General features: G+C 46.9%; 3 protein-coding genes across 3 annotated transcripts; 1 reads left to right on the top strand and 2 right to left on the bottom strand.

Moving 5' to 3' along the window:
* Positions 1-48275: 48275 nt before the first annotated feature.
* LOC119453927 (protein 5NUC) lies at positions 48276-158730 on the bottom strand. The gene is made up of 8 exons (XM_037715963.2): positions 158571-158730; positions 155882-156107; positions 137242-137427; positions 132949-133146; positions 121267-121527; positions 96696-96854; positions 82794-82991; positions 48276-48447 (listed from the first exon to the last, which is right to left on the bottom strand). Exons 1-8 carry the CDS (start codon positions 158595-158597, stop codon positions 48341-48343), a joined length of 1362 nt encoding a protein of 453 aa, XP_037571891.1. The 5' UTR covers positions 158598-158730; the 3' UTR covers positions 48276-48340.
* Positions 147680-148681, top strand: LOC119453928 (uncharacterized). Its single transcript, XM_037715964.2, has one exon. The coding sequence runs from the start codon at positions 147835-147837 to the stop codon at positions 148498-148500; it is 666 nt and encodes a 221-aa protein (XP_037571892.1). The 5' UTR covers positions 147680-147834; the 3' UTR covers positions 148501-148681.
* A 22269-nt stretch (positions 158731-180999) lies between the features above and the next one.
* On the bottom strand, positions 181000-181956 carry LOC125945816 (uncharacterized). Its single transcript, XM_049668114.1, has one exon. It carries the CDS (start codon positions 181954-181956, stop codon positions 181000-181002), a length of 957 nt encoding a protein of 318 aa, XP_049524071.1.
* Between the last annotated feature and the right edge of the window lie 49630 nt (positions 181957-231586).

Genomic DNA, 231586 nt, shown 5'->3' with positions numbered 1-231586 from the left:
AATGGATTTGTGCTATGCATATTGTTCTCCCACTTCTTCCTTTTAAACTGCAAGAAACAGATTTTGCCTAAGCCCGTGCAAGTGTAAGCATTGTAGGGATCAAAGCAGCATCAGCACTCACCAAGTTTAATGTGTACGAAAATTGGTAAGGAAACATGATTGGAGGTTTTCATACAAAGTCGGACGTCTGCCACTACGCCTGTATGGCTGAAAAATCACTTTTTGTTGAGACTTTACCTTTAGGAATTATTATACGACTTAAACAAGTGTTGAATTTAGTCTACGTAAACACGGAGTGCATATAAAACATTGCAGTCCACTCTCTCTGTTCAACCATTATCAATGTTTGAGCACCATGCCGGTAAATTGTTCCACACTTTCAGAGTCAGAAAGGACCACTGTTTTGTGACACTAGTGAATCAGTATTAGCAAATGATATCATGCATGCAGGCTATAGCAGTGCACTAATAAGCAAGTCTGTCTTAAATACTGCAACAAATGTACGCTGCTCTTTCCCTTGTTCCACAGGCCATGAGAAGGTTGCACAGCATGTGTACTTATATGCCAGTAGACTTGCACTGATATGAAAATGCATGGATGCTATATGCACAAGCCACATATACCATTTCCGCAAGCAAATATAGCAAAGAAATGCCGCTATCAGCTAAGGTAAACTGTGCTCTTAACAGTTGCATGCAATACTAATGGCAGCAGAACTGAGTACAAGTGTGTCGAAAGTGCATATTAAGCAAGATAAAACAGCATGCAGAAAGGCTGTTTCCTGTCTCTAGACAGGCACAACCTTCCATAATGGCTGATAGATGCCTAACAGAGCAGTAAAAAATGCACCTTATTCATAAATACAAATGTGATTCAGTATGGTGCCATGAAATGACTAATACAGTGGGCCTTTAGCAAATGGAACTTCTCTACAGAGGACTTGAAAATCTTAATTATCAATGCAACAAAAATGAAATCATCTGATTTAAAATGGTAATGAAAATGTTTATGAAGCGGGTACACGGACCAAATAGCTTTTTTGAGAGCATCACTAAATGCAGTACACTTGATATTCAAATAAAGCAAACGACACAGAGAAAGAACAGGCTAAGACTAGGACTGAACTGTAATCTGAAAAGGCAGCAAAGGTGCATTCACAATGCTCTCCTTAATAAATATTTCCAGTAACCAATGTTTTTTAGACCTATTTTGCCTAAATCATGGCTGCAAGAACTATACCATTCTCACAACAGACAAATCTGTTTTGTGGTGCTTTCAAAAGTTACAAATTGTAAATATGAAATTCCCACCGAACTGTGGCTCGCCTACCACTAATAGCTCATTGTGGGCCCTGGAGTAATGTCTGGATTAGGAGGCTTAATTACCACTTATGCTAACCGGAAAGGCTTCATTTTGACCCTGGAATACTTTGTTGTAATCCTCTACTGACAACTGTGACTCCCATGCAGAAAGTTGGTCAATGAGATCACGAGTACGGAACTTCCTTTTTTTGTGCCACCGATGCAGCAGCTTACACAGGGATTGGCAGGCTCAATGGTTTATAATATTATGGATGAGTTAAAGCAAGACAACAGTCTAAAACAAATTGTGCATCAAAGTCATTACTCTCTTTTACAAACAATCAGTGCACAAATGAGAAATTCATTAGGCGAGTACAAACACAAAACCTTTATGTTCCACTTTTGTGCATTTCTAGATAATTGCAGACCCTACAATTATGACATAGAGCCTGAATTTCTCTAGTGCCACATATAATCATTACATCAATCCTATGCAGCTAGTTTAAAATATACTCCAAGTGCAGGACTGTTTTAGACGTGAAGCAGGAGACCATTTATATCACCAAAACCATAGTTGGAATTCATGAGGTGTCCAACAACTCAAACACGAATCAGTTGGATCAGTGTATTTGTTGACTTCGACCTTGTCACTAACAGCCATCAAATGGAACCTTCCAATTTTGGCTTCTTTCTTAATGTGCAGGAGGACTCTCTCCCCAGTTATCCTGTCGAGTGTTGAACCATCTCTGTTTTTGCAGCTTCGTCATAGTGTGTGTGTATGTATCAGTTGAGTCTGGTGCCATGAGACCGCAACATCGACTTTTGGTGACATGAATGGACTTCTGTTTCACGTCTGAAGGCAAACTGCACTTCACGAATATTTTGAGCTGTCACACTAAAACAGTAAAGCATTATTATTATTATTTCTTCATTATTAAACAAGAAATTGAGGCTCCATAGCTTTACCAAACACGCAGCGCCGTCGCCGAACATTCCGAAGACGCCGACCGCAAGACTTCTGTCCAAGAAACGCAAATCTATCAAACAGAGACAAACTGGCCAAAAAAGGCTGCTACTGGAGTCATGGCACATTCAGAATACGGCGCGTAATATAAACCCCCGCAGGGGCGTCTGCGCAAGCAGGCGTTTGGTGAGTTGCGCCACCACGTACCCGAGCACATGGGCGTTGGACCCTCCCGCTTGATAGCCGTGCGCGGCTTAGCCGTGTCTGGGGAAAGGGGGATCCTGGGGGTTGAGCCGATGCCGGGTGTTTGGACCTTTAAGGCCTCCCGGCGGAGGCAACACACCTCTTCGGCCATGCTTCACATAGACGGCACCTCCGGGCTGACCCACCCGGGGGAAATCGGTAGTTGCCCTTTCCTATCCTCCTCTCCAATCTTCGTCTTTCTCTCCCACTTTCAATCTATCCTGTCTTCTTTTCACTTCCTTTTACTTCCGACTTTCCAGGCAGCGAGGGTTAACCTTGTGTGGTGCAACCAACCTTGGCTGTACATATTTGGTTATAGTAGTGGCGTACAGCTGGCGTTTTGCAGGACCTGTCTTTTCCAGGTCCTGCAGCAGTCCCCTCGTTGGGCTCCATGGTGGGTGGCTGGCGTCGCTGCCGAAAAATTCTATACCTATGGCTGAACAATTCCCGCTACTCCTGATCGCCGTCTGAAAAGAGGGCGCACCGAAGATGTGTTCCAGTTTTTTGGACGCCAAACACAGAATCTCCCCCGATTTCATGTTATTCACTCTGAAAATTCAGACACATCAGTACGTACAATTTCACCTTTCCTTGTCTCAAAGTCTTTGACTGGTATTTTTGGAACAGGCTACAAAGCATCCAGGATGGCAAGCGGGGATCTCCTCTTGGAGCTCCGTGATCTCAAACAATAAGAGAAACTGCCCAATCTAGTATCATTTGGAGATGCCCAATTAACAATAACCCCACACCGTACTATGAATACCACCTGTGGTGTTGTCTCAGATGATGACCTGTTGCAGCTGAGTGAGGCTGAACTCCTTGAGGGTTTCAGTGATCAGAATGTTATCAATGTTAAACGGATTAAAATGAGGCGAGATGGCAAAGAACTCCTGACCAAACACCTAATACTTACTTTCAACTCAAGTGTCCTGCCCGAGTCCATCGAGGCCGGGTACATCAAGCTTTGTGTTAGGCCATACGTGCCAAATCCCCTTCGATGTTTCAAATGCCAGCGGTTCGGCCATAGTTCGCAGAACTGCCGAGGCCGCCAAACCTGTGCGAAATGCAGTGCTCACGAACACTCCTCCGAGTCTTGTGAAGGTTCTCTACGTTGTGTTAACTGTGATGGGGAGCACGCCGCATACTCGCGGTCGTGCCCATCTTGGAAAAAAGAAAAGGAAATACTGACAATTAAGGTAAAAGAAAACATAACTTTCAAAGAGGCACGAAGGCGGGTTACCTACCTGTCGAAAACCAGCTTTGCCGATGTGACGCGTCAGGGGGCAGCGTCGCAGCGGCTTCCGGCTGCTGTCCGGCCCATGCGTAGCTGAGCCGGCGGTGAAGCCATCTGCTCCCTCGGCGAATGCAGCTAGCGCTGCTCCGCCACCCCAGCAGAAGGGGCCATCCACCTCTGGGCTGGTGGCCTCCAAGGTCTTGTCTCTCGAGACGAGGCCTTCACTGCGAACAAAGCGCTCTCAAGAGCGGGTGTCCAGCGCTCCGCAAGAGCCGATGGACACATCTTCCAGCCAGACGGCGCAGCCAGCGCCAAAGGAGCGGCGAGAATCTCTCGACCACTCCAAAAAAGAAAAAGCCCGCATCACAGGGCCCGACAAGGGCTCTGTAAGTTAAGTTAGTGTTTTTACACGAGACAGACAGCACAAACATCGTCTGCAACATGGCCACACAGATACTACAGTGGAACGTCAGAGGACTACTTCGTAACCTGGACGACATCACAGAACTCATACATAAATTTAATCCGAAGGTGCTGTGTGTCCAAGAAACACACTTAAAACCTGCACAGTCCAACTTTCTCAAGCAATATGCCATTTTCCGTAGAGATCGTGACAACGCTTCTGCATTGTCCGGAGGTGTAGCCATAGGTGTAAATAAGTCTGTTGCTTGCCAACAGTTTGCCCTTCACACGCCTCTCGAAGCTGTATCTGTGCGAGCAATTTTACTCAACAAGCTTATAACGATCTGCTCCATTTACATACCACCCAACCATCACCTCAGTAAAGCGGAATTTTACAGCCTCGTCGACCAGCTCCCAGAACCATACATTATCACTGGGGATTTTAATGCTCATCATACCCTTTGGGGAGATTCACGATGCGACGCGAGAGGTCGACTCATTGAAAACTTCCTTGTTAACTCCGGTGCGTGCCTCTTCAATAAGGAGGAACCAACATATTACAATATCCATCATAATTCATATTCATCAATAGACCTGTCAATTGGCTCTGCCTCACTTTTCCCTGACTTACAATGGCATGCAATTAAAAACCCATTCGGAAGTGATCATTTCCCAGTAACCCTAAACTTAGTAACCGAACATGACTCTCTTCCCCATGTCCCTCGCTGGAAACTGGCCTCAGCTGACTGGGAATGCTTTAGGGAATCCACGTACTTATCACGAGATTTTATAAATAATTTTACAATAGATCATGCCGTATCATATTTTACTGCTTTTATCATTGACGCCGCTGAGAAGTTCATCCCTCAAACATGTGGCACTTCATTTAAAAGACGGGTCCCCTGGTGGAATAACGATTGTAGACAGGCACGAAGGAGACAAAATAAAGCTTGGGGCAAACTACGTCAATGTCCTACAGCTGAAAACCTCATAGAATTTAAACATGTTAAATCCCAGGGAAGAAGGACGCGAAGACAGGCTAAGAGGGCAAGTTGGGAAAGGTTTCTCTCAGGTATCAACTCGTATACTCAAGAGGCAAAAGTATGGGACAGGCTAATGAGGCTAAAGGGAAAAGAAATCCATCCGTTGCCGCTAGTGAACGACGAAGCGAACAGCTTGGAAGACCAAGCTGACGCTCTTGGCGAACACTTGGAGCGCGTGTTTAGCTCAAATAATTATTCCGAGGCATTCCTAAAGCACAAACATATCGCAGAACGCAAGGCTATTGACCGCAAGTGCAGACAGAAGGAACCCTATAACATGCCTTTTAACATCGCCGAATTGAGAGCCTCCTTGACTGCATGTCGGAGCTCTGCACCTGGACCCGACAGGATCATGTACGACATGATCAAACACATTCACAGTGATACCCAAATAACGCTACTCGCACTTTTCAATGCTATATGGGCTGCCGGGTACCTACCTACTGCATGGAAAGAATCCCTTGTCATTCCGATTCTGAAACAAGGTAAAGACCCCGAATTAGTAACAAGTTACCGCCCAATAGCCCTCACAAGTTGTATCTGCAAACTCTTTGAAAAAATGATCAATCGTCGCCTTTTACACTTCCTTGAGTCAAACAAAATCCTTGATCCATATCAGTGCGGCTTCAGAGAAGGACGGTCTACAACGGACCATCTCGTGCGCATCGAAGCAAACATTCGTGATGCCTTCATACATAAACAATACTTCCTATCCGTGTTTCTCGATATGGAAAAGGCGTACGATACGACCTGGCGTTACGGAATCCTACGCGATCTGTCGGCAATGGGCATCCGCGGTAATACGTTAATTATTATTGAAAGCTACCTAGACAACCGCACATTCCGGGTTAAAATAGGTAATGCACTGTCGCGTCCATTTATACAGGAAACTGGTGTACCCCAGGGAGGCGTGCTCAGCTGCACACTGTTTATCGTGAAGATGAACACACTTCGTGCCTCATTAACACCGGCTATTTTTTATTCTGTCTACGTGGACGATATACAAATGGGCTTCAAGTCCTGTAACCTGGCCGTGTGCGAGAGACAGGTACAGCAGGGGTTGAACAAAGTGTCTAAGTGGGCAGACGAAAACGGGTTCAAAGTTAACCCCCACAAAAGTTCTTGTGTTCTTTTCACAAGAAAGAGAGGCCTGATCCCAGATCCTTGTGTAGAACTGTGTGGACAACAAATACCTGTGAACAAAGACCACAAGTTTTTAGGCATCATACTTGACTCTAAGCTAACTTTCATTCCGCACATCAAATATCTCAAAACCAAATGCCTAAAAACAATGAACCTAATGAGGATTATATCTCACACAACATGGGGCAGCGACAGGAAGTGTCTATTGAATCTTTATAAGAGTCTGATTCGTTTACGACTAGATTATGGGGCTGTAGTATATCACTCTGCCGCCCCAAGCGCACTAAAGATGCTAGATCCCGTTCACCATCTAGGTATCCGCCTGGCCACCGGTGCTTTCAGAACAAGCCCTATTGAAAGCTTATATGTAGAATGGAATGATGGTCACTCCATCTGCAGAGATCATACACCAGTTTCACATATTCCCTCAAAGTACACTCTAATCACGAACATCCATGTTTTAAGACCATTAACGATTTGACGTGTGCTTCACTTCTTCATAATCGACCCTCTGTGAGACAGCCTTTTTCACTGCGTGTGAGGGAGCTTAGCGTTGAAATGGATGTCCCACTCCTCGAACATCGCATAATGCCTCCAGCTAAACTGCCACCTCCTTGGGAGTGGCAGCCGATACAGTGCGATATATGTTTTGTAAAAGTTACAAAGTACGCAGCAGACCTCGAAATTCAAATGCATTTCCGTGAACTCCAATCCAAGTATTCGTGTACTGAATTCTACACCGACGCATCAAAGTCGCACGCTCGCGTATCTTACGCGGCAATTGGCCCCTCTTTCTCTGAATCGGACGTATTGAACCTTTATACAAGCATCTTTACTGCAGAAGCCTATGCAGTGCTGTCCGAGGTTAAACACATTAAGAAATTAAAACAACAGACTGCAATAATATTCACGGACTCCTTAAGTGTCGTAAAGGCACTAATGTCTATAAGAATACACAAAAATCCTGTTCTTATCGAGCTTTACACATACCTGTGCAATATTTATTCATCTGGTAGAGATGAGACAATATGCTGGGTTCCTGGCCATAGAGGCATTGAGGGTAATGAACTGGCAGACAAAGTGGCCACATCAATTACATCTCAACCTATTAATCTTTACTAAGGTGTTATTGCGCAACAAAAGGACAAGGACGGCAGAGAAAAATACACACACTAAGCGCAATTCTCTGCCGTCCTTGTCCTTTTGTTGCGCAATAACACCTTAGTAATGGACTACCAACTTGCCCGCAATGCTGCCCTATTAATCTTACCACTGCTATTCCTGCCACAGATCTCAAGCCTTTTTTGCGAACGAAACTGCGAAACCACTGGCAACGCTTGCGGGACGCCGAAACAAATAATAAGCTCCACTTTATTAAAGCACAGTTAGGTTTCTGGCCCTGTGCTACAAAAACACGACGAACTGATGTCCTATTCTGTCGTCTCAGAATAGGACACACATATGGTACTCACAATTTTCTGTTGACTGGTAACGAGCCTCCAACATGTGGTCGATGTGGTGAGAGGCTGACCGTCCTTCATGTTTTCCTGGAGTGTCGGGAAGCCGAAACCGAGGGAAGAAAACATTTTCCTCTTGCATACAGCTATTGTGTCCCGCTCCATCCCTCCATGTTTCTCGGTAAAGAACCACTTTTTACAACTAAAGCAGTCCTCGCATTCTTGAACGATGTTGTCCTACATGTAATAAGCCCAATACATTCGTAGCGCATCCTCTCTCCAGAGGATGCCGCTGTGACAGTAGTTCAGTATAGCACCTGCCTCCAGGCCCTTCTGGTTCAAGGGCTCTTTTAGGCAGTAGTGCTTTTGTCAATTACTACATGTGAAATCACTTGAATACCTTATCACCCTTTTTCAATGCATTCATTTTCATAGTAAACGTCATTGATCATTGTGACAACCTTATTACATGTAGATTTTACGCTCTTTAGAGCGACTATTTTTAGGCCCCTTTACAGCCACCCTCATCCACGCCTCATAATTCACTATTCATGTACCAATGACACGCCATCATCATCGCCTTGGCGCTCTTTGGCCACATCTGGCCCTTGCGCCAATAAACCCCACTAATCATCATCATCGTAATATAAACCGCGTGAAGGGCATCCTACCTTCTGTGTATGTCCATGGCCTTAGAGACGCGACGAAGGGAAGAAGGACCCCCCGCTCTAGGTCACCAACACCAAAAAATCCCCCCCCCCCTTCAACGGCTTCCCCGCTGGTAACGCGCCCCCAGCATTGGTTAACCCAGCCGACCAGCTGCAGCCCACCTCCCCCCCCCCCACCCTTTCCCCTCGTCTGCCTAGAACAGGTGCCCTCTCAAGTGTCTCCCCACCTTCCGCTCTCTCCCCTTCCTCCTTTCTTACGATGGACCTTTTAAAGGCTGCACACCGCCACCTCCGAAGAACACCCCCTGAAGAAGGAGCCGAATTGGCTCCGACACGTTGGGATAATAAATTTACTTATTTGGTTGGAGTCACTATCTAAGTCTTTACAGTGAAACTTCACTTGAACGAACTTCTCGGGACCCCAGGAAGAAGTTCGTTAAAGTGAAAGTTCGCTGAACTGACAAAGCTATGTCGCAACTTATCAGAAGCTAAAGAAAACATCAGTTGTTGAAATGAAATTAGAAACCCTTTTATTTGCAATGCTGCTTATTTGAATGTAAATTTCTGCTTATTTAGCATGTTTTGAAGATTGCAGTTATATTTTGCTGCCCTTGTACACTTAGGACTGCAGTTGCCCACACACCTGTTTCCGTGCGAATTCATAACGCGCCCGGAAACGATGGAACCATGCACTGCTTGCATCAAAGCCAGTGACATCTAAATGTGCTGAGAATTCTAGTTGACACTGCCCGAAGTCCAGCCTACGCAAAACATCTAGTTTTTCGTCTAGAGACAGGCGCTTCCGTTTGGCAATCATAACGAGCAGGTGGTTGCAGGGCTAAGGCTGCACCTGTCACTGTGGCTGTGGCTCCGTTTGCTTACGAAAATACGTACGCAGCCAGCCAATTCAGTTCAAAATCGAAGGGACCCGACGGTTCGTCAGGGGGTACGAAGCGCCGTTATCAGCGTAAAAGAATGGTCTCTGCGATGGGCGCCGGTGGCGCGCCGCTGGAGCAACTTATCGCGAAGGCCACGGTAAAGCTATGCTACAGAAAGTGCGATTGTGCTTGTGATCAATATGACGTGGGAGGCATTGAATGGTGTCACAAAATATGTTCATAGAACTGAAATGCGCTCTGCACTACACGTATTTCGGTAAACTGAAAAACGTTAGCATTGGGCGCAATGGCCGCTTCGGCGGGGAAATTAAAAAAAGCTATCGCAGTTTCACCCGAAAGGCGAAGCATCAATTGCGATAGCAAATTTGTAGTGAGCTATACGGAGTAATGATATTAGCTTTATCAGCTGTATAAACTTGGACATGCAGTAAGTAGCACCGGCTACACGCAGAACTGTTGTCGACGCCGTCGGCGTTTTGCCCGCGTTCGCACAAAACGCGTGCGGCGTTGGTGACTGTTGCCGGAGTCTCTCGGGGCGGCTCGGAGGTTTTCGACATCAGAATGGGACACTCGTCGAGCAGCGTCGGAATTCTTTACCACCTTCTCGCCTCACAACGTTTTTATATAAATGGGCAGCAGTAGTAGTAGTAAGTGGTTTTAGGGGCGAGGCTCCTTAGGGTGTGGGTCTGTCCCTCCTCTGTAGTATGTAGTAGTAGTAGTCGTCGTCGTCGTCGTAGTAGGTATCCACGTCTAATTTTAGAAAAAAAAAAATTCCGAAAGTTGTGTCCGTAGCGTGGAATCGAACCAAGGACCCCTCGCTTCCGAACGCGCGGCGCTAACCACTACGCCACGAAGCGCACATGGACACACGCACCACGATGACAATAAATACCCAACATTAACGAAAGACTGCGCGTTTCTAACGCGTTTGTGCTAGCGCGTTACGGACCGTGTAAGAAGCTGGTGTAAGACGCTGTGGCCTCTCCGCCTTACCCCCGTATTCATAAAGGCTCCTCGACTTGAACTTGACTTGCCACCGCCTTGGGCAGCGCGTTCGAAACGCGTTGAAGGTGGTGGCAAGTCAAGTTCAAGTCGAGGAGCGTTTATGAATACGGGGGTTATACTCTCTCAGCAGTCATGTGATGGCGTCGGCAAACGCGGTGCACGTTCCGGCATGTGTAAACGGCTGCGTAAGACGCTGTGGCCTCTCCCCCTTACTAGAGAGTACTGCACGTTTCTAAAGCCCCAACCACAGGCATGCGTCGGCACGCTTTCGCGCGCGCCGACAAGCGAACGCGCCGCTTCGCGTCGGCTGGAGGAAAAGGGCGCGCAACCACAGGATACTAGCTCTGACGCGTGCCGGCGCTCGCTCCTCGGCTGCGGTGCACTGTTGCTTGACCATTTTGTCTTCAACCGTCCAAGTGCGGCCTAAAACAGCCTTTTGTAAACTGAGCTTGAAACAATAAGTCAGTGATCTGTATGCTATTTTAGATATAAAAAAACACGTTTGATTAATAAACGTACGCCTGCCGCAACGGTTTCCTTGAACATAACTGCACAAGCTATCGACATCAGCGATTGCGTTCGCGTTGTCGTCTGCAAGATCACTTTGAAAACACCTGCACGAGCATGGCATGTCACATCAATAGCTCTCGTACGATCTCCCCCTTTCTTTTTTTGTAGTTCGTTGCACAGCCAACTATGTAAGGATTACCTAAGAACTACGTAGGAACTACGCAAAGTATCAGTGAAAAATCTGTATTATAAATATAATTATGCTTGTTGGTGCATGAATGAAACGCGGAAGTGGGTTCTGAGAAAATCAGCAAAAAAAAAATAATTGAAACACTTGTGGCGCTCACAAAGAGACATTTCGAACAGCCAAAATTTACCAGTTTCGTAGCTTGTCTCCTGATTCTTGTTTGTCTAATCTTTCCCATGGAACCTTTAATTTTTCTAGGTTGTTTTGAAGCATCAACACCGCATCGGGAGGCCTTGAAGCACTTATTCGTACTCTTGAAGCACTTATTCAAATGTATGGGCAGCTCATTTGCATAATATGAAAAAATATATGTAAACAGGTTATTTTTAAAATTTATACACTTCAAGTACCCACAAAAAAAAACACGGAAAGAAATACCAGTTTGTTTATTGTTTTCAGCCTACAATGATGTTTCGAATGAGAAAGGCATTCAATTTGTTATGTGAGGCATGTAACAATTGCTGTGTCATATATTGCACACCACTGGACATGGCAGCCAACCATTATTAAACCCCAGAAGAAATTAATGGCACAATGCGTTTTATTACACTTAATGGATGCTTAAAAAAATTGTCACACTATAATAATATTGCACAAAAGCTACTGAACTTAACTAATATACTAGTACATATTTAAAAACCAATTTCATATTACAGTAACAATAACCAATCAATCAAATGTTTATTATAGGGCCCTGAAACAGCTAGAGGGCCTCTGACTGGTGCACTTAAAAAGCAATATGTGAGACAAAATGTACAGAGAACACAAATGTGGAAGAAAAAACAATGCGAGATAGAGAAACATATAAGGGAAAAGAAAACAAGGAAGCGTAAACTGCAGTTAATCATACAACATGATTATCTACATATATACAATACATAGGAAATGAACTCTGAAATATGTCAATGCAGGCACAATTCTTATTATTTTTTTTTGGAGTCGAGCCATATATAGGACAGTCTTTATTGGAACAAGGCCAGGCAGAGAATGCGGAATGTTACCTGGTATACTGTTGCAGCATGACAAATTGCGCAGCTTTGGGAAAGTGTAATGCCATGGACCACCTTATACAGGAACGAAAAGGCATGATTTAATAAGTCTTGGATGAGTGACTAACAACTTTATAAATCAAAGGGATGAGGTGTAAGGGAGTCTAGAGGTGTGAGTTGAGGTACATTTGAGAGTGCTGGACTATGGTCGCCAGAATGGCAAAAGTGGTGTTGGAAGACAGATATCAATTTATTCTGGATGCATGCAGTGATGTCAGAATTAGATTTGCACGTTGTACCTCTATCTACAGAGACATACTCTAGTAGTGGAAGGCACACAGCAGCATACGATTTCAGAAACAGAACAGGTGAGTGGTCATCATGCAATATACGACATACAATTCCAAGAGCGTGAAGGGCACTTTGTGCATATTTAATGTGTGAACAGAAGCTTAGTGTTTTGTCGAAGTACACACCAAGATCTTTGATTTCATCGACACTGGACAGTGGAGCATCCCGAAGGGCGTATGAAAATTGTACATGGTATGTTTTGCGCGTGTAACTTAATGCCATAGTTTTGGAAGCATTTAAGAGTACATACCATTATTGTTTCTGCACCAGCTTGAGAGTGAGAAAATGTCTTTTTGGAGGTCAATGCAGTCGTGAACACTGTTGACAGTCTTAAATATCCTTAAGTCGTCTGCATACAAAGCCATGCTGTCCATCTATTAAAATGTTCTTAGCACTAACAGAAAGCAGGGAATGCAATACTGATTCAAACCCTTTTGACTCAATGCAGCAGATAGATATAGGCTCGTAGTTAGTAACTGCACTCGCAGCACCCGATTTTTGCACGGGCAATATCCATGCTACCTACCCAAGTGCTAAAAAATATGCTAGACTTTAGGGAACTATGGAAGATGCTTGGGAAAACAGGGACGCTTCTATACGTCTTAAGCAATGTGGGAGGAATACCATCAACACCACAAGAAAGGGAAGGTTTGAGGCACTTCATACACTTGAAAACAAGGTCTTCATTGACTGATAGCATAAACACTGTGCCAGGCTGAGAAGGAAGGTTACGTGAAGCATCCTTTACACAATAGACACAACAGAAATGTTCTGCAAAGGCATCACCAGTGTTCAAGACATCATCACCATTTTCATCAAGAAGACACCTCTTTGGTGCTCTCTTTAGAAGAATGACAGCGCACGAAGCTCCAAAAATATTTTGAATTATGTGTCATGCTGGCTTCAACACCATCAATGTGGTTGTAGGGATCATTATAACTGTAATAATAATAATAATAATAATAATAATAATAATAATAATAATAATAATAATAATAATAATAATAACCTTAGCAGTACCATGGCACTCTAGACAGCTCGCAAGGCTTTTTTAAAAAAGTAAGGCTCATGCCTGCACGCTAGAGCGCCTGATAGCCAGCCATCTAGAGCAGGAATTTCCTCTAGATGACGCGCTCGCTCGCTCACACACACACACAAACACGCTTGCTCACTTGCAGAACACATCACACTCACATACAAGCCAATAACTGGGAAGTCGACGGTGCACAATGCACAGGAGTGCCGTTTCACTACGGTCGCAAGGAATGGAAGTCCTAATGGAGAGAAAGCTCTGTATAAGAATGGAGTTGCGGCGTTGGACTGTACAGGTGTGATGGTGCTCAGGCTGTCCTGATGGCTCTTTCAGACGGACAGAACAAGAAATATAAGTGTTGCCAGAGAGCCACACAGCGCCCTGCAGAATAGACAGACAAGTGCAATTTTGCGCTGGTATTGCAGGGTGTGCCACTTAAGGGCTTTGAGGTGATCCTTGTAGGCTGGCATGAGCTTGCGACGATCAAAAAGATGGGAGTAGAGGGTGTGCATTGCCCGGCGCTGAACAAGCTCAAGTTTGTCAGCGAGATGAGTTTGGTAAGGGGACTAAACTGATGAGCAGTACTCAAGCTGTGGTGGTACGAGAGAAGTGTAGAGTGCTCTGAAAACCTCAGGTCCCCAGGGAAGGGAGAGACAGGTCACAAATCCCAGAATGCGACGAGCCTAGTGACTTGTGCGGAAAAGTCGAGAGAAGGGCTGAATATTACACCCAGGGTGGGAAGGGTCCGAACGGTCTTCATGGGGGTGCCACTGAGGAAGTAGGTTGGGTGCACAGAGGTTGTGGTGTGGCTGATATGCATGGCAGCACTTATTTCAGTGCTAACACAAAGTTTGTTATTGTAGGCCCAGTCGTCCACCTTTACAAAATGTATTTATTTCAAGCGCATATGCTGCACTGCGTATTGGCATAATGTTGCAGTGCAAGTGTTAACTAGTGAATTAAACACATTCTGCGAAGATGCATTAGGAACTTGGTTTTGAGTTAATCTTTTTCCCGACTACAGTTTATAGTATCACAGCGAGATGCATTTTAGTGCAAGCTGAAGAGATTTGGGCAGCTTAAGCATACAGACTGCGAAATGCACTGATGACACCTTTACCCCTTCCCTGCAATGCATGCACTCACACCACCTGCTCTTTCCATAAACAAAACAAAAAATATATCAAAAGCCAATTGCAGTTTCACTGACTCAGTACGTGCTGCTTGTCAAGCAGGCATCGAAGCAATCCTGGTATACGCAGCAGCATGCATAAGGTCCTCCTTATGACGCAGGTCCTCCTATGCATTGCACACGGTGCACATAGTGCAAACAGATTTTTTTTTCCAAGTGCTCAACTACAAGAACACATGACAGTGTTGTATCACGTTTCCTTCAGTGTGTCAGCGTTCTTGAGCGCTGCACGAGCGATTTATCGCCAGCTACCCCATAAGACACCTGCACTTGAAAGAAGTGAGTGAAGGAGTACTGTGAACTTGTGCTGAACTAGATTTCACACGCCGAATCGAAGAGTGCACTTTCAACTAAACGGATGGCATGGCTGAAGATGTACGCGTATTTCCCATTGTTCGGCTACTAGTGTGTTTCGCTTTCGCAAGTTATCTTTGCCGCTGGAAACAGCGCAGAGCTCGCCTGTTAAACCCGAGTCCCGAGACCACATAATTCACACACGAAACACGCCGCCGTTCACCACCTGAAGTTCCACACGGTTCATTTACACCACACCACACACAGCACGAAGTCAGGAGAGCCATATTTCAAATCACAGCAGCGCAAAACGTAACAGAAATTTCATTTCCTTCGGCAGAGTTTCTCAGCTGGGCTCGTTCACCGCCGGTCGAACTCGACGGACGCGCTAGGCCTACGCGTAATGTAAACAACATCGGCGGTAGACGAGTGCTGATTATCCAGACTTCGCACTTCGAAAGCAAGTTTCCATTCGTTTCGAGCACAAGAAAATATACATACAACAAGCACAGGCGTTGCCGCAATCGTCTGCAATCGTGATTAGGTTGGTTGTTTTAGCAGACGATCGCACTGAGATCGGCGGAATCCAGCGGGCCGGCAGGTTGGGTTCGGCGGCGTCGTTCGAACGCGGCACGAATTCTCGTCGCACTTCCACCACCCACGGTCGTGGGTCGTGTCGGCCTAGTATCACAATACTGTCTTTTAGAAACACTGTCGCGCGCGTCGTGCGTCCGAAGCACTCGGACGATCGTTGGTGTCGGCGCCTTCGCATCGGCGGCCATCATCAGGCGTAGCAGCCAGAGGCTTCGCGGACTCTGATTGGTGGACGCCGGCGACGGTTTGCAGGCTCTGATTGGTGGACGCCGGCGTCGCGTCGGCTCGCGCCGATGGTTTTCTAGCATCGGCAGCTGGCAAAATCGCCGCGCGCCGGCACGCGTCACCCCGTTCGCGACTGACGCTTTTGACGCATTTGACGCATTTGCGCGTGCCGGCGCGTGGCGAAGCGTGCCTGTGGTTGGGCCTTTACGTGTTTGTGCTAGCGTCCCCTTAAGCGGGAGATGGTGCAATTATAATGAAGGGCGCTGTTATAAAATAGGAATGACGTCACATATGGCGCGTGTCATTGGTGGAAGTTAATCGTTCGATTTAGTGCGGCGAGACTGGGCGAATTACACGGAAGATTCACAGGTTTACCGATGATTCCCTCCGGAGCATCGCCCACTCATCATCATTCACCCCGTGGATATGCGGTGTTTTTTGTGGAAAGGGAAAGGTTGACGTTATGTTCTAAATAGGCACTTGGTGCCGCAGCTAAACGTCACCTCCCATCCCTCCCCCCCCCCCCCCAAGGCCTTTCTCGGGTCGGAAGAAGGCGCGTTTGCTCTACATATATGGTGATTGTAAAGGAGGAAAGAGATGCCTACTTCTGCAGCCCTTAAAGGAGCACGGCGAAGAACGCGCGTTTGTTCTCCGCCGTGGGTTCACTTCTCGTGAAAGCGCGCGTCCCTCGCGCCCTTTCACTCGCACATACAGCGTTCGGCGCGCGGCGACGATTTCATCTCCATTGACGTCATACGGAACCTCACGGCGACGGCGATGAAGACGGCGACGCCGACGGCAGACATCTGCTTTGGAGTGTCCATATAATTGCTATCGCAATAAAAAGTTCGTACAACTGAATAGTTCGTTTACCTGACGTTCGTTCAAGTGGTATTTTACTGTACACTCTCAGTCAGTACAAACAATTACAAAGAACTTGATCATAATTGTTTTGGTGTGAAATTCTCATTGCATGTGGTGAACTTCAAAATGGGCAGGTCATTTTCCTTGATGAAAAATAGCACAACGCAATACTCCTTTTCGTGAAGCTTGCAGCATTTAAACATCGCAATTTGGCTTTGCAAGCTAGAATGCAGACATAATTATAGCTAAATTAAAATGCCAAAATATTCTCCAGAAATAAATGCAAGTATATCTCACTTTCGTTTATGTCAGAAAACACAGTAAGAATTCTATGTAATTAAGATTATAAAATGCATCACATTCACCTTTGAGCCTCAGATTACGCTCAAGAAGCAGTCTTATCAGCCAGTCTGCCACTGTTTTCAGGGCTTGACAGCTTATTAGCTCACGTCGGGTCGTTTCTAGCAGCCTCTCAAATTTAGACATTCATCAACTGATGCAAGGTACCATAAGCGATTTCATTTCACAGTAAAATAAAAGCACATTGATTCTTATCAGCCTTAAGCTGCATTGTCAAACAAACAGTGCCAATGTGATGGCTCACTATTCAACAAACAATGTGCAATTTTATTGCGATAGCAATTATATGGACACTCCAAAGCAGATTTCTGCCGTCGGCCTCGCCGTCGTCGTCGCCGTCGCCGTCAGGTTCCGTATGACGTCAATGGAGATGAAATCGTCGCCGCGCGCCGAACGCTGTATGTGCGAGTGAAAGGGAGCGAGGGACGCGCGCTTTCACGGGGAGTGAACCCACTGCGGAGAACAAACGCGCGTTCTGCGCCGTGCTCCCTTAACGGCTGCAGAAGGGGGCGTCTCTTTCCTCCTTTACAATCACAATATATGGAGAGCAAACGCGCCTTCTTCCGACGCGCGAAAGGCCGTGGGGGGGGGGGGGGGGGGAGGGAGGCGACATTTAGCTGCGGCACCAAGTGCCTATTTATATCAGAGGCTCCGCCAACAGTAACCAACGTCGCACTCATTTTGAGCGAATGCGGGTAAAACGCAGACGGCGTCGACAACAGTTCTGCGTGTTGCCGGTGCTGCTGCATGTCCAAGTTTATACAGCTGATAAAGCTACTATTATTACTCCGTATAGCTCTCTACAAATTTGCTATCGCAATTGATGCCTCGCCTTTCAGTAAAACCATAATGAAGGGCAGTTGACGGTTAAGGTACCTTACTTAAACAATTCAAAAATTTTTTTTCGCATTCAACCAAAATGCGCAAAGTAATTTACAGTTCACCCTTATTTCGTGATAGGGTGAACAGCTGTCCTGTAAAATCTGGCATCTGGAATTTGGAAGCCGTTAACTGACACGAACTGCGTACGAGAGGAAAAGAAGCATTCAATCCATTGTAAGACAGTAGCCAAATTAGGTACGCCGAGTTTTTAGAGTGCGAGCCTATGGCAAACAGAGTCGAAGGCTTTAGTAAAATCGATGAAGACGTAGTCGATGAAAGAGCAATCGCCAAGTCCAGAAAACAATTCGTGGACGAAGGAGATGAGTTCTGTTCCGCACGAATGAGTTTTCCTGAAGCCGTGTTGATGCGCATTAAAGAAGGAGTTTTCTTCGAGGAAATTTATTGACTGTAGATGACGTGCTCCATTAAGTTACCAGGTATGCTTGTCAAGCAAACAGGCCTATAGCGGCCAGGAGAGTGTACATTACCTGATTTATGCAAAGGAACCACTTTCCTGACCTTCCAATCGCTCGGAAGTTCACAGGTATCTAGCGACTGCGAAAAAAGCATCGACAATATTATGGAAGAATAAGTTTTAGTATTTTTCAGGAACTAAACTGATAGCATCTCCGCCTGGTGAAGAAATTTTTATTTTTTCTGTTAACATATTGACACTTATTTAATAAATAAATAAAATAAATTGACACGTAGACATGTTTATCTTTCACCGGTGGCCGTTTTCCACCGGCTAACAAATGTTAAACGTTATCGCTCGGCGCAGGACGCGCCTGTATCGGAAGTTTCTAGAACGTTATCGATGCTTCTTTCCGTTGCCTGTTTTCACTGACGCTTATGTTATCTGATTGTATGACCGACGCGAATTGTCTAGAACTTTCTGGAAGACCCGCGGGCATCAGGGATTAATCTGGAACCTTCGATGACTCAGGTATAAAAGCCGACGCGTTTCGCCGCTGATCAGATTTCGACGATCGCCGACTGCGTTCGCCGCTATTATTGTGCTTCGAGTGTAGCTTGCTTTTGTGGGCACGGATCGCTGAGCCACTGACGTATCTCACGAAGGCCGATGTCGAGTTCGAGTGGGAGACGCCGCAACTCGACGCATTTGAAGAACTGAAGCGACGCCTGCAATCGCCGCCAATACTTGCGCATTTCGACGAAAACGCCGATAAAAAGTCCACACCGACGCAAGCAGCGTAGGACTCGGCGCCGTGCTTGTGCAGAGGACTGACGGAATAGAAAGGGTTGTAAGTTACGCTAGCCGGTCGCTATCGAAGGCGGAAGCAAATTATTCCACAACAGAAAAGGAGTGCCTCGCCATCATCTGGGCTACATCAAAGTTTCGCCCCTACCTCTATGGCAGGCCCTTTAAAGTTGTGAGCGACCATCACGCCTTGTGTTGGCTAGCTAACTTGAAGGATCCTTCAGGTCGCCTCGCACGATGGAATCTGAGGCTTCAAGCATTCGACATCACCGTCGTTTACAAGTCCGGGCGAAAGCATTCTGACGCCGACTGCTTGTCTCGCGCCCCCGTCGAACCGCCGCCACAGGACGACCAGGATGACGACTCTTTCTTGGGACCAATCAGTGCTGATGAATTCGCCGAACAACAGCGAGCCGACCCGGAACTAAGGAGCCTTGTAGACTACCTGGAAAGCAAGACCGTCATTGTGCCTAAGGTGTTCAGGCGAAGATTGGCGTCGTTTTTCTTGCAAAACGACATTCCTTCTAAAGAAGAACTTCTCGCCTCTCCGAGCCAAGTACCTCCTCGTGGTACCCTCAGCATTGCTTCCAGAGGTTCTGCAAGCTCTCCATGACGACCCAACGGCTGGACACCTCGGTCTTTCCCGCACGCTCGTGAGCATACAAGAAAAATACTACTGGCCTCGCCTCACTGCCGACGTCGCCCATTACGTAAAGACATGCCGAGACTGTCAGCGACGCAAAACACCGCCGACAAGGCCAGCCGGGCTTCTACAGCCGATCGAGCCACCTCGCCGACCATTCCAGCAGATCGGGATGGAATTACTGGGGCCTTTTCCGACGTCAAAGTCCGGGAATAAATGGATCGTCGTAGCTACGGACTACCTCACCCGCTATGCCGAAACAAAAGCCTTGCCCAAAGGCAGTGCCGCCGAAGTAGCCCGATTCTTCGTTGAGAACATCCTCCTGCGTCACGGTGCCCCCGAAGTCCTTATCACCGACAGAGGTACGGCCTTCACGGCTGAGCTAACTCAAGCCATCCTTCGCTACAGCCAGACAAGCCATCGCCGGACCACCGCCTACCACCCGCAGACGAATGGCCTTACCGAGCGCCTGAATAAGACCATCGCCGACATGTTGGCAATGTACGTCGACGTCGAATACAAGACGTGGGATGCCATCCTTCCGTACGTGACCTTCGCATACAACACGGCCATGCAAGAAACGACGCACATGGCGCCGTTGAACCTGGTCTACGGAAGGAAACCGGCAACTAAGCTTGACGCCATGCTACCGAATGTCTCCGACCAATAAAATCTCGACGTTGCCACCTATTTGCAGCGTGCCGAAGAAGGTCGACAGCTCGCCCGCCTGCGCATCAAGACCCAGCAGAGAACGGACAGTCAGACACTACAATCTTCGACGACGCTACGTCGAGTACCAGCCCGGCGACCGTGTTTGGGTCTGGACTCCGATACGCCGACGAGGACTTTGCGAGAAACTCCTACGTCGCTATTTCGGACCATATAAGATCATCTGACGTATTGGCGCACTGGACTATGAGGTCGTGCCAGATGGTATTTCGCAATCACAGCGGCGCCGCGCACCACCTGAAGTCATCCACATGGTGCGTCTTAAGCCTTTCTACGGCCGTTGATGAACTTAGGTCCTTTGGTGCTTTGTTATTTTTGTCCCTTTCTGTACGCGTGGTTTTGTTTTCGCTTTCGTGTTTGTAGCATCGGGACGATGCTTTTTAAGGGGAGGGTATTGACACGTAGACATGTTTATCTTTCACCGGTGGCCGCTTTCCACCGGCTAACAAATGTTAAACGTTATCGCTCGGCGCAGGACGCGCCTGTATCGGAAGTTTCTAGAACGTTATCGATGCTTCTTTCTTTTGCCTGTTTTCACCGACGCTTACGTTATCTGATTGTATGACCGACGCCAATTGTCTAGAACTTTCTGGAAGACCCGCGGTACATCAGGGATTAATTCCAACCGAGTCGATTATAATTAGCGGAAAATCGCATTCAGCAAGTTTTGGAAGTCAGATTGGTTCAATATCTGTTAAGCAAGAAGAAAATGCGTGGTTTAACACAGAACAGCAATTTCGTCTTGAAACGACTGCACCATCTTCACCAACCAGCTCAACTAATGTGTTGCTATCGCCCTTCACCACCTTCCAAAATTTGTGCGGATTAGCAATAAGTAAAGAGGGAAGTGTTGTTTGAAAGAATGAATCCTCGGCTGACTACAGCGCATGCGCGTAGTCATTGGCCGCGTTGTGATAAGGTATCCAGCGAGAAGCACTGCCAGATAACCTAGCCTTCCTATAAAGACGTTTTTTTATTGAGAAGCCGTCCCAGGGATGGCGTGAACCAAGGCGATTTGTTATTGCTTTTTAACCTTTCTGATGGCATGTATTTTTTTGTTTCTTCCAAAGTCTTGGACTTGAATAGATCTTTCTGTAAATTCAAAAATGAAGTCAGACAAGAAAAGTTATAGTTGAGCATTAATAGCGCTGTAATTACCCAGGCCGTAATTCCTGATTCGCTTTTCTGCTTTCTTTATCGGCGATGAAGAATTTTTTATTGAGAATTGCATCGACAAAATGGTCGCTCAGGCCAGGAAGCATTGTTACATCGCCAACTAATGAAGGGTGCGTGGTAAGCAATAAATGTAAGGTAGTCGCACGAGAAAGTGTGGTGCGTGTCGGACATTTAATTAGTTGTGCAACCTTCACATATGAACAAGTGTTTACGAAAGCAGTACATTCCGAGGAATTAGAACTTACATGAGGATGAAGATCAGCCCAAAAATTTCCTGGAAAGTTGAAATCTCCCACCAAAAATTTGGGTGCCCCAGGGTATCGAACCTGCAGCTTGTGCAAAAGCGTCATGTAATTCTAAGCACAAACCGGAAAGATGTCCAGGGGGGCGGTAGAAGGCAAAAAGGACAATGTCATTATGATGGAGACGGATGCACACGCAAACTAGTTCCAAGGGCGATACAACAGGAATAACAACCACTGCAATTAAAATTACGCCACCAGTTCCAGTTCCGCAATCACATCGATAAAATGTGTACCTTCTTTCGCAGTTCAAAAGCTCTGAACAGTGGATTTTCGCGGAAAACTATCTATCACTCAATTTGATAACGTCAGCACAACAAGTGTCAGCCAACGATGATAGGGTATCACGCTTGTTCAATAAACTTCTGATATTGCAGTACAAAAAGGAAACATCGCTTAAAAATTAGGTGACCCAAGCCAGAGGGTTCCTGGAATAAGGGACCTTCCCACCTCGACTACCAAGTCACTGCTTCAAATAAAGGTTTATTTATTTATTCATTCATTCAAACATTCTTCTTTTTTTTTGCTCTGCTACTGGGGCCGGCACCGGCGGTCTGGCCGCTTTAGGTGCAAGGGTGAACGCTACCCCGCCGTTCGATTTAAGTTCACATACTCTCTCAGTCGTTTTACAAAAGGTATAGGTTTTTTGTTTAATAATAGCTTATTGTGGCTCAGCGCATACGGCTGCCCTTTGGCCTTCGCAAATTCAAGCAGTTTCTTGTACGAGTTCCGCGTCGTCTGACAAACATCTTCACTAATAGACACCCCCGTGCCTCTAAGTTTAGATTTTTAAATAACACTTGGGGGCTCTGACCTTATATGAACAGAACCGTGCTATAATCGGTCTGCACTTGCTCGGGAGGAACAAGCCCAACCGATGAGTGCGAGAAATTCCGTCATCAGGCAAATGCAGACCGAGGTACTTGGGTAGAAATTCCCGCACCTTTTCCTCTGCACTATAGCCCATGAGTCTGTACGACAATCTGCAATGTCGTAGATGACAAGATTTTGTCTTTTAGCTCGATCTTTCTGATCATCCACACGTGAATGTAGTGCTGCATTTTCTGCTTTGACCGCAACAGAAACCAAGTTCTCCAAGTTTGGGTGCTCGTGACTATTTTGCAAGGAAATTACTTTGTTCTCTAGAGCAGACACCCTAGAATCTAAGACCAGGACCCTTGAGTGAAGCAGTTTTTGATTTTCCTTGACCTCATCAATAGATTTCAGGACCTCATCGTGGCATGTGTCCAAATCTATACTATCTGCTTGATCGCAGCAAGAATTTTTTTTTATGTTGTGCACTATACTCTTCATGCGACTCTAGGATTCCGGCTCTTGCACAAGTCGCGCCATATCTCGCAAGCTTGCGGTGACACTCCGCTTCACTCAATGGGAGTGGAGAAATAAAAATTAACAACTCCTCTCCCTTGGTGATTCTCTAATGGCTCTCGTGCTTATAAGTACAACACGTATAGAACTTTATTGTGCCGGAGTTACGTCCTCGTGGTTGCAATTTCTGAGAGTAGGCGCTAGTTATAGATCAAAGCACAGCGTCCTTGAACAGCTCTCTGAAAATTGGCTATTTTTTTCGCTTTGAGTCGCTGCTGTTGTGGCGCATTTTTAAATATCAAAGTGCTCTCAGGGTTTTAGGTACTGTGGTGTCTTATGTTCACGATGGGGTGAAGGTCTTTGCATTCGCGTGACACAAGAAAATTGTCGTAGTTTCACCCGAAAGGCGAAGCATCAGTTGCGATAGCAAATTAGCAGAGAGCTATACGGAGTAAGGATAGTGTAATGAAGAAGAGTAACCTGTACCTCTGCAGCATCGCCACCGGCATGAGCTCGTGGTTGCTGTCCTTGGCCGAACGCTTGTGACTGCTACCCGTTCGCCTGCATCCGTTGCTAATAAACCTCTTAGTAAGGGGTGGAGTGTGCTTGGTTTCGACCACCGTGGAACTTCGGAGTCTTGCTAAGAGGTTTATTAGCAACGGATGCAGGCGAACGGGTCGCAGTCACAAGCTTTCGGCCAAGGACAGCAACCACGAGCTCATGCCAGTGGCGATGCTGCTGAGGCACAGGTTGCTCTTCTTAATTACAATCGTAGTTTTATCAGCTGTATAAACATGGACATGCAGCAGCACCAGCAACGCGCAGAACTGTTGTCGACACCGTCGGCGTTTTGCCCGCGTTCGCACGGAACGCGCGCGGTGTCGGTGACTGTTGTCGGTGCCTCTGGGGGCGGCGCGGAGATTTTCGATGAGATCAGAACAGGACACTCGTCGAGCTGCGTAGGAAGGTGTACCACCTTCTCGCCTTACAACGTTTTAGGGGCGAAGCTCCTTAGAGCGTAGGTCGTTCCCTCCTCCTCCTCCTCCTCCTCCTCCTCCTCCTCCTCCTCCGTAGTAGTAGTATGTAGCCACCTCTAGTTTATGAATTGCTCAATAGATGGCGTTGTGTGTCTGTAGCCACCTTTAGTTTTATGAAGTGTTCACTAGATGGCGTTCCGGTTCCGCTCCCACTTCCGGTTCCACTTTGCGCGCGTTCGGTGCGAATGCGGGCAAAACGCCGACGGCGTCGACAACAGTTCTGCGCGTTGCTGGTGCTGCTGCATGTCCAAGTTTATACAGCTGATAAAACTACCTTGAGTCGACCCCATGGCTGCTTCGCATACTACTAAGGGTTCCCCTACGGGAAGATGGTGTAATTTTCTCTCTCGTTCCCGACGCGCGCTCTCTTTATCTCTCGTCCGTAGCTGTGGTTAACCCGAATGATCCCCCGGTGCTTCGCCCACTCATCATCCATCACTTCGTGGATATGCTGTGTTTTTATATAAATAGGCATTTGGTGCTGCAGCTAAACGTCGCCTCCCCTCCCTCCCTCCAGTCCCCCCACTGCCTTTCGCGCGACGGAGTAAGTCGCGTTTGCTCTATATATATGGTGATTGTAAAGAAGGAAAAAGGACGCTTAACTCTGCAGCCCTTCAGGGAGCACGGCCCAGAACGCCCGTTTGCTGTCCGCCAGTGCGTTCGCTTCCCGTGAAAGTGCGCGTCCCTCACGCGCTTTCACTCGCCCATACAGCGTCCGGCGCGCGGCGACGATTTCATTGCCGTTGACGTCATGCGGAACCTCACGGCGACGGCGATGCCGACGGCAGAAATTCGCTTTGGAGTGCCCATATAATTGCTATCTCAATAGGTCAAGGGTCGTTTTTCTCCAAATTATGGCTGCAGCAAGCATTTCTAGTGGCCTCGCTCGGTGAGTCGACACACTGGGCGGCCGCGCGAGAAAATTCAAACAAGGTACATGCGTTTAGTGAGGACTTTTATTCAACGGGCCATTGCAGACTCTCAAAACAATATTTATGGTTCATGGCAATTAAGATAGTGCTCCATGGGCTACTGTGGCACATCTATAGGGTTATTATTTGGATAATATGCTAACTTGTTTTGGAACTGTGTAGGGCTCAGGAGCTCGTCAAGCTGTGGAGTCTTCACCTCGTTCGCTCCACTCGATCCGCTTTTGTAAACAGCAAAGCTTGGCTCCAAAGTATGCACTACGTGCTCCTAGAGTAAAAACAAATGTTTGTGTGAGTGTTGGCAGCATCATAAGGATGAAAGAGACCTCTCGTGTGCCCAGTAAAGCCATGTGATGGCTTGCACAATATGATTGCTGCCTTTTAGACCTCACAAATGAAGACAACGTAAATGTCTTTCATAAAAACGGGTTACAAACCCACCGCGGTGGCCTACTGGTTATAGTCAACCGCTAAGCCCGAGGTAACGGGATCAAATCCTGGTTTCAGTGGCCGAATTTCGATGGGGGCGAAATGCAAAAACGTTTGTGTAGCATGCACTGGGTGCACGGTAAAGAACTTAAGGTGGTCAAAATAAGCCGGAGTCTTGCACTACGACACGCTTCATTCACACGCTTCACATTCATACGTATAAGCGAAGAATGCATATTATTTTTAGCTCCTTCCAGACCTTCAGAACACATCTTATCAATCAACGCCATGACCTATATCAAATCAATAAATATTTTTGCGTTCATCCCCACAGATTTGGCAAGCACTTCTCATGCGAGAGACATATTGCGCAATTCCTGCATGTTCTATTAGTATGCATGGAAGCCCTACAGATTTACGCTATCTTTCTATATTTTTCGAATGCGTTTGTTTATCACACAACCATGTGCCTTTAAAAGTACTGGCACTGAGATTTCCTGCTACTTTGGTGCTCTTGCTTGACAATTTCCACAAAAGATGAAAGCAGTTTACCGCGGCCAGTAATCAACATTCTCCTGTGGTCAGCACAACTTCAAGTGTCCCCAAATACGTCGGCTTATCACCTTTTTATTGCTTATCAACATCGGTGATATCTGATGAACTTAACACCGAGCTAAGGATTTCTACCTGTGACTGCGTCATTACCAACCCAATTCACACCTCAGGTGATCACGCTTCAAGAAGATACTAACGGCAACATAGCATCGCAAAAGGCATACGCTTCTAAACATCGACAAATGCAAATTCGAGCCATTCACTAGAAAACACACCCCGATCAGACACATGTAAAGCATAGACAGGTCCATCATAAGCAACATCACTTCATTCATGTACATGGGTACCAGGTGCTCAGTGACACCTTTGTTTACGGTGGTCACACATATTGATAATATTTGCGCAACCTCTTTACAGACATTAGGCTACCTATAATAGAACCTATAATCCGCTTGAGTTGAGAATATAGCTGATAAGACGTATATCATAAAAAAACTTTAGATATGCTTGCTCCTTATGGCATCCATCACAGGACTATTAACTCTGAATGGAATCACCCGCTTTATCGTCTCAGATTAGTCACCAAAAATGAACTTCAGAAGCGTGAACTACCCTCTCCCTACCGTCTCTTACATCTCGCCAAGCAATTTCACTGATCGCTCCCCTACGTTTTTTCTACAACTACCCGAAATCAAGCCACATCTTTCTGAAAACGCCACAGCAGGTGTTGTACCGGCGCTCCAAAACTAACCTCAAAGGAGAAGAGTTTCTATGAAGGCATTCTTGAGAGATTTGGTGATGGTGGAAAAAAATCCATCTCTAGGACCACGTGTGGACCCGACTTGGCGCTTTGCAGCCATGAGGAACATTCCGATTTTGCCAACATTTATTGCCCAATACGCCACATCCCCGTTGCACTTTGGTGGTCACCGCGGGATGCGCCTTTCGTTCGGGCGTTCCTTCACCGACCGAAATGCCGCCGGTCTTCAGGGCTCATACGCTTCGTGTCGCGCAACACATCCAGGTAAGCAGTCAGAGTTGATAAGGATGCTAAGGAATGATTAGAAGTTATATGGGTGTAATCAGGGTTGACAATGCTTCGACACGGAAGTATAAGATGCGAAAGAGCGTTGAGGGCTTAATATGGTCGGAGCGCTTCTGATGAGGACCGATAAGACTTCATAAGGGCGGGATCACGTTCTATTGATAGCTTTCACGTGACATCACGCACCCACCTTATCACCGTTTTGGGGCACCAGCATGGCAACTACGAGCACTTCAGTCCAATCCATTTTATTGAAAGCTTTCACGTGACCTTACGGACCCAGCTTATCATCGTGTTGGTGCACCAACATGGCGGCTACAATGAGGTCAGTGCAAGCCATCTATAAGATGGATAAGGACAGGTCACGGTTAATAAGGGTCGGATTGAGTGCGATAAGGTTGATAACGACTGATAAGTGTTGATAAGGATTGGATAAAGTTTCATAAGGTTGATAACGACACCGAGCTGAGTGTAGATGAGCAAGTGGCACAATGCTTGCACATACTTGGACAACCTTAGTAGAGTTTCTGCCATAATTTTTATGCCTTTTCGGAATATATTGTTTTATGTTTTCCTTACGTTTGCTCTTTTTGTGTGTTTATCTCACTCGAGCAGCTAAGGTTGACCCCTGAACGAGCCTCCCTTAATGCATTCCTTTCGACCATTTAGGGTACAAAAATCTGAAACCAAATGAGACCGGTTCAAGAATAATTGAGTTTAACACATGTTGGCGGTTGACATCTTTAGTGCGGTTGCGTGATATCTGCATGAACATGCCCTTCTAAACATTGAGCGTCATGAACTACTTAGTACACCATCCTTTTTAGTTGCAAGGTCATTCTGAAGCAATAATTGTCATTGCGAGCGTAAATATCACGTTAAAGATACATTCAACTGCACAAAGATGCATCGTTGATTTATTACGGAATGTAAGGTCATCTATGACTATGATTAAGAACCAGAGTGGCAGTTTGGGAATGTTAGTAATCAATAAGAACATTAAAAGTGCAAACAGGGCACGGAAGAAAAAGGCACATATAAACGCAGGCACCAACGCTAACAAATTTTTGCGCCGATGTGTGTGTGCGCGTCTGTGTTAATGTGTGTTACTTTAGCAAATGAAGAGTTACGACCGCAGATTACTGTATAATGCGAGCGTTCTGTAAGGAAGCAAAAAATCTAGGATAAGATGCAGAAGGACTTCGTATTGGGAAAGTTGGTGTTTGCTGAACGACATATTGTAGCGGAAAAGCAGAAATACATAGAAGATACACAGACACATGTCACAGATGCTACTACAACTTTATTCAAAATAGAGCGAGACTTGAAACACATGGCGAAAGATTTGAATGCGTATCTTTCAGCGCACTGTAAAGTCTGCCATTTTTGTGCGAGATTTCTGGATGTGAAGATCCTGGGCAGAAGTAAATATAAAACTGCACGTGAGCTATTGGAAGCGTTTCCCATAAAAGAACGAAGTAGTGCTTGTGTAAGTCAGACTTCTGTTGTTTTGTACGAAGCGGAAGTTACTTTCCTTATATCTTCAAATTGACTGTGTTAGCCCTGATAATCGCCTTCTGTAGTCTGCCTGAAGTGGCTGGTGCGCCATCGCGTTGGGAAGAGTATATGTACGGTATCCCAGTGTGTTTCGAATGAAGTTTTTAGTAGCGCCTGTGACGTGTGTCTGTGTATCTTCTGTGCATTCGTTCCTTTACGCTACGATATGTCATCTACGATAAAATGTGTGGTTAGTTTAAAGGCGTGAAAGTTTATTCAGCAATCACTGGTGAAAGACGTGGTCGAAAGAATGACAAAAGTCGAGATATATTACGTCTGTTTGGAACAGAACCTAAGTTTAGCTGTAATTCAGAAATAAGCGCGGAAAGTTCTGTTTCACGAGAATGAACTGGTCGTTTTCCTGCAGGTTTCATTGTAAAGATGTGATTCGGCATTTAAGTAAAATATGTGCTCCAAGAGCTTACAGGATAGAATTGTTTCTGCGGATTGTTTCTATATGACGCCCTCGGCAATGTCAGCTTCTCAAACGCGATTGTTTTGTCAATTTTGGAGCAACCACGTCCTTCATACCTGCGACAACTGTTTCCAATGTCTTCAAATGTGAAGGTCCACTATGATGTTTCTTTGACTTGCTCCTTCACTAACATGTTCTTGCCGGAACCAAGAACGGTTTTAGATACAACAATGTCCATAAAACATGGTACATCTGCAAGGATTAAAACAATGCAAACGTGTCTGTAGCTCTGTTTCATCCTCGATGAAAGATTGATGTGTCTGCAAAATTAGATTTCTGAAAATAAGGCCGACTGTGTCTGTGCTCCGCTGCCGAACTTAGCACGATGCGAATGAAAGCCCGATTTAACTATGGGCGCCTTCAGTTTTCGAAGGAATGTCTTAGTAAGACATGTTTAGATAACGGAAGGTTGAGAGGCGTGTTAGCGTGTGGTATATATTTATGTGGGCGCATTCTAAACGGAGTTTTCCATATAGAACCCGCGTGGTCGCGCGCGGCCGCACCATACGCAGCATTCGCCGGAGCAAAACTCTCTCTCCCCACCCCCCACCCTTCCTTCTATAGAGTTATAGTATGCTAGCTCTGGAGGAAAAGCTGGGGGAAAAAAGTGGGGACCACATAGGCGCCGCCATGTTCCTACGACTCATTTTTACAGTAATACAAATATTCAAATTATTATGCAAAAGGAAGCACTTACACGTAGCACGTAGGCGCCGACAACGTTTGAAGTCCATTCGGTATATTTTTCAGAATGATCGGATGGCTATTTAGAAAAACTTTATGCAATATTTACGGTGTACTAAAGGCCGCGTTTGAAGGCGCCTTAACTATATCGCGCTACCATACTGACGGAGGCTCGGGATCGCGTTGCTTGCTCGCCTCGTCTGAATCGCATCTCGTCGTCTGCGCTTGCGCGCCTGCACAGAGTAGCCAAGGTCGATTCACATAGGTCGCGAAGCTTCGGACGAAAAGCGGTTCAGAACAAATTGTCACTGACATCAGGAAGGGTGGTTATGGGAGCAGCGATTTAAGCGCGACTATGTTTGGGGAGAACAAACATTGGGAAAGAAAAAAGCGTTTTATAAATAAAGAGATACGGAGATAGATTCATTCAACGAAAATAATGTTCCTAATCAATTTTATATACGCGTGAAAAAAGAAGAGACAATTCTGTTTTACTTGATCATTATCAATAAATACCTTTTTTCAGCGCCCACCGAAGAGCGCCCACCGATAGCGGCGGGCGTTGAAGCCGCTATCACTTGCAATGTAATGCAGCTCTTGAAGTGTGCAGAAAGGCTCGCTCGTAAAGTTCACCTGTTACAATACGCCCCCTCACATGTTGTGTTGTTTTGCTTGCCGACGTTTTTCTAAATTTCGTGACGCGGGTAGTTTCATTGTTTCTTGGCCTGTTCAGTCCAAAGCAGTAAGTTGCGACGGCCAGATAATTGTTTAATTTAGTTGTTTACGTGCGACAGCGCTGGCCGACGGGCTTGGCAGCCGACGAAAGGACGAGCACTCTACGCCCAAAGCGTTCGTCAGCCTCCAAAGATAGTATGTTCTGTGCAAGGATGCGATTTCGACACCCATACGGCTGACCTTTCCCTGCATCGGTTTCCGCGCTGAAAGCTGGGAACGCCCAGCAAGTTGTATGGCGGGGCATTTGAATATACAGCTGTAACGGCAGGCCTCCGAAAACAAATTTCGCGCCTTTGGGGACAAAATGACGTCACTTCTGTTTTAACAGATATGACGTCACATTATTTTTTCTTCCGCCGGAAGTGTTCCCTCGTCACACAGATGGCGCTAAGCCCCATGAACCGCCGATGAACCGCCATGTTTTGAACGTATGGGCTTCTATGGAAGCTTCGCTACCAGGTATATCTACCTTGGAGTAGCATCATGGCTGCACCCTTGCAGATCCCGATTTCAATAGATGGGCGTTGGCGGGCAGCAAGAATGCAGACGCAGCTAAAGACATGTTTCTTCTTTACCCAGTTTCTGGCTTTCACCTGGACTTGGCCCATTGCCTTGACGGATCAACCTGCTATCGTGGTGCACCAGATGAATGGTATCGCCTGCACCGTGCTACTGTGTCTTGACGCTGCGGATGACTATCCAGCTCTTGTTTCCAAGTCCCACCTGGAAACAGCACCGGTGCTCCGTCTGCCCTGGTCAATCACATCACCGAGGACATCACCGGACGTGCTATATTTAAGCGACCGGGCATCGTACGCGCCTTTCAGTGGGCATTGGCGGGCAGCAAGAATGCAGACGCAGCTAAAGACATGTTTCTTCTTTACCCAGGTTGGTACTTCATACTCCTTAAATTCTAAATGCTCGAGTAATCGCTGCTTGCTGCTCGTCCCACGCCCACATGTTTTGGTACTTTTGGTTGCGGATTGCTTTTAAGTATTGAAAATGTTGGTATTGTCCGGTGATGTGGAGGAAAACCCTGGTCCCGATGAAGTTGACAAGGGAAATGCTGAAGTACTGGCTGCCATAAATGCCCTCGCGAGTACGATGGAAGCACGTCACGCAGAAGTGATGCTTCCACTTGACGAGGTGAAAGCTAGTCAAAAATTGTTGGAAGAACGAGCGTCTGACATTACCACGAGATTAACAACTGTCGAAGGGAAAGTAAGCGCTTTCGAAAGCACTCACAATGTGGATGCGACCGAAGTTCACCGCGTTGCTGCTAATATAGTGCGAATTGAAAATGCTGCACTGCAAGCACGGCTCGACGACTTTGAGGATCGATTGTGCCGTGAAAGCTTAATTATGTATGGACTGAAAGACAACTTTTCAGAAAGCTGGGCGCACACTGAAGAAGCCGTACGAGCTGTTCTTGCAGATCAACTATCTTTAGAACTTCCTGCAGACGCAATTTCACGAGCGCATAGACTTGGGTCTTTTGTTACCGGCAAAAATCTTCCTATAGTTGTGAAGTTGGCTTCGTTTAAAACAAGAGAGACTGTTCTAGCACAGAGGTGTAAACTGAAAAATACGGGAGTCGCTCTACAGGAGGACTTTTGCAAATCAACGACGCAGATACGTAAACAGCTGATAGATTTCGCCAAGGCTACTATACAACCCTCAGAACATCAGAAGTATATTAAAGAAGCGTGATACATTATCATGTTTAATGAACACGTGCGTTGCCGATATCGTTGTTTTAACCGAGACTTTGTTGTCAAGTCAAGTCAAGAATTGTGAAACCTTTTCTTGTGAAAAGAAATATTCAGTCTACAGACATGTTCCGAGTTACCGATCAGGGGGCGGTTTTTTGATTGCCGTTCCTGAAGGCATAAATTCTTACGTTGTCCCAATCCAATCAGAACTTGAATTTCTCTGTACATGCGTTACCTTAAACAATCACGATTTCATTGTTTGTGCATGTTATCGGCCTCCGCTTTCTGCCGCCACGTTCTGCGATGAACTCTACGATTGTCTGAACAAAGTTGTGTCTGGGCACCCGAAAGCGCCAATTTTTCTTATGGATGACTTCAATTTTCAAGGTATTCAGTGGAACGATTCCAACCCCATTGTAACTACTAATTCATCCGAGTGTATAGCTTTCATTGACCTCTGTTCTACATTTAACCTTTCCCAGCTCGTACAAGAACCAACTCGCGTTACCCCTTCATGTGCTTATGTACTGTACGTTGTGCTCACCAACTATCCCGATTCTGTCTTTTCCTTAACCCTACTACGAGGTCTAAGTGACCACCTTACATCCACTTTACTACGCCATCGCGCTCGAGCCGCAGATCAAAACAGTCGAAAATAATCCGCGATTACGGGAGAGCAGACATTTAAGCCATTAATAATGCTTTGGAAAAGTTTGTTGACGAGTTCTTTCCGCAGTTCTGGGAGCACACAGTGCAAGAGAGCTGGCGGTTATTTCAAACGCAAGTCAAAGCGCTCATCGATAAATATATTGCGCTGCGAAGAATATCTAGCAAGAGACGTTCGCCGTGGTTGAACCTATCGTTAAAACGCTTAATAAACAAGAAAAAGCGCATGTTCCGCCACTGCAAGAAACTTATGACTGACAGAGCAAGATTGGCTTATCAATCTACCGCCGCGGAATATAAACATGCTCTCATCGGTGCTCAACACAATTATTTTCATTCAACCCTTCCTTCGTTACTTACTTCAAATCCACGCAAATTTTGGAATGTTATCGGCATGGGCGAATCTGATGAAGTTCGCTTGAAGAACGATCGAGGATTCTTAGTCTCAAATAAACAGTGCTGTATCTTACTCAATGACACATTTTCATCTTTTTTCACACGTTGCACCAATAACCGTTCCTATTATTTCTGAACCTAACTTCTTTTAAATGGACCCTATCCCTATCGACTGGGTAGGCATTTCTAAACTCATTCAAGTTGCGAAACATTCATTGTCAGCTGGTACCGATGGTATTAACTACAAGTTTTTGAAAAACACCCAGACTTATTGATCCATTTTATTGTGGTATGTCTTTTCGCAGTCATTGCAGAGTGCACGTTGCCGGACGACTGGAAGGTGGGAAAGGTTCTTCCGGTGCATAAATCTGGTGATGTTCATAGCCCGCACAACTACAGGCCTATCTCATTAACATCAATTCCATGCAAACTGCTTGAACATAAAATATATTCTAACATAATGTCGCATCTCGAATCGAACTGTTTCTTCATACCTAATCAGCATGGTATTCGCAAACACCACTCCTGCGAAACTCAACTGGTCGCGTTTACCAATGATTTGTTTTCCATGTTGGATTGTTCATCATTTGTGGATTGCATTTTTTAGATTTTGCGAAGGCATTTGATACTGTGTCACATCAACTACCACTTTTCAAGCTTAGTAAACTAAATCTTGATTCTAAGCTGATGAAGTGGATCGAGTGCTTTTTGTAGGGCCGTACCCAGTACGTTTCAATTAATGACTGTGACTCACCTGTATGCCCCGTAACATACGGAGTTCCCCAAGGCTCCGTACTAGGTCCTGTGCTTTTTCTAATTTATATTAACGACCTTCCTCATTCCATTGACTCACAAGTTAGACACTACGCTGATGACTTCGTATTATAAAGACAAATATCTAAACCCTCTGACGCAGCCACTCTTCAATCTGATCTGGATAAGATCACTTGGTGTCACACCTGGTCCATGAAACTAAATATTGATAAGTGCAAAGCAATGAGAATAACGCGAACGACTAACCAGTCTTCATGCACCTACTTCGTTAATAACTATTCTTTAACTTCAGTCTCTTATTATAAGTATCTTGGCCTATACATTACTGCCAACCTATCATGGAAAACGCATGTTGCACATATCACTAATAATGCTAACCGCACACTCGGTTTTCTTCGCCGTAATTTTTCCATGGCTCCTGTGTCCCTAAAACTACTTATATATAATACTCTTGTGCGCCCGAAACTAGAGTATGCCTCTTCCGTTTGGGATCCCCACACCAAATCACTCATACAAGTCCTCGGATCCTTCCAAAATCGTTCTGTTCGTTTTATACTTTCTAATTATTCTCGTTGAGCCAGTGTAACGCTTCTGAAGAAAACATTAGATCTTACCGACCTTTCCTTGTGCCGTCGTATTTATCGTTTATGTCTCTTTCACAAAATATATTTCACCAATGAATCTTTAAAGCAATCACTTTTTATTACTCCCACTTTTCATCCGCATGGACCACCAGTTCAAAGTTGGCGTGCCAAGCTGCAGGACTAATCTTTATTTTGATTCGTTTGTTCCGAAGACTAGCGCGGACTGGAACCACCTTCCTGCCTCCGTCGTGTCCATCGCACTACCCGAAGACTTCAAGTCTACTGTATATGATCATCTTCATTAATCTGCCTACTACAAATGTATTCTTGTATACCCAGTTGTATTCTTGTATTCTCGTATTCTTGTATACCCACTCCTCTCTGTAACGCCGAACGGCCTCGAGAGTAAATAAATGAAATGAAATGAGCAGCTTTTCTTCTAGGGCAGATTATATTAACTCGATGGTTCCCTCTTTCTGGTGTCTTGCGCGCGTCTGAAGACGGCGCGCTTCCTCCCCGCTTTCCCCCCTTGCACACGCGAGATTGAGCCACCATCGTCGACTCACCCTCGAACGTTTTCACTCGCACATACAGCATACGGTGCGTGGCAACGATTTTATCGCCCTTGCATTTAATACGGAACATTACAGCGACGTCGATAGCGACATCCACGCAGAAATACGCCTGGAATGTCCACATAATTGCTAACGAATTAAAATAAATAACCACATGCATGACGTTGCGACGCTTTGATTAATATCCTTTCGTGCCATCGCAAGGCTCAGTAGAAAGTTGCTATCAGTCAACGCTATGACTGTGGACTATTAAAAGGTGTTCAACCTTGCCCGAATGTAAACCCAAGTCTATATGTGTTGGCTTCAGGCCATATTACATTGGTGTTGAAACAATGTTATGTAGATGACATGCTTACATTGTGTAGATGCTTAGCTGATGTCATGTATGTGATGAGGTCGCTTCTGTTGAAGCAATGCACGAAAATTAATCCGATGCCGCCTACTTAAATACTTACAGCTCTATATAACAACCTTGAACAAAATTTTCGATATAACGAATTGACATTTAATAACTTATTGTCAATCGAACACCCTTTATATCCAACCTGAATATTACGAAGCGTGTTTATATACAATTTCAATTTACCGAATTCCATCCCACCGCTAAGGCATACCGAAACAATAAAAGTCGCAGTTTCGCCCGAAAGGCGAAGGACTGCTTGTGATAGCAAATTACCAGACAGCTATAAGAAATAAGGATGGTAGCTGTATCGGTTGCATAATATTGTAAACAATCGCTCACTAACTAAATTAACAAGAACAGTGTCGCGCGCATAGGTAAACATGAACACATCTCCCTCAATGACCTCGGGGACTCGCTGTCAAAATGCTGGAGTGAGGAAGTGCGGCTGCAGCAGTGAGTGAATTGACCATCGGGCTGGCCCCTGCTTCGACGCGAAGTAAATGTCTAAAACACAGCACATACAAAGCTACCGGCACTCGGTGAACTTTATCGAGATCTCAGATCGCTATCAAGAAACGGGATGCTGCGTGGCCGTGCCGTAAGCAGCAACCGCCGGAGCAGAACACATCCCCTCTCTTCGCCGCCTCCTCCAGTGACTCGCACGCGAAAGAATTTAAGACGGTGTGCTTCCATCCCTCGCGCGCGAGAGATTGAACCACGATCATCGGCGGACCTGCACAAGCTTTCTCTGGCACATACAGCGTACGGCGCGCGGCGACGATGTTGTCGTATTTGGACTTTGGACGAAACATCACGGTGACGGTAAAAAATGCGCTTGGAGTGTCCATATAGTTGCTGCCGCAGTAGAATGGAAACTCCCGCGCACGCAGGGTCGGTCGGAAGATTTACATGTGGATTCTGCCGAACGCACCTCTCATATCTTCGCGCCGCGTGATCGAGAGAGACCGCCGAAATGGTACAGTGTCATATTTCGTATGAAATCCAAGTGCGATAAGATCCTTTAGCACCCCGCGTACGCTTTACTCGCTAGGTTCCACTGAAAGCGTGCGAGGGTGAGCCCAGGAGGATTGTGGCTTGCTTAGCGCCATCTTATGGTGTGAGCAAGGGAAAGAGTGGAGGGGAGGGAGCTCGCAATACTGCGATCAAGGGCGCGCGCAGGCGGTGGAGGGTGTTGGGGGGCAGGTTGGCGCGCTTCTTCTTTTATTGCGATAGCAATTATATGGACACTCAAAAACAGATTTCTGCCGTCGGCGTCGCCGTCACCGCCGCCGTCGCCGTCGCCGTGAGGTTCCGTATGACGTCAATGGAGATGAAATCGTCGCCGCGCGCCGAACGCGGTATGTGCGAGTGAAAGGTCGCGAGGGGCGCGCGCTTTCACGGGGAGTGAGCGCACGGCGGAGAACAAACGCGTGTTCTGCGCCGTGCTCCCTTAAGGGCTGCAGAAGTAGGCGTCTCTTTCCTCCTTTACAATCACCATATATGTAGAGCAAACGCGCCTTCTTCCGACGCGCGAGAGGCCGTGGGGGAAAGGGGGAGGGGGAGGGAAGGGAGGCTGACGTTTAGCTGCGGCACCAAGTGCCTATTTATATCAGAGGCTCCGGCAACAGTCACCAACGTCGCACGCATTTTGAGCGAATGCGGGCAAAACGCAGACGGCGTCGACAACAGTTCTGCGTGTTGCCGGTGCTGCTGCATGTCCAAGTTTATACAGCTGATAAAGCTAATATCATTACTCCGTATAGCTCTCTACAAAGTTGCTATCGCAAATGATGCTTCGCCTTTCAGGTGAAACTGCGACAACTTTTTATAACGTGCCCGTGGTGGCGAATGCCTATCAGCGCCGCTGACGCATAGGTAACCCACATGCCCTATTCCATAGATGATCTGCCGCGTGTGCAAATATAGGTGAGCTGAGACGGCATGGCATCGTGCACTGTCTTTCCGCGTGTTTAGCAGTGAAGGTTCCGTAATCTCGCGTTACAGAGTGAGCCGCCGTCGAGGCATTCGCTCCCCGCTGCCGGCACTTTTCAGGATAGCGTCGTCCTACTGCGGGCAACGCCATCAGCCGCGGCAGCTAAGTGGACGCGAAAGCGCGGCTGGCTTCTCTCCGTACCGCCGATGTCAAGATATCGTCCACACAGCTTGAAACCGTACCTTTCGTCGCATACTCTCAAATTTAACAAGATCATTTTTAATTGCGAAGCATTTCTTGGCGAACATTGGCCACTTTGATAGTATCTATCAATCAATCAATCAATATATATATCTATCTATTTATCTATCTATCTAGCCGCCCACGTCTTGGTGCTGTCATTATCATTAACTTGGTATGTATCAATGGTAGGGCATGACATGAATGTCATTACATGCGTGTCATGTAGGTCATGAAACAGCCGCCTAAAATGACAATGACCCAGCGAAAAACGATTAACACTCAAGAACCACAGAAATGCGTTCGGACGTGGGTACTAATTGAACTAAAGACTAATGGGATGATGGTAGAAGTCATAGTCATGACCATGACTCAGCAAAAATGGAAATGACTCAGCAAACAAATGGAACACTCCAAAACCAATGGAATGTGTTGGGATGTGGTACTAAGGAAGGAAAAGGCTAAAGGTAGAAGTTACAGTGATGACCATGCAGCAAAAATGACAATGACTCGGCGAAAAAAGATGAACACTCATAAAGCAATGGAGTGGGTTCGGATGCGGTAACTAAGTGAAGGAAAAGCCTAAAAATTGGTGTTCGAAGTCGTAAGCATGACTAAGGCTTCCGCCTTAAGGTCACTTAGGCGTAACTAAACGGACTCCTAATGACTCATGACATGAATGTTATTACATGCGTGTCATGTACGTCATGAAGCAGCCGCCTACGTCTTGGTGCTCTAGTGGTGATTTCGTTAACTTGGTAGGCTCCTCCGCACACTGCTTCGCATAACATTAATTGCCACAGGGCGATCTGCCTGTTTTTTTTGCAGTAATATTTGCTTTTTAACAGGGAAGCTGTTTAAGCCAGTCGTAATTTGTGGTGCGTTTCAAGAAACTCCCAAGAAAGAAAAGGAAATAAACTTGCTTGCAGAGGTGGGTTTCGAGGCCGCGTACCTCCGGTACCAAAACGAGCATCGTAACCACTAGGCTATACAGCCACGCTTGCAGAACCTGCATTTAGGCGAACTATATGATTGCGTTCGAGCGTCGTAGTCTTCATCCACAGCTGGCGCGTTCGTACGCTCGGGCTCTGCGAGGTGAAGAGGTTTTGCGCGCTATGAGAGCGAGAGAGAGGGAAACGCATTCACGGAGCAGGTCTCCTGGAACGCGGTGTCAGCACTGGAACGCGGTGTCAGTGTTCCAAGCTGCGCTATGCAACGTGCAGTGACGGCCGTAAGTCCGAGACGCGCGAAAAGAAATTATCATAATTATGCGTAATAATACGAACAGTTCGCGCGCACTTCCGGAAAATGCTGGGCTACGATCGCTCAGCTTCGCTGTTTCAAGCGTTGCGTGGCCGAGTGCAAGGTTAAGCGTTTTTCTCGATTGCACAATAATTCAGTAAATTTTACGGCCCTTTCGCTGTAAGAAAAATTCATCGGAGCCTGTACTATTTTGATGCAACACTACTTCGACATATTGACGAAAACTGCTGACATTATTGACTTCAATATATCGCGGTTTATCATATATGCAAAATGAAGGAATCCTTTACGAGACAACCGCTGAACAGATAAGAATGAAATTTGTTCATTTACGACAGGAAATTAAATTATAGTATCTCCAGGACGCTGAATTTTGATTTATGGCCTGGAATCTTGTACAGAAGCTACTGAAAATAGGTAACTTAAAAAATAGAAGCATGAAGTTTGCAAATCTGTGACTCTGCTCCAAAAACAGATATCGCAGTTCTGTGAAGTATATCTGTTTAAGCATACAAAGCGGAGAACGTTTGATATATTAGTTTACAGCTTGCGTGAATTTGTTAAAATATTTACAATGTCTGCGCGAACGTCCTGCGAACAACTTTGTCGTTTATCAAAGTGGTGTATAATACATCAATTTTGTGCACTTTAGATGTATTATTACCAGCAGTTTACAGAGATGTGATGTAGGTTTTCTTGTTGAGTTAGAGTTGCAAAGTTGATAGCATTGATTTGTTTTTAATTTTGCGAATTGAGCAATTGAAACAGATTCACGGCCTAAATAAAAAAAATAGTTTGCTTTAGTCATCATATGCAAACGTTTTCTTTTAAATGCAACAAACTTCATGAAATTAGGTGAAGTGGGTGCCGAGAAAAATTATTTCACCGTTACCAGGCATTCAGATAGGAGACCCGAGCTAAAGCTTCCTCTGTAGTTGACTGCTTCATTTTCGGAACGCAGTTAATAGTTGCAATTGCTTCACATTTGGGCCTATAACGGCTTCCGTCATGCTCCCAATGCTGATACGTCATTAGTCTAGCGGTTACTGGTGCAACATTTCCGAAAGATTTATCGCCGTTAAAAAAAACTTGAAGAAGAGAACACGTTTTTTTCCCGAAACTCTTTGAAAAACTGTGCAAATATTCTAACCTTTATAGGATATGGAACTTAATGTGACAGAACACGAGGGTACATGCAAATACATGTTTATAAACGTTTTCGCAAGATACAGGTATTCCATGACAACTAACCCAGTTATTTGCTCAGAAATTCGTGGTAGCTATCGCAATTGTCGTCTAATAACCATGAAAGCTTTCTACTTTTATTTTATTAGGTAGGTGAGGGTGGTGTACTCTCTGCCCACTTCGGGTACTTTCTGATATGTTAGGTGCCATGAATAATTAATCATAGCAGCTTTCAGGCGACTAGTTCAAAACGCGCAGCAAGTGCAGCGTGGCATTGGGCGGGAAAAAAGAAATTCTTGTCAGCGAAAGTGGAGCTGGTGGTCGCGTGTTATCATAAACAACTAAACGGCGTGCTTGTCAGCCAGGTGCGATGTTTGAAAGCTATATGATGAACATGTCGCCCGAAAGTTGCCATATTTCCCATTCCAATTTTGTGATTTTGTTGGAAATGCAGAGGAACACGCTTTTCCCTCTTCGCTCGTCGAGTGCTGGTCGGCTGCAGGAAACAGTCCGCTATGTCACTTATTAAAATTTGGAGTGGCGATGAAGTGGTGAAAAAGGTGGCCCATGCTACCACTTTAGCAGAGGTGCTTGTTCAGGCAAAATATAAAGGAGTCTGCAGTTCACCAAATGCAAAGGTAATGTCCTTGTTACTTTGTCATAATAGCTACTGTTCTGTAGCCACTCTTTCGATATTTGTGTGTCGGTCGGTATGTAATTTTCTAAGTCAAAAATTTAATTCTTTTCTGCAAATATCTGATGTATAGCGCTTATACTAGCAAAATCTGTTTATTCAGAATGAGCCCTCAGTTAATATTCTACGTTATATATAAGGTTTTCCATGGCAACAGCTTGTACATCATCTAACAATAACTCCTGTTATTTATATGTCTAGCCAAGTTGAATAGCTATTAAAATCTTTTTATGTTAAATATTTTTCATGTATATTGCACCAGCGATTGCAGGTAGCTTTTTGTTTTGCATTTTGACATTTCAAGGGTGGCTTTTGTGGATAAAGCCTGGGAAACAGACATTGATGCAGTATGGTGTCAACGTGCTATTGGAAAATGTGATCTTAAGCGGGTAAGAAGCTTGGAAAAGGGTCATAAAAAGTTTACTAGTGCGTGTCTCATATTGTACAGAGAATAGTGTTTAAGTGATGTTGCTTTTTGAAACATTAAAATTCTTTACACAGGATAACTATTTTTCTGATGGAAAGGTGAAAAATAGCCTTGAAAGAGAGGAGCAGTGAATTAGGGGTACAGTTGTATATAGGCACACCATTATTATGTGCGTGCTGTTAACTGTTGGCAGAACTTCTAAAGCTATGGTATCAATGACTGTGGTAATTTATCAGTCTCGGAGAGGAGTTCACAACGTGCTTGAGAAATTTGGAAGAAAAGGGACTCGCGCACTTCAACAAACAGCACTGTGTTCAGTTATGCACCCCTCCAAAAAATGAGTACGCAGGCACAGCCGCGCGTGTAAGTGCGGCGCAATCAAAGAGAATGCCACACTTTAGAGGTGCATGGCTGTAGTCCTTGTTTCGCTCTTCATCATTTTCCATCTTTAAGCTAAATTAAATATTTACCTCCAGCATAGCCAGTCACAGCGTGGCTCTTTCAAGGCCTAATAATTATGGTGGTAAGCAATTGCAGATTTACACAGTTTCAAAATTGAAACCGATAACATGTACATTATAATGACACTACATCTTCCACTTAAACGTGCAGGTCTGTCAAAGCCATGTAAGTGTGTAAGAGAATTGCCTTAGCATAACTTAGGAAGTTTTGGTACTGGTATACAAGATGAAGAGAAGGCATGTCAAGTTCTGGGGAAAGAGAACTTAAGGGAACGGAAAAGGGGGGGGGGGGGGGGCGACTTAGATTCGATTCATTGCATCTGAACGTTCGCATGTCTCCTCTTGAATGGGGTGGCTTACCAGGTGAACTGCTGATCAACCGCCGCCTGAGGTCGGGTCTTCTCGACTTTAACCCACTTTACAGCCGAAAAATTACAAAGCAACCTCAACGTGCATGAGCAAAAGTACGGCTTGTAATCCTTCAGCCAGGTGCCGTGTGCAATGCGACACAGGATGGTCACTAAAAGCCAGAGTGCTCGACCAAATTTCACCACGTCTCTACACAATACTCACTGAAAACGGTGAGAAATATAGGCGAAATCGACAGCATCTATGACCCACATCAGAACCCTTTAGCATGACCAACCTATCTAATGATGAGAGGATAAGGAAAGACGTACATTGATCCTCTAATAGTGCTGCTTTTATTTCAGAAGCCGACTAGTGCCTTCTGGCGCGTTTTCAAAACTATACCATGCATCAAATATCTATATATTTAGAATGCGCGGATCACACTACCCCAGTTTCACGCTGCAGTATGTATTTACTAGAATAACCAATCGGTTTGCGTTTATTCTGTGGATGACAAGTTGCTGCAATGTGGGAGGCAGAAGAGTGGTGCGAACATTTGTTTATCCAGTACAGGACATATTTCTGACAACGAACGTTCAGTTTCACCTTTTATCTTTCCTTGGACCTGTGTTTGAACCACAGATTTCTTCTCCTCTGGCTACTTTATCCTGCGGCCGCTGCGCTTTTTTGCCTGCCTGTGGTCTGACTGGCCTTCCTACTGCTGGATCATCCTTGTTTCCTTGCGTCCCTTGGTTCTTTCTGTCGTTCAGCGATCGCTTCTCATATTTACCTGTTCGACCAGCTAGGAGGAAAAACAACGGCGCCACCTGCATAATTGTGAGGCGGTTCTGGCCTCTGTGATGCCTGGTATATTAATACGTACACTCACATTTTGTGCCGAGTAGCGCCCAACTACGTAGATGTTGCGAAACAAAAACAACCATCGTACAATCTATATTTTACGCTATAGTTAGGCGTAGAAAGAAGTTCTATAACGTATTTTCAATTTTAAATCGCTTCTGCCGTCTGCAGCCAGCCAAAGCATGGCCTTCGATATTGGGTTATGCTATCCATAGGAAGCCGTCTCTGGGGCGTCATTTTAAGGATTTGGGCTTTGGTCAGCTGTGTCCAAGCTGTGCTACCTGCACCGTCACTTCGTTTTATATAGCTTCCTGCTGTAGTTACCAGTCAACTATAGCCTCACAAATTGTTGACACGTTCTCCGAAATATACATGTGCAGTGTGCGATGTTACCGTACGCGTTGGAACTCTGTCAGTCGGAAATCATCAAATCTACTATGGTTCTTCGCTTGTGTGGTGCAGAAGGTGACACCCATGTTATCAGTTTCTTGCTTTCGTGTCGGTGCGTTTAATGTGCGCGGGTTGCGCTACTGACGTCTGTGCCTTCTGTGTTTTCGTGCGACCCACGAATATTCCTCGGAAAAACGACATGTTTTAGCTGCGCCCATGTGTCCTATGCGGTGTGGGCTAGAAATATGCGGCGGTGCACGATGTGTTTACATGCAAGTGCTTCAGTGCATTCCAGCGAATTCATGCTGCCGTTTACGTGCAGTTTTATTTAGTGTTCCTTCATTATCTATGCGATTTACCTGCATCTGTGATCGCACACATTTCGATGACGTTACATTGCCATTGTGTTAGCCTTGCTCAATGAATGTCCTTTTGAAGCTGTTCTTGCTTGATAGTAAAAATGTGTTTAATGGCGTTGAAATAATCCGGCTTTTTATTCTTAGAATATTAGCAGTGAGTGGTAATTTTACGAGATCTTATCAATCCAGCTCTAAACATCGAGAACAGCACTGTGTTCAGTTGTGCACCCCTCCAAAAAATGAGTACGCAGGCACAGCCACTCGTGTAAGGGCAGCGCAATCAAAGAGAATGCCACACTTTAGAGGTGCATGGCTGTATTCCTTGTTTCGCTCTTCATCATTTTCCATCTTTAAGCTAAATTAAATATTTACCCCCAGCATAGCCAGTTGCAGCGTGGCTCTTTCAAGGCCTAATAATTATGATGGTAAGCAATTGCAGATTTACACAGTTTCAAAATTGAAACCATACCATTTACATTATAATGACACTACACCTTGCACTTAAACGTGCAGGTCTGTCAAAGCCATGTAGGTGTGCAAGAGAATAGCCTTAGCATAACTTAGGAAGTTTTGGTACTGGTATAGAAGATGAAGAGAAGGCATGTCAAGTTCTGGGGAAAGAGAATTATCTACACTTGTTACGGTACATAAATCTTACTATGATGTGTCAATATCTCAGCATGTTCTCGGTGCTGAGGGGCTTGCACCATGTTAAAGGCAAATGTAATTATCTACTCATCTGAATTGCATATCATTTCTTCGTATCATTTGTTCCAAGTAGAAAATTTTAATGGTTGCATGCACTGTTGTCTTTACGAGTTAAAAAGACGCTTTGAGATATTATTCAACATTATGCGTTGCATTGCTTCGACATGAATTCAGGAGTACGATATGTCGTGCTGGGCATAGTTACTCGGTAGATCTGTTTCTATGTATACACAAAATCTGCTTCATCCATGGCCTGTGGTTTGTAAGTCATGAAGGAAAAAAATTATTACAAAACAATTATTTCAGCCTGTGCAGAAAAAAATATCCTTGCTTGTGTGGAAGGATTTTTTTTCTGCACAGGCTGAAATAATTGTTTTGTAATAATTTTTTTCCTTCATGACTTACAAACCACAGGCCATGGATGAAGCCGGCCAATAACTTTGCCGGGGGAATAGACTTTGCCGGCCAATTGTTGTGCATGTGGAATGTAGATTTGCATTTGTTTGGACAATGGTAGATAACATGACATGAGCAGCAATCTTCTCACTAGAAAATGAGCTGCTATGTCATACTACTGCTGAAATGACAGATTTACTTAGCAAACGTGTGTGGTTGTCTGAGTTTTGCCAACCATCTGTAAGCACTGTGTTTGTGTTTAGCAAACATCAGCCATTTCTTCCCTTCACTTTGCGGATCTGGCTCTCGCATAAGGTTTAGTATAATATAACGTAAATTAAAGCAAGTATTATGAAGAAGAGACTTGAGGATCGAGTACTGGCTTTGAGCACATCACTCGAAATTGGTTTTATGGAAGTTAGAAGCAAAAACTTTCATTATAACCGCTTTGTTTCATGCCTTTCTATGAAGTGTGGAATGGTACAAATTCAGTTATACACACATATATTTTGAAACTACTTGTTTTACAAAGCTTCATATCAGCCAACAAAGTGGAAGCGAGACACTAGGATAAAACAAGCATATTGTGAACCGAGTTGTTTGTTTGACATTATTTAACTAATTCTTATGGCACTTGTGCTTCTGCCAAAGAATATATTAACCATCGAAGTTACCGCTCTTGTCGTAAAAGTTGAATCGCAGGCGATTGAAGCAATAAAACTTGATTCCAAATTGACACACCCAGAAAATATATCAATTTATATTTTTATGCACACAATGTATCAGCATTTTATAAAGCAGCTTTGTCGTGTATCCCGCACTTTGGCTAGCAAATGCGTAACTTCGTGGTCATTTTAAGTTTTGTGCTAGTGTAGACAATGGCAACATTCAGCTCATGTTTTCAGTCGTAAGTTGAAGACACAGTTTTCATGCAATGGTTTCCATTGTGATGGTTCCCATGTTTGAAACCTTCAGCTTGCCACTATCGCCTCCTGTCGCCACCTTGAATCATTCAGGTTTTTCCATGCTCTAATTACCTCTTCACAATTTACTTAAGCAGCTTCATCACAACTACTAGACCTATATCTACTTAAGACCATCCTGACGGATTATGTCTCCTTCTCATCACCGCACCTGGACCTTTAAGTAGTGTTTTGTCCCCACTATAAAACTGTGGAATACTTTACCCGGTCAAGTTCGCTCTTTGTCACCTGCTCAATTCCGCTTGTACACTTTAACCACTTATTTGTATTGCATCTTGTTTTGTTTTTGTTTTCGCTTTCTTTAGGCGAAGCTTTATAGGCTCACAAGTTTTGGCGGTGATGTGGTGTCACGCTGCAAAGTGGGCCGATCCTGGTGATTGTGCAGAAAGGGTCCAAGCTCAATAGCACATACCAGGGACAAAAAAGAAAGAGAGAGAGAAACAGAGAGAAAGACAGAAATAAAGAGAGAGAGAGAGGGAAAGCGAGAGAGAAAGAGAGAAAGAGAGAGAAAAAAATAAAGATAGAGCAAGCAAGAAAATCTCCAGGTTTTCCCCTGTTGAGAAAATGGGGGCCAGCACAGGTTGTCGTGTGTGTACTTGACCTACAAGTTTCCCTTCCCTTTCCTTCTACTTTTGTTTCCATTTCGTGCAACTTTTCCTTTCGTTGTGTTGTATGTTTCCTACCCTAGATACATACATTTAATAAACGTTTATGTTTTATTACCGAGACAAGTCGAACTTAACGTTACCTTGACGAAGGTCAGATACGTACACGAGAAGCTTCGCTTACCCCCATTTTCTCGGCAGGGGAAGGGCTGGTGAATTTTTCTTTGCTAAATTTGTGCTCTGTACCCACCTCCCTGGAATAGCCCTTGAGGCTACACTATGTTGAAATAAATAAAAGAAGTAAATTGCTATCTATAGACTAAGCTAATTTGAAAACAGCCAATTTAGCATTAGAAATGTAGAACGGCTCGGTTGTCAACATTCCCCTCAATGTTGCCTAGAACCAAAGTACAGCGAAACACCATTAGAATTGGAGGACGCCTTTAAGACTGGAACGCGAAAGCATTAAAAAAGTCTGGCTGCTTATCAGTTTTTTTCTCGTATTTTCAAATTACAATGCGACGCTGTCACGCCTGTAGGTTGTCGTTAAGTCGTACTTTTCAATTTTTCTGACGAATTTTACTTTGAGAAATTCAATCTTTGTTCACTAATGCCTTGCGCCACGCGGAGGGGCTGTTTGGCCGGGTGGTTCGGGATGATGTGGTTCGGCATGCTTATTTCGCTAGACACCGATGCTTAACGCCGGTGCCGAAGCCAACACCGACGCTGATGCCGGATTTTCGGTGACACGGGGCCCTTACCGCCATCGCGTTAAAAAACCCTAATCATTCAAAAAACAGAAATGACCTTTATAAATCAATGCATTACTCTGGAGTGCAAAAGCGAAGTTTTGACCACAAAACACTGGCATAAATGCCATACAGCATCACACCCAGTGGTGTGCACACCTTTTAACACTAGATTACTGTGTTCTGCACACCAGACAACTCTGGTGTGTGCACCAGGTAGCAATAAACCGTCCTTGTGTGCACACCAGATGATACCAGAGTGTTCTGGTGTGCGCACCCGGAACACACCAAGGCACTCTTGTGTGCACATTACCACTCACCAGGTCATTCTGGTGTGCACACCAGAACACATCAGACCATGCTGGTACACTAGAAAACGCCAGAACACACCAAACCGGTCTGTATTTCTTAACTGGGATTCCACAGCCACGGCCGCTGGATAAAAAAGAAAGGTGCGACCTGCCGCGTGCATCGAAAACGGTGTGATCCGCCGCGGCGCCACACGCCGGGGTCTGTTGTCTGGCATCGGCATAGCAAATGCGTCAGGAACGCGCTTAGAATTGCCGTCGCGCGTGCAAGCCGGCGCGTTTCATCCCCCTCAGCTAGCGCCGTTTGGCACAGCCAAGCGGCCGACAATGCAACTGCGGCCGTCACGTTCGCTCCCATAGGAGCGCGCCTGACGCGGCAGGCCGCACCTTTTTTTCATTCAGCGGCCGTGCCACAGCATATCTGAATTAACATGTTAACATGGTGATGAAACAGAGTCGACAGCGAAAAACTGCTAAAGGCACACTGCACACAGTAGGACACTACTTGAGTTAAAAGTTTTATATAGAGGAAATACACTTGTGATATTTCATTTTTTGTCATGGTGAACCTCATCCTCTTTTCGGAAGGTTCAGCACAATGACTCTGTCCTCTTCAGGAGTCTTGACAGGAGAGATTTTGCTGAAGTACTTCGAAAATACATCTATCGCGCTGACACCTAAAGAGACACAGATGGAAGCATCAGTTATCGTATCGTTGAGGACGTCGATAAGAATACGTGTTTTAATGCAGGAATGCTACTCTAACAGCGACATTGAGAACGAATGAAAAGATGTGCGCCTACAGTTTTAGTGTAGGTCACATTAGGCTTAGGTGTCACATAGTATAGTATAGTAGTTTTATGGGCCGTATAAACTTCTAAACACAGACCTACTAACTAAATGAACAAGCATGGTCTCAGGCGCGCACAAGCAAACATGAACACAGCTCACTCGATGACCGCGGAACTCGCTGTCAAAATGCTAGAGTGAGGAATCGCTGCGCCTCGTATAAACGCGAACTAAGCCGCGAAAACACAACGCACTGCGGACTGTGTCCCCAACGCAGATGGCTTCAAGATACAGCGGCCTGGGCAAGCGCACGTAAAGCCCTTGATCTAGAAAGTAGCGACATTCTCCTCCGCGCGCGCACTTTCCTCCTCAATTCTTCTCGGATATCTACCCTCCCCGGGCCGTCACGGTGCGCATGGCACGCTGAACCCTCCTTTGGTTAGCTGTAGCCGTATTAGCATCAATGTGCGCACTTGTGATACTTTAACCCTTGGGAAACCTTTAACCCTTGTGAAACTGTCATAAGAAGAAGAAGAATTTTATTTATTCATTCACGAAAATAAAAGCACAGTAACAGGATATACAGAAGGACGTTCCAAAGCTCAAGCCTGTAAGGGGACCGCCTGTTCTAATTATTAAGAACAAAACAAATTAGGTTAGAGCAGATGCCGCAAAGTTGTAAAGTTGTCTACAAATGATTACACACGACAGCAAAAGAATTGAAACATTATATAATAGGAGATAGAATTACGGTTTCAACAAATAAAAGGTACAAAAAATTCAGGTTAATGCAAATGCAACAAAGAGGTAGAATTGTTAACACGTATCAATGCAAGAAAACAAGTAAACTGAAAACATGGCGTAACTCTGAACAGAATTACATCTTGTATAGAATTGAAAACAACACAAATCAGGGGAAGTGAAATGTTGCCAAGGGGCAGAGTTTTAACAAGTACTGACACAAGGAAACAAGTGGACTTAGATGTGGTGAAATGTTAAACAGATATAATGGTGTACACGTAAATGAAGCAAACAGAACATGTTAAATGACGTCACAGCATTCACATGTTAAATATGAGAATAAATGCTTTTTAAAGCTGCCTATACTAGGAGACAGCTTTATGTCCGTTGGAATACAGTTCCAGAAAGACATCGCTGTTAACGCAGAAGTGAATTTACCATAATTAGTTCTCATTTTAGATAATAAGAAGTTGTTAGCTAATGCAAATCGAATTTTATTATGATTAGCAAGTTGTTCATGTCCTAAAAATTTTTGAGGAATGTTTGAGTGAAGGGAATTGTAGACAAGAATTATCATGTTTAATTGAAATAGTTTATGAATAGTGAGAATGCGATGCTCTTGCAAAAGAGCAGTTACACTATATCAGGGTGACTGGAAAGTAGTAATGCGTAGACCACGACCAAAGTACGCTGCCGATAGAACTTCGTGCCATTTTTTTAAGACACTTCGATACAAGCGGAAGCGCTCTGCAAAAATTAATACCAAGCAGGTGGCTGAGGCCTCCATCACCACTTGGGCTGTCCGTGACGCGGAGGTGTATTGAGCGCATATATTGCAAGCAGCGTACAGTATACACGAGAATTTGTTTCATAATCATGGCTCTTAAAAAGCTGAAAGAACGTAAACAAGAAGAAATGTTAGTTTACTTAAAGTGAATTCGCCAAAAGTACTGGGCCTAAAGCCTTTGTACCAAAGCCACTGTGCAAAATGCATGCTGTGTTTGCGAAAGAGCCAATACAGAAGCTAACGCACGCGCCTATATTCCGTTACGATGAAACGACATGGAATTCAAAAATAGAAAAAAAAAAGGTTTGCTCAACGGAAACTTCCAAGACTATGGCGCTTGATAATTAACTGACAGAATTCAAGATGTAATGTTTATCAGAATTCAGGGAGATTATGAAAAGTGCCTGGATTGTACGCGTACATTATGGGCATCAGCGTATAGTACACGCCCTATACGTAACTTCGCTTCAGTGCGTATGGCTATTTACTTCACGGCTGCTGCTAAGATATCACTAAGCGATTGTTAATTGACTTTTTTTACTTTCGCTTAACACACTCACATTTATAAGCTTATATGCAGAAAAGATTATAATTGTTTAGGTTAATTCAACAAAATAATTCTTATTCGCGCGTTTTCCACGATGAAAATGGCTACCAGTGTTTTATAACTGATGGCACTGAACTACAGAATGATCTAGGCGGCGCCGAAGATTCCGGACCGGACCGGTAGGAGGCTTGAAAAAGAGTGCGCCGTTAACTACGGGATATATGGCAAATAAACCGTAATATTCTCCGTATTTCAGCGCAATATGTGTGTATTTCTTCGTTAATCCCAGTTCCGCATGTGGTCTCATTTCTTACAACCGTATTTCGCCGTCCATTGCGTTTCATTATGTAGTTACGGTACGCGGACGAATGCTATAATTAATCAGTATAACACCACTGAACAGTACCTTAAGGTTTTTTTTTCTTTTTTGAGCATTTCTTGGAAAGTTGGCACCTTGTTGCCGCGAGGTTTCTTTCCTTTGGCGCCGGCCAATCCGAGAACAAATAAAGAACTGCGCTGGGCTACAATTTTGTTCTTTTCATAGGCTTGCAATACTTTCGGCTAAAAGTGATCGTTCGTAAAATGGAGCTGAAACATGACAGTGATCTCTAAGTATACGCATGGCAGGAAGCAAATTTCTTCCATTTGAATTTGTTGGCACTCTTGGAAAGAAAGACGGCACAAGCATGCACATTTTATTATGCATGTAACTAAAAGGAAAAGCCACTTATCCATTTATATACTGCGGTGCATGCCTTCGCATGTGTACGAAAACAAAAATAAACAAAAATGTTCACCGTATTGAAACTTCGCACAGCTACAAGCAGCACGCAATAAAAGCAAGAAAGTTTTTTGGCTTCACAAGTATCAGGCAAAAGGATCACACACACACACACACACACACACGCGCGCGCGCGCGCGCGCGCGCACGCCACACACTTACAAAATAGGAGTTACAGGCATTAACTTATCAAGTTACATATATTTGAAAACTAAAACACACGCCATAGCACAAAAAAGCTTTGTCACGGCACAAAGAGTCAACAAAAAAGTTCAGCGGCTCACAATATGCACAGTTACAGGTGATCTGTATTGAACTTAACGAAGAGTCCGGCTATGCAATGAGCATTAAAATCTCCATGCAACTTCACCCACAAATACAAGGAAAGTAGTTAGCTTCACCTCGCAAAGAACGACGTGCTTAGAAAGAGCAAAATCCTTGCTCCCGATGTTATGGAGCAAATGCTCCGGCGCACGACATTCCGTTCTCCTCGGGGGAAAGAAAATAATGCTAGCCCTCTCTCTGACCTGCCGCTGCATTGAAACGTGCAGCAGCAAAGCATTTCCACGGAGAACGAAGCCCGGATTCCTACGGAAAGAGGGAAAACCCTAGGAACACACACGTTCGGAGCGGCAGAGTGACCACCGCTTGGAAGGCGCATGGCGGGTGCGAGGAACTAAAAGCGCGCGAAAACAAGTTTCGCGCAGTTTGCGTGACGTCAGAGTCACCTGACAGGGTAGTGCGCTGCAGCCATTCAGCGTGGCGGATGCGTTGGCTCTGCGTAAGAGGGGGAGAAGTGTTTTGTGGCTAAAGCGCCCTTAGGCGTTGATGCACCCACGCTGACGCCTGGTGGCACGTCTCCTCCATCACGACTACCAACGTCGATGACCATGAGCAACCGTCGTGCATATGGAAGCTGCACTACGCTGCACACGCTAGCACAACGCGAAAGACGAAGCACGTAACTGACACACTAATACAACGCGCAAGACAAAGCACGTAACTGAATCGTCACCGAGTCAAATCAGCGCGTACAGCGCGTCGTAATTGCAGCCTCCGCGATCAACTTCAGAAACATTTTCAGAGCTAATTGCGGAGGCCACGCTCCGCTGTGCTGAGTACGGTGAACGCCACCTAGGTGGCGTTGGTAGTGCTTCTTGATGCCAGCGTCCCTTCGAATGCTGGCATCGAGGCGTCGTAGTGCTGAGACCACCGAAGCGTTCACTGTCGGTGCGCGTTAAGGCCGGAATACATGGAGCGAATAACCGGCGTCCGAGCGAAGAACTTCGTCGGGCGGCGAACGTCCAACGGCCGGCGTCAAGAAATTTGCCGTCCGCAGCCGATCTGCCTGTCCAAACATTTTCGTCGGGCGAACGCCGCCGCCGGAAGCGTCTAGCGCGCAGCGGTGGACGACAGCCAATCAGGAGGCACTAGTTCCGGTCGCAATGCATGCTGGTGTTTCGCGCGCGCGCGCCTTTTCGCGTCGTCTGCAATCGCGTTGGTGTTGCCGTGTCTGCATGTCTCTGCACCGATTGAGTAGTTCCTAGTATGATCTCTCAGGAATCGCGTTGTATTTGTACATCCCATATCCGCTGATCTGCGAGGAAACAGACAAGCAGTGCAAGCTCTCTACAACAACCTTCAACAGAAATCTTCTGATCTCAGAGGCCACATGCTGTCGTCATGCCTATCTCCCGACTTCCCCGATAGATGACGTTGGCATCGGATATTTCTTTCGCTAGGCTTAGACGCGTTCGAAACGAGAAGCGATCTCGAAAACTACTCAAGGTTATCCATAATACTCTGTCGTCGAAGCGGCCTGAGACTAAGCGAAAGCCGTTTACGCAGTCATTTGCTTCCAACTAAGTGAATTCTACAAGGACAACGCCAAATTCAGTTCGAAGCGGGCGGCCGGGACCGCCGCCAACACGGCGGCCAACGCGCGGCGGCGTTCGCCGCATGTATTGCAACACAGCAAACATCCTGCGTCGTGTCGCCGCGTCGTTACTTGACGCGTGAAGTTCGTCGAGAAAGTTCGCTCCATGTATCCCGGGCTTTAGTGTCATAATGCAGTACTTCTCTTTTCTGCTCGTAGGCGGCGGCACCGCCCCGAGCAAGAGCGCGGGTACACGGAGGAGTGTTAGATATATAAGGCGCGTCTGTGTAGCTCTCTGCGAATGCGTTTGTGGCGCAATGGGTTAAACGCTCGGCGATCTATCGTCGCGGACCGAGAGGTCGTGGGTTCGATTCCCAAATTTTGCATGTTTGTGGAACTTTTTCTTCTGGTTTCTTTCTTTGTATTATGTTCTATGACGTATTTCCGTGACGGAAATACGTCAGTGAAGTCTTGGTGGACCCCGGAATAAAACACTTTCGTGTTAAAAGAGGAGGCTGATGGCTCCGGCGTGGGTGTTGCGGCGTATAGCTCAAAGAGCGCCGGTACTTTCCAACATTAAGGGGCATTAAGGCCCAACCACAAGGAACGGATTGCCGACGGATTTTCGGCGTCGGCGCCGGCCGGCGGCACGCGGCGTGGACGCTCAACGAGGTTTATTGACGGCTCTCAACCACAAGACACTCTCGGCTTCGACGTATTTCAAGCGTGGCGCAATGTGGCCAGATCCGTGGCCCCGAATTTAGCCGGTCAGTTTTGCAAGATGTGGCGCTAACAGAACAATTGTTTTTACTAAGCAAGGGCTTCTTGCAGTTTTAAAACTTCATAAAATTGTCCGTAGCTCTAGTGCCGGTTGTTTGTGCTGAAAAATGTAGCACCAGTCACATAGCATGGATAGCATCACCAGCAGCTTCTGTTCCTAGCAAAATACTTTCCGCTAGATAACGTGATGCGTAAATTCTACATTGTATGAAAAAAGATATCCACTGTCGATTGTTAAACACGAACGAGAGCTCCGATACTTCTCGAGCTCCGCTGCAGTGCACGGTTACCGGCGGCAGACGACCGGCTCAGTTGTGCCCGCATCGCAGCCGACAGCACCGCTAATATCAGCGCATTGTCTTGTTTGTGTATCATTATAGCGAAGAGCGACAACAACGGTGAGAAAATATCGCGGCTTGTGAGCGGTGATTCATTCCGAAGCGCCGTCAGCTTTCGCTTTCGAGTGAGCCGGAGAAGGCCTAGCGGCGATATCGGTGCCGCCGAACGATCAGCGGCGATGAGGCTGCCGTCGGTGCCAGGGTGACCACTTCTCGGTCACTGATTGGCCACTTCGCTGTACGGCTGCAGCACAAATGGGTCCCGGTTCCATCCTGTCTAATGGCAAGGAAATCTCGCCGCTCGCGAGCGAAACTGCCGTCAAACGGCGACCCGCGTACGGCGAGTTGGCGTGCCGGTAACGTGGACGGGCCTTAGATGTGCACTTCGGCGTTCCTTGCATGTCCCTGTCTGGAAAGAGTACATGAGTGTCTATGATACCGTACAAATGCTGCACCATTTGCAATGGCCGGAGCACGCGCCAGCGATCGGCTGTTTGGGACGCGGACGAGGCACTCGCGGAAGGCAACGCCGGAAGCTCGCTTTGTAAATGGCCTCCGAGCTCGCTCACATTGCGCGTCGTGCCGTCTCGGAGGCCATTGTTTATTTGCCTCTTGCGTCTACCGCCACTTCCGCCGTCGGCGCTGAAGTCTGGACTGCTCTAGGGTGCCTCGATGCCAGCGCCGCCGTTCAGGGTGGTGCCATCCTTTAACCGCACCCGCGCCGCCGCTTTCTCGCTGCGACGCCATCTTGAGTCACAGCAAGCGGTTGCGAGTGCTTGGTGCCGGTGCTTAGTTCGAGACACAGTGCGCGCGGATGCTTCGCTGACGCTTCTACTTGCTGGACAGTGTTCAGCCGCATGCATGACAAGCTTGTCCAGTGCATCGAGTCGACATGACGGGCTGTTGTGTTCCCAAGTGCACCGGATCGACGCGTAAAGGGCTTCGTTGTTTACGCTTCCCCCGGGACCCAGAGCGAAGGAAGAGATGGGAAGCCCAAGTAAAGCGGTATCACTGGAAGGCAACGGATAACTCCTACATTTGCGAGGTAAGTGTCAAGAAAGTTTAGAATATCGCATCGTGTTTTTGATAAATAAGAAAGTATTCTCTGATCCTCGCTCACGTACCTACGTTCACTCACGAACTAAGCACTGCACCGATGCTGAGTAGCCTATGGTTTGCGAGCGCGCGTCGCATAGGCTTTTGCCGTTTTGATCAGCGCAGTCGATGCGAGTAGTACCCTTATTTTAAGAACTGACGAAAATGCTTCGCCGCGAAATAGCCTTACATTAGCTACAAATCCTCATGTACACCACCTATTTTACTTTTTCACGGGAAGCACACATCGTGTGTCTCCTGTTTCTTTTCTTTTTTTCCCCCTCACTTTCTTTTTTCGCTACTGGTTATTTGGGACCAAAGAACACTGTGCTTCTTCTGGGGAGAGCGGCTGTTGTGTACGTGGCAAGCGAAGCATTGTGATTTTCTCTATTCTCAGCAGATATCTTGCGGATCTCAGGTTGTTACGTTATATAGCTGATTTTTTAGACGAATATATTTGTAGCGTGGTGCTCGTAAGCCGATGGTTATTCGTGCTCATTCCCGATCGTAGTGGGTACTGTGACGGTCTTTAAATGCCTGTGCACGGTATGCCCAGGTGTAGTAGAGTTAAGGGGCATCATGAGACCAAAATGTTTCGGCGCTTTCTGGCATGGTGTCTGTTGTAGCCTGTGCATTTCTTCGAAACGTGTGAAGGGAGGTAATACAACATTACTTCTGCGAAAATGTATTTTTAAGCACTGTAATGTGTTCTCTGTATTTACAAGGCAACTTTTCATATCAATAATCACTTTGTTGTTTTACTTGTACTTAGAAACACTTTGAAGAGGACCAGTACGAGGGAAATCGACAGGATGGGCGCCGCCTGTTAAAGTCAACAGCCCTACATCATCATGGACTATATTTTCGAAGTGAAAAACATTGCTAATCTGTATTTGACTGTCTTAGTTTCATTTACGGTTTTTGTACGCGATATGTATGCAGTGTTGTTTATTTTTTCAATGTAGTTATCAGTGTTCTAATGGTTATTTATAAAATGTTCTGTACTCGCCATCGATGTGTTTGGCTGATGCGACGTATTCGATGGTAGCTGATGTATTCTGGCTGGATATCTTGATTAATATTACCCGCGGTTGCTTTTTCTTGTTTGCATTCTTGTTTTCGATTTATATTGTGTGTAATAAGGTTGATGTACTCACTTAAACCCCCCCCCATGTAATGAATAAATTAAAAAAAGAACTCTCACTATCCCGAATTGTGTGTCGAGCCTACCTTGCGAATGTTTTTTATCTCGTCTTTCATCATAACCTTCAGGAGCCACACAGTACACATAATTTTTCATGTACATATCTCTTTCATGATTGATTGTACTAGACATTATAAGTAAATGTATTTTGTGCATCGTTTGGTTTCTTGTGTGTACTACGCAAGATTGACACAGACAAGTTACGTTATATGTTTCTCTACAGCACTAACTAAACCTTATTTTCACATCGCAGTTATTTTTACACCAGCTTAATCCTGTCAGCACACAGTTTTGTGGGCAAGAAAAAGCAAAATTGCGCGTAGATATCGTCAAATAATTGGAACGAACGCGAAGAGCACGCGCAACGCAAGGGAAACTAACCGCCGTGCGCGAGTGGCTGGCTACAGTAAAGGAAGCGTGACGTGTAAACCAAAATACAACAGCGAAAAAGAAAAAGTTCCACACACAGGGGGTCGCAAACCTTATATACCAAGCATCGAAGAGCAAAAAAAAAAAATAGTGCGTATTTCAAACATACACACGGCATGTTAGATGTAAATTGGATTAGGCAACTTGGGGCATGTTCCCGACGCCATACATTTACGTCATGGCCCTTCGACGAGTTAACGGCTATTGGTTATAAAGATGTGCAGATGTGATACCGATAAAAAAATCCTCATCAAGGCAAAACACTTGGAAGTGCGCCGCGAGTAACACTATTTATAAACGCAAGCGTAGCTGAGTCTCAGCTCGTGTGACTCAATATGGCGGCGCCAGCGGGGTTGTCTCCACCCTGGACGGCGGCGCTGGGCATCGAGGCACCCTAGACTGCTCGGTCTTGCGGCGCCGAGCGAGCGTGAACCGGCGGCGCATTCTCTGTGCCGCCAACCGCCGCCGCGTGCCGCCGGTTGGCGCCGACGCCGAAAATCCGTCGAAGATTTCTCCCTTGTGGTTGCGCCTTTAGGCGCGCGCCGCCGCCCGCACCGGTCGAAGTCGAACACTCCCCTCCCTCTCTACCCTGCCGCGGGGCCGCTCGGAGTAGAATTCCCCCCTCCCTCTCCCTACCCTCCCCCCGAGCGTTGCGCGCGACGGACGACAGCGCGCTTCCTTCCCGCTTCCCTCCCTTGCGTGTGCGAGATCGTGGCGTTATCGCAGGCTCACCCTCACACAAAATTCACTGAGTATATACAACAAATAGCGTGTGGCTGCCACCTTATGGACCTTGGACTTTATACGTAACCACACGGCGATACCATAAATGCGCCTGGAGGGTCCATATAATTTCTACCGCAATGAAATTTACATTCGTCCAAATGACAGGTATCAAGGTGGTATGACGAAATTAGGAAATTGCCAGACTTAAAATTTGCAGTAATCTAACGCGATACAGCAGTAATGGAAGATCTCTGGGAAAGGTATTTGTCCTCGTTTGAAAAGAAGCAAAGCATAATCATTGATTCAGAAGCTGATGATGATAATGGTACTGTAATAATATTAATAATAATAACAACAATACTAATGTTTTATTTTTGACAGAATATTGACCCCTACATACTCTTCATAGTTGGTACAATCAGCCCAAAAGGCTGCTTTAAGGAAATTAGAGAAAAGGCAACTTCATGCCGCCTAACTGGATTTGATTCCTCTCGTGCTCATCATACCGTATTGGTGAAGCAGCGCACTGACAAGGACAAAGTGAAGAGACACAATACACGACTTTCCACTTTGTCCTTGTCAGTGCGCTGCTTCACCAATACAGTATGGTGATTAATCACCAATTTGCCCAACTTTCCACATTACTGATCCTCTCGTGCTGCACACAGCAGCAAACAGTACACAGGGAATGTGTGGCACTGTGACCTCCACCACTAGTGCCGGAGTCCTACAGTGAGGGTGTATTGACCGTCTTTGTGGTCAAATACTCTCCTGGCAGCGCAACCCCTCGCATTCTTTTTGTTAATATATTTTCATAATGCCACTGTATGTACGCGCAACCTTGTACCCCTTTATAGCACCACTGTATATGCCCGTCGTTTTCGAAGACATTCATGACGACTCTAAACCTGTGGGTGCCTGTGGTCATCGGCTACCCACGTTTTACGGGATTGTGTTCACGGCTTTGTATTCAATGTTTTTTTTTTAATAATGCCACTCTGTGTACGCGCAAGTTTCCATTCACGTGTTTGTTGTATGTCTTTTTTGTTTTTATTTTACTTTTTCCTTTATATTTTTAGCACTCTTACGAAGAAAATGTAAAAATTGAGCTCAGTGTGCTTGCAATCGCACCCTTGATGAAGGCCGGACCCCGGCTGAAACATCAGTAAAGTCCTCTTATAATTTTTTCCGACGTGCTTCTATTTGTTGAACTATATATATATATATATATATATATATATATATATATATTCTCACGTTGTGGTGAAGGTGGACCAGAAGTCACGAAGGCAGATAAAGGCTCCTCCAAGAAACACTTCATTAGGCTGATATGCGCCTACTATGACTGTGCAACTCGGCGGCGGTGATAAACACCGCCGCCGACAAGCGTGCTCGGCCGACGTCGATAAACAGGGCCTGTATTTTGTAGCGATGCGTTAGGCTTATTCTATACTAGTCTTATGATCTGCCGCTCACGGCCGCCTGATGCCGTTGATAACGTGAGTGGACCGTCGCTCTCACCACGGACCAAGCGCGAAAAGGCAGTAGCATCAGAAAGGCGTCGCTTCAAACAGAATGCCCGCCGCGTTCAAACCAAACAGTACGAAGCTTCGCGGCAATCCTTATATATATATATATATATATATATATATATATATATATAAACAGTACGAAGCTTCGCGGCAATCCTTATATATATATATATATATATATATATATATATATATATATATATTATAATGAAGAATGTGATGGTATCTTCGACTGGTGGCATCCATTCCCCGAAGCAGAGTCGTGCAGATCTGGCGTTCCCCGAACTCAGAGGCCGAGGACAAGCGCGCAAGCCGAACATGTGACTCGCTGTGACGACGAGGAGGAAATGTCAGATGCGAAACCACATGGCGACTGATAACGTCCGTTGTTTCGGCTATCTAAAGTTAAACCGGTGGATGCGCCGGTGGGATGACCGTTCGTTGAGACACCAGCATGCTGTGGCCTAGGTTGCCTAGGCCACGGTGGACCGTCGCCAAGAACGGCGACGCTGTGCTGTGATGACGTTGCTAGAAGCGATCTCATCTCGACAACTGCTCCGACGACAGGGCGCGGAGTGCCTCAGAGCGCTGGCACATGGACGAGAGCGATCGAAAAAAAACCAGCCGAACGCAAGGCGCGCAACCTCTTTCAACCAGCTGAAGACAAAGCAGCTCGCGAGAGCGGTCTAGAGCGCTCCGAAATAGCCAGCCCAAGATGCCATTAGGCATTTCGAAGCTGGCGCAATTCTTGCCTCGGGAACTGCGTCATCTAGTTTCCAACGTCGCTAGATACGGGCCGCCGACGCATCGGTGAAAGCGACCGGCGACGCGGGGATGGCGAGTGGCGATGGTCGAAACGAGGACTATCAATCGGAGTACGAGTTGGCGGTGGGTCGGATGGAGTGTAGTGAGCATTGGACTCGACCGGGTAACGAGGCGCCTGTAGTTCATTGCCGAGCGTTTGCACACGGCGGCAGAACCTTGCGACGTGTCCGAGATGTCTTCATGCGAAGCATATCCGATTGTCGTGCGTGTGCCACGGGTTGGCAACAGGAGCGCCGACCCAGGAGATGGGAGGAGGAGGACGGCGCATGGGCTGCTGAAAAGGTTGTACCGGCTCGTGGCGTGGCGTGGAAGCTACCGCAGCATAAGTGAGTGGAGCGGCCACAAACTGCTGCTGGGGCGCAACCAACAGTGCTTCAGCGACTTCCCCTTGAATGACGTTGCGCAGAGTGGAAGGCAAAGGACTGGCAGGCATCTGGGTGAAGGGTACCAGGGACAACTGTCGGGCGACTTCTTTGCGGACAAAGGCTTTGATCTGCGTGAGCAGCGACGCCTGGTCGGAAGTAATGGCCAGGTTGGAGATTGACGCATCGGTTGCAGGAGAAGGCCTCGTCAAAGCTCACTGCTTGCGTAACTCGTCGTAGCTCTGACGAAGGGTTTACGTCGGCAACACTGTTCGGGCTCTTAACCAGGAGGGTTTGGAAAGCATCATAATGAATGCCTTTCATGATGTGCTTAATTCGATCCGCTTCCGACATGGTGGCATTGACGCATTTGCACAGATCGACAACCTCTTCGATGTAACTGGTTAATGTTTCACCGGTTAACTGCGCGCGGGTGCGCAAACCCTGCTCAGCTCGAAGTTTGCGGACGGCGGGACGGTCAAACCCTTTGATCGCGTTGGTGTCGATCTATAAGGGCCTCTTCCCTTGACTAGGTCCGGCAACCGGTGGATTATAGTTGCCGTTGATCACTTGGCACGCTATGCAGAAACTGCTGCCCTCCCAGCTGCTACTGCGCAGGAAATCACCACTCTTATACGGCGCTGTTTTGTGCTTCGTCATCAAGGCCCTCGTGAACTCCCAAGCGATCGAGGCCGCGCCTTCCTGTCTGAAGTTCTCGAGAAATTGCTTGCTGAATGTGCTATTGTTCGTCGCACATGCACCGCCTTTCATCCCCAAACAAATGATTCCATAGAACGCATTAATCGCACATTTGGGGACATGCTCGCTATGTGCATCGCATCCGACCACTCCAATTTGGACCTAGTTCTTCCCTTCGTCACCTACGCCTACAATACAGCTACGAAAGCCACTGCCGGTTTCTCTCACTTTTATCTTCTTTATGGCCGCCATCCTTCCTATACAATTGATACCATTCTGCCCTACCACCCAGACGTTTCGGACGATCAAAGTCGCCAAAAGTCAAAACACGATGCCCGCAACTCGACCCCAACTTTTCTACCGGGAGACCTCGTTTGGCTGTCCGTACCGAACCACACACCATGACTTGCTTCAAAACTTCCTAAATATAATGGACCACACCGCATTTTGCAGCAAACTTCTCCCGTCAACTGCCTGATCGAGCCACTGATACCGTCTTCCGACATGCGTCGTCGTAACCGCGAAATCGTCCACGTCCAGCGGCTCAAGCCGTATCATGATTCTGTGGCCTCATCTGCAGACTAAGTCGCCAGGATGGCTTCTTTTTCCGATGGGGCAATTGTAATGAAGAAGGACGCCTAGACTTAGGCAGCAGGATTGCCAACTGCATCGCGTGACACAGAAGCTCGAGCTTAGAGGTTGTGCTCGGTGAAACGCTCGACCCTTCATCGGCCTTTCGTGAAATAAACCTCCTTTATAATTTATATATATATATATATATATATATGATGACGTCTCTGTGGACACGACGATTATTCGGTCGGAGTACTCGGGAGCGAACCAGCAAAGGCACACACCCGATAATTATGATCACACATAACTGAAGATGAAACTCGAGCAACGTAGAATGATGATGATGATATACAACGCCCACACTAATTTCCCCCCCACGTGGAAGCGGCCATCCTGGCCGCAAGTCAAGGCGACGAAGAACGACGCGGGAAGGGTTTCATGCGGGACACATGAACGACCTCGGTGCTGCGACAACGGCGGTCTGTGGCGGCGACAACAGGAGTCACGCGATAATTGACGGGCGATGTCTGCCCCAGGACTATGTAGGGCCCGATGAATCGCGGCTGGAACTTGTCGCACAAACCAGGCGTGCGAAGGGGCGTCAATAGAAGTATTTCGTCATCAGGACGGAAGGACACAACGCGATGGAAGGTGTCGTAAATCATCTTCCGATCTTGTTGTCTGGCTGCTGTGTTGACGCGAGCGCGCTGGTGGCACTGGGCGAGTCGTGAAACGAATTCTTCGCTAGACGATGCAGATGGGTTGACAGGAGAATCGAAGAAAGAAACGTCTAGAAGGGAAATGGCGAGTAGCCGGTGGTACGCTGAACAGCCGTGTTGTAGCCGAAAGTGACGAATGGTAGAAGCTTGTCCCAATTCTTGTGATCAGGCTGAATATATACGGCGATCATGTCGGCAAGCGTGCGATGAAATCGCTCTGTCAAGCCATTAGTCTGTGGATGGTAACTCGACGCTGTTTTGTGGGTGGTACCAGAGGCGCGCAGCACTTCGTTTAAAAGTTGCGAAAGAAAGACCTTTCCACGGTCGCTTAGCAGTACCCGACGAGCACCATGGCGCAGAATTATAGCTTGAAGTACGAAGTCCGCAACCTCCGAAGCTGAGCCAGTGATCACTGATGTCTCATCGTAGCGCATCAGGTAGTCGATGGCGGTCACTATCCATCGATTGCCATCTGCAGTAACAGGAAGGGGCCCGTAAAGGTCGATTCCAACAACCTCAAATGGTGAGGTGGGACACGGAATAGGCAGTAATTCGCCGGCAGGAGCAGAGGTTCGGAGTTTGCGATGCTGACACGGAGAACAGGAACCGACGTATCTCCCCACACTAGTAGAAAGGCCAGGCCAATACTAACGGCTTCGAATGCGCTCGTAGGTCTTGTGGAAACCGAGATGGCCAGCAGTCATGTCATCGTGGAATGCTTCGAGGACATGGGCTCGAAGAGAGCGTGGTAGAACGGGCACCCAGCGTTGACCGTCAAGGTGGTAAATGCGCCGATACAGCACGCCATTGTCCAGCTTGAGTTGTACGAGTTGGTGTCGAAGCGCCAGAGAGGTGGTCTATCATACGCCGACAATATGGGTCTGCCCGTTGGCGAGATGCAAATGTTTGATCGTCGTCCGGAGAAAGGCGGTCTGTTGAGGCTAGAGAGGAAACCGGTGTAGAAGTGACATCCGAAGAGCTGCTTTGCGACACATTTGCCGAGGTGTCGAGTGCGTGCGCAGGAAGCGGGCAACTAGAAAGAGCGTCAGCGCCTTGGTGTTTTTTGGCTGATTTATGAATAATGTCAAAGTCATATTCTTGCAGGCGGAGAGTCCAGCGACCCAGGCGTCCAGTGAAGTTCTTGAGAGTGGAAAGCCAGCATAATGCGTGGTGGTCCGTAATAATTGTAAAATGATGCCAGTGCAAATTGGGGTGAAGCTTCTGTATGGGCCAAACAACAGCCAGGCACTCCTGCTCAGTTATCGTGTAGTTCTTCGCGGCATCGGTGAGTACGCGGCTGGCGTATGCAACGACTCTCTCGCGCGAAGAGTTGTCGCATTGCAGAAGAATGGCACCGATGCTGTGGCCGCTAGCGTCTGTGTGCAAGAGAGTCGGTGCAGTCTCATCAAAGTGGCAAAGCACAGGTTCAGACATGAGGGCGCCCTTCAGCATGTCAAGGGCTGCTTCACGTTCTTGAGACCAGAGAAAGGGTACACTGGAAGCAAGTAGCTTGTGTAGCGGCGCAGCGATGGAGGCAAAGTTCCATATAAAGCGACGGAAATAATAAGCGAGGCCAAGGAAGCTTCGCAAGTGTTTAGGCCTTTCTGGGTGAGGCAAGCGAAGGACCGCCGCAATCTTGTCAGGGTCAGGACGTATGCCCTCCTCGCTCACGACATGCCCCAGGACCTTAATAGATCTGCTGGCGAAACTGCATTTCTTCGTGTTGAGCTGAAGACCAGCGTCGGCATGGCACGTCAGAACTTCATCTAAGCGTTGCAGGTGCTGAGGAAATGTTGATGAAAAGACGACAATCTCATCCAGGTAGTAGAAGCAAGTTTTCCATTTCAGGCCACGCAGAACGGTGTCAATCATGCGTTCAAAAGTCGCAGGTGCATTGCATAGCCCGAAAGGCATGACGTTGAATACGTTAAGTCCATCAGGGGTGGCAAGCGCTGTTTTTTTCTTTATCGTCTTCGTGCATTGCAATTTGCTAATAGCCGGAACGCAGATCGAGGCTTGAAAAGTATTCTGCACCTTGTAGTGAATCAAGGGCGTCGTCAATGCAAGGCACACGGTATACGTCCTTTCGAATGATCTTATTGAGGGCCCAGTAATCGACGCAAAAGCGCACGGAACCTTCTTTATTTTTCGAACCAAAATAACCGGAGATGACCAAGGGCTAGCTGAGGGCCGGATGACCTTCTGTTGTAGCATGTCCGCGACATTTTCTTCTATGATTTTTCGCTCTGCTAGGGACACGCGGTACGGGCGTCGGCGCACTATAGACGCTTCGTCTGTCTGAATGCGATGTGCTGCAGCTGTGGTTTGTCCCAGAGTCGACGAATGGACATCAATAGATTGTGCGTGTATATATATATTGTCACGAGCTCTTGCCTTGAACCACGGCTGCCGCGCAGACAACCAGGGGAAAGAAAGAAGAGAACGACGTGAGCCAAGCTGCCTCGGGACCGCGCTCGAAACGCTCGGATCAAAGAGATTCATCGGGTTCGACATTAAACACCTCGTGTGTAACATTTGGTGGAGCTGTGCTGGGTAACTCCCACGACCTACGACGGAGCCATCAGCACAAGAACTACGCCGAAGCCGTCGCCTCGCCGGACTTTCGCCGTCACGCTCAATCATGGCCACCGAGCAACACACCCTCACCAGCAGTGCCCCAGCGAGCCCAGTCCCTATCCAGCACTACCGAGAGCCACGCACGTTCTCGGCGAAGGCAGAGGAAGGTGTGGATGAGTAGCTAACCAATTACGAAAGGGTAAGCCATTGCAATAATTGGAACGCTGCCAATCAGCTTAGGAACGTTGTTTTCTTCTTGACCGGCACGGCGTTGGTATGGTACAACAACCACGCGGACATGCTAACTACGTGGACGCGCTTCGTTGAGGAGATCAAGAAATGTTTCGGCGACTCGGACGCAGAGAAGAAACGTGCGGAATTCACATTAGCCCAGAGAGCTCAAGTGTCGGGCGAGACTTGCACTACCTATATTCAAGAGATTTTGAAGCTGTGCCGAACCGTCAACCCTCAAATGACAGAGGAAGATAAAGTGGGGCACCTCTTAAAAGGAATAGCAGAAGACGCGTACAACTTCCTCATTGGTAAAGAGAACTTGAGCACCGTATCAGAACTGATACGGCACTGCCGTACGTTCGAGGCTCTGAAGACTCGCCGAATTACACCAGAGTTTGGACGGATGGCCAACGTAACGACCGTAGCAAGTATTGAGACGAGTCCTCCGCACCCAGAGCTTTCGTCCGCCATCCGCCAGATAGTCCGCGAGGAGCTGCAGCGGCATGAAGAACAGGCACATTATGCGGCGCCACCGTTGCAGCTTCCCCGTTTTCCGAGACACTCTTTGGGAACCCCATTCGGCTGCCTGGAACCACTCGGTGAACGTTGCGGATCTTAACGGCTCCAGGGACGAACCGCATTACGACACGACCGAACCATGGCCATGCAATGATTCGCCCCCTCAACGTTTTGATGCACGCCCCCGCAACTTTCGTCCACGAAGACTTGCCGCTACCTACGACTTTCAAGGGGAAGAGCCTCGTTACCCTCAACCGATGTCTTCGGCAGAATACTTGAATCCGCGTCCCGAAGTTCGCCCTTTGCCAGTCTGTTACTTCTGCGGCGTGCCTGGCCACATAGCTAGGTACTGTAGCCGACGCCGAGCATCGAACTACGGACCGTCAGCGCCGACTATGCGGCCTAGCGGCCGTACACTGCGTACTCAGTGGCCAGGAGACTCCACTTCAGGAAGCCACTTCCGAGAGGACCGACGCACCGCCCAGGAGACCTACGTTGGAGAAGCAAGAACCCGCAACCGCTATCGCTCCCCTGCCTCCGACCGTACTTTGACGCCACCACCAGCCTTCCGAGCCTCCCGATCACCATCCCCGCGGCCGCGATTCACGTCACCGTCGCCTCGGCGCCGTTTCGTGTCGCCCCCGCCGGGAAACTAACCAGCGCGGCCGATGGAGGTGAGGTCGCTGGACAATTTGCGCTGCTGACTCAACTGCCTTCAACTATTTTCATGCTTAAAAATAAGGTTCATGTACTGATTGATGGGGTGTCTACAATGGCTTTAGTCGACACGGGAGCAACTGTCTCGGTCATGAGTGTGCGGTTTAAAGGCCTTCTGGGACGCAAGGTTATGTTTCGTTGGGACCAGTGCACAAGTTTCCGTGGAGTCAGTGGTGAATCATTATACCCGGTTGGTGTGTGTCATGTGGACGTGTCTTTGGGTGGGAGAGTTTTTAATGCCGAGTTTACTGTTCTTCCGCGCTCCTCGCATGACGTGATTCTGGGGATTGACTTTTTGCAATTGTGTGGAGCCAATGTTGACTGCCGAACGGGAGAACTCAGTGTCGACACCGGTGTTTCGCCTGTGCTCTTTGAAGGTGCAGCTTGCCCGGAGAGTGTGCTTTGCGTGTCTGATGATACAGTTGTGCCCGCCTTATCCGCGATGCGTATTGCCGTCGCCTGTTCATCGCCAACTCCTATCTCGTTCGATGCGGCAGTGGAACCTGTACATCGAAACTGCCTCAAGAAAAACGTGTTAGTTCCGCACTGCGTGGTCTCAGTGACCAATGGCTGCGCGGGGCTGTGGGCGCCAAACTGTTCGACTGAAGCGGCAGTGCTACCTCAAGGCCTAAAGATTGCCACGTTTCAGGAAGACTCGCCTATATCCGTGGCAGTACTTACAGAGCGACCCGATGGAGGAGCAACCAGTGTCTCGAGCCCCGGGAGCTCGAAGATACTTTCCATGATTGATAAATCACTCAGTGACCACGAGTGTCGAGTGTTGATGGACGTACTTACGAAACACACCTCGGTATTCGAATTTGCGCAGCACGATGGCCCGCCATCGATTCCTGCGTCCAGAACTCGTCACCGCATCAACACAGGAGCCGCCCAGCCAATCCGACAAAAACCCTATCGTGTGTCCCCGTCAGAACGCAAGATAATCAGCGATCAAGTCCAAGAAATGCTATGCAAAGGCGTCATTCGAGAATCATCTAGTCCTTGGGCAGCCCCCGTGATATTGGTGAAGAAGAAAGACGGTACGTGGCGGTTCTGCGTTGATTATCGTCGCCTAAACGCCATTACCAAGAAAGATGTATATCCGCTCCCACGAAATGACGATGCCATCGACTGCCTCTTTGCGGCATCCTACTTTTCCTCCATTGATTTACGGTCAGGTTACTGGCTAATTCCTATGCAAAAGGACGACAGAGAAAAGACAGTATTTGTAACGCCCGACGGACTATTTGAGTTTAACGTGATGCCTTTCGGGTTGTGTAATGCGCCCGCAACGTTCGAAAGGTTTATGGACACGATATTACGCGGCTTGAAATGGGAAGTTTGCATGTGCTACTTAGACGACGTTGTCATCTTCGGGCGAACGTTTAGTGAGCACAACAACCGTTTGGACTTGGTCCTGAACTGCTTGGAGAAAGCGGGTCTTGTGCTCAATTAAAAAAAATGTCATTTGGGGAAAGACACACTCTTGTGCTAGGACATCTCGTCGCTAAAGAAGGCATCCGACCAGATCCACATAAGAACTGCGGCCGTAGAAGCATTTAAGGTACCCGACTCTGTCAAGCAGTTAAGAAGTTTCTTGGGCTTGTGCTCCTACTTTCGCCGATTCATTCCCCGGTTTGCTGACATGGCTCATCCCCTTACACGCCTTCTCCAAAAAGGCGTTCCCTTTGAGTGGACTGCAGATTGCGACTCATCGTTTCGCCAGCTGAAGTTCCTGTTGACGTCCCAACCAATACTTCGCCACTTTGATCCTTCATCACCAACCGAGATTCACACCGATGCCAGTGGCGTAGGCATCGGTGCTGTGCTAGTTCAGCGTATTGGCGATAGTGAACACGTGATCTCGTACGCTAGCCGTTCCTTCAGCTGATCCGAGCACAACTACACAGTGACCGAACAAGAGTGTCTGGCGGTCATTTTCGCAGTGCAACGGTTTCGTTCGTATCTCTACGGGCACCCCTTTACTGTGATAACAGACCATCAATCGCTATGCTGGCTTGTGAATCTGCGGGATCCCTCAGGACGACTAGCGCGCTGGGCCCTCCGCCTACAGGAATACGACTTCGTTATTTGCTACAAAAGTGGCCGGCGACATGCTGACGCTGATTGTCTCTCTCGGATGCCACTTCCAACAACTGAATGCGATGCGGACAACTTTGATGAATACATCGCTTTTATGTCCCCGGAATTTCCGGATATGCGTACCGTCATATCTGAGCAGCACAAGGACGAGAGCTTACAACCGCTCTTCGCGGCAGCACAGGAGTCACCTGCAGGAAGTCGCTTTCGCCTACGCGATGGTGGCGCGTTGTATAAGAAGAGCTACTCGACCACCGGTGCACGCTACCTTTTAGTTGTCCCCAAGAACCTTCGCAGCCAAGTATTATACGCCATGCACGATGACCCAACTTCCGGTCATCTTGGTTCCACAGGTACGCTCTACCGGGCTCAAGAAAGTTTTTACTGGTCTAAGATGCGGAAGGATATCGAACGGTACGTCGCCAGCTGCTCTCAATGCCAGCGCTACAAGCGTCCTCCACAAGCACCACACGGCCTCCTTCAACCAGTTTCCCCTTCTAGCGTCCCCTTTGAGCAAGTTGTATATATCTTCTGGGCCCTTTCCCGCGATCCTCCAACGGCAGTCGTTGGGTTATCGTCTGCGTAGATCACCTTACCCGCTATTGTGAGACCGCCGCGTTGCCATCCGCCACAGCTACAGAAGTTTCTATCTTCTTGCTGGCTCACGTTATACTACGACATGGACCTCCTCGCATAGTAATCAGCGATCGTGGGCGACAATTTACCGCGGACGTAGTTGAAGAAACACATCGTCTGTGTTCGTGCAGCTTCCGCCATTCTACGCCCTACCATCCACAAACTAATGGTCTGGTCGAGCGCACAAACAGAACGCTTGCCAACATGCTGTCCATGTACGTCGATTCGGCACACAAGAATTGGGACAGTATCTTGCCTTTCATTACCTATGCCTTCAATACCGCGAGACACGAGACTACTGGTTACTCACCATTTTTCCTTCTTTATGCTCGTCCGCCGCGCTACAACCTCGACAGCATATTGCCCTACTTCGCTCATGACAACGAGTCAATCGACGAGCTCCTCTGTCGAGCAGAAGAAGCGCGACGCCTCGCTAGGCTACGCACCCTGGCATCGCAGGACCGGTCCAAGATACGCTATGACGGGCGTCACCGCCACGTTTACTTCGATCCTGGTGACCTTGTGTGGCTCTGGACGCCGTTGCGGAACCGTGGCTTGTGCCAGAAGTTTGTCACCCATTACGTCGGCCCCTACGTTATTCTGGAGCGCCTCAGCGACGTGAACTATCGCATTGCGCTTCTCCCGAGCAGTGGATGACGCTCGGCCAAGGCTGAAGTGGCACACGTCGCGCGTCTGAGGCGTTACAATCCACGAGATGACTGAATCGCCCGGAGGGCTTCGTCTGCCAGCGGGGAAATGTCACGAGCTCTTGCCTTGAACCATGGCTGCCGCGCAGACAACCAGGGGAAAGAAAGAAGAGAACGACGTGAGCCAAGCCGCCTCGGGACCGCGCTCGAAACGCTCGGATCAACGAGATTCATCGGGTTCGACATTAAACACCTCGTGTGTAACAATATATATATATATATATATATATATATATATTCGTCCTATCAAATTTTAACTATGATTACCGCAGCAAAAAGTTTTTTCCGTGTTCAAAGTTGATTGTGACGTGTAAAAGTCAAAAGATGCGCGTATACATATTTGACATAGCGGAGCTTACATTAGGAGACTGCTGCTTAGTTTTCTGTATTTGAAAATAACATTTATCTAGGTTCAGAGGAAAAGCAACAATAGGCAGTGTTGCGTGCCGAATCGGCCGGGCGCATTCTTTGATTGCTTCCCATCGAGGCAGGCTCTTTCATGAGCGTCGCCGAGACGGTGACAGTGCCAGACACCGACGAGACAGGCAAACAAGCACCCCAACTCGGCAGTGCCCATTCTTTGGGTGCTTACCCCGATGCCAACCCTTTCATCAGCGTCGTCCAGACGGCGACAGTGCCCGACAGCGGCAGTGACGCCATGACAAAGAAGCTCACTTAGAAGCGACCGACCACAACCGCCATCCTTCGTTAGACGCGGGGATTAGTGCAAAGGCCATTCTCCCGACCCTGGCAAGATGACCGTCGGAGGGCAAGAAACAGGTCACCGACTTTCGCGGAAGGAGTGTCAACCCCCTGTTTCCGGATTGCCTCGTCCTTGCTTCGAAGGTGCAACATTAGAGGCGGAGTTCAGCGAACAAGACGGTTGCGGAAGCATGGCTTGTGCAACCGTCTGATTGGCCGCACCAAGGTCATCTGATTCCCTAGCCGGGTCAACTAGGGAAGACCGATGTTTTATAAGGAGACACCCTGAGTGCAGTGGTGTGTCATGACCTGTTCTGAGATGTGCTCAGACATGTAGTGAGCTGAGACTTTCAAAGTGCTCCCCCCATGGAGTGGGCTTCCAAATTTGGAGCCACTGTAAATATGTAGAATAAACCCATTTTTCTATCGCTCTTACGCCCGCACGTACTCATCCCTTTGGCTGAAGGATCATCGGCCTAAACGCTACCCGAGCCTCAACAACCCGTTCCCAACAAACTGGCAGCAGCGGCGGGATAAATGCAAATCTCCGACCCGCAACAAATTGGATGGCAGCGTTGAGAGGAATCCAAGCCCCGAGCCGATACCAACTGGATGACCGTCGTGAGATTGACCCTTCAGTCAACGTCAGTCACCGGCATCTCGTTCGCGACCAACTGGATGGCCGTGGTGAGATGGACGCTGCAGCCGACGCCAGTCACCAACAAATGATTCACGAGCGACAGGATGACAGCGGCAAGATGGAACCTGCAGCCAACGCCAATCGCCAACTGGTTCACGAGCGGCTGGATGAATGCAGCGCATCATGACTGCACGGTACAGGGTGAGTGCCTGGCTTTGCGCTTGAGTCATCGCATCTTTTAGCCTAGACTTTCTAAAAACCGATGAAGCGTGTACAACTGCCCATTTGATACTGTGGTTGTTGCGCATCCACGCAGAAAGCAGCTTTCAGCATTGATCTGAACCAGCTACTAAAGCCAGACCTCATTCTTGTGTGGGAGTAATTGGGAAGTGGAGAACTACCGTAATTCTTATCATTTAAAGGCAGCCCAGGATTTTCGTCTTCCTTGAATTGATTCGATGCGGTGGAGGGGAACTTGGGGACTTGGCGCTACTTCTGTGTATGGGCGTTTGGTTTCTGCTATATTTTCCAGGCTTCAATTTCTCCTAGGAAAACAGAATTGAACCACTGGTAGTTTTTTACTTGCATTGCATTTTTGCGGGTTTCGCAGCAAGTATTGTGAATAACTGAGCCAAAGCCTAAAGTAGTGACCATGGACCTCATGAGTTTGACGAGAGCTAACCTGTTGCAGTTGTGTGAAGAGCTCGACGTAGAGGTAGAGAATGACATGTCAGAAGCCGAAATTAGAGCCATTTTAGAATGCAACCGTGATCAGAAATACTTTGAATACTTCGGCAACTTAATTCTGAAAGAACAAGAAAACGAGGAGCATGAAGAGCGAGAAAGGCAGCAGTATGAACGAATTAACCAAGAACGAATCAAAATTGCAGAGGAATAAAGTAGGCAGGTAAGGAAAGAAATAGATGCTCTCAATCAAGAGATTGAAAGATTAGAACAGGGTATTAAAGTGGAGCAGCAGGTATGTCAGGCACCCACAGAAATATCGCACAGAAAGTTTGAAGAAGTTGCGCGCACGGTTCTGCCGATGGTAGAAAGAGAGGCTGATCTCCGTGAGCCTAATGGTACGTTCACAGGGGAGGCCAGATCCGTAGACCGTGACGTAGTTCTTGAGGAGCCCGTTAATGGGGACCGTATTGAGCGCGACGAGGTACTGTGCCAATGGATTACTAGAGAAGCAGCTAGGCCAGCTGTGGACGATTTGGCACAGTTATCCGGGGAGTACGTCGCGAAGGTAGCTCTTGCAGAAGCCCGAAGTGGCCCCGAGTCGTCAGACAAGAGCACCAGTGCAAAGTCCAATCGGTCAGGAAAGTGCGCTAAAGCACAATGTAGACAGGGCAGTGCAGTTGTGGACAGCTCCCAGGAATACGAGCTACGTTTCACAAAGGAAAATAGCTGCATTGTCCCTGAGTGTTTGAAGCTCTCCGCCAGTCGAGATAGCATTGAGAGGAATGATTTACCCGCAAATTATTTAGACTGTGCGGTTGAGATAGTAATAGCGACCGATGAAATAAGTGCCGGTCAGCACGAGATTCAAGCGAAAGGCTTGAAAATGAGCACGAGTAAACGTGCTAGGATGAAACGGCGTCGCAAAGTCGGGAATGTGGCAGACAGGGCAACGCGGTCGAACAAAGGCGCTAAACCCATTGAGGAGCGCAGTCGAAGAATTCGAACGGCGCGTTTGTCACTTGGAATGTCTTCAGACAGAGCGCGTCCGAACCGCCGAAGGAGGAAAAAAATGTGGTTGATCCCTCTTATATAGGAATCGGTATAGAACACGAAAGTGAAACGTGTCTTCACAGAAGTAGTGTAATGTTTATTGCACATTGATATATAATGTCTATTGGTGTTTTGTGGCTAAAGCGCCCTTAGGCGTTGATGCACCCACGCTGACGCCTGGTGGCACGTCTCCTCCATCACGACTACCAACGTCGATGACCATGAGCAACCGTCGTGCATATGGAAGCTGCACTACGCTGCACACGCTAGCACAACGCGAAAGACGAAGCACGTAACTGACACACTAATACAACGCGCAAGACAAAGCACGTAACTGAATCGTCACCGAGTCAAATCAGCGCGTACAGCGCGTCGTAATTGCAGCCTCCGCGATCAACTTCAGAAACATTTTCAGAGCTAATTGCGGAGGCCACGCTCCGCTGTGCTGAGTACGGTGAACGCCACCTAGGTGGCGTTGGTAGTGCTTCTTGATGCCAGCGTCCCTTCGAATGCTGGCATCGAGGCGTCGTAGTGCTGAGACCACCGAAGCGTTCACTGTCGGTGCGCGTTAAGGCCGGAATACATGAAGCGAATAACCGGCGTCCGAGCGAAGAACTTCGTCGGGCGGCGAACGTCCGACGGCCGGCGTCAAGAAATTTGCCGTCCGCAGCCGATCTGCCTGTCCAAACATTTTCGTCGGGTGAACGCCGCCGCCGGAAGCGTCTAGCGCGCAGCGGTGGACGACAGCCAATCAGGAGGCACTAGTTCCGGTCGCAATGCATGCTGGTGTTTCGCGCGCGCGCGCCTTTTCGCGTCGTCTGCAATCGCGTTGGTGTTGCCGTGTCTGCATGTCTCTGCACCGATTGAGTAGTTCCTAGTATGATCTCTCAGGAATCGCGTTGTATTTGTACATCCCATATCCGCTGATCTGCGAGGAAACAGACAAGCAGTGCAAGCTCTCTACAACAACCTTCAACAGAAATCTTTTGATCTCAGAGGCCACATGCTGTCGTCATGCCTATCTCCCGACTTCCCCGATAGATGGCGCTGGCATCGGATATTTCTTTCGCTAGGCTTAGACGCGTTCGAAACGAGAAGCGATCTCGAAAACCACTCAAGGTTATCCATAATACTCTGTCGTCGAAGCGGCCTGAGACTAAGCGAAAGCCGTTTACGCAGTCATTTGCTTCCAACTAAGTGAATTCTACAAGGACAACGCCAAATTCAGTTCGAAGCGGGCGGCCGGGACCGCCGCCAACACGGCGGCCAACGCGCGGCGGCGTTCGCCGCATGTATTGCAACACAGCAAACATCCTGCGTCGTGTCGCCGCGTCGTTACTTGACGCGTGAAGTTCGTCGAGAAAGTTCGCTCCATGTATCCCGGGCTTTAGTGTCATAATGCAGTACTTCTCTTTTCTGCTCGTAGGCGGCGGCACCGCCCCGAGCAAGAGCGCGGGTACACGGAGGAGTGTTAGATATATAAGGCGCGTCTGTGTAGCTCTCTGCAAATGCGTTTGTGGCGCAATGGGTTAAACGCTCGGCGATCTATCGTCGCGGACCGAGAGGTCGTGGGTTCGATTCCTAAATTTCGATGGCGACGACCACGGCGACGACGACGGCGACGCCGACGGCAGAAATCCGGTGCAAGTGTCCATATAATTGCTATCGCAATAAAAAAGAAAGGGCCGTTCGGCGCGAAAGTGGAGAAAAGCAAAGGTGGCGCGGAGGGGGCAATTATGTTCCCCCTCTTCGGGTTCTATTCGAGGCATGCTAGGCGTCACACAGGAGAGCGAGTCGGTAAGCCGACGTGAATTGGCCATACGCTGCAGTGAACTCGCAGTCCGATGTCCAGCAGGCATGTTGCCTGAATGTAAAGTGTCAGCGGCCGCTAGCGTGGAGAATGGCCTATGTGTCCTTTGTATTCCTCGTTAACAAGACAAGTTTTCAGACCGCGCCCGCCTCGAGTACGGCTTAAAGATTTGCCGCAACCGTAGGCTGTACGGAATGAAAAGCGGCAGTACATGTTTTGTGGAAACAACAGTTTGTTTGTTTCTTTATTTTTTGTGTTTGGTTAAATTTTTTGACATCTCCGAGACTAGATCTCATTTCGATATGCAAGTTTCGAGCTTGGTTTAAATTGTTTGTTTTAGAAGCTCACTGATGTATGTTTGAAACTGTTTTTTCGACATTTCTTCTTTTTTTAAGCAGACGGTGTTTATTTTTCTATGTGAGATACGCTTGCAGTGTCAGGTCCAAGCTATTTGTTTGAAGCCTGTAGTGAGATACTTGATTATCAGTTTACTTTTCGGTAGTGTTAGCGCGTAATTTACGCAAAAATTTTTTTGTTGTTGTTTCTTTAGTGTGTGTCCTTTGTGGACGGGAGAAAGAAATTGTTAGTGCGTGAGTCGCACTTATTACTTGTGAATTTTGTCCGCAAAGTTAAAGCGACTGTGACAGTACATCCATGATACTAATGTGGCTCTGAGTGGCCCTAGTACGTGCGATACTAGCGGATGCAAGACTGTTCATTGCGCTTGTACTGCGTATGATATTTAATTTATGATTTATTTAGAGCATTTTCGAATATTCTACCTTTGCTCTCTGCAGCACGACTATCTAGTTTTTGTGAACTCAGAGGTTCATGAGAGCTCGCTTTGGCGGCACAAAATTTTGGGTCCAGATTATTGGGACAAGCAAGGCCTGGTGGATTTAAACGGATTTCGGGCGCTTGAGCGCTATCTGGTGCTTTGTCACCAGGACTGCTCTTCTCTGTCGGAGGTTGCGAGAAGATTGTGAATCCTGGTCTAATCTTAATATTGTGGGCTTCAGCGAAGGTTCAGTGATTTGATGGCAGCTTTGGTGCTATTATTAGATAAGGGCAGGCGCGTTGATTTGCTCGCTAGACCCGATGGCTCTCGGTGCGAGCACGGCGCTTTCCTGTGCCCTGTGGTCGTGTGTGCACTTGTGTATTCCCAGGGAGAAGGCCACAACGAAGTTAATGCTGAGAACTCATGCTCGAGTGTGTCATCGGCCATCATTTCGAGAAGAAACCCCGAGCTCTCGACCGACCGACTTCGGGCAACCTGACAGCTGGTCACCCTCAGGTCGGATCCTCCGGCGGGGGAGGAGTCTGTTGCGTCCCGAATCGGCCGGGCGCATTCTTTGATTGTTTCCCATCGAGGCAGGCTCTTTCATGAGCGTCGCCGAGACGGTGACAGTGCCCGACAGCGGCAGTGACGTCATGACAAAGAAGCTCACTTAGAAGCGACCGACCACAACCGCCACCCTTCGTTAGACGCGGGGATTAGTGCAAAGGCCATTCTCCCGACCCTGGCAAGATGACCGTCGGAAGGCAAGAAACAGGTCACCGACTTTCGTGGAAGGAGTGTCAACCCCCTGTTTCCAGATTGCCTCGTCCTTGCTTCGAAGGTGCAACATTAGAGGCGGAGTTCAGCGAACAAGACGGCCCGTCTGATTGCCCACATCAAGGTCATCTGATTCCCTAGCCGGGTCAACTAGGGAAGACCGATGTTTTATAAGGAGACACCCTGAGTGCAGTGGTGTGTCCTGACCTGTTCTGAGATGTGCTCAGACATGTAGTGAGTGAGACTTTCAAAGTGCTCCCCCCATGGAGTGGGCTTCCATATTTGGAGCCACTGTAAATATGTAGAATAAACCCATTTTTCTATCGCTCTTATTCCCGGACGTACTCATCCCTTTGGCTGAAGGATCACCGGCCTAAACGCTACCCGAGTCTCAACAACCCGTTCCCAACAAACTGGCAGCAGCGGCGGGATAAATGCAAATCTCCGACCCGCAACAGCAGGGTATGACCAGAATTTGCTGTTTCCTGGTAGAGTCGTATACAAAGGAATCCTTTACCAAAACATATTGAAAAGTTTACAAAAATGCCGGTTTCCTTGGATGTCGAGTCAGTATGGTCAATAAAGTAATACTTCTGTCAAATACATTTTTGAAAAGCTTTTTCTAATCGTCTTAAAGGGGAAATGAGACATCTACCCAATCGTAGCAATTCCTGCAAAGGAAACCCATATGGGTTTCTCTATAGAAAACCCTCGCAGTTGAAGAAAAACTCGTCTTGGTCCGGGACTCGAACTCGGGATCACCGCCTTTCCGGGTCAGCCACTCTACCATCTGAGCTAACCAGGCGGCTAGCAGATGGCAGGGCGAAGTGGAATTCATCAACAATTCTACTGCTCTCTACCAAGCGGGTTTCCGCTGAGCTATTACGTAATTTCTAACGTCTATACGTTAGAAATATTTGCTTATTCTGTAAACAATTGGAGGCTAGTGATAATATTTTCATGCGTTCCCAGGAGTATTTTTATTAATAGCTGTTGTAGAGAGGTCACTTTTATCGGATGAAAATCACAGCTATTTTTACCAACGATTTGGACAAGTACACTCCATAGAAAGCAGAAGCGCCTTTCCGGGAGGACAAACGGCATCACAGGATGATTGTTATGGTTAGAAGCCTTCATTGAACTAAGCTATCTTTGTTATCCCTACTGTAGCAGTTAGTTGAACTATTTCTCTATTCTGCTGTGTTTGATGGTGCGTGATGCTGCGGGGCATGCCCACATAATGTGGTCGAGATCGGTGCACGGCATTCTACATTCAGGATGACCGCGTCCGATCAGTGGAACGTGTGGGCGTGGGTTTCTTTTTTTCCTTGATAACATGTACTTTCTTTGCACTATGTAGTCATTGTGTAAATGTTGCCAATGTGAATCTTTTAGGGGGTACAGACCCCGTCAAGCTTATTTTTGTGTTTTTTTGTTTGTGCTGCGCACAACTGTATTTTTATGCACAGGTGTCCATTAAATTTTGACTTTGACTTTGCTGCTCAGCGAATGCCTGGTGGACCTACTCTGGGTAGTCCGGCAGGCCGACGACGCCGCCAAGACTCAAGGTCTGGTCGCCGCTGCCGGTGGGGCTAGTCTCCCAGTCCCCCGCCTCTCTTTGTTCAGCATAGCACCCGAGGGACAAGGCGGACTACTGGCAAGCGGAAACCAAAACAAAAAACTTTTCCCACTCTCCCAAAGCCCCTTATATATATCAGGTCTTTGTAGCGCCGCGTTATGGCCACTTGCTCAAGGCACACATGTGGCGACCTCTACATCCCTCCTTTTCACCCTATATGGGACAGGTCCCTACAAGTCCAACCGCCGCGGTGGTCTCACTATACGACCGCAGCGAGTCTGTGTCAGCGTTTCCTGCGGCGTCACTTCTGTCTGCGTTGGATTTTCCCGAGGTGCTGCAGGCTGCATGATCTCGGGAGTGACAGGCGGAGAAGCTGCCAGTTGAGCTGGGGTCGCTTCCGATGAATGAAGTACCAGGTGTCGACGATTACGCTGAAGGACGCCTCTGGGGGTCTGAACAAGGTAGGACCGTGGACGCTGAGCCTGTGAGAGTACTTCACCACTACAGCGTGTGTCAGTGACCCATACATAGTCTCCAGGACTCAAAGGGGCCAATTGGCTTGAAGCATGACGGCGATTGTAGTTCATCGCTTGGCGTGCCTTGTTCCACGAGTCCTTTTCCCTGAAACTCGTGTGGCATGGTAACGACGGCACCAGTTGTTCCGGTAGTTTCGGGAGACGAGTTTGTAATTTCCTTTCCATCAGGGCTTGAGCCGGGGAAATACCGTTGGGACCGGGCGTGTCGCGGTACGACAATAAGGCAAGGTAGGGATCAGGACCTTTGAAGAGCAAGTCTTTCATTGTGCGCACCATGCGCTCTGCCTCTTCATTGCTCTGGGGGTACCTCGGGCTGCTGGTCTCGTGACGGAAGCCGTATGACCGCGCAAACTCGGTGAACTCGTTGGACACAAACTGCGGTCCGTTGTCGGTCCGGACGATGTCCGGTATGCCAAAACGGGCAATGCAGCTCTTGATCGCCGAGATAACGGCTGGTGCCGTGGTGGACCCCACGGAGACTACTTCGGGAAACCTGGAATAATAATCAACAATCAGGACGTAATTGCGGCCTTTAAGTTCAAACAGATCGATGCCAAGGTGCTGCCATGGTCTGTCGGGTGTAACCGTGGGCAACAAAGGCTCAGAACGCTGAACTCGAGTCTCGGCGCATATGGCACATTGGGTCACCATATGCTCAACATGCATGTTACAGTTAGGCCACCAAACAGACTCCCTGGCCCGTTCTTGGCAACGGCGCACTCCCTGATGTCCTTCGTGTAAGAGGGCGAGAATGTCCTGGCGCAAGGCTGAAGGAATGACAAGTCGTCGGTCCAGCAGAAGGATGCCGTCGTATATGCTCAATCTGTCCCTCTCCTTCCAAAATGGAGTGATCTGCAGGGGCACCTTGTTTTTGTCTGGCCATCGTTTCATGCAGTACGTCATGACCGCAGAGCAGACTCCATCTTGGGCTTGGTGTATGCGGACACCTTCTAGCCGCCTTGTTACAAGAGGCGGTAATTCCTTGAACACTTCACCGACAAACAACTCCAGGGTGCCTACCATACGAGTAGCTGGCAAATTAGAGGGAGCTCGTGACAAAGTGTCCACCGTAGCTAACTGCTTTCCAGGCACATATTTCACCACGTACTGATATCGTATCAGTTTTATTCGCATTCGTTGTATGCGAGGCGGCACGAGTTCTAGGTCCTTGTTACCCAAAAGGGTGACCAGAGGAAGGTGATCTGTCTCTACCTCGAAGCTTAGACCGCAAAGGAGCTGGTCGTACCGTGAAATGGCCCAAGTCACCGCGAGGCTTTCCTATTCTGTTTGACTATAACCTGCTTCCGTCGGAGTAAGCGCCCTTGAAGCATACGCTACAGCCCGTCGAGTACCTTCAGGCTGGTCCTGTAGCAGTACAGCTCCCAGACCGTAGGAGCTGCCATCCGCGGATACTACAGTGTGGTAGCAAGGGTCTTATTTTGCCATGCACGTGTCGGAGCTCAACAGCAACTTGAGGCGTGAGAAGGCTTTTTCTTGACTGGGACCTCAAGTCCAGGTGCTGTTTTTGTGTAGGAGGGAACGAATGGGCTCCGTAACGTCGGATAGGTGAGGTATAAACCGTGCGACATGATTGGTCATTCCCAGTAATCGTCGTACTCCGCTGACGTCGGTCGGTGGCGGCAGATCCCTGACAGCCTTCACCTTGTCCGAGTCTGGCGAGATCCCGTCTGCCCCAATCACTACTCCAAGGAACTTGACCGAGCTGACCCGAAACGCGCACTTCTTTTCGTTAAGGGTGACACCCTCCTCCGCAAGGCGAGCAAGGACTGCAGCCAGGCGGTCGTCGTGCTCTTGACGGTCTTTCCCAAAGATTAGAATGTCATCAATCAGGTTCACGACCCCAGGCAAGCGCTCAAGAACCCTCGACATTAACTGCTGGAAATACTCTGGTGCCGTGGCAATACCAAAAGGGAGTCTCTTGTAACAGTAGCAGCCGAACGGCGTTATAAATGTCGTGAGTTCCTGGCTGTCGGCTCTCAGCTTCACCTGATGGAAACTAGACCGCGCATCCAACTTGGAGAATACTCGCGCTCCGCCCAACTGGCCGAGGATCTGTTCCACCGTCGCCAAGATAAAGCGCTCCCTTTCGATGACTTCGTTCAGCTTCGTCAGATCGACGCAGATTCTGTAGCCGCCCGATGATTTGGGCACGACTACAAGCCCGAAGTACCACTCAGTTGGCGTCTCTACCTTCCTTATGACGTCCTGCGACTCCAGGTCGTACAGCTCTTTCTTGACAACGTCGTATAAAGGAATTGGAATCCTCCTTGGGGCGCTCAAGGAAAATGGACGAGCGCCGGGTTTAATGCGAATGCGATATTCGGCTTGCCGAAATTTTCCCAACCCTTGGAAAATCTTGGCTGTGGGGGAATGAACGCACTCGGCAGAATCCAGGAAGTGAACAACACCAAGGGCTTCAATTGCAGGGAGCCCAAGCAGGTGAGTGGGCGGACGTTCAACCACGTACAAGGTCTGCACTGTGGACTTATCACCCCACTGTAAGGTTGCTTTAAAGGTACCAAGAACGTGCAGACTCTGTTCGCCAGGGCCCAAGATTTCCCCTTCAACATCATCCAGCACCCGCGGTCGGCCTGGAAAAGACGGCGAGACAACAGAGACTTCCGCGCCAGAGTCTATCTTTAACTCGGCCGGGTGCCCGTTCACTATATGTCTATGTACCTTGCACGTCATGAATCCACGTTGTGAAGTTCGACGGAATCCAGTAGCTCATTTCTATTCTTATTCAAGCACACTTCGGCAAAATGGCCTAGCTTTCTACAGTAGTGGCAAACTGATTTTCTGGCTGGGCAGTCTTTTCGAGAGTGACGCTGTCGTCCACAAAAGCCACACGATAACCTAGCCGGTTGCTCAGACTGGTCGCGAAAACGTAGCGAAGGGGTGGGCGTATCGTTTCGCCGAGCCGAGTCAATGTTTAGCGTTTCGGCAAGAGCGTTATCTATAGTCAATCTAGCGCGTGATAAGCGCTCTTTTTCTGCGTCCTCGTGTATGCGGGCTTGGCACAGTGCTTCCTCAGCGGTAAGTAGTGTGCACCGGCACAATTGATCAGACAGTTTCTCGTCACGTATGCCTACGACGAATCTGTCGCGAACAAGGCGGTCCTCGACGAGCGGGCTGTTATAGCTACAGCGCTTTGCCAGGTTGCGTAATGCCGTAAAAAAGTCATCCACAGATTCGCCTGGTTGCTGAGTGCGGCGGTGGAAACGACGACTTTCGTATATCTCATTTACTGGATGCACGAAATGCGAATCCAACTTTTCTTTGACGGCAGTGAAAGAAAGCGCTTCCGGTGTTGACACCCCCAAAGACGACAGAATGGTCCTAGCTTTCGGTCCCATACAGTAAAGAAGTGTCCGTACCTGGGCCTCATCGCTGGCACTGTGGAGGCCGGCCACGAAAGCGTAATCCTTGAACGTCGAAATCCACGTTGGCCATTCTCCCGGGTTTGAAAACGTGAAGTTCTCTGGTGGGCGCAGACCAGATGCGCCAGCGTGAACGATGTGCACTTTTGGTTCGGTGGTCTCGGCGGGGGTGGATTCCGTGTCAGGCATGTCAGCGTTAACGGCGGGACCCCACTTGTGACACCATGTTCAGCATATAGGACCCGAGGAACGAGGCGCACTACTGGCAAGCGGAAACCAAAACAAAAAACTTTTCCCACTCTCCCAAAGCCCCTTATATATACCAGGTCTTTGTAGCGCCGCCTTATGGCCACTTGCTCAAGGCACACAGGTGGTGACCTCTACACTCTTAAGCCCAGCAAGGACTTTCTGTAAAGTTTTTTTTTCTCTCTCTGTATTGTGCTTGTTTGTATATTTCTTCTTCTTCTTTCTGGTGTGTTACGGGTCAAAAGCAGTTCTAATTATGAGGCACTAGTTTGTATATTTAAATTATACGTTTATGCGCACATCAAAGAATGAAATTAAAGGCAGACTACCGTCGCGCAGTCGTCAGAACGTCTGGCTCGCTAAAAATAAGCCGTAATTTAGCACCCCAACAGGAAACAAATATCCCAGTCATTTTCTAAAAGCCTATTCCTTCAGGGCTACGGGGTATACATTCCTTGTTGACAATTCCTTTAGTGATGCCCACCATGCCTAAGGCCATGCAACCAACAGAAATGTTGGCTTACCTTCCGTGCGCTTAGTAACACCGGAACCAAACTTGAATCCGTCGCCTCCGCTTGCGATGAATGAAGTCGTCACAATGCTGTATACATTGTTATACCTAACTGGTTGGTACACCGGCACACTACAATTGGCACAAAGTATCTTCAGTGATGCAACTCTTCGACCATTTGGCTGGCGGAAGTCGTACACAACGCGTGCACCTAAGAAAAAAGGAAAAAAAAGAACATACACTGAGTGATTTGTTCTATTTCTTCATCATCGTGCACTGGAAGTTGTGGCGTAGGCTTGTACTACCATCATTTTCTACCCCCTATTCAGTTTTATTACGCCGACTGCTGCCCTCTCACTAATGCTGTAAAATTCATCAATGTTTCCCGCTATGTTGTTATGAACTATAAATCCTACCCCAGATTCTCTCTTGTCTGGAAGACATCTGTAGCTGACAGAGAACGTGGCCGTTAGTCAGCACTGTGTAAGCCTCACCAGTTCTTCTAACCTCACTAAGGCCAATAATATCCCAGGCAATGCCTGATAATTTCTCAAATAGTCCTGCTAAGCTAGCCTCACTCGAGAGGGTGCGCGTGTTGAACGTTGCCAGGATCAGTTTCCATTGGCGGCCTGTGCGGACCCAGAGATTCTTAGCACCCTCTGCCACGTCGCAGGTCTGACCGCCGCTTTGGTCAGATGTTCCGCAGCCACTGGTGACTGAGGGCCATGGGTTAATTGTCGGAGTCATGAGGGAAATAGAACAGTTTTATGAAGATGTCGAATTAGCAATGAGAAAGGTGCAAACTCAGTATACTGTAGTCATGGGCGACTTCAATGCAAAAGTGGGCAAAAGGCAGGTTGGCGAGCAAGCAATTGGCAACTACGGCATCGATTCTAGGAATGCAAGAGGAGACATGTTGGTGGAATTCGCGGAAAGAAATAGGCTCCGAATACTGAATACATTCTTCAGGAAGCGCAGCAACAGGAAGTGGACCTGGAAAAGCCGTAATGGAGAAACAAGGAATGAAATAGATTTCATACTCTCAGCGGATCCAAGCATAGTGCAGAATGTAGAAGTGTTAGGTAAGGTAAAGTGCAGTCACCATCGGTTAGTGAGGTCTAGGATTTCTCTCAATTTGAAGAGATAAATAGTGAAATTAGTCAAGAGGAAACAGGCCAACCTAGACGCAGTCAAGGTGAAAGCAGACCAATTCAGGCTGGTGCTCGCAAACCAATATGCAGCTTTAGAACAAGAAGATGAAGATAGCATAGAGGTAATGAACAAAACCGTAACTAGGCTGATCTCAGAAGCAGCAATTAAAGTGGGAGGTAAGGCACCTAAGGCAACCAGTAGGGAAGCTCTCCCAAGAAACTCTCCCAGGACCTAATAAACAAACGACAAAACATTAAAGTTTCGAACTCAAGAGATCAGATAGAATTCGCTGAACTGTCAAAACTGATCAACAAGAAGAAAGTAAGGGATATTCGAAATTATAACGCGGGAAAGATTGAGGAAGCCGTAAAATATGGACGCAGCATGAAATCAGTAAGAAGAAAGCTTGGCATAGGACAAGGCAAGATGTATGCACTGAAAGATAAGCATGGTAATATCATCTGCAATTTCGATGACATAGTAAAAGCAGCGGGAAAATTCTATACTGACCTGTACAGTTGCCAAAACAGCCAAGCTACTTTCATTCGAAATAGTGATGAACTGGATACAGAAGCTCCTTCTATAACTAGCGATGAAGTTAGAAGGGCCTTGAAAGACATGACCCGCGGAAAAGCGGCTGGAGAAGATGGAATAACAGTAGATTTAATCAAAGATGGAGGAGATATCATGCTTGAAAAGCTTGCGGCTTGCCTCACCACTTCAAGTGTACCAGAGAGCTGGAAGAACGCCAACATTATACTTATCCATAAGAAGGGAGACGTTAAAGAATTGAAGAATTACAGATCCATTAGCTTGCTTTCAGTATTATATAATATATTCACCAAGATAATTTCCAATAGAATCAGGGCAACACTTGACTTCCGCCAACCAAGAGAACAGGCTGGCTTCAGGAAGGGGATATTCTACGATGGATCATATCCACGTCATCAATCAGGTAATCGAGAAATATGCGGAGTACAATAAACCTCTCTATATGGCTTTCATAGATTATGAAAAGGCATTTGATTCAGTAGAGTTACCAGCAGTCATAGAGGCATTGCGTAATCAAGGAGTACAGGAGGCATACGGGAATATCTTGGCAAATATCTACAAGGATTCCACAGCTACCTTGGTTCTCCACAAGAAAAGTAGAAAGTTACCTATCAATAAAGGGGTCAGGTAAGGAGACACAATCTCTCCAATGCTATTCACTGCATGCTTAGAAGAAGTATTCAAGCTCTTAGACTGGGAAGGCTTAGGAGTGAGGATCGGCAGCGAATATCTCAGCAACCTTCGGTTTGCAGATGACATTGTCCTATTCAGCAACAATGGAGACGAATTACAACAAATGAGTGAGGACCTTAATCGAGAAAGTGTAAGAATTGAGTTGAAGATGAATATGCAGAAGATAAAGATAATGTTCAATAGCCTGGCAAGGGAACAAGAATTCATGATCGCCAGTCAGCCTCTAGAGTGTGTTAAGGAGTGTGTTTATCTAGGTCAATTACTCACAGGGGACCCTGATCACGCGAGAGAAATTTACAGAAGAATAAAATTGGGTTGGAGTGCCTACGGCAGGCATTGTCAAATCCTGACTGGGAGCTTACCAGTGTCGTTGAAAAGAATAGTGTACAATCATTGCATTCTACCGGTGGTAACATATCGGGCAGAAACTTGGAGGTTAACAAAGAAGTTCGCGAACAAGTTAAGGAGCGCACAAAGAGCAATGAAACGAAAAATCTTAGGAGTGACGTTAAGAGACAGGAAGAGAGCGGTCTGGATCAGAGAACAAACGGGGATAAACGATATTCTAGTTGACATTAAGCGGAGAAATGGAACTGGGCAGGCCATGTAAGGCGTAGGATGGATAACCGGTGGACCATTACGGTTACAGAATGGATACCAAGAGAAAGTAAGCGCAGTCGATGACGGCCGAAAACCAGGTGGGATGATGGAATTAGGAAATTCGCAGGCACAAGTTGGAATACGCTAACGCAAGACAGGGGTAATTGGAGATCGCAGGGAGAGGCCTTGGTCCTGCAGTGGACATAAATATAGGCCGATGATGATGATGATGCTGAGTGATTTGCTTACTCCGTATTTTTTGCTTCGTTAACTGAATTTCCCGAGCGCGATTTCGCAATCTCGGCAAGAGAAAAGTTATAAGTGGGTGCCGCGAGGTTTTTTTTTTTTGGAGTGGCAAATAACATCTGTGACTGGCATTATTGAACGTTCGTTATATAATTTCCGATGAGCTAATGAGCTTTGTACAACGCACAGCTAAAATGAAGTTTTTAAGAAGAATAATATACTGCATGGTTAAAATACTCCGCATGAAATATAAGGTGCAGAAACATAGAACACTATATCTGCAAGTAAAGAGAATAACGGACTCTCCACTCCGAAGTGTGTTGATATGAGTATGTTTGATTAAATGCATCATGCGAACAAAAGCGCGTAAAGACACAGGACGGGGAAGAAGGTGACGAAAACAGCGCTGACTTACAACTAAAGGGTTATTTCGGAAACAAACAGATGAAAGCAGTCAAGCAGAAAACAGCACACAAGTCTTAGATACGCATGTATTTTATGTGTACTTCTACTTTTATATGTACCCCACATATACGTTATAAAAATAACGATTCAAGTGCGAACTAAGTCGATTTGAAGCTCACTAGTCAAAATATAAACCCCTACATTTCAGGATATATTTGACTTCCCTGTGGGATAAGGTCGTTGATGCTTGGCTGACACAATTTCTGGATTCAACTGACATGAAAAATGTTTCTATGATCTCTCTTGCAAGTTGAACCTTGCGTCGATTCAATACCCCAGTCTTATCGAACAAAGCACAACTACACACGTCAAATGCGACCTTGTTCCATTCCTGACACTGAGCCGCCATGTGCCTGAATACTGATATTCATATACTGACCAGTCTCGCCTATCTAGGCATTTCTACATGAACGGGGGATTTGGTGCAGCACAGCAGTAGTGCAGTTGCCACGCTTGTTCTTGCGCGCACTCTGCATACTTTACGTATCATAGACGTCAGACGTTTACTCTTATATAGGACGGCCGGGAAAATCAGGATAAGCTTTTCGCGAATGCGCAAAACAACTTGTACGCCATATTTACCCACCACATTATTTATTCCGTGTGATAGCAGTGTCCTCAAACTCGACCCCTTAAAAAATTCGGCGGCGATAACGGCTAGCGAATTCGTCGCAAACTAACATATAACGATCGTCTGTTAGTTGTTTATTCTGGCGCCACACGGTTTTCCAGACGCAGCGCCGACGATCAAGTTTGACCTAGAACATGCCGTAAACTTTTCGGAGCGTACGCGTACCCTGATGATAGACGGGCCTTTTTGTCTAGAAACACTGAGAGCATAGTGAGAGCGTTCAAGCCACCTGCGTTATCTCATCGATAACGTGGGCGGTACAATCGAAAGGCAGTAACATGACGGTGTTACGGAAGCGACCGATCACGACAGTAGGTGCATGAGCAATCTAATAGTGCCAGCGCATGGCAAGTCAAAATTGATAACGAAACGGTGTTGAGGTATCGTTTAAACGTTATCGAAACTGGGCCGCGATTTTGGAGCGAGGCATTATGACTTATTCTACTCTAGTCTTATCATTCACCGCTCACGGCCGGCTGATACCGTTGATAACGCGAGCGGACCGTCGATCCAACCACCGATAAAGTGCGATAAGCGCGAAAAGGCATTATTACATGAAAGGCATCGCTACAAAATACCGGCCCTGGAAAATATTTGTGTCCGTTGGCGCTAAAAATTGTCTTCAAGGGGACTACGTGAACGTCTTTAGGCTCCGCGCGGCGTCGTTAAGACTGTGTCATTCCTTCGGGAACAACTTCGTAGACGAGTATTCAAAGACATCGGGTAACATTAAAGTGTCCAGGGTAGCAGTAGAATCTTTTCGCTGAAACCACAGCGGCGAGTATTTACCCATATCATTACACGGTTACCAGGTCAGTAATCTTGTTGCCTTCGTTGCAGGATGTAGTGTCGGCTATCGGAGCGTTCCTGCCACTTGACGCGTATGCTGGCTATGTGGCAGGCTGCCTCAGAACGCTGAAGAAAATCTGCCACATCAGCGTTCAAGTGGTTGTCATGGACGTTTCGCAGCATAGAGTTAAGTATGGCTGCGGCTTGGCGGCCATAGAGGAGGAGCTCGAACGGCGCCATCTGTGTGGTCTCCTGACTCGCCGTGTTGTAGGCAAACGTGGCGTACGGTATATATAGCACGTGGTCACAAGTTTAGTGTCCGACGTCGACGACACATCGGTAAGGGTATTTTTTAAGCGCTTCTTCTTCTTTCTGGGGTTTTACGTGCCAAAACCAGTTCTGATTATGAGGCACGCTGTAGTGGAGGGCTCCGGAATAATTTTGACCACCTGGGGTTCTTTAACGTGCACTACAACGCAAGCACACGGGCGTTTTTGCATTTCGCCTCCATCGAAATGCGGCCGCAGCGGCCGGGATTCGATCCCGCGATCTCGTGCTTGGCAGCGCAACGGCTTAGCTGACTGAGTCACCCCGGCGGGTATATTGTAAGCGCTATGTGAGGCCATTGGTGTAGGGGTGGTAAGCGGTAGTTTATCAATAGCACGTTTGGTTGAAGTGCAGAATCTGGTGCGTGAGCTCAGCAGTGAATGCTGTAGCCCTGTCGGCAAAGAGGACCTCCAGCGCACCATGCCACAAAACAACATTTTATACGAACAATCTGGCTACCTCAATTTTTCTACCTGACAGTAATGCTTTTGTCTCGGTGACCCGCGCAAGGCACTCTGTCGCAACCACTATCTGCTTGTTCCCAGAAGAGAACCTGAGAACTGGGCCTAGCAGATCCATCCTCATTTTCTGGAAAACTTTGGATGCTGGTTTGATTCGGTTCAGACGGAAGTCCAGCCGGTTTTGTGAACAGCGTTTTCCAGTGTTGACATCGGCAGGTTTTCAAGTAATGTAAGACGTCGGAGTTTAGACATGGCCACTTGTACGTTGCTTGAATTTTTCTCAGCCTTCGAGTGAATCCCAAGCGTCCAGCTCTACGTTCATCGTTAGACGCAACTAAAATATCGTGTCATAGATTCGCTGACCCGACGAGGATGTACGGTGATATTGGTTGTGAAGCTTTCCTTCATGAGAACGTCGTTATTGAGGCAGAGCGATGAAAGGGCATGCCTGCATGTCCTGGGCAGCGAATCGGTCCCTTCCAGATATTCCATGACACGACGTATTTCCGGGTGGGCGCGTAGGTCCTGTGCGAAGTCGCTGGTACTTATCGGTACCTTAAATGCACCGTCTTAGTCGTCGCCCATAGGGCTGGGTCAACGGGCCCTCTCGAAAGGCATTCGGCGTCGGAGTGCTTTAGGTCAGATTTGCAAATCACAGTGATATTGACGCGTATACATGTTTATCTTTCACCGGTGGCCGCTTTCCACCGGCTAAGAAATGTTAAACGTTATCGCTCGGCGCAGGACGCGCCTGCATTCGAAGCTTCTCGAACGTTATCGATGCTTCTATCCGTCGTCTGTGGTTGCCGACGCTCATGTAATCTGATCGTATGCGGGACGCGAATTGTCTAGAACTTTCTGAAAGACACGTGGGCGCCAGAGATTAATCTGGAACCTTCGATGACTCACGTATAAAAGCCGACGCGTTTCGCCACTGATCGGGGGCGCGATCTTGTACGCGTTCCAAAATTGAACGGAGGCGTTCCGTTCCATCGAGCCGCACGCGATTGGTCAATTTCAACCGCGACGTTCAAATTGATCAATCGTGTGCAGCTCGATGGAACGGAACGCCTCCGTTCCATTTTGGAACGCGTACAAGATCGCGCCCCCGATTTTCGACGATCGCCGACTGTGTTCGCCACTTTCGTTGTGCTTCGAGTGTAGCTTGCTTTTGTGGGCACAGGTTCGCCCAATAAAGAATTAGTTTCGTCGTACGCAGTTTTAAGGACTGTTTACTTCAGCGTCACTACCACGTGACAATATCAAATACCTGTAGTTGTAGGCTCCTACCAGCGAGGTAACATGACGGGTCTCTCAGGTTGTCTTCCCAACACCCAACGTGGTGGTGATGGACAGCCTTGGAGTGGGCACGGAGGCACAAGCTGTATGAAGGACTCATTGCGCATCTTTTTGTTCTGCAAGATAGTGATCCCTTTATCCTACCTTGTAAATGCAACGAGACACAGGACCCATATGCGGTTGTGCTTCCGTGCCCAGAAGCATAGTTGAAACACATTCTGTTATTTACTGCTTTTGCTTTGCGGCAACATTGAAGAAGATCTGCGGCCTGACAAGGTCATTGCGGAACTAATTATGATGCTCAAAGAGACAAATGAGCGTTGTATTCGAATATAATCTACCCAATACAGTATGTCACAGGCAATGGCGGATCTTAAGATTTCCCACGATATGGGTTCTGCTGCTGTAACTGACATCACCGCGCGGTTACAAACTGTAGAAAATAAATTAACGATCTTCCAAATCTGCAGCAAGAACTATCTAACACACGTCAATCACTAAATCGCGTGGAACAAGAGGCGGCTGAAGTACGAGCCCGCGTTGACGAAGACGAATATAGGTCTCGATGGGACAATATGCTGTTTTACGGCGTATCAGAATATTCAGACGAGAACGCCCGCCAGTCAAAAGAAAAAGGTTATTGCTATGGCCTGTGACAAGCTGGGCATTCACTTATCATCTGAAGACATAGAACGTGCACACAGAATAGGCGGTTATGTAGCAGGCAAAGAACGGCCACTCAGTTGCTAAATTTTCTAACTTCAAATAAAAATAACTCTTACTATCGAAGCGGTCTACCTTGCAGGGTAGTGGCCGTCAGCATTACTGAAGATTTCTCGGCACCAACTGGCCACGCTCGTAAAAAACTGGTGGAATTCGGCCTTGGTCGAAAAACGCCTTTCAAACAGAGAGAGAGAGAGAGAGAGAGAGAAAACGTGGTGGGAAAGGCAGGGAGGTTAACCCGAAAATATTCTGGTTTGCTACCCTGCACTGGGAGCAAGGGAAGGGGAAATGAAAGGCGGGAAGAATAGAGAAGAGAAAAAGCAGTCGCGAAAAAAAGTCTTCAAGGAATAATAAAAGAAAGGAGGTTGGAAACGTCTGTGAGAACTATAGTCTGCCAGATAGTCCACTCGATCGCCAAAATTTCAAGAGTGCCCTGACTGACTTGTGTGACGACTGTATAGGCCTGCGTTCCAGGACTGTCTGCTCCGAAAGCAGCCGATCGTCAAGACGCGCCTAGCGCGGTCGCGAGTGACTGTCTATGTGCGCTATATTGGGGACAGTGACAAAGTACGTACTCGATTGTTTCCTCTTCGCCGCAGTGGTCACACGCAGCACTATCCTCCCATCCCATGCGGAAAGCAAACGACTTTGTAAATGCGACACCAAGCCACAATCGGCAAAGTACCGTTGTTTCGGGTCGGGATAGTCCAGATGGAGGTCGAAGTCGAAGACAGGGGTCCAGTCGATGGAGACGTCTGTGTTGCAAACTAGGTGTTTCCACAACGATTGTATGGCATCGTTTGCAAGCACTCGAAGTTTCGCTGCTGCATCTGTTCTTGACAGCGGGATTGGTTCCTATGCGCCGTCTTCATGAGCAGCTCGAGCAGCTTCATCGGCATATTCATTGCCCATTGCGCCACAGTGGCTAGGAAGGCACTGAAAGGTGACGTCGTGTCCTTGCTCGACGAGGCGATGAAGAAGCTCTCGGATTTCGAGGGCTAGTTTTTCGTAGGGGTTACGCCTTTCAAACAGCGGTACAAAAGGCCTATATGCAAGCAAAATGTCTTACATATTAGATAATTCCGCGAATTCCTTCTGCGGAGCACCTTCCCTACAATCCGACAACTTCGTCAAGTGCTGATGCCCTTTCCCCGATGGCGACCCGCTCAGGCAGTACTTACTCTGCCACTAGCTAGGACAGTGCGAGGGGTGGTGGCACACCGTCAGTGCTTTCCGTGCTTTCTGCCAATATTCGCACTCTTATACCGAAAAGAGACAGTCTAAGCACCCTAAATAATGATACAGATGTCGATATAATCTTGCTGACTGAAACTTGGCTATGTGACAAAATTTCAACCCGAGAACATTTTCAGTGCGAGAAAAGATTCACCGTCTATCGTTGTGATCGCTCTGAGAGAACGGGTGGCGGTGTCCTCATTGCCGTGAATGAATGCTTTAAGTGTGCTCTTTTCAACATTCCATGTAATTTTGAAATAGTGTGATGTTTTATAACCATTTCTTTTAGAAAGATGGTTTTTGGAATTTGTCACCGCCCGCCTAACTCCAACAGCTCTTTTTGCGAGGCAATTCATGATTGCCTAAGACAAATTTCAGCCCTGATTTCCCGGTATACCAGTTTTTCTTCTAGGTGATTTTAAATTTCCATCAATCCAATGGTCTCAATTATGTCCGCTTGCCGAACCTGCTTCCGCCGAAACTAGTAGCTTCCTAACCACATGCTTCGATTTCAACTTTTCGTAACTAGTCCGTCTTCCCACACGTGTAAGTTCTACGACATCATCCTTACTAGATTTTATACTAACGGACATCACCTGAAATTGTATCAACAATAACTCCCTTGCCCAGGCTCAGTGATCGCGACGTGCTACATTTTTCTATCTCTGTACCAACCGCTAAAAGGAGCAAGCGCTTTAAACCTATCAGAGATTATATAAAGCTAACTTTGACGCTATCAACACTAATCTTTCTTCCTTCCTTGACAGCTTTTATTTATCTTACACTGACGCATCGGTAGAATTATTGTGGGTATCATTTGAAGGTAAAGCAATGCATCTAATAAACAAATACATTCCCTTAAGAAAGATCTATCGATCATCTAACGCGCCGTGGTACACTAGACACCTTAACGGACTATCTAACAAAAAGGCAGACTTTTCCATGCTGCAAAACAATCAACTACTGACAAGTGGTCCGCTTATACCGTCGCAGAAAAAGTCTACTCCAATGCTTTAAAATAAAATAAATTTAGTTTATATAACACTCCGCTTCCATCGTTACTCAGAACGAATTCGAAACAGTTTTGGAATGTCATGAAAAGCCCCGATAGTCAAGCTATAGCTCTTACCAATGAATTAGGTGAGATAATTTCCCAAGCCGTCATTGCGCTTCTATAGTTAACATCGCTTTCACCCACTCATTTTGCCCCCCTCACTGTGGAAGCTGTCCACCATTCATTGCACCTAGCTTCTTTCCAATGGTACCGATTTTACTCGGACTCATCTGGTATCCGCTCCATTATTAAAATCTAAAAGGATACTCTCTATGCGGTACTGATAGCGTTACGTCCGAATTCTTGCAGGGTACTACCGAATATAGTTTCATTATATTAAACCTGATTTTTACAAAATCACTGAACAATAGCTCCTTACCCAGAGAGTGGAAAAAGCACCAGGTGCTTCCACTTCATAAGTCTGCAGACACCCATAACCCATGCAACTACAGACCTATTTCCTCGAAATCAGTACCATGTAAAATATTTGGACACATCATTTTCTCCCATCTTGTCAACTTTTTGGAACCAAACAGGTTTTTTCATAACAGTCAACATGGGTTCCCTAAGTCCTTCTCATACGAAACGCAGGTATTAACATTTCGTAACGATTTCCATACTTTTCTAGACGTTGGCTTTATAGTAGACAGTATATTTTTAGATTTCGCAAAAGGCCTTCGACAGAGTTAACCACCACTTACTCGTACTAAAACCCGACGAGCTCAACATTGATTCCTTGGTGTTCAACTGGATTCGAGAGTTTCTTTCTCACCGTTTAGAATGTGTGAGCATTAAAGATAATGATCCTCCTGAAGTTCCAGTCGGTTCAGGGGTACCTCAAGGCTCTGTTTTAGCACCCTTACTTTTTAAAATATATATCAATGATCTTTCTAACAAAATCGCAAGTTAGATTTGTCTATTTTCTGACGACTGTGTTATATACTGCAAGATTGGAAGCAGTAACAATACTTTAACGCTCCACCATGATCTCAATAACACTACTGCATGGTGCACGCTTTGGCTAATGCAACTAAACACTTCCAAATGCAAAAAAATGAGAATTTTCCGTAAGCAGTCAGCTTGCGCCACCTACGTACTTTATAATCGAACGCGATTGTTTATAATTGACCCAGTTGTTTTTTTTTATTGATTCTGGGGTTTTACATGCCAAAACCAGTTCTGATTATGAGGCACGCCGTAGTGGAGGGCTCCGGATTAATTTTGACCACCTGGGGTTCTCTAACGTGCACTACAACGCAAGCACACGGGCGTTTTTGCATTTCGCGTCCATCGAAATGCGGTCGCCGCGGCCGGGATTCGATCCCGCGATCTCGCCAGTTGTTTTTTTTTTTACAATTATCTCGGTGTGCATATTCCTAGCAATCTTTCATGGAAAAGACACATCGAATACATTACGTCGACAGCTAACCGCATGCTTGGCTATCTCAGACGTAACTTTTCTTTAGCTCTACCGAAACTAAAACAACAACCCTACGTCACTTATCTCAGGCCTAATCTCGAATACGCATGCTCGATATGGGACCCTGGGCATACTACTCCAATGAAAATCCTTGAAAGTGTGCAAAATCGATCGGTCCAATTCATTCTTAACAATTATCATCGCATACTGCTAGCGTGACTAAGATGAAACTTGCTCTTCTCTCTTCCCGAAGAAAATTATCTCGTCTCTCCCTCTTTCACAAGATCCACTATCATAACCACGAGCTCAAGTCCCAGTACATTACACCAGCATCTTATATCTGCGCACGTGTCGATCATCGCTTCAACGTCCATGTACATACCTTCGTAGCGCACAGTCACCTACTCATACTAATCCTTGCCGAGAACATGTCTCGAGTGGAACCGCCTGCCTGCGTCACTAGTCGCTATCACAGATACAGACCGCTTTCGCAGAGCACTAACAAACGAATTACTAATTTTAATTATGGGGTTTTACGTGCCAAAACCACGATCTGATTATGAGGCACGCCGTAGTGCGGGACTCCGGAAATTTGGACCACCTGGGGTTCTTTAACGTGCACCTAAATCTAAGTACACGGGTGTTTTCGCATTTCGCCCCCATCGATATGCGGGCTTCGTTGCCGGGATTCAATCCCGCGACCTCGTGCTCAGGAGCCCAACACCATAGCCACTGAGCAACCACGGCGGGTAACAAACTAATTATAAACCTACTTCAAAACTCCGTCATTACCGCGTTGTCACCTATTGCTATCGTTTATTTCATTGCCTTTACTCCGTGTTTTCGTTTTTATATTCTTGTTACTTGATTTCAAAGTCTTTCTTTTTGCTGTGTTACTTTTGTGCTCATTAGCCTGCAGTTGGTGTATTTTCTTTGAGATAAAATGACGTTCTTCACTTCTCCTTGTATTTATTTTATATGTGCTGGTATACTAAAGCCCATCTCCTCTATAATGCTTCTTGTAAGCCCTGAGGGCATTAATAAATAATAAATAAGTAAATAATAAATAAATAAATAAATGGTTCACCGTAAACATATGGCCAAAAGTTTGTTCCTGGCCGAACAACGGCACTCGGTCGCCGAATAATTAGATTCAATTTGGACCAGGATCTGCTAGCGTAGGCGATCACTTACTCGAGGCCATTCTGCTTTGTTCCAACACCGCGCCAAATCCAAGAGTACCTGCATCACTGGGTATTAGACTTTGCCGTCGTCGTCAAAGCGACCGAGTATAGGCGGTGACTGCAAGCGTTGTCGAAGTTCTCTGAACGCAACTTTTAGAGGTTTCTCCAAAGTGAACTGCCACGTCGAGTCAGGGCGTGTGGAGCTCAGGGATTCTAGAGCAATCGTGGACAAAACACCGGTAATGCGCATAATTCCTAATGAAACTGCGGATGGACTACTTTTAAGCGGACGTCAGAAAGCTTCCGATGGCTGTCGTTCGCTGGGGGTCCGGGTGCACACGGTCACAACGAACTTCGTGGCCAAGGACCGGCACCTCCTCGTAGGAGAAGCGGCAAACACTGACGGCAGGGTGAGCCCCGAAGACTAGATCACTTCGAGTATAGCCTTTGGCCTCCAAAGGGGCTCATCGAAGTTTGCGGCGAAAACAACGACTGCGAGGTAAACTAGGCAAATTACGACTTACGACCAATACGAAGGAATCAATACAGTTTTAATGAGGTAAGCACATTATACTTGAGATTTTTAACGCCAGCCTAGAATGAAATAATAAAACAGAAGGCTGTCGCAAGTGAAAAAAAAAGTGCGTTCATTGCCTATTATGTTCATGGCCTGAATGGCATGTTTTAGTTGTAAATGATGATAGTAGTACAAGGATGTGTATTATTGTTAGTTTAAATCTGTGATGTTCGAGTACATCGCCGCACATTTTATTTATTTATTTATTTATTTATTTATTTATTTATTTATTTATTTATTTATTTATTTATTTATTTATTTATTCAATATTGCAAACCTTGTACAGGTCCAAGCAGGGTGAGCACAAAGGTAAACAAAGCAAATACAACAGAGGTAATAACATTTCAAAAACATCAAATGGCAATGTATAAACGTTTTCCGCGTACCACGACGGCGCATCCATGAACCGAGACTTTGTCTTAACGCGCTACTAATAGTTTGATAGAAAATAAAACGGAAAAATGAAATGGCGGAACTAGACTAAGTCTTCGCGCTGGCATACATACCTGATACTTGCAGAAATTTTCCATTCAAGTCAGGATACCACGTAAAATCACTAACTCCGTATTCGAACATATTATACAGATCTTTTCCGCTCATATCCATCACGACCAAGTCACTGTCGTACGGCATGGCCCCCAGCAGGTCTCCTAGTGTGACGTTCGCTAGAGGGAAAAGTACATATTTATTTATTCATTTATTTATTCAAAATACCTTACAAGCCCATTGAAGGGCATTGAGTAAGGGGGGCAACAGTAATTACAAGTAAAAAAAGGTACAAAAAATATATAAAAAACAAAGATACAGACGAAAAAAAGCATCCTATCATATCCTATCAATGTTACTGTACAGGTTAAAAGTGATAAATAACCCAGGCAGTTCATGGCACGGGAAGGCAGGCGTGCAAACATGGGCGCAGGTAGGAATGAAAAGGTCAACACCAATGTCGACTATCAATCGAAACGTTGAACACGGGCGGAAAACTGAGGAAGACACAAAGTTTACCTCACTAGCCTAAGAAGAAGCCAACCCGTCAATACCCGCCGTGGTAGCTCAGTGGCTGTGGTGTTGCGCAGCTGGGCACGTGAGCAGGCTGGCCGTAGCTGCCACATTCCGATAGAGGAGAAATTCAAAAATTATCGGATGCCGTTCATTGTGTTGAAGCTATGGAAATCCAGGTGGTCAAAATTAATTTCGCGTGTTTCTCGTAATAGAATGTGTAATTTCCAGACTTTCCTTCCTACAATTAAATATGAATTACTTTAAGACTAATGCGTCTAGCACAGACAAGTTCAGACACTTGCCAAAGGTAACTATTCAGGCATAATAATCAGAATGAAATCAGCTTTACGGCCGTGCTACCGTTATTTGTCACATGTTTTACTTCAAACATAAGGCGTGCTTCTCCGTTCTTGTTTCTGAGCAAATGTACACTGTCAGCAAATTATTTAGTGCACTTGCAATCATGACTGTGTAACAAAAAAATAAACGGTATTTGACGACTCACAAATTTTTATGCTCAGTAATCCTTTGATTGATGCGAAGGCCTATGTGCCCTACATAGGAGCACCCGCTGCGAACTTTGTACAGTTGAAAATGGTGTTTGCCGGCGCTCGCCGTGGTTATGTATATTGTGTGACAGATTTTTAATTTGCATTATCTAATTCTGTCTACATTTCCTTCTCTACAGGTTACACATGCACCAAATGCCAAGGTGCTAACGTGTCGTTCGTCAAGAACAGCTTGGCGTCGTTTCTCGCGAGAGACGTCCATTGATCTGCGGCTGATTCACCAGGAAGCTCGCATCTCTGTTGCCACTGTGCGTCAAGTGGGATTTTTAACTATTTTTTTTATTCTGCCCTGTGGTGTACGCTGTGACGCTGTGAAGACTTACTTTCATGGACGCTGTGAAGGCTTACTTTCGATGTGTTCTGCCTTTTAGTTGTAAAGAATTGGCTACCTTGTGAGTGGAGGTAGTTCCTTTTTTTGTGAGAATGTTTATCAGCCTAACCAAGTGGTACATGCGTACTTGAAACAGCAGCACAGACGAGGATAATCAAATAAGTAGGAACACATACAAGCGCCAACTCAACTAGAAGTTTATTCTTGAAGACAGGTTGTAAACACATTGGAACTTGACAAAGATAAGAAACCATGTATGCGTGGCCTTTGTGATTAAACAAAATTGTGTTTTCTGCTGTAAGGGGTAGAACGAACAATTGTTTCATCACAAAGACCAGAACACAAGAGAAATTATGGAAGTCTTATTTATTGATTGCAAAGAAGACAAATGCATAAACTATCTGCTGCTCTTAATGGGAAAGAGTTGGGATTTTTAAAAGAGCTCTCCTTGTTTGGTGGTATCACTTATAAGACATCTTTCACTGTTTTTTTTTTTTACCTGCATATTTATACTACAAAACACGTCTTTCGTTCCTTTTTTTGTTGCACCGGGCTGTCTGCCACGCATGCATGGCTATTTCTTTGTCAAGTTGGTCAGTGTGCTTAATATCTTTGTCGTCACGAACAAACTTCTAGTTGAGTCAGCATTATTGTGTGTTCCTACCTTATTTCACCGTTCTCATCTTTGTTTGAGCTGTTTGTAAAGTATGTACACACACCAAATTACCAAAGTATCCGTAAAATTGAGATACATTAAGTTATTTGCACTATTCATTTCTGCAAGAATGGTATAGCTTCTCATCTCGTTTGTTCTTAACGTTGTTGTACAGTTTTTGTAATATATAGCTTGGAAAGACGTTTTCTGTCAGAATAAATATGCATGTATGTCACTTTCGATATTTTTTTTCAACATGGGTAGTGCAGCTCCTTCCGTCTTTCAGTTACTGCTTTGTCGCAACTTTTATATATTTTATGCAGCGAAATGCTGGTGGAATTATATATATTTATGTGCGCAAGTGTGGTAAATGGTGTTTTGTATGTGCATTTATTTGCGTTTTTTACTAGCTCTCCAATCTGGCTGTACAGTTATTGAAACCTTTTCTCATGCTATATATTGAGTCGTTCTAGGCTCTTTGATGATGCAAGTGACCATTTATTTCACTGTTTGGAATTGTGTTAGCTGTGTGTCACTCCAGTTGTCTGTGTATTTTATGTCACTTCATTATATCATTGAAAGTATTAGCCTTGCATTAGCTTTTTATTGACCGAGGTACCAGTCAGTTGCTGTGTAGGGTGAAAAAGGCCCAAAGAAATGATTTCATTAGCTTTGTTCAAGTCCAGAAAAAAATTCACTGATGAGCTCACTAAATTAGAAAATGCCACCAGGAAACTCTTCCGCACCCAAAAGTAACACAAGAAATTAAATACTGTTCACACTCGAGAGGGAAACAGCGCGAAAAAACTCGACAAGAAGGGAGACACACACCAGCGCTTCTTGTTCCTTCTTGTCTTGTGTTTTTTTGCACTGTTTCCCTCTCGAGTATGCACCGACTAGCCCAAGCCTCTATTGTCTTGAAATACTGTGCAGTTCTTGACTTATGCCAGGGAGGTAAGCTGCTTTTACAGCACAAATGTTTTAGAAGTTTACCTCTAAAAAACACGATTCAGTTGTTTTGTATATATATATATATATACATGAAGTCGTTTGTTTCCAGTTTACTTGTTATTTTGCCTACTTACAGGCAGCCATAAACCCTTCTGTGTTTACTTGGTGTGTGAAGCATTTTACTGTAAGGTATCCAGTGGTCTTCATTTTTGTATTTATGCATGCAAGCCAAGAGTTCATGTGTTCAAAGTTAGTTACAAGGGTATGCTTAAGGTCTGCCTTTGAGTCACTTGACTGTTGTTTTTACAAAATATTTTTTTTCTGCTGTAATTGTGAAATATAATTCTGCTGTAATAAACTTCAAGTTGCGTGAGCATTCGTGTGTATTCTTAATTCAGCGTTCGCATCTCTGTTTGAGCTGCTGTTTGTCAAGTCTGTACATACACCAAATTGCCAAAGTGCTCGTAAAATTGTGACACATAAGGCTATTTGCATTGTTTATTCCTGCAAGAACGCTATAGGTTTCCATCTTCCGTTTGTTTTTAACATTGCTGTACATCTTTGTAGGTCAAGTTCAACGAGTCCCTTAGGTAGCCAATAAGAGTGATAACTTTGTAAAATTTATCAATTTCATCCATCATCATCGTAGTTTTAAACCCACTAAGTTCTACTTTTCAGTTCTCATGACCCTGCTTTGTGCTGTGCTGTACAGGCACAGGAAGCTTTTTTTATGCTGTAAGTGCAGGTGATGATGTATATCTTCCAGAAAAAATTGTTGCGAGTTTAACTAGGCATGTGTACGCTCTTGCTACATTTTTTTCAGCATAAGTGCTATAGTTCTGCTCCCTTACACTTAATAGCACTGTAGGCACTAGCGTATGTCTTCAGGTTTCATACAGTTGTGCCTTATATACTGTAATAAATAATGTGTCATGTGCATGCTATATTACATATTAGGGTACATGAAATATGTCAGTCGCTCCTTTGCTTCCGTTCGGATTAGGGAAAGTTATGTGAAGGGGCACCGGGGCATGCAAGTGCAAATAGCAAAGCAATTTCAAAATTAAGTGTACTAAAATGCCACAAGCCCAACAAAATATCAATGATATTTCAGTGGCAATTTTCGAAATATCAATGCCATCTCAACAGGCGCACAATGTACTTTTCAATGCTGTGTCAATAATCACTCAACAAATGGTCAACAGAACAATCACAACAGCATTTCAAGACTGCATCAATGGAAACCCAACAGAAATTTAACAGAAATTACACAATGATATGTCTAAGCACAATGTGCTTTCAACACTAACTCAACAACTATTCAACATTGACTTGCCCAATTGTGTTTCAATAAAATTTCAGTGGCCAATATTCAAGAGCGCTCAACACCTTGCTCAATGATATCCCAACAAACTCCCAATGAATGCTCAATACGATACTCAACATTGACCAATGATATTTCAATGAATTCTCAACAAAAATTTTTGTAAGGGGTACTACATGAGCAGAAGGAAAGAACACACTGCTGGCGGGTTGTTTAGGTGGGTTGCCTTTTATCTAGCAATGTCAGTGATTTCTGCTGCAAACCTTTTTTATCTCTTGTGTACTTTTATTGCGATAGCAATTATATGGACACTTCAACCGGATTTCTGCCCTCGCCGTCGCCGTGAGGTTCCGTATAGATAAAATCTTCGCCGCGCGCCGTATGCCCGAGCGGAAGCGTGCGGGGACGCGCGCTATCACGGAGAGCAAACGCACTCAATCTCCCACGCGCAAGCAAGGAAGCGGGAAGCCAGCGCCGGAGGGAGCGGGGGGGGGGGGGGGGAGGGGCGCACTTCTACTCTGCCAACAACCGCGCTCGTCGCTCGCCAGCACCCTCTCTTGTCTCCACACGGCTCTGACCTTTATGCACTGTGCATTCGCCGCTCAGTTTCTGTTGACGCGATAGACCGCACGTACCTTCGCCCGCTGCAGCGTATGGGCTTGCTGCCAGCGTTTTGACAGTCGTTGTCTGCAGTCATTCAGTGTGATCTATTCATGTTTGTTTGTGCGCGCTCACACCACGCTTGTTCATTCAGTTAGTAATAGTCGGGCCACATTTTCCAACGCACGCTACACATGTAATGCTGCCCGGATCGGCAGTGCAGCGCTACAGGTGTGTCCCTTCGCACGCGCTGCAGCCCACGGGAAGCGCTTCTCATCAACACCACCGTTTCACACGTGCCTTCTCGTGGTCATCGAGTCTCTCTTCATGTGGGTCTACTTACGCCGCAGCACACCTGCTTACTTAATCAGCTCATGTTTACTACAATTCATAATGCTACCAAAGCCGCTCACCTTACTTCGTATGACATTGCTGTGTTGCTATCGCATTCATTGCTTCGCCCTTAGGGCGAAACTGTGGCATTTTTTTAAACTGCGTCCTCACGACTACTGTGAACTAGTTGGTATACTTTACACACCAAATGTCAACTGTTCTGAACTTTTTTACACTTCAACCGGTGTTTATTTCTCTGCCCGTCAATGCATACTTTCCCTAACTTATTGTCAGCGGTAAATATAAGGTTGACGAAGGATTGAAAGTTGCGCTTGTTGGTACTTCAAAGTACTTGACAATAGCTCACAAAGACTGGACAATAATAATCAACACAAGGCGCAGTCTAAAAAGTGTTTTTCAAAACAAGATCCATACTGTATGAATATGTGCAAACAGCTAAATACAGTGCAGTGTGACCCGAAATGGCAAAGCAAAAGCCTGAGCATATATTTAGGACGCCTAGTCAAAACCAAACACTGTGGAAACTTTATCATTTTTAACAACCAGAATAAGTGATGGTGTGATGGCGCGCTATCACTCATGGGCAGTGCGTGCGTGAATGACAATCTAGAACGTACGATGACGGCACATTACGTAGGCGAAAGCGTTACATTACCGTTATATGCGTAGACGAGCTCCAGTCAGATTTATAGTTGTAAGAGCCACCAATTTTACCTTCTAAGACCGTGGCTTGGCGGCTTGTCTATGCACGCCAGCCCCCATGACAAAATGACGTAGCTGCACACGCGAAAAAACGTGGACACAAGTGAATAAAAGAGAGGACGAGCGCTGAACATAGAGATGACTACGTAGCTTTAGATAATTGCGGCAATTTGAACCGCAACGTTGTGAATGTTGTCAAGCTATTCAGGGAGCACGCTCTGAGACTGAACTTGCGTTTCGATACCTCCAAAGGCAGCATGGTTAAATATTTTCATCTTCAACTGATTGTTCGGTGACACTCACATCTGGTAGATGTATTTGGACCAGTATGCCCGAACCCTCTTAAATTCAAATCTGTTCACTTGAAATTCGTAAAAATGGCGTTCTTTTTCATGCGTTCACTCAGCTGTGAAAAAAGAAAAAAAAAACTTTGTACACTTAACCCCGAATAGCTGTCAGGTCCAGGTTGAAAAACTACGTAGACAGAAGGGTGTAAGATTAGGCTTGTTGGTTAAACATGCTTTAAAGTTCGGTTAACAGGGCAAGGACACCAGAGGGTGTCCTTACTTCTGTCCCCTCTGGTGCCCTTGCGCTGTCAACCGAACGTACGTACGCAGGCAACCCTGATTCAGTAATTGCTTCCGCTGCCGAGAAGGGTCGGAAGGCGGTCAAGGCGGTTAGCGAGCAGGTACCAAAGGACAATATGGTCGAAAAAAGGGCCATTCGCAGTGATTCTTTATGTTATTGGGGTGACGGGTAGCTTAAAAAATGCAGTCGCCCGACGCAATGGGGATGTGCGTTTTTTCAATCCATAATGAGCGCAATGCTGTATGTCCAGCCTTGCAAAAAAGCATAAGCAGTACGCAGCAATTGCAGTTCACTATTAAACAGTGCACTACTAAACAGGAAATGCAATTTGTTCCCTGTTTATGTGGATGGGTCTGTGACATACTTTTCGCCTATGGAAGGCAATGAGGCAAATGGGCCGGCACGTGAGCATTCGGTTCGCTGAAGGGAAATGCCTGCGTTATGCTGCCGTGAATGTGGGTGTGGACCAGTTTTTATCAGACATCTCAGACGTCCATAGGCATGCTGATGTACTATCAACAGATATGGAGAAAGCTTTCTTCAATCAAATAAATGGGGGAACGTGCGTCGGCCAACAGTGATTGACTCTGTTCTGCTTTGCATCTGCTGAAAAGATATGGTGTCGTACACCCCTTGGTTCATATCGTCTGCGTGTGTGCACGTGCATGAATGATGTTAGCTCTTGTTTTCCATTTTATTCTTGTGTGCATTAAAGTTTAGTCTGAAGTCAGTGCTCGTCCTGTCATTTGTTCACTGGTCCGCACATTTTTTCCCACTGTCATATAAACTAGCTGAAGCTTCCTCCTACCTACCTTGACAGTACCGTGACTGTAAAACTATAAATACGATTGGAATTGGGCAGTGTCATCCACTCTCTCAAACAATAACTGCCCTACCGGCATTGCCTCTATTCCATCCAGCAATGATTTCATCTTTGCAGTACCTGTAAATGTGGTGGGCATTGTCACCATACTCAGCAGACTTCAGAATTTACTCGTGTTCTGACTCAATTACTAGTGTGAGCGTCCCCGTCTAGTCAATGTCCGATTTTTTGAGATGATTAGTATCACCTCGCTGTGACATCCAGGATAGATTTAGTGTTCCCACCATTTTCAGACTGCGCCTGCGCACGAAGCCCCGCTAAAATTACCAATTATCCCGAGGGCATGGTGTACGAGTGCTGATGGGCTCGTCCGTGCAGCTTCCAAGTAATCACAGCTTGAGGCGCATATTTTTGTCAACTGGGGGTGGGGAAATGTTTTCTTCGTCTCATAGTGAGGGGGTAGCTAAGGTTGAGGAGGACGTGGCCTGGTGACGGCAGGACATCTACGGAGAAGTGGTACATCCGGATGGAGGGCCGTAGTAAAGCCAGTTTCAAGCTTCGAGAACTACTGCTGCAAGAAAAGTTGTAAACAAAGTAACGTTTACAAATCTTTTTCCTCCATATAATCACGATACACTGGGTGCGACAAAAAAGCTACATAAATTCAATAAATTTAGATCAATGCTTTGAGGCTCAAGGTGGCGAATTGAGAGAGATACATTGCGAAAGCATTGTTGGGCTAGAAGACACGGGCACAAAAGGGGAAATACAGGACACGCGATGCGCTACTTACAACTTATTTATTTCGAAACAGAACATGCGCTATTATAGAAGACATGGTATGGTAAGCGCACTTTTTTTCAGTTAAGCAATTTCATTGTTGGATAGCAAAGAGGGAAGGCACGCTTACACAATCGCCACCTTTCATCATCGCCATGACTTCGATAATTACCCTAGTGCATTTGTCTCAGCTCCGGCCTACTATTGAACATGCGATTGAATTCGGCTTGCAGCAACCCCTGCAGAGAATGGCAAGATGACCGTCGTTCTTTCTTTGGACATCATTGCTGTTCGTGTTCAGACGTTCATTATAGCACCGCCATGTTTGACCAACATAACCTTTCCCAAAAGAGAATGACATCTAAAGGATAACAGCCTGTTTGAATTGGACCTCTTAATCTTTGTCTTGTAGTGCATCCCGTGTTGGCAAGTTGATAGAAATGATGCTCACGCGCCTCGAGTGGTTTCTTAACATTGCAATGTTATCCAGACGCGATCACAGGTTTTCGACGTCGTCATTCTTTGGTCGACAACGTCATTGATCTTGTGTATTTGATTCAACAACAGAAATCACCCAAACGCTTCTCTGTAGCGTTATGTTTAGACTTGAGGGGCGCCTATGATAGTCTCCCATGAAGCAATTCTTGACGCGCTCGTCGCTGCTGAAATCGGAGGCCGCACTTTTCGGTGGATTCGGAGCTACCTGACCCAAAGGAACTTCTTTGTATTCACCGGGGATGGTCAAACTACCTACCACTTCATCAGCCGTGGGGTTCCACAAGGAGATGTTTTAAGCCCAGTTTTGTTCAAACTGGCTCTGGTTAGGCTGGCAGAATCCCTGCCACAGTCTGTCATTCTGTCAATTTACGCAGATGACATCTGTATCTGGGTTTCCGGAGTAATTCGCCCGCAAGTTCGCGCAAGTTTACAAAAGGCTGCAACGATGACGTGAGTGAGTGAGTGAAATAACTTTATTTAGGTCCAGAGAAGACGCAGAGGAGACCCCGTGTCACCCGGCTAGTACCACGCAGGGACCGCCTAGCCGAGCTTGACGTCCCAATCGCGGGCACTCTGGACGGCCAGGCATAAGTAGACGATGACGTCTACTTATCTTCAGTTACAAAGCCTCAGCGTTCCAACATAAAAATGCGCATTAGTTGGCTTCACGAGAAAATCGATGGATCAATACTCAGTGGCTACTAATGGCCAGCCTATTTCGTACAAAAGAACCCCTCGATTTTTAGGGATCATTGTCGACCGCGACCTCTCCTAGAGCCCCCATGTATCCTACATGAGGAAGATACTCCTCTCGATCAGTCACCTTTTCAAAGCCATCACCGGAAAAGCATAGGGACCGTCGGCGCGTTCTATGCTGCAACTATACAAAACGCTCTTCACGGGTTTCTTGCGTTACAGCACTCCGGTGTTCTCAAGCGCCCGGAGCACAAACATCAGAGTGCTTGAGAGCATGTAAGCTCAAGCACTTAGAACTTGTCTTGGCCTACCGCGATGCGCTTCAACAGCAGCAACAATTGCCATCACCAGGGAATATCCCATCAGAACGTATGTTGCCACACACACCCTTTGAAATCATCTTCGACATCTTTCCCAACTACAGTCTAAACGCCTTGCTTCTCTCTCAGAAAGTAGACCAGATGCAACTTTTTCGGGCATTGTCACCTCCTATCCATCGTCTCTTCCATCACACTTCACGCCTGCAGCAAGACCACCTTGTCCTTTGTGGTGTCTCCGGCAGCCACAAGTGCGGCTCTCCATTCCAGGAGTTACAATGTAGTCTGACTTGCCTACTTGTGCCCTAAATCAAGCCACTCTACATCTGCTGCATGATTACTACTCTGATCTAATTCACATTTATACAGATGGCTCTAACTCTGACCAGCTCTACTGGTGCTGTAATTATTCCATCGGCATCATTCTGCAAGACGTTCAAGATCAGCTGCGTCACAACATCGACAGGGTCTGAACATGCCGCCCTCCGTAGCAACTTTTTCGGGCATTGTCACCTCCTATCGATCGTCTCTTCCATCACACTTCACGCCTGCAGCAAGACCACCTTGTCCTTTGTGGTGTCTCCGGCAGCCACAAGTGCGGCTCTCCATTCCAGGAGTTACAATGAAGTCTGACTTGCCTACTTGTGCCCTAAATCAAGCCACTCTACATCTGCTGCATGATTACTACTCTGATCGAATTCACATTTATACAGATGGCTCTAACTCTGACCAGCTCTACTGGTGCTGTAATTATTCCATCGGCATCATTCTGCAAGACGTTCAAGATCAGCTGCGTCACAACATCGACAGGGTCTGAACATGCCGCCCTCCGTAGCAACTTTTTCGGGCATTGTCACCTCCTATCGATCGTCTCTTCCATCACACTTCACGCCTGCAGCAAGACCACCTTGTCCTTAGTGGTGTCTCCGGCAGCCACAAGTGCGGCTCTCCATTCCAGGAGTTACAATGAAGTCTGACTTGCCTACTTGTGCCCTAAATCAAGCCACTCTACATCTGCTGCATGAGTACTACTCTGATCGAATTCACATTTATACAGATGGCTCTAACTCTGACCAGCTCTACTGGTGCTGTAATTATTCCATCGGCATCATTCTGCAAGACGTTCAAGATCAGCTGCGTCACAACATCGACAGGGTCTGAACATGCCACCCTCCGTAGCGCACTGGTTTATGTGTACAAACAATCACCAAACCAATGGGCTATACTCTGTGGCTAAAAGGCAGCCCTACATTCACTTTTATCAGCTCTGCGCCTCAGCCCACATGAACAATTGGTAGCAGAGATACCATTACGCTAGCATCAAGCGGTGGACAGAGGCCACGACATTGTATTTCAGTGGCTACCAGGGAACTGTAGCATCACTGGCTATGAATGTGCCGACAAAGCTGCCGGTAAGGCACATGAAGAATGTGCAAGATGCTCAATACCTTTGTCAAGAACAGATGCAGCGCGGCAGTCCTGCCTATATTATAACTCAAAGAAAATGGCATACACCCATAGGCGTATCTACCGGGGGGGGGGGGGCAGAGGGGGCACATGCCCCCCCCCCCACTGTCAAATGTCGGGGGGGGGGGGCAAGTGCCCCCTCTGCCCAATTTGCTCCCCCCCCCTACTTTTGAAAGCCAACACTTGGCAACAAAACACAGCTGAAGCAAAATTTAATTCGGTGACGGTGACGGAAGCCGATTCCCAATCAATACTGTGTTTTTTCGTGATGCTCCGCCAGTGCGCTTGACACCGTGTACCCTTTGGTTACATCATTTCGGGGCTGTTGTAGGCTTGTTTTTAAGTACCCAGTTCCGCCTTATAGCACGCCTGGCAGTCTTGGCACGAATTCTTGTAGAACGATGCCAGGGTATTTTCTTTTTTGAGATGGTCTTTGACTCTGACGAATTGCTGCGTTATTGGCTTGTAGAGATGTGGCACATTCGCACTTCGTACCCTTTGAAAATCCTTGAAATTACTCGCTCACCCCTCGTGCCTAAGGTAGTGCCTTGTTGTCCTTGCTCGGCAGGAGGGTTAGCAGCACGCCTTTTTTCCGTCGTTATAGGCTGGTCGGGATAGCCATTGTCGAGGAAGTCTTCAGCTCAAGTTTTCGTGCGACAGCAGTGGAGCATAAAAGCGGAATGCAAAATATAGAGGCGAAACTGGGAACTTAAAAGGAAGGCTACAACAGTGCCGCAATGATGTAACCAAGTGGCACACTGTGTCAAACGCACTGCCAGAGCATCACGAAAAAGGAGGACGCGGTATTGATTGGAAATCGACTTTCGTCATCGAAAAGGAGAAGAAATTATCATCCCGCTTGTTCCTTGAATCATTTTGCATATAATCTACGGCACACACGATCGACTGGACACGGCGACTGCGCCTGAGCTATACGCAACCGCATTACGTCATTCGGAGTGTATATAATAAAGACCGTCATGTACCTCGTTCATTGGGAACAAGGCACCCGTATTGAGTGCAAAAACGCCAAAAATATTCCCGTTTTTCTTTTTGTTTTTCGGTTGGCGAGTGCTCGTTTTCTTAAACAATCTCGCACTTTTTATGCCTTAAACACGGCATTTAGGTGTATTTTCCGGTATCCTCGGCGAACTATGCGAGGAACTTCGCTTATATTTCTACGTAGTATGAAGCAATGTTCTGAGTGAAGAGCGATAAATGTTTATTCTGTGTATGTTCATTACAGAGTTTGTAGAAAGTTACTTATTCAAGCATTCCAGGGTACCATACTGCCGCAAATGTAAATTTTTTCCAGACTCATAAAACAACTGCACGTTATAAGAACTTGAAATTTTGTCAGAATATGTTGAATTTTGAGTGAGATGCGTTGCTAAACATTCACGTTCCTGCTTTAAATGGAATTACTGCAGATAATTACTAAATCCTTATTTTCCATGTGCTTCTTGTGCATCATATGAGATTCCTAAATTGTTTCTCCGGTGTCCTCGGTGAGCTAAACAAGGTATCTTGTTTATATTTGGGGAAAGCTTGGGGCATGGTATGGGTAATGTATAGGGGATGTTTCAAATGAGTAGGTTAAATGCGCCTTTTCCTGCAACTTAAGGGGAACAACACGCCAAGTTTATGTACGAGTGTAAATGCCTGTTTATCAAACACAGTTTTGAAACATCGCAAGCAACCATTTGAAAATATCACACTACTGTTATTGGAGCGATAGCTCTACTACTCCAGGTACAAACCCAGAAAACGCCTGGTTCCGCAAATCTGACCTTCAAGCTCAGCAAAGGTCAAACTGGGACTACCACTACCGGCGGATTCTGCGTACGCCGCGTGGGCGCCCATATCTTGAAAGCAATCTGCGATGTGGACAAAGTGCGCCGAGTGCTCGTAGCTTCGTATGCGCTGTGCTTTCGACGCTTAGTTCGCGTTGAAGCGAGACGCAGCATGACGGTCAATTCGCTCGCTGCTGTTGCCGCACCGAGCAGCGTCTGTGTGTTGTATTGTGGTGCAATAGGTGACCCGTAAAAGAGCGAGGTATTCTGGGATGCGCCGTCTGCTCGTTTTTTCCGGTTCGAGGAAGCGCAGCCGCCGCCACCGCTTCGCCGCTGAAGCCTATTGATGCGCTTGCAGTCCGGCTTTGTCACGCACCAAGATTACCCGGTTGCAGGCGCCTAGCAAAACAATGATCGGCAGTTCAGGCGTTGGCTGCTCAAATTCAACTGCTAAAGGTAAACTCATCTAACTATGGCCTTGCAACGTCCGTTGCTGAGTCAGCTGTGCACAAGCATCAGAGGCATGGCTGCCACTTCCAAAACTGAACCATCAGTGAACAACAAGAAAATGAACGTACAGTGGCACTTATCAGGCGGCGATGAGCTGTGTATAGGGCCAACACGGAACGACTCCCCAAGATATTTATTTCTCTAACATTAAAAAAAATAATTATGAGGTTTTACGTGGCAAAACCATGATCTGATTTATGAGGCATGCCGTAGTAGGGAAAATTTGGCCACCTGAGGTTCTTTAACGTGCCCCTAAATCTAAGTACACGGGTGTTTTCGCATTTCGCCGCCATCGAAATGCGGCCGCCGTGGCCGGGATTCGATCCCAAATTCTCTAACATTGACTCAAGCAATAATAACTATTTTAGTACACGCATGCACATATAGAGGTAGTATGAAACATGATTTTACAGCGCAAATTTATACGGGACACAGCAAGATACATACATAATACTCATAACCAACTAGCCCACCTTAGTTCCTTGAATACAGATAGAGATAATGCGCAGCCGTAATATGTCGGCGATACGGCCACTTCCCCATCTTGTTGACAAAAAAAAACGAGAACTTCTAACCACGTACCACTTCAATTGACCCTCGAGTTTTTACCAAGAAATGCCGGCAGTTATCAAACATTTTCAGCACTTCATTTTCTAATTACGCTTGCTGCGCCGTCACTGACGATACCGGTTGCAGCGACGATGCTAGGGCAGTATTTACCAGGCTACTATAGCCATCGCCTCAGCACCCGATTTTCTAAGTAATGCTTCTATACACTTGATAAAATGAGTGGCCCATAGGCAGAGCACTCAGTGACGGTGCGTCCAAGCAGCGGCAAATGTCGTACAGCTAAACCTGGCAGAAACAAGAAAAGCTGCCGAAACGAAAACCAGAGTTCGTTTATAAATAAAAGCGTATCCTTGCCTTTATTGGCTTGTCATCGTCGCTCCCAGAGTGAACTGAAACCTAGAAATCAGCTGCACGAATGGTACGCCATTGCTGGTCGACAAAGCGGACGGAAAGCTTCGCTCGACTGACAGCGGAAACCGCGTTGAAAAACACGTGCGCTGGGCATGCCGCCGATTAGAGCACTGCACGGGCCGATTTTTTCAGCCCGGGCCCGGCCCGGGCCCGTTTTTACGTTGGGCGGCCCGCCCGAGCCCGATCAAAACTTTTATGGCGAGACCCGGGCCCGGCCCGGGCCCGGAAATAATCTACGTTACCCGCCCGGCCCGGCCCGCCACTCCTTTAGCTTAGGCCCGAGCCCGGCCCGAGCCCGACTCGAAACCGGCGCGAACCCGGCCCGAGACCGAAAAATAATGTTTTTCAGAGTTGAGAGGCCCGAGAATAACTCGCTGCACGTTACATGCACACAACCAGAAAGCCCGAGCCCGGCCCGAGCTCGTGAAAAAATTGTTCTACCCGGCTCGGCCCGGCCCACGGGCCGGGCCGGGCTCGGGCTTTCGGGTAAGCCCGAGCCCGTGCAGTGCTCTACCGCCGATGCCGCCGCGTCGTCCGTCGAACCGGTAGCTGCTAGCAGACGGCGCGCCCCACAATTCCCTGCGATTTCTCATTTTACGGGTCACCTATTGCAGATGCTGTAGTTGTTGACCGCGCGGAGCAGTGTGGTTTAACTTGGTTTAACCGCGTTGAACCACGGCAAATCTTTACCCAGGTTTCCCAATGTCCAAAGACAACTCTGCGTTTCAGAAATTTTACACTTTGAAGGAATAAGCAGCATTTTAAATGCAATGTGTCGCGAATTTCTAACGTTAGTGGCTCATTTAGAAGCGTTACCAATATTTTTGGACACTCTTCCTTTTCTTGCGTGACATATTAGGCTCGCCTGGTGTTCTCACTGAACTAAAAAAGGCCGCATTTTTATGTTTGGTAACTGTAAGGACCAGGTAATCGGTGATGTGTAGGTGAAGCTTAAAATAGATAGGTAATCAATAAATTCCCTATGCAAGTGCTCTAACGCGTTATGAGCGTGTCTAACGAGCGGGGCAGAATTGAGACTGCTACCCTGGCACACTATGGCAAATGTTCGGGCGAAGTAACATGTGTGTTGATGAATTACTGGCTTTTTAAAATTTTATCCCAACACGAAGAGCTCCAAAACATTACACGTGGGCATGATTTCAAACGAAACAGTCATATACGGGCAACGTTTTCAAGCATGCGATATAATTACAGGAAACTGAAGCTTTTATTGCAACTGCTCGAAAGAAACAGCTTCGCTAGAAATGGGGTAGTAATTCTCCAAGGTCGCACACATCTGCTTTCTTTGTTTTCTTGTGAATATTGCAAGTAATTTATGTGTATTGCATTTTGATGCGTATGACCTCCACAATACTATTACTTTAACTAGAGATACATTCGGGCTGTGGACTTCAACGCCAACTAGAATTCTTTGTGCAATTATTAAAATTGTTTGTAGCAAATGTGCTTTTTTATTATTGCGCGTCGTACTGCTGTACAGTGCGGGATCAGGGACCTCTTTGAGGCACTCATTGCCTTAGTGCCTGCATCATCGTGAAATTTTGTATAGTTCCAAGAAATAAATGCAAAATAAAATAATTTCTCAGGCCCTCATGGTTCCCCATGTGTGATTGATAAATAGGCCATATAAAAATAACTAACAGACGCCTTTTCCGGGCTCTATCACATACTATAATAGTAATGTACAATTATAATATATATATATATATATATATATATATATATATATAGAGAGAGAGAGAGAGAGAGAGAGGAGAAGGGGGTTTGCGGTTTGCCCACCCCCCACTCGAGAAATAGTGGGTACGTCACTGAATAAACCAGAGTTTACCAACTGGCGCCTATTATGCCATGGATCCAAAGATGCAATGGCAACTTTTACGGGGTATTAACAGACGAGAAGGCACATTACTGTGCCGCCTGCGATTACGTGTTTCTTTTATGAACTCCTATTTATTCCTAATTGGAATGGCAGACAGTGCCAACTGCAGCACATGTGATGTTGAGGAAACCATCAGACATCTCTTATGTGACGCCTCAGATACAAAAATGAGAGGGTTGCCTTTCGGAGGGCTTTGGGGCACTTGGACAACAGTCCTTTTACGGAGGGGAAGATGTCGGGCCCGTGGCCTCGTGCGTCGGCTATGTACAGCGCTACAAAGGCGCTGCTGGGTTTTTTTGAGGTGCAGTGGCCTGTATGACCGCCTGTGACAAAACTCAACGATGAACGCTTGACGGTGTAAATGTGCAGCGTGTGAACTTGTCTCTTCCTTCTCCTCTTTCAAGCCTTTTTCGCCTTCTCCAGTGCAGGGTAGCCAACCGGGCTCAGCCTGTTTTACCGGCCTGCCTTTCCCGTATGATTTTTCTCTTTCTCTCTCTGTGAGCCTAAATTTGTAGGGATCTACCATATTGCACAGGCATGAACGTTTCATGGGCGCCGAAAACCACACATCTGCGCCAGCTCGTTCCCGACCTATTTCAGGTTGTGTGACAGCCGAATAATATAAGGCAAAATAACTTACTCCGGCCTTTCTGTTAAAAGGTTATCTACCAGCGCAGCTGTTCTTGATTAGTCTCAGCATTCCTTTGGCTACGGACACGAGTACATGTTCTGCAAAACCTACTTGCCTGAACGCTGTCTGCTTCGAAAAGGAACCATCAAGCATCATCATCATCATCATCATCATCATCAGCCTATATTTATGTCCACTGCAGGACGAAGGCCTCTCCCTGCGATCTCCAATTACCCCTGTCTTGTGCTAGCGTATTCCAACTTGCGCCTGCGAATTTCCTAACCTCATCATCCCACCTGACTTTCTGCCGTCCTCGACTGCGCTTCCCTTCTCTTGGTATCCATTCTGTAACCCTAATGGTCCACCGGTTATCCATCCTACGTATTACATGGCCTGCCCAGCTCCATTTCTTCCGCTTAATGTCAACTAGAATATCGTCTACCCCCGTTTGTTCTCTGATCCAGACCGCTCTCTTCCTGTCTCTTAACGTTACTCCTAAGATTTTTCGTTCCATTGCTCTTTGTGCGGTCCTTAACTTGTTCTCGAGCTTCTTTGTTAACCTCCAAGTTTCTGCCCCGTATGTTAGCACCGGTAGAATGCAATGATTGTACACTTTTCTTTTCAACGACAGTGGTAAGCTCCCAGTCAGGATTTGGCAATGCCTGCCGTATGCACTCCAACCCAATTTTATTCTTCTGTAAATTTCTTTCTCATGATCAGGGTCACCTGTGAGTAATTGACCTACATAAACATATTCCTTTACAGATTCTAGAGGCTGACGGGCGATCCTGAATTCTTGTTCCCTTGCCAGGCTATTGAACATTATCTTTGTCTTCTGCATATTCATCTTTAACCCAATTCTTGCACTTTCTCGATGAAGGTCCTCAATCATTTGTTGTAATTTCTCTCCATTGTTGCTCAATAGGACAATGTCATCAAGCATATGGCTACATAACTCATTCAGAGCGTTTGTATAGCACAAATTAGCAATGCTGCGATCGTCCTGTTTTTAATGTGTTTCATTATAGTGAAGAAGCACTTTATCAGCTCTTGCCTCATAACTCCAGCATACGTGGTGGTTAAAATATAAAGCGTAAGGTAGATAAACTTGATCGGGTGATTTACAGACAGTTAAACAGTTGGTTCTAAAGGCACAAAAACCTGCTTAATAAGGCTAAAATAATAGCTACTTCACACCGAAAAGGGAGAGAAGTATTGTCTAAAATTACAAAACAATCGCCGAGAAATCTAGAAAAAAAAACATTGACACATTGAAAGTCTCTCGTGTGCCTAAAAGTAGGCTGTATAGCCTGCGTAAAACCAGATCACGGACTACCGGAGCCACGTGTGAGACCATTGTCTCATCCTCGCTTCTGCAACAAGATGCGTTGATGCCAATGGAAGTCAGTATAGGTCAAATAAAAGGAGAGCGAATCCAAGAAACCTCCTACAGGTACGCCAGAAGCATTCTGAATGGCGACCACTCCGAAGCAATCACTGCTTTCTGCAACACAAACTAGCAGGTCTATATGTGGCAGGAATAATACAAATATTCGATATCAATTGAAAATGCCTTCCAGTGTAAGTTTCGTTGTGGTTCGAGAAAATGAACAATTTACTTTGACGGTTTTACCCAGGAAGGATCCTTTCTCTCGAAAAAAGAAGAAACCGAACTCTCTTTGAATAAACACACCTGAACTCTTAGAGTGCAGCTCTTGGGCTCCCGTTCCTGCGTTGACCGTTGGCGTCCCTCGGCGTAACCGAGATAACGACCACAACGAAGGATGAAAGAGCGGACGCAGAGCGCAGCGGGGTAAGAAAGACGCTGATAGCGAAGAGAGCGCGAGTGAGAAAGCAGAGAAGGAGAGTGCAGATGAAGCATGACCAGGACGCCGGAGGAGGAAAGTACGGCAAAAAGGTAAGGAGGAAAGCGGAGCGCCGCACGAGACGTGCCTCATGGCGACGACCAGACATGTGGTGAGCGCGTCCTACGATACCATATATGAAAACAGAGTGCTGGCGTGTTCCTCAGACCTACTGCGCATGTGCTACACCTGCGGCGCCACCGCTAGAGAATGCGCTCCGCGTGAGCCACGTGTTCCCGTGTTAACTCTTTCTTTCTGAACATTGAGCGACGCAACCGGTCAAAATGTTTCGTCTGCCCCTCCTGCTAAACGAGTTGCCCGAGCAGAGGCTCAGCGCCGCCGCCAGAGGACCCCGTCATTCAGAATCAAGTTAATTGCCACAACACCTTTGCAAGGGCGCAACACCTTTGCAAGAATGGCCAACTCACGTCCGCTGCTTTTGCAGATCACCCCTAAGCGGTTTTTCTGCTCCGAGGTGTGGGGTTGCTGCCTGGTGAAGGCCGACGATCAGCCACCCGTTTGGCCGATGTTTGCATACCCAGTGCCAGCTCTGGACACGTTCAGCACAGTCGCCTGGCAACACGAATCTTCAGCCACTTCACTCACCCCTGAGCACGCCGGTGCCGGAACAGGATATAAATGCCGACCATCGACTATGCTAGTCGGGCACGACACCTTTGCAAGGACGGCCAACTCACGTCCGCTGCATTTGCAGGTTAGTTACTTGAATGGAGCTGCGTCTTCGAAGACCAGCATCTACTGCTTACTTGAGGTGTTGTGCCCGACAGATTTGGTTGATGTACTTAAACGAATTGCTAGCGTTTTGGGGGGGATGTTTTTTCCGCTTTATCTGCACTTTTGCTTGTACTTTCTGGTGATATTGAGTCAAACCCGGGCCCAATGTCCAAGAGGGAGGCCGATTCCTTTGTCGTTATATTGGAAACAATACGCAGGCTAGAGGCAGCTTATGTAGCTACACCAGAAAAAATGCGCAAGCTTGAGGTAGGGCAGGCTTCTTTAGTTTCGGAATTGAACTGCGTCAAAAACGACCCTGCGGCTGCCTCAGAAACAGTGCGTCGACTTCAAGAAGGAAATGCGACATTGCGGGCGGATATAAAATCAGCCCAGTACAATCACTCTGCCGCGGATGGTGAGATCAGGCTACTTAGTGCAAAGATTTCTGCAATGGAATCGAGGCCTTCGCTAGAATGCCCAGGTGGCCAGGACTCGGTCTTCGATTCTCTGCTTAACTTTTCTGAGCAGATCGAGAAAATTTCTTCACGGTACGATGATACCGAAAATAGAATAAGACGCTCAAACTTGTTGTTCTTTGGTATAGAAGGTAATGCTCGAGAAGACTGGGCAGCATCGGAGGGGAAAATTATTTCGTTCTGCTCAGGGAACTTGGTATCACTGTAACATCCACACAGTTTGACAGAGTGCATAGACTAGGTAAGTTCGCAGATGAGAAGTGCAGACATATCATTGCAAAGCTGACATATTTTAAAGATAAATGACGCATCTTGGCTTCTGCACACAAACTAAAAGGTTCTGGTTTCTATGTTCGTCAGGACTTTTCTTTTCCTACACGACAAGCCAGAAAACAATTTATCGAGCAAGCAAAGACGCTACATAAACCATTTAAACTATCCGTTGACCGCGTGCGCATTGCTGACAAAACTTACGCTTAAAAAGCCACAAAGGGTTCTGTAATGGAAATCCACAGATAGCTAGAGCATGATACAAGTGAATAGCTGCAAACTCACCCCATTGCTACATCGTTAACATTATCATTCAGAAATATTAGGAGCCTCATGTCGAAACGCGAACTCGTCTCATCTTATCTTGAAGACGGCGATTGCAGTATTCTTGCTCTCGCCGAAACCTGGCTTTTCCCCGACTTTGCCGATAGCGAAATTCTTCCCAGTGTATCAACGTACAATATTTAGCGACGTGATCGCACAGATAGAAGAGGTGGCGGTGTCTTTCTGGCTATTAAAAAGACCATCACGTCATACCTTATTAACACATCATCAAGTTTGGAAATAGTTTGGGCCGTATGGCTCTGCCGTTCTGCAAAGGTTTTGATTGGCGTTTGCTACCTCCCCCCCCGATTCTAGTCATTGCTTCATTGATGAACTGCACTGCAGCATCGCTAAGCCACACAGCTATGACCAACCGAATTCACATACCTTATTGGTGACTTTAATCTCCCCCTCATTAATTGGTAACACTTGCCATCGTCGTGCAGTTTTTCGTCAGAATTCATCAGCCTGACATTAGACTATATTCTGTTCTAGATCGTTAACCAACCTACCCGTTGCTCTAACGTCTTAGATCTTGTACTAACGAACGCCCCGGAAACAATAGAACAAGTAACATGCTCAGATGGTTTCAGTGACCACAGACTACTCCACGTGTCCATCAGTATCCCACTACCATTTACAGGTGTCTCAAGAAAGACAATTCGTGACTACAACAAGGGCAATTATGAAGTAATGAACAAATAGCTAGAATAATTTTTTCAACAATTTGTAGCATCGTTCCACACCAGGCCTATTCATGATAACTGGGTCATGTTGAGAAATAAATTATGCATATTAGTTGACCAGCACATTCCTCTAATCACAACAGAAGAGAAAAGGAAACCGTGGTTCACGAAGTCCCTTTAACTACTCAGAAACAAAAAGAAACGTTCATACAGTACCTCAAAACGAACTGGCACCACGTCAGCTTGGGAAGGGTATCTCAACTGTCTAAACTCCTACTGCTCCGCTTTGTTTTTAGCCAAAAAAAAATTCCCATGACATTCCTTCATTACTCAAGCCTCATCCTAGAAAGTTCTGGCAAATTATGTCTCTTGAACGTCCTACTAATAACATTCAGTTACACAATGAAAACTACACCCCTATTCCTAAGAGTGAGTGCGCACAAGTTTCAATAATTTCTTTTCATCCGTTCTCACGAAAGAATGTATAACTTTTTTGCCTATTGTTACAGACATAGATTACCGATACGTGGAATCTATCGTCATTACTAGTGATGGTATTTCTCAGCTCATTACTAACTTGAATGTTTCGTCTTCAACAGGTATTGACAATATTAATTCTAAATTACTAAAGAATACAGATTCCGTATCTAGTAAATGTTATTCCATATTTTCCATCAACCTTTAATGACCACGCAGATTCCCGAAAATTGTAAAATCGCAAAGTCATAGCCATATTCAAAGAGAATAACAAAAACTCGGCTGAAAACTACCGACCGATATCGCTGACGTGCGTATGTCGTAAAATGATGGAACATATTATTGCATCTCATGTTTATCATCACCTAGAATCGAACAACTTCTTTTTTCATAATCATCATGGTTTCAGGAGAGGTTTGTCGTGCGACACGCAGTTGCCTGAATATACGACAGATGTAAATTTTAACATGGACTCAAACCTTCAAACTGACTGCGTCTTTCTAGATTTTTCTCTGGCCTTTCAACGTGTAGCTCATTGTCAACTGTTTTTGAAACTATCATCATCAAAACTTTACTCACTAACTTTATCCTGGCTTCGAAATTTTCTTTCAAACAGGCAGCAGTTCACTTTCGCTAACAGCTTCTGCTCGCCCCTTTCTGATGTTTCTTCCGGTGTGCCACAAGGAAGCGTTCTTGGTCCCTTTTCTTTCTAATCTACATTAATGATATACCCAATGGCTTATCACCATGAATGCACATATTCTCTGACGACTGCATTATCTATCGTTCCATTAACTGCTTTGATGACCACCAGATCCTCCAAAATATTTTTAACCAAATCGCTAACTGGTGTGACCTTTGGCTAATGACTCTAAATTCATCTAAATGTAAAATAATATCCTTCAGCCGCAAATGATCAACTCAGACTATTCTTACTGGATTAAAAATGTCACATTGTCTCAGGCCTCATCATTGAAATATCTAAGCGTAAATATTTCAGCAAACCTCTCCTGGGCTGCACACATTACCACCGTCTGCGCCAGTGCTTCTCGATCACTGGGTTACCTGCGCCGGAATCTTCGAAACTCCCCTACACTTATCCGTACAACGGCATTTCAAACTTTCGTTCGCCCATGGCTTGAGTTCGCCGCTCCGGTGAAGTCTCCAAACCAAAATTACTTAATTAACATGCTGGAATCAGTCCAAAATAGAGCCGCACGGTTCATTTCCCGGAATTATGACTACCATTCTAGCGTAACTCAAATAAAGCTTCATCTTTCACTTCAGCTGCTAAGTAATCGCGTTACATAGCCCTTTTGTCATTATTTCATAAGTACGCCCACCACACTAACAAACGCTCCCTACGCCTAGAAACTGCATCGCGCACATCACACCGATTACACAATCATTTAGCTTGACGCGCATGTATGGCAAAACTGAAGCATTCAACTCGTCTGCAATTCCACGCGTGATTCGTCTCTGGAGCAGCCTCCATGATGACATAGATGCGGAAATTGACCGCGATAAATTCAGGCACTCACTCCACTCGCTTATCCCTTGTTAAACATACTCACTGTTTGGTCTTTTTTCCCTACTATTTTAGTTAATTGTTGTACAATAGTTTACAAACCTATCGAGCTGTTTCTATTGTTATAATACACAGCTTCATGTTGAATTTTTCTCCTTTTTAAGCTGTGAACCTGGCTGCATTTGTTCTTCGACCTTGATGTTTTTGCGAGTTTGTCACTTTGTGTCTATGTACTAAGTTCTATGCCCCCCTTACTCAAGGCCCCATGTAGGGGCCTTGTAAGGTATTTTATAAATAAATAAATATCTCGCGAATTCAAAACACCTAAACAGTTGCATTGCGAATTCGGAACACCTAAACAGCTGCGCTCAAAATTTCCATTTGGGAGTATTTTACTCATCGGTTAATTTTTTGATAAAGTGCTCTTATCGGAAACAGTGACTCTTAGCGGGCATTCAATTCTATGTGTCTTTGCGCTGAAGAAGGCACTAAAAGCGTTTTCTTTGTCAGATTCTATTGCCTTAGTTGTCTTGGTTAGGTTGATCTTACTGCAAAGCTTTTTTGCCTAAGACTTAACACTAGAAAGGGAGCTATTCTCATACCAATTAAATTCTGAGCCTATGGTTCCGATGACCGTCGTTTTGAACAGGATACAGGGCATCACAGCAAATCCACCTTCCTTATCTGACTGTAACATACTGTAATTAGCCGTGACTATCTTTCAGGTAATTTGTGACGGGGCGACGCTATCTCACCAATTAAAAAAGCACTACTATAAAGTTTAAAGAAAAAGTGACCGTCATCTTGCCATTCACTACAAGGATGTCGTTTGTAAGCCGAATTTAATTGCAAGTTCATTATAGTATGCCGCAGCGATGACAAATGCACTAGGGTAGTTATCGAATCTATGGCGATAAGACATTTACGTGGCGACTGTGTAAGCATGCCTTCCCTATCCCTTTTCAATAAAAAAATTGCCTAAATGAAGAATAGGGCACACTTAATGTGCACATACCAAACAATTTGTTATGTATTTTCTGCTTCCAATTAAAAGTGGCGCTTCGTGTGTTTTGACGTAATAGTTCAGTGGATGCCGCTAGGTGGAGCGAAATAATTAAATTACTTTATAATTTGTAGCAATTGGTACGTTTGGGTGGATGTCTCATTTTCCCTTCGTGTGTTTTTTAACCCCATTTATTATGCACGCCTTAATGCACAAGAAGCATTTACTCTTTGGTGCGTACCTTTCTGTCGGATAGTGTCCCTCGCGATGCCTCCATTGATGACGGCAGCGTTTACTACAGACCATGCCCATGGCACAGGGCTATTCCTGTTGGTGTAGAAGTCAAGAAAAGCGTCGGCCATCAGGTTCACAGAATTGCACTCCTTGTATCGGCACAGCTTTTCGTCAGCTTCCAGCAATACTTTTGTGGAGCCCACACTTCTCATGATCGCTTCGTCCACAATTTTTTTGTATGGCATCATGCTATTTAGAACTTGCATATCTGCAAACAATGCGAAATGTAAATATGTTGTATCAGGTTGGGTTGAGTAAAAAAGTGACGGTCTTTTAGAGTCGCTAGCGGGTTCCAAGTCATGTCTAGGGTAGGATTGTCGCTGATGGCAGTGAAGAAGGTGGTATCAATATATTAGTAATTTTCCACATTTCCAATTTTTACAGCTTTATTTGGAGTTTGCAGGCAGAGGCATCCTTTCTCCTGTGGACTACGAGTATGCTTGCTAAGGTTAATGGTAATCACATGTTAATAAGCTTGTTTGCTGGCGCCGTTTGCAAAGGTCAAGTCGGCGCACCTGCGAGACACGTGCCTGATTTTTTTCTTTCTTTCATAACTCGGACATGTTTTAGATAATTCTTGCGCATGTTTGAGATGAAACAAACATACACAATACACGAAGCGATAGTTTTCGGGGGCAGAAACATTTGAAGTGATTTGTTGCTTAAGAAAGAATCAAACACCCCGCAGAACTCTGGAGTATAGAATTTCGTAATATCAAGCATTAGAAGCACATTCATCTGCGAGATAGATTATTAATGCTATCTCAACCCTAAAATGACCATACGCGTCGACAGCAAAAGGTCCAAATCCTCATGGAAATACAAGAGTTGAGCACTTTGAGCATTGAAACGGATTTTCGGACCTCTCTTTTTTGTCTAGGTTGAATCCTAGACACATTTTCTCATATTTGAAAGAAATGAGAGTGTATGTGTATGCGAGCATATTTTTTAAAGGTACTACTGTGGTAGCGATATACGACGCTGATATACTGTCGCGTGTATACGAGAGGCGGTACGGACGTCAGCACAAAACAAACGTAGAGTTACAATCTGTCTTTAATTCGAGCGTCTTGCGCAACCGCTGCTGACACTGCAAACGGGAGCGCGCTTAGGGCGCGCCGCTACAGGTAGAATCAGGTAACTTGAGAGAGCGACTTTTATTGCAATAGCAAATATATGGACACTCCAAGTGGATTTCCGCCGTCGTCGTCGCCGTGAGGTTCCGTATAAAATGCAAGGGCGATAAAATCGTTGCCGTGCACCGTATGCTCTATGTGCGAGTCAAAGCGCGCGAGGGACGCATGCTTTCACGGAGAGCTAACACACGGTGGAGAGCAAAAGACCGTGGGGGGATGAGAGGGGGGGTGACATTGTGCTCCGGCACCAACTGCGTATGCTGCGACCGGGCGCAAGGAGAACTGGCGACTCAATCTCGCACGTGAAAGGAGGAAAACGGGAAGGCAGCGTGAGAGGTAGGGGGTGCGGCGTCTACTCTGCCAGCAACAGCGTACTTGTACTTTGCGCGGCTGCGGGCGGTCGCGCGCAACGGCCGCATCTTGAAAGCGATCTGTACGCGGGTCCCACATTGGTATGCGCTGTGCTTTCACCGATCAGTTTCCCTTGAAGCGATAGACCGCACAAACTCTCGCTCGCTGCTGTAGCCGTGCTTGCTCACGCCAGCGTTTTGATAGCGGTTGTCTGCGGTCATCGAGTATTCATGTTTCCTTGTGCGCACTGGCACCATGCTTGTTAATTCAGTTAGTAAGCGAATGTGTCCAAGTTCCTACAGCCGATAAAACTACTATCCTTACTCCGGAAAGCACTTTACTAATTTGCTATCGCAATTGATGCTTCGCCTTTCGGGCGAAATGCAGCTTTTTTTTTCTAGAGGCCAAGCTCCTTAGGGCGTGGGTCTGTCTTTCCTTCGATGTAGTATGTAGCCACCTGTAGCTTTATTAAGTGTTCACTAGATGGCGTAAGTTTCGATCTTTCTATATATAAGCGTATATAATGTCACTAGATGGCGCTAGTTTTTCGTATAGTTGATGAGAAAGCCTACAATGCAGTGCGACGGGTTACCGATAGGGGGTGTTATAATAAAAATGTCACAGTTTCGCCCTAAGGGCGCAGCAATGAATGCGATAGCAACACAGCAATGTCATACGAAGTAAGGTGGGCGGCTTTGGTAGCAATGTGAATTGTAGTAAACATGAGCTGATTAAGTAAGCAGGTGTGCTGCGGCGTAAGTAGACCGACATGAAGAGAGACTCGATGACCACGAGAAGGCGCGTGTGAAACGGTGGTGTTGATGAGAAGCTCTTCCCGTGGGCAGCGCGTGCGAAGGGACACACCTGTAGCGCTGCACTGCCCATCCGGGCAGCATTACATGTGTAGCGTGCGTTGGAAAATGTGGCCCGACTATTACTAACTGAATGAAAAAGCGTGGTGTGAGCGCGCACAAACAAACATGAATAGATCACACTGAATGACTGCAGACAACGACTGTCAAAACGCTGGTAGCAAGCATACGCCGCCGCGGGCGAAGGTACGTGCGGTCTATCATTTCAACGGAAACTGAGCGGCGAATGCACGGCGCATAAAGGTCAGAGCCGTGTGGAGATAAGAGACGGTGCGGACGAGCGACGAGCGCAGTTGTTGGCAGATTCCCCCCCCCCCCCCCCCCCGCTCCCTCCGGCGCTGGCTTCCTGCTTCCTTGCTTGCGCGTGGGAGATGAGTGCGTTCTGGCCCATACGCGCTCAATCCGCACGCCCGCTCCGCATGCATGCGGACTGGGGCGGAAGCCTGTCCGATCGTCTGGACGGGCGGACGCACTTTTCCATCCGCATGCCTGCTCGTCTCTCATTGGCTGGTACGAGGCGGACGGCGTAGGACGTCATCACGGCAAACATGGCGCTTGCTCGAAGCGAAGCGAAGCGGTGACGCGAGGCCTAGGCTACAGCCGCGTCAGAAACAGTCTATTTTGCTCGTTCTTGTGATTCTTACTAGAGTTATCCAGCACCCACGAAAATAGTCGTTGAAGGCAGCAAGCCGGTGTACCCTCCCAGGCTTCATCAGTGCGGGCGATCGCCGACAGAATCAGACGGAGCGGAGGAAGTGTGTTGTGTTTGCGCGAGCGTCGGAAGAAATATTTCAAGCCGTCGACTTCGTGATTTCTTGTGCCGTGCTTCGCGTGTGAATTGCAAACGAGAAGGCCATCACATACCCGTGTGTTCTGAGTATACAACACATATTCAGGGCGTGGCGAAGTGAAAAGTGTCCGATCGGCACACAGCGTACGCGACTTGTATGTGTTCTGTGTATGCAGTTTGTTGCCGCGCAGTGGTAAACGCCAGTCCTTTACAACCTTTAGAAGTGATGACAAGATCAGTAGCGATAAGATTTGTTTCCTCGTTATCGCTGTCATTCCTCGTGTGCTATACTGCGTGAGCCGTTTTGCCGCCTGCGATGCGCCGTGGTGACCGCGACGTTCGAGCTCTGTTGTTGCTGTTACGGAGTGTTCGCAAGCTACAAATCGGGGATATATATGTTCCGCAGTGGTACTAGGCGTAAATGTGCTCGTTTTATGTGATGTGCGTATGCTAAGATGTGAACTGTGCATAAGTGTTGCCGATCGCGTTTTCTTACGTAGTACCCCGAAAGAGAAGCCCTATCACACCGACCTTTCTGCTTCGTACATGTGTCGTTTGTTGCAAAAGTTGTTACGGCACTTTTGAAGATGCTTCTATCGGTGAGGGTAATATAGGGAACATCATAATAGTTACATACGTCAAGACATACTGTGCTGTCCTGAAATGTGGATGCGCCTGAGCACTAATGCTGTGAATGCAAATTTCTAGCAGCCTTGATTTGTATCATGTAGGCAGTGTTGTGAATATCAGGTATTTCTAGATTGCACGAAGGAAATAGCTTTATATTTTGTGATGCAAGTGGCTTGCATACCCAAGAATGCTAACTGCTTGGTTTTTGCTGGTGACTAAGCGGAGTCTGTGAAGAAACCAGTGGTATTGTAGATGAATATGGTATGAATGAGTATTGGATACTTCCTTATGATTAAGTACAAATTTACGTTCCCTGACAAAAAGCAATATGCATGTAAAAAAAAATAAGACAACACAGGTGTGGTGATATATTCTGCTAGCAGCCAGCAGAACCGCATGCAAGAAATTTTGCCCAGAGTTCTTCCTCACTGGCTAGCTATGGTCACGTTAGTAATGCAGGCAGAATAAGCTAAACGAAAGTTTGCCGTTACTGTGTGCATCCACCCTATTTCGTTCTCTGGTTCCTGTCACCTGTTTTGGCACAAGCCTTCAGTTTAATGCAAACATTATTTATCACAGGGACCAGCATTATCTGTCTAGGAAGTGCTATATTTTTTATCCTGTTGTTCGTTCTGCCCACAGTCATTACCAAACAATGTGTGTTAAACTGACTTGAGCCTGCAAAGTATGTCCATTAGGTGTTTTTCCGGTGCATTTTCATCTAGCTGTAAGTGTACTGATACCTATTATTCGTGGATGTAGGATGTTGGACACTATGAGTGGCCATCTCGGTGATCTTTATTTTGCACAGGCCATGCTTCCACTCATTAACTGAACATTCTTCAGCTGCGCTGCCAGACTATGGAAAGAAGTGCCTCACCTCATCATTCTTAAGCATTTTCATGGCCACAGTGCATTGCACCTGAGAATTAAGCTGCTATCACAATAAAAAGGGTGCCTATTGGCTGTCATGAGAATATTCTAAACAGAAATTTCACAATTATGTCAGCACTAGATATGTGATTGAAGAGAGCCAATGAGAATGAATTGGTGGCAAAATTTTCCAAGTGACTCTGCCGGCAGAATATTTGCTCCCTATGTTATATTAGCCGCAATGTTTTGGTCAGTGTGCTGCATTTTTTTTTGCACAAGTTTACTACCCAGGCACATAAGATATTGTCAAACCATCAATTTTAGTCATACACATGGACATTTCTTTATTTTGTCATATTTTGGAAATGGTAGCCAAGCCCAGCATATATTAGCAACATCAGCTTAACGTATGCATGCAGTTGAGTTGCTGCATGTGAGAAATCATTGCGAACCTAATAGTGATTAATCCAGTAAAAAAAACTTATTTGTATTTACGTATTGATTGTGTAAATTGTGCTGTTCATTTTATGCACACAGTAACACGTAAACACAAATTGCATGCGTACATTGCGTTTACATGCATGCGTGTGAATAAAACAGCACAACTTCTAATATCAAGACCTGTCACTACAACTTGACCCCATGAAAGATGCTCTATATGGTACTCAGCTGGTCTTATTTAAATTTTATCACGTGATGCGGTTACATTTCTTACCTGTATGTAAACCAGTTTATGAACTGTATCTGCTGCATGTGAGAATGCATATTTTTGGCCAATGACAGTACCTGAGGCAGCAGCTTTTTATTTATCCTTTGCCATCACTTATTAGAGGGGTCTTGTTGATTATGCCGTCTAAACAACTCATATAAAGTTCTGTGTTTAGTATACCAGCACTGAAATACTGAACACAGCTGCACTACTTTGCACACTAGTGAGATATTTCCACTGATCATCGTTCTGTCACATGTTGTTCTTCAATCATAAATGGTGACTGCATTTGGTGTCATGACTTCTAGGCTCATTTTCACTTGGGCCTTTCGATGAAGTGAAATCTATCCAACAGCGAATTTAGTGGAAAGCTACCACTGAACCAATAGCTCCAAGACGAATTCCTGCATGCTTTTATCCAATCAGATTGTGTGCGGAAACTATGTATGATACATCACTTCAGCTACACCAATAATCACACAGCTGAAGCTGCTACATGTAGTTAAGTCATTGATATAGGCAGATGTAGATGTACTTATGCAACTGTCACTCATCACTTGAAATGGGAATGACCCAAACCTTTGTGAGCTTATCGGATTGCAACCGTATGACAGCACAAGGGGGAAATAAGCTGTACAATAGTGCCACCATCTCAGCTGGCTTGTCATGATGCTCTTGCCTGTTGGTTTCTTGTTTATATTTAATAGCCTTTCTATGTTATGAATTCACAGCTTTCATAACAGTTACTGCACTAATGAAGGCACTGCACACGTACCCCTACTGAAGGAGGTATCTGTACATGTAGAGCAGAGAGAATTTATGGGTAAGTAAAAAAATATACAGGTGTAAATACGTCAAACAAAGAACACATTAGAAGATATTCCACCGGCAATGTATGCACATTCAGAACATGCAATAAGTGCCATGTGAGAAAAATGGAGACGTATGGTGCCGAAAACCTGCTTGCCTTTTGAATATTGATGTGAATAAAAATTCCAGTCTACTTTTGTCTTCTGTGTCGGAGGGTAGAATGTCAAAGTAGAAGTGAAAAACGGGTGTTGTATGTAGCAGTCCATTATATGTATGCAACTCAAGTTGCACCAAACACAGCTATCAATTTGCAAAGCAATGGACAAGTGACCGTGTCAATGTCTGACGCACTAAAATTTCTTGCACTGATCATTTTGAGCTCTAATTGTGAAATGCATGCTGTTTTCAGCTACAAATAGTGCATATATATATGCACCACAAAGAGCTGATGTGACAAAAAATTGTGTACACCTGAGTGTTATATTGCTTGTCGTGCAGTTTTATGGTGCATTTCATAGTGTCTTAGTTTACTTAATACACTTTCGAATTTACAGATTGCTTCACATGTTTACAGCTAAAAACCACAGAGGAAACCTCGGGAAACTACTTGCATTATGACTGAGAGGTCACAACACGAGTATTTGTGTGGTGTCCTTCCTGTTCAGTGATGTGGTTTTGCACTATAAATGTAAAATGTCACACCAGCAATCACCCTTACATTTCAAACGCATTTTTGAATGCTAGGCAGTTATGATGATAAGCACATTTTGCCAGCAAATCTGCACCACCTTAATTTAAGTGTGATGGAAAGGGATGTTTGTGCATAGCCAAGCTGTTCTCGCGTGCCTGGTGGCACCGTAGAGTTCCTAGCGTAATAGTGAACAACTAGTAAAGAAATCGACTGATACTAAGCTGACCCATATGTAGGAGCATTATATTACCTAAGCCACACGCAAAGTTGCTTTCAGTGTACTGAAAAGCCACAGCTTTGATTTGTCAAGTTATTTTACTGCACAAACACACAGCGCTGCAATAAAGTCTGTACAATGGTGAGCAATGCAGCAAGCAATGAAAGATTACTTGTGATGTGCGGATTTGAATAGTACATGTGAACGCATACCCAATTCACCAGTATTGTTTTCTTCTGGAACGATTTTATGTTTTGTACAGAGGCTGAGCCACTGTGGCCTCCTGACTACAAATTTCAGTGATCTCTTTCACGGTGTTCATGGGGGTACCATTCATTTGGCTACTTGAATAGTGAATAGATAGATAATGGAGCGCACCAATCTTGCACTTTTAGGCAGAACACGTCGCGCATTATTCACAAAGCTGAACCAAAATAACTATTCGTTGGTTTGTTATGAAACTAAAAATGGGCAATAAATGTTTCCTCACTTTTTGTGCGGGCCTGTCTTCCACCATATCATTGTCATGTGCATGTTAAATTGTCATGTGCATGTTAAATTGCTTCAATTCATTGTCATGTGCATGTTAAAGCAGCTACTAATTAAGAAAGACAAAAACAAAACCACTTACTACATCAGATACCTTTTCACACCACGAGTGATCACTGAGCTCACTGCGAAGCTAAGTCATTTAATAATCTTGGTTTGCTGTCAAATAAAATACAGGTACTGGCCAACTTTTTGTTATGGTATGCATTTTTTTCATGGTACTGTTGGTACTATCATGGTACTGCTTAATTATTGTGCACTTTGGTAATGTGTTTTACATTGTGTAAATGCTGAATTAGTATAAGTGCAGTATAATAGGTAATGAAAAGGCGGATGAGTTAGCCCGCAAAGGACATGATCACATAAAATTTATAAAAGTGTTTTTCACTAAAAGTGAGGCTTCAGCTTTGGCGAGCCGATATGTACTTAATGAACGGCATAGAAGATGGTCTTCAACTTCAGGTAATTGCAAGTTTTTGTTCTACATCAACACAGAACTCCAATCAAGGCTACCACAATGTCTACCACGGCATCTGGAGACCTTGTTTCACCGGCTTCAACTGAATGTTGCATACATGAACAATCTTTTTTGCAATGGCCAGTCCACAAACCCATGTTGTGACAACTACATGTGGCACCGTGCAATCTCTAGAGCACATCTTGCTGGAGTGCCCAGCTTAAAGAGACGAGCGACATTGATATAAAATGAACATAGAAAAGCTCGACCAAGGCCCATTGACATGGGTGTTGGGTTCCTGGCTTTGCCCATCAAAACAGCACTAAGCCCTGGACTTATTGCTTTAATGTATTAAGGTTTGCTGTATATACTAAGACTCATGCGCATCGTCTCATCAGGACTGTTATCTTATTTTTTTTTTGCATTGGCCGTCTACCTTCATCACCTCGAACACTTACGTACTCTACTGCTAACATGACACGAGCTGCATGTTTGTTTTTTTTTCATTTTTCTTCTGCTTACCCTTTTCTACGGCCTTACTTCTTCGTCCCATTCGCTGCAGAGTAGCATGTAGGCAAAAATATTCTTGCTGAACACTCTGAATTTTCAATAAAGAGCTTTCTCGCTCTCTCTCTAAATAGTAAAGGGGCAACAGATTGGCCACCCATACTGACAAGAAAGAATGTAATTATTTGATTTCACTCGAAATAAGTTGTCTTATCAGCAATATAAATTATTATTAGCTTTCAAATAAATATTCTGCTTGAAAACATCTCATGAGTATGTGTCTGCATAAGGTGACCACTATACGTACAGTCTGTTTCACACTTAAGGGAAAACTTGGAGCGCCCGTTTTCCCCCTAAGTGTGAAACGGACTACATATTGCTTTTATGCCTGTCGTAATGAATTGTACACTTGCTGCTTAACCTTCAATTCCTTGCTGCGTCAAGTTAACCACTTATGCACAACCTTTTTACACACTGTGAGAACTTCATCCATGACTGAGCCCATCTAAGGTTTTATTTTGTTTAGAAAGCTTACAAGCAGCAAGTATTCAATTTCTGAGGCACGTTTTATGCCGCGCTTAGTCTTCGGTGGTTTTATATATGCAAAAAAAAAAAAGCATGAACAAGCAGATGCAAGCATTGCTTGCACAGTCGTAAAACTGTATGACCAAACTGATTCTTTATTGGGCGAACCTATGCCCACAAACGCAAGTATTTACGCTCGAAGCACAACGATAGCGGCGAACACACTCGGCGATCGTCGAAAATCTGATCAGCGGCGAAACGCGTCGGCTTTTACGCATGAGTCATCGAAGGTTCCAGATTATTCCCTGGTGCCCGCTTGTCTTCCAGGAAGTTCTAGACAATTCGCATCCGTCATGCAATCACATTACGTAAGCGTCGGTGACAACAGACAACGGATAGAAGCATCGATAACGTTCGAGAAACTTCGGAAACATGCAGGCGCGTCCTGCGCCTAGCTATAACGTTTAACATTTGGTAGTCGGTGAAAAGTGGTCACCGGTGAAAGATAAACACGTACACGTGTCAATATCAGCAAAGTGTACTCGGAGCCTCAGACGCGTGCTGAATAGTAAAGAGGGGTGTCGTGTCGACTACGCAGCTGTATTCCGTGACAGTTGTGCGTGTGTTCTGTTTTCTTGCAAACTGTCACTAGGACTACAGAAACAGCGCCATCGCACCGAACACGGGGATATTGGTCGAATCGCTCGGCGATACTATCGCTTTCGCGTAACGTAGAACGCGGCACGTTGGATGATTCTAGAGGCTTTGCTCAACCAGCCAAGGCAGCGTGCACTAAAAGTGATAGTGCGAGAATACGTCCCATGTTGCGACATGAGGCGATTGCAATACATTTTTTAAAGGTGGTGCAGATAGGATGATTATGCGGTGTTTGGATGACGGCGCCAATGCAACACATGCGGCTGCAGAACAGAATGTGACAGCCTAGAGCCGCATTTTCACCGTGACGCGGAAACTTTAAGTCGCATCTGCAAAAATATGCCAGTGTCGTCTGCTGTCAAAGGTAGTTGCCAACCTTGAACACTTTGCTCCGCCGAATGGTTGCCAGCTGTCAACAGACCGCGTCGTCCAATCGGAGTGCGCGTGCAATCCGCTCGTGCGGATCAGTCTAGTGCGGATGCAGCGAACGACGACTTTTTCGACACGATCCGCCTTTTGGCCTTCCGCCCTGGTCCTGCAAGAGGGCGGAGGCGTGCGGAGCGGGCGTGCGGATTGAGCGCGTATGGGCCATTCGCTCTCCGTGATAGCGCGCGTCCCCGCACGCTTCCGCTCGGGCATACGGGGCGCGGTGCAGATTTTATCTATAGGGAACCTGACGGCGACGGCGACGGCGACGACGACGGCGACGCCGACGGCAGAAATCCGGTTGAAGTGTCCATATAATTGCTATCGCAATAAAAGGTGCTCGCTCTTGGCGGGCTTTCTCTTTCGCTCGGAGTCGCCGGATGGAAGACAAGGCTGCGGAGCGGAGAGCACGGAAGGCGACGGCGGCGCGCGCTCGCAGGCAGAATCCCGCGGTGAGAGCCCGCGAGGACGCGGCTTCACGACAGGCAGCGGCGGCGGCGCGAAGAGCCCGTAGTGTGAGAACGAGAGGCAGAAGCGTCACGGCTCTGGCGCGAAGATTCAGGCGTTCGCGAACGCGAATCAGCGGCGTTGTCCAACCGTTATCCCTTCATTTCACGGACCACAAAGCCGTGGTAATGAAGGGACTCCGCAAACCAAGCATCTAAGAAGAAGCGTCTAAGAAAATAAAACGTATTGTATATATACACACACTGTTTCTCACGTGTTTACTTGATCATATACTGGGCGAATTATTCGGTGTATTTACGGTTTACCGATGATCCCTCCGGAGCTTCGCCCCATCATCATCATTCACCTCGTGGATATGCTGTGATTTTTTTTTTTGATTCTGTATCAAATGAAGGATATCTGTTCCATTCTCTACCGAAGTTAACTTTGTTAAGAAAGTCCAATTTCAATTACCTACATTATTTATTACTATGTTAAGAGACGGCGAGCTTCATTAAAAAGTGTTAATCGGTGCAACCAAATCGGAAAGAGAAAGAGTAGCGCCCATACTGCCTTTGAAATCTCATCCCGTACTACTGCGATCGTTTTTAGTTTGCCAAGTGCGAACAGTGTGTAAAATACCTCGTTTCTAAAATGAGCCTTCCGAATAGAGGCTAATAAAAGCTCCAAGATCCCTGGCAACACTGACACAAGTATTGCAGCTGTCTGAAAAAAGAAATATTCTCATCATTTGACTCAGAGCTCCCGAAAATGTGGGTACTACGCCCCCGCCCCCCTCCGCCTTTCAGCTGGCCATGCCGTGCACGCCAGATATTACAACTTTCGCTTCCACTTTTCTCATCGACTGAAAAAAAAAACAGTGTATGGGATTTTAAGTTCTGGTCTAATGGAAGACATAAATACAAGGACGTAATCTATTACTTGCGATTTATATGTAACCTCCAAAAAATCAATAAATTACCTTGTGGTACGTCCTGGCTCAGCAATATAGGAGCACCAGCCCAGTGTGTGATCACTCCGTTTCGATTTATTTCCATCCGGAGATAGCCGAGGTATTTTCCAAAGCGGAAATCTTGCACAATAAGACACTGTGTTCCATCTGGCCGCTTATAGACGACCGGGTACGGTCCTTCGGGCTTATCGTCGACCGGTGGCTTGCCTGCAAAAAATGCACTACCTTCAAGATATGCCAGCTGCTGCTATGACAATGACTACTAAGCAATGGGTTAAAGAATCATGCTCTTTGATATCACCGGCCCTTTCCACAAAGATCACGCACCCATGGAGGCGCTTTGTTTAGTTCAGAACGCTACAGATGAGGAATCGACCAAAGCAGCAGGGATTACATTACTCAGAAAGAATACTAATGTATATTACGGAACAATCATCTATGTAAGGCGATATTTCAGATCAACAACAAGAGAATTATGAGAGAGAGAGTCCACTTTTATTTAAGCCAGCAATCACGGGGGTGAATGCAGCCTCGGATAGCTGGACGGCCCGGACCTGGTCTTGCTGGTCTGAGCAGAGCAGCAGGGTCTCTTAATGCTGCCGGTTTTGAATCATGGGGCGCTCGTAAGGATCCTCTTTCCAGCATTTTCTTAGAATATGTGGCAGATCCGCCCTACCCTTGCATAATTTACATTGATCATTGTATTGCCCTGGATAAAACCTGCTGCAGGACCCCGGATTAGAATACATGTTTGTTGGCAGGAGGCGCCAGGCCACTGCATTTTTCTTGGTCAGCTCGGGGTTGGTCATTTCCATTTCTTGTGTGGTACTACAATTACCATAAGCATAGGCAGGAACCCATCAGGAGGTGAATCACCTCCTTTTGTCCTGACTGGCGGGCAATGCCTTTTACCGTTCAAAGAAATGAATAGATTCATTTATTAACAGTGGGCGCACCCCATTGCTCATTCACTCAATGGGCGAGGGCTTGTTGCTGCTTGTCTGGTGCCATGCTCCAGAAGTTTCTGTATTTTATTGAACGATGGGGTCGAAATGCGAAAACCCCCTTATAGTTAGATTTAGGTGCACGTTAAAGAACCTCAGGTGGTCTAAATTTCCGGAGTCCCCCACTACGGCGTGCCTCATAATCAGATCGTGGTTTTGGAACGCAAAACCCCATAATTTTTTTAAATTTTATTGAAAAATACATGAAACGCTCTACAAGGAATGTTCCATGGTGAATGGCCCGTGCATAATCAATGCACAATTTTAAAGCAGCGAGAGTTCTTTAGCGGTTATTTTTCTGCAGTGAAAGCTTATGTTGGCGTAGACCGGGATGAACTGTGTGAAATGTCATTCAGAAAACCGCGAGGGGGCAACGCAGTCAGCATGCATCGAAGCACCAAATTTGGTTTGAAACAATAATATCCATACATATAAAAAAAGTATTTCTAAGCGTTTACCTCACCTAATAAAAAACAGCTTCTTTGCAAAGTTTATTGTAGCAGGTAATTTCCAATTTCTGGTCTCTCACACGGCGTTTGGCAGGCTATACATTGCAGGTTTGCGAGGGGCCCAAATATACCAGCATTATTTCTGTGGCTCCTGTGTACCTTTTGGCTAAGATCAAATTTGAATACATACAGAAGACTTAAGCACATTTTCTATGCAGTAGCATTGTAATTACGAAATAATTCAGAAATTAGAAACTGCAACAGGTTTCTCTCAATGTGAATATCGCCTTGTCAATCTATTCTTCTGAGTAGGTTCGTGCCACGCCATTTCCTGTTCTGATAACTAATGAAAAATAAAGTGACTTTTACAAAGCTCGCTGATGGTGAGTCCTATAAAAAGGATCGGGTATTGCGTAACATTTCCACCAGATGTAGTGAAACATAAGAAATCTCCTGTGTTGATGTCGGCCGTGGCAAAAAAGACTGCTTGACCTTTCAAAGGGTGTGAGAGATTCAGCTTTCGCTTGTTTGCGGCGATCGAGGTGCCTTCCCGCGCCTCGTCCACCAGCTCGCGCGTTGTGCTTAGCTCGGTCTCCGGGAACCGCCACCGTAACGGCAACATGACGGACACGGCTAGCGCGCCGGAGCTAATTTCCCGTGCGAACCGTGTTTTCCCCCCGCGGATTGAGTTGCCGCGCGAGAACATGTCACGGGGACGCGCCCTGATTGGCCTCCCGGGTGGCAGCCCCCGGGCTTCCTCACCACCCGAACTCTCTTCTGCTGAGCGCTTCCTCGCTGCGGCAGATGTTCACACGCCCGCAACGATTTCGTTACGTGGGACCTTTGTTCTCGCGACTCCTCGTTATCGCGCTTGGTGGACCACTACAACATTAGCCCTAGCGCAGCTGGTGCGCGTACTTGATCGTTCTTGCGGTGAGCCTTCGCCCGTAAGCGCCGTGACGGTCGCATTGTGCTTTATCTTGGGTGAATAAACCCGGGTCTGCTGGCGAACTGACTCCGGAGCCTTCTCTGCGCCTTGTCCGAGAGTTTACAAACCCTGTCGTAGCGAATTTGTGCGTTGTGGAGTAGCGGAGCGTCGTGCCCTTTGCTGACCGTCGCTCGTAGGGTGATCCTTGTGCCAAGCCATCTCCACGCCTTCGATGTACAAGTTGGTGAGATCAGAAACATCCGCGAAGAATTTTTTTATAATGCTCTTATTTGCTGAGCATCGCTTACAAAACGTTCTACCCCCACTTCCCGCTATAATTCACAGAAATTAACTGTGTTCACTTCCCGTTTTCATTCATGAGCGCGTCTCCCTTCCATGCGAGACAATCGAAATGCAGCCAGCTTGATGCCAAAACTGCAAAGATACAAAGTGGATGCACCGTGATGTTGTGCTCAATACACTCCACAGCGGAGTGAAGATTCTGCCTCCCATGGCCAGCATGAGCGTTGTACGAGCGTGCATTAGTGTTGCCGCTGAGCAGCTGTGTGCGCTTTTTACAGCGTAAGCTGTTACGGGCTTATTCCAATATCCGTTTCGATTCGCGATAGTGCCACCGCCACCGCGTAACCGCTATCGCCGGAAATGCGAAATAAATACCCGGTCTCCGCCGGGATCGATTCCAGGCTCACTGCGCGGGAGTCGGATACTTTACCAATTAGCCACGCAAGCGCTTGCTATCATGCAGCAGAAAAAATGCCCTATAAATACGCCCTAGGCCTGCGCGCAGGCGCAGACGACCCGAGCCTCCGCCAGTATGGTGGCGCCATCTAGTTAAGTCGCCTGCAAACGCCGCGTGCGCAGGCGCAGACGACGAGATGCGGTTCAGGCGAGACGCGCAATCAACGCGATCCCGATGTGAGATGTGCGCCACGCATTCTGGGTACCTCTTCGGTACACCTTATGGCGTCTTCTCGCAAGATACGAACCGCTGCTGAAGAAGTGAATCGAAGAGCTACGTGCGCGGCTACAACCAGGCATCATCGGGCTCAGCAGATTGCTAATGCAGGGAGCATTCCAAGCCGCAGCTCGCCTTCAAAGCCGGGCGGACAGTTCAGATGGTTTTTGTCAAAACAAGGTGAAGAGACTGCCGCGAAGGCCCTGTTGTGCGTGGTGCTGAAATTGGAGCTACTCTTGAGCCGCTCCACCAGCTTACGCTGTGACTGTACTGCTTGTGCCGCGCAGGCCTGTGACTTTGTTTAGGCAGGATTCACGTGGATCTACGCACTTTTAATAAATGTGTAAGTGACTGCGATGTAGCTGAGCTTCAACGAATTGCGCCGCAAGAAGCTGATCAATAGCTTCCTCTCACAAGATGTGATTCAGATGGACTGAGCCAAGTCATGCTCCTCTACAGAGTGGTGAACCGGCGATCCGTACAGTGACGTTATGCCACCGTAAGCGGTTAGTTAAATATTGGGGGTAGCTGCTTTCTGGCTTCATTTAGGCTTGTGCAAAGTGCTAGCGATGACATTACATCTGCGCTAAGGGCGAGCGCATGTCTACAGGGGGCGAACATGTGTACCATGACATTAGGACAGTGTTTATATGTATGACAGCGTTGAGGAAGCTTTACGATGACCGCATGTGACAACGGCGAGGAGGCCTAACATGAGAAGGCCTAATGTGACAGCGAAATGAATGGCATGGGTTAATGCCATCCATGTCGCATGCATCCAAGGCCACAACGACAGCATGTGATGCCCCATTCTAACCACTGTCACGATGCCCTCCTCCCACCTTAGAGCATCGTCCGACGGACAGACAGGTAGCTACTTGACTACCGCGAAGTGCCCGTTAAGTGACAACGCATGTGTCGCAATAAACATTTCAAGATTCTCACCTGTGTACAAAAACGTGTTCGTGTGCCCACCTATAATAAGATCGAGATCTGGGCATGCGGCGGCAATTTTTTGGTCAACGTCGAAGCCAACATGACTTATTAGGAAAAATATATTTATACGCTTCTCCTTGAGACGGCGAATCTCGTCGTTTATACTCTCAATTTCCGGCAGTATCCTGATGCGACCTGGAAGAGATCAAGCGAAAAAATGTTGATATTGCGACATGCGGAAAGACGCGATTACCCTTTTCAAGTGGCATTGGGGAAAAGTATAAATTGTTTCCATCCGCGATAAATAACAATCACATATACTTACAGCAGCCGAGTATAGTAACGCGTGCAGCATGCAGGATGGTCGGGGCGGTGCAGGTATTGTAACAGGTCATTCCCGCATTCTGAGTAAGACTCAGCTAGATCACGCTGACGACGATCGTAAAAGCACGTTCGTGGTTTTTGCTGATCTGCCATCTTGTCTGCGGCTTCTCTGTATATATATTTTGTAAGTATACGTTTGCCTACTTTTTATCTTAGTGGCATTTTTCGTGGAGGTGCGGGGTAAGAACTCGTTTCGACAGAGCTTCCCAGCGAACATCATTATAATTTTAAGCAATGGCACAAGCGTTCCTCTTTAGCGGCGGCATCATCAACAGTTGTCCCTACGCCGCAAGGAGATCCAAACACGTTTTCTGGTACCGATGAAGTCAATATTGAACACTGGTGGGCCATCTACGAGCCTGTAAGTACAAATAACTGATGGGCCGACACAGTCATGCTGGCGAACGTTAGATTTTGCTTACAAGGAACAGAAAAAGCTTGGTCCTGGAGCAATGACGCTGAAACAAGTAGCTGGGATCTTTACAAGCGAATGATGCGGGATCAGTTGGGAAGGCCATGGGTCGTGAAGAAGGCGCTGGCGTCACCTGCCCAAATATGCACGGAGTCCCATCCTTCGTATACATAGGCGGCTCTGGTCCTTTGTTGCAAAGCCGAATACGACATGACGGAGTCAGACAAAGTGGGACATGTTTTAAATGGGATAGCAGATGATGCTTTCAATCTGCTCATTTGCAAGGACTGCGGCACGGTCTACGCCATCGTACGGTAGTGCAGGCGTTTTGAGAATTCAAAAGGCTGATGCATGGCGCATTATTTCGCGCGACACTTCCCAACACGACAGCAACGTCGTTGTACGAGGACGTTCCTGTCGTTGCAACGACACAGTATCGCTGCGATGACGCAGTATTTTAGAGACGTGAAACCATCGGTGACTAGCTGGGAATCGCACGCTTACAAATGTTTCTTTGTTGTCCACTGCCTCATTTTAAGTGTTTTTAGCCTTAAGATAGTCACTGCAGTTGTAGTTTATTCAGATTACAATAATTTACTCTGTTTACTTCTCCTATTCGAAATGAAGGAAAGTGCGAGCACAGTTTACAAAAGGCAGTCGCACCATTTGTCGGAACAAAAGAATAGTATTGTAGCAGAGACTGTGTGGCACATGTTGCGCAGTTCAGTAAAGTTTGTTGCTAGCCGAGTTGGTTGAACACTAAAGAATGCATAATGTCGCTACAAGTAAGCAAAGAATTAGGAAGGAGGGAGTAGAACGAAACAGAGTGGGTACGGATACCAGCACGCTGATTCTACTGTATAGGACACAAATAGTTGACGTAGTGAATAGCGCAACTGCTAAACAAGGGCACTAAAAATGTAGTACAAAACTTGATAAGCACCGACTCTGTATCTTTCTATTTCCTCCTTCCTGAGTCTTTCTTTTCACGCAGCGATAATATACATTCCTTTATCCAGTTTAATATCATCAAACACCGTTTTCAAAGTTGTTACTTTTATTTACGCGATTCAAAAATGTTATCTGAGCATCTTATGTACGTATCTATGTAGAATAACACGCAGAATATTATTCTGACACTGTTTTGTCTATCTATTGCAATACGCGGAGTAGAATTTCCACCTAAATGAGTATCGCAAGATGGCAGACCTTCCCGCAGCTCTGCTTGCGGTGAAACATACGCAGGAAGGCTAGAAAAGGCAAGGTTGAATTCCCACCGCCATCGTGAAGAACTAACCTGTGTGAGAGCGCGGGAGGCGGTATAAGCAGTTCCTGGCGCAAGTGCACCATTCGAAAGGCATCATTGAATGTGCGGTCGTGTTATGAAGGGCGCATAGCGTGTCACGTGGCTCAGCCAACATGGACCTGCAAGCACGGCACTGCAAACATGGCCCTGCAAACGCCATGATGGGGCGCTATAACGTAAAGTCATTCCATTGGGATTTTATTCCAATCAACTGATGCTAAATTTACGTTACCACCAACACAAGCATGGGTGGGGCAGCCACCGCAGTGTTTTATTGCGATAGCAATTATATGGACACTCCAGTTGCCGTCACCGGCGTCGTCGCCGTGAGGTTCCGTATACAGTCCAAGGGCCATAAAGTCGTCGCCGCGCGCTATGCTGTATGTGCGAGTGAAAGCGTGCGAGGATGAGCGAGCAATCGCGGCTCAATCTCGCGCACGCGAGGAAGAAAAGCGGGAAGGAAGCGCGCCGTCTTCCAGTCGCGCGCAACTCTCCGGAGGGAGGGTAGGGAGGGGTGCGCTCTACTTCCGGCGGTCAGAGCGGCAGCGTGCGCCCGCCAAAGCCGCAAGCCTCCTGGGGGAGGGTAGGCAAGAGGGAAGGGCGTGCTACGCCGCGCGCACCCACCTGGGCCCCTGTATCTTGCAAGCACGGTGTAAGAATAAGGAGAGGTGCTGACACTCTCCCCCCAACGCGCGCGAAAGCGCCGCTCGCTCGCGTCCGGATTATGTTCGGCTTGGTTGCAGCTGGTTCGGCGCCGTCGTAGAGGGCGCTGCGGTATGCGGTCCCAGCCTCGGCGGGAAGGCGCGTGCTTCGCTGTCTTTGTGCGCTTTGTGTTTGCATGTGCGGCCGGGCTGTTTTGAAGGCACACTTTTTGTTCACGCGCCTTTCATCATCTTGTGCTTGTGTATTGTCTCCACGGGCCCTCGACCAAGGTTGAAGCGGCCTTCTGAGAGTTTGAAATGGGTAGAAAGTGCTTCGTCACGAACTGCAATTCTGGATACCGAACCTGTGCGGAGCGTGTGCCTCTATTCAAAGCGCCGTCCGACAGCGGTCGTCTAGAGCAGTGGCGCCATGTAAATCTGAGGGCAGACCGAACTCTAATGCCTACTGACCATTTCTACACCAAGCATTTTTCAGAGCATATGATATCGACGGCATATTACGCGGAGCTCGATAAAATGGTGCTACTTGACGCGCCAAAGAGCCCTGTTCTGTCTGCAAATACAGTTCCCACCTTATTTCCGAACTGTCCAAAGAACCTCACACGGTCAAATAAACCTCGAAAGGCGCTGCGGAAGAGAGAACCTCCTGTATGCCACAAAAACTGCTGTGTGCCACAACAGTCTGTGCAAATTTTGCTGCTTGTATAAGATATATATATGTGTTAATGTTAATGTGTGTACTCGCGGAGGGAATATTCTTGACCTCTTATTCCTCAGCGAAGTTTTCGGTGAAGGAACGGTTGAAATTAAAACAGGCATTTCCGAGCATAAATTGATTTCTTTTTCGTCATCGATGGCTGTGAATAATGTCAGACTACCCAGAGAAAAAATTCAGGTTAGAGATTATGCTAAAGCAGATGATGAATCAATAATTGATTACTTGGACCTGCACCTTAATATTGTCCAAGATGATGTCGAACTTTCATGGCAAAGATTCAGAGACACTGTTACTTATTGTATTGAAAGATTTATTCCATTGAAGGGGGTCAAGAAACCTCCGTTTAACCCTTGGATCAACAGAGATATTATCCAAACTAGGCGGAAGTTGAAAAGAATGAAACGAAAACATAAAAAATAAAGAGTGCGCATGTCAATGAATTAAAAAGTGAATTACTGGCAAAAGTTAAAGCTGCACGAGAAAGATTCTTCAGTCATAGCCTTGCTGATTTTATTTGAAATGCTCCACAGAAGTTTTGGCGCTATTTAAGTCCATCAAAAGAGGCATCACATAAAATAAAGATTAATGGCAAAATGACTGAAGACGCCCACATAATTTCTGAGCACTTTAATGATTACTTCGGAAGTGTATTCTCTGACCTAGATGAATTCGAACGATGCAATACAAATAGGTCTTTCTTACGCGACATTATGGTTTCCCGAGAAAGTGTTTTGGAGATGCTCCTTAATATCAACGTTAGGAAATCTGCAGGCTCTGATAAGCTTCCGAATCCATTTTTACGAAGGTATGCAGAACAGATATGTGTATTCTTAACAGATTTTTCAAATTATCCTTACATTTAGCAGAGATACCATCAGACTGGTGTAAGGCAAGAGTTGTCCCAATTCATAAAAAGGGTGATCGCCTTACAGTGTCAAATTATCGTCCTGTTTCTATTACAAGCACATGCAGCAAATTGTTAGAGCACATTGTCGCAGGCTTTATTCGTCAGTATTTGACAGATCACAATATCCTATCTCCACTTCAGCATGGGTTCAGAAAGGGATTATCGACTTCAACTCAGCTTGTGTCAGTTGTTCACAAAATCTCTGAAGTACTTGACACGTCCGGACAAGTTGACACGCTCTTTTTTGATTTTAGCAAAGCGTTCGATAAGGTACCCCATGGAAAATTAATCCACAAGCTTGAGTGCATTGGTCTTCTTTTCAAATATTATATCATGGATCCAGGCCTATCTCCGACATAGGCAGCAGTTCGTAGAAATTAATAATGTTCCTCAAGTGTCCGTCAGGTAACTTAGGGCGTACCGCAAGGCAGCGTATTAGGACCCCTTTTATTTTTGATCTATATTAATGATATAATAGACGAAATCCCCGATGATGCGCATGTTAATTTATTTGCAGATGACTGTGTCATATTTAAAAAAATAGCTTCACGGAACGATCACGCATGCTTGCAGAAGTCAGTTATTGCAATTTCCGATTGGTGTAAACTTTGGGGCATGGAAATAAATGTACATAAAACAGTCTTGCTGCGAGTAACAGGGAAAAAGGAACCTAGTATATTTTCTTATGTTCTAAACGATACAAAAATAACTGATGTTGAAAAATACAAATACTTAGGCGTCACATTCACTAACAGATTCTCCTGGTCAGACCATATTTCCCTTACATGTTCAGCAGCTTTGCGCAAATTATGGTTCTTGAAAAGAAAACTTAAAAAGGCACCGGCAAACACCAAAATTTTAGCATATAACACATTCGTGCGATGGAAACTTGAATACGCGGTGGTTGTATGGGATCCTCATACCAAGAAGGACATGATGAGTTTGGAACGCGTACAAAGGAAGGCCGTTAGATTTATCTTTGGAAAATATAAAAGAGAGGATTCCCCGTCCCTATTAATGCTTAGAAATAAAATCAGTTCACTGGAACACAGGCGTAAAGTTAGTCGTCTCCAGTTTTTACATAACATCATAAATGGAAAAATCGGGCTTCAATTGCCTCCTTATGTAACGCCTCTTAATGCTCGAACAAGACATAGACACAACCTTTCCCTTACGCCAGTATTTGCTAAAAAAAATCTCACATGAATAGTTTTTATCCGCGTACTATAAACGAATGGAATTCCCTCCCTGTTGATGTACTACAATCAGCGAACTTCACAAATGAGTTAGAAAACTATTTGTCCCATAAATTATTACAACCATAAGCAGTATTTGTACCTATTTTCTCGTTTATTTAGCGAAATTTCGTGTATTTAGTTATGTCTAGTGCCCGATTGTTGTTGGCACAGCTTTTTTTTTTCATTCACGTATAAATTCAAATGTGCGGTTCTTTTTCTTGTAGTTACATATTACATTTTGATTTTATAACGTGGCCATGGGCTGCATCCTTTTCATGCACTGTTTAAATTTTCCTATTTTTGTCTTTTTTGTCATTTCTTGTCAACTGTATTGCCCCTCCTGCATGGGTCAGTATGTTGGCCTGCAGTATGAATAAATAAATAAAATAAATAAATAAAATATACTGGTTGTCTTAACTATCATGCACCAAGATATAAAAATATGAAAATGTCACATAGCTGGACAGAAGCAAGGCAATGTTGTCTGTCGTCTCTTGGAGATACTCAGATTATTTTTTGCATTCCGCCTTATTAGATAATTATTTTCATAACTGATTAATCAACTTTTCTAATGCAATAATTAGATAAAAAAGTGTGAATGAGAGAATTGCACAGCAACATGAATGTTCCCGATACAGCTTTCTGGTGCTCAAGACGTGATACATAAAAGTGTTTTCCGAGCGTGAAAGAAACCCGCGAATAGACTCAAAATTGCCTTGAGGCACTTTGCGTGTATTCGTGGGCTTCTTTCACGCTCGGAAAAATACTTCTACGTAGCGTGTATTGAGTAATAGAAAGCTATATCGGGAGTCTTTCATGTTGCTCTCCAATTTCCTGATTGAAACTTTTAATATAATTATAATATTTGAGAAGTTGATTAATTAATTAAGACTAATCATGTAATTAGGCCGAATGTAAAAAAATAATCTCAGTATCTCCAAGGGACGGAAAACAACATTACCTTGGTTCTGTTCAGCTACGTGATATTTACATGTTTTTAAATCTTTGTGCACCCTGTATAATACTGTTTTCTGTGCAGATGTGTGCCTGATTTTCAAATTTGTGCCATCCTGGATACTGATTGTTTATTACAATGCGCGTGCGGTGTATATTACACGCTTGCATGTTTTTATTCAACATTTTTGCATTGTGGGAGTGTATGAGAGCGTAAGCTTCTGGGAAGGCTATCCTCTATTAAAATTATCGAACTGCTTCATGCACAATTTTTTTATTATTCTGTCTTTGCAAAATAAAAAATAAAAAGTCTATGAGATTATTGTGTGCTGGGTATAAGTGTATTTGTGGACAGGCTGTAGCATGCATTGTCAAATACGCTCACATTGGCACATTATCATATGCAATTTAAGAAAAAACAGTCACCTCTTAGATCCTGCAAGAGTCACTCGCTCCCCAAACGACGAAAGCTAAATGAATAATATACACAGTCTATGTTAAGTGGAATTGAAATAAAAAAGATTTTCACGAGTAACCTGTATTAGTGATATTGTAATCCAAGATAAAACGCCTGTCTTTTGTCCCGCTTGATAAATTATCTTTTCAAAAATTTCTTTACATTGCTATGTGCTTTCTCATCATACGTTCTAGCCATGAACACCCACTTTGCTCTAGTGCGTTGCATATCGCAAGCTTGCGCCGTTTCATTTCTTAAATTATATCGCGCCCACACTGAATTCGCGCGACGATGCTTGAATGGTTTTCGGAGTTTGAATTTTCCGGTGCAGTCACTATTTTCTTCTGATCGAGGGGTAGCACGCGGGCTTACGCTTTAATTTTTTATGCTTGTATGCATGAGTAGATCGGCCGCAACAAAATGTGCGCGCGAGCGGAATGTGAGTGGGCGTTGAGTGCTGCCCGTCATTCACACCCTGCACAATATACATTCATGTTAGCAAAGCATTCAGCCTGGTACATTTATCACCTTCATCTGAAATAACGAATTTCCTTCGTGCTTTGAGTTTTACTGGCGCCACAATGAACGAAAATTTTGCGGAGGCAGAGGAATGCCAAGCCGCCGGCGCCGCTAAGCTGGGACCGCTGGCCGCGGCGCCATCTATCTGCTCGCCGCGGAGCTACTCGATGCGCCCGCGCGCGGCCGAACATAATCTGGACGCTCGCTCGCGCGCACTGTCAACACCTAAATATTCTTCCACCGTGCTTGCAAGCCATCTGCGACGGGGACAGAGTCCACCCTGCAGTGTGTTTTTGCAACTTAGTTCGCGTTGATGCGAGCGGCTGCTCTAAGTTCAATTCGCCCGCTGCTGCTGCGACGATTTCACACTCCAGGGCTTTGACAGCGAGTTTCCGCGGTAATCGAGAGAGATGCGTTCATGGTTGCTTGTGCGCGCGTGAAACCATGCTTGTTAAGTTAGTTAGCATGCCTATGTTTAGTAGTTTATACTTCCGATGAAAATAATATGGCCATTAATTTGCTATCGCCAACGATGCTTCACCTTTCGGGCGAAACTGAGACTTTTTTTGAGCAGCCCAATGAAATAAGCTCTTTTTTTTTTACAGGAGGTCTCTTTGGTTTTCAAGCGTATAGCACTACCTCCCGTGACATGTTTTCCTTATCTCACCGGCGAATGAGAGGCGAGGAGCACGCGGAAGCAGAAAGAGTTTTAGTGGGGCCGAGCTAGCATAGCGAAAGTGTGCCACTGGGAGAAGAACGTCGTGCCAGCGTTTAGGAGAGGGTAACGCTGCGCTGCCGTCACGCCGGCGTTACACTAGACAGGCAGAAGGGAGGAGAGTGGCGTCGGCCTCGCAAGTCAGTCCGCTTCCCCTTGCTTAGCTTGCGGCGGCATGCAAAAAACCGGAAAACAGCGCCGGCACGCTTAAAACACCGGGAAAATGGATCCTTAGCGATGAGGAGTTGGCAGTCTGATGTGGTCTATGTGCAAGAAAGGCTCCATAGCGTTATACTGCTAAGAAGCGTGTGGAATGATAGCAACGACAGCACCAGAAGATAAAGTTGAGTGCTCTGCGCCGTTAAACTGCAACTATCTTCGACGGCTGCTCTAACAACTACTTCGAGAAGTACTTCGTTAATTATTCTTTCGGGGTACCATGCATGGTCGGCTGTGACTCATGTCGGACACTCAGTGTCGATAGCTTAGGAAGAAATAATTTGACTTCATTGATTGTTCTAGAGCACTGCACGGGCTCGGGCTTACCCGAAAGCCCGGGCCCGGTCCGGGTAGAGCAGTTTTTTTCACGGGCTCGGGCAGGGCTCGGGCACGGTGTGTGCTTTTTGACCGGGATCCAGGCCGGGCTCCGGTTTTTTGACGCCGGGTTCGGGCTTTCTGGTGGTGTGCATGTAACGTGCAGCGAGTTATTCTCGGGCGTCTCAACTCTGAAAAACATGTATTTTTCGGTCTCAGGCCGGGTTCGGGCTGGTTTCGAGTCGGGATCGGGCCGGGCTCGGGCCTAAGGTAAAGGGGTGGCGGGCCGGGCCGGGCGGGTAACGTAGATTATTTCCGGGCCCGGGCCGGGCCCGGGTCTCGCCATAAATGTTTTGATCGGGCTCGGGCGGGCAGCCCAACGCACGATTTTGGCGGCTGTGGCGGCGGTGGTAGACACGTCGTCTGAACTCTTCTTACTGTACTTACAGCTGTTCAACATTGCCTGCCTGCTTCCTGGAGACGCATCGTTCTGCGCTGTCCTACCTGCCGCATCTGTCTGCAAGGCCGTGAAGCTATTCTTCACTACGACTGAAAAGTTGATCCGGTCAGCCCGATCGCCCACTGCATCACCTGACGTAGGCAACCAAGCGGCCAGCACAAGGCGGAACGGGGCGTTGCTTGGCATTTGGCGGCAGTGGCAGCGGTGGTAGACACGTCGTCTGAACTCTTCTTACTGTACTTACAGCTGTTCAACATTGCCTGCCTGCTTCCTGGAGACGCATCGTTCTGCGCTGTCCTACCTGCCGCATCTGTCTGCAAGGCCGTGAAGCTATTCTTCACTACGACTGAAAAGTTGATCCGGTCAGCCCGATCGCCCACTGCATCACCTGACGTAGGCAACCAAGCGGCCAGCACAAGGCGGAACGGGGCGTTGCTTGGCATTTGGCGGCAGTGGCAGCGGTGGTAGACACGTCGTCTGAACTCTTCTTACTGTACTTACAGCTGTTCAACATTGCCTGCCTGCTTCCTGGAGACGCATCGTTCTGCGCTGTCCTACCTGCCGCATCTGTCTGCAAGGCCGTGAAGCTATTCTTCACTACGACTGAAAAGTTGATCCGGTCAGCCCGATCGCCCACTGCATCACCTGACGTAGGCAACCAAGCGGCCAGCACAAGGCGGAACGGGGCGTTGCTTGGCATTTGGCGGCAGTGGCAGCGGTGGTAGACACGTCGTCTGAACTCTTCTTACTGTACTTACAGCTGTTCAACATTGCCTGCCTGCTTCCTGGAGACGCATCGTTCTGCGCTGTCCTACCTGCCGCATCTGTCTGCAAGGCCGTGAAGCTATTCTTCACTACGACTGAAAAGTTGATCCGGTCAGCCCGATCGCCCACTGCATCACCTGACGTAGGCAACCAAGCGGCCAGCACAAGGCGGAACGGGGCGTTGCTTGGCATTTGGCGGCAGTGGCAGCGGTGGTAGACACGTCGTCTGAACTCTTCTTACTGTACTTACAGGTTAGTTACCTTTTATTGTGATCTGTGTATCGCTGCCGCTGCTGCCATATGTCTTGCATTGCGTGATTTGAATTGGGGAGAGCATTGCCATGTCGCGGTGTTGTGTATGTAGACTGGAGCTCCCTGAAAATGGGCTTTTCATAACCTGCACGGAGTGTAAGTTTAGGTTTCACTTCGGTGAATGTTCGGGAGTTACCGAGGAGCTGCTTGGCTCTAGACGCGACGGTGCCAGAAAAGTTGGAAATGTGACACTTGTAAAGGAGGCAATAACAAAAACGAAACAGCTGTAGAAAGTTCCAGGTACGAGAAAGAGTTATGCATGCGCATGTATGCAATTGAAACCAAGCTCGATTTCCTACTTAGCTTACCCGGAAAAGTTCAGTCAATCGAGGAATCTGTTCAGGTGATTTCGGATAAGTTTGACCAGTTTCAAACGCGACTACTTGCCCAAGAAAAATCAACAAAAGAACTGGAAAAACGTGTTGGAATCCTTGAAAACTCTAGCCTTAAAGAAGTTGATCAGCTCAGACTAGACGTTGATAACTTAGAATGGCGCAGCCGTCGTCTTAACATCGAGATACATGGCATTCAAGAAACAGAAAACGAAAACTTGATCGAAAAGGTAAACAGTATTGCAGATAAGATTTGCCAACCACATATAACGAAGGATGAAGTCACCGCTGTGCACAGACTTGCAGCGAAGCCGGGAAAGACGCGTGGGATCATAATTCGCTTTGCAAGGCAGGAACAGCGTGATTCCTGGCTTGCAAACAAAAAAGAGTTAAAGAAAGAAAGTGGAAATGTGTACATCTGCGAGAATATGACTCGACTTTCCCGCGAACTTCTGTTTACAACTAAGGATTGGGCAAGGAGCGCTGGATATGCGTTTGTTTGGCATACAAATGGTAAGGTGTTGGCGCGAAAGAAAAATGGTGAACGTGCAGTGGTTATCAGAAGTGTGCGCGATTTGGAGGACTTGAAGTAAACTGTGAAGCGCCTCCTCAGTCTCCTTGCGCTTTTTAAGCACTATAATTAACAAGGATGACTCTACCCGATGTATGTACTTTCGGTTCATCTGTTAATAGCGCAGATGCAAACATGATGGGACTCAGCCATAATGTCTGCTCTTATCATGATTATGACTCTTTTAATGCATATTATGGTGATATAAGTTATAAAAAATGGATATCGGTGTTTCACTTGAACGCACGAAGTATGAGAAATAAGCGTGAAAAACGGCAAGAGGCGCTTGAGAACTTCAAATGCAAGTTTGATATTTTATGTTTCACAGAAACGTGGCTTACTGAACGGGATAGTCCACCACAATTTGATGGATATAAATATGAAGGACTAATAAGAAACTGCTCTCGCGGTGGCGGTCTTGCCATGTATGTCAAAAGTTGTATCCAGTATGAATTATTACACGAATATACTGTCACGAATGAAAACGTAGAATGTCTCGTTATTTATACAAAATGCGGGTACTACTGTGTTATCTATAGACCAACATATCTTTATGTTTATATCGAGTGTATGTTACATAATACCAATGTCTCACATGTCACGAAGTAGTGATTAATTTCAATTCTAGTGTTTATTTATCACGTAATCTGTTAGTCGACAAAGCTGTCTTGTTTGTTACAATATCTTAAAACAACGTTGTTGTATTTACTTTTGTGCTACATGAAAGCTGTCGCTGTTGTCAAATTTTTTTTGAACGGAGCAGGAGCCTCTGTCAGGCCTTGATGCCTTTTGCTCCTGTCACCGTTTCTGTAAAGTTACAGAAAAAAATAAAGACTTTGTTGTTGCTGTTAAGAATGGGCCCGGCCCGGGCCCGGGCTGAAAAAATCGGCCCGTGCAGTGCTCTAGATTGTTCTACAAGACCATATGCCATTACTCGCCCAAATTACTCTACTACACGGATAATGTATATGCACGTACACATATACAATATCAGTAAACACTTAAGCAACATGTCTTCAGCCTTTGCTGGTGCATCTGCTGGATTTCAGGGATCCACGGACCATGTAGTGGGATAACAAAGCCATCCGCTCACCTAAATTATTACCATTGATGAATTCTGTGTAAATATATTTCTTAGAGGGGCCGTATGACAACTGCAGTTTGGACAGAAACGCTTATAAATTAACAGGTGCTTGCACTTAGAACACAATTGTTCTGTGACCTTCCAACGGGATCACTGCTTTTGTTCATTCCAATATAAACGCAAGTATTCCGATTTTTAAAGCCATGGTTTTATGCGTCAGTTCCACTACATGCAAACAATATCGTTCAGCGCCCGCAAGTGGCAACCGCTGTGGAAGGAGGTAACGGGCTCTACGGGTTGCGTTTCGCCTATTTTAGCCTATAGTGCTGCGGGATGAACTAGAGCACTGCATGGGCCGATTTTTTCAGCCCGGGCCCGGCCCGGGCCCGTTTTTATGTTGGGCTGCCCGCCCGAGCCTGACCAAAAGTTTTATGGCCAAACCCGGGCCCGAAAATTTTCTACGTTACTCGCCCGGCCCAGCCCGCCACCCCTTTACCTTATAGGCCCGAGCCCGGCTCGAAACCGGCCCGAACCCGGCCCGAGACCGAAAAAGACATGTTTTTCAGAGTCGAGATGCGCCAGGATAACTCATTGCCCATTACATCACACCACCAGAAAGTCCGAGGCCGGCCCGGACCCGAGTCAAAAAGCACATGCCGTGCCCTAGCCCGGCTCGAGCCCGTGAAAAAACTGCCCTACCCGACCCGGCCGGGCCCACGGGCCGGGCCGGGCGCGGGCTTTCGGGTAAGCACGTGCCCGTGCAGTGCTCTAGGATGAACTGTGGTCTCGGCTACCGAGGCATATTCTAACGCTTTAAAGAGTGCCAACGAACAGGGACACAAGAAAGAGTACACGTCAACAGAGCGCTTTGGCGCCATTTGGACCTGTATTCCTTCCCTTGTCCCTCTTCGTTTACGCTGTTTTAGCCGTTCAAATGTATCCAGACCAACCACCCAACATCGCCTTCTTACTAACGAGGTGTACGTTTGATCGAGGAGTACATGAGGTAAGCAAGCGGAACAAAATGAAAGAGAACGACGAGATGACTTTGCTGGTGAATTTTGTTACAGCTATCGTTGCCCAGAATCCACCCCCTCCTTGACCCAATAATAATGATTATTTTGGCTTTAGGCGAATGACACATCTCATTAGACAGTGCTATGGCTTAAGAGTCCAGAAAACATACATCTAGCAACCTGATTTTGAACATAGAATAATAGCACTGGAACAGTGCGCTTGTGTAATGTACAGCACTCATAAATTCAAATGCCAGCTATTCTGAAACTCATTCAATGCATGATTTAAGGTCTAGTTCCACCTGCATTAGTCAAGCGACTTATTTCAGCTTGATAATATCAAAATTGGACTGCTGCTTGCTTAGAAACCCTCTACCACGCAATTACACGTCGAACTTCTACGTTGTTACGCCCGAAAGCCGTTTTTTGTGGTACGCGCTTACAATTTATAGGCGCTGTACATCAACGTTGGGCCAAAAGGAATGTGGTGCTCTTTTAGAAAACCTAATAAAGCGTTTCTTTATATATATATATATATATATATATATATATATATATATATATATAACCTCATTATACTGTGTTAAGGACTTCACTGCGAATGTGAGTGCTGGCGCTGACAAATTACCAAGGTACATCTTGTTGCAACTGCATGCAGGCGCAATTCTTTCATTTGTGTTTCAATAAAGCTGATAAATTGCGAAGCAATAACGTTACTAAAATATCGCTTTTTGTTTTTATTGCGGTGGGGTGAATGAGGTACCCGCTGCACCATCGCAAGATTACTGTCTCGCTTAAGGCAGACAGGCTATTTCGAACGAAAGAGGCGCAAGCACATGGCCGTACAATACCACGCGGTCTCCCTGTCCAGCACTGACTGAGTGCCATGCTGCTTAGCTTTTGTGAGCTCGTGATAGCCGGTACATGTAAGAAATAACATATTACCGGCCACACAATTCGAGCATTTTAAAGACCTTTTTTTTCTATCAGGAGAATACTCTTGAAAATTACTATAATCATTCGCATTGCACTAAAGTACAGTCGGTGATTAAATTTCTGAGGGCGAGTGAGCATGAGGTAGCTAGTGTAATTTGATTCCGCGATGACCGCATTCCTGTGGGAGTGAGATGCAAACAGCGTAAACCAAGAATTGGTACACCAACGCACACCAACGGTACATTCTGCTGGTCATTTCGGTCTGCTCTAGAACAGTCTCGCGCAGCAGTTCACATTCGGCTAGTTGAAAGCATGTGCGCAGAAGGCATTCGACTGGTCCATTCAGAGCGCCGCACTTTAGTGGATTAACATAGAACAAAGCAACCGGAAGCCAACACAGCTTCATTTCAGCAGAATAATCTGCCCTTTCATGGAATGAATTTTGGAGCCAATCAACTTTGCAAACTCTCCTATCAGACATGTGCTTATGGTAAAACCCTCAATTAGAGGAAAGAAATCAGCGGGTATCTCCTTGCTTCACTTAAACCCTTAGCGCGGTGGTGCAATGTCATGACATTCATGTCATGACATACCACTTATGTTCGTCATATACTCCTGTCATCGTATGCCAATTTTGGTACATACCAAGTTAACGAAACGACCATGAGAGCACAAAGTCGTAGGCGGCTCGATAGATAGATAGATAGATAGATAGATAGATAGATACATAGATGGAAAGATAGATAGATAGATAGATAGATACATGGATAGATAGATACATGGATAGATAGATAGATAGATAGATAGATAGATAGATAGATAGATAGATAGATAGATACTGTCAAAGTACCAAATGCTCACTAAGAAATGCTTCGCATTTAAAACAGGCTGGCTAGCAAGCAATTGGCCGCTACGGTGCCGATTCTAGGAACTCTAGAGGAGAGATGTTGCTAGAATGCGTGGAAAGGAATAGGCTCCGAACAATTAATACCTTCTTGAGGAAGCGCAGCAACAAGTAGTGGACCTGGAAAATCCCTTATGGAGAAAGAAGAAATTAAATAGACATCGTACTCTCTGTCGATCCGAGGATAGTGTAGGACGTAGAAGTGTTAGTTTGGGTAAAGTGCAGCGACCATAGGTTAGTGATGTCTAGGATTTCTCTCAATTTGAAGAGAGAAAGAATAAAGTTAGTAATGAGGAAACAAGCCAACCTAGACGCAGTAAGGGTAAAAGCAGACAACTTCAGGCTTGTGCTCGCAAGCAAATATGCAGCTTTAGAACAGGATTATAAAGACAACATAGAGGTAATGAATGAAACCATAAATTGGTTGATTTCAGAAGCAGCAATTGAAGTGGGAGGTAAGGCACTAAGGCAACCAGTAGGTAAGCTCTCCCAAGGAACAAAGAACCTAATAAAGAAACGGCAAAACTTGAAAGGGTCAAACTGAAGAGGTCATATAGAATTCACTGAACTGTCCGAATCTGATCAATAAGAAGAAAGTAAGCGATATCCGAAATTATAACATGGAAAAGATTGAGAAAGCAGTAAAATATGGACGCAGCATGAAATCAGGGAGAAGAAAACTAGGCATAGGACGAGGCAAAATGTATGCCCTGAAGGAGACGCAGGGCAATATCATCAGCAATTTCGATTAGTTAGTAAAAGCAGACGAAGAATTCTATACTAACCTATACAGTACCCAGTACGTCAAGCTACTTTCATTCGAAGTAGTGTTGAACAAGTTACAGAGGCCTCTTCTATAACTAGCGATGAAGTTAGACGGGCCTTGAAAGACGTGACCAGGGCAAAGCTGCTGGAGAAGATTGAATAACAGTCGATTTAATCAAAGATGGAAGAGATATCATGCTTGAAAAGCTTGCGGCCCTTTATAACGCAATGCCTCTCGACTTCAATTGTACCAGAGAGCTGGAAGAACGCCAACATTATACTAATCCAAAAGAAGGGAGACGTTAAAGAATTGAAGAATTATAGACCCATTAGCTTGCTTTCAGTAGTGTATAAAATATTCAAGAAGACAATTTCCAATAGAATCAGGACAACACTTGACTTCAGCCAACCAACACAACAGCCAACCAAGACTACGATGGGTCATATTCATGTCATCAACCAGGTAATCTGCCGAGTAAACTCAACCTCTCTATATGGCTATCATTTATTTCGAAAAAGCATTTGGTTCAATTGAGATACCAGCAGTCACAGAGGCATTACGTAACTAAGGAGTACAGGATGCATACGTGAATATATTGGCAAATTTAATTTATCTGCAAGGATTGCCCAGCAACCTTGGTTCTCCACAAGAAAAGTAGAAAGTTACCTATCAAGAAAGGGCTGATGCAAGGAGACAAAATCTCCTTGCTTAGAAGTATTCAAGCTCTCAGACTGGGGAGGTTTACGAGTGAGAATCAACGGCGAATATCTCAGCAACCTTCGGTTTGCAGATGACATTGTCCTATTCAGCAACAATGGGGACGAATTACAGCAAATGATTGAGGACCTTAACGAGAAAGTGTAAAAGTGGGGTTGAAGATTAATATGCAGAAGACAAAGATAATGTTCCATAGCCTGGGAAGGGAACAAGAATTCAGGATCGCCAGTCAGCCTCTAGAGTCTGTAAAGGAGTCCGTTTATGTAGGTCAATTACTCACGGGGGCCCTGATCATGAGAAAGAAATTTTTAGAAGAATAAAATTGCGCTGGAGTGCATACGGCACGCATTCACTCCAGCGCAATACGGCACGATTACCAAATCCTGACTGGGAGAAAACCACTGTCGTTGAAAAGAAAAGTATACAATCATTGCATTTTACCGGTGATAACATATGGGGCAGAAACTTGGAGGTTAACAAAGAAGCTCGAGAAAAAGTTAAGGACCGCACAAAGAGTGACGGAACGAAACATGTTAGGCCTAACGTTAAGAGACAGAAAGAGAGCGGTGTGGTACAGAGAACAAACGGGATAGCCGATATTCTAGTTGACATTAAGCGGAAAAAGTGGAGCTGGGCACGCCATGTAATGCGTAGGACGGATACCCGGTGGAACATTATAGTTACAGAATGGATACCAAAAGAAGGGAAACGCAGTCGAGGACGGCAGAAAACTAGGTGGAGTGATGAAGTTGGGAAATTTGCAGGCGCAAGTTGGAATCAACTAGCGCAAGACAGGGGTAATTGGAGGTCGCAGGGAGAGGCGTTCGTCCTGCAGTGGACATAAATATAGGCTGATGATGATGATGATATACGACAGATATGTCTACAGAAATACAATTTTCTCGACTGCGCTGACTCATAGCGCATGCAATTGTACGCTATGGGATATATGCGGATGTCGAAAGGGGCTTATGAGAATTGACATTCTTCAGACGAAACACTTGAAAAACACACAGTAGCTGCCTGCCGTGCATTCTGCAAGCGCTCTCCCATTTTGCCTCCCGTAGTTTTCACAAAACGTACAACACCACCTCCGGGATGACATGAATAGACCGTTGAAAATTTTCTGTGCCGTTGCAGTAATTACTTGGGCAGAACTCCTCAGTACCAAAAGTGTTGCTCGCCAACCTAACTCTTTATTGGGCGAACATGTGCTGGAAAAACAAGTGACAATCACAGCACACTATTGCGGCGAACGGTGGTTGCCGGTCATCAAAATCTGATCTGCGGGTCCAGTGCGTGGGCTCTTCGCACCGCGACTACTCATCGTATATCCTATTTTAATCGCTCGTCCTCGCGTAAGTTTTAGAATTCACACACTATTTGTGGCGCGCGCAATTACACAAGCTTCTTTCACTACAGAATAGCTGACAACATTTTAGAAAGTTTAGATACAAGTAGTTGGGTCTTGTGCGTAGCGATAACATTGTAACATTCGTTATCCGGTAAAAGATAAACACCGTCCTCGTGTCACTGCTTGCCTATGTAAAATAATCCTGGCTCGGGAATCTATAACAGATACCGGCCTCTATGAGCAAGTACGTTATTCCGCGACTTAAATATAAAGCTATATTACCCACGCTGAAAAGACATTTGCGTTGTATATGAACTCACCAAAACGAACAGAGGTTTATTGAAATACAACCTTAAATTTCATACGCAGCTCAAAGAGATTTAGAGCTACAAAAGATAGATACTGAAAGATAGATACAGATACAGAAACAGATAAGATAGATACAGATACAGATAGATACAGATACAGATAACATAGATACAGAAAGATAGATAGCTACAAAAAGATACTGTTTTTTTTTTCAGAAAAGGGACATGGGTGGTTTGCATACCTTCCTCTACATTGCGAATTTCCAGAGAAATAATTTTCTTAGCACTGGTTATTAACGTTGCACAGGAGCTGCTTACCTGGTTTGGCGATTGTTATGGTTTCCGTTGTAACGACACCCAGAAACGCAACCTGGTGTCCTTCGATATTGTACACTGTGGACCTTGGCAGGGAGATACCTTGAAAGCTCGGCTCAGCAGACGTGTCAAGGTTTGTCCCCAGAACCCTAACCTGGGCCTCTTTCATTTTCCAAAGAAATGGAGCCAGTCCCTGCGGTCCGTCGTCGAACTCATGATTTCCTAGGCACTGTAAAAGAAATAACGCTTTAAAAGGCGCACACGCTAACTCGCTGTTTCGTGTATTCATGCAAGCAATGTGACCGAGTCAAGTGTGAGCTGGCGAAGAAATCACCGCCGTAGTTTATTGGCTGCTGCATTCATTCAGTTCAGGTAGGACAGCGAACATGCTTGAGCAGGGTTCGTAGGGTACGTGTATTGAAGCTGCTGTCAGCGTGCATGCGAGGTGACAGCAATCATTCAAACATGTGCGCCGGATGCGATACGGTTTGTCATTCACAATACACTCGCAGTGAAATTCAAGTGTGAGTCGCGGAGAAATGGAAGCATTAGTGCACTTTACTTCTTGCTGTAAAATGTCTTTGTGGGCTCTCATTTCACGAGAGGTCCAATGAATATGTTGCTGTCGTGTTGATCACAAGCATCGCGATTGCCGCAGCCCGCGGACCTATCTGCCGCTTACCTTATTTTTTACCCTATTTCCTTCAGTAATTTTCCATGTGATCCCAACCTCGCCCGGAATACTCTACAACCATGGTCCTTGTTGATGATCCCCGGTACGCGTCAACCTCTCTCCTAAACCACCAGCAGTCTTGATCCCATACACGGCATTGCTCTTTCTGGAAATAGTGTTGCTCCTAAACGTAAAACTACACCTTTCAACCTTCGGAACGTAAGCTCAATCGTCGACCCTTTCCTCGAATTGTTTGCTCAAACAGGCAAACGCCCTTGACGTTCACGTCTGTGGCGTTACTGTCAGCACCTTGCTTGATTAAGGCGCACACGTATTTTCTGTCAGTCCCAGTTTTGCTCTCACCTGAGATATCCTTCCACCTGCTGCGGCCCGAGCCATGCATGTCGACGATGGTGTCACATGCGCTGTGAGTGAGTGAAATAACCTTTATTAGAGGTCCGGCGAGGACGCGAACTCGTCGCGCACCGGGCTAGTCCCATGTCGGGACCGGCAGGTCTAGCCCACCGGCCCGTCGTGGGCACGCCGGACAGCCAGGATTTGCTTGTCTAGAGCGGGGCTACGCAGAAGCGAGTCCCACTCATCCTTGCTGAACTTGGGGTATCTCGACCCGCACTCCCAGAGCATGTGTGCTAGAGTGGAGGTCTGCCCGCAGGACGGGCAGGCGTCGTCGCGATATACGTCAGGGTCACTTACATGTGCATATTGCCGTGTCTATTGCTGGCGGTCCCCACAGAGTTCTTATTTACCGTTCTTATGCAATGCCCAGCACCCTCGCTCCTTTCTTCTTACATGGACTTTGCGCTAATTCCGCTCATAATATCAATTCAATTGTCCTTGCTTGTGAACTGCCTATTTCTTTGTGTGGGCAATGACCAAGTCCTGAGGCGCTCACATGGCGCCGGCCCAGGCATTCTGCTTCGACAAGTGAATGAGCCCACCTACGTCGTGTGTCCACATTTCCTAGTACGTCTTCTGTATCAGTGCACTACGAAGTCGGCGAGGTGCGTCTACGGGCTCAATCTGTACCATTCTTTTCAAGTTTCGTACCTTTAAATGCGCATATGCGTGACGGTCATGAAATCCTGGCGGCTTCAGCCACCGGAGCTTTAACCAACATAACCGCCAACGTAACCGCCAACGCAGCATTAGACGACGAGGATAACTACCACCGAACAGAAGTCAACGAGTTGCCTCTTTCGCTGCTTTATGGCTTGTATCTTATAGTCCTGATCACGAATATGTAAGAATGCTCTGTTTATATTTCCTTTCCTACATTAATTCCAACTATCAATGCACATGAAATTTTCTCAAACACAAAGTTGCGACCGTCACATATGTAATTTTCTTTCCAGTGCCAATGTATGGCCATGTCATCAGCCATTTTATTATGTTTTTATTAGAAATACTATACCGTAGGATTTTTTTCGTGTGGTGGCGCCTTTCGTGAGCACACTGCAGGTAGAATAGACAATTGTGTTGGTGCACGTGAAGTAAAATTTCTATAAGGTGTTTAGTCAACATTTCTGGATGCGCCAAAATTCTTAGCAGTGTTTCATGTTCTGATGCTGCGTTTTTTTTTATGCATCCGAAGATGGAAGCAAAAAAAAATAAAATAAAATGTTTCGTTAAATAAACATCATGCACTCCAAGGAAATGGCAAGAAAATGTTGCTTCTACAAAATACTTGTTTTGTGTTCAGTGTAGTGCATATCGTAAAACGCTGAATTACACCGTAAAGTGATTTGAAATCTTTCTGCAGACTACAGTATTGACTTATTCCTACGATTGCGCAGAATAATTACAGTATATTCGTCACCGCTGTGTACTCAAGCACATTAACGTATGTTTGCGTAAGTTGAAAAACCGTTAATTGGGATAACAATGTCCGGGTACTTTACAGCATCACGCAAATGTTCTAAGGGATATTTAACGAAGGCATCGTTATTTGTACTGTAGCCACAATATCATGCAAGCGGAATTTGACGAATGCGTACTCACCACCACGTCGTAGGACATTTGAGACATTGCTGCAGACACAATCTTGTGTTTAAGTATCGAGTACCATAGAGTCCCTTGATAAAAGTCTCCAGCGTTGACGAACAGAACATTTTTCGCAGCTTTCTTCAGCCTGCGCACCTGTTTTTTATACGTGTTTACTATAATTACAAGAACTTTGCAATATACAAAGTATACAAATCTGAGAAATCATTGTTGTGTCGGGGCTTTTTATTTAAATTTCACCTTATTATCGCAGTTTGTAAATTTCTTAAGTTTCCAGAGCATCGACAGTAGTTCCAGAGGGCATGTAGGGCTCTTACTTTTTACACTTAAACCGTCAAAGTTAAATGTCGCTTGATGCATATCAGGAAACGTCAGCCTAACAGCAAACACGTTTAAGTTGAAACAGACAATGTAGTCGTCGGTAGAACACATCAAATTAAAGAATCTTTGCCTGTTTATTAAGCAAAGAAAGAGGGCTTGGCAATGCAAATTCGGTCCAAGTATTTTTATGTCATAAAGCAGAGTGCACAGGCCTTCTATCTAGGAGATGCTGGTTTAGCGCAGTGGTTAAGACACTCGGTTTCCGAGCGTGGGGTTGTAAGTTCGAAACTCACTGCTGCCAACATTTCATAGTGCAGGCACGTTCGCACTACGGAATCCGGCCTCTTCAGCGAACGGAATTTTTCTTCCGCCGAAATTTGCATCGTTCACAATGCTTGTCCGCCGCGCCACCGAACGCCGGAACGCGATACAGCGCCATCTGTCGTGTAAAGCGCGAACCTCCAAGCAAGCGTCGGATATCCCTGATGTTGTCGCGGTTGGAAACTGCGCAGTTATCTCCGTTCGCGTAGAGTTCGCGTGTTTTTATTTTGCGCCTCTTTATCACTGCTCGCAATGACGATGATAAATCCTGACCAAGAAGAGGCAGTACTGCTATAGGCCTGCTGAAGCACCTATCTAGCGATGCATAACGCGTAGAAGAAGCATTCGCCAAAGTAACCACGCTCGTGGCCGTGGTGGGTTCGTCTTGCTAAGAAGCTTAATCTCGCCACCTTGTCAGGTCACGTTGTCTTTGCGGTTCACGTGCCGCTTGTCGAAAAGGACGGGGCGGTTACACGCCAATTCGATGAGCATTTCTGATGTCGTGACAGACTTTGAAGACTGCGACATGATGTGCGCGTCAGCCATATTTCGAATTTCTGACCAGTTCTCCTATTGGTCCTCGGTGAGGGAATCCCGCGGCAGCTGCCGAAAAAGTCTATCCGAGACCGGTAAGCGCGGAAAAGGCTAATCCGGTGGATCTCGCCGCCGCCGAACTGGACTCCGCGACACTCTAGACGCCGAATGTCTCACTGTGAACGCGTCATTAAGGCTCCAACCACAAGGAACCAATTTTCGACGAATTTTCGGCATCGGCACCGGGATGGCTGCACGCGGCGTCAACGCTCAATGAGGTTTATTGATGGCTCTCAACCACAAGAGACTCTCGGCTTCAACGTATTTCAAGCTTGGCGCAATTTGGTCAGATCCTCCGTTCTTAATAGCCCCGAATTTAGCCGGCCCGTTTTGCAAAATGTTGCGGTAATATAACAATGGTTTTTACTTCACAAGGACTCCTTGTAGTTTTAAAACTTCATCAAAATTGTTCGTAGCTCTAGCGCAAATATATACAGTATTTTGCTGGTTGTCTGTAATGAAACACGTAGCACCAGTGTCATAACATCACCAGCAGCAGCCGTGCTCACTAGTGTGCATTTGGCATCCCTTACTTGTCCCTGTCTGGAAATGAGTGCATCAGTATCAATGATATGGTACAAAGCGGCATCAAGTACCATGGCCGGAGCACGTGCGAGCGACTGGCTGCTTGGGACGCGGAAGAGGCACTCGCGGACGGCAACGACGGAAACTCGCTTTATAAATGGCCTCCGAACTCGCTCACATGCCGCATCGCGCCGTCTCGAAGGCCATAGTTTGTTTGACTCTTGCTTTTACCGTCACTTCAGCCGTCAGCGCATCAGTCTGGCATGCTCTAGGCACTCTGCGGGAGCTATATACAGTTACTCTAGCATGCTCGTTCTTGGGGCGCCGAGTGATCGTGAACCGGCGGCGCATTGTTCTCAATGCCGCCGGCCACCGCCGTGTGACACCGGTTGTCGCCGACGCCGCAAATCTGTCGAAGATTTATCCCTTGTGGTTGGGCCATTAGGCGCCCGATCCTGGGTTGAGCGTAGGCGTCCCTTGGCGTAAACGCGCGAACACACTAGGGCCACTGCTCGCGCGTTCTTCTTCCACAGCTGGCTCCGATGCCGCTCATCATGCCAATGTTTGCATAGTGCTCCTCCCTAATAATACCTATTCACACACACATCTTGATAAGGACATCAGGGCAACTGTATCAAAATCATCTAGTGTGCTTGCTTCACCAGAGCATGGTTTGCGTACTGTGCATTATCACCTAAAATGACTGGCATTTCAAGCGCTCCCGTACATTGCATATGCGTTTCATTGAAGAAGCATGTAGTAACGCATTTCGTGCTACAGATAGCGTAAACAGGTGTTTTCTGAAGCCACAACAAGGCATTTCGGTGCTTGAAACCAATCGTGGTGTAATGTTTATCCTGCTACGCGCCCATGAGGGTGATCTTTAGCGCTTCCCTATAACAGCTTGCACACGCGGTCTAGTCGTTTGGGATCCATTTGCAGCTTCGCGTGACAACACGGGCGGCCATTGAATAAACTACAGCACTGACACGCAAACTGGTCTGACTTTCAAGTTTTTAAATCACCCTAGCACGAATTGAAGCAGAATGAAACCGCCACAATGAGTATAACGTGAACGCGCACCTAAAAACAGAACCACTATTCTTTTCAGTTGGAATTACTCGCACGACCGCTTTCTTTTGTAAAGAATAGATGTACCTGATCCCTGCATAGGGCATATAGCTTTTTTTTTTTGCAATTCTAACACTATTTTCTTTGTTTCTCCAAAAACATGTATTTTTCATTGTTGTCCGACATATAGTGACGTCTTTACGCATTAGAGGACCCACGGCAGCTTTTTGTCTGTCAGTGACACATTTTGCTTTGCATTTCACGTCGAATATTGTTTTCGGAACGAAAATATGGCGCAACGAAACTGTTATAAATGTAGTTACGCCATATTCCACTCTTCGAATATAGATACAGACGTCACCAAGACACTACATGTGTAAAGTAGGTAAAGTAGTAAGAATAATCTACATTCACTACATTTAGGTGCAATCATTTGCGGATAAGGTTTCTTCTGTATGAGAACCTTGCTCACAGAGAGGCCAGAGTTTTGTGCCCTGGCCATAAATATCGTAAAGGGGCGCTCATAATAGACAAGTGTGCGCCAGTGTCGATGAGGGCGGTCACAGGAACATTGTCGACTTTGACTTCAAGAAGGCTATGGTGAGTGGGGAGCGTCAGTAGAGGATTTGCAGTGGACGATGGCATTGCAGCTTCACCTCCATAAGCTGCACTATCTAGTTTTCCTGCGGCGATCGTCCAGAGAAGGACGGCGAGGAAAAGCGGCGAGGCTGCGGAGAGCGGGATTGGCGGCGTTGCGGCGACGGGGAGCTGGAGAAGCGGCGAACAGGAGCAGTGGTGTCAGAGGGAAGAGGCTCGTGGGAGGACGACGAGTAGTAAGTAGGGGAACCAGCGGCTGGACGTCTAAAAGGAGTTGAGTGCATGGAGGTCTGGCGAGATACGTAGGTCCAACGGCGACGGCAATAACGAGCAATGTGCCCGGCCTGATGGCAGGAGAAGCAGATGGGCTGATCGTCGGGCGTTCTCCATTCCGCAGGATTGCGGAAGGAGCCGGGAGACGTGTAGGAGCGTCGAGTGGGTCCAGAGGAATAAGGCCGAGCGTCAGGACGAGTCAGTGGGCACGCTGATGGAAGGCCAAGATTAGCAAACTCCTGCCTGACGACAGCTTGGATGAGGGACACCGATGGCTGCGATGGGTCACTGGCGTGGGTTGTAAACACAGGGGGTTGAATAGGTGCAGGACAGGCGGCTTCAATCTCGCGACGAACAATGCGAGTAACGTGGTCACAGGTGGGCGGCAGGCGAACGGCATCACACGATGAAGTTGCAGCCGTATTGGGCAGCCGGGTGAATTTCTGGGTAATACGGCGGCTCTTCGCGTGTTCAAACCGCCGGCACTCTTTGATGATTGTGTCGACGGTATCAACGTTGGTATAGACGAGCAGGTTAAAAGCATCGTCGGCGATACCTTTGAGCACATGAGAAACCCTCTCGGACTCAGACATGTGCTCATCAACCTGGCGGCAAAGAGCAATAACGTCCTGAATGTACGAGACGTATGACTCGGAGGATGTTTGTGCACGAGTTGCAAGTTCATTACGCGCAGCAAGCTGCCGACCAGTGCTGTCACCGAAAAGGTCACGGATCTTCTCTTTGAAAGTGTCCCAGCTGGTAATTTCCGCCTCGTGCGTCTCGAACCACACCCGCGGTGGGCCATCGAGGTAAAAAAGCACGTTGGCGAGCATAAGGGTCGGGTCCCACCTGTAGCCGGCGCTGATCCGTTCGTAAAGGTTGAGCCATTTGTCGACGTCAACCCCATCCTGGCCGGAAAATACGCCAGGATCACGAGCAGGAGGCAGAACGATGTAGGTCGGAGCGACGGGAGGGGCAGGGGGTGAAGACGATGTGCCCGCACCGACTGACATGGTCGCAAGCGTGATGAGGCGGCCGTTGCGAAGCTCCGTGATCGAAACAGGGAACTACCCAGCACTTCCACCAAAAAGATGTTACGTAAAACGGCACAAGGCGGGACTATTTACATTTACAGTATAAGAGAGACACAGTAGCCAAGATGGTGGACAGCCACCAGCACCAGAGAGAACCGTCTTCTTCGTCGTCTGCCCCAGGATGAATGTCTCTCGCGTAGCAATATGCTATCATCATCATCACCATCAGCCTATATTTATGTCCACTGCAGGACGAAGACCTCTCCCTGCGATCTCCAATTACCCCTGTCTTGCGCCTGCAGATTTCCTAACTTCATCTCCCCACCTAGTTTTCTGCCGTCCGCGAATGCGCTTCCCTCCTCTTGATATCCATTCTGTAACTCTAATGGTCTACCGGTTATCGATCCTACGCATTACATGGCCTGCCCAGCTCCCTATTTTTGTCTTAATATTAGTGAATTATAATATCGGCTGCCCCCGTTTCCTCTCTGATCCACACTGCTCCCTTCCTGTCTCTTAGAGTTAGGCCTAACATGTTTCGTTCCATCGCTCTTTGTGCGGTCCTTAACTTTTTCTCGAGCTTCTTTGTTAACGTCCAAGTTTGTGACCCATACGTTAGGACCGGTAGAATGCAATGATTGTACACTTTTCTTTTCAGCGACAGTGGTAAGCGCCCACTCAGGATTTGGCAATGCCCGCCGTGTGCACTCCAACCCAATTTTATTCTGCTGTAAATTTCCTTCTGATGGTCATGGTCCCCTGTGAGTAATTTACCTAGATAAACGTACTCCTTTACAAACTCTAGAGGCTGACTGGCGATCCTGAATTCTTGTTCCCTTGCTAGGCTATTGAACATTATATTTTTCTTCTGCATTTTAATCTTCAACCCTACTCTTACACTTTCTCGGTTAAGGTCTTCATTCATTTTCTGTAATTCGTCCCCACTGTTGCTGAATAGGACTATGTCATCTGCAAACCGAAGGTTGCTCAAGTATTCGCCATTAATTCTCACTCCTAAGCCTTCCCAGTCAAAGAGCTTGCATACTTCTAAGCATGCAGTGAATAGCGTTGGAGAGATTTTGTCTCCTTGCCTGACCCCTTTCTTTATAGGTAAATTTCAACTTTTCTTGTGGAGAACCAAGGTAGCTGTGGAATCTTTGTAGATATTTGCCAAGATATTTAGGTATGCCTCCTGTACTCATTGATTACGCAATGCCTCTATGATTGCTGGTATGTCTACTAAATCAAAAGCCTTTTTTTTCATCTATGAAAGCCATATAGAGAGGTTGATTGTACTCCGCAGATTTCTAGATTACCTGATTAGATGACATGGATATGATCCATCGTAGATTATCTCTTCCTGAAGCCAGCCTGTTTTCTCGGTTGGCTGAATTCAAGTGTTGCCATGATTCTATTCGAAATTATCTTGGTGAATATCTTATACTATACTGAAAGCACGCTAATGTGTCTATAACTTTTTAATTCTTTAACGTTTCCCTTATTATGGATCAGTATAATGTTGGCGTTCTTCCAGCTCTCTGGTACACCTGAAGCCGTGAGGAACTGCGTATATAGAGCCGCAAGCTTTTCAAGCATGATTTGTTCTCCATCGTTGAATAAATCGACCGTTATTCCATCCTCTCCTGCCGCTTCTCCCCGGGTAATGCTTTGCAAGGCCTTTGTACCGTCCTCGCTAGTTGTAGAAAGAGCCTCTGTATCCTGTTCATCACTACTTCGAATGAAGGTAGCGTGGCTGTTCTGGGCACTGTGCAGGTCAATGTAGAATTATTTCGCTGCCTTTAATATATCATCGAAATTTCATCACCCTGCTGATGACATCTGTTGATGAGATCAGCCTACTTATCTTTCAGTGCATACATCTTGCCTTGCCCTATTGAAAGCTTCCTTATCGCTGATTTCATGCTGGGTTCATATTTTTCTGCTTCCTCAATCATTCCCACTTTATAATCTCGAATATCGCTTACTTTCGTCTTGTTATTATGCTATAATACTCAGATATTCCGCCATGCAAATTATATTTAACACAACGTGTGGAAATTTATACCAACTTTATTTTTTTATTTATTTAGCAATACTGCAGAGTCGCTTGACTCCAAGCAGGAGTGGGCACAAGAAAAAAGAACATCAGAGAACACAGCAACAACGGCCATAAGAACCAAATACAGAAAATGAAGACATGAAAGACTGCAATTGAAACGCCACAAGAACACCTTCATCCACGCATTTTCTTCAAGTTTGTAATAAATACGTCAACACTGGGGCTATCGACAATATCTTTCGGCAATTTGTTCGAAGCACTTATGGTTCTAGGCAAAAATGAATATTTAAAATTGTCGTTTTGAGCGCTTTATTCCTTGATCATTTTCCCATTATCAAAACGAGAGCTTGTGCGGAGATGTGGCGGGTAATAAAATTGTGATTGTTAATTTTTATAAGTTGTTATACATTAGGTACAAATATTTTAATCTGCATTCGGCACGTCTCGCTTTAAGTGTACCAAGACCAAGATAATAAATCATATCAGTGCGTTTATATTTGTTGCAAATGAATCGAGCCGCGGATCTTTGAACTTTTTCTAACTTGACAACGTTTTTCTGTCTATAAGGGTCCCATAGGCACGAAGCATACTCCAGACATGGCCGCACCAACGCTTTATATGCTGCTAATTTCACTTTCATAGGGGCTTGTGAAAGTTTTGCGTTGAATGAACCAGAGAGATTTGGGAGCCTTGGTGCTGATTGTATTAATATGAAGATCCCAACTCAGATTGTGTGTAATTGTATCTCCGAGATATTTAACAGCCGGTGATTCCTTAGGTACATGCCATCTACAGAATAAGAATGTCGCAAAACGGTTGTGTTCTTGCATATACGGAGGACTAAGCACTTATCAGCATTGAAGAACATGTTCCATTTCATGCACCAACATGAAACTTCAGCGAGGGCTTTCTGAAGTGTAATTTGATCAGCAATAGATTTTACCGTGGTGTAAAGAATGCAGTCATCCGCGAAAAGATTTATCTTAACGTTGCTGTGTATAACATTCACCTTATCAATAATATAAATGAGGAATAAAATCGGACCCAAAACTGACCCTTGTGGAACCCCTGATGTTACTTGTACCGTCTCCGACTAGTACCTGTCAACTTGGACATACTGATACCTGTTTTGAATATAAGCCCTAATGAATTCGATAAGTCTGCTTTTTATTCCAATGGCGTATAATTTCTGTATAATTTATTATGGGCACTTTATCAAAAGCTTTTGCATAGTCCAAAAATAAAGCATCGATCTGTTCTTTGTTACTAATCGAGAGTGAAAAATCATGGCACACACTAAGAAGCTGCGTAACAGTCGACAAACCACGCTGAAAACCATGCTGAGCGTCTGATAACAGACTGTTTTCTTGGAGAAATGCGGTCGAGTGACGGCAGATTATATGCTCTAATATTTTTCAGCTTGTTGAAGTCAAGGAGATTGGGCTATAATTGGATTCGCACAAGCGATCAGCTGACTTGAATCAAGGAATGATACGAGCACCTCTCTAGTCTGACGGGAGGGAAAACTGCGCTAGGGAGGCCTTATAAATGAGGAACAAGTATTGCCATATCCGCTCTGCGTAACATCGCAAGAAAATCGTAGGAATGTTATCAGGGCCGCCCGCTTTTTTAGCATCAAGGTTAAGAAGCAAGTTAAAGATACCCTCCTGACGGACAACAAATTCCTGCATAGAAGAAGCGAACCCTTCAGGCTCTGTTACAAGATCAGTATCTTTCCAGGCATATACGGATTAAAAGTATCTGTTAAATTCATCAGCTACTGCTTTTGCTTCTGAAACTGGTGAGCCGTCAACCATTAATGAAATAGTACTGGATTTGTTGTCGCCTAAATACCTCCAAAATTTCCCTGGCACTTCCTTGAGGAAATTGCCTAGAGTATTAGAGAAAAAAGTGTCCTTGGCTTTTTTAGCCTCTAATTTTCAGCGCTGCGCTTAGTGTATTGATAGTAGAGTCCCGAGGCCGACCTGAGCGTCTCATTCTCTTAAGCTTTCTTTTCATGTGGATTATCTTTCGCGTAACCCAGGGGTTCTGTTTCTTTTTCCTAATCTTGTCAGGAACGAACATCGCAATAGAATGAAGACAAACTTGTTTGAATTTACACCAAAACACATTCGCATTTTCATCAGCACTAAAACCGTCGAATTTCATTTCTAAGTAATCTAGGATGCTCTCATCATCTTCCGTGTTGAAATCTTTCACAACGATCACGGCCTTGGTTTTGTCAGAACACTTTTGAAAAAAAAAGGTGGCAAATACCAACTTGTGATCAGATAGCCCATTCATGACGTCAACAGAGTCGCATGTGATAGTGGAACTTACAAACAATCAATCAAGAGTATGCCTAGCGGTAGCAGTGATTCTGGTAGGGGCGGTAACAATCTGACTTAGGCAACGCGAAAATGCAATGTTAATAAGATCCTCGGAGTGCCTAACATTCATGCCCACCGCATTCATGGTTGCCCAGTCGACATTAGGTAAGTTAAAATCCCCGGCCAAGACAAATCTTACGTTCTCACCCCGTAAACGCTGAACATAATCGTAGAGTTGCTTCGAGGAATGCAAGATCTGCCATCGGAGGACGGTATACAACACCGATAACAATAAAATTGCCGTAAAAACAAATTCTACAAATAATACTTTCATGCTCATGAATAGCCGGAAAATTGTCACGTATATGTTTTCCTTAATGACAATTGTGACTCCGCCCCCTCGGGATTGTCTCACATCTGAGTACGACGGAAGAATGATTTCGTTATCAAGCAATCCAGCGTGCAACCAGGTCTCCATCAGCAACGTAACATGTGGATCGAGGTCGTAAAGCAGCGCTTCAAATTCGGTGATTTTATTCACGACACTTTGCACATTTTTTACCCGCCGGGGTGGCTCAGTCAGCTAAGGCGTTGCGCTGCTGAGCACGAGGTCGCGGGATGGAATGCCGGCCCCGGCGGCCGCATTTCGATGGAGGCGAAATGCGAAAACGCCCGTGTGCTTGCGTTGTAGTGCACGTTAAAGAACCCCAGGTGGTCGAAATTATTCCGGAGCCCTCCACTACGGCGTGCCTCATAATCAGAACTGGTTTTGGCACGTAAAACACCAGAAAGCAGAAGAAGACACTTTGCACATTTAAAGAAAGTAACCGCAAACGACAAGGGTCATTTCCTTGCCACTTGAATGCCCCGTTTGCGCTCTTTGTTTGCAGCGTTTGAGGCCCCGTTTGTCCCGTTTGCTGCCCTTTTGCGGCCATTCGCTGGGTGGTTATTCGATCATTCCGAGGCGCAGCCTGGATTTCATTATCTTGTGCTATGCCACCGTCTGAATCTGCACTGGGCTTCAGAAGTCTGCGTCTTTCGTTCTTTGCCTCATCCCACAGGTACGTCACCCGGTTGAAAACTAGTTTATCGTATTTGAGATACACTTTATCTTCCGGTGTACGACTGTCTTTAACGGTCGACCATAGCCTCTTTCTTATTGTCTGAATTCTGAGTGAATAGTCCTCTGACAACGAATAGTCGGTGTTCTTTAGTTTCTTTGCATTTCTCAGAAGCTGCATTTTTTCATTGAAGTCAAAGAAGCGCAAGAAAGCGCACTGTATAATTTACAAATGCGAGTAGTCAGAATTCATAATATTCAGGCTATCACTGTCATTTTTCATTGGCTACAATCTTTACCACTACGACAATTACATTTGTACGTATTTAAGAGGCTTTCGTGGGTTATTTAATTTTCAAGTATTTCCAGCGGATTTTTCAATCCTGCCAAAGTTCGGTTTTCCATAAGTTACAACATTATTTTTGAAAACATAAATGCATGCTACTGCAATGCAATAAAACCTTCTCTTATCATATTGAATTTCATTAACACTGACAACAAACGACAATCTGTCTGTGTACAGCAAGCATGCATAATTTTTGTTTGTAGTACTTTGTATCTGTGCGATTGCACTGTTATTCATAGTTATTATTCTCAAGTAGTAGTGCACTACATAACCAAACAGTAGCAAAAGAATAATGAATTTGAGATTTGATTAGGTGAACTTGAGTGCACGATGACAGGTGACACTCAAAGCACAATAAAACTGGCGAGCATTGTCGTCGATTGTCGAAATGTGATTCAGGCATCAAATGCGTCGGCTAATATATATCCGACTCATCGTACGTTAGCACGTAATTGCTGGCGCTAGCGTAAGTTCCAGAAAATACGCCAGTATGGTCGGGCATGCAATCTGAATACAGGCAAGATTTCTTCAATATAGAACTCGCGACAACATTCCGGATAGTTCCAATACATGAAGGTGCATTTTGCGCCCAGCGATAACGTGGCAACAGGGGTAACTTAGTGAAACGCGGTCCACCGGAAAACAATATGCAGGCGTCAGTATTTTTGTGCTATTTTCATTTGCAATTAGACATTTGTAAACATTGTATTGATAAAATTATTAGCTTTCTTGTATTTTACTTTGTCTGAAGGTCGCATATACGCCTTTTCAAACTTGAGACTTCCTACTGGTAATTTCAACTCTATGACATGTTTTGCCTAGTCCCTTGCGAGGGAAATACTTAAGTCTGGAAAGCACATACAACGCCAGCAGACGAAGTCACAGCAAGCAAATGGTAAGGCGATGAAGCAGCAAGCAGCGAAGTCGAACACACAGGTGCTGGACGTTATTGCGGTGACGCACTAACTAACCCAAATAACTGTCTTAAATTTAAACATTTTCAAGAAAGCCTTAAAAATGTTGTACATCTTTCAAGCTACGTTCGTTGCCGAAACCAGGCGATGAGTAACGTCATGGTGTACAGCCATATAAAAAAAAACCATTTAGCGAAGTCATGCACAGTCTTTGAGGCCTTTTCTACTCTACACAATACTTTGACCTGATCTTCCGTGTATTTTATGAGGTGGTATAAAATTAGTCAGTGCATTATCTCCGTAGCATGCAATGTCCATTCTCAAAACTAAATTATTCCTCTGCAATGCACCTGCTCTTTTTTTCTGACGGTAACGAACTGCTGCGTAACTCGTTCGCCAATAGAATAGGCTCAAATAAACAGTAGACAATATGTAATTATTCCTGCGAACGACCTACTTTATTTTCCGGTATTAGTAGAGCTACAATGCCAAGAACACTTTGGGCAAGCACTGTAGGCGACTGAAGAAAAATCACCGCATATCCACGGGGTGAATGATGATGAGTGGGCGAAGCTCCGGAGGGAATCATCGGTAAACCGTGAATCTTCCGTGTAATTCGCCCAGTCTCGCCGCACTAAATCGACCGATTGACTTCCACCAATGACACGCGCCATATGTGTCGTCATTCCTATTTTATAACAGCGCCCTTCATTAAAATTGCACCACCTCCCGCTTAAGGGGACGCTAGCACAAACGCGTTAGAAACGTGCAGTACTCTCTCGTAAGGGGGAGAGGCCACAGCGTCTTACGCAGCCGTTTACACATGCCGGAACGTGCACCGCGTTTGCCGACGCCATCACATGACTGCTGAGAGAGTATAACCCCCGTATTCATGAACGCTCCTCGACTTGATTTGCCACCGCCTTCAACGCGTTTCGAACGCGCTGCCCAAGGCGGTGGCAAGTCAAGTTCAAGTCGAGGAGCGTTTATGAATACGGGGGTAAGGCGGAGAGGCCACAGTGTCTTACACCAGCTTCTTACACGGGCCGTAACGCGCTAGCACAAACGCGTTAGAAACGCGCAGTCTTTCGTTAATGTTGGGTATTTATTGTCATCGTGGTGCGTGTGTCCATGTGCGCTTCGTGGCGTAGTCATTCTATTTCCTGACGCACGAGTGAACGGACGCAGGGTCATGTGCTCCAACGGAGCGGCGATAGCGGCCCTTGCTGGCCGCGGAAACAGGTTCACCTCCGAAGAAGACAAGGATTACGAGATCATGCTGCCTGCTCTGCCCACCGGTCGTGTTGTTTTAAACACGTTGTTTTTGCACGGAGGAGGAGGAGGAGGAAAAAACTTTATTCTGACAGGGCATTTGGGACCTCCCAGGTCCCCTGGGTCCCCGCGCGACCCCACCGCACTCAAACGTTCATGTTTAACATGTCATGACGCTAGCAGCTCGGATGGCGGCGATCTTCTGCCTTGCCGGGTCCGTGGAGCGCAGTGAGGTCTCCCAGTCCTCCCAGGTTTGGAGTGGTGTCGGGCCGCCAGGGGGAGGAGAAGCCGGACAGGCCAGGAGTATGTGGGTGAGGTTTGCTTTCGGCGCATTGCACAGAGGGCAGGAAGGTGGGATGGGTCTGTAGTGGGAGAGGAGGGATGGGGTAGGTAGGGTGCGCGTTTGCAGACGGAGCCTCAGGTGTTGCTCCCTGGTAGTGAGGGAAGAGTGGGGCGGTGGGTATATTTGCCTCTCGGCGCGAGCATTCGCGATGAGCTCAGCGAAGGTACACGCACGCTCCCTCGAGAAACCCCCCATGAGGTCCGCCTGTGCCCGGTTTCTCGACCCTCGGGCTAAAGAATCGGCGGCCTCATTGCCGGGGTTTCCCGAGTGCGCGGGCACCCAGATGAGCTCAGCGCTGCGGGAGAAGGGGGGGTTCTGGGTCAGTATGTGGAAGGTGGCAAGGTGAACTCGGCCCCTAGCATAATTTAGCAGTGCAGTTTTAGAGTCACTCAGGATGTAGGTAGCACTGGAGCTGCCGAGCGCTAGCGCTATAGCGATCTCTTCCGCTTCCTCTGGGTCCGTTCCCTGGGGTAGTTCCTTTATTAATGGAGGTGTGTTCAATGTGTAAGCAACCGCTGTGGCTCCGTGCTGATCGCATGCAGCATCTACCCATATTGCGTTCTGTTCATCGCCATACCGTTTATGAAGGGCTGCTGCTCTGGCTTTCCGCCGCTCGCGGTTTTGGTCGGGGTGCATGTTACGAGGGAGCGGTCGAATGCGTAGCGTTTGACGAATTTCTGTAGGAAGGGCTTTTAGGGAGTCATGATTAGCAGGGATGCGAATTTCGAGTTTTGAAAGTATATGCCTCCCGGTAGAGGTACTGGCTAGTCGGAGATATTGTGCCTGTAGGTGTGCTTCGGTTAGTTCTTGTATGGTGTTATGCATGCCTAACTCCGCCAGTCGTTCGTTACTGGTGCTTTTGGGCAGGCGGAGCGCAGCCTTGGTAGCTTGTCTGATTATAGAATTTATTGTTTGGGTTTCAGTTATATTGAGGTTGAGGTAGGGGGTAGAGTACAGTACTCTACTCATGGTATACGCTTGTACTACTCGCACAGTATCTTCTTCCCGCAGGCCGTGAGCTTTATTTGTTACTCTGCGTATTAGCTGCGTGGTAGCTGCTAGCGTGCTCTTTAGGCGTTTGATGGTTTCGGTATTTCTCCCATCTTGTTGCAGGTAGAGGCCAAGGATTCGAATGGTGTCGACATGTGGGACCACCCTATCCTGTATGTAGATTCTAATAGGAGTATGATACGTTCTACCCTTTGGCGGGATCAACAAAAGTTCAGATTTTTCCGGTGAGCAGGTGAGGCCTACCTTGGTGACCTCTTCCTGTATTACCATTGCGGCTGTTTGCAGTGTTTATTCGATTTGCGCGTCCGATCCATATGTAGTCCACAGGGTGATATAATCCGCGTACAGGGTATGGTCAAGATGGGGAATTTGCTGTAGCTTCCGCGCGAGCGGAATAAGTACTGCGTTAAAAAGGAATGGGGACAGCACTGAGCCTTGCGGTGTGCCTACGTTCGCTAGTGTGTAGCGGCGTGTACGAAGGTTGTCTACGCACATGATGGCCGTTCGGTTTTGCAGGAAAGCCTTTATGTAGTTGTATGTTCGTTGGCCAACTCCTAGGTCTATCATAGCCTTTAGGATGGCCTCGTGCGTGACGTTGTCGAAAGCCTTCTTGAGGTCAATCGCCAGTACCGCTTTAGTGTGCGCAGGTATGAGGGGGTCCAGAATAGCTGTTGTGAGTTGCAGCATGGCATCTTGCGTGGATAAGCCCGATCGGAAACCAATCATTGAGTGTGGGTATTGACTAGTGTCTTCCATGTGACCGTGCAATCTAGCTAGGATGACTTGCTCAAAGAGTTTGCCTAGGCTGGAGGTAAGGGAGATGGGGCACGGAGATGTGAGGGTGAGGCCCTATAGGGTTGAAGATTTCAGGGACGCCCTCGCGGATGCTGGTGTGCTCCCCGACGTTGTGGCGTTGGGGGCAGTACCAGATTAACCATGTGTGGGCGGTGACCTTCAACAGCGTGGAAGCTGCAAGGAAACTGGCCGACTTCAAGGAGCTGCAAGTGAAAGGTCGCCGTTACATCGTTTTTGACCCTGAGGACCAACAGGTTAAACTGCGTCTGCATTGGATGCTCCATGGCGTTCAAGACGATGACATCCGGACTGCTTTCGCGGAGTTCGGGAAAGTGACCGAGGTGACGCGGGAGCGTTGGCGCGTCCCAGGCATGAAAGAGAAGGGCTCAACGACGAGAACCGTGCTGCTCAAGATGAAGCCAGGAATGAAAGTGGGCGACCTGCCGCATCAGGTTCGAGTCGCCGGAGAGTTAGGCCCTCGTTGTGGTGCCTGGGCGGGCGATGCAGTGCCTGCGTTGCCATGGCACGAGGCACGTTCGCCGCGACTGCAAAGTGAGGCGTTGGCTGAACTCATGGACATTGCTGAAGCGCAGGAGGCAGCGAGGGGAACCGACGTGGCGGGTAAGCTGGCCGGGACGCAGGATGCGTCAGCATCCCCTGACAGCAACGCCCGTACTGGCGATGCTCCAGTGATCCAACAATCATCTGGAGACTCCCTTGGGACAAGCGAAAGGACGGGAAAGAACGAGGAGAGTGCACCGGTGCCTAAGATTGACGAGCCTAAGGACCCGACCGAGCCGCATCAGGACAAGAGCGGCGCCCACACGCCGACCAGCATCCCCGCAGCTGCCAAGCGTCCCCACGCCCAGACCAGCACTGACGGTGTCCAGGCGATGGCGTCTGGCGTCGAGGAACCCCCAGCTAAGACGGCTCAAGTCCGGCGGTCGTCTCTTCGGCCGCGCCTTAACATTTCGGCGCACAAACGTTCCGGCACTAAGGAGCACCTAGATCACGTTCAGGTGCTTGCGCCGGACGATGACGGCGGCGTCTAGCCACGCTGCTAGACGAGGGAGGTAAGCACCATGCTGTCGGTCGCTTCTCATTGTGTAAAAATGGCTCTTGCTAGTCCGTTGAAAGTCGCTACCTTAAATGTTAGAGGACTGAAAGGGAAGCGAAAACAAGGCCAGCTGTACCGGCTTATAACGGAGCACGGCATAGATGTGCTGGCTGTGCAGGAGACCAAAGTCGATGGTGAAGACGAGACTGGCAGCATGGTGCGGCGTTTCACGTCTAGGTTTTTGTGCCGTGGTTAGTCATGCTGTGGGCACATCGGCTGGATGCGTACTTTTTGTAAAGAAGTTGCCGTGGCTTGAGGTGCATGCACATTATTCGTGTGCGTCGGGCAGGTGTGGTGTACTTGACTTTTCGTTGAACAACATTGAGTGGCGTATTGTGTGTTTGTACGCGCCCAATAAGGTGGATGACAGGGCCCTTTTTTCCATGACATCCAAGAGCGCCTTTGCACGGGAAGACAGCTCATAGTAATGAACGATTTCAACTGTGTCCCCAGTGCGAGAGATAAAACAAGCGTTCTGGGGTTTAGAGATAAGATCACTGAAGTGTTGTCGCAAATGGTTGAGAACTGGGACCTTGAAGATGTGGCAGAGTGTCTCGAAGGGGGGCGTGCGGTGAAGTATACACGGTTCGAAGGCTCAAGTGGCCTGACCGCATTTATGCGGCTTGACCGCATTTATGCATCAGTTGATGTCCTTCCAAAATGTAACAGCTATGAGGTAGTGCCAGTGTCGTTTTCAGACCATTGTTTAGTTCAGTGCTGCATAGGAATTGTAAAGAGAGGCAATGCTTTCTCATGCGAAACGTGGAAATTAAATAACATGCTTCTTCAGGATGAATTTTACAAACGAGCAGTAAAAGAGGAAATAAGCAAAATAGACTCCAGTAAAAACCTTCAGGTATGGCAACAGTGGGAAATATCTAAAGAAACTTTAAAAATAAAAGCAATAGACAGGGCTACGTGTATTCGTTACGAGAAAAAACAAAGAGAGACTGACTTACAGGCACTACTTCATGAGCGGCTCAACCAGGAAAGCCGAGCCCCGGGGAAATGGATGGAAGACATTAGAAAAGTTAAACAAAAGATGGAGCAAATTGATGAACAACGTTATCAGGAGCGCTGGTGAGGGCAAAGGATGAGGACACAGCTGCAGGTGAAGCGCCATCAAAACGAGCGCTAGGATTAGAAAAATCGCGAGCTCAAAGCAACCACGTTGACGGAATAGAATGGCGCGGGAACTTATCGACAGACATAGACGACATCAAAACCGCTTTCGATGAGCACTATCAGGCGCTGTTCGCGTTTCAGACAGTAGATGTGACCACATTTAAGAATGAGTTTCTGAGGGTTCTACCTCGACTGGATGACGAAAGAAAAGACGAAAGAAAAGAGAGATTGGAACTGGTGATAACGGAAACCGAAGTTGAGTACGCAATAGATAACTTAAACCCCGGAAAATCGCCTGGACCAGATGGCTTTAGCGCCGCATTTTACAAAGAGTTCAAGAACGAAATTAGCCCTGTTTTGACTGTAATCTTTAACGAGGCCTTCAAATTAAACACGTTGCCTCCATCCTATGGGTTGTCCCACACGGTCCTCATTCCTAAAACTGATGATATAGAGAAATTAAGACTGGTTACAGCATACCGTCCCATAGCATCAACTAATGTCGAGTATAAAATCTTTATGAAGATATTGTATCGAAGATTGCAGACGGTGATACAGGACATAGTCGGGCCTCACCAGACATGTGGGATAAAGGGGCGCTCCATCGTTACAAATATTCACAAAGCGCGCAGTGTACTTGAATGCTGTGATGATACTAGTGGTCGCATTCTACAGATCGACCTCGAAAAGGCTTTTGATTGTGTGGCTCACGAAATTCTGTTTGCCGTCTTAGACCACGCTAATGTAGGTTCTGTTATCTGCGAGGGAGTGGCCCTGGCGTACCGAAACTGCATGACCAGATTGATCGTAAATAAGAGTCAAGGGGCCCCCATAAGCGTGCACCGTTCGGTGCGCCAGGGCTGCCCCCTCAGCCCGCTCTTACTTGGTATATACATTGAAACTCTGTGCATGAAGATATTGGAAAGCAACAGCATTAGAGGAGTTAAGTTACAAGGAGCCGAAGTGAAACTGCTGACATATGCTGATGACGTTGCCGTTATAACGGATGATCAGGGCAGTTTAATCGAGGCTGTCAAATGTCTCCGTAATTCAGCCATGTCACCGGTAGTGGATAACTGGTCGAAGTGTCTTGGGCTCTGGCATGGAGCGTGGCCAGAAAAGCCAGACATCTTCGCCAACGTGTCCTTGGGTAACGACCCCAGGCAAGTATTTGGGCGCACCGCTCGACGCTTATAGCGATAGTGAGAAGTATTGGAAAGAGCAGACTAAAATCATTCGGGAGAGAGCGGAGAAGTGGAAAGGAGCCAACCTATCGATTTTTGCCAGAGCTACCGTTTGCAACCTTTTTTTCATCAGCAAGCTGTGGTATGTAATGCAGGTATTGCATTGTTCACGGTTAAACGTCCAGAAGCTACACAGGGTCTTCGCAGTCTTTGTCTGGGCATCTGAATGGGAACGCTGCAGCCGTACCAACTTGTTTCGGAGGGTAAAAGATGGGGGTCTGGGACTGGGTAACCTCTTTTTACGGCAGTTGGTAAACCGCTTCTTGTTTTTTCGGGACACCACAGACCCGTTTCTGCGTAGTGTATGCCAAATGAAGCTAAGCCGACGGCTGCCCGAGTACGTTGTATCAACCGAAGAGCTTTCGGGAGGGATTCGTGGTTTCTACAAAGAAATCGTATCGAGTGTAAGATTTCTAACACCGCGGTTTTCGAATGATTACCTATTCAGTGTGAAACGAAAAAAAAAACTGTATTGTGCTTTGTGTGACATTGTTTTCCCAGTACCCTTGTACAGGTCCGTGTACAGCGGAGGCCCAGGCAGTGATGTTTTAAAGAGAGTTAAAAAATGCAGATGCCGCCAGGAATGAAAACTTTCTTTTTTAAATTACACACCGGAACATTACCAGTTAAAAAGTTTTTGGAGGGAAAGGAATAATTTGTACCGTGGGGAACACACTGTTTAATTTGCAAGCAGCCAGAGACAATCGATCATGTTTTTTTACACTGTTGGGAAGGCGTTTATTTTTGGGATGTCTTACAGAGAACAGTACGGAAAGAATTTCCACTTGACCCTTATGTCATTCGGTACTTAAGCGTAGATAACGAGGATGGGGCGCCTTTTGATTTAATTATGCTTATGGGCCTCCACTGTATTTGGCGGTGCAGAATGGCAGGATACTACGTTGATAAGCATGCACGGCCTGCACGAATTTATTTTCGTGAGAGCATGCACTGGTTTGTTGAAATCAATAAGGCATTAGCGGAACCCCCCGAGTGGCTCTCAAGAGTAGAGCCGCTTGTGGATCTGCGCGAATTCTAAATAGACGCCGCCAGCACGATGGTGGTTGAATACGCCTTCCCCTACTGTATATTGTAATTGTATATTGTACTGTTCCTTTTGTGAAATGTTGTGTGTCAAAGCCAGGCAATAAAGAAAAAAAAAGCTTCGTGGCGTAGTGGTTAGCGCCGCGCGTTCGGAAGCGAGGTGTCCCTGGTTCGATTCAGCGCTACGGACACAACTTTCGGAATTCTTTTTTTCATAAATGTAGACGTGGCTGCCTACTACTACTACATACTACAGAGGAGGGACAGACCCACACCCTAAGGAGCTTCGCCCCTAAAAATGACACGAAGTGTAGCGCCTATCGCTGTTTTGCGGAAGCGTGCATCGCTGAGCAAAACAACAAGGTTGAACAAGGTAATGTAGGTAAAATTTGTCGCCACATGCGCCGTTCGCAGTGTTGGTCGAAAAGCAAGAACCCGAGCTTATAACATTCGTCAGAAAATGCTAGCTTCGACTTCTCTCATGATAGAATAGCCTCAATTTAGAGGTAATTTACTACTGCCGCAATTAGCGATGGCGACTGATAGAAAACGTTAGATACATTTGAGAGCAGAAATGGTTTTCCTTGGTAACCACTTCACTGAGTTTGATGACAAGCGTTTCCTTTCAAAAAGAACTTAATGTCTACAAATATAGCAACTCTGAAACGGCCATTTCCTTATTCAGCGCGTCATTTATTTAAACGAGAAATTCATAAAATTGTATCAGATGTTAAAACCTAATTATCTATTTCACAACTCTGCAACTCAGCAGTCAAAACTATGACCAGTCTATCAACTGCATCTAATAACACGTCTAAGCCGCACAAAATTGATGCAATATGCAGCGCTGAGAAACATTCAGTTTCTTCAGTGGGACTTTGGCAAAATCCTCCCAAACATTGTACCAACTTCACGTAGACTGTAAATATATAGATTAAATCTGTGCCCTATCAAGCGCATTGTAAATGCATTTCACATAACTGTGATATTTTATTGTGATAGCAAAAATATGGACACTCCAAATACATTTCTGTGGTCGTCATCGCCGTGATGTTCGGTATGCCCGGCGGTGGCTCAGTGGCTAAGGTGTTGCGCTGCGGAGCACGAGGTCGCAGGATCAAATCCCGACCGCGGCGGCCCCATTTAGATGGAGGCAAAATGCAAAAACGCCCCTGTGCTTACGTTGCAGTGCACGTTAAAGAAGCCCTGGTGGTGAAAATTAAGCCGTAGCCCCCCACTACGGCGTGCCTCATAATCAGAGCAAGTTTTGGCACTTAACACCCCAAAAGAATCTCGCGTGCGCGAGGAAGAAAGGCTTTAAGAAAGGCGGGGTGAAAGCGCCATCTTCTGCAGCGCGCCAGTCCCGGGGAGAGGCGATGTTAGTGGGGGCATTCTTCTCCTGCGGCGGCTGCTGCTTACTGCGTGGCCGTGCGGGCATCGTAACTTGTCAGCAATCTGGGACGTGCACAAGGTGCCCGCCTGCGCCGGTCTCATCTTCAAAACTATCTGCGATGTGGACAAAGGACGCCCAGTGCAGGTAGCTTCGTATGCGCTGCGCCTTCGACGTTCGCGCTGAAACGGGAGACAGCACGAAGGTCCATTCGCTCGCTGCTGAAGCCGCGCTTCCTGACTGCAGCGTTTTGATAGCGAGTTTCCCCTGTCATCGACCGAGATGTGTTGATGTTTACCTTTGACCGCGTGACACCGTGCTTGTTAACTTAGTTAGTAAGCTAATGTTTGCAAGTTTATACAGCCGATAAAACTAATAGCTGTACTTCGTATAGCTGTCTACTAATTATCTATCGCAATAGATGCTTCGCCTTTCTGGCGAAACTGCGACATCTTACAACAAAGCTGTTTATGGCTGAGGTTCCATGCATTTTTGCTAGGGGCCGACACTGGTGATGCAGGCCTATGCTGATGATCATTCAGAAAGTTTCCAAGCACAATGGCACATACCCCTGCGGACTCTGGGTGATAGGCTTCCGGACCTATAAATCGCCCCTGAACTACCCTTGCCACACCTGGGACTTATATAGGTCACGTCAGAAGGTTAAGAAAATGTTTTCGAAAATGTTTACAATTTCCGTGCGATGAGAATAGCTCTGTTTCTTATTTGTAACTTTCCTTAATTCAAGAGAAGCCAGTGTGTGCGTGTTTCTGTGGGGTTGCTCCGTTTGCTTTTGAAGTTTTCTCACGTCGTGGCGGGCGAAATCCACTGGAGACTATGTTCCAAACACCTGGATGCCACGTGCGTAGTTCTATAGTGTTGTAGAATTTCTCTGTAAGTGGTTAAGTCTCGCTTTTTGGACAGGGAGTAGTATGCCTGCGCTGGGGCCCGGTGTGTAAGTCCTCGGGCGACCTCGTTTGCGATATCGTTCCCTGTGAGTCCACTATGAGCGGGCGCCCATATTATTATAATTAGGTCATTGGGTACGTTCTCCTTGCCTGCTTGCAGAATTTTGGCGGCCTCTTTGGACTCCTTACCAGTGTCATAGGCTTTGATTGCAGTTTTAGAATCGGTGATTATTATTCTGGTTGATGGGTTTGTGATTGCCAGGGCAATCGCCGCCATCTCTGCTTCCTCTGGTGAAGAGTGTCTCACGCTACAGCTCGAGATTAGCTCACCTTTGTCGCTTACTACCACTGCAGCGTAGTGCCCTGCTGGGTACTCTGCCGCATCGGTGTACACTACTCCTTGTTTTTGGAGGAGGGAGCTTTGGAGTCTTTGGACTCTGCTTCTCCTGCGTTCGTCGTTGTATATTGGGTGCATGTTTCTTGGGATGGGGGGTATTCTTAACCTGTTGGCAATTTCTTTGGGATGGCGGTTATCCTCTCTCGCGATTCTGGATTCCGGTAGCCCAGTTTCCTAAGAATGGATCTGCCCGTTTTGCTGCCGGTTAGTCTGGCATATAAACTTCGCCTGAAGCCGCAATCGTTTCGCTGATTGCGAGCTTCTTGAACAGCCGGAGGTAGCTCCTGCTGGAGAGTTTCAGGACTCTGTCGTTACCGGGGTCCCAGGATCCGAGCTCACCGACAACGATTGCCTCGATGCTGACTCGCTGGTAGCGGTGTAAGAGGTACGCCCATATGGCCTTGTACTTCTCCACATTTGCTTGCCGAGCTGATTCCAGTGACTCGAGTCGGTTCTCGAACGGACAGATTACGTCGAAGATGATCGTCTCCTCTTCTTGGCATTACTAGATCGGGGCGAACGGTCGTGTCACCGACGGGCCTGTTCTCGTGAATCACCGTCAACTTCTTTGCGGTGGCGGTCTTCACCCGGTCAACAATTTTGTTGTGGCGGCTTGTGAATGCATAGTTGTGGCTTATGCAGTGACGCAGAACGTGCGAAAGGGTTTCCTGCGAATACCCGCACACCCTGCAGCGCCGGTCCGAGGCATGTGCCCACAGCCTAGCTGCGTTCAGGGGCAGCAAGTTGAGGCGTGCCCTGTGCACGAAGCGCCACTCGCAGAACCGAGTGTAATGGCCAGACCACATGAACTGGGAGCTGGTGATGTCGGCGGTGACACGCTCCACCAGCTTTCCTTGGTTAGGTTTATCCTGGAAGGCGTGATCCCGTGCACGCGCCATGCTAGACCGGAGCGTTCTCACCGCTTTGGTGCGATAACTTGGAGTCAGGGTGTCCTTCCCGAAGGTGATGATGGCACCATGTTCCTGCACTTGCCAGGAGACGCCCAGACGGCGGGAGGCCTTCCGTGCTTCGGTCCATACAGACTGCAGTTGCCTTGCTCGAGCCCGGAAGTCGCCTTCGGTCTCTGGGCTCAGGTATCCTGAAAGATTTTCCGGAGTTGCTGGCCTGCAAAGACGTTTAAAAGTGATATTGGTTAACGCTTGCAGCGCCAGCTCTCGAACTTCGAGGTTTGCTGAGGTCAAGAGCTTGAAGGCGTTGTCGATATGGCAGGTGCCACTGGTTTCAGCAGCAAGAGAGATGCCTGCTGAACCTGCTGCTGCACTGCCGTACATGTACTCGTTTGCCGTATTTGCTGGCAGAAAAAGTATTCTCTTTATGAGCGGCCTGAGGGCGTCGTCGAGGAGTGGCCACTCTGCTTTCCCCACAAGCCCTCACCGCATGGCGAAGTTCAGTGCGAGCAAGACAAATGTTTTGACCGCATCCATGTTCTGTCAAGGGGCGAGCATGGAGTGCAGCAGGGTGCATCCGAGGTCGATCGCCTCATTGACCGTGCATCTGTCTGACATCAGAGAGAAGCCGACAGGGCGCCCTAGGACTTTCTGGCCCTTTAGGTTCCCTCCGAAGGGAATTTCTTCTTCGTTGGCTGTGAACCTCGTCGGCCGAGTGCCTACGGGGTTTTTCTCAGAGTGCTGCAAACTTACGCATTTCGCCGGGCCGAGCAGATGTCCTAGTGGGAGAGCCAGGTTTGCCACTACGTTAATACGGCTATGGAGTGTCCCTCGGTCGGCCGCCTGAGGCGTCAGGTCATCGGGGTAGGCATGCACGTTGTGCTGCTTGTCGCCCTCCGGAACTGCCCGCACGACGAGGTCAATCACCAGGTTAAACAACAGGCTGCTCAGTGGGCATCCCTGGCGAATTTGCCATCGCAATCGATGCTTCGCCTTCCTGGCGAACTTTTACTTTTTACAGTGAAGCTGTTAATGGCTAGGGTTCCGTGAATTTTAACGGCGAAGCACTTTAAGCCAGCTGTGATTTGTGGTTCGTATAAAGAAACTATGAAGAATTAAAACAATAAACTTTCTTGCCGAGGCAGGATTCAAGCCCGCGTGCCCCGGTTCTAAGGCGAGCTTCGTAACCACTAGGGTATACAGCCGCGCTTGCAGAGCATGCATTCACGCGAACCATATGATTGCGTTCGAGCGTCGTCGTCTTCGTACACAGCTTGCACGTTCGCACGCTCGTGCTCTGCGAGGTGAAGAGGTTTTGCACAATATGAGAGCGAGGGAGAGAGAAACGCATTCGTGGAGCGGGTCTGCTGGAACGTGTTGTCGGCATAGCAACGCGGTGTCGGTGTTGCAAGCTGCGCTATGCAACGCGCAGTGACGGCCGTATGTCCTAGACGCGCGAAAAAAATTATCATTATCATAATATTAAGATTAAAACTTCACGCGCTCTTCCGGAAAATGCTGGGCTACGATCGTCCAGCTTCGCTGTTTCAAGCGTTGCGCGGCCGATTGTAAGGTTAAGCTTTTTTTTGTTGTCGGTGAACTATTGTGTATGTTAGTGTAGGTGTGTGTTAGTGTAGTGTGTGACTGCCTAGTGAAATTTATCCACTTGGTGGCAATGTGCACTGCGTAGACGTCGCGAGAGGCTGTGATGGTCTTGCTGACTGCTAGACCATCGCACGATCGAATCTTAGCCCAAAAGACCGACCCGCGTCGGCCATGTCTACATTCGCACCGCCCTCTCTTTGTCGACGTTCCAAGCACTCACTTGCGTATCTAGTTTTCTTTCCTTCCGCTCTCCCGTGAGGCCGGTACCGCCGAAACGTTACACGTGCCTAGTTTCTTCCTGCTCCATGGAGTGGAAGAAACTAGAAAGAAAACAGAAAGAAAAGTTGCCGTTCTCCAATTTGAATTTGTGTTCACTTCTGTCGTGGTAATGTGGAGGCCGCGTATAGTACGGACTAACGAGGAGCAACGCACCTACGAAGAGCGACGTCCAGGTGTCCTTGGCGTTTAGTGCCCGATCTTCATGGGTGGTGTTTGCCGCCCGCCGGGTGACGATTGCCCCCATTCCTATCATCGCTCTTCAGTAACTTTACTTCACCCTACTTTCCTTATGCTTACAAAACTTGCAATTTTGATGCCTAAATTTCAATATAAGAAACGGCAAGCTAACATCGCTTGTGTTCTGTTATCTTACAAAAGATTAGATTATCTTATCTTTTTCAACCATGTATGTGTAATCTCATATCAGTGCAGTTGCTTAGAAAATTTGTCTTACTGTCCTACGTAATAATTTCCTACAATTTTTACCGCATGACACCAAATTGTGTTCGCCGCCACATCTTCGCTGTGTTCTGCGAAATACTCCGCTACGCTGGAATCACGTTATTGTAATACTTAGTCAGCTGGTCATTGACGCAGATTGCACCCTTGCTGACATATTAGGTGTTGCACACAAATGGCAAGGTACATACACAGTGTGATTTTGGGTATGCAAAAGTGGTTTGCGATGCTTAATTCGGAAGCCTCGTTATTTTTAGAAACGATAGTTGTTGACTTTGTACAAGCTCAGGAAACATTTCTGGGGAAAAGCATCTACACAAACATATGCAGGTTCTCCTTTCCTTTTGAGTTCTTGTGATGCGTAATAAATATGTGAGAGAGCTGTTACCTTCCGTGTAATTCTGGATTCATCTGGCCGTTTTCTGCGGCTCGAGGGTCATGCCATGTGGTTTTTATTTTTCTGACAATATATTTGTCTATGGCGGTCTAAGCGTCATCAAAAGAGCAAAAAGTTCTTCAGCATGTATTGGCAGCTCATAAAAAAACTTGCGGGCGCGACTTTGGGCAATCTCATTTTCGACTAAATTGGTTTGTTCATACAAATTATAGGCCTAGGTTCAGCAATATTTTTTTCAACAGCACAAACTCTAACATAACAAGCCCTGCTTACGCTATTGTATTGGATATATACGGGTTAGTAAGGGAGACACCATTGATATGGAAAGATAGCAAATCTTTTTCTCGGGCGATCTGCTGTCATCATGAAAACAAACAATAAGTATTATTCGCATCGACAAAAACTCTTACTACTACAACTGTCCCAAGCTTTCTTCATTACGACCACAAACTGGTTGCACATACTCCCTAACTGTGTGGCATGCACTAACCAGTACAACCGCCTTAATTTGGGAAGTGTACAGTATATCTCTTTACGCGAAGTTTACCGTAAATAAAATTATTAGGCTAGGAAAACTACTGGTATGAAGGCCCAATGCATTTAGAACTGTCTTTACACCTTAGTAACAACTTACGCTTTCAATAAGAGGCCGTCCGAGTACTGTGGGTTCGGAGCACTTGAAAGAACATAGGTGGTCGAAAATAATCCGATGTCATCCATTACGGCGTGCCTCAAAATCAGATCGCGGTTTTTAACGTAAAATCCAGAAAAAAATAACAAGCAGTGTGGGCACTCCCTAAGAAGAATATTTCAATGCGAAAACCTTTGCTTTTCCTCAGATAAGATGTGACTTTTTGAGTCGCCTATTCCGTAGGTACTGCCAGTCTCCGAGCCTAATACTTCATTTCAAGTTGAAAGAACAAAGCAAGATTGTTACTAAAGAAACAGGGAAGGCAGAATACCTCTACATGCAGAGCCTTTATGAAAAAGTCAGGAGAAATCCAAAAGAAGTTTGAAAATATTTAAAAGATAAAAAATGCGGCGAAAAGCACGATTCCGGATGTATTCAATACAATGAACTTTACTGGAAATCCTGAATCAAAGGCACGGCATTTTAATTCATACTTCCAGTCAGTGCTATCAAAACCAACGGATACGATTATAGAGGTACCAGAGTCTTCCAATTTTACGCAAATGAATTACGTAACCTTTACAGAACATGGTGTTACTTTACTGCTACAGAATCTTAAAGTAGCTTCTGCCCCTGGCCCAAACAAAGTTTCCAATCATGTCTTAAATAACTGTGCTTCTTCGGTTTCACCATATTTGACAACGTTGTTCAGAAATTCCCTTGAACAAGGTGAACTACCCCTTCACTGGAAGCGGGCAAACGTAGTTCCCGTACACAAAACTGGAAATAAAGCAAACACCAGCAACTACAGGCTTATTTCACTAACAAGCATGATCTGCAAAGCTTTTGGACATATAATCTACACCAACTTATTTGATCATCTTCAAAGCAATATTTTTTTTTCTGCAGGACTCAACATGGATTCAGAAGTGAATATTCATGCGACACACCTATAGAATTTACTCACGTTATTGCTGAATCGCTAAAACGTGGTAATCAAGTGGATTGCACATTTTTAGACTTCAGAAAATCCTTTGATTCTGTCTCACATAGTCTCTTAATACAGAAGTTAGCTCCCCTTAACATGCCGACTAAGTTGCTGACATGGATAACGGCATATCTGAGCGATCTAAAGCAGTGCGTAGTGTTAGACGGAGTGAATTCATCAGAAGCACCACCGACCCGCAAGGGTCGGTATTAGGACCGCTTCTCTTTTTCATCTATATCAACCATATTCCAGTAAATGCGTCCAGTTCAATCAGGTTGTATGCAGACGATTGCTGTGTCTATCGCAGTATCCTTTGTGAAACGGATTCGAAGCTGTTGCAAAAGGATCGTGATTATATTTTTTCCTGGTGTCGGGATTGGAAAATGGTCCTCAATCTTTCGAAATGCAACACAATCATGTTCACACACACACAAAAAAGAAATCCTCAAATCAATAGCTATTTCCTAGGCGGTGAACGCGTGACTGGGGTTTCAGATTTTAAATATCCGGAAGTTATGTATGCCAATTACCTTTCATGGAACCCACACGTTCACTACTTATCATCTAAAGCCACACCATGCACTCAACTTTATTAGAAGGAATTTCTGGCCAGCCCCTCTTGAACTCAAAAGAATTATTATACCTAACTAACGTCCGTCCAATTTTAGAATATGGCTGCTCTGCTCGGGATCCTTACACAAAGCAGAACATAAATGGAGCATGTCATTTATTGTCACCTCGTAGAATTCTTGGAAACAAACTCTTTCTTCAGTGCAGAGCAACACGGGTTTAGGAAAAACTTTTCCTGCGAGACACAACTGTTGTCTTTCACTAACGAATTAATCTCCGCTCTGGATCGTTCCTCCTTCATAGACTGCATCTTCATAGATTTTGCGAAAGCTTTCGATTCGGTATGTCATAAATTGCTACTACTTAAACTACGCGCGCTGAATTTAGACCCTAACGTACTTAAATTGATAGAGTGTTTCTTGTCAGGACGCACGCAATTCGTTACAGTTAATGACCATAACTCTGCCCCTTGTCCTGTGACATCCGGCGTACCACAGGGCTCAGTACTAGAACCCTTGCTCTTCCTTGTATACATTAATGACCTGCCTTACCAGATTTGCTCGTCTATAAAGCTGTTCGCGGACGATTGTGTTATATATCGTGAAATATTAACTGTTGCCGACCATCTAACGCTTCAATCGGACCTCAGTAATGTAGATGCATGGTGTGAGACCTGGTTAATGAAACTGAATACTAATAAATGTAAGGCAATGAGAGTTACTCGAAGTACTTCTCACGACACATCATGTACATATTCTCCAAATAGCGTTCCCCTAACTCAGGTTTCCACTTACAAATACCTTGGCATTTATATTTCTGAGAACCTCTCCTGGCAAACTCACCTGAACCATATAACAAGTAATGCTAGCCGTACTCTTGGTTATATTAAACGTAATTTTAGTCTAGCTCCCACCAACTTAAAACTTTTGCTTTTTAAAACATTAGTTAGGCCCAAGCTAGAATATGCATCTTCCATTTGGGATCCCCATGTCAGTTCACTTAATCTCAGCACAGAAGCAATTCAGAACCGGGCAGCACGTTTTACTTTATGTAACTACTCGCGTACAGCAAGTGTAACTTCCATGAAGTACAATCTCGATTTGCCTAAACTATCACTTCGTCGTAAAATCGCGCGTCTATGTCTATTTCATAAGATCTATCATTGTAATCCTACTTTAAGAGACTCTCTTTTGTCACCACCATTGTACATTTCTTCCAGAAACGATCATAAGTTCAAAGTTGACGTGCCATGTTGCCGCACGAACACGCACTTCAATTCATTCATTCCCACAACAAGCAACGACTGGAACCGCCTTCCCGCTTCCATTGTTTCACTCGTAAATATGCACGAATTCAAACAAGCCCTTGTTAACCACTTTTTGTAACCTCACTACGCTGCTTAAATGTGTGTTTTTTTTTGTGTTTACACTAGCCACTCCTCTCTGTAATGCCTCGGCCTTGAGAGAAAATAAATGAAATGAAATGAAATGAAAATGAGCTTGAGTGTGTTCAGAAACGTGCTGCCCGCTTCGTTTCTAAAACTATGACTTCAGGAAAAACACTACCACAATTCCGAATGACCTGCGTTGTCCACCACTTGAGAACAGCAGGAAATATCTTAGATTGTGCCTTTTATATAACATATTCCAGGACAGAAACGGCATTGACAAGGACGGGTACATTAAGCCACCAACTTATGTGTCTCATCGAACCGATCACTCAATGAAAATCCGGGAATACAGGTGCAGGATGAGCATTTGTAAGTAAACTTTCTTTCCGAAAACAATTCATGATTGAAATGACTTGCCGACCATATTGTTACTGATCTTCCCTCATCCTTCTCTACTCACCTACAGCGTTTAATGTTTAAATTTTGGTGCACTGTTTTATCACCAAGCCGTTTGGTGCCGCTTGGTCTTCTTCTTCGCTTTGGTTTTTGAAGTCTGTTTCTTATGTCCTGCAGAGTTTGCATATTAATATGTGTAATCGTATCCTCTTGTATTCTATTCTTGTATTGTATTCTGAAGGGTGTTGGCCTGTCAGTGTCTGCGGCGTCTGGAAACGTATATATTGGGATTGATCCGATTCCCGGTTTTCTGTACTCCCCTTACAATAATACTCGTCGGGCACTGTAGGTATTGTAAAAAAGAAATAAAATAAATAAAAGCAAACAAAATAAAAAAGAAATAGTCAGGGGTGTTAACCAAATTTGCATCCGGGTCTTATTCTGCACTCAGGATGGGAAAAACGGAGAAAAAATGAAAATCAGTAACATTTCAGGCAGAACTGATATCGCAGTGATTGTCGATGGCAGTGCGAGTAGCATTAGAGCTATGCAGCAACACACCATATTACTGGTCTGTAGTGTAAAATCTCTAGCGGTGATTCGGAGACTCCCGTTGTGTCGGTTGTATACGACATATTCCTGTATCGTCCCAGATTGCTAGGACCACGGTGTAAAAAGGAAGGTGGTCCGACGGCGGCGCGAGGCGCGGCCACGTAGTTTGACTCTACGCACGCCGCTGCCGCAAGGGGCAGCACCTGTTCTGGGGGCCACTTTTTCGCTCACTTTGCTGGCGCTTTTATGGGCACGCGCGGCAGAAGTGCTTTATTTCGATGAATATGTGTCGTTCGCCTCCTTAAAACAACTGTACTTGGTTGGAGGAACGTCCCTTTATATTTCTGCCGACATTCCGATTGACTCCGACGCGGCGAGCAGCGGTAAGCGCAGCGCGCCGTCTGCTCGAGCAGACGACTCGTCGCTCTCGTGTTCGAAATGACGGTATTTTGAGTGTAAGTGGCATGAAACCTTCTACCTGCTCAGGATTTGGCGTCTAAATAACAAAAAATTGCATATCTTTGGGTATGGGTGTTTAAATGCTGACGGAGGTCGTAAATTATCCACTGTTGTGCCGCTTTTCCAAGGCCTCCTGAACACGTGCCCCCTAGCGGCGGCGCTCACTTCCGGTCACACGAAGTGGCCGCTCTCTCACCCCAGCGCGGGCGCGCCGTCGGAGCAACTATCTTCTTACACCGTGGCTAGGACACTCGCTCGCCAGGGTCGCCCATGAGCATGGCAAGATGGCGACTACTGTAGGATACCGACGCAGTGACTACAATGGAATGAGGAAGAAGTAATCATGTCGATGAAGCGGCACAGGTGGTATGATGACAACAGATATGGCAACGATGAGATCACTGATTCTTAAATGGTGGTATAACGACGACAACGCAATGATGGTGTGAGGACAACGGGAGGGCGACGATGGCATGACGAGTAAGGTATGACGACAGACGGAGGATGGCGGCATGATGGTGACGATATGACAACTGTGAACGATACCAACCGTCTGATGACGAGCTCATTACAACGGAGGCATAATCCCTATTAAGTGACAGCTTGGTTACAATGGAATGGCGAAGGAGGATTGAGGTGCATCGAATGACGAAGACGGTATGACAGTACCAGCATGGCGAAAGTCGGATGCCGAAGTTAAAATGACAATGGGGCGATCACGACGACATAACAAAAGTATGACAACGAATGCGTAACGACGACTGTAAGACGACGACACAATAACGACGTTAGACAGGGCAGTGATATGAGAATAATGGGATGACGAGGTGTGTATGAGTACAACGGCGTGAAGAAGATTACGTCACGAAGTGTGTATCACGACAACGGCATGACGAGAGTCGGGTGACCAAGTTGGAGTGATGACGATGGAATGACCACGGCTACATCGCGACGGCAGTGTGGCAACGAATGCATGACGACGACATCAAAACGTTGGCGCGACGACAACGGCACGAGCATGCCGACATGACAGCCGGTTTACAAAGCTGAAATGATGAAGATGCAATGACCACAATACCATCATGACCACGAGAACGTGCCTAGTTCCCTAATCTATCAGACAACTTGGGCCTTCCGGTCGGGGTACGAGGTGCGACGAAGGCGGCATAACAAGCGTCCGATCGCGAGCCAGGAATTATGACGATGGAACGACCACGATGGAATCATGGCGTCAAACACAAAACCTACTGACCTAAGCCGCTAGACAACTCAGGCGAGTGTACGTGAGACACACACACACACACACACACACACACACACACACATATATATATATATATATATATATATATATATATATATATATTGTGACGTCTCGGTTGGGACGATGTTTATTCGGTCCGGGAGCTCGTCAACGAACCATGCAGCTCTGCACAAACGCGATGATGATGATCACATACAGACGAAGAGGAGGATAGGTAAAAGTGTGCGGATGATGATAATAATATACAGGTGAAGGGTTTCATGCGGGAAACGTAGACAACCTCGGTATTGAGGCAACGATTCTCTGTGGGGGCGTCAAGAGGAATTACACGATAGTTGACAGGCGAAGTCTGTCCAAGGACGATGTATGGCCCGATGAACCGTGGCTGGAATTTTTCACACAAGCCAGGAGTGCGAACAGGAGTCAGGAGCACGAGGAAGAAGAAGAAGGCGCCGACCAGTGCGGATGTGGACAGATCGGCTCCGGCTCATTTAAATGTTTTCGGTCGGATTTTTGTGGTTCCCGTGGCCAAGCTGTGCATCATTCGACGCAGTAACTTCAGGGGATCACGTCGATACCGGACCTTTTTCGGTGAGTGATCGTTTTGCCAAATTATTGGAACTTTTCGTGTGGACCACGCCGGCGAGGCGCGGGTAGGCTTAGGCCTACCTCGACGAAGAGGGGCAACATGCCCGAAGTAGAGATGGTGGAGGGAGAGGATATCTCTCGCGAAGAAGCGAATAGCCCTGGTTGGACGACAGCGCTGGGCAGGAACAAGAAAGCTCGTGTAGAAACGCCAGTTTCGGCGGGCAACGCATCGCACGTGGGCTCGAAGGGAGGCCGCCGCACGGCAGCCCCGCAAGGCGCGATGAAGCGCCTCGCAGCCGCATCGAGGCTCCCCCGGCTACCGAGGGACCACATACGAATTATCGTCAGGCCGAGGGACGGACTTGACATCAGAAAAACAAGCCAAATTAGGCTCGCACAAGCTCTTGCAATGGCGGCTGCTCTAGCCCCGGCAGAGACCGAGGGTGACATCGTTTGCCCTAACGTTGCCCAGAACATTCTCGTCGTTTCCACTCCGGCGAAGAAGAATGCAAATGCCTACGCAGGGATCCAACAGATTCGACTAAGCGAAGGATCATACAAGGTGGCGGCATATATGGCGGCCCCCGATAACACCTGTAAAGGAGTCATACGAGGCGTGGACACCGACATCAGCGAGGCCCAGCTCCACACGATGATTGTCAACCACCGAAATCCAAAGGCCCTAGAAGCCAAGAGGATCAAGAACACCACGACGGTGGTAGTGCTTTTCGACGGCATGCAGGTGCCAAACTACGTCATGTGCGGCGTCAGCTTGCTACGCTGCACACTCTACAAGCGCCAAACCGACGTGTGTTACGCGTGTGGAGGCCTAGGCCACAGGGCCGATGTTTGCCCCAACCCAAACAAGAGGGTGTGCAGAGGCTGTGGACTCGCCTCCCCACCCGAAGATCACCAGTGCTCACCGAAATGTGCCCTTTGCGGAGGGCCACATCCCATGGCGGACAGAACGTGTAAAGAACGCTTTCAAGTCCCTTACGTCGTGCGACGGAGAAGACGGCGCCGAAAGCGCGCCAAAAAGACTCAGCAACAGCTGGCCCAGGAGGGCCGGCCACGTGATTCCAGCGTGGCAAGTGCTCCCAGGCGGGGGCGCTCCGTCACGCCCGCTGGCCGCCGGCGCAGCTCTCGCTCTCGCTCCAGAGGGCGCTCTCACTCCCGGGTGCGGATCCAGAAAGAGCCAACCTGGGCGGATCGTGCCAAGCCGAAGCCAGCGGCGCCGCCACGAAAGGTAACGCAGGTAGCATTGCCTGAGCATAGGGAAGACCCCAGGGTAGCTACGTTGATCCAAGAGAATGCTCGCCTGAAGGCCGAGCTTCAACAGATGAGGGCTGACTTCGAGTCGTTCCGCAAATCTTACTCCTCGCAGGGCGAGAGACAGCAGACGCCCCCGCCAGGGGAGGCACAGGCGCGCTCGGGTAAACGTAGGGCCTCGCCCCCGCAAGGGGAGTGGGACTCTATGGAGACCGAGTCCAACACCAAGGCACTGGAAAGCATGCAGCAATCGATTAAACAACTTGCTGATAGCATGACTACCCTACTTAAAAGAGTGTCATCTCTTGAAAGTACGCAGGCAGCGCTAGCTACGGCACGCTCGCCTCCGAAAGGCCCGAGCATTGCACAGTCACCTTCAGGCGCTGTAGCAGTGAACCCCATAAGGGAGTGGCTAATTGAGAACAGTAATCATGGCGGGCAACAATAATCAGCTGGTCATGTGGCAGTGGAACTGCGCTAGTTTCAAAAGGCGCAGGGCTCCGCTGCAGCAGTTTGTTGCTTCTCAGGCGGTCAAACCGCACGTAATTATATTACAGGAAACTCTAGGTGATGCGCTAACCTTCCCGGGCTATCGAGTAGTCTCGGTGCGCGAGGAGGGGAAGCGTGGTTTGGCAACCTTGGTCGCAAGAAAATGCTCCTTTCAGGAACACATATTACAACTGGGCAAAACCAGGGCGGAGGTGATTATGGTCGAAATCATCCCCAACAGCTGGCTCAAAAACAGCGTTTTCATCCTGAATGTCTACAGCTCGCCGTCGGACAACCGGCAGGCGTTCGCTTCTATCATGGCAAAAGCGGTGGCTCTAGCCAAGGGAGCCCCCATCGTGGTAGCGGGAGACTTTAATGCTCCGCACGACGCTTGGGGCTACCATAGGCAATCCCCCAAGGGTAAAAATCTCCTAAAGGCGGTATCGGACTGTTCGCTGGAACTTATTACGGATCCGCAATACCCGACGAGAACAGGCACGTCAGTGGCTCGAGACACAACTCCGGACTTGGCGTTCGTCAAGAACGTCACAGGGGCAGGGTGGCAAAATTTACAAGAGAACCTAGGTAGCGACCACTTCATATTGGCTATTACCCTAGCAGTCAATGCAGCTCCCCTCAAAGAATTTAAAGTGACGGACTGGGATGCCTTTCGGAAATTGCGAAAGGAGGACCAGGATGAATATGACAGCTTAGACAGCCTCTTTGCAAGGCTCAAGGAGGATGCTAATGCTGCGACCAAGGTTGTCAAAACGGACCTGAGGGTTGATCGGATGGATGCGCGTCTCGCGCACCTCTTAGAGGCCAAGAATTCCATCCTAGCCCGATGGAGGACGCAAAGATTAAATCGCAGGCTTCGAAAGAAAATTGCGCAGCTGAATCGCGAGATTGAAGCATACTCTATTGAACTGTCGAAACAGCAGTGGAACGAAGTATGTTCTTCGGTTGACGGACAGATGAGAGTGGGAGGCAAGTGGAACCTCCTCAAACAATTACTTGATGAGTCGCAGTCCAAGGGAAATCAGAGATTGGCTATTGACAGAATCGTTCATAGCCAAAAGGCGAAGGGGGTGTCCGAAAAGGCCCTCCTGCAGGAGTTAGCGGACAGATATCTTCCGCTGGGCCCTTCCGGGGATGCGGACTATCCTCGTTACCGGGGGGGACCGGTTGAGGAGCTGGACGCACCTTTTACGGAACCCGAAATTCTGGAGGTCCTCCATGAGCTCAACGGGCGCTCTGCACCGGGCCCGGATGGAATCTCAAATAAGCTCTTACGCAACTTGGACGGTAAATCCATCGAAAAGCTCACTGAGGAAGTCAATAAAATCTGGGAGACGGGGCTGGTCCCCGAATCCTGGAAGACGGCCTCGGTTGTGCTCATCCCAAAGCCAGGTAAACCTCTAGCGCCGGAGAACATGCGGCCCATCTCGCTTACGTCCTGCGTGGGCAAGGTGGCTGAACATGCGATTCACAATCGGGTATCCCGGTACATAGAGTGCAAAGAGCTATTTCCACACAATATGGTGGGATTTAGACCTGCACTATCCACACAGGATGTCATGCTCCTTATCAAGAGACAGATTATTGACAACTACACCAGGGATACTAGAGGCATACTAGCTCTAGACCTGGCCAAAGCTTTTGACAATATCTCGCACAAGTTTGTGCTTGAGGCGGTCTCGGATATGGGGCTGGGACAACGTTTCCACGCGTACGTTAGCTCCTTTCTGAGGGATCGCAGGGCTACCATCAAGATCGGTCAAGTCAAATCCGAGGAATTTACCTTGGGAGCGAGAGGCACCCCTCAGGGGGCAGTCATATCTCCTCTACTCTTCAATATTGCCATGAAGGGCCTCTCGGAGCGACTCGCCATGGTGCGCGGGACTAACCATGCTCTCTACGCGGACGATATCACCGTGTGGTGCATGGGAGGGTCCGACGCCGGGGTAGAGCAGGCGCTTCAACAGGCACTAGACATCACGGAGAACTTTCTAGTCGGTTCGGGCCTGAGCCTGTCACCGGCTAAGTCCGAGTTATTACTGTACAGACCCACACGACAAGGGGTGAGGAACTTCACTCCTTTAGAGCAGATTCCCATAGCTCTATACACACGGGATGGGCTGATGATCCCCAGGGTAGACTCCATCAGGATCCTCGGACTCCTATTGGAGTCCAAAGGGGGCAACTCACAGACAATAGCCCGCATCACCTCCAAGACGGAGAACATGCTTAGGCTCATACTCAGGGTCTCGAACCGCAGGGGAGGGCTGAGCGAGAGCAATCTCCTACGGCTCTACCATGCGTTTCTCATGAGCCACATTAATTACGTCGCTTCGGCGCTGCACTGGTCCAAAAGGGAAGAGGCAAAAATCGATGCACTAATGCGCAAAAGTATAAAGCGAGTTCTAGGCTTGCCTATCACCACCAGCACCGAGAAGCTCATACAATTAGGCATGCATAACTCACTCGCGGAGGTGATCGAGGCCCAGCAGATGGCTCAGGTCGTGCGTCTATCGTCCTCGCGGGCTGGTAGGCGCATCCTGGAATCCATAGGCTGCGGTCTTACGGAGACTAACCAGCGTAAAGTGACTCTACCATCCTCAATCAGAGGTACGTTTACGGTAGCTCCACTTCCAAGAAATGTCCACCCGCAATACAATGTAGGGCGCCGCATAGCTCGGGCCCGTTCATTATTAAAATCGGTTGCAGATAGTGGGGATCTCGCAGCCTTTGTCGATGCAGCCCAGTACGAGCGTTCCGATTGCTTCGCAGTGGTTTCTGTCGACCATACTGGCAAACTCCTATGTTCTGCCTCGGTTCGAAATGTTTCGGCAACGGTGGCTGAGCAAATGGCCATCGCTATAGCAATGAAGGACCCGTCGCGTCCAAATATATTCACGGACTCGCGGTCCGCAGCTAGGGCTTTCGCTTCGGGCTCGATCTCGCGGGAAGCAGCGGCCATCCTCGGCAGCGAGGGGGCTGCCGGGTTTCACACTATAAAATGGTTCCCGGCCCACATGGGGGCCAACGTACATCCCGATGTTCCCAACGCCAATGAATTTGCCCATGACCGTGCGCGAGGTTTCGCTCACCGCGGCGGTGCCGGCGGATTCGAAGGCGGGGACGCCGGGAGGTACAGGGACTCGCTCCTCACTTTCCACGAGATCTTGACTCATTATCATCTTTCGCGGAGGGCTTTTCCACTTCCTCACCCTAGACTCACTCGATCGCAATCGACGGCCTTTAGGATGCTCCAAACGGGGTCTTTCCCTTCGAGGGGCAGATTTAGTCACTTCTCGCCCAACATCGAACCGCAATGTCCGGACTGCGGAGAGGCGTACTTGCTCATTAGCTCACATGCTCTGGCAATGTCCTGCGTTACGCGACACAGAGTTCAACAACGAAGAGGTCTGGGAGGAAGCCCTTAAAAGCGGCGACCTCTCGGTTCAACTTCGGGCTGTCCAGAGGGCCTGCGAGAGGGCGGAGGGCCACGGTCTTCCGGTCCCTGCGTGGGAGCGGCCCGCGACTGCTACCGACTCCCCCTGAAAGGGGGCGTCCAAACGCAGTTCCTCAGGACCTGAATAAAAGTTCTTTGTCTGTCTGTCTGTCTGTCAGGAGCACGACCTCACCACCAGGTCGAAAAAATACGACGCGATGGCATTCGTCGTCAATATGTTTCCGGTCTTGTCTCACCTCTGTCTTCAGTCGAGCACACTGGCGACAGTGGTCGAGTCGGAAAACGTACTCTCCGCACGATGATAGAGATGAATGAGCCTAGGAGGTGAAGAATGAAACATCCAGAAAGAAAGTAGGGGAGCGTCCATAAACGAGGTAAAATAGAGATTTGCCAATTGTGTGCTGCACGGCCGTATTATAGGCGAAAGTGACGAATCGTAAAAGGACATCCCAGTTTTTGTGGTCTGGTTGAATATAAGCGGCGATCATGTCGGCAAGTGTGCGATGAAACCACTCGGTCAGGCCGTTAGTCTGAGTGTGATTGCTAGAAGCTTTCTTGTGGGCGGTGCCGGATACTCGAATAACTTCGTTTTGCAGTTGTGAATAGAACGCCTTTCCACGGTCACTGAGCAGTACATGAGGAACACCATGGCGTAGAATAATGGCTTTAAGAACGAAGTGAGCAACTTCCGAAGCAGAGCCAGTAAGCACAGAAGCTGTCGCAGTCTAGCGCGTCAGATGGTCGACGGCAGTCACTTTCCATCGATTGCCAGCAGTAGTGACCGGAAGGGGCCCGTAAATGCCAATCCCAACAACCTCGAATGGCTCTGTGGGGCATAGAATCGGCTGTAATTGGCCGGCAGGAGCAGATGTTGGGAATTTGTGACGCTTGCAAGTAGAGCAGGAAACGACGTATCTCGCGACGCTAGCAGAAAGACCAGGCCAGTAGAAACGACTTCGAATGAGGTCATAGGTTTTTGGAACCCAAGGTGGCCAGTTGTCAAATCATCGTGAAAGGCGTTGAGGAGACGAAGTCGAAGAGAGCGTGGTAGAACTGGCACCCAGCGTTGGCAGCCAGCGAAGACAAGTTCTTGAGCGTGGAAAGCCCGCATAAGGCGTTGTGGTCCGTAACGATGGTGAAATGATGGCCGTGGAGATAAGGGCGAAACTTCTGTATCGACCAAACAACAGCTAGGCACTCTTGCTCAGTGATCGTATAGATCTCTCGGGAGCGCTGAGTACACGGCTGGCGTATGCGATGATTCTCTCTCGCGAAGAGTTGTCGCGTTGCAGAAGAACAGCACCTATACCATGAACACTAGCGTCTGTGTGTAGGAGAGTCGGCGCGGCCTCATCAAAATCACAAAGCACAGGTGCAAACTTGAAGCGTCCTTCAAGCGTGCAAACGCCAATTCGCATTCCTGGGACCACAGAAAGGGCACACCGGAAGCTAGTAGCTTGTGTAATGCAGCTGCGATGGAGGCAAAGTTCTGTATAAAACGACGGAAATCAGAGACGAGGCAAATGAAACTGCGCAAGTCTTTGGGCCTGTCACGACGAGGAAAGCGAAGAACTGCAGCAATCTTGTTGGACTGCAGCACGATAGATGTGTCGTCTGTGAGAATGCGATGCTCTGCAACGGTTGTTTCGCCCAAGGTCGACGAATAGACGTCGAAAGAATTAGCGTGCTTTTTCAACAAAGCCAGCAGCTGTTGTGTCTGCTCGGATTTCAAGTCAGTGCTGATGACTTCTGTAAGGGCGCGACCGAAAAAGAATCACCAGAAGATGGGACCCAGAAGAGACTGGTGTAAGCGGCAAGGCGCAGACAGGCTCCAGATCGGCGACGCATGCAACGGTTGTGCCTTGTGCAAGTAGGATTTTTTCTGGTGTTTCGTTTCTGGTGGTGACCAGTGCATATCCATGGTGGAATCGAACAACTCCTGATGTAAATGCTATGCCTTTAGTAAGGGAACGTGAAGACGGGAACACCAAGACGTCACCATGATCAATGTCGTTGGATAGGAGGGTAACAACTTGGCTTCGTCCTGGGAGTAGTTCCGTATGTTCCGCAGCGGTCAGGTGAAATGGCTTGTGGGTTTCTTCACCAAGCAAGTGTTAGCTGTCGGTAAGGTGTACCACACGCTGCCGACAATAGGTAGTAGCAGACGCAGAAGATAGAAAATCTTATCCCAAAATCAGCTGGTGAGAGCATGGTATAGCACCGCAAACTATATGTGATGGATGTCCGCGATAATTACACGCGTGGTACAGAAGGCAGAAGGTATAATAGTGTTCCCTTCAGCTGCCACCAGCGTGGGACCATCGTAAGGCATCATAACTTTCTTTAGACGGGAACACAAAGGAGCATTCATAACAGACAAAGCCGCACCAGTATCCACTAAAGTATACACGGGCACCCCTTCGACATACAACCGAATTATATTGGATGGGCGCGCTGGAGGAGTTTCAGTCTTGTTTGTGTATGCAGTTTTTCCTCCGGAAACTTCATCGCTTAGTTTCCCGGGAGAACGGTAGAGGTAAGTGAGGCAGGCCGAAATGGTGACGATGAGCGGCGGAAGGGCGATGGGTAATGGTGTCTGGCTGAACGGTAAGCGCCTCGTGCTTCAGGTGATGCGAGCAGAGATAGAGAGCGCTGCGGAGGTGAAGAGTAACGCCGCCCTTGGTAAGAGGCCGCACTATAAAAATCGTGCTCACACATATCGTAGCCCAACGCTCGTCTTGCTGGCGCTTGCAGCAAAAACGTGATATGTGGCCGCGATAGCCACAATAATAGCACGTATGACGAGACGGCCGCCAAGGGGGGTAGTAGAGGGTGTTCGGTGTACCGGGTGACAGTGAGGTCAGATGGGCCGATGAAGGCTCTGGCGGCGATGACGGGCAGTTAACCATGGGCGCAGTAGCAACCGACGCGTAAGTTAGTAGCGGCAACGGAGAAGTGACGTGGCCGAGAGGCTTGGCAGCAACTTGCGCATACGTCGGTAGTGCGGTAGTCGGTAGTGCGTGAGGGACAGGGCCTTGTACTGGCACAGCGCAGGTCAAGGACGCCAGTTCTTTTCTGACAACGTCATGCAATGATGCACGAAAAGGCTGGCTGGGACAGTCGAAGGTGAGGGTAAGCCCATCGATTTCAACTCTTCGCGTATGAGCGTGCGTATCAGTGTACGTAGATCGTGGTCCACCATAGAATGGGTGTCGTCAATGTCGGGCTGCAGGCGGACAGACCCGAGTTCATCGAGGGGCTCACACGAGGTGACGACGTCAGTGACGGTAGCCGGATTCTTGGGGCCGAGGGCATTGAAGGCGAGAGTTCCAATGCCTTTGAGAATGTGGCGTACCCTGTCCGACGCCGACATTGAAGAATTCAAACGTCGGCAGAGTGTAAGGACGTCCTCGATGTAGGAGGTCTACGACTCGACCTGGTGTTGTTTGCGAGCATCGAGGCTTTTCTTGGCGAGAGTGGACCGAACGGCCGTTGAGCCGAACACTTCGCGAAGCTGGTGCTAGAAGCCAGTCCAGCCGGTCAAGTCGACCTCATGGTTAAGGAACCACGTCTTCGCCACACCAGACAGATAGAAGGAGACATGATGGAGTTTATGAACATCATCCCACTGATTGGCGGAACTGACTCGCTCATAATCGTCCAGCCAGTCTACCACATCCCCTCCGCGAAGGCCAGCGAAGAGCTGGGGGCCACGCTGGGGACTGTTGAAGGTAAAGGAAGGAGTCACTTGCGATTTCGAATGGTGGCAATAGGGGCACCAGGCTGCACGTCCTGCGGCATGTTGGCTGATGGTGGGCGCAAGCGGCGACCTGAACGAAGCTCCAGGAGCCAGACCGGCCGGCCAGATAACGTAGAACCGAAGAGCAAACTCCCCCCCCCCCCCTTGTGACGTGTCGGTTGGGACGACGTTTATGCAGTTCGGGAGCGCGTCAGCGAACCAGCGCTGCACACACGCGATGATGATGATCACATATATAGGCGAAGAGGGGGATAGGTAAATGTGTGAGGATGACGATGATAACATACAGATGAGGAAGATGTGCGTAATCAACGCGCACAATATATATATATATATATATATATATATATATATATATATTGTCCGGGTGTTTATTGACAGGATTGCGAGATCGAACTCGGTGCGGCAGTCAGAACCCTGCGAGCAGTCAGGACAAGCCCCGTGCGTAAAAGCGCTGGTGATGCGCCTGACTGACCGGCACTTCGTCGTATTTCATACACCGGAGATGCACCTGGCTAACCTGCACTTCTTCGTTACATTTGTCCCCCGGAGAAAAAGACGCCATCCTGGCGATCTAAGCATACGGTAACATAGAAGGATCGTAGAAGGGCTTGAGCCGATCTACGTGACCCGTTTCACGACCGCGACAGCGCTGATCAGAGGATGGTGACACAGGCTCGACGACATAATTCACGGGGGAAGTTTGTGCAATTACACGGTAAGGTCCATGATATCTTCGGAGCAGCTTAGAAGAAAGGCCGGGAGCTACAGGCGGAACCCATAGCCAAACCAACGAATCGGAAGGGAAGCTTGGGGGAACAGAGCCACCACGACGAAGCTTCTGTTGTGTCTGATCTGCGGTGGTAAGACAACGGGCGAGTTGTCTGCATTCTTCAGCATGCTGCGCAGCTTGAGACACAGGAACACATTCCGATGAATCAGGCTGGTAGGGTAGCATGGTATCGATGGTGCAGGAAGGTTCACGGCCGTACAGTAAGAAAAACGGAGAAAAACCAGTGGTAGCTTGAGTGGCAGTATTATAGGCGAACGTGACGAACGGAAGCACAGCGTCCCAGTTGGAATGGTCGGACGTGACGTACATGGCGAGCATGTCGCCAAGAGTACGGTTGAAACGCTCCGTCAGCCCGTTAGTCCGTGGATGGTATGCGCTAGTGGTCCTGTGGATGATGTGACACTCCTTCTGAAGCGACGTCACGAATTCAGATAGAAATGCGCGGCCTCGATCACTGAGAAGTTCCCGAGGGCCTCCGTGACGAAGAACAAAATGCTGCAGTATGAGGATGCAACATCTTGGGCAGTTGCAGAAGGAAGTGCAGCGGTTTCTGCATAGCGTGTGAGGTGATCCACTGCAAGGATAATCCAGCGGTTGCCAGCCCCAGTACAAGGAAGCGGGCCGTAAAGGTCGATTCCGACCCGATCAAAAGGACGGGATGGGCAAGGAAGCGGCTGCAAGGGTGCGGCAGTGGAAGTAGGGGCCGACTTTCGGCGCTGGCAGTCGAGGCAGCAGCGGACATACTTCCGAACGAACTTGTACATGCCAGGCCAGTAATACCGGAGCCTAAGGCGGGTGTAGGTCTTTAACACGCTACCGTGTGCACATTGGGGATCAGTGTGAAACGATGCGCATAAATCAGCCCGAAGATGACGCGGTATTACTAGGAGCCATTGCCGATCCTAGGGGAGATAATTGCGACGGTATAGAAGTTGGTCGCGAATAACAAAGTGATGCGCCTGCCGCCGTAGAGTCCTAGACGCCGTAACAGTGGTAGGATCAGAGAAAAACTCCAAAAGCGAAGAAATCCACGGGTCTTTGCTCTGCTCAGAGCGCATGTCATCGATGGCAAGTGCTGAGAGGACAAAGTTGAGTGGGCAAAGACTGTCAGGATCAGGGTCAGGTGATATTGGCGAGCGGGAGAGAGCGTCGGCATCGGTGTGCTTGCGTCCAGAGCGGTACACAACCCGATGTCGTACTCTTGCAAACGGAGTGCCCAGCGTGCGAGGCGGCCAGTGGGGTCTTTCAATGAGGAGAGCCAGCACAGCGCATGGTGGTCCGTTACTACATCAAATTGGCGGCCGTATAAATAAGGGCGAAATTTTTTAAGGGCCCAGAGTATGGCTAAACACTCCTTTTCTGTAACAGAGTAGTCGACTTTGTCAGCGTGCGGCTAGCATAAGCAACGACGTATTCCACAAGACCACTTTTGCGTTGGGCAAGAACCGCCCCAAGGCCGACTCCACTAGCATCTGTATGGACTTCAGTTGGGGCATCGGGGTCAAAATGCCGCAGAATAGGAGGAGAGGTGAGCAGATTGCGAAGGGTCGTGAACGCGTCATCGCATGCTTTCGACCAGGCGGATAGGGCGTTGTCTCCAGCCAGCAGTTGAGTCAAAGGGGCGATGATCATGGCGAAGTTCTTCACAAAGCGGCGAAAATAGGAGCAGAGGCCGACGAAACTGCGTAGCGTCTTAGATTAGTGGGCTTGGTAGATTAGTGGGCTTGGGGAACTCGGCAACTGCACGGTGTTTTGCAGGATCCGGAAGCACGCCTTCTTTGGATACGACGTGGCCTAAGATGGTAAGCTTAGGAGCAGCAAAGAAGCATTTTTTGATGTTAAGCTGCAGGCCAGCCTTAGTCAGGCAGCTTAACACCTCTCTTAGTCGTTGCAGGTGAGTCGAGAAATCAGGTGAGAAGACAACAACATCATCTAGGTAGCACAAACACGTGTGCCACTTGAGACCGCGCAAGATACTGTCCATCATACGCTCGAACGTAGCGGGCGCATTACATAGGCCGAATGGCATGACATTAAATTCGTATAATCTGTCCGGTGTAACGAAGGCGGCTTTGCAGCGGTCAGCCTCTGCCATGGGGACTTGCCAATATCCAGACCGCAAGTCCAAAGAGGAAAAGAACTCGGCACCTTGCAAACAGTCAAGAGCATCGTCTATGCGCGGTAGGGGATATACGTCTTTGGGCGTAATTTTGTTAAGACGTCTGTAATCAACGCAGAAGCGAATAGAACCATCTTCCTTTTTTTACAAGGACAATAGGCGATGCCCACGGGCTATGGGACGGCTGAATCACGCCACGCCGAAGCATATCGCTCACTTGTTCGTCGATGACGCGGCGTTCAGAAGCTGAGACACGGTAAGGACGCTGCCGGAGTGGGGCGTGCGAACCGGTGTCGATGCTGTGCGACACTGCGGGGGTGCGGCCGAGAGAATGTTGATGGCAGTCGAAGGAGGCGGCAAATTCGCGTAGCAGGCTGACAAGTTGCGCACGTTGTGTGGTTGTCGAATCACCGGAGATTGACGGTTGGAAGCACTTCAACGGCGGTCGAGTCACATTGTCGAGCGCGGCGAGGGATGTCGAAAGCGCGGTGTCGGGAGCTTCGAAGAGCATGGGCCGAGATGATTGAAGGGTTCGGCTTCGAAGTTCCAGCGTTGATGGAGTCGTACCCAGCACCTCCACCAAATGTCAGGGTGTTTATTGACAGGATTGAGAGATCGACCTCGGTGCGGTAGTCAGGAACCCTGCTAGCAGTCAGGACAAGCCCCGTTCGTAAAAGCGCTGGTGATGCGCTTGACTGACCCGCACTTCTTCGTCGTATTTCATACACCGGAGATGCACCTGGCTAACCGGCACTTCTACTTTGTTACAATATATATATATATATATATATATATATATATATATATATGAGGCGTTTGTGTTCTGAAAGGGCTAAGTCCATATTAAACGGACCTGCGAAAAACGCAGTTGCTTGCTAAAGGCATACGGTCACGCTTGCTCCATCAATTTTTTGTCAGTGCGCTCATGTCACCACATTACCTGAAAGCTATATTGCAGTTGAAATGTATATAGCCTACTGTCGCCGTAATTAAGGATTTGGCTCTTATCGATATGTAACACAGTAGTTGGCTGATTTTGATTGAACCATTTTATTTGCGCTTCCATTTGCTACCCTAAAGAAAGACTAAATATCAGCGCATGAGCAATATCGCAATACTTTGCGACAAACTTAACATCACCAATCTGTCTTCGTTGGTTGCATCCTCTGTTTGGGATCACTTCTTCTTCGATGAATAGACCAGTCCCCATCTCTTCATTTCCGCCGTCTTCCATTTGAAATATACCTTGTGGCGGTCGGGCATGGCCTGACTGTCCCAACGTGGGAGCGGCCCGCTGCGCGCTGAGTCGCGTACCTCAGGATTTCATTAAACTTTTATATCCATCCATCCATTCATCCATCCATCCATCTTTGACCCCAAAACACCATAGCAAGGCAACTAGCGCGCGTGAAACAGACTGCATGCGGCCATGTTGCTTGTTTTGGTCAGGAAGTGTTAACGTGGCACTGGTTGAATGGATCGGGCTCACTTTGATTCAAGCAGGTGAAGCACTTGGCTCATCTTTTATTTGAAACTGTTTTTTAGAGTTCACGTTACAATCGGGAATTGACTTGTTTTGATGGATGGATGGATGGAAAACTTTAATGAACGTCCTGAGGTACGCGACTCAGCGCGCAGCGGGCCGCTCCCACGTTGGGACAGTCAGGCCATGCCCGACCGCCGCATCGTGGGCCCTCTGGACAGCCCATAGTTGCGCCCCGGCATCGGGGCTCTTGATAGCGGAGAGCCACTTGTCCTCATTTATTTGTTCCGTGCCTCGTAACGAGGGGCAACGCCAGAGCATATGGTCCAAGCTAGCGAAGTCATTGCAGTGCCTGCAAGAACTACTGGCATAAGTGTCGGGATAAGCTTGTGTAATAAAGCCGGGCTGGGATACGAGCCTGTTTGCATAATCTGAGGGTCAATGCCTGCGCTCTATTTAACTTCTTGTGAGGAAGGGGAAAGTCTCTCCTGCCGAGATAAAGTACTGCGTAATTTCATTGTATGTTGTCGGTTGATCTCTGTTCTCCACCACTCCTGGCTGGCCGGGGAGTTCTCCATGGTCGCGGAAAGCGAGACCTCGCGCCTTGGAGTGGGCCAGCTCGTTGAGGTTTGTGGGGCCCTCCCATGATGGATCCCATGTGAGCGGGGAACCACGTGAGAGTGTGGGTGGCAATGCTTTTACCGTCGAGGATGCGACAGGCTTCTTTACACACGGCGCCAACGCTGAAGGCGCGGATGGCTGCCCTGGAGTCGCTGAAGATGTTGGCATGTTTCTCGTCCAGGAGGGCCAAGGCAATGGCCACTTGCTCGCCGCACATGACGACGTGCTTCGTACCGAAGCTGCGTTAACGGTCGAACCCTCGTGGTTGATGGACACTAACTTGCCATATTGGGCCGCGTCAACGAAGCAGCTGCCGCCAGGGAGTTCTGTCGCCCGGCGTAGGAGCGCAACGGCCCTGGCCTTCCTTCTTTCCACGTTGCGCTGGGGATGCATATTGCGTGGGGCGGGGGATATGATGATGTGGTCTTTCTGCTCTTTCGGAAGGCCACTGGTAAGGAGTCTTTGACTTTAGCCGGGGACGCCCATCTCTGTTAGGAGTCGTCTGCCGCCGTGGTGCCGGAGAGTCTGAGAATCTGTGCCTTTCTTGTGCTTCTGCAATTCTTCTAGTGTATTATGAATACCCAACTGCAGAAGTTGGTCGGTGCGTGGGTAGTTTGGTAGTCCGAGCGCGCTCTTGATCCCCCTCCTTATCATGGCATTTAGTTTGTCTCGCTCGGCCCTCTTCCAGACGTGACATGGCCGCTACGTACGTGAAATGGCATAACAGAAAGCGTGGACTAGCCTTATCAGATTCTCTTCACTCAGGCCTCTCCTTATGTAGCTACCCGCTTGATTAGACCGATGACGCCTATCCGTCTTCTTGCTAGTTTGTGAATGGTGATGCTATTTTGTGCCCCCCCTCCGAGTGTCATTTCCAAGAGACTTTGGAATCGGATCTCCACACTTGATGTAGAGATTAATGTCGATTTCGGTGGGGGGTTTCCAGTTCTGTGGCTTGCGGCCCTTTCTAGTGGGGCTGTAGAGAAGGAGTTCCGATTTCTTTGGGGAGCACCGGAGTCCCGTGCCTGTTAGAAAGCGCTCTGTAGTGTCGACAGCTTCCTGGAGAGCGGCTTCGACTTGTCCGTCACTGCCTCCCGCGCACCAGACAGTGATGTCGTCCGCGTAGATCGTGTGACCAATGCCCTGGACTTGTTTTGATTGGAATTATTATTAAAATAAAAGACACCTAGGTGTACTTTACGTTTCCGTCAAATTTAGCCCAGTTTCGGTTTTAGGATTTGGTTCTTCTAGAAAAAAATCTCTTCATACATATAGATAGATAGATAGATAGATAGATAGATAGATAGATAGATAGATAGATAGATAGATAGATAGATTGGCACAAAACGCCTGAAGTGGGCAAGGAATGCTGATAGCATTAAAAAGTCGCAGTTTCTCCCGAAAGGCGAAGCAGCGATTCATTTTTGGCAGCAGTGACAGTGGTCTACGCACGTTTTTTGCAAGCATCCACTGTATTTTACAGAACGTGGCACCGAGGGATATCGAGAAATACCGAGCACTGCTGAACGGCTGCGGAAACCACTATCTTATCGACGCATGCGAAAGAGCACGACGATTGACCACAAGTGACGACTGGTGGACGAGGCTTCAACTGGCCACGGCATCTGGTCCTCATATATCCGGCACCGCCCCACGGATCGGCATTTTGGCAGCAGTGACAGTGGTGCACGCACGTTTTTTACAAGCATCCACTGCATTTGTACGCACGTTTTTTACAAGCATCCACTGCATTTTCCAGGTTGGTGCACATGTTTTTGCATTGATCTGGCCTAGCTAGTATAAATTTAGCCACTGTCGCTGCTGCCCTGTGCCCATTTGTTTTTCCTGTGTTTTTGTTTTACCTATCATGTCAAAAGAGTTCGCAAAGCTGTTGCAAGATTTTAAAGAAGAAATGAGAGCCGAGTGGAAAAGCACGAAAGATGCTGTCGAACGAAGCATGCGCACAGGCGAGCGAAAAATGCGTGCAGAAATTGAGGAAATAAAATTTTGCTTGAATTATGTTAGCACAAGTCTCCATGATGCGAGCCATCGACTTGACTTTGTTCTGAAGGAGAACAATGGTATTAAGAAGGAAAAATGATGCTCTCAAGCTCAGGATTCAAGCTCTTGAAAAAGATTTTGCTAACTGTGAAATAAGCATGCTAAAATCGGAGCAATACTCGCGAAATCGAAAACATTGAAATCAAGTAAAGGCACATGATAAGAACCTTGCGCAGCTCCTGACGAAAGTTGGCGAAGCTATCGGAAAACCCATATCAGCCTGTGACGTCGATATGTGCCACAGGGTCCAGACTAAAGCTAAAGATAAACCGAACATCATTGTCCAGTTTCAACGTGGCGAGAAACGTTACAAGGTTTTCAATGTCGCTCGAAGAAAGAAGATAACGAACGCTACCAACGAATTGCAGAACGACGCTCCAATCTATTTAAATGAGCACTTGTGCCCGGCAATGAAAAGAATCCTGAGGATGGCAATTTCCCGAAAGCTCGAAAACAGTTGGAAGTTCGTTCGGACAGGGAATGGGAACGTCTTGGCCCGTCGCACGGAGACGTCACCAATCATTGCTATCTATCGCGAAAGTTATGTCGAAAAGATTAGCAACAGTTAACAATTGTAGTTTTAGAAGCATTCGATGATGTCTATTCGCAACGTGATGTCGGCTAGTTATATTGCCCCTGAGGACATTCAGCACGTTGTGAAATCGAGAGAAAGCGTCATTAAATTGTTCAAAGTGATACACTTAAACGCACGGTCACTTCAAACAAAAAAATGTGATGTCACTTTGCTGTTGGAGTCATGTGGCATAAACTTTGACCTTTTAATGTTCACGGAAACGTGGTATACTATAGCGAGTCAGAACATTTCATGCTGCCGGGATTCAACCATTTATTTTTAAACCGCACGGAATGTAGAGGGGGTGGCGTTGCCATTCTAACAACACTTAAGTTTTCTGAAGTCATTGAAGTCACGGTCCCGCTCGTCGACCTCAATCTGCCAATAGCCGCTTTTTAAGTCAAGAGATGAAAAGTACTTCGCTCGCCGTAGCCGGTCCAGAGAATCATCGATGCGCGGCAACGGGTAAACGTCTTTTTTTTGTGACGTTGTTGAGCTTTCGGTAATCAACACAAAAGCGAAGCGTGCCATCCTTCTTCTTGACGAGTACGACCGGTGAAGACCACGGACTGCTTGAAGGCTGGATGACGCCATCGTCAATCATTTCCTTTACTTGTGCTTTGATTGCCTCGCGTTCTTTTTGCGAGACACGATACGGCTGCTGGTGGATAGGACGCGCATCGTCGTAGGTGATTATTCTGTGTTGCGCGATTGGCGTTTGACTAACTTTAGAGGAAGACGCAAAGCATGCCTTGAATTCCGATAATAGTTGTCGCAGTGCCTTCTTTTTCTCCTGCATCAGCTCGTTATTGATGTCAATGCCTGCGAGCGAGGCTTCATCGGCGTCGGTTTCTTCAGTAGCGAAACACTCAATGACGTCCTCCAAGGCTTCAGCGTAGGCGATGGCAGTGCCGCGAAAAAGGTGTCGATGCTCATTGGTAAAATTTGTGAGCAATATTTCAGCCCGGCCATCTCGAAGGTCAATGATGCCTCGTGCCGCGCAAATTCCGAGGTTCAGCAAAAGGGACATGTTGCCTTCTGCTAGGACTTGACCGTTGCGCGCCCCTTCGGATATCACCTCAACCATAACGCTGGAACGAGGCGGTATAGTTACGCTGTCGTCGGAAACGCGAAGTCCGGCTCTATGGCGGCAGGCATCATCTTGTGCCGTAGCGTTCCTCGCAGAGAAAGTGATTTAACGCTTCCTGAGGTCGATGATGGCACCATATTCCCGGAGAAAATAGATTCCAAGAATTAAATCACGGGAACATTCACGCAGGACAATGCAGCTAGCGAGAAACGTGCAATTTCGGATTCGTATCCTAACGGTGCTCACGCCAAGCGGTGCGATAACGTGTCCGCCAGCTGTACGAACTTGAGTCCCAGTCCAAGGCATAATAACTTTCTTGAGAAGGCTCGCCAATGTTCCGCTAATAATTGAGTAATCGGCGCCGGTGTCGACTAGCGCACTGACATTTCTCCCGTCGACGAGCACAGGTATGTTCATCGCGAACTTGTCTGCAGGCTGAGGTACACGCGTCGTTAAATCTCCGTCAGGTCGAGGTCACGTCGCTTGGAGGTCCAAATCTCTGGGTACAGGCGTCGTCCAATCTCCGTCGGGTCGAGGTCGCGTCGCTGGGAGGTCTTCAGCACGTCGCGCGTCAGCGGCCTCGCCTCGGAAGGTCGCTGACGTCAGTTTTCCAGGCGAGGGCTCGGAGACCGTCCCTGCGTCACCCTCGACGTACCTTCGCGACTTGGATAGGATCGCCGCGGTGATGGCGATCGCGACTGGCGTCTTGGTGACTGAGGCGCGCGCTGCTGGGCGATGAACGCTTCAATTTCGGGCGGCCTCTGTCCGAACCGGGGTCGAGGTGAATTGGCAGCGTAACCCTGCAGTCCAAGTTGGCGGTAGTGGCACTCGCGGTATACGTGACCCGCCTCACCACAATGATAACAAAGCGGTCGTCGGTCGGGCATGCGCCAAATGTCCGATTTACGTGTGACAGGGCGGTTGTCGGGAAAGTAAGGCATCGCCTGTGCCGAGTGGAGGGCAACGGGACTTGGCGGAGCTGATGCAGGGATGGAGCGGCTCAGTGTGTCTCCATACGTCTCACGCTGGAAATCGGTCGCCGCGAGTGGGGATGTTGCCGATGCGGGGAGACTGCGCCTCAACGCGTCAGCGTATGTCGTGCGCCGAAATTCACTCGCCTGCGGTGTTCTTTCGGGGCGAGGTTGAGGTACCCCGAGTGCATGCTGCACTTCGTCACGCACGATGTCAGCGATGCAGTTGACCGTAGGCTACTGCGCCCGGTGCAGCTGTTGCAGCTCGTCGCGGACTACCGATCGTATTAGCTCGCGGAGCACTTCAATGTCAGTCGCGAAAGCTCCCAGACCGATGGTTGTCGAAGCAGCATTCACTTGTCGGTCATACTGGTTCGACCGCTGCTGCAGCGCCTTTTCCATAGCAACGGCTTCTGCGAGGAACTCGGTAACCGTCCTCGGCGGGTTACGAACAAGCCCACCGAAGAGCTGTTCTTTGACACCCCGCATCAAATGACGGAGCTTCTTGTCTTCGGGCATGCTAGGGTCGGCTCGCCTGAAGAGACGTGTCATGTCTTCAACGTACATCAGAACACTTTCATTGGGCTTCTGAGCACGCGATTGGAGGGCCCGTTCTGCTCGCTCTCGGCGATCGGGGCTCGAGTACGTGTCCAAGAGCCGCCGACGTAACTCACGCCATGATGTCAGGGCCCCTTCGCGGTTCTGGAACCAGGTGCGAGCACCGTCCTCGAGGCTGAAATACGCATTCTTTAATTTCGCTCGGTCGTCCCACTCGTTGCAATCTGCTACTCGTTCAAAGTCGTCCAGCCAGTCTTCCACGTCTTCATAAAGGTCGCCGTGGAAGGAACGTGGCACTCGCGGGCTCTGCAACGTTAAATGAGTTGGTACTGTCGCCGTACCTTCCACCGCAGCCATTGTGCTCCTGTTTGACGGCACAATCTCAGGGGCCAGTCCCCGAATTCTCCGGCTGGCACGGTGCACTGGTGTAAGCTCCGGTATGGTGCTGATGTTCTTGCTGCTAGGAGGGGTCTGTTGCATAGGTCGAGGGCTACCCAGCACCTCCACCAGAAATGTCACGTTCTAGGAGAACAGACGACCTGAAGCGTTGAGGCGTTGAGCGTCGAGTCCCTGACCGCCAGCTGAACAAACGCAAAAGCTCAGGCACCCGCGCGTGGATCGGAGTAACTTCGTCTGCCTCTTCGCTCGCGCCCGTCAAAGCAGGTGCCAGCGCATGGCGCGTGGATTAGCGCGCGTCTTCGGCTTTCTAATTATGTCCCACATGTTGCAAGGTGTGGCAATATAGACTTATCACAAAAAACTACGAAGCCTTATGTATCAAGAAGGGTACAAATGTAATCGCCGTTCTGTATCACCCTCCTAGCGGTTCTTTGGCTGATTTCCCAACATTTATTGACCGTCTTTTGTCCCATGCAAATGCTATGAGTTATATGCTTACTCTCGGTGGGGATTTTAATGTGGATGTCTTGAAGAATACAGTTACAAGTAATGAATTTTTATCAGTGCTTGAGTGCAACTCATTTAAAAATGTCATTACTATGCCAACACGTATTACTGAATCAATAATGTCATTGCTGGACATGTTTGTTATCAATTCTATAACAGAAGAAACAATTTCAGGGGTGCTAAGTTGCGACTTAAGCGATCACTTGCCTATATTTATTTCCCCAAAAATACACACTGACCCGGCGTACGTAAACCCAGACGAATTCACGTACCGCTCAGTGACACCTGCAACATTGGAGCACTTTAGGCACCGTATCAAGCAATTGGACTGGAATGATGTTTTGGCTGATGAAAATGCAAACAACTCGTATAATATCTTTATAACAACATTTAACGAACTTTACTTTGAATCGTTTCCTCTTAAGACATATCACAGACCAAGGAAATCGCGGAAACCATGGATAACCAACTACCTCAACAAACTTTACCAGCAGTTCGTTAAAACACGTAATGCGGACTTATGGGCTGAATACAAGAGTGTTAGAATTAAGTTGAATAAAGAAAAAGAAAGGGCGAAAAGAGACTACTACTACCACATGTTTGATCCACAACTTCTAGAGCGACGTAATACCATGTGGAAAAAACTTAATGAAATATTGAATAAAGGAGCCACTCCCACTAAAATCGATAATTTGGAAATAGACGGAAAAACGTTGAACGGAATTGAGCTCGCCGAACAATTTATTGATTTCTTCGTCAAAATAGGAATACCAGCCACATCGCAGAAGCCATAACCGGCATAAATACGATACCAAACACGCTTTTTCTTAAACCAACTTCCAGTTCTGAAGTAATTACAATATTCAGTAGAATAAAAAATAGTCGCAGCTGTGATCCTGATGGCATATAAATGCGACCAATAAAGTATGTATTACACGTCATAGCAGAAGAACTAACACATATCTATAACTTGGTGTCATCAACAGGTACTTTTCCTACACTCATGCAACTAGCAAAAGTTAGCGCAATATACAAAAAGGAGATAAAAACAAGCAATTATCGGCCAATATCTATACTCCCCATTTTCTTGAAATGTCTTGAAAAAATAATAAACGCTAGAATTGATATCTTCTAGAGAAAGTACAATCATATTACCGAGTGTCAATATGGTTTCAGAAAGAAACGTTCAACTGAAAGTTAACACAGAAAGAAATCATATTATACAATATCGAAAAGAGGCTTTTGACACTTGCATTATATTTGGACTTCAGTAAGACCTCTGATCGCGTAAGTAAGTCGTATTGTTATTAAATAAATTAAAATGCTATGGATTTAGAAGAAACTCACTGAAACTTATTCAGTAGTAATTGAGTGCGCGGTCTCAGTATGTTGAAATAAATGGCTTTAAATCGTGCACACAACCAATTGAAACCGGGGTGCCACAAGGCAGCATCCTAGGGCCTGTATTATTTTTATTTTCCATCAACGACGTAATCAACATTGACGAAGATTGTAAAATTATTATTTTTGCTGACGATTGCACACTATTTTTTACTGGGAAAAAAGTTAGGTACTCTCGAGACGCTAGCAGCAAACACCTGTTATAATCTTCGCGAGTGGTGTACTGAAAACAATTTAATGCTAAATGAAGCAAAAACAAAATGTGTCCTTTTTCGAGCCCTTGGCGCATCCCTACAGCTACCTAACCAAATTACCCTAGGCCCATGCAAAATTGCAGTTACCAAATCAATTAAGACGCTTGGAATAATGTTTAATGAGCATGTATCCTGGAATGAGCAAAAAGATCGGATTAGTTTAAAGCAGAGACGCGTGGTTGGTGCCTTAAACCGTTGTCGATGTCTTTTGCCTCTTTCCATAAAGCGACTTATTTATCAAGCTCTCTTCCGCGCCCACTTGAACTACTGTGCTTTAATATGGGGAAACACTGCATTAACGAATTTGAATAAGCTAAAAATACTTCAGAAAAGAGCTATTAGGGCAATAGAGAACATACCATACCTTGAACACACTAGACAGGTTTTTGTTAAGCATAAAATTGTTATGGCGAACAATATATACAAATGCAGGCAGCTACAATCCTATGTTAGTGCAAATCGTGGGAAGCTTTACATATTTCTTACACTTGCAAATCTTGAACATACTCAAAGTATTTACTTCCATCGACATAAACCCCGCTGGAAAACTCTATTCTCACGCACTATTTACGGAACGCAAAGGTGCCAGCCACTCATTACCAAGCACTCTTAATACTAATAAGCAGCAAGACATCGAAATCAAAACACTAAACCCCACCAACGTAATTAGTTTGTTTTTAGGGGCGAAGCTCCTTATAGCGGCACCCGTTCGTCCCCGTCGTAGTAGGTAGCCACGTCTAGTTTTATGAATTGCTCAATAGATGGCGTTGTGTGTCCGTATATGTATGTATACCCATATATACATATATATGTATACGTATAGTATAACCTGAAGCCGACTTCCGGTTCCGCTTCCGGTTCCGGAAGCCAGCTTCCGGCTTCCGGAGAACGCTTCCGGCGTTTTATGAAAAAAAAATCCCGAAAGTTGTGTCCGTAGCGCGGAATCGAACCAGGGACCCCTCGCTTCCGAACGCGCGGCGCTAACCACTACGCCACGAAGCTTTTTTTTTTTTTCTTTATTGCCGGTCTGGGGGGGCGCTGCGATCGCCAGAGTGTGAAGACGCGGCCCACTTTGGCTCTTGGATGTTTTATTTTAAGTTTGCGTGGAACTATCATTCAACGTGGTAAACACTGAGCAACGACACCGTGAGTACTTTCTGTGAGTGTGGTGTGCTTTTTCACGGCTCCAATTGACGTTTTTTTTCTGGCTACGAGGACTTTTTCGACGGCGACCCACTGACCTAAGCCTAACCACGTCTGGGCCCAGCCCGAGTGCGGCCTCGGCGAGGCCGGCCCGGTGAGCACGACATCATGTCGCCACCACAGCAACATTCGCACTCCAGTGGACCCAGCACGGAAGCTCCATGCTTACCTCAGCTTAGAGACGCCGAAAATTTGAAGAATAGCCCCTCCAAAATGCCGATAACGCGACGAGCGAAGCGCGCTGAGAGCGTCGAAACGCCGAGTGAACGCCGCGCTACAGCCGAAGACGCCGTGGCGCGACCCTCGATGGAAGAGGCCAGAAGGAGGGAGTCGCAAGTGAACGACCAAATGGATATTCAGGATGCTAGCGAGGACGACAACGACGATAGCAACGACGAAGACAATGAGGACAACGGAAGCCTTGAATGGTCCTTTTTCAGCAAGCGGAAACCAAACAGAAAAGTCAAGCCCGAACAGCTTCGCCTCGAACGGGTAAGTCGACCTCATTTTGCGCTCTCGATCAGGCCACTTAACAAGGTACACGTACATGACATACCTAAGCAGGCTATAACAGCAGCACTAGAGATGACGGCGAGAAGTTGGGAACTTGCAGAATTATCAATTTTCCGCTACGACCCTGCGGCGAACTGCATAAAGGTTACTGTCAGGGATGAAGAACACGCGAAGAGGCTTGCGGCGCTGACCCGACTGGCTGAGAAAATGAGCGGTCGCGTTCGTACGTATGAAGTGATAATTGAAAGAACGCCAACACAGAAGGTGGGGAACAGTCGGGGGGTCATCAAGGTGCGTCCCGGCCAGACCATTGAATATATCAAGGATCACTTGAGATGCGAGACGGCAACTATCCTAGAGGCACGTCTGCTCGGGAAGACAAACATGCTGCTGCTAACATTTAACACGGAATCTCCCCCAAACAGGCTCGTATTCGATTATGAGATCACAAGGGTGCATGAGTACAGACCGAAGGTTATAGCTTGCTACAATTGTCACGGATTGGGACACATTGCCAAGTATTGCCCTTCAGACGAAGTTTGTAAGCAGTGTGGTAGAAAACACCCTCAAGACAACGAATGCGACGAAGAGCTATTCTGTGTCGCATGCCAGAAACAGGGCCACATATCGCTAAACTCGGCATGTCCTAGCCGTGCACCGAAAGACATTAAGAAAGTCGTGCAGAACACAGAAGAAGGTCAGAGGACAGTGACCTGGGCTGAAAAAGTGCTGGCAGGAACATCCACACAACCCACACTATCCGCTCATTATGAGCAACAAATAAAAGAACTCAGAAAGGAAAATCAACAGTTGAGAGCAATGCTGCAGCAAATACTCGCACGACTACCACCAGAGCAACGAGATACGCCACCGCCAACACCACGGCAACGCGAATCGGAGACGCCAGCAGACCGAGAAAAACGCACGCGTTCTAACAGTCGGGTCGGGCGATCAATTAGTCGAAAAATCACGGCAAACTCTAGAAAGCCGCAATACGTAGGACCTGCACAGACTCAGCAGAACCAGGCACCGTCAGTGTCAAAACCACTCACAGCCCAAGACTCGGCGTATGCGCAGATGCTGAGCATCCTAAGGCAGGAAAGACACACTGAGACCCAGCGCCTCGAAAAGAACCTACGAGAGGAATTTCAGACAGTGACGAATGCAATACAAACTCAGATGAAAGCGATATTCACGGAAATTCAGAGAAATATTCAGAAGCAACATGATGAACCTAAAAGGCGTAAGCCAGCAGATGAAAGATGACGGCAAGGCCTATATGCATCCAATGGAACTGTCGAAGTTTTGCGCAGAATGGATCCACACTAAGACAGCAAATTAAAAAATTCAAACCCCTTGTCGTGCTTCTACAGGAGACAAGGGGACCGTGCACTATTCAAGGTTACCGAACCTTTCAGCAGGCTACAATACTACACCAGGGCAAAGGAAACCAACAAGCGCAAGGCCAAGCTGCCCTTTTGGTTAGACATGATTGCACCGCAACCGAACTGCAAATACCAGACTTGTGTAATGATTTCAGAGAAATTGTGGCAGTAAAGCTATGGCTACGCGGGCACCGGCCAATGGTTGCAGTTTCCGCGTACTACAGACCCTTAACGGGCAAGCACCGGAATGACTCCTACCAATGGCTCAGTAAGGTGCAGGCACAAGCTGGAGGCCTTCCCATTCTAGTGGGGGGAGACTTTAACGCCAAGCATCAAACATGGGGCTACGCCAAAGCTGACCCGAGAGGACGCATACTGCATGATGTAATAGAAATGTCAGCTCTGGATATATGCAACACACCAGAAACACCAACCCGCATAGGGCTACACGCGCGACAACAGGACACAACGCCCGATCTGACACTAGCCACTCCAGGGCTCATAAGGCAATGGGACGTAGAATCGACGACATAGGGAAGCGACCATTTACCAATAATCATCACGCTCAAACGCAAAAAGATCCGAGAAAGGAGAGAAACGGTGTTTTTTGACTGGAAAAAATTTCGAATGGCCACCGGGGACTCTTTTGCGGACTTTGAACAATTCAGCGCTATGATAGCGGAGGCACGGCCGGAGGCCAGAGAAACTATCCCATGCGATGACACTACAAGTCACATGGATATGCACCTTGCAAATCTATGGCGGAAGGTGAACCGCCTCACACAGCAATACCGGTATAAAGGAAAGCGTCACAAAGATCTAATGCGCCTTAAGCATCAATACCGACTCATCAAGGAATACCAACAACAACTCGAAGCAGACACGTGGCACAATACGTGCGCGAAACTTGGCCGGGAGCCCGGTCTAAAAAGGCTATGGCAGATTTTAAGGAGCCTTCTTGGGAGAAAGAAAGGCGCGCCTCCTCTCGCGGAACTCTTTGCGAGAAGAGCCTGCCGTGCTGGAGGAGCGCGTCATCCACACTTTCTTCCCACATGCTGCCGAAGCGCCTCCGGAACCGCTACCTTCTGCCACGATAGACAACGCGAAAGAGGAGCTAGACACGCCCTTTACGCTGAGTGAACTCGTAGCGGCCCTTGCACAAGGTAAAACGAAGTCAGCTCCCGGGCACGATGGAGTGACTTGGCAAGAACTTCGAAACCTCAGCAATGAAGCTCAAGAACGGCTCTTAACAATTGTCAATGAATCCTGGGAATCCGGACTAGTGCCAGATTCACTAAAGCTTTCCCTCATATACCCTATACCGAAGCCGGGCAAAGACCACACGAAACCAGCTAATCTACGCCCCATAGCTCTAACGTCAACTATCTGCAAATTGATCGAAAGAATGCTAAACACGAGAATGCAGCACTACATGGAGTATGTACAACCGGGTTTGCATCCTGCGCAGGCAGGTTTTCGGCCGAACATGGGCACACATGACTGCCTCTGGTTGCTCCGCAGAGTGATCAACCGCAAGTCTCGCAAACAGATGCCTGACTATATTCTTGCAGTCGATATGCGTAAAGCATTCGATAACGTGAAACAAGAGGTCATCTTACAGGAATTAGCAACCAGGTACCCTAGCCAAAGAACATACAATTGGATCCGTAGCTTCCTCCAAAGCAGACCAATCCAGCTCCATGGCAAGGCACCGGGATGGAGTCCGAGGACCTACTACTTGGATAGGGGTGTGCCCCAGGGCTCCATCCTCGGACCTATGCTATTCAATCTGGCCATGACACGGGTAGCAGAAAGTCTTGAGCAAGACACTTCGGCCCGTTTCACTATTTACGCCGATGATATAACAATATGGACGGAAGCGGCGGATTATTCCGACATGCAGAGCACGCAAACTGAACTGCAAGCAGCGATCCTGAGCCTTAGCAACACTTTAGATAACCTCGGACTGCAACTCTCGCCGGAGAAGACGGAACTGATCAGCGTAGACGGAAAGAAAGCGACCAATGTAAACAAGCAGATCACTTTACACATAGGCAAAAGCGATATTACGTCGACCAATGGACAAATTAGGATCCTCGGAGCACAGATTGCTAGCTGCAACAGCCCCCAGCTATGGATTCGCACACTAAAGCAAAAATGGAGACCGCTGTTGCACATGGTTAGACGAATATCGAGCAAGTATGGTGGAGCGCGTCAGAAAGCGTGCCAAACGCTTGCAAAAGTAGTCGCGGTTGGAAGGATTCTTTACGGGGCACCCGTGTACGAATTCTCTGAACGAGACCTCAGCGACATCGAAAAGTTACACAGGGCCACCCTCCGTACTATCACTGGGCTACCGAAGCACACGAGGAACGAGGACCTGCTCAAGCTGGTAGCGATTCCACCCATACGGGACATAATCAATGAAGCACGAATTCGAATGCGATCCCGGTTGGAAAACACGACTCAGGGAAAACAGATCATCGCATGGGATAAACAAGTCCATGCGAAGCCAGAGCCCGCGGAAGCGACCATAACGCCACCATGGGAAGCACCACTGGGCATACGGAGGCAACAACGCCCTATCGCCAGACGAAACGTGGAAGCTAGACAAATATTTGAAAAGAGATTAGAACTAAGAACGCCGCAGCACACCATTGACATCTACACGGACGCTGCAATCAAAAACGACATGGCAAGCATGGCCTGGGTTAGCACATCTGCACCCCAACACAATGGCTATCACACATGTCAGCTTCCCGGGAGTGCAACCTTGCACGCAGAACTCTTAGCTATATGGGGAGCGGTCAACACCATTCCCATTGACATGGGAGACATTGTAGAGCAGAATGTGCGAAATAATTATCGGATCCTAACTGACTCGTACGAAGCGGTGGCCGAATTAACGGTGCCTACGACAGATGATGCTGTGGCCAACGACACCAGAAAAATGCTAAAGAGAATACAGGACAACGGGACAAATGTTGAAATCATATGGACACCGGGGCACACCGGCACGGATGGGGGAAACGCAGCCGCTCACGCAGTTGCCGCGCAAGCGGGTGGGCTTGATTACACGTACAGCTCCCCACACTCCATTTCCTCGCCAAACCCCGCTGACCAAAATCCATACCTAAAGATATTGACCGAAGGCTCTCCTAGCAGAGCACTGATGCATTACATTCGCACTAAAATAAAAGCAGATAGTAAACGGAGACTATTAGAAGCTACACCAGTACATGTGTTTGACAACGGCGGCCTTACTCGCACGGAAGAGGTTTTTTTGAACAAGGTTATGGCCAATGCTGCATACACACCACACATACTTGAGAAATGGCACCAAACCAGACAAGCTAGGACTGCGAACACTTATACCCGATGCACACATTGTCAGGAGTCATGCAGAGCAGACTTGCAACACCTCATTTGGAACTGTGCAGCTTTTTCACAAGGGAGATCCAACATTCAACATTTACTGCACGGAGATATTAGAACAATAGGAATTGAAATACAGACTAACCCTGAAACACAAAGCCATTGCGACATATGGCAGACAAAGTGGCTTGTTTCGAGTAGTGTAGAAGGGGTCGACCAGCCCGTGCGAGAGCGGCGGAAGTGAACATGCACCTGAGTCTGCATAAAGCGGGAGATCAAAGACTGAGATGAAGATGTGCCCAAGCCAACAATCCGGGAACCCACATTCCTTTCCAACCTAATCCCCAACAGCGGCCTAGAGCCGTCCCCTTCCTTAAAATAAAGGCTTTATTCATTGCCGGTCTTTGGCACACACAGAAATATATAAATTCACAGAGAATAACAAAACAGAATCACAATCACAATATTCGTTAAATACGACCGCTCAACTTGTGCGGACGCGTACACGCTAAAATTGTCTCGTCGTCAGTAATAATTCCACCCGAGGCAACCATTCTGGGATATATTCTAGCAACTTTTGTTCTTCCACAAAGTCCCTTATGCTTTCTTTAAAACACTGGCGAGCCGCTCTTGCGTCGAGATCAGCGTGCCTTACTGCCATTCTGCATTTCCAAATGCTATGCAGGGCCATGAGCATTACCATATCGAATGGGGTGCCGTCATCACTTTCTATTGGCAAGTAGCGAATGCCATAAGCATCGAGGGGGAATTCTTTTTAGGGGCGAAGCTCCTTAGGGGGTCTGTCCCTCCTCTGTAGTAGTAGTCGTCGTAGTAGGTAGCCACGTCTACTTTTATGAGAAAAAAAATTCCGAGAGTTGTGGCCGTAGCGGAATCGAACCAGGGACCCCTCGCTTCTGAACGTGTGGCGCTAACCACTACGCCACGAAGCGCACATGGATAGACGCACCCCGATGGCAATAAATACCCAACATTAACGAAAGACTGCGCGTTTCTAACGCGTTTGTGCTAGCGCGTTACGGCCCGTGCAAGAAGCTGGTGTAAGACGCTGTGGGCCTCCGCCTTACCCCCGTATTCATAAACGCTGATGGCGTCGGCAAACGCGGTGCACGTTCCGGCATGTGTAAACGGCTGCGTAAGACGCTGTGGCCTCTTCCCCTCAGAGTACTGCACGTTTCTAACGCGTTTGTGCTAGCGTCCCCTTAAGCGGGAGATGGTGCAATTATAATGAAGGGCGCTGTTATAAAATATGAATGACGTCACATATGGCGCGTGTCATTGGTGGAAGTCAATCGTTCGATTTAGTGCGGCGAGACTGGGCGAATTACACGGAAGATTCACGGTTTACCGATGATTCCCTCCGGAGCTTCGCCCACTCATCATCATTCACCCCGTGGATATGCGGTGTTTTTTTGATTGCGCGCTGGAGCCATCCCAAAGAAAAACAGCATCCCAACAATCCAGGAATACATGCTCAATTGTCTCCTCCTTTCTGCATATTATACAATGGGTGCCCCGAAGCGCACATAGACACACGCACCACGATGGCAATAAATGCCCAACATTAACGAAAGGCCGCGTTTCTAGCGCGTTTCTAACGCGTTTGTGCTAGCGCGTTACGGCCCGTGTAAGAAGCTGGTGTAAGACGCTGTGGCCTCTCCGCCTTACCTTCAACGCGTTTCGAACGCGCTGCCCAAGGCGGTGGCAAGTCAAGTTCAAGTCGAGGAGTGTTTATGAATACGGGGGGTATACTCTCTCAGCAGTCATGCAATGGCGTCGGCAAACGCGGTGCACGTTCCGGCGTGTGTAAATGGCTGCGTAAGACGCTGTGGCCGCTCCCGCTTACTAGAGAGTACTGCACGTTTCTAACGCGTTTGTGCTAGCGTCCCCTTAAGCGGGAGATCCGATGATTCCCTCCGGAGCTTCGCCCACTCATCATCATTCACCCCGTGGATATGCTGTGATTTTTTGTAACTGCGCATTCCCTAAAACGTATTGCTTTATATCATTATGTTTTCACTAAGCATAGAACTACGATGCCATTTGTCTTCTCTTGCTTTATTATATGCGAATATGATGCCATATGTACTATTAATATTTTTCGTACTAGTGTATAATAATTATTTGTTTTCGCTTGTCTGTTTATCCTGCTAATATATTTATTCACTTTTGCTTGTATAACTATTCGCTTTTTTGCCTGTATATTAACCCTGTCATTGCTCCTACAAGGTGGACGGTGCTTAGTCAAGCTGCAGTATCCCCAGCTTTTTCGCCGTCTCCCCCTTTTCACCGATGTTCTTGTTTTGGTGAAAATTAATAATGACTGACTGACTGACTGACTGACTGACTGACTGACTGACTGACTGACTGACTGACTGACTGATTGCGATGGCAAAATTAGTAGAGAGCAGTACGGAGTAAGGATAGTAGTTTTATCAGCTGTATAAACTTGGACGCGTACCAGCACCAGCAACGCACAGAACTGTTGTCGACGCCATCGGCGTTTTGCCTGCCTTCGCACCGAACGCGCGCGGCATTTGTGACTGTTGCCAGTGCCTCTGGCGGCGGCTCGGAGGTTTTCGACGAGATCAGAACGGGACACTCGTCGAGCAGCGTCGGAAGTCTTTCTCGCCTCGCAACGCTTTTATATAAAGACGCATTTGGTGCCACAGCTAAAAATCCCCTCCCCTCCCTTCCTCCCGTCCCCCGTATGCTGTATGTGCGAGTGAAAGCGGGCGCCCCTCGCGCTCTTTCACTCGCACATACAGCATACGGCGCGCGGCTACAATTTCATCGTCTTTAGACGTCATACGGAACCTCACTGCGACGACAGAAATCTGCTAGGAGTGCCCATATAATTGCTATCGCAATAAAACTGTCCTTCGAGTCGCGGTCGGCGCACCAATACATGAAGCATTGCACACAATGTTTTTCCCTGAATGTACTTTAAAACAAGCAGAAAAGACACCGCATACCTCCCTGTGGTCCCAATACCATTGTGGGGGGATGGACCACTTTGGTTCCCTCTGCAAATTGTCCGCCACTGGAACGTGTCCAAGATTGGCAGTGTTTTGTTAACCACTAACGTGTGCATGTTTGTCAGCACATACGTATTACAGTCTTTCTGGACTCCACCGTTGCGATAATTCATTGGTCTTGGCGTCCTGTTTAGTCCGCCACAACTGCGGGAACTTTTATTTTGGTGCCTCACGCGTGTATTCTAGCAGACTTGGTTGTCATATCATGCCCCGCCCATTATGAGGTGCTCGCGCTCTCCACGTGTTTTTCTAAGACAGTGCGAACTGAACGATGATAAATTAAAGGCACACAAAGTTGATAAGCATAAATTAGGCAGTTTCTGTGCCTCATTTCAGAAGCAGGAGCCATGAGCAGCTTCCCAATTTGGAGTTGAGTAAGTCAGGACGTCAGATTATTGTATTTGGTCTGTAGATACAACCTGGGACTTGCTATCCTTGTTTCTTTTACCGTCATTGTCACATAAAACATTGTCTCGTCACACTTGACCCGAAGCTGTACCGAAGGGAACATCAGTATGTTCAACGCTGCAGGTTTCTCGTAAGTAGATTGAATACAAATGCAAACCAGCCAACCATGTGCAGCGTTCAAACAGAATATATAGCGGTACACAGTTGTTCAAGTCCCTTTGCTGGAGCAAGAAGAGCGAGAACGGGTAAAGCGCCCACACTTTTGATCTCATGCAGGTTAGATTTGGTTGTAGAAATAATGCTGTAGCAACAAACAAATACGCAAGCTAAAGGCGAGGACGAAGAGTGTTTTTGGTGGTTAACAACAGCACTTGGAGGTTAACAAAGAATCTAAAGAACAAGTTAAGGACCGAACAAAAAGCGATGGGACGAAAAATGTTAGGTTTAACGTTAGGAGGCAGGAAAAGAGCGGCGTGAGTCAGAGAGCAAACAGGGATAGCCGATACTATAGTTGACATTAAGAGGAAAAAATGGAGCTGGACAGGCCATTTATTGTGTAGCATGGATAACCGGTGGACCATTAGAGTTACAGAATGGATTACAAGAGAAGGGAAGCGCAGTCGAGGACGGCAGAAAACTAGGTGGGGCGATGAAGTTAGGAAATTTGCAGCCGCAAGTTGGAATCGGCTAGCGCAAGAGAGGGATAATTGGAGATCGCAGGGAGAGGCCTTCGTTCTGCAGTGGACATATATATAGGCTCACGATGATGATGATGACCGACCTTCCTGTCATCAGTATTACTTCTGATACTTCAGTTGCTTCAGCATCCTTGTATGTCTTCAACACATCAATTCATTCCCAACTCTCCGACAACCAGCCCATCCAGCTCTTGGAGCTCCTCAACCGTTTCAGCACATCTTTTGACATTGAACAGCCTTCTTTGGGCTGCACATCCGCCATCGTTCACCACATTGACACTGGCGCCCACGCATTTCTGCGCCAGCGCCCGTATCGAGTCTCACACGCAGAACGTACGCCGTGTCATTGACGACCAGGTTACTGATATGCTTCCCCGCGGCGTGATACAGCCCTCACACAGCCCTTTGGCATCTCCAGTTGTACTGGCGAAGAAAAAAATCACATCATCTCACCATATGGGCAACCATGGTGGGATGCGAAAGCATCCGCGGGGGGTGCGCATCGAGTTTCCGTGTCGTTTCACTTGGCAACACAACCCAATGAAAGTTAGAGTGAGAGAATGTATTGAGAAGAGAGGAGACGTTTGTACGGGGTTGTTGCGTCGTCAGCACCGTCGAAGCGCGGGCATTTTAATGGCTTCGAATGGGTTGCTGCTCTGGCCGCAGACTCGCGTTGCCTCGTCGCTTCGTGATCAGGAGCTGCCGCTCGACGCTGCCGCTGCGCTTCGACTTTCCGAGCCCGGAGTTCGGGGTCGGCTTGATAACGCTGACGTTCCACTTCGGCGTGCCGAGCCCGTGTTGCTTCCGTAGAAGTTTCCTGCCGACGTTGACGTTTACCTTCGGCTTCCCGAGCCTTCCTCTGCTCCGCGGCGGTGGCGCTGCCGCTGCAACTAGCGCCGACGTTGACGTTGTTCATGCGTTTCCCACATCGTTGCACAGAGAGATAATGACGGAAGCACAGCGAACGCGCGCTTTATACTGCGCATGGAGGAAGGAAAAAAAACTAGGAGGGAGCGTCACTTGACAATCTTGAAGCCTAGTCATAAAAAATTTAGAGGAATGGAATGATGGGAAATAGGCCCTCACGTGATAGGCAAGCGGTAGATTACTCGGCTTGCCTCGGTGGCTTCGGTTTCGTCTGCTGCGGGGGTTTCGGAATATGCGCACATACTCAACGTGGCAAACGCGCGCCGAGGTTAGTGAAGGAATTCGAGTGTGTGAAGCAGTTGAGTCTCGCCGCTTAATTAGCAGACAGGCGCCAAGGCTGTTGCGAACGAAGGTGTCGGTTAACCGACATTGCGCCCAACAACCCGGGAGGACCACCTCAAGGACGACTGGTTGCGTTTCCGTGTGGTTTCAGGGAAACGAGGGAACCTTTAGCCCTGCAAACGTGTACCTTTCGCCCTGCAAACGTGTGAAGGCAACCAAGCCGCCCTTCCGACGACGATTCGTTGCGTTTGACGACGTCTTCTGGGAAACAATGATGCCTTTCGCCACCGCAAAATGTGCACGCGATTAAGCGAGCGTACAGGGTTCGAAGCGGCTGTTTCCCTACGGGAAAAAATGCGTCCCGTCTTGTGCCCAAGGATGGACTGGCGAGCCGGAGACTCCGAACATATTTAGGGCCGTGCCGGCCCGTAGTTAAGGTAGCGCAGTCGACACTGTTGCTCAAGATCTGCTCAAAGACTTCGGCCTCTTAGCAGACCGGCGAGAACTCCCGTCAGCAGTAGGCGCACCTGCGTGATGAAGTGTTTTGTGCCAGGATGCCCTAATCGAACAGAAAATCGGCGTGATGGCCTGTCCTTCCATAGGTAAGCACAATGAACGTTTCTTTTATTTATGAAAATGGAACTGCAATATTCGCGATCGTTAGTGACTACGTGCTCGTGTGAATTATAACTGACGAAATAGTGTTGCAATACTATTCAAGCCTTTTTTTTCAAATTTGTCATAATTCCCACTAAGTGTTAAACATTTATTTCTCTTTGAAGTACTTTCATCAGCTAGCGTACACTCCTAAAAAGGTACGATGTTAAACTATTTATTGTCGAAGAATTACATTTCCTGCTATAAAAATTATTATTGACTGAATTTTGTATGTATTTCTTGTGGCTGAAAACAATCAAAATTGCAATAAAACTAATTATTTGAAGAAACCATGAAAGATTAGTCTTCCCATTACATACCAAGTTTTGCAATAGTCGCCAAGAACAATAATTTTGTAGAGAATATTCTGCTCGTAGTAACTCGGCTTATGAGTGCAAAGTTCAAACATCATGTTGCAAAGTTCAATCACTCCCCATGTTGAGACTAAATATCATTTTCTTTTTTTTTTCAGAAGATATGATGTTGGTTGACATATTTTAAACAGCAGGTAAATGACAGTTGAGATGAAATAACACAGTTTCACTTTAAATTACAGGAGTCAACATCATTTTCATTAATTTATTAGTAGTACCCTGAAGGCCTGGAGGCATTACAGAGGGGGCATTACATTATGCATGTGTTACAGCTATATCTTTGATATTATTGTGTGAAACATCCACTGCAAGTTTACTACAGCTCCATTTTCCCCGAGATTCAATTAGCTGTATGTGTATTTTACAAGCACACATAGATCAAAGATAGTTTTCAACACAAGGGGATGCGGTGTATAGGGAAAGCATCCATAGATCATGTGAGGTCTTTTGCATGACTCTGCAAAGGTTGTGTAAATGGATTCAACAGTAAATGTTATTGTTGGACCTTAAAAATATCTGGTGGGTTATTCTTTAACTGCAGATGCTTGCAAAGGTCGATGCCACAGCAATCAGTCAACCTTAAAGTGAAACAGCTACATCCACGGGAACATAACAGCATCAAGTTGAGCCAGTAAGTTGATGCACATCTGTATGCAGCCGTAATGCATGTTTCCAGTTTGCTCATACCTTTTTCATGACTGTGGTAGATGTCCTCCACCATTCCTGAAGTGAAATATGCATTTCTTATATTCAGGCAGGTCTCTCTCAAGCCACAATGGATATGGACATCTCTGAGGGCTTGTCTGATTGATGTGCTAGCAGAGGGTACGGCTACATCTGCTAGCGCGTCTTTGACTGATTCAGAGATCGCTGATGAGCCTTCCGAAATCCAACATGTCCTGGCATGTTTGATTGTCGCAATGATCACAGAGCTTGCTTAAGACATTTTCTCACATGTGTGCCTTGGTTCATTCATGTTCTGATCTGCTTTGCAAAAATCTGGTGTTTCCATTTAATATATATTTTGGATTTCACCTTTAAAGTTTTAATTACAGTTTCAAAAATGTATATGAGACTGTCATACAGCTTTTTGTAGGATGTTTTCGACAGATTTAATAGATCTATTAGTAATGCTCAGAATGAAGAGAAGGATAGAACTGTTCAACCTATCATTGGCTACATTACAGCCCTTTTTTGACACAGGTGACAAGCATACTGCGTTCAAATTTCATTGTTAACACTGGCAAAAGCAAGTGCTAATGAATGAAAGCCATATATGCTACATCATAATCTCATTTTAGTCAATCTAGGATAAGTACAAGATAAGGAAAATAAAACAAACTGCAGCAAAGCAGTGTCATGTAAGATGAAAAACCACTTTTTTCAGTAAAGTTGGAATAAGGAAAACACACTCCTTCTCTGAATTATACTTCAGCCATGTCCTCTCATTATACACATAATTAACACCCTTGCTGGGCTCCAACATTTACAACAGTAACAAAATTTATAACATGCCAACTGTGCTGGTAAGCTTTATCAACATTTTTTGGGACAGTAGATAAAAAATACAGTATATAGCCACAGCCACTGATCTCCCTAACAATGTCCTGCTTGCTGGTCATTATTGTGCTTAAATTTTAAATGAAGCCAATGGTGTCGCTATTAGTCCCAGGTTTTAGCTTCAACTGTGCATCTGGTGTTTCGTTTGCACGGTCATCAATTTCAAGTTATGTTGCAGTAAGCAGTCCCTCCTCATTGCACTTGATGTATTTTGTCCAGTCTCCCAGTCCAAGGCCCTCCAGGACGCTCAAGGGTGAAACTTCTGCAGCACTGCCTACACACAACCCAGCGACACCTCGAACAGCAAGGCATACTATGGTGAGGATAATACTCGACCACTACAATTTTTACATACTTGTTTCCTTAGGTAGCTACAAGTGAAGTGGCATATAGTATTTTCGTGGCAACAGTTTAATAGCTCAAGCATAATAAATGTCACTCAGTGAACTGCACTTGGACACTAACATTTATGATCAAGGCAACCATCTAATTAAATACTGAAACATTCATATTCGTCCGCAGTGGTATGAGTTTCCTCAGGGTTTGCATTAAACACCAATTATCGGCCAATAATCCTTTTTCAATTTTTCTCTTCCATTCAAATGACGCGATAACTAGAAGACCAACAGGTTTTTCACAATTTTCTAGGCTCTTTATATGTTCGATCGGTCACAATGAGCCGTGATATATGAGCTCAGTATATTTTGCCCACTCAAACTAAAATGCTTCTGTAAAACACCTCTCATTGAACTATGATATGCTACATTGGCCTCTTCTGTGCTAGTTGCTTCCTGGGCTCAGATGGGCCTGCAGTATTTAGCAAATAAATAAACAAAATTAAGTGACACTAGCAAGCTCGTGTGGATGGCAGTTTTATGCCCCCACAGTTTTTAAGTTCACAAAAGTGTAAACGGAAACCCTCGTGAGCAATGTAATGACCTAAAATTAAGCATTATATTCTTCATAGCTTGCACAAGAGTGTATGGCACAACAATTAATTTGTTCTGCGTACGTGCTTTGTGTCATGTTGGTCGCTCATGCACCTGTTACAGCGCGTGATATTTTGCAGCCACAGCCAGCAGAAGATGCACCTGAAAAGGCCTTTCTGAGGCATGAAGTATGGCGTTACACAATTACAAACTGCGACCAAGAAGAAGATGAAGACTCTACGGCAATCCCATCAGCAGCTTTTTCAAAAGGTTGCTCATCTTGAAAATGTTATAGAAGATTTATCTGACAATCACATTCTAGGAAATGAGGATGTCGCCATATTGCAGAGTCTTGGTGGGGCAAAAAAAGACTTGCTCATGCGTCGACTGCCACATAAGTCTGGTGCCAACAATGTCACCCGCTTACTCGCCAGAGCTCAGGCCATTTGCACTGACTTTGCATTTTTATTCCCCTAGAACATACAGATACGAGCTGTTTTCAACACATGCCTCCCGCATCCAAAGACACTGTGTAAATGATATAAATCCATTGATAGGGCTGCTGACTTTTCAAAAGAGGCAATGACTGCATTGGCTATCAAGGTAAAGCACGGCTCTCCACATTATGCAATCTGGTTGTGGATGAGATGGCCATTCAAAGAAGTAGTGTGGGATGGGAAAAGCTTCCATGGATATGTTGACATGGGCATTGATGTCAATGATGACAGCTTTCCAGTTGCCTAAGATGCATTTGTTTTAATGCTTGTTGCAATCAATGGCAGATGGAAGCTGCCGATTGGCTACTTTCTAGTGCATGGCCTTGGTGGTGAGCAGAGGCGCAATTTGGTGCTGCAAGCTGCTAGCTTCACTCACGAAAAAGGTGCACACATTGTGAGTTTGACCTGCGATGGCGCTGCAGCGAACTTGTCATTGCTGCACAGCCTTGTCTGCAAGATGGACCTGACTGAGCTGGATGCTTCTTTTCCACATCCAGTGACAAAAAAACCTTTTCTTTGCCTTGTTGGATCCCTGTCACATGTTAAAGCTACTGCGGTACACCCTGTTTGATAAAAAGGCTATTGTGATATGAACAAACAGTTCATATTGTTGAAACACCTTAATGAGCTGCATGAAATCCAGTACCCACAGGGCCTACATTTGGCAAACAAACTTACACAAGCACATATTACCTGGAAAAACCAGCCCATGAAAGTCTCGTTGTTGGCTCAAACGTTTAGTCAATCGGTAGCAGATGCTCTTAGCGACTGCAGAGCTCAAAAAAATTCAAAATTTTCATATTCCTCTGCCAACAGAAGAGTTTATCAGACATGTCAACAACGCATTTGACATTTTAAATTCAAGACATCCAAGGCAAGAAGAATAGAAAGGACCGCTGTGTCCTGAAAATGTGACTCCTGTCACTGCGTATGTCAAAGAACTTATGGCCTACTTTTGCTCGCTCAGGGAGTCTGCAGCTGGTAAACTAATGACAGGGACCAACCAAAAGACAGGCTTCATTCGCTTTGTGGTGTGCTTAGACAACCGTCTATACAACCACTTGGTTACAGAAAATGGCCTATTGGCATATCTTCCGACTTCCAAGCTCAGTCAGGACCACCTTGAGTTACTTTTTTTGCTGCAATAAAATCATTTGGGGGCTGCAATGACAACCAACAGCAAAGCAGTTTGCAGCAGCATTGAAGCGTCTGATAGTTAGTAATGAGGTCAAGGACATTGATGGCGGAAATTGCTTTCTATTGGAATACATCGAAATTCTCTTTGTACGCTCCTCTGTAAAAACCATACTCCATCGATGTAATTAACCTCACTGCCCCTCAGAGAAGCCCTGCAGCCAGTGAACCACTCACAGAAGCAATTTTACAGGATCATGGTTACTCTGCTGGCCCCGGCAGGGTGTCTGAGCTTGGGTGCCTGTGGCTCGCAGTACTGGAAGAATTGCTACACAAGTTTTCTCGTGGGTGAATTATGTTCATGATGGCCCACACAATTAATTCCTTTATCCATCAACTTCAGCTGTCCCACCAGGTTTTATGTTAAGGTATTTGTTTTTTGAGTTACTCTGTAAAGTGCATATATTGTTCAAGAGCGTTGTATGCAGATGTCAAACTTTTATAGAGGGAAAATGTGATACCTTATTGTAAATTCTGCAAGTACCTGTTTGTTGTCTTGCTGAATGCTGTAGCTTGAATCACCTGCATGCAAATTATGCTTAAACAATTGTTCTATTCAGCCCAAGCTAAACAGTGTGGACAATGACGGTAGGTTAGCTTGCCTACCTTTCACTAGAGCAAACTGTGTGATGACATGGACATGCTGTGAATACTCTCAATGGATTATGTGTGAGCTAGGTATACGCTTGAGGACGACAATGTTTTTTTAATGTTTATCCTGTATGTCTTTTACCTGACCTTTGTGGAAATTTGCCACTGCCACCTGGAATACCGTTGGTGTTACTATTTTTTTAAATAATTTAATGTGCTCACTCTGTTCACTTGCTTTACAATAGCCTTTTATGATGCCAGATTCACTGTAACCGCAAACATTTCGTGTATACCACTCAATGAGTGTTTTAAATACCGTGAAATATTCATTCATTTGAGTTTCACAACGTAATAGAGCCGTCGCGTCCTAAATTTGCGGTGTGTTGGCTCAGCTTCCACGGTGCTAACTTTTTTGTAGGTCTGTGATACAACATAAGCTTTGTTGTACATTTTACTTGCAGCAAAATGCATTGTATTTTAATGTTGACATACTTACTTTGTGGGTCTGACCTCACATCAATTGTTTCAACTTTGACTTTGTGAACTACCACTCTTTTTTTAATTTCTGCATATGTATTGCTTACTTTTGTGACAAGCACAATCACCGAAGCCTTTGGATATTTGTGAGGACAGCGCAGATATAAATATTATACAATTATAGCCCTGTATTGAAGGCGTTGCATACAAGGCATTGTAAGCAAAACTACAGCTACATTCAAGGACAGCTGTGTGATGTTATTGGGTGCAGGATCACTCCAGAAAGAGATAGAAGCAGCACGCCGAAGCACAAACACACATCAGACTTGTATTGGACACGTAATACAATGAACAGCACACACGTAACAGTTCCCTAAACTACGCTCTAGAAGACATGCAGATATATATAGGCTAGTTAAATGCAGTCTGCCTACAGTTCATGTAGAAACAGGTGTCGCCATGTCGGAGACGTCGAGAAACCGGTGC

The sequence above is a fragment of the Dermacentor silvarum genome, chromosome 5, assembly GCF_013339745.2.
Source record: "Dermacentor silvarum isolate Dsil-2018 chromosome 5, BIME_Dsil_1.4, whole genome shotgun sequence".
NCBI lineage: Eukaryota > Metazoa > Arthropoda > Arachnida > Ixodida > Ixodidae > Dermacentor > Dermacentor silvarum.
Note: the sequence above shows the minus strand (reverse complement) of the source record. Positions and strands in the feature narration are given on the sequence as shown.

Excerpts from the sequence above, each read along its gene's own strand:
- LOC119453928 (XM_037715964.2), top strand. The coding sequence starts at position 147,835 with ATGCGCATGTATGCAATTGAAACCAAGCTCGATTTCCTACTTAGCTTA.
- LOC119453927 (XM_037715963.2), bottom strand. The coding sequence starts at position 158,597 with ATGTCTCAAATGTCCTACGACGTGGTG. Across the intron at positions 156,108-158,570 it reads AAATGTCCTACGACGTGGTG|TGCCTAGGAAATCATGAGTT; the intron begins GTGAGTACGCAT and ends TTTCTTTTACAG. Across the intron at positions 121,528-132,948 it reads GAGCCAGGACGTACCACAAG|ATATGCAAGTTCTAAATAGC; the intron begins GTAATTTATTGA and ends CATTGTTTGCAG.
- LOC125945816 (XM_049668114.1), bottom strand. The coding sequence starts at position 181,956 with ATGTACGGCAGTGCAGCAGCAGGTTCAGCAGGCATCTCTCTTGCTGCT.